This window comes from Mixophyes fleayi, chromosome 2, assembly GCF_038048845.1.
Source record: "Mixophyes fleayi isolate aMixFle1 chromosome 2, aMixFle1.hap1, whole genome shotgun sequence".
Classification (NCBI taxonomy): domain Eukaryota; kingdom Metazoa; phylum Chordata; class Amphibia; order Anura; family Limnodynastidae; genus Mixophyes; species Mixophyes fleayi.
Window position 1 is genome coordinate 186826775 of NC_134403.1, and position 288358 is coordinate 187115132.

The 288358-nt window shown below is 40.8% G+C and overlaps 1 protein-coding gene across 2 annotated transcripts; it reads right to left on the reverse strand.

Annotated features, from left to right (window-relative positions):
* Positions 1–1188: 1188 nt before the first annotated feature.
* Positions 1189–157560, reverse strand: LOC142138433 (ras GTPase-activating protein 4-like). 2 transcript variants are annotated; one of them, XM_075195106.1, is made up of 22 exons: positions 157473–157560; positions 153042–153184; positions 88015–88071; positions 86362–86475; positions 70368–70429; positions 62133–62262; positions 57034–57115; positions 54197–54328; positions 51868–51959; positions 24266–24383; positions 22563–22716; positions 20795–20859; positions 20027–20139; positions 13375–13567; positions 9027–9164; positions 8614–8758; positions 8059–8228; positions 6606–6743; positions 5257–5392; positions 2608–2728; positions 2023–2081; positions 1189–1577 (listed from the first exon to the last, which is right to left on the reverse strand). In XM_075195106.1, exons 2-22 carry the CDS (start codon positions 153104–153106, stop codon positions 1447–1449), a joined length of 2415 nt encoding a protein of 804 aa, XP_075051207.1. In that variant the 5' UTR covers positions 153107–153184; positions 157473–157560; the 3' UTR covers positions 1189–1446. The 2 variants fall into 2 exon arrangements, with proteins under 2 accessions (XP_075051207.1, XP_075051208.1); XM_075195107.1 differs by lacking the exon at positions 157473–157560 and having other exon boundaries at positions 153042–153290.
* Between the last annotated feature and the right edge of the window lie 130798 nt (positions 157561–288358).

A 288358-nucleotide genomic window follows, 5' to 3' on the forward strand; every position in this document is an offset into this window, starting at 1 on the left:
TCTGATTGGTTGCTATAGGAAACATCTCCACTTTTTCAAATCCGCAGTTTAGTAAATAGAACACCAGGTGTGTGTGTTACTTTCTTTTTTACGCCCTAACATTTACTCATTTGTCAGTGCCCCAGAAATGCAGTGGCTCATTGTTAGAATCTGCCTCACGTCTTCTGCAGCATTATCTCAGGAGGCTGTTATCATCTTGGCAGCTCCTACCTCTGGGACTATTTTGGACTCTATTGTTTATGTTACCATGCAGTACCTGTGATCCACCAGAGGTGCTGCTGTTTTGCCTTTTCTCACTACCATGGGTTAACTAGCACAGCTAGATAATCATCCACACCTGAGTGTGTCCTGTATATGCCTGCCTCTCCCAGTATCCTTTGCTGGTCATTAATGTTTCCGAGCCTGTTTATGTTTGTTACCTTGGATTACTGCCTTGCTTTCTGTGTTCCTTTGGATATCCTTGCTTAGATTCTTTTTTTGGTTGATATTTACAATTTAGTTGGGTGGAAGCACCTTAAATCATTTGGAGATGGAGATAGGTATTCATGTCTGAAAATGTCAGGACATACCAATAATTAACAGGCCCAACCTTGATACTAGTGCGACAACATATTTTTTGGAACACAATATCCTTGCCAGTTCCTGCTTCTTTGTAAAGCATTAACCACTCACCTGTATCTTCTCCTGGAGAACCTGATATTTGCATTATTCCTGCTAATCTGCTATACCTGGAAATCTGTTTATACTCTGAACTGGTCTGTATTCACATTGCATCACCTGGACTGTGTTTTCTCTGCATTAAACAATTTAATGTTTTCATCATATGTCTGGCTCCATGACTTTAATTGCAAAGCCCTAGTTAGAGGAACAGATTTGTAACACTCATTTGCAAAGTCATCTTTAGTTATAAATGAATAAAATCATGCCATAGTCTCCAATGTTGTTTTGTTACTGTACACTGCCTCACTATCTGCAGACAGAAAACATCTCTGGAGCTCTGAGGAATAGGTCTCTGGATTGGTATTTTAAAGCTACTGAATTGAGTCATTCTTACTGAATGAAAGATGACGACCTTTAAAAGTGTGGAGATGATTGTGACTCTTCAGGGATAAATATTTCTCCCTATTAATGTCAGCACTTAAGTGACATCTGGAAACAGTGAAAGATTGCACGCTGGAACAAGACACATTGTTTTTTTATTTTTATTGAAAAACCATAGAAAAAAAGAATGTAGGGTTTAGTTCCCTTTTACGTAAAAGTGGATGAGTTTTTATAAATTAGTAGGGACAAGACAATCTGCTTTAATGGTTTGGTTTTTTTGGTTAAATATTTTATTACTTGCAACTTAAGTATATTTTTGCAGCATAAGGTGCTATAGTCTACTTAAACATTTGCAGCAGAAGTACACTCAATATTGTCAGTATAATCTATTGTATATAATGCTATTTACATTTCCAGTAGGTATTGTTTCTCCTGTTCGGCTATACTTGGGGAATCAGACAGGAAAGACTCGTGAGCAGTTTTGAGTTCTTGGAGGATCTGAAAAAGTTGTGTAGCACTGTCTTTCTTTACAGGGTCTAAAATATAAAGATATGTTTTGATAAATGATGTAAAGTTACCACATAGTTATAGGGTCATGTAAAAAAGTAAGTATCCTCTGTTTCAAATGTCTTTTTACATATCAGGACATAATTAACAATCATCTAGTCCTCACCAAGTTCTAGAATAGGACAGATCTACTCTTGTGATAAATAACTGTCATTTATTTAACAAAATAGAAACCAACATGGCTTATTTTTCTTTTGTTGAATACATAATGACAAAGTACAGATTGTCATGGTTGATTTGTCACATGAAATTAACGCCAGAATGGGTTATGCACTGCAATTCATAGAATAGTAACAATACAAATAGACCTATGTTCTAGCTACCTGGTGAGTTGAGAAGCAATGACATGCTAATAAATAACAAATCAATAATACGTTAATTCTAATTTATTATTGTAAATGTGCTTAAACATACCTGTGCTTAATTGAGTCTTGCTGGTATTATCATAGTTTGTCAGTTCCAAGTATTTTTCCCTGTAGATACAATACTGCCATGTTTATTTAAATACTATTTATATCACCATATAGCTGTATTTTATCAAAACCTGCCACTTTATAGTTTTTCAATCACCTGCCAATGGTTTCTATGAAACTCTGTTATAAGCCCTGTCATTTAGCCATGTTGACAAGCTATAACAGGATTAAACTGAGATTACTGATACCTATGTTAACCATATCGACCATACGCCTTGTCCTTGTGTAAATCACGGTGAACATTGAACTCTGCTTGTTATATTTGGTACTTCACCGATTTACAAGAATGGACGTACTTAATTTTACATCGGTTCAAGTTTCATTCACCATTCAGTAAATGCACAGCACCAGACTTTGGGCACATAACTGAACGCCCGTAGAGAGAAAGAGGGAAGATACACACAACTAATGGACCTTTAGTGCCTGCAATTATAGAAAAGGTCTGCATGAATTTGGTAATCTTGTAAGACATTTAAATTTTTGTAAAGGTTGAATATACAGGTAAACAGCATAGTATATTTCTTACTTCATCAGTTCTCTCACTCCAATCAGATGTCTGAAAATGAGCTGAGCCTCCAGGTCAGGATTCAAGAGATCATTCCATTCCTGTAACGTGACTTCGTGTCGAGTTTTATCACAGCCAGCAACTGTTTCACAGAATGTTTGTAAAACACATAAGAATTTTATACTGTATGCTAAGACAAATTTATTTAATCAAAAAGGCTTTTGAATTGACTGGTATTTCCCACAGTTCCCAAGGGAACTTAGTTGTGTGTGTGTTTTTAAACCTATTTGTCTAATGTAAATATATAGGAATGGATCTATTAAAAAAACCAAACAAATCAGGAACCCAATGTTTCTCTTAATTCCCTCATAATTTCTTTATCTCCTTTCAGAGTTCTGTTAGTCTGACCAAGTTGTGATAATCCTCTCACAATACAATATCTTGGGGGCAAGGAAATGTGTAATATCATTGGGCAGAATATGACAGTTTGGGCAGTGGTCAAGTCTGTAAAAGATCAAAAATATGATATAGTGCAGGCAGCCGGGTAGAAAACATGAACACCTTAGTTTGCTTATAGCCTGCATAGAGGGATATCATAAAGCCTAGTCTAGCATATACATTCCTATGTGCTATGCACAATTAAGAAAGAATAATGTTTGAGGTTGCAGTCCTTTTAGCCTTGGCTTAATGAACAAATTGATATAAAATATGAATTGTACATCTATTTGTTCACTGAGCCCAGATTAATTCATTAAAAAAATGATGAAGCCTGGACAAATGCTTCCATGGTGAAATTGGACATGTCTGTCTACAAAGGCATCTCTACATAGTATCCACTCCAGGGTTTAGCAATTTTTAGGTAAACTTAGGTAGGATCAAAGCATCTGTGCAGTGATGGGGAAGAGGCGGTTCAAAGAGACTTTACTGGTGGTCTCCAGCTCTATTCCCTGTTATGACTTATTCTCTGCTTTATGAGTTAAAGCAGAGAATAAGACCAAATGTGATGGGAGCAGCCAGCTTGCACATCACGTGAGCTCTGTGCAACTCAGGGAGCCCATGTAGCAAATCTGGTCAGAGGAGGCAGTGGTGGGGGTGCACTGCAGTCTGCATCACATGGTCTTACTCTATGTACTCCAGACTGTGTGACAAAGTAAGTGGGAGGTCCAAGTAGCAAATGAGGGGCATATGGGGGCATTTGGTTGCAAGTGGAGTCTGAGGGTATGTGGGAGAATATTGGAGCAAGTATTTTGTCTCGGGGGCATGTGGGGGTGTTTTGGGATAAATTATGTGTGTGCGCGGAGGTCATAATAAGGCTGTTATTTATTACTGAGGTTAAGGGTAAAGTGCAGTCTTTTTGAAGGTTAGAGCCTCACATATTCCCTTGAAGTGTATCAGGTGGCCTATGACTGACCTAATGTATCTATCGTTCAGACCTTGATAGACATGAAGGGGGAGGAGATTATCTGATCAGGGTTAGGACAACCTAGCAGCACTAGAATGTTAACATACAGTATCACTAGCCACTTATGTGTGAGCAAGTTATAAGAATAGGCAGCCCAGGCATCTAAGCTTTAACAACAACACAGAGCTGATGTAAAGCTTCTGTCAAATTGGACCACTATATAAAACAGATTTCATATATGTAACTTGTTACTGTACTGTACATGAATGTGCACTGATTTTTTTTTTTTTGCTGTACATTTCGATCAGATGTATGCTTGATTCTAACTTGTAGTAGCTGTAACAATTCACCTGAATATGTGTTAGCGCTCTTACACACCAATGGTACATCATCTCTGAGCTGCATTTAACAGTTTGGAATAGTTCTTAAAATAGGGGTCAGTGATCACTAGAGAATACAAATGTACTCTTGTGACGTTTGATTGATCAATAATGCTTTTTCTATTTTAGGCCCATCAAGCATTCAGAAAAGACCCACTTTGTACTGACAGTGCATTTATTACTGGAATCATTTGTTGCCATTTGAAACAGCTGTTCCATCTGTGGCACAAATAGTTCTAGGACATATCAATCCCACCATCAAAGCACAAGTTGCCAGTCAAATATGTAGCACAATTTAAAATAAGAGGTAGACACTGTTATATTATGTGATTCTTTCTTAATGAAACGCATACATATCTATGCTCTGAAACATCATGGTCCAAGACATAGGGGAGGAAAAAAAATGATACAGGTTGATAATATTGTAAAGTGGGTAATACAGACTGGTAACAATTTATTTTTATCGGTTGCACTCAAATCTTCCCATGACATTTACCACTTGCAATAAATGAGTTATTTAGATAACCACTGTCACAAACCCCCTGATTGTGTTGACAACAGAAAACAGTCTCCCATATTACCTTGACAAATTATTATAAAGCATTAAACAAACAAGAAAAAAGGGTTGGAAGTAGACTTTATACTTATGTGTCTTTGTGTTTTCTAAGTATAGGACATGCGTGTTAAGTGTAGAGGAGTTTCTGTTTTAAGTATATTTGGTCCATTTTGTAGTGGGTCATCAAACTCCAAGAGCCAGCCCCTACAGGACGTACTTATAGCACGTACTTGTATGTACATGATACATTTAGCTGATCCTAGATCTACTTGATCATAATTATTTCACTACTTTTTGATGCAAGAAAGCAAATTGTTACATCCATGTAATACCTCCTTTGTCCTTTTGGTGGCAGCAGCTCCATTTCTCTCCTTTGAACACCCCAGGATGATAGGAACACAGCATATCAGTGTTGTTGACACAGACCTTTCGCAACGCTGACAGCCATTGATTCAGTTCATTAACACACTAAAATACAATCACATATTGAAAAGAAGGTTTTTGATGTTAGGATCTGTAAAATTTAGAAGCCTGTGTGCAGTACATTAACACACTTTTTAATACTGTTTTAACATCCTTTCTCTCCTGTAATGTCTTCCTTAATTACTCCCAATACTTGAGTTTTTATTGTATAGTTTTGTTTCTAGATAATCATATTGTTTTATCCTAGGAGTCACTAGGCAAAATAAATTTCATATCACACCATTACCATGGAAGTGGATAGTAAAATTTGTGAACATATAGCTGGATAGAATACCAGGTTAAGTTAAATATTTGTTCCTTGTCATAAAGGAAAGTAATATTGTATAAGGCTTCAATAACAACGTAACATACTGCTTACAATGCTGCAGATGTGATAATCATATAGAAAGATATCACGGAATCTTTCACCATCCATGGTCCTTTGCATAGACAACTGCTCTGCAAATGAGACCCACCTCCCAAGGAATTGATTGATCTCCCACATTTTCTGCCTTTCCCCTCAATGCTGCCAGAATGCCACCACAGGAGATCTGAGATGCAGTTCTGTTATGAGGTGCGTGCACGCAAGAACTAAAGGACCTCATTTACAAAGCACCTTAGTTTTTGCATTGGTAAGCCTAGATATTACATCAAGTGCGCTTCAAGGTGCACATGTATGCTCTGTCTCGGGAGACAACTGCGTCACCTAGTGTGCTTAGGTTTGTGGGGATGTTGAAAAATCTAAAGGCGTACTCAGGGCCGGTGCTAGGGTCCACGGCGCCCTAGGCATTTTTAAAAAAGCGGCGGATTATTAGATAAATCTGTCTTGTAAGTTCCCCATCTCTATTACGCAGGTTTTACAAGATCTCCACCCCTGTATTCTAGTCCACTCTGAATCGCCTAGGTCACCTCCTATCTCCCATTTGGTTCTAGGATGTCAAGGACTGGAGTTGGGAACCACTGCTGTAAATGATAAACTCACACTAAGCAATGACTGGGGCCCTCTTGCTAGTTGCTTCTATAATGCAATACACAAATTTATCACTGTAAGAAATATATTAAACAATTATCATAGCAGTAATAACTACACTAATGAATACAAGTTGGTTCATGCCATTCAATTACATTAGAAACATTTTTGACTAGTTTGGTAGTTATTAACACACTATATGGGTACAGTCCTCTCATTTGGTTTCCTTAATAATAATGTTAACATTACCTTACACTGCAAATATAATGCCTCCAGACTGGCAGATTCATCTGTGTAAATAATTTGCATTACATTAGAATTGCCAAAACTTTTCTCTTCCACCTTCTCCAATGCCCGGATCCTCGACAGAGGTATAAAGGAACTTTTCTGCAACATACCAGAACCACATACAAATTACAAACTGCATTCTGGGTACTGCTTGGGATCCTGTACATTTTCCAGACTATGATTTCTATTTTTTTTTATATCCATACTGTTCATATTTTACATTTTTACACAACACCTGGAGAGCCACAGGTTGACCAGGCCTGGTGTACTCAATGCAGAAGTGACTACATAGTACTGGTGAACAGAATCATTATCATCAAGTATATTTGCACCAGCATTGTAGCATACCTTACACAACAAGCACACTGAAATATGTGACTATGTTTTATTTAAAGCCCCCAAACCTTTTAGAATCCTGTATGTAGTAAATATTATTGTACGTATACAGAAGCCCGACCTTTTAATACTGCTCCCCTCCTAACACTACAAGGTGCTTTACAATGCATAACTTCTACTGACATCAGTGTGCCACAACAGTTATTATGAGAAGGCCTTAGGGCTCAAACCCAAGGGCAGGCTGGTTTTTTAAACACTCTGGCATTAACTTAATTAAATGAATAAGAACTCCATAGTGAAAACAATTCCCCAGGGAATAATATGTTGAATATTTCAGACAATTACAAGGTGTTAAAAAAAAATATTCACAGCCACCAGATATGCTGTAGTGTAAATGATTGCTTCGACTAATTAAAGCAAATGTCTGATTGGAAGAGAATCTGTGATGTTTACACAATTTTAGAAGACAATTTATTATTTGTAGTCTAATTATATATGTGTATTTTAGGGATCTATATATGAAGGCATGAGTGAAATCCTTGTATGAAATGAATCAACATACAATGTAAATTTGGTTTCTAATTGGACATTTTTCATTAATGGACTGTGTGGAGTAAAAACCTACCTATTATGCAACTCAGCCTTATACATATACTAGTTACTTTAGTTAAATTATATGTGGGTTAAGCATATACTATATAGCATCTAATGCATGTCAGTGGAAAAACTCTACCATACTTTCCAATGTGACCCATTTCACTTACTACAAAATGCTTTGCTCCAGTTCCTTCCACTTATGTTTCTATGACAGAAAACTGCTGCATTTGTTAACGATATGAAAAGAGTCTATTTTAACATTCCACGAATTCATTCATCACAGGCTTTTTCAATATGTGGATAAGTGGAAAGAACAGAGCAAAGCATTGTATGCTGGACGAGGTAGGAAGTAATGGATGGTATAATACTACTAGGCTGACACTTTCTCATGACAGAAAGGTACATTTCCATAGCTTACAAAAAGAAATAATGATAAATAGATTTAATAAAAAAAAGCTCAGATATTCACACTTTTTTTTACCTTGGAAAACTGAGTCTTTGCAAAACTCAAGGCATCAATAGTTAATGAGAGGAAGAGCTTTTTGAAAGACGAAGTCAACAGGTATCCTTTGCATTTTGTTTTGTAGACCATTAATTGACCTTCTTTGACTGTGAGACTCTGTAGATTTAGTGCTTTCTGTAGGTCTAGTTCTGTAAGAGACATTATTAGAACAAATACTGTATATTCATAGTATCAAAAACTTAAACTGTGCTCTTCATCTGAATTTGCCGGTGATACAGCAAACTTAGGGGTTTAATTGGGTTCAAACTCCAAAGGGGAAAACAACTCGCACAAGTGGTCATTTGTTCCCATACTCTGGGAGCACAGATGCCAAATTTGCAATCATTCAGGAGTGCACTCCTGAAACTTAAGCTTTCTTTTTATAAATCAGAGCTATGATGCCGTAACTTAACACCCATAAGAGGCTAGTTTGTTGGGGATGTCTGTGAGATCTGTTCTAAGCTACTATCAGTGATTGGGAAATAAGAATCAGATTGCAGTAAAGGGACCTCAGGACCACTATTTGATTAATACCTTCCTTCTCTTCAATATCGATAAGTTTGATAATAAACTCCTTCAACTGAGAAACTCCTTGTTGAATCGTTGGTTGCAGTGGAGCCATCCAGGATTCCTTTGCTCTGCTAGCTGGAGCATCCATGTTACCGACATTCTGTACAGCCTATAATTAAAATATATTTACACAGTTTGAACTGGCATCTATACAACCACACAAGTTAGAAACAAACTTGAAAGCATCTCAAACACCATCATTAATGTAAAATCAGCTTTACATGTTGTGATACACCCTACCCAAGTTCTCAAATGTTCTGAGAATCAGGTTTTAAAATAAGACGCTTCATATTACACATATGTTTGTATGCCAAAGTCTTCCTTATACATTGTTTTTTACCACTTGTGCAATCCACGCGTACAAAAAGCTTTGATACCTTAGCTAAGAGGAGCAATGTCCGGCTTGTGCGAGCATCCGCATGCTTCTCTCTAAGATGGAAGAGCTTAGGCGACATGATTGCAGGGGAGAAAAAACGAAGACACAAGAAACTGGTCACCGCAATGAACTTCACGTTCTGGAAAGAAGAAACCCAGAATAAACACAGACTGTTAACTGTAGTAACAACATTTGTGTATTTTACATAGGGTAGAATGCAACCTATCCCTTCACTGCTATTAACATCACTGAGTTGTTTAATGACCAATATTTATGAGGCATTGATTCCTAGTGAACTGATGCGCTCCAGTCTTATGAATATTGGTTCAGAAAGGCTACAAAATTGCTGCCCTTATTGTGTGGAGGCAACATATGCTCTTTCAGAAAATGCTTATTTAGTGCACATAATCAACTGATATTTATTAAAGATAGAGCCTGTGGGGTTGAAGGTCAAATCATCTACTGTATGAAAATAAATGACAATACTGTTACGTTCAACATTCATGATTTTTATTTTTTTTACAATACCCTATAAAAACATTTTTGATAGATTTCAGTAAGTTTCAGACTTTTGTAATTGCTATAGCTGCTTGTCATAGCCCCAATTATTTTACTGAGTGAAATGCAGAGCTGTTACAAGCCGTGGCGCTGCCCCTAGCCGCCACAACTCACCCTGCCCGATTAGTGCGTCCTGGCCGTCTCCATGACGATCGGGATGTTGGCTGTTGCTAAGGCAACGGTCGGACGCTCTTATCTTTATCACCGGCATTTGGAATAGTTGGACACGTACGCAATTACCACCAGCTGCCAGGGTCTTATTACTGGGTTGGGCCTCAGGGTTTTTTTGTGATTGGCTGATCCATCTATTTAAGGTAGGGAGGGCTTAGCCTCCCTGCCGATTATAGCATCCTGTTCCTGTTAGCTTGCCTGCTCCTGTCAGTTTGCTTAAGGCTTCGGATTGATTCACTGTGTATTACCCGCTGCTGATTCATGGACTTGATTGTTTGCTTGTTACCTGGACTACCTTTGATTGCTGCCAGCCCTGACCACTTGCCTGTAACTGACCACGTTACCTGTTTCCGACCCTAGACCTCGGCCTGTCCCTAACCTCACTTTGCTTGTCATCACCCGCTGTCCCGTGCTGCGCTACATTCAAAAGGTTGTACTTTGCTGAGTATAAGACCTGGGGGCATCCGAGTACCTGTGAGTGCAACGAGCTCTACGGGAAAGGTGGCTGCTATAGGTGAAGACCTCTAGATCCTGTTCTACAAGTTCATGATAGTAGCTGTTAGCCTTAACATTATAACCAGCTAGAGAAGAAATTGGAAGAACTCACTTTCATAGATGAAAGCGGGATGAATCCTTCTCCAGCCCAGGTTCTGGCTGGTCAGATTCAAACCTTATCTCAGATGGTTCAAGGTCTGTTGCACCGTTTGTCTGCACAAGAAGAGCCTCTAGAACCTCGCAAGTCCAGCAGGCTTCCTCAGGCCCCGCAATGGAGCCCAAATTGAATTTACCTGACTGTTTCTCTGGTGATAGAGCCTTATTTCGCAACTTTAAAGAAAGTTGTAAGCTCTGTTTTCGTCTAAGACCATGTACTTCAGGTTTTGAGCAGCAAAGATTCTGCATCATAGTCTCTCTGCTCCAAGGAGACCCTCAGTCCTGGGCGTTCAGTCTTCCTCCTACGAATCACTCTCTGCAATCAGTTCACGCTTTCTTTAATGCCTTGGGACTGCTTCAAGATTTAATTAATGATATTCTGCAGGAATTCCTAGGCAAATTTGTTGTAGTCTACTTGGATGATATCTTAATCTATTAGCAGTCTTTGGCTCTGCACCACTAGCATGTCTGTGAAATGCACCTTAAACTTCGCTAGCACCACCTGTATGCTAAGCTCAAAAAATGTGAATTTGAAGCCACTCATGTTGCCTTCTTAGGTATACGTCATCTCTCCCAGCAGGTTCTCAATGGATCCCGATAAGGTGCGAGCAGTCCAAGATTGGGTACTTCCCACTAACTTGAAAGCTATTCAGAGATTTCTTGGCTTTGCCAATTATTATCAGAGGTTCATCCGTTCATTCCCAGTACTTGTGGCACCTATTACTGCTCTTACGCGTAAAAGCTATATACAGATACAGTGAATTGGTCACCGGCCGCTTTAGCATCTTTTTCAACCCTTAAAGATGCCTTTACATCTGCTCCTGTCCTCAGGCATCCAAACCCAGAACTTTCATTTATAGTTGAAGTGGATGCTTCAGATGTGGGGGCTGGTGCTATTCTTTCTCATGGGGATACTCGGAACCAAAGGCTGCATATTTCTCTCAAAATTTCTCTGCCGCAGAGATTAATTATGATGTGGACAACTCCAAGTTATTAGCCATCAAATGTGCTCTGGAAGAGTGGCGACACTGGTTGGAGGGAGCTACCCATCAAAATCACCATTTTCACAGATCATAAAAATCTTAAGTACATTCAGGCCGCCAAGACCTTGAATTCTAGGCAAGCCCGATAGACCCTCTGTTTTACTCGTTTCAAGTTTATAATTAATTTTTGACCAGACTCTAAGAACCTCAAGGACGATGCACTGTCACAAAGCTTCATGTTCTGTCATGTTCCACCTCCAGATCTTCGGCCCATCATTCCGTTCTCTTTGATTCATGCTGGTTTGAAGAAAGACCTTGGAATTACACTTCATCAATTTCAAAGAACTGCCCCTGCTGAGACTCCTACTGACAGGCTGTTCGTTACAGTTCATCTTAGGAAATCAGTACTCTCAGAATGCCATGAAAGCAAATTTCCTGGGAAATTTAGGAATATCTAAGACCATTGAAGAAGCCGCCCTTAGGGCCAGTTGATGTCCTTGTCTACCCCAGCTAGACCATGAACACATCTCTCGATGAATTTCATTGTTGATCTTCCATGGTCTTCTGGTCACAATACCATATGGGTGGTCGTGGATTGCTTCAGTAAGATGGCTCACTTTGTACCGTTACCTAAACTACCTGATGCACAAACTCTTACCTCGTTGTTCAACATATTTAGGTCTTCCTGAGGACATCTCTCTGACTGAGGCTCCCAATTTGTCGTCCACTTTTGGAGATCTTTCTGCAGCCTGCTGGGAATGAAGGTTAGCTTATCATCCACTTACGATCTGCACTCCAATGACCAGATGGAGAGAACTAATCAGGCCCTGGAACAGTTCCTTTGCTTGTATATTTCTAAATTCCATGATAACTGGTCCTCTCTTCTCCCGTGGGTGATATTGCCTATAACAATTCTTATCATTCCTCAACCCACATATCTCTGTTTTTCTGCAATCTTAGTTTCTATCCCAGGGCGAATTCTCTTTCTTCTGTAACATTTATTGGTGTTTCTGGAGCTTCTGCTACTGCCTCATGGCTCAAAGTTATCTGGAAGAAAGTCCACTTCAGATCTAAGTCCTTGTTGGATTGTCATCGTAGAGCTTGCTTCTTTAGAGTCGGTGATAAAGTTTGGCTCTCCACCTGGAATACCAAGCTCAAGAAGCCCTGTAGGAAACTATGACCCAAGTTTATTGGACTATTTAATATTATCAAGAAGATCAATCCCATGGCTTTCAGACTTAAATTGCCTCCATCTTTTAAAATCCCGAACACATTCCATTGTTCTCTATTGAAACCTGTTGTCTTTTCTAATAAGTTTAATTTTCACAGACCACACAGACCGCGGCCAGTCAATGTAGACGGATACCACGAGTTCATTGTAAAGAAGATTTTGGATTCCAAGAAACTTCAGGGGCAGATTCATTTCCTTGTACACTGGAAAAGCTACAGCTCGGAAGAACGATCTTGGGTCCCGCAGAGACGCCTCCACGTTGACAAGCTCCTCAAGGAGTTCTTTAGAAAGTTTCCTGGGAAACTTGGATGTTGGGGGTGCCTCTACGGGAAAGGCGGCTGCTATAGATGAAGACCTCCACATCCTGTTCTACAAGCTCATGATAGTAGCCATTAGCCTTAACGAGTGCTATACAAGGCTTGGATAGATCTAACCTACGAAAATATTGAGACATGGCATCCTCATATGATATATGGAAATACAGAGCAGGTCACTGTTACTGGTTCAAATCTTGAGAGGTTTGCTCATCACTATTTTTTATCCTTCATTTCCATAATATTATGTTAAATGTCACAACATTCTCTGGATGTATGATTGGTTATAATATTTCTCCTTTCTCTTCTTCTTCAACAGCAAGAAAATGCAACTGATTTGTTAAAAGTAATGGTTTTCTAAATAAACAGGAGAGCTCATTCTATTGGAATATTCTACTTGCATGAAACACCAGAACAATAAAGTATTGTTTTTTTTCATACCGTGTGTTTATTTTCAGGAAAGCGCTCTTCTACCCGCTTGTAGAGTTGCCGGAAAGTAGCCCTTATTGTGGCAGGGCATATCTTCACTGACCTGGCTATTGCTATAAGGAGGTCGGTCAGATATGATTGGAGATGCTGAGCACTCTGAAGGATTAATTCACTCTCAGTCTGGATCCGATGTAATCCTGAGCACCTAAGAAGGGAAATTTTAGGTGAGAATAATGCTCATAATAAATGTGATAGAACATTGTTTTGTAGACTTTTTATATAGTAACAAAATCCTCTAGCATGTCATTTGTTTAAGAGACACAACATTTTTAATTCAGACCAGTCAGTCGGTCAGTATTTAAAATAATATATCTTCAATATACATTTATCAGGGGCACACAAAGATAGAAATCCTCAACCAGCTTAAGTTGCCCAGGCTGCCATTAAGTGTCTGGGCATGCTGGTGCTTGTAGTAATACAGGCACCAGCATATTCATGGCTGCCTGGGCATGCTGACACTTGGGGAACCACAAGTGTTGACATGCACTGGCACATAGGACCTGCTGGTACCTGTAGTATATCAAGGAAAAATGTAAATAAAACACACACAAGTGTTAAAATTATTTAACTGAAATAAAAACACCCTTACAGTACCCTCATACACACTCTTTATTGCTCACCTACATCCAGAGACTTCATCTGTAATAAATCCAGGGATCCTTGGCTAGGCACAATAAAAAAAACCCTCATACGTGACGCAATACTGGCTTCTATGAGGTTTCGGCACAAATGAGCTCTTACGGCAGTTCAGTCATATTTATAACATGGGGAATTCCCATGGCTTGAACTCAAGCCATGAGTTCAAGCCATGGGAAATCCCCATGTTATATAAGACTGCATGCCAGTACACACACTTTACGCATAGCCAGTGAGAAATAGCATGAGATGACATGTCATAACAAACAGTCAAAGCCTTCTCCATAACCAGTGTCGGACTGGGGCTTGAAGGGCCCACCGGGGGAATGCAGTGATAGGGGCCCACTACATTGGGGTGTGGCCAACTATAAGAGTGAGTGTGGCCAGTCAAGGGGGTGTGGTCAGCCCATGGAGGGCAACATATAGCACAATAGTGTGGTCCTTAAAGAACAAAATGACATAACTAAGGGAACAATTAAGCGCAATAAAAAATTATAACATAGGGTAAAATACACAAATACCAATAAATCAATCTTTAAAAAGGCAGCATATGGAGGCTACGCAAATGTACTCAAACAAACAAGAGGAGTATTAATTGAGGTCCAAAGCCTCCAGCCGTGTGTGTAGATTCGGATAATATTATAATGCAATCAAATGCACAGATCATCCATGCACAAATCATCCATATGAATGTCGTGGAAATCAGAGGATATTGTCCGTATAAATGTTAAATCCAAACAATCCAAAGTATGTCCGTGTATAGGATGTTGCCATTAACATAAATAACACTTTCCAGATGGCAATACTTGCTTTTTGTTGACAAACGCTAATATCTCCTGCTGATGTCCATATAGCGATGAAGTGCCGCGCGGCAGTCGGATTTTGGTGCGTATCAGCTTGGACCGCACAATTCCACTTCCGGATTGTAGTCAGGTGTCTCTGCGGTGATAGGAGGCAAGAAGCTTGTTAAGGGGCGTGTTCCCAACGCGATTGGAACTTTCTCAAGTGGTCAGAGAGCTGGGCTCTCTGCACCTGCGCCGTAGTGTCTTTGTGATGGAAGTGACCACGCTGCCGTCGCCTCCGACATCTGAACTACGGTGTTCCCCGTAAGCTCCGCCTTAACATGGGAGGGGGCGGAGCTTCAACCCCGCCGGGCCTACCGGTGGATAGTCTGGCTGCCCGGCAGGCCAGTCCTGGGCTGTCCATAACCAATACAGGAATGAGGTACAGTTAATGTAAGTGGTAAAGGTCAGTCCTGTTTGCCAGCAACTGACTGTCTTAAGATTTCTACATAGATTAATTCATTTTTCATGCTTCCACATTCCACTATCTCTATTCATTCCAGACATACCACACCACTTGTAGTCTCACCAAAATGCCTATGCCAATGGCTTTAATAATTAGTGAACACTACAACCTCGGCTGTCATAGCACAAAAATAGGGTTGTAACATATTTCTTACCTCCCCTTTTTCCCTATAACTATGATAGGTGTATCCTTTTATATTTCCTGCCAGACTACAGAGTTAAGATACTAAACAATCACTGCAAAAAATATTATTTTGTTTAGGCATCTATTAAGAGGGTAAGCCTGTCTCATGCTACTAAAATTATTGCTCTTGTATTACATGTTCCCTCCTATAATTAATTTATATATATTTTTTATCTTCCTGAATAGGTTCCTTCCATTTTAAAGATTCATTTGAAATGCCTTAGTTTTGACTCAAGATGGATTTAGACAATCTGTTACATTTCTTAACTGGATATATTTAACATTGGACTACCTCTGTATGCATTCCCTGATGAAGTCCTAATTGAGACAAAATGCATTGAGCATGGTTGAGAGTGGTGCTTTTATGAGACATTGGCTTGGATTCAGTTAGTGTACTACTAACATTGTCAAGTCACATTCTCCACACTATGTGCTATCATGGGGCATCAGTATAAACACTTGTTATGCCTGACATATGTCTGGCACCAATGCTGGACGCATCTTTAGATGTGTCTGACTCAGCACATGCATCTAAATAAACATTTCTAAGTACAACTCTTTCCTAAGTGCGGTTTGAGCGCATATGAGCTCAAATGTGTCTTGGTAACAATTTAAGACAATAAAGACAAACAGTTGCAAAAGAAAAGTTAAGTTTAATGGAGGATTTACACCATGTTCTCCATATTATTCAACATAAATATACCACTCAACTTGTAGCTAGATGCCAAAAGTCTGCTAAATGAGTTAAAAAGCTCAAATAATGACCCCCCCCCCCACGCCCCCAAAGGAAGATTATTGGGAAACTATCAGGACAATGGTGACCTCTAGCTCGATTTCCACTATGATTAAAAAGAATGCCTATACAGTATATTTTAGATGACACTTCACTTCTGACAAGCTTGCTAAAATATACCCTGATGCCTCCTCTTCCTGATGGCAGAGCAGTGGACAAACAGAAACGTTCATAAATATATGGTCCCACCTAAAGATATCCTTCATCTAGGTCAAAATCAGGACTCTACTCTCCTCGCTCCCCCAATACTCTGCCCAGAAAGACCCATGGTGTTTTCTTATTTGCTATCCCCTCCAATAGGCTGTTTTAACAGCAGGACTTACCTTCTTTGTGCTGCAGATCTAGCAATGCCTTTTCTCAATCATACCCGCTGTACACAGCAGGCACACAGCTCTTCTGGGTTAATATGACCCATTTAATTTGACCACTGCTGCAGAGACAGTCTTTTCAAATCAGGAACACTATTTAAACTTGCTCTGAACACTGTCAGTGTCAAAGCAGCAGGTTTTCTTACCTATACCTGATTTTCTTACTTGAACTCCTGATTGATATTGCTTGACCACCTGTGTAGCAGGCCCCAGATTGACAACCTTCCCTTCTGGCTGTTCATTTTCTTAGGATAACCATTCTCCATCACGCCAGTAAGCAGTTCAGAAGACCTCGACCTGTGAGCTTCCAGCAGCAAAGCAGGCAGTTTCTGGTGAAAACTAGAGTGCTTGTTAGACTCTGCATCTCTGTTCTGCTAGTGAAAATTGTAGCTGACAATCGGAATCCACCATATAGCAAAACTGTCTTCCCAAATCCTTGAGGCTGCTCGATGCCTTATTGCCAAATTATGGAAACAGGAAGAACTACCCGCATCTCCTCACTTGAATCCTACATTTGGTTCATTGCTTGGTTGGAAGAGATTACTTAGCACCTGCATGATAAAGGAGATAAATTCTGCCAAATCTGGGCGCCCTGTTTATACATATAGCTTAACCCTCTCCCACTCTCAATCTGACCCTTGAATAATATCTCCAACCATTCAATTCGAACATACACTAAGTTATGACGCCATCCCTGCCACTACGTCTGAAATCTTCACTAAGTGACTCTCCACATGACGATCGCCCTTCCCCCAACTTTTTTTCTTGTCTCTCCCCCTCCTTAAATATATAAAACTTGCATTATTACATATCTTAGCCTGTTTTCCTGGTTAATTGTTACATCCAATCTCATCTTCAATGTGATTACATTTTGTATTTTTTTCCATATGTTTTTCACTTATATTTGTAGTTCATGATGTCCAAATAAAAAGTATTAAAAAAAAAATTAAATTGCAAAACACAGCATAAGATCTAGCTTTTACCCCAATGACCATACCATGGTATCTTATTCTGAAAATACATATAGAGTATCTCTGTAAACTAGGCAACTCCAATGCAATACCTCCAGGACAGTGCCAAACAGAAGAGGTCGGAGAAACAGCACTCTTCACATCGTAGGGAAATGATTTGTGATAATGCAGAAGAGTTATGATGTCTGGCCAAGAGACGTTTTATGTGCAAATGCGCATGCTTTGTCAGGGTACATAGGATGAAAACACTCATTCCTTCCTATTATAGGAACTACTAATTGCAAGTACATGCACTTCAATTGAGAGATTAATATTAAATAATTGACCACAAAAACATATGCTTAAATTTAATATTAGTACCTAGTGCAAAAGAGTTGCTAGCTCATTTTTCTCATAAAACCCCAAGGGACCTTATGCTGAGAGGTGAGAAATCAATTTAGCCTACTGCTGTAAAAGAATGTTGCCGTGATTGCCACCTTTGCTGGGAAGCAGAACATATCCCAAATCAGCAAAGTTAAGTAGCTTGGAATCGCTGTTATAAACCTCTCTACAATGTATGATGTATATAGGGTCTCCTATACTATCTACACTGATATACACTGAACATATTTCATTTACTTGGTTTTGCATGTTCATCATCATTACATTTATTTATATAGCGCCACTAATTCCGCAGTGCTGTACAGAGAACTCATTCACATCAATCCCTGCTCCATTGGAGCTTACAGTCTAAATTCCCTAATATAGACACACACTCACACACAGACACAGACAGACAGACAGAGAGGGAGAGACTAGGGTCAATTTTGATAGCAGCCAATTAACCTACCTGTATGTTTTTGGAGTGTGGGAGGAAACTGGAGCACCCGGAGGAAACCCATGCAAACACAGGGAGAACATACAAACTCCACACAGATAAGGCCATGGTCGGGAATCGAACTCATGACCCCAGTGCTGTGAGGCAGAAGTGCTAACCACTAGGCCACTGTGCTGCCCCATGTTATGTTTACTTATTCCATGTCGATGTAAGACCTTCCATTTTTTTAAAAAAAGTGAAAATTGCAATCTCCCCATCTATAATTTATAAATTAGCGAGCCAATCACACTTTTGTTCCCTTTTAAATTTTGAACACTGTTCTTCCTATCCATTCCCATTCTAGTGTGATGCAAAACTCCATTATTGGATTTGGTTACTCCTAATATGGATTCTTTACTTTAAATAGTATTGTGCCCAAATCTCTCTCTTCCCTATAATAGTACTTTAGGACCCTATTGTTATTTGTATTTAACAGGCTCTCAGCCCTTAAATATAGCTGCGACCACTGCGCTGTTTTAACCGTTCTGAAGCAGGAAAGATCTGACTCATCGGCCATGAACGTAATCCAGCTAGTGATTGAATGAATCTAGTATGGTATAGCTGAGGACTATAAGTGAAAACATGAGGGATCAAATATGATGACCTGTCTGAGATACGTGTTCTTAAAAATATATTGCTTGGTAAAGTCAAATGCAGTTTCATTTGTCACAATATTTTGGCTCCTAGGTGGCGCTGTTTTACTGTACTTTATAGATGATATTTCAGTTCACCTGAATTGGTCCCTTCATTCAGTAAACGCAAGCATGCATAAAAGTAAGCTTACATTTGCTAAATAATGAAGAATCGGAAATCATTTTCCAGATAAAACAACTTTTTGGCATGGTAAATGTAGTACAGTGCGCACAAAGTTATTCAGCGGATGTAGATATCAAAAGCATTAATATGTGTACGAGCTCTTTTCCGCTCCCTGTATTTTACTGGCAGTGTGTTTAAGTTTTTGGTAGAAGTCCAACATTTTCATGTGATGGGCTTCTGTTTTTACTGAATAATGTGAGTCTGAATAACAGACCCACAGGAAAATCAAATATCTAATCTGTGGCCAGCCTTACCATGTAAGTGACCATTAAACATTCCTGTATGTCCTCATTCCCCACTGTGTACGTTACTGCAATAGGTTGGACACTTTGCCATAGGACTTATGAAAAGCATATATAGCTACATTTCATTTTAAATATATTATTCATAGCACTTACTGTATATAAAAAATAACCCTCAGAGACAGTGGACAATTTCATTATAGAGGTAATAAATGTTATTACAGATAATATTTACATAAATATGTGTTGGGGTGAATCGGCTAGTTCAAATGTGAAAAGATAATCACTAATAATATGCTCTGTCATAATTATGCTGGAATAAACTGTCCAGGCTACAGAGAAATATAAGGCCTGTGAGAAATATTTAGTTATTAAGTAACTACAAGTAGATACAGTTAAAGAAAAATCAATAATAGTTGAAATTAATTTACCCTGCTTCTTTAATCTCTACTTTACTGGGATCCAGTTCAATATATTTTTTCTCTTCAAAGATACGATTAATTGTTGGTCCAACAACGCTATGTAGATACTGTGTCCCTGCCACCTAAAAAAACAAAAATAATTTACTTCAAATGGAGAAAAAACTACTTACCATTATTATGCCAAATGTCAGACATAAATTCATGTACCTAGATTGACTGAATTAATTGACTGAAGAGATTTTCCCAGCAACAAACAAAGAACAGGATATGTGTCCTTTTCAACTTTGTGTTATCACGCACATTAAAGTCAGAGCGTTTTACTAATTAGTTTGTTGTCTATAAAGAACAGGATTGCCCGGGTATATTGATTCAGGGTTTACCCTTTTTTATCAAAACATTGCATTACTGCCAAACATATTTGTATTATGGAAACATAAATGTAAACTTATGACACATAGCTTCCCAGTAGCAAAATGCTTTAGATCAGTACTTCTGGGTATTTAAATTAATGGCCATATATGTGATAAGTTATATATCGAGCTAGTGAAATTGAAACAAATGTCATATTAAAATTAATGAACTACAAGAGAGTAGTCATGTCCAGAAATGATGTTCATGTTTTAGATTAATACATATTTCTTGTATCTTATCTACTTAATTTCTACAACACTGTTAGATGAACAGCAGATTATAACATTTTTATTTCTTTTCTCAAGTACTAGGCTCGGGTTCTGCAAACACCTGCTCAATAATAAATAAAAGAAATAGATGGTTTACCTTAAGAAAAGATTCCATTGATTTGGAAGCCAAAGAGTTGCTTCTGAATAATGTGTTTGGTTCATCTGTTGCAATAGATACATTCCATTTAAAATGCAAATATCAAATATGAACACTATGAACATTAATTATACAGGGTTACATTCTTTTGTGAACAACAAGCTGTGCTTCTATGAAACTATTATTCGTATGGGAAGGACATTTATTTGGCCTGGTTGGTAACTGCATTGATGGTATATTTTTAGGATGCATTAAACATAAAAAATAAAAAGCATGTTAAAGGCTTCTATTAGTGCATAAAATATCAAAAATACACACACTGAAAGTAATTTATGAACTGCAATATTATATGGACACGCAGAGTATTTCATTGTGTGTAAATGCAGTTAATTGCCTGCTTGGTGCATAATAAGCAGCATGCCCACGTCCCAGTTTCTAGGACTGCCCCTGTAAAATCAGTTTGCACCTACTTCTAGGGAACTGCAGGTCTAGCTGTAAATACACATGGAAAAGATAAAAATGCACTACAAAGTCCAGAACCACTGCCTTCATTAATTCTACTTCCGGTGTCTGCTAAAATACTGCTCAGTTTAGTTGATTTAATGCCTTTATTATTCGTGTCACTATCGTAAATTTCGATGTTTTTATTAAATTGGTAACATGGCACCTAGTAATGTGCCCACTAACGGCCGAGGCCAAAGAGGTGTAAAAAAACAGTGAGAAAAAAGATCTGCAGTCACCCACAAAATAAATTTGTCCTCTCTACCCCTTGAATCTAATTAAAGTATGTTGTCCTGCAAAGGAATCTCTCATTTTTACGGACACCGGTAAACTGGGGCCTATGAGTGTAATTAGGCCACATTTAGTTATTAACACGATACAAACTGTATATACTGCCATAAAAACAGCATATTTATTCATTAAAGCATGACTTAATCTATGGACAGATTAAACTTGGAGAAAATGTCACATTGTCAAAATGGCATTATGGACAGCTTGCATGTGGGGTTGTCTAGACCAGGATATGAGTGCAGGCAAATTACAAGTACTGAAATGATGTTTATAAATAGTGCTTATTAATTTCTACACTGTCGAAGTCAGACCCTGGAGCTTAAAATGCTTATTGTGAGCAGCACCATGCCTCCGGAGGGGGCGTGGCCAGCAACTTGGACTGAATGGGCAGCATCGCCCTCCAACCACCTTTATCTCCCTCTCCTCTTTCCTTACATGATGCACTTACCACTAACTAGTTCTCACAACATGCTCAGCAGCTCTGTTTCTGCCACTTTGGCTTGTACTGCAGCTGTGGCGCCTCTCTAACATAGGAACAGTATTGTGGCTGCGGTACTGTCTAATAAATGGCCAAAACAAAGACAAATTTTCAGGCCATGGGGGAGGGTTATAGGGCAACTAGAGTCACGCCTGCTGCTCATGGGCCTATTTGTGAGAGGCGTCCTAGAGGTGTAGCAGCATAAGGCCTACTGTTCATCTCCTGGACGAACTCCTCATTCTGGTGCCTCCTTGCATAGCGATATAATTTGTAGACTTTCCCATGGCAAGAGACACAATTAGCTGTATTCAAAAAGTATTAATTCAAATAAACACCAGACAAAATCCAAAAGGTCTTGTTAAATAGAACATTCTCAAATGTTGGCTGAATATTATTGCCACTATTACTGTTAAATCTAAAATGGTGGAACCTCCTATCCCTCTCACCCCTGAAATGGGGAAGATACAGCATTGTCTATACAAAATAAATCCAACTTACTTGTTTTATCAAGCTCAAGTCTAAAGAGCAGATCCAGGAATTCCTTTGCCAGCCCTTGCCCTGAGAAGATCTTTACAAGGTTGGTGGCCACTTCCTGTCTACACTCTGCAGATGTGGTGTCATCTATTAGAGTAATTAAATGGCCACTTTTTTCCTATTAGGAATAAACAGCATTTTCAGAATTCATTGATATGCTAATTCTAAAAGGGTAGTCAATTATATTTTCAGTTGTCATTTCTAAATTATAAACATAAGTTCTATGTCATTCCATTGCCTATTATTCATTTCCCAGAAGACCTACACTTCTATGGACCATTGTATGCTCCCAAATTAGCAGGATAAGTGGGGATATGCTCTATTTAGCAAACAACAATAAGTATGGCCTGACCCAACTTTAGGTCACAACGGTATCCTAATTTTCCATTTTAAAATTATGGAAGCTGGTTTGTAACCATGTACATTTTATTTAAAACAACAAGACCACTTTTGGAAACTTTGAACAAATCTCAGGTATGTTATGTACAACTCACATTTTGGAAATGGGGTAAGTGCTTCTTTTGAGCTCCAGGGGAGAGGCATGGGTGTACTAATTCTATTAGCCTAAACTGAGGCTTTCCTGGTATTTATAGTTAAAATGTAAATAACTCATAAAATGATTGCTAATCAGGGCCCCCCACCCCAGCATTCAGGGGCCTACCACACTCTCCACCAGCATTTTACTAAGTTCACCTCCTACCACTCCTTCCTGGCATCCTCAACCTCACCTTGTTTCCTGGGACCCTCTACTTATCACTTAACATAATATCCCCAGGGACCTGCTCTTTCTTTCTGATGCTGAGCCAGTAAAAGACGTGGTTGGCTTCGCCATCTGTGGCATGATGACACAATTCAGAAATTGTGTCCTATGTCCATGTATTGATGCCTATGGAGGTGGCCATTTTCATGGAGACCAAGATTTAATCAAAGACTGACAGGTAAGACAACATGACTTCAGTAATGGGAGACAGAAATGTAAAAGACACTTCAGTCTCTAGAGATTAATTAGCTGCTTTTCTTTAACGCATAGTTGCCTATTCTCCCGGAATGTCTGGGAGACCTCCTGGGCTCCCGGGAGAGCAGGGCAATCTCCTGGTTCTCGCCCCCGCAATAGATAAGTGGCAGGGGGTGAGACTTAATGATGCTAATATTACATCATCTCAACCCTGCCCACTGCTGTAATTGGCCAAAATTGTGACAATCGTCCCCACACGCCTACCTCCCCCGGGATCTCCGTGAAGCCAGCGAGGAAAAGTTGTCAAGTATGCACTTGCCTCTTCCCCTGGGATCCTCTCCACTCTACCCTGACACTCTCTCCCTGTGATTCTGCTTCCTGGGACTCTCTCCCTGTCTCCACATCCTTCTCACTCTCCTGGGATTATATCCCCTGACTCTGTACCCTCTTCCCCATTTAAACTTAAATGAAGATATACACCATTTTATATGGAGTTTTTCTATTTTTATATGATATCTATATTCATAAATAATGAAAACCACATTTTTTTGTATGTGAGAAAATAACACTGCAACACTGCACACAATGAACATTGAAAACTAGAAATCCTAATCATATTACACCCAAACCATGAATAATATATTAACGAAAGTAAACATAACTGAAAAATAATACTAATATAACACTGTATTATCTGTTTGCTTTGTATTACTTTGTAAGATGCTTTAACCTCCTGACACAGCAACTGCACCAGAGGCCTGTAGTAATCTGATGATAACACAGTCTCATCTCTGAGCCGCACTTGAAGTTGTAGAGAACCAAGGTTTCCCCTAAATGGAAATAACAAAAAATTGTGTCTGAAGATTATATTTGTAAAAAACATAAATCACATTTTGTTTCAGTCTGATTTGTTGATTATAAGTAGAGATGGTCACTGACCCCCGTGTTTTGGTTTTGTATTCGGTTTTGGATCTGGATTACCTTCGTGTTTTGGTTTTGGTTTTGCAAAACCGCCCTTGCGTGTTTTGGTTTTGGTTTTGTTTGGTTTTGTTTTGCTATTTTCGCAAAAAATAAAAAAATTTTGGTCTAAAATAACCTAATTTAGTGCTCCACCAGTTTCTTAGATAAGTGGGGTAATTCTAAAGCTAATAAATTATGAAAAAAACAGTTTAATCCCAGGTAGGCCGCCCTTAATTCGAACACTTGTCTGTAAATTATACAGACAAACCTGGTTGTCTACCTCCTCCATCTTTGATTATTGGCAATGTAGCCATCGTCTTCGGGTGTATATTACATCCTACACTTGTAGTTGAATATTAAAAAAAGCAGCCTGCACAGACTGTGGAACTAGAATGTAAAATTAAATCGACCACGGTAGTTTAGTGGCTATCTATGCCCCCCCCCCTCCACTTGTAGTTAAATATAAAAAAAGCAGCCTGCATAGACTGTGGAACTAGAAATTCAAATATACAAAGCAATGGACAAAGGCAGTTTGGTATCTGTCTGCATCAGACCCCCCCCCCCCCCGCCATCCACTTGTAGTAAAATAGAAAAAAAAACAGCCTGCATAGACCGTAGAACTAGAAATTCGAATATACAAAGAAATGGACAAAGGCAGTTTGGTATCTGTCTGCATCAGACCCCCCCCCAATCCACTTGTAGTAAAATAGAAAAAAAAAGCAGCCTGCATAGACCGTAGAACTAGAAATTCGAATATACAAAGAAATGGACAAAGGGAGTTTGGTATCTGTCTGCATCAGATCCCCTCTCCACTAGGAGTAAAATAGAAAACTATTCAGCCGTTATATAATCTAGAATATAAATAGAAATTGAGAAAGGCAATTTGGTATCTGTCTGCATCATAATCATCAACATCCTTATTAGCGCCCTCGTCACCTCCACAAATCTCCCCCTCATCCTCTTCTATTTCCAAAGTGGCATCCTCAATTTAGGTATCAGCGGCTACACTCGTGCTGTTCAGGTACACATCAGAACTGCTGAAAGGGCCCTTCTCTATGGGTACACTAACAGAATGCTCACGATTAGACATACCACTGTTGGATGGACTCTCCACAGGGATTGGTGTCATTTGTGAATCAGAGCAAACATTATCCTCTAATGCCTTACTGTTATCTTGCAGCTCGGCTTTGACGCGTAACAGTAGTTGTGCACCAATTGTAGGCTGGGTAACTTTTTGGGATCTGCCACTAATAGCCAAAGGTGAAGGCCTCATTCTCTCTTTGCCACTGCGTGTGTAGAATGGCATGCTTGCAATTTTTTTTTTATCGTCACTTAACTTTTGCTCAGTTACACTTCTTTTTCGCTTCAATACAGTAATTTTTTTGGGGGTTTTTGTTTTTTGCACTTATTTGGAAACACTCTGTTGTTTGACATCGCCTTGGCCAGATGACGTACTGGGAACACTAACATCAGGACTGGTGACAGAACCTGGTTGCTCATTCTGATCATATGTGGACTGCTTTGAATCCATTCTGAGCGCAAAGCACTGGGGAGTGCTAAAAATTATTTGGTAGATACTGCTGACAGATATGACTTTTGACAGCCAGAAATATTTATGCACAATTATGGGGGACACCCCAAAAGCACAGAGGAGTGCTAAAAATTATTTGGTAGATAATGTTGACAGATATGACTTTTGACAGCCAGAAATATTTATGCACAATTATGGGGGACACCCCAAAAGCACTGGGGAGTGCCAAATATTAACAAAAAATAATAAACCTCTATCCTCCTCTCTTCTCTAGCGATTTTTGTTAGAGCAATTGCAAGAAGAATATTGGATTCTCTCTCCCTGCTCTAATCAGCCTATGACTACACCCTGCTCTCTCCCTCTGTCAAATGGCGATGGATTGCTGTGGAGGCGTGTATTTATAATGTTGAAGTATCGCGAGAACCGAGCCCCGAGATCCGACGACGTCACGATGACGTTCGGCCTCGATTTGGATTCGGAACGGGCGGGAGAGTACCGAGCTGCTCAGCTCTGTACTCGGATACCCAAAGTTCGGGTGGGTTCGGTTCTCTGGGAACCGGACCCGCCCATCTCTAATTATAAGGTCATGATGAATTTTGACGTTATCAGTTAAAACCAATGAATATATTTGAGGACACTGTGTTAGACACTGGAAACTGCGGTGTAAAGAACCAATAAATATATGGTGCAGCTGTGACAGGGAGCTGAAGAATGTGTTGTGTCTGTACTCTGTACACCATAAGACCAGCTCTGCATCAATGGATTAGTACATTTTAAATAAAAAACAAATGATCATTACAGAATGAGTAAGAGGGGAGATTGTTGGTTTAACAGAAGAATCTCTGTAAAGGACAGCAGTCTAGAGATTTTTTTATGAGGGGATTACACATTAATATTAATTCTCAAAAGTAAAGATGCCGATTCTTGTGTACACACTATACATGATTTACCTTCATCATCATCATTTATTTATATAGCGCCACTAATTACGCAGCGCTGTACAGAGAACTCATTCACATCAGTCCCTGCCCCATTGGAGCTTACAATTTAAATTCCCTAATATAGACACACAGACAGACAGAGAGGGAGAGACTAAGGTCAATTATGATAGCATCCAATTAACCTACCAGTATGTTTTTGGAGTGTGGGAGGAAACCGGAGCACCTGGAGGAAACCCGCGCAAACACGGGGAGAACAATAAAACTCCACACTGATAAGGCCATGGTCGGGAATTGAACTCATGACCCCAGTGCTGTGAGGCAGAAGTGCTAACCAATAGGCCACTGTGCTGTGATTTACCTTCAGATCTGTGCTCTTCATCAGGTCCAAGAGCATAAGGTCCCCTGGCTGTACAAAAACTTTCATAAGATACATCACAAGTATACTGCCACATTTGCTTTGGCAAATGTATTATTTTTTTTTTTACAGCAAAATGCCATTTTTGGGGGACAGCCGTATTTTAAACTAAAGACTACATGCACACTGCAGAATTGGAATGACACAAGTCAGTTTGAAAATCTCGATCAACGATTTTATGTGCCCTGGAATGATAATCATTCATCGTTGCAGGGTACACACTACTGCGATATCGGGCTAATCAGTCGTTTATTGTTTAATTGGCCCAATAATCTGCTGAAAACGCAGTAGTGTGTAGGCTTAACCTATTTTATGCTGGTCATTGCAGTTCCTATATACTTCTATAAATAGACCCCTTGGTCTTTTTTGCACTAGACCTTGCAGTTTCCAGCTCTTTTGTCGGAAAAGCATTAAAAATGTTCATTATGCTGGTGCCAAATAGTATGGGAACTTATTTAATGTTACCAGTGCTAACACGTTGTTCTTTGCTTGAAAGAAATATATCCATTTGTATTAATTAATGTGTTTTATAAAATATTCTGGCATAATAATTCTGTTGAGATTAGATAGGTTGCATGTCTATCTCATAAAGGATATATATAACATTACTCTGTTATTTACACAGAAACATATTAATGTATTGCTTTGCGTATTTGTTAAAGGACGTCTCTAGACACTTTCGGAGTGCACATAGGTGGTGTCTTCCTGTTTCTTCTGTATTGTTACTGTACATATTTCCTGTTTATCTTACCTACGTTGTTTTACTTTAGGATTTTTAGGTTTCTATAGGTTGGACCTTCCTGGCTGCATGCTGGTTTTACAAACTCTTCTGCCCACTTTCTTTGGCTTGTTACAATGTATATTCAGGGTTTTATGCAGCTCTCATGAGTTGTGTCATTGAAATTAAGGAGTGCTGTCAAGATTCCAATTAATGTGTTCAAAACTGAAGTTAACAATAAATAGCTTGACACAGATATACTGTATTCACAGATATACACCGATCAGCCAGACATTTAAAAAATCTGCCTAATATTGTGTAGGTCCCCTGAGTTCTACCAAAACAGCTCTGATCCATCAAGGCATGGACTCCACAAGACCCCTGAGGGTGTCCTGTAGTATATAGCACCAAGATGTTAGCAGCAGATCCTTTAAGTCCTGTAAGTTGCAAGGTAGGGCCTCCATGGTTCAGACTTTTTTTTCCAGCACATCCCACAGATGCTCAATCGGATTGAGATCTTGGGAATTTGGAGGCCAAGTCAACACCATGAACTCTTTGTCAAGTTCCTCAAACCATTACCAAACAATTTTTACAGTGTGGAAGGGTGCATTATCCTGCTGAATGAGGCCACTGCCATCAGGGAATAACGTTGCCATGAAGGGGAGTACTTGGTCTGCAACAACTATTCAGGTAGGTGGTACATGGCAAAGTAACATTCCCATTATTATTATCGTTTATTTGTATGATGCCACAGATTCAGTAGCGCCTGACATAGAAGTACAAATGTGACATACATGAAAACAGTAGACATATCAAGTACATAGGTACAGAACACAATAATAAATGCATGGACCCTGCCCACGAGAACTTACATTCTAGCCAAAGGGAGTAGTGATAAAAACAATAGGAACTAAAGGGACATTAAGTTTAGCAGTCCATGTGGGAACCAGAGGAGGGTAAACAATCGAACTGGAAAGAGGGTGGGTTGAAGTGGTGATAGAGTTGGTTGAAGAATGTGAGAATATTGGGCTGGGCGAATGGGGAAAAGAGGAACATGGGAGGAGAGGTAGGAGGGGAGTAGGAGAGGAAGACAGTTCAGTGTGGAGAGACAAGGAAAGCAGTTAGCAGTGTGGGCAGAACAACATATTACAGATGAACAGATTGGACATACTGAGAATATAAATGAGAGACAAGGTTTGCAAGTGGTTCATAAATCAGAAGTGATCTTATTACCAATGCTAGCAGATCTGTCCAAAGTGTCCAAAGCAGGTGCTTTGAGGTGGAATGTAACAAGACTCACTGGAGTGTTGGATTTTGTCCTCCTGTAGCAGTGGTATCAGGTAGAGTGTCCTTTTTTATCTCCTGTTTAACCCCAATATAACTCTGCATGATTCTATAGTAATCCTAATACACCTCTAACTAACACACTAGCTGTGCAGCCAACACTGGTTGGCAGCCACTACACACTGATTATGTATGATGTATGATTATGTGGGACATCACATGAATACCAGGACACAAGGTTTCCCAGCAGAACATTACCCAGAGAATTACAATGCCTCTGCAGGCTTGTCTTCCCATAGTGCATCCTGGTGCCATCTCTTCCCTAGGTAAACAACGCACTCGTGAGGTAAAAGAAAACATGATTTATCAGACCAGGCCACCTTCTTCCATTACTCCATGGTCCAGTTCTGGTGCTCACGTGCCCATTGTAGGCGTTTTCAGAAGTGGACAGAGGTCAGCATGGGCACTCTGACCAGTCTGCTGCAAGCTGCAAAGCCCCAATACCTTTCTATCATAGCCGACATTACATTTTTCAGCAATTTCTGCTATAGTATCTCTTTTGTGGGATTGGACCAGACTGGCTAGCTTTCATTTCCCACGCGCATCAATAAGGCTGGGCCATTCATAACCCTATTCACCGCTTGTCCTTCTTTGGTCCACTTTTGGTAGGTACTAGCAGGGCCGGACTGGCCATCTGGCACTTCTGGCAAATGCCAGAAGGGCCGATGGCCAGAAGGGCCGGTCCGCATGTCCGCCGAGCAGCAGCACCCTGCGCGCTGCTCGGCGGACGGAGAGTCAGTGACTGGCGACTATGTGAGTAATCACATGGGACGGCACCACGCCACAGGCGCCGTCCCATGTGATTACTGCATAGTCGGCAGTCATTGATTCTCCGTTGGCTGACCAGCGCGCAGGGTGCTGCTGCTGCTGGATGTAAAAAGGTAAGTGTCTGTGTGTGTAAGTAAGTAATAGTGTGGCAAACAGTGGGGCTGGCAAACTGGGGCAAACAAACAAACAGTGGAGGAAAAACAGTGGGGCTAACAAACAAACAGTGGGGCTAACAAACAAACAAACAGTGGGGCTAACAAACAAACAAACAGTGGGGCTAACAAACAAACAAACATTGGGGCTAACAAACAAACAGTGGGGCTAACAAACAAGCAGTGGAGGAAAAACAGTGGGGCTAACAAACAAACAAACAGTGGGGCTAGCAAACAAACAGTGGGGCTAACAAACAAACAAACAAACAGTGGGGCTAACAAACAAACAAACAGTGGGGCAAACAAACAGTGGGGCTAACAAACAAACAGTGGGGCTAACAAACAAGCAGTGGAGGAAAAACAGTGGGGCTAACAAACAAACAGTGGGGCTAACAAACAAACAGTGGGGCTAACAAACAAACAAACAGTGGGGCTAACAAACAAACAGTGGGGCTAACAAACAAACAGTGGGGCTAACAAACAAACAAACAGTGGGGCTAACAAACAAGCAGTGGAGGAAAAACAGTGGGGCTAACAAACAAACAGTGGGGCTAACAAACAGTGGTGCTAACAAATAAACAGTGGGGCTAACAAACAAGCAGTGGAGGAAAAACAGTGGGGCTAACAAACAAACAGTGGGGCTAACAAACAAACAGTGGGGCTAACAAACAAACAAACAGTGGGGCTAACAAACAAACAGTGGGGCTAACAAACAAACAAACAAACAAACAGTGGGGCTAACAAACAAACAGTGGGGCTAACAAACAAACAAACAGTGGGGCTAACAAACAAGCAGTGGAGGAAAAACAGTGGGGCTAACAACCAGACAGTGGGGCTAACAACCAGACAGTGGGGCTAACAACCAGACAGTGGGGCTAACAACCAGTGGGGCTAACAGTGTGGCTGTGGGGCTAATTTTGTGCATGTGTGGCCCCATGTTGCTATAGTGTACGTGCGTGTTTGGCCATGTTCATATAGTGTGCGCGAGCGCAGTATTTTAAATATAGCATGTGTGTGCGCGCAGTATTTTAATATAATATGTGAGAGAAGGGAGGATCTTAATATAGTGTGGGAGGTAGGCTATTTAATGGTGGAGTGTAGGTGGGGGCTAATTATTTAAGGTGAGGTGAAAGAACCTTTAATTTAATGCTGGGGTGGTTTAGGGCTATCAATTGAATATGGGGCTGATTTTGGGGAGAAGGGCTATTTATTGAATGTGAATATAAATTATTTATTGTCGGGATTGGTTGTGGAAAATGGCTATATTTATTACATTTTAATGCTATTTAATTTATTGCTGGGACTGTTTGGAGGGAGGGAAATATGTCTTGAGTAAATGGGTATACTGTTAATTTTATGTTGGGGCTGGTTGGAGGGAAATTGGTCTACTTAATTAATGTGAATATTATTATTGTGGGGACTGGAGGGAGGCCTAATTATAAAACGTGAGTGCTATTGTTTTAACATTGGGGCTGGTTGGAGTTTTCTAAATCTCATGTACCCATTTTTTTTTTCAAAATAGGGCATCCAATATTCCAGGTTCGAGACAAGAATGAACTGAGCTAAAGAAACCATCTGCTACAAGTGGTGAAAGTGACCAAGACAGGTAGGAGAGAGCAGGACAGTCTGCCAACTGTCCTGAATCTGGTAGGGCAGTCCTGAATTTGGATGACTGTCTCCCTTAGTCAGGATTTGGTCCGACTGCAAGGACAGTTGGGAGGTATGTCCCGCTTCACAACGTACTGCTTGTGAAGGCAACGCTGTGTGCTTCTAACAGTAGGGCCTGTGTATTTGTCTAAAATGCTAAATGTAATGTATTATTATAATGTATGTATCAATGCCCCATGTTGGCCACACCCACAACACAATGAGGTCACGCCGTGTTCAGCGCCACCGCTACGCGGCGGCACATATTTTCATTTCTGCTGGAACTGAGGTGGGCCTGTGTACCTTAAATGCCAGGGCTGATTTTTAGTCCCAGTCCGGCCCTGGGTACTAGCCACTGCATACACGGGAACACATCCCAAGAACTGCAGTTTTGGAGATGCTCTGACACAGTCGCCTAGCCATCACAATTTGGCCTGTTCATTTGCTGCCTAATACATCCCACACTTTGACAGGTACCATTGTAACAAGATAATCAATGTTATTCACTTTACTTGTCAGTGGTTTTAATGTTGTGGCTGATCTGTGAATATTATTAAAACCTGCGTCTTTCTTCAGATGCTGGTATGTGTGACACGTCTGTTGTGTGAGTGTGCAGCCAAAAGATGCTTTGTGCTAGGTGGATGGGAAAGCCAAACTCGCTAGTAATTGGAGAGAGAAAGGAGACCGATCGAAAACGGTCTCTTTTCTCTAATCTGCAATGCTGAACTGACACATCATGATCTATATTGAAAAATGTTTGTAACTCCCCGTGCTTGTGTGCAGTTTGAGGTATGTCTGAGAGTGGTAATGTACCAGGTCTATGTGCCCTTCTCTGCCCAGATAGCTTGTGGTTGTGGGCATAATAACTTGATGTAGGACATAACTTACCCCAACTATAAATCTGTCCCCCCATTTAACATTTACATCCCCCACCAATGCAACATGGTTTTACACAGGTGCAAAGTTACTTCTATTTTTGCTCTCCTTTCTTTATTGAATCAAGCCCAATGTCTCTAGAGGGTGGTGGTGCAGTGTAACATGTCTCACAACGTTGAGAGTCAGATTGTCTCTTTATCATAAAATAAACTATTTATTTACACACATTTTTAAATAGATGCTGTAATAAATCAAATATATACAGCTCCTCCTGCATGAATCTTAACAGTTACAGTAAGAAACTCAGTTGCATTTGTTAAGCTAGGCACACACCTATGCAATCTGATATAATTTCTCTAACGATTTCACTAAAAATCGAAAGCCCTGATGACCATGCCGATTCATGCATACACACCTACACAATCTACATTAAGATGTGTGAACTTTATCTCTCATAACCATCTGCTGAAAAGATCATGACTCCGTATACACTCTACAGATACACAGAGAAACTAATGGCAGAAGTGCATACTCACACATTTGACCAAATTCGATCCATCATAGATCATGAATTTTAGGAAGTTTAGAATACCAAATCAACATCTGCAATGTGCTTTGGTACGATAAAACATGATCGTGGGAGCATACACACTCTTGCAATATCTGACCAATCGGTCATGAATCGTGTGATCTACGAGGTAATTGCATAGGTGTGTATCCAGTTTGATTGTTGTCATATCACATACCAGGTTCTTCTGGGCCTAGTAGTTCCACACATACTTAGAGTATCTCTCGGCTGCAGCTCACCCCTCCTCTGCATGGGTAACATAACTCACTTGGCTCTGGCTCTATCTCTGGTGCACTCTCAGCCGCAACTCACCCCTCACTTCCTCGTTTGTGGGGATGACATTTCCATTTACTTGGGCTATTACACTTTCTCTGTTGTGTAGCTTCAGCCCCTTCAATACACACAATGCTGACCTAAGGTAAATATTTGATAAACATGGTTCGCTCACTGAGGTACCTTGTAGTGGTCTCTAACCGTATGATAGAATGGCTCCTCTATTCATCGGGTGCTTAACATATATCTGGACACACCCCTTCCAATGACAGAATTCTTGTGCCTCCTCTGATCTGTCAGGCTGTGTCTCTTTCTCTCCCTCTCTATAGAGGACCAGAGTTTGACTTTCTGCCCGCTCACACATAGCAGAGCTCACTGACGGTTTCAATTTCTTCTTTTAGATAGAGTACTCTGCTCTCAGCAGCACTCCACTCTCCATAGAGTCTCTCTCTCTCTTATATGGGCTTCTTGATATTGAGCACTCTAAATACACAACATACTATGTGTATTGTCATCAATTTCATATACTGAATATCAGGACCGGACTGGGACTAAAAATCAGCCCTGGCATTTAAAGCACACAAGCTCACCTCTGTTCCAGATAATAATAATTTTAATAATAATAATAATTACAGTACTTTTTGCAAGGGTCATTGGTATACAGTGTCCCGTGAGATACAAATGTATTACGCGACGCGCAGCTTGAGTCTCTAATTGCAGCATAGGGCGCACCAGTATCAGATAATGGTGTGTACAGGACCGGCAAGAGAAATTTGGGGCCTGGGTACATTGGATTTTTGGGACTCCCCACCATAGACGAGTAGCAAAGAAACTGTGTGCTTACGCTGTGCGGCGCCACCGAAAAGGGCGTGATCACATTGTGCTGGGAGTGTGGTCAACATGGGGTATTGATACATATATTGTAATAAAACATTACATTTATCACGCCCTCCCAGCCACATTATGACACCCCCAGCCCTCTGTACATATCTATGCTTCTGGTGCTGCTGACATCCATCAGGGTGGGACCTTCCTGTAGAGTGAGCAGAGAAGCTCGTTGTCTCACGAGATTACCAAATCTTGTGATACTTAGAGCTCCTCGGCTTGCTCTGCAGGCTGTGTTCTGTCCGAGGCCCGGGAGCAGCTATCAGCTCCCTTCCCCTAACCAGAGCTGGATTAAGGTTCGGGTGGCCCACGGTATTTAAGACAGCAGGGCCCCTATTATGTAACATGGTTATCATTTTAGACAAATTTTAGACAAATACACAAGCAAAACTGTGTGCACTATTATAAGATATACACAGCTCTGCTTTCACAAGCAGTACGTTGTGAAGTGGGAGATACCTCCCAACAGTCCTTGCAGTCGGACCAAATCCTGAATAAGCGAGAGAGTCACCCAAATTCGGGACTGCCCCACCAGATTCAGGACAGTTGTCAGACTCTCCTGCTCTGTCCTACCTGTCTTGTCACTTTCACCACTTGTGGCAACTGGTTTCTTTAGCTCAGATCCTGCTTGTCTTGATCTTGGAATGTTGGATGCCCTATATTGATATTTTGAAAAAAATGGGTACATGAGATTTAGAAAACTCCAACCAGCCCCGGTGTTAAATCAACATCACTCACGTTTTATAATTTGGTCTCCCTGCATTCCCAACAATAATAATATTCACATTTAATAAATAGACCTATTTCCCTCTAACCAGCCCCAACATTAAATTAACAGTATACACATTTAATCAAAACCTATTTCACTCCCTCAAAACAGTCCCAGCAATAAATTAAGTAGCATTTACGTTTAGTAAATATAACCATTTTCCACAACCATCCCAGGCATTAAATAATTTATATTCACATTTAATTATTATTATTAATTTTTATTTATAGGGCGCCACTAGGTGTCCGTAACGCCGTACAGGGACAAACGAAATTACAATATGAGGTGAGACAGCACAGTACAGTAAACAATAAGCACAGTAACTCAGCAAGCTCAAAGCACAGCTAGAGGGGCGGGGGAGGGGAGAAGGTAAGGTCTGCATACGACGGAGCCCAAGAGGGAGGGCATCCGTAAATAGCCCTTCTCCCCAAACTCAGCTCCATATTCAATTAATAGCCACAAAGCACCCCAGCATTAAATTAAAGGTTCCGGCATCTCACCTTAAATAATTAGCCACCACCTACACTCCAGCATTAAATAGCCTACCTCCTATACTATATTAGGATCCCCCCTTCCCTCACAAATTATATTAATATACTGCGCGCCCACACACACACACACAAACAATATATTAACATACAGCGCCCACACACATACACACACTATAATAACATTATGCACCCACACACAGTATATTAACATACTGTGCCCACACACACACACACAGTATATTAACATACTGCGCCCACACACACACACACAGTATATTAACATACTGCACCCACACACACACACACACACACACACACTATATTAACATACTGCGACCACACACAAACACACACAGTATATTAACATACTGCGCCCACACACACACACTTACACACACACACACACACACTATATTAACATACTGCACCCACACACACACACACACACACACACTATATTAACATACTGCGCCCACACACATACTCTATATTAACATACTACGCCCACACACACACACATTAATATACTGCTCCCACACACACACACACACACACACACTATATTAACATACTGTGCCCACACACACACACTCACACTATATTAACATACTGTGCCCACACACACACACACTAAATTAACATACTGCGCCCTCACACAAACACACACACACACACACACACACACTATATTAACATACTGAGCCCACACACACACACTCACACTATATTAACATACTGTGCCCACACACACACACTATATTAACATACTGTGCCCACACAAACACACACACACATACTCTATATTAACATACTGCGCCCACACACAAACAAACTATATTAATATACTGCTCCCACACACACACACTATATTAACATATTGCGCCCACACACACACTATATTAACATACTGTGCCCACACACACACACACTATATTAACATACTGCGCCCTCACACAAACACACACACACACACACACACTATATTAACATACTGTGCCCACACACACACACTCACACTATATTAACATACTGTGCCCACACACACACACTATATTAACATACTGTGCCCACACAAACACACACACACATACTCTATATTAACATACTGCGCCCACACACAAACAAACTATATTAATATACTGCTCCCACACACACACACTATATTAACATATTGCGCCCACACACACACTATATTAACATACTGTGCCCACACACACACACACACACTATATTAACTAGAGATGAGCGCACTCGGAGTTATGAAATCCGAGTCCACCCGAACGTTGCTGATCCGAGTCGGATCCGAGACAGATCCGGGTATTGGCGCCAAATTCAATTCTGAAACTGAGGCTCTGACTCATAATCCCGTTGTCGGATCTCGCGATACTCGGATCCTATAAATTCCCCGCTAGTCGCCGCCATCTTCACTCGGGCATTGATCAGGGTAGAGGGAGGGTGTGTTAGGTGGTCCTCTGTCCTGCTATATCTCGTGCTGTTCAGTTCAGTTCTGTGCTGTGCTGTGCTGTGCTGTGCTCAGTCCAGTGGTGCTGTGTCCTGTGCTCTGTCCTTCTGAGGTCAGTGGTGCTGCTGGGTCCTGTGCTGTGTCCTGTTCAGTCCAGTGGTGCTGTGTCCTGTGCTCTGTCCTGCTGAGTTCAGTAGTGCTGCTGGGTCCTGTGCTGTGTCCTGTTCAGTCCAGTGGTGCTGTGTCCTGTGCTCTGTGCTTCTAAGGGCATAGTTATTTCCCATTATTCCCAAGTTTTTAAAAAATAAAAAAAAAGTTATAAAAAAAATAAAAATAAAAAATTAAAAAAATAACTAATTATAACCAAATTTGCAAAACCAATCCAGCAGTATAAGCCCATTGGTACTGCAATATTACCAAGTTCACACATTCAGCAAAATATAGCTTAGTCCGGCACTGAAATGACTGCTCAGACTCGGTACCAACGCTGGGGATCTGCACCCCAAAAATAGATAAATATAACAACCAAGGTATGCGGTGGTATACCCGAGTCTGCCACAAAAACACTCATGCACAAAGTATATAATTAAAAAATGTTTATTCTAACATATAAAAAACCATAATAGGTACAACCAATGTTATCGGTGCCAAAACAATTACTAGCGAGGTAGGTGCACCTACACGCTAACCAGATAATATGTATACCAGTCCAGCAACTGTATAATTTCCTCAGATCTCTGAGGAAATCGCCTATATGGGGATGAAACGCGTCAGGTGAACAGCAATTAATTTTAAACTATTCTTGTGGACTATAGTTCAGTGCCTATACCAGACATGTAAAATGTAAAATCCAAAAAGCCCAAGTTAAGAAAAAGTAGCAAAAAGAGAAACTTAAAATCATCTGAGGAGAAACGTAAAGTTGCCAATATGTTATTTACGACACGGAGTGGCAAGGAACGGCTTAGGCCCTGGCCCGTGTTCATGACTAGTGGTTCATCTTCACCCACGAATCTTAGCCCTCCTCCTCCTCCCCCCCTACAAAAAATTGAAGAGAGTTATGCTGTCAGCAACAAAACAGCAAACAACTCTGCCTTCTAAAGAGAAATTATCACAAATCCCCAAGGCGAGTCCAAGGGTGTTGGTGGTTGTCAAGCCTGACCTTCCCATCACTGTACGGGAAGAGGTGGCTCGGGAGGAGCCTATTGATGATGTAGCTGGCGCTGTGGAGGAACTTGATGAGGATGGTGATGTGGTTATTGTAAATGAGGCACCAGGGGGGGAAACAGCTGATGTCCATGGGATGAAAAAGCCCATCGTCATGCCTGGTCAGAAGACCAAAAAATGCACCTCTTCGGTCTGGAGTTATTTTTATCCAAATCCAGACAAGCAATGTATGGCCATATGTAGCTTATGTAAAGCTCAAATAAGCAGGGGTAAGGATCTTGCCCACCTAGGAACATCCTCCCTTATACGTCACCTGAATAACCTTCATAGTTCAGTGGTTAGTTCAGGAACTGGGGCTAGGACCCTCATCGGTACAGGGACACCTAAATCCCGTGGTCCAGTTGGATACACACCAGCAACACCCTCCTCGTCAACTTCCTCCACAATCTCCATCAGATTCAGTCCTGCAGCCCAAGTCAGCAGCCAGACTGAGTTCTCCTCAATACGGGATTCATCCGAGGAATCCTGCAGCGGTACGCCTACTACTGCCACTGCTGCTATTGCTGCTGTTAGTCGGTCATCTTCCCAGAGGGGAAGTCGTAAGACCGCTAAGTCTTTCACAAAACAATTGACCGTCCAACAGTCGTTTGCCATGACCACAAAATACGATAGTAGTCACCCTATTGCAAAGCGTATAACTGCGGCTGTAACTGCAATGTTGGTGTTAGACGTGCGCCCGGTGTCCGCCATCAGTGGAGTGGGATTTAGAGGGTTGATGGAGGTATTGTGTCCCCGGTAACAAATCCCATCGAGATTCCACTTCACTAGGCAGGCGATACCAAAAATGTACAGAGAAGTGCGATCAAGTGTCCTCAGTGCTCTAAAAAATACGGTTGTACCCACTGTCCACTTAACCACGGACATGTGGACAAGTGGTTCTGGGCAAACGAAGGACTATATGACTGTGACAGCCCACTGGGTAGATGCATCCCCTTCCGCAGCAACAGCAACAGCTGCATCAGTAGCAGCATCTACAAAATGGCTGCTCGTGCAAAGGCAGGCAACATTGTGTATTACAGGCTTTAATAAAAGGCACAATGCTGACAACATATTAGTGAAACTGAGGGAAATTATCTCCCAGTGGCTTACCGCACTTAGACTCTCATGGGGATTTGTGGTGTCAGACAATGCCAGTAACATTGTGCGGGCATTAAATATGGGCAATTTCCAGCACGTCCCATGTTTTGCCCACACCATTAATTTGGTGGTGCAGCATTACCTCAAGAGTGACAGGGGTGTGCAGGAGATGCTTGCGGTGGCGCGCAAAATTGCTGGACACTTTCGGCATTCAGCCAGTGCCTACCGCAGACTAGAGGCACATCAAAAAACCATGAACCTGCCCTGCCATCACCTCAAACAAGAGGTTGTGACGCGCTGGAACTCCACCCTCTATATGCTGCAGAGGATGGAGGAGCAGCAAAAGGCCATTCAGGCCTACACAGCCACCTACGACATAGGCAAAGGAGTGGGGATGCGCCTCAGTCAAGTGCAGTGGAGACTGATTTCCGTGTTGTGCAAGGTTCTGCAGCCATTTGAACTTGCCACACGAGAAGTCAGTTCCGACACTGCCAGCTTGAGTCAGGTCATTCCCCTGATCAGGCTGTTGCAGAAGCAGCTGGAGAAAGTGAGGGAGGAGCTGGTAAGCCATTGCGATTACACCAAGCATGTAGCTCTTGTGGATGTAGCCCTTCGTACGCTTTGCCAGGATCCGAGGGTGGTCACTCTTTTAAAGTCAGAGGAATACATTCTGGGCACCGTGCTCGATCCTCGGTTTAAAGCGTATGTTGTGTCTCTGTTTCCGGCGGACACAAGTCTACAGCGGTGCAAAGACCTGCTGGTTAGGAGATTGTCCTCTGAAGAGGACTGTGACATGCCAACAGCTCCACCCTCATTTTCTTCCACATCTATGGCTGCGAGGTAAAAGCTCAGTTTTCCTAAAAGAGGCACTGGCGGGGATGCTGATAACATCTGGTCCGGACTGAAGGACCTGCCAACCATTGCAGACATGTCTACTCTCGCTGCATTGGATGCTGTCACAATAGAAAAAATTGTGGATGATTACTTTGCTGACACCATCCAAGTAGACATGTCAGACAGTCCATATTGTTACTGGCAGGAAAAAAAGGCAGTTTGGAAGCCCTTGTACAAACTGTCTCTATTTTACCTGAGTTGTCCCCCCTCCAGTGTGTACTCGGAAAGAGTTTTTAGTGCAGCGGGGAACCTGGTCAGTGCGCGGCGAAGGAGGTTGCTTCCTCATAACGTTGAAAAAATGATGTTTATAAAAATGAATAATCAATTCCTCAATGAAGTACAGCACTGCCCTCCAGATAGTACAGAGGGACCTGTGGTTGTGGAGTCCAGCGGGGACGAATTGATAATGTGTGATGAGGAGGAAGTACACACTGTAGGGGGAGAGGAATCAGAGGTTGAGGATGAGGACGACATCTTGCCTCAGTAGAGCCTGTTTAGTCTGTACAGGGAGAGATGAATAGCTTTTTTGGTGTGGGGGCCCAAACAAACCAATCATTTCAGCCAAAGTTGTTTGGTAGGCCCTGTCGCTGAAATGATTGGTTTGTTAAAGTGTGCATGTCCTATTTCAACAACATAAGGGTGAGTGTGAGGGCCCAAGGACAATTCCATCTTGGAACTTTTTTTTTTGCATTATATGACCAATCAACAGTCGTTTGCCATGTTCAAAAAGTAAAACCAAATTTAAACAAATTCAAGAAATTAAACCAAAAGTAAAATGCCCTGTCATAATTTAAAACAAGAGGTATTGACGTGCTCTAAAACTACTGTATTGTTGTTTATATTTTATAAACACTACACTTGAAAGCTTGAGTCTTTCAATGAAAAAGTAACTCTCCATTGCACGAATATTTGCAACAGGGACAATTTTAGGGTTAAGAAAGTCAACTAATAACACTTAGACGCTGCCTGTCTTTAATAAACACTACACTTGGAAGTTGGAGGAAGTATTGTGGCCCCGACACCAAATTTACTACCGGGGCCACTCCACCGAGCAGTCCATATTTAGGTGTATCAGATATTAAAGAACGGTGACAGTTGATGCCCAATTTTTTAATTATATTGTTGGCGCTGTAAAAAAATTGTGTTCCGGGCACACCACACTACGCAGTCCATACCCTTTTTTGCTGGAATTCTGACCCGTGGAGGGTTTTTTAATTATATTTTGGCCTCGGTACCAAATTGTGTACCGGGGCCACCACACTACGCAGTCAAGAAAGATAGATGCGTATCATAGATAAAGTACATTCAGTGTTGTGGGGCAAATTGAAAAATATTCAAAATGCACTGACATTATCAAAAACAAGAGGTTTTCACACGCTGAAACTCCAACATGTATATGATGGAGAGGATGGAGGAGCAGCCGTATGTGCAGTGTAATGCAGACCTGTTGAAGGTTTTTTATATATTTTATTGTGGTGCCCAGTGCCCACTACTCTACGCAGTCCAGATACTACTTTTGGGTGTAATTCAGACCTGTTGAAGGTTTTCTATATATTTTTTATTGTGGTGCCCAGTGCCCACTACTCTACGCAGTCCAGATACTATTTTTGGGTGTAATTCAGACCTGTTGAAGGTTTTCTATATATTTTTTATTGTGGTGCCCAGTGCCCACTACTCTACGCAGTCCAGATATTATTTTTGGGTGTAATGCAGACCTGTTGAAGGTTTTCTATATATTATATTGTGGTGGCCAGTGGCCAGTCCTCTACGCAGTCCAGATACTATTTTTGGGTGTAATTCAGACCAGTTGATGGGTTTTTAATTATATTGTGGGGAACACTCCTCTACGCAGTCCAGAAAGATACCTCGTTGCAACGTTTTGTACTAAAAAAAAAAATATATTGTGAGGTGTTAGGTGTTCAGAATAGCCTTTAAATTAGTGGAAATTATTGTTATTGAATGTTATTGATGTTAATAATAGCGTAGGAGTGAAAATAAGCCCAAAAACTTGATTTTTACACCTTTTAGTTTTTTTTCAAAAAAAAATCCGAATCCAAAACCTTAAATCCGAACCAAAACCTTTCGGCAGGTGTTTTGCGAAACAAATCCGAACCCAAAACATCGAGAAAATCCGGATCCAAAACACAAAACACGAGACCTCAAAAGTCGCCGGTGCATATCCCTAATATTAACATACTGTGCCCACACTCACTATATTAGCATACTGCGCCCACACACACACACACACACACACACTATATGAACATACTGCACCCACACACACACACACACACTATATTAATATACTGCGGACACACACACTATATTAATATACTGTGCCCACACTCACTATATTAGCATACTGCGCCCACACACACACACACACACACACACTATATGAACATACTGCACCCACACACACACACACACACACTATATTAATATACTGCGGACACACACACTATATTAATATACTGTGCCCACACTCACTATATTAGCATACTGCGCCCACACACACACACACTATATGAACATACTGCGCCCACACACACACACACACTATTTTAACATACTGCGGCCACACACACACACTAACTTTATTAAAACACTGCGTCCTCACACACAATATATTAACATAGTGCGCCCACACACACACTATATTAAACTTCTGCGCCCGTACACACACTATATTAACATACTGCGCCCACACACACTATATTAACATAACATAACACACACACACACACACACACACATTATATTAACATAACATAACTGTGACTGGATCACTTATAAATAACTTATGGCAGAAATTTATTTAAAGGAAATAGTGCAGGGCGCTTATTTATATAATTGCAAATGTACTTATTTTTGATATTGTGGGTATGTTGGTAAAAGAGATATCTTTATTTCTGAGAAAAGGGGAAGAAATGTGTTTGTTCTATCTTTGTTAGAGGAAATGCATGATTTCTGAGGTATATATCTGATACAATAAGCCTTTGTAGAGGAAGTCTTTGTGTATCGTGATGTGGGGAAATTACTTGTTTGGGGTTTTGTACCTTTCTTTGGGAATGTGTATTCTGCGACTGTCTGAAGAAAGGACTTATGTCTAGCACCTGAAGGCACAGGAAGGTTTAATTAGACTGCTGTTAGATTTCCTGTGTCCAAAATAAGATGCATGTCACGGGCACTAGGAGTCTTTGCCCAGGATATCACCAGATGATGGACTTACCAGAGTAATATAGTTGGTACTATGGTTCTCTGGTAGCAGGGTGACAACGGAACAGGAGAAACAGCAGATGGTGAGAGAATGCTCGAGGAAAGTCTATGACTAGCAGCAACTGGTAATGAGTAGATGAATGTACACGAGGAACCAGATGGACAAGGAAACGTAAGGAAAGTCAGTGGTCTGCGTATAGCAAGTTGTACCACTGCTATAGTGAGGAGGAATGTCCAGGAGTAGCGAGGAGGTAGTGAGAGTCAGCGGTCTGCGTATAGCAAGTTGTACCGCTGGCTATAGTGAAGGAATGGAATCCAGGTGAAAGTAGGTAACGGGGAAGTCAGTGGTCTGCGTATAGCAAGTTGTACCACTGCTTATGTGAGAGGATACTTGAAACTGGTGTCACAGGGAACAGAAGTCAGTGGTCTGCGTCAGCAAGTTGTACCACTGCTATATATATGTGAGGAGGGGCACGAGGAGATGAATGTAAAGCAGAGTATACACGGGGCACACAGAACTTGATCCCACGATGATATCCACAATACAACGATAACTGACAAGCACTGCTTGAAGTATACAAAGTCACAATAGCTATCCAGGCAATAGGAAACAAAGTCAATGGTAACAATAGCTTGAGTGGATAGGAGGCTCCGGAGGAGAACACAACTCAGTCCAGATGGATATGCAATACAAAAGCAAAGTCAATGGAAAGTATGCATACTGCGGTTCAGGAGAGCAGGCTGTCAGAGAGACGTGCAGGGATACCTGAACGGCTGAAGGCCGGCAGGAGGAGAGACCACTGGAGGGTGGAAGCGGTAATCAGGTTGGTGCAGCGCACGGCAGGTAATCCAGAATCAACGAAGCAATACTCAGGAAGCAGTAGTAAGTGGAACTGGAAACATGAAGAACACGGGAGAGTTGAGGCTGTCTGGTATCCAGTAGTAGTGGTGGAGGCAGCGGAGAGAAGGCACGCTGAGCACGGGAGAGTAGAGGCGGTCTGGAACCCTGTAGTCGTAACGGAGGCAGCGGAGAGCTGACACGATAAACACAGGAGCGTTGAGACGATCAGGAACTCTGTAGTAGTAACGGAGGCAGCGGAGAGCTGATACGATAAACCCAGGAGAGTTGAGACGATCAGGAACTCTGTAGTAGTAACGGAGGCAGTGGATAGGAATCAGCTGAGTGCAGGTACGATGAACACAGAAGAGTTGAAGTGGTCTGGAAACCACAATAGCAGTCAACAGGAATCAGCAGGAGCTGAATACACGAGGAACACAGGAACACTTTCAGAGGCTCATGGGGAATGAGACTCCAAGATCAGGCAACCAGGTAATGATCACAGGTGGTTTAAATAGGAAGGGTTGTCTGAACATCCAATCAATTAAAAGCAACAGGTACTGAAGGTTTGATAAGGGCTGCACATGCGCAGACCCTCAGGATGGCGGACGGCCACGGTTCCTGAACACACGGGAAATGGCACTCACAGTCCGGTGAGTGACACAGCAAAGTTTTAGAATATCACAGATAAGTGTAAATATTGTTAGCTTTGCATTACATGTAAATTCATGTTTGGGTAAACAAATTGCATCATGATTCTAAAAATAGCTCAGACCTCAGTAGGCTGGCTTACCCAATGAGGCTGTGTTCAAATCTGTATAAAAAGCACTGTCTTGTATTGAAAATTATTCTTCATGTGCCACCTGACCTGCTCCCTGGTACTTTCAACCAGGGTAAGCAAATAAACATCACTTGCTTCAAAGACCTGCTTCGAAACTTCTCTATCCCTGTGACCTAAAGATTAGACCCAAAATCGAATTAGTTCCCAGCTGTTTCTGAGGTTTGATCCAGCATCCAGTACCACAGCTCTGGCCAGTGTGATAGGCCAGGGGAAATCCATCCACAGCAACCCTGATCCATAGGTGGAGGTCAGGAGTACCAGCCCAGGTACACCAGTAACAGGGTACACTCGCAGCGTCAGTTTCCCAGAAGAAACCCGGTACTGGATGCTGGTAAAGGAGTCCAGTGGTGGCAGCATTTGCAAGCCCCTCCTACTCTGGTGAGAGGGCGCGTTTGGGATACCGAAAGGGAACGGTGGCAAAGTAAGCCCAGCCGGTTCCCAGCAGCAACATACAGGGTGGCGGTCCATCCTGTCACAATAACACACACACACACACACTATATTAACATAACATAACACACACACACACACACACACACACACACTATATTAACATAACACACACACACTTACCTTGTTACATCCGTACGCACATTCTGCTTCACTTCACACATGGGATGGCACCTGTCACGTGGTGCACGTCCCATGTGATTACTGGCATCTTGCAGATTGGCCACACAATGGGGAGGGAGGTATGTTACTGAATCTCCATCCGCCCAGCAGTGCGAGGGAGGTGCTGCTGCTGCTCGGGTAGGCATGCAGACGGCTGGATCGGCCCATCTAGCCATCGGCCCTTCTGGCATTTGCCAGAAGTGTCAGGTGGCCAGTCCGGCCCTGCTGAATATGGACCATAGAAATCTGTAGTTATATTGCTATATGCAGTAATTACATAATTAAATCACTTCATTTTCATTCCAATAGGATCCTACATATTTACATCTCCTTAAAATCTATATAGTTATAATAGTCAGTGCTATGAGGTCCTTAATAGTTTATATACATTTTATCTGAATTCCTGCTGTTAATGTCTTAACATTTGCTACATAGGTATTTCAATTAGTGCTAAGAATATTTTCTGTACATGAATCAGGGAGCACCTGTAAATGGCTTCTCATATTCACGTTGCTGTGAATTGCCTAATATTTATACACAAGTACATTATATACTGGACCTGAACTGTCTGCAAAACAAAACAAAACGTATGACACCTGACACAGTATCACTGTTCTACGCGGCTGCAGCGGTGAGCCTGCTCCCAGACATGATTCATGATGTTTTAACATAAGTTATATGATTTTTGAGTTTTGCTTTCACTAGTTGATGAAGCATCTAATAAATAAATCATCAAGTTGAGCAAGCTCTGAGCTAAGCACTTATTTTCCAGCTGTTGCTCTGAGCTTTTCCATTTATTCTAGGCTTTTCAAAGTCCTTTTGAGGAATCTATTACAATTAGCTCTCAGTCACTATATTATGTACTCTTTTTTTCTGTTTTATTAATATTGTTTGGAGTTTCTAGGCCCCGTGTTGAGAGCTGCATTGGAATAACGTTTCTAGACTATTTTGTTTACCATTATCTTTTATTTACCGTTGATAATTTTTTTATTGGCTTTACAGCCTTACACTTTAGCGCCATCAATGTTAATTATTTTTAGTGGTTACATTTTCATTACAATTACACCTCCTATGTTGGTTTAATGATCCCAATGTTCTCCATAATTCTCACATTTATAATTTTTTGTTTCATAGATATGTGAGATCAAGTGTTACCTGATGTAGGGGTTTTGAACCTCAAATCCAAAACCTGAATGGTGAAATCACCTCCATGTGCTTTATAAATATGGATTAGTTATAAAGGATTATTTTGACCATTGTATTTGTTAATATGTAAGTCAATTTTAACTTCAATCCTTAATCAATGATTGAATTAAATAACATAAGTGAATATGTCTGTAACTGAAAATGACAGAACATAGGCATCTGATGAATAGTAACACAATACATTACTGAAAATATCATAAGTAAATACTATAATTCAGTTCGAACTTAAAATCCAAATAACATATTACACTTATTCGCCAATATAAGTCCTTCAGACTTTTTCAATAACAGACTACATTGACAGCATGATTATCCATTGGATTATTATCTGTACTTTTTATGTAGGAATTATGTTTTGCCATTAAGTCCCCTAAATTCTGAAATATTGCTCCTATTTCTCTCACATCAATAGAATTAAATGAAAAATTCTATTTAATTTTTTATCCAATCTGTTAAATTGGACTTCTTCCTACCACAATAATTATTATTAATTTATAAAGCACCTATCCCAATATGCAGCACTGTGCAGAGGATATGTAGTCATTCACATGAGTTCCTGCCAATTGGAGCTTACATTCTAAATTCCCTACCACACACACACACACAATCTAGGGTCCATTTTGCCAGAAGCAAAGATGGGGAAGTCGAGGGATATAGAATATGATGGTATCAAAATCCCTTCACTTACATTTTCCATATCCCCTCTTCTAAATTTCAATACCACCACTTCTAAATTTCCACTTTGACCACTGCTCAGAAGTATGTTTTTAGACTATGGGACGAAACCAGAGCACACAGAGGAAACCACGCAAACACAGGGAGTACATACAAACGCTACACAGGTAGAGCCCTGATGGAAATCAAACACATGACTCCAGCACTGTGAGGCAGCAATGGTAGCCAGTGTGCTGCCCAATGAAGTGGCATTCAGTCACATTCTCCCATCTCCATCTTTGCCCAAAGTCTATACAGTACAAGACCTTATCCCATAAAGTCTTGTCCGGTGGTACTCATTATTACGGCTCTGGGAAAGCCGAAATAGTTTTAAACAAACCCAGCATAATGATTGGTATAACAGTGATACTAATAAAAAGCCTACTTACTTTATGACAGATATTAACTTGACCGAAGGTTTGAATGAGCGGTTTGAAATAGGTACAGTACTAAATTCCGCCATTTTCCATAGACAGAGTGAAAAGACCGTTTTTAAAGCGCCAATACTTGGACCCCACATGTGTACTGCATTATACATAGTGTGGGTTGTGGGTATCGCCGCTTTAAAACCGTCCTTTTCACTCTGTCTATGGAAAATTACATAATTTTGTATTTTCTTTGTAGGGCTTCTCCATGTCGGAATAGTGGTAAACTGCTCACATCTGTCTATCTATCTATTATTCATTCTACCCATTTTGACATCAGACATTTAGACTTGTACAATCTGTGCACCAGAGTAATCACTGGATGATGTCTTCTAACGCATTGACCAAAATTATCCCCCAGTCACTGAAAATTCTGCAGAAGGATATACTCTATGTTTCCCAGAAATTAATGTCTAAATTCAGAAAGAAAGGGAAGGAATTAGCTGTTCTCGCATGCATAAAAATAGATTGGTCTTAGCAAACAAAGTATTTGGCTTGCCAATGACATCTTATTTGTTATGCAACAAATAAAAAAATGTTTATGTGCAAATATTTAAAGGATACGTCCACTTTGGTAGATTTTATTTTTTAGTAACAAATAGATCCACCCCTATATTGTGTACAGTCATTTGCTACATTAAACATTGTATTAGGTTCAAAAACCCAGGTTCAAGATGGAATGGAGGAGGGCAAGTAAAGGTTCACCAGCTAGATGGCGCAGCAGTTAGGGTCAGCCATAGACAAAAGACTGCATGCACCCGACTCCCGCAGATGAAGACAATGCAATAGAGGTAAATGCTAGATACCTGCTAATAAACTATTGTACATATGGTTATAATTGGAAAAATATACCATTTGGATCTACTTTAACCCCTAAAAAAGTCAACCAAAGTGAACTTTTTCTTTAATGAATGGAAATACTATTAATTACATAAATGTATGCTCTTCATTATATCTGTATTAATGCTTATTATTAAATCTTTACTATAGAGTTGTTTGCACTTATGTTTTGGAACTGGTTCTGGTTTTGCAACTGTATTAAAATAATATAAATAAAATTACTTTTAGTGTACACTATAAGCATGGCAAAATACCAGAAAACTGAGTCACACAGATTGCACCCCCTTCTCCTGGCATTCCAAATACAGCACACTTTCTCTCATATATGCTAAGTCCTCCTACCTGTTTCCAGTTAAATAGTCAATTACAAGCAAACCGGCTTTAATTGGCTACGCTAGATACTTTTCCTTGATTTAGATCCACCGGCCAACTTGTTCACTTCTTTGCTAGATCTCAATGGGGCTCTGCAGTGTATATCGGCTATGTACTGCACATGTGACATCAGATGGGGCTTCATTCTGACTATTGGTCTTTACATGGGGCTGCACTGTGTACTGGTATTCAGATGGCGCTGTATTGTGCACTGGTCATTGAATGGGGCTGAGATGTGTAATGGCAGTAAGATACTGTGGCCCCAAGCATCAGATGTAGATTTTAAGCTTTACTGGGCAAGTAAACAGTGTCTGAACAACACTGCAAAAATTCTGCCCTATAATAAATATATGAAATATAACATACATTTGCATTTTACAGTTGTCTTCAGATTAACATGCAATACATTTCAGATGAGGCTGTGTTGTGCAATGGTCATATGGGGATGGATTGTATACTGGTAAGAAGGAGATTTTCTGCATAGAATTAAAGATCTAAAAATCCAAACATTTCAGGAGTTTTCATAGACAAGCCACACTTTATGCATACCTAATTTGTTTATTCAAAGGTCGAAGTTCCTAAAACGATGGGGATTTCTACACTCAATCTTCAATATTCTTTACTAGACTTTGTTGCTTTACAGACTACTAGGTTAATGCAGGTTGCATTAGTGACATAGAGGCAGGGCAGGATTAAGACATTGTAAGCCCCCGGGCTGTTGGTACAGTGAGGCCCCCAGTAATATTGGATTGGGCATAAGTTGCTTGACAAATGTTCATTTTAATATACTTACCATTTGTATAGATATATAGTTAAGTATATACAGAGGTCAAAGTGGAAATTAAGAATAGTCTCCCCCGCCCCTGCAGCCAATTCATTAGTCCCCCTCTTACAGCCAATTAATCAGCTTCCTCAGCCCCCTGCAGCTAATTCATCTCACTCTACTTATGAACTCCACAGCCCCAATGTATCACCTTCTATTCCCCCTTAATAGAAACAGCAATTACTGTTTGCTGCAGGATCCAGTACTTCTTTCTTCTTGCCCTGTCATTGCAGGTGTGGTCTCTGTGCTTAGTGTGGGCACGTGAGATGTGATAGTCTTACAGAACCCCACTAAGCAGCGCACCGAGCCAACACTGACAGGGCAGCTAACAGCATCAGATTTGCTGTTAGCTGCCTAAAGGAATACAGTGAGTCAGTGACAGCCAGGGCCGCCCCCTTGAGATCAGGGGCGGCCCCGATAACTGAGGGAGCCAATTGTCGCCATTTGGGGGATTTTCCTCTTTGTTCTAGAGGCCCGCCAGCTGGCCGAGGCCCCTGGGCTGCAGCCACTAAAGCCCATGCCTTAATCAGGTCCTGCATAGAGGAACCTATTTGCCAATATGTACCGCATTTTGTGTTTCTTTCAGTCTCTGAGTGTACAAAACATATGCCAAAGAACGCAGTTCATGTCCGCATGTAAAGGATACATCCGACAGCTTACAATTTCATGAACAGAGGGGGGAAGAAGCGTATGCACATAGTCAATGTATAGTAAGGGCAAGCCAAGGTCAAGTGCAGGCAGAAGCACCCGATTAAAGCTTTGACTATATATATATATATATATATATATATATATATATATATATATATATATACTGGTGACAATAATTGAAAATACTTTTTGTTTCTGTGTGTTCTGATGGAACTTCATAATATGTAATGTACGTATCCTGCAGGGTATTGTGTCTGTCTCAATATGTCAAGCGCCGTATAGGCTAAACATACCTAGACCTGTATTCAACAAGCAACGTTTCTTCAGATCCACTTGTACTTGAATATGGATGTGCTTATGCCCGATTTACGTGCATTTTTTAATGCACATTACATTAATTTTGCGTGTCTTAGTGAATCAGGTCCAGAATCTTCTATTTATTCAAATACATTTTTGTTGTACGTGAAATAATCTCATGTAGGGATTTTTAATGCTTTTTGACCAGTTTCTGAAATGCCAATAGTATTCTAAAAGTCTGAAATGCTCTTGGTTGAAAAAACTTTCCAAGTGACTCATTAAACAATTGTACAGTATGTTTGCTTTTTCCAAAACTGAATCAAAGGCAAACAATGTGCATACATAATTCCATCTTCACATATTTGCCATTCAGGCTTACAAAATCCCATTAAAACTCCACTTCTAATCTTCTAATTCCACTAAAATAACAACTTGTTATGAGAAAATGTTATAGCTGCAGAAATAATGGACATGAACTCACTCTTCCACATTGGCTTTGGACTTCCCAGGGCTTAGTCTGAACCATCCTTCTTCCTGTAAATCTTTCTGAAGTCCATTTAAGTTGATCACTACCTAAAAAAGAAGAGCAGTGGAAAAATGGCTAGTGCTAATTATAATTAAAATACAAGTCTGCCCATCATGTCTTGCTGTCCAGTCCAAGTTCATTAGAGATATATTTGCTTTTTATAACAGTATGGAGACAAAGTAGGAGGAACCATGTTTTGCTTGTATATTTACCTACCCTACCTACCTACCCTTCAATTTTACTTCCCTGCTACTTCCATTTTCAGTGGTTCATCTCACAGCCTAGATGGAAAGGCTGTGAAGGAAATAGCATAAGCAGGAAGAGCAATCAGAAGCTGCACTTTCAGAAATCTCCATGATTGAGACTTCTGATTGCTCTTTCCAGTAAACCGCTCCACAGACATTTTAAAGTTATGACGTTGAATGTTCTGCTTGTTATATGGTATGGCAGCTTTAAGAGAGTTTTTGTACAGCAATCCATAAATTACCATCTTTTCCCATTCTCTGGACTCCATATTGCTTCTGTACTACTGAACTTACAATGCTTATTCAGGTTGTGTACAACATTAGAACAAAACTCATCATTGCCAATCAGACTGCAGCTGGGATGAGCAAAATACTTTGGCAAATTCCGACAGCTGCATTGTTTTTTTAAAAAATATTTTTGAAACTGTGATGGCGGAACAGTGTGGTGGAAACAAAATCCTGTTTGAGGATAATTGATCAGTCTATTAAGGGTACAACTAGAGTAACTGGTTAAAACTTAATTTAGGACAGCACTCATAATGTGTACATTTTCAGACCTGCATGACAGAACAATTACTAAATGACATAACTGGGTCTTGAAACAATGTCAATGCCCATAAATAAAATCTCTTGCGTTTTGCTGAACAATATGGCGGTTTACCACTACTGGAGTGCATTATTATGAGAATAGAAAAGGAGTGTTGTGTGTGCTGTCCAATAAAGGCGTGTGGTGCGATTCTGCTTCTTTGACCTGGATTTCCCCAAATCCCTGGTCCAAAAGAGTTTTTGTTATTTATTTTTGAGGGAGTAAACCCACTATTTCATATTAATATATGTATTAATGTATTATTTTATTCTGCCCCTGCATCAGGACACTGTTCTAAAGATGTGGGTAGAGTTTCAGCTGTCTGTCATGGAGTGTGGAGGTTACTTTGTAATATTGCAGTGCAAAATCTGTATTTTACCTCCATGGTTCATATCTGAAAACTTTGGGGCTTAATGCCCTTTAAGTTTGGTATTTAGCTCATTATTGCAATTCTGTATGTATGGTATCATATGATAAGAAGAGCTAGCACCTCCTATGCACTGTGTGCTGGTACAATGTTGACCAAACGCTGACATATTGTGCAGTCAACATAAAGAAAAATAGCAACAATACTGAATATAGATACAAGCCTGTAAATAGTATTTCCTTTTCTCTAGCTACCGCAGCAATATGAAACAACTCTTTGCTGCCAATATACAAAAGCAGGAACAAAGCACTGTGAAATTCACTGGCTGATAAATCTCATTCCTATTTGTAATCATTTTCATTTCACTTAGTGTGCTCCACTGAACTCATTTCTGTTCCCAAGATAGACAATTATTTCACACGCTTCTCCCACTCTAGCTTTAAAATGACTGGGAGAAAGCTGTCCTAATGATAATAGGTTCTCTCTTGGCTTTCTACGTTCAGCCATTGAAATTCCATTATTCATGATGTTATTTTCCAATACAGGATGATCATAAACAAGATACAACTACTTTACTGATGGACTATGCCAAATTGCACATAGTGGCAGAGTTCTCTGCCCATATGTAGATATATTCTGTTTATGTATGTTGTGTGTTATGAAAACACGCTGTACTATGCACAACAATGTGCAATAGAAACATGACGTCTTTTGTCATCTTCCCTTCCACTCATCCTCCTCATTCCTCCCTTGACAGTAAATGGAAGATGTCATTTTCTCTAGTATATTTATATAGAAACATATACAATACTAGCTAACAATCTATTCAATGAATACTATCTATGTTATAGATAGTGGCAACCATCTGAATATTGTCAACATTATCTACACTCATATAACGACACATAAGTTTAATTTTATTATTTTCATATTAGTACTTAAGATGTAGACCAGTTTCCACAATCAGTATTAGTATAAATGTTTACATATGATTCACAAATTTGGGTTCACCACTCCTAAATATTATAACATATGCAAACAATCTAAGAAGATAAGCTATTACTACTATGATGATAATTATCTTACCTTTCCCAGGAAGTCGTTTTTACTGACAAGATCCCAGTCCCAAACTTCTATTATTAACTTTTCAGTAAAAGATTCATCCAAATCAAACTCAAACACTTCATTCCACCGGGGATAGCAAGACTTTTTCACAACCTGTTAACATAAATATCTCCTAATGACTGAAAATTAAGATGGGTATCTTGTGTCATTGTTACATTAGTAAACAGTAAAAGTAATTTCCAAAAGTGGGAACTAATGTGTAGAACATTCATCATAGGTACAAGGTCACATCCCGGTGTTTGGAACTGCCCAAGAGACATCAATCTGTGCCTACTTTTATGGGATGTCAGCTTCATTCAAAGTCTTGCCTTCTAAGACCAGCCCCCTTCATTAGTTCCCCTAACATACTGCTGATTTTGCATGCCTTATTTAATTGCAATTATATTGGGACTGTCTTGATTATGTGTAACTGTTTTTGAGTATTTTGTATTACATTGGTCTAGAAGTGCCTAAAAATGTATTTTCCTGTAAAAGTGAACTTTTGAAGGCACAAATGGCAGCCAATTGAAAGTATAGAACTCCTGATTACTGGGATCTTATAAAGTCAATGAGCTTATGTGAGAAAGAAGATGCTGTAATGCCATGCACAAAGCAGAAAACTCTTTCCTAAATGCTCCTTTTCTAACCCTTTGTCTTATTTAAATAGTTTTATCTCAGTTTTCAATGTGGGTGCATATATAGGTGCACTTATATGCCTGGCCGGCACTCAGAATGGAACTCTCCAGATCTATCCAGCTCCTGGGGGTAAATTTATCAAGCTGATGTTGCCTATAGCAACCAATCAGATTCTAGCTGTCATTTATTTAGTACATTCTACAAAATGACAGCTATAATCTGATTGGTTGTTATAGGCAACATCTCCACTTTTTCAAACCCGCAGCTTGATAAATTTACCCCCTGGTGTAAATTTAAACAAAGTTCAAACGGACAGCAATACATTTTCAATGTAGTAGCAATTAGCTTGGCTCGATCTAGTGTAAATTAGACAATGAAAGCAAATGTCTGATTGGTTTCTATGGGTTACTTCACATTTTTAGTAAATAATTCACTGACAGGTTAATTGTAAAAACACGTAAAAGCAATTAAATATATCATATTCCGTTGATCATATTGAACCTATAGAGCAGTCTACTCTGGGTATAAAGAAGTTTTGGATCACTTTGGAGAGAATCACATTGCTCTAATCCAAAATAAGTTACATATATTTTACATGAAACAAGCTAAAATAAACAAGCATTACAATAATAGTCTCACATGTAATTCCAGTAAGGCATTACATTAAGTCTAACAGGCATGTCAACTACACTCGTTTATTGCTGATGATTCATTATCTGAATAAATGTTCTTCAGAAAGTTTATCATTGTTTAGTGTGAGCTTTAATCATATTATATTACATATTAAAAATAATTATGTGCAATACTGGTATAATTGATTGTTGTGAATCAATGTTCTTATTTTCTAATGTTTATGGTTTTTTTTAAATTACTTAAACTGAGTTTTGATCTTCTTTAACAAAAAAGTACATCATAACATCAGGAAACACATGCGATCTAAGCCAAATAATATAGAAACATTAAGGTATTTCTTTCCCCGCAATGTTATTTTTTCAAATTCTATTGAAGAGTGCAGAGATTTATTAAACATGTTAAAAATAAATCAAGATTAAATCAGAGATAAAGATTGGCAACTAAATACAATGCCGGCCCTTGGACAGGAGACCTGTTCATTGAAGCATGCTTGTGTTTCCCATGCGTTCACAATTTTTCCAGGACAGTCCAGCTTTTGTCACATGAAATATGTAACTATGAGGGATGACTCAGACACAAAACTAGGCCAAAAAAGGTATAGACGTGAGAGAGTAAAGAATTTACAATCTACAGGGAGAGTCCTTATCAGATGTGCTTGCTTTAAATGTCCCTTTTTCTGTAAAACATCTTTATTTAGTACGGTGAGATCTATACTAAGGACTATAATTTGCTACTTGTTTTATGATGGTGCTCTGTTACTACTCTCAGCACAGTTAAGCTTTGATAGCATAACTAACTCTTCCTTTACTTTGGTCAGTCCTCTTCTGTTCCTTTGCTGCTTGCGTTTACCACTTTTATCCCTATTTTATACCTTATATAAAATAGGACATATTGAAACCAATGAATAAAAACAAAGAAATAAAAACTAAAATAAAAACAAACATATTTTCTGTAAAACCTGTCACATTGTAGAGAATTGTTCAAACAGATGAGTCATACATATACAGTGCAGAGAAGAAGAGCATGATAACAAAGTAAGAAACACAAATTATAGTATTTTCTATCATAGGATTGTAGCTCTTGCACTTCTTTACATGTAGCTTGCCACCTCCTTGACCAAACTGAAGCTAGCCATACACCGACCAGCTCTGACAGCCAAGAAAGGAGATCTGTCAGTGCTGAGCTAACTTTTCCCAGCTGTTCAAGCTACTAAGATGAGAAGGTGTAGCATATAAGACTCTTAAGTGAATTGGTTGCAGCATATGTTCAGTATAGAGTTACCTTTGGTATCAACAAATTGAACAGGGGATATAACTATAGATATCATATAAACACTGACAGCACTCTCCTGTCCTGGCTGTCAGCACTGTTGGTACACAGCTACAATCTGGTAATGGTTGGTGGGAAAGGGATAGTGGACCCCCAAGGAATCTGTAGCTGTGGGGTTGTCTAAATGCGTACAACTCCTTTTATGAAATAGAAATGTCTTCCCATACAAACAAGACAATGTTATTAGAAATGACATCATGTATGTAGAAGAGAAGACTCACTGAACTCTCTTGTATTTTGGCATTGTAGTGCACTCTAACAAATGGGTCTGATGCTCCATTCCGGTCTTTTCTCGCTAAGTCCCTGAAAGGTAAAATGCAAATTCAACGTTAAAGTGCAATTTGCCAGTCCTGAATTATACATTTTGGGATGTTTGATGAAACATCTGGCAATAAGGATATTGTATGCCTAAAATAGGATTTGTAGGTATTGGATTTGAAGTAGAAAAGTCATACCCTTCCTATTTATTTCCATGGTTTAATAGTGGAAGAAAATAAATCAACTGATATCCAGTTGTTGAAATGTAGGGCTTGTTCCCACCAATGCATTCTAAAATGTTAATGCAGTGTTTAAAACTTTAGATTGCGCCACATACTATTTCTCATGCATTACCGCACACTACCTGAACAATAGATTGTATTGGTAAAAGCACAGTAGTTATGTTTCACACATGCCCTGGACTGTAAGTGTTTGGGTAATGAATGTTAAACTCAGGGATGGCAACTTTTCCAACCCTTAATTTCAGGCATAATGGCCAAGTACTCCACAGATCCCCTGACCACTGTAACAAAAAAAGTAACATAAATCACACACCCACTTTACAGAAAACAAAGGATAAAAACAGTCCAGAAAAACAACTAATAGAGTCACAGTTCCAACCGTGCTTTAACCACACATTGAAGCCCTCATCCTTAATCTTCTATCTTGATCCACCAAAGCTGGGTGACTCTTCCCCAGGCCAACCAAAAAGACTCCTTACTTAGGAAACTAGCTCCAGAAGCACATTGTACTAAATAAATTAAGCTAACTTTATGAACCATTTATGAACACGTGGACAGAGGACAAGGTAGTGGCACAACATAACTTCTCCACTGAAGCGCTGTGACACGCCGCTTAAGAAGCACTCACCGGCTCACAAGAAGCACCACCTCCTCCACTCTCACTACACACACTCTTGTGTACTGCCTGTCACATCATCAATTACTAACAGCTGAAAAGTACAACAAATTGAAAGAAATTATACAGATAACTGGGCTGCCATAGGCAGCCCTATAAACATTTACCCAACTCCTTGAACACTCAAGTGAAAACTGAGGTACACAGGGGCTGGGAGAGGGGAGGAGCCTCAGCCTTCAGAAAATTAACTCTTGAGTGCTGGACACCTGCAACCTAACCACAACCCATTGTAGCAGTGTCCCTAGATAAGGATGTTGGAGAAATACATTCTTTTACTTATGATTGGCAGGCGGGAGAAAGGGAATCCGATTCAGGATGAGGGCTTTTCTTTCTGATAAAACCTAAGTTCTTGGTTTATAGTATGTCTCGTGCAAGAAATTTTGCTTGGATTTTTTTTTAACGAAGATATTTTAATGAGGGGTTGAGAGGTAGTATGTATTTTGATCTATACATATAGTTTGTTTTTTTAATTTATCTGACAAGCCTGGGAGTTGGTTAGCACTATAACATGGGGTACCTCAAGCTGCTGGTTTCCCTGTTACAGTGATAGTCAGCTCACGATGGCTAGCATTGGGCCTGGTTATTCCATGGAGGGCAACACTGCCCAGTTTTACTTATTGAGCCTCATTTAGAGTCGGACGCAATATGCGTCTAAGACATGGAGGAGTGGGAGTGTGCCGCAGCTTGGTAGGGTATTACGAGTGGCATGCAACCCCGGTTGCGTCCCACCCGTAATATCTTACCAGCTGCAAGCAGTTCGTGCAGCTACCTAATTCCTGCCGCACAGTTTTAGCCCTTTTTTGATGTGTGTTGCGTCTGCGCCTTATTGCGTTTAGGATTTACTTACAGGGTCACACCTTCACAATTCCATGTTCCGCACTTTCCCTCGTAGTAAGCCGCAAGCTGTCGCAAGTGTAAATTGCGTCTAAGATTCAGGCGGATATGGTGCTTGCTGCACATGCGTGATAGTGATTTTTTGGTTGATGCGCCTAAAATTAACTTTGCGTCCAACTCTAAATGAGGCCCATTATGTATTAATTTACTACAAAAATAGAAATTATTTTCTATTATACCTTGAAAGTTTCTCTACTGACCAATTACATCTCTTTCTGCAATACTTCAACAATAAATATTCCCTATTGAAAAAATAGAGACTGTCTGGTCAAACCAAGTGTAAATTAAGGAAACATTGATTTTTTTCAAATTGACCGACATGGGGGACAAATGTCTGTGTAATTGACATTTATGCTTTATATTGGTGGGAACAAAAAAGACACAATAAACACTGGTGGTGTTAGTAAAGTACACTACCATGTGCATTTTCAAATAGGCAAATGACAACAATACATTGTTTAGGGGTAGAAACTATGGACAAACACAAATAGTTAATACCCCCAAATTTGTTCAATAATTACCATAAGAAAAATTGTTTCTATGCCTAAAATAAAAAGAGATACAACATAATGAAATAGAAAGTCCAGGTCAATAACATTAAAATGTAAAAGCTTTTAAGAAAATAAACATCAATATAATTCACTTGGGAATTTAACTGAATTAAATACCTGACCTGACTTCTCTGCATTGTTTTCACTGACATTTAAGTCTAAAATGACCTCTGTGCAGTGCTGGCCGGATGACCTGAAGGGTGCTTCATAAAATTACAAATCCTTATTTTCTAGGTAAAAGAAAACACCCCACTGATTTACTGCTACATATGTAACTGAAGGATATACAATAAAAGTGAACTGAGCATTAGATTTATTAAGAGGATTGATACCATAATATATACAGTCAATCCCCTATTTTACATTTTACAAGGGATCATTAAAAATTGGTGTAAATTCTGGTAAAGTGCACAATGAAGGACATTCTAAAAACATTCCAAACATCAAGAACAATAAAGTAAAACACACAAGACCATTTACAATTAACCATGTTGTGTTATTTTGTTCAACAATTTGTTCCAGCATGTCAAATGTCTAGAGGTTCTAATTACTGTACATTAATACACAACAAAAAGGTTAATGTGACAGTACACAATGCTGCATCGGGGTCATTTTGTGGAGTAAAAGGTAGTGTAAAATTAAGGAAATAGAACTACTGAAATGCATTAGGGAATAACACCACTAATAAAAAGAAACATACGAGGGATCTGTAATATCGGGAAATGTAAAACAGGGATTTCACTGTAATGTAGAAGCCACAGACCACAAAATGAATAAATACATTCAGCACAGAAAGATAAAATGTGTCAGAGCCACTGCATATTTACATTAGACATACAGTGAGGGTCCAAACAGTTTATGAATGCCATAAGAACACTTACTAAACAACATCACAATCTGCTACATGTCATATGACTCATTCTCTGTAAGTGCTATTTACTACACTTGAATAGTCTGCTTAAAATGTTAGTACACGATCATTTGATAACAAATTAGTTTAATCTTCTCCGCTCATAATGTGTTTTGAAATAACCAGTGCATGCTTTCTGTTGGGCGAAATAATCAGTCTCTTTAATAATTTGAATCATACAAATGCATTAACCCTTAGAGATATTATTTCAGTTAACTTAGCACATGCTTACCCTACAAACATTTCCTAAATTCTGTCTTTACGTAGCTTATATAATGTATATTATATATAACAATATTCTACAATAAATAATAAAGGTTCTTTTCCCATGTTTTCTTTGTACCAAAAATATCTGAAGCTTCAGGCCCACTGGAGGATTAGTTTAGTAAATTGTAAGATTAAGGAACAGAACATGCAGCAGCCATTTAAACACCAGAAACATTTGTTGGATAATGCAAAAATGAATGGGCCTATTTATCATCCTTTGACAATAAGACTGATTTTGTATCTCTGCTTACCGCAGCGATAGAAAAATTAATCATCACCGCAATTTATTACAAAAATATTGCCAGGGCAGGGCAGCTGAGTGATACTAAATAATACTCTGCTGCCTGGCGATACAGGCCAGGAGCGATAAGACTTAACTTTGCCTGGCCGGTCTCGGTGGATATACTTCACCTAGTTGGTACGCACAACCGCATTGAAACTGGAAGCCCAGTTTTAGGCTTTCTGTTCCACTAATCATAAAGGGATAAATATAAAAAAAAAAAATCTATATGAAAAAAAAAAAAATGTTTCAACACCAAAACTGATTTATTGAACTAATAAAGCATTTTTTTATTCAGTTATTTTTTATGTTCCCGCCATCCTGAGAAGGATTGCAGTGGTACTTGTACCACCGTAGTCCTTGATAAATAGGCTTCCCCAACTGCCTAAACTGAAAGGTCAGCTTCATCAACAACCTGTTCTACTAACTATGGGTATTATGTTTTATTAGCAAAATATTTTTCTACCTGGAGTTCTCCCATCATTTATTTAAAGTGTGTGGATGCTTAACTTAATCAACAACATGATTAGTACTTTTCACAATTTGTAATAAGCAAAGTGATGAACAAGCCAGTTTTAGTGCAGGAGAGACCATTATGGAGGACTTTACAACTTATGGTGGAAAATTCTGGTCTACGCCCCCTAGACCAGAATTTGTATCTAGTTCTACATCGTTATTACTAAATGCATAGTTTCTGCACCCAAGAGCAAAATTTGCAACAAATACCTGTATGATTTCACAGCATAGCTTATAGTGGCACAATGTACAACATGACAGAATATAATAGCAGAACACACATATAGGATGTATTATTTGTTGTTTGTTTTTATTTGCTGTGCTAAAATGCAGATAAAAGTGGCAATATATATATATTTTTATAGAATATGAAGATCATTTACCATAATTTTAAGGACAATTTACAAATACTCTCTTTTAGAGATTATGCTCACAGTGGCACAAGGTATATGAGAGCGACAGACCTGCAATCATCTCAGGCAGCACATAGCTTGGAACACTAGAGCAGGTGAGGTTTCTCCTCTGTTAGGGGAGAATTTTTTAGCTGTTTTTCCTGCCATTCTTCCATTTAACCAATGTAACATTCACTTCTGTATTTGCAATTCAATTCCAACATTTTGCAGCAATGTGAAGTAATATAAAGCATTTCATTTCTCAGTAGTGCAATAAATTTAATGCTTCTATTAGAAGAGAAGAAAAGTAACAAATTGTGTGCCCTCATCTTACCTTGCCTCAAATATGGTGCAGCGCATTTTACGAGACAAATCAGTAGTAAATATTTCAATCTTAAGGTGGATTTCCCCTTGTACTTCTTCATCAGGATCTATTTCTGTTAGATTTAACCACCCATTATATCCTAGAAAAAAAATAAAACATTATTAATTAAAGCTCACAAACTTCTAAAATGCACCTAATGGACCTTATTTATAGTTAGGCGCAAACACATTTTTTTGCATGGAGGAAAAGTACTGCTTGCTTTTACATACAGCACACAAATGGCAGCTTTATTTTTATGCTGCAGTTTAGAGTTGAGCTAGAATGTGCTCTCCTGTTAACTCTAAATCTGTCCACACATTTTAAATTAGCCTTGCAGTGCAACAAGATTTTGCTAAGGTGCAAAATAGCACCTTATAGCTACATAAGCAATTATCTTTCATTGCTGTTCCTTGCAATTAAAGTCACATATAAGGGGTTCGCCACAAAAGGGTATGCTTCAGTTAGTTGTGTTCAAGCAGGGCTCACCTACCAATTGTTCAATAGAGCCTCATAAATAAACTGTGCATGGTTTAAAGTTTGGGCACGCTTGGTGTGAATTTGCGCAAGTGTAACCAATAATCAACCACGTTTACCAGCCAGCCAGTTTAATTAATCAATCAAGTAGAATATGATTTCTTCAGAACAACTGTTTGCCTCCATCTTGATAGTTTCTAAATATTAAAAGCCCAGAGCCCTATCAGATTAATGCAGGCAAGTTAAAATGTCATAGCTGTTGCCACAATACACATTGCAACACAAAAGCAATGCAGAATGTAAAATAAAAAGAAGCAAAATGCACACAGAATGATACCTTTACAATAGCACTTCTTTGGGTAAAATAATTTCATGATGGAGCAGTTAGTAATATGAAAAAAATAAAATGAATATTGTTTACACAGCACCGACATATGCAGAATGCTGAGTATTCTGGCACAGTAAGATGCAACTATTGTACTCTTAATTAATATTAAACACACACTGCAAATTTGCAAATGCAGGTTACAGATGCTTCTGCTTCAATAAAACGGCTGATTGTGGCTTTTTGCTACGAATCCCTCCAAGCCAAAGCCTAATACTATGTAATTAAGATTTCCCCCACCTGCCACCTTCGTTTTCCTCATACGATTGTATGCAGCAGGCATTATGAGCTCCAGGCAGCAGTATATGTAGGAGTAGTAAGTAAGTGTTTTGTGGTAAGGATTGCAGAGGTGTTTTCTCTGCAGTTCCAGTTAAGAGAGATAAGAAAATATGAGTTTTGTCATTAAAATGAGTGTATCCTTTGTTAATGTTATAGTTTCTCTTCGCTAACACTCTGCATTGTTCAAAGGTGCAGAGTAGGAGCAGTATCTTACTGGATGTCCAGCTGAATTTTGTGACAGTTTGGACTGGTGGTTTCACTCTCTCTCTCTTTCTTTTTTTTTTACATTTTTTAATGCTAGCAAAAACCGCAGTTAAAAAACTCATCTCAACCATGTTTGTGTTTGATATGTTCTATCTCTAATCTATCTCATCGTCTATATATCTCTAATCTATCTCATTGTAGCCATTACTAATGTGTTTACCAGGAGTAATGATTAATAATACTCACATTCTAAATGCTACAAGTGGAATCACAGAGAATAATAATACTGCTGTTATCTTAGTGAGCTCCGCTGCCTTGTTGGTAGAACTTGGGGAATAACTGTTCAAGCTGTTTCCAGCAGCAAGCATCATCATCATCATCATCATCATTTATTTATATAGCGCCAACATATTCCATAGCGCTTTACAATTGGGGACAAACGTAATAAACTAATAAACAAACTGGGTAAAACAGACAAAGAGGTGAGAAGGCCCTGCTCGCAAGCTTACAATCTATGGGACAATGGGAGATTGACACATGAGGTTAAGTATACATTTTGCATCTTGGCCCAGCCAGACTGCAAAGGTAGGGTGACTCATAAGCTAAATGATCCTGTCACACAACAATGTTGGTCCGGGGGTAGTTGTCTTGTGTGAAATTGTGTAACAGGCTAAAGGTAGTGAGGTTAAGATGGTGGTTGAGGAATATTATAAGCTTGTCTGAATAGGTAGGTTTTCAGAGAACGCTTGAAAGTTTGTAGAACAGAGGAGAGTCTTATTGTGCGAGGGAGAAAGTTCCATAGAGTGGGTGCAGCCCGAAAAAAGTCCTGTAACCGGGAATGGGAGGATGTAATGAGGGTGGATGAGAGACGCAGATCTTTTGCAGAACGGAGTTGCCGAGTTGGGAGATATTTTGAGACAAGAGAGGAGATGTATGTTGGTGCAGCTTTGTTGATGGCCTTGTAGGTTAGTAAAAGTATTTTATATTGGATTCGGTAGAAGACAGGCAGCCAGTGTAGAGACATACAGAGTGATTCAACAGAGGAATAGTTATTTGCAAGGAAAATCAGTCTTGCCGAAGCATGCAAAATAGATTTTAGGGGTTTGAGTCTGTTTTTGGGAAGACCAGTAAGGAGGGAATTGCAATAGTCAATGCGGGAGATGATTAGTGCATGAATTAAGGTTTTAGCAGTGTCTTGTGTGAGATATGTGCGTATTCTGGAAATGTTCTTTAGATGTATGTAACATGATTTAGATATAGAGTCAATGTGGGGAACAAAGGATAGGCGTGAATCAAGGATTACACCTAGGCAGCGAGCTTGTGGGGTGGGATTTATGGTCATGTTATCAACAGAGATAGAAATGTCAGGTATGCTCTTGTTGGCGGGTGGGAATATTATTAACTCTGTTTTAGAAAGATTAAGTTTGAGTTGACGAGAGGACATCCAAGATGAAATGGCAGAAAGACAGTCAGTTACACGGGACAACACAGATGTCGAGATATCAGGAGAGGATAGATAGATTTGGGTATCATCCGCATAGAGATGATACTAAAAGCCAAAGGAACTTATTAGATTTCCAAGAGAAGCGGTATAGATAGAGAACAGCAGAGGACCTAGCACCGAGCCTTGTGGTACTCCAACTGATAGGGGAAGCGGAGCAGATGTGGCTCCAGAGAAATTAACAGTGAAAGAGCGATTAGAGAGGTAAGATGAGAACCAGGATAGAACTGTGTCTTGAAGACCTAGGGATTGCAGCGTTTGTATGAGAAGAGAGTGGTCAACTGTGTCAAATGCAGCCGAGAGATCAAGGAGAATTAGGAGAGAGTAATGGCGTTCAGTCTTAGCAGTGATCAGATCATTAACAACCTTGGTCAGCGCAGTCTCTGTGGAGTGTTGAGAACGAAAGCCTGACTGAAGAGGATCCAACAGGTTGTTTGCGGAAAGAAAGCGTGTGAGGCGAGTGTAGGCAAGTCTCTCTAGAAGCTTGGAGGGGCAAGGGAGCTGAGAGATGGGACGGTAATTTGAGAGAGAGTTTGGGTCGGAGTTTTGTTTTTTTAGAATAGGAGTAATCACTGCATGCTTGTATAGTGATGGAAAGATGCCAGTAGAGAGTGAGAGATTACAGATTTGAGTTAGAGGTGAAATGAGCACAGAAGACAGGGATCTACCAATTTGCGAGGGAATAGGATCAAGAGGACAGGAGGTAGAGTAGGAAGATAAGAAGAGCGTAGAAATTTCCTCTTCATTTGTGGGGTCAAATGAAGAAAGGGTGTCAGAGGGTAGTGGGAAGGAAATGAGCTGATTGCTTGTTGAGGAAGAGGATACCATTTCTAGTCTGATCTTATCAATCTTGTCCTTGAAGTAGGTAGCAAGATCCTGAGCACTGATAGTAGATGGAGGGTTCGGGGTGGGAGGATTGAGAAGATGATTAAATGTATTGAAAAGGCGTTTGGGGTTAGAAGCCTGAGCATAGATAAGAGATTGAAAGTATGTTTGTTTTGCAGTGTCCAGAGCATTTCGATAGGAGTGGTAGACAGAAGTATATGTGAAGAAGTCTGGTACGAAGCATGGTACTAACGAAGTCTACGGCCTACACACTCCAAGCTAACAGAGATCAGGGAAGGAAAGTGGCTGAAGAGAACAGGGCCGGAAATAAGAGGGGAGAGGGCTAAGGAGACAGAGACCACCCATGGAGCAAAAGGTGGCTGGAGAGAACAGGGAGCGAGAGTCAGCTACCGAGAACAATGGGGGAGAATGGACTGGAGAGAGCAGAGGGGTAGAGGTGGCTGGAGAGAATGGAGGTATATCTAACATAAATACCATAAAAAACAGTAAATCACTATAATTATAAAAATACATTGATAATTTATTAGCAATAATAGAATCTTTTAAATGTGGGGGAATTTGATTTTGCGGCTGGTATTGGAAATAGGCCTTTTTATTAAATGGACATGTTATTAATTTAAAACTTGGTGCTGATGGGTGGGATATGAATGACCTCTCACCAATACTGTGCTAAATGCCATAAGCCTGGAAAAACTGCAGATCAGGATCTGAAAAAGTTCACAGACCAAAGTCAGGGGATTCAGAAATGAAGGCATAAGTCAGAAAATGGTCAAAACAAGAAACAAATCCAAAATAGAGTGCACTCAGTCCCCATTATTAGGAAGTGTCTCATATAATAAAAGGCAGGCGTGTGGAAGTTAAATTCATGAGAAAGCTTAAACATATTGTGCTGCACTGTACATGCCACTTTTTTTTATTAAAAGTGTGCACTCACCAGGATTTATTCTGGTGGGTCAAGGTCCCTCCATTCACCAAAAGCCAAGATTTTCCTTTATTAGGCTTACACTGTCCTAGCTCTTTACAGAATCAGCATAGACAATTGATTAGTTGGGAGAGATCCCAATTTTATTCTGGCCAGTCCATTAAGTTCCTGGAATTGTTTTGTCAAGTGGAGTGAATGCTCCTAACTTTCCAGCAGACAACTGGTCATTTCATTAGTAAAGTAATTCAGACTTCAGCCATGATTTATATGTCCAAAGCTACTATAAAAGTTGGATATTACAGTAGATTGTTTCAAGTAGGCAGCGTACTATGTGACCTCCAGCAGGTCAAGAACAATCAAGACCTAAGAATAGTGGCAGACAGATGCTACATCCAAATATAATAAGTGTATAACCAGGTGGACATTATATATGTAACAGGGAAAGTCAATTTCTTTTGGGCAGAGCTACATATACAACATTTAGCTGCAATTTATATTCCAGGTCTATTGCAGGTTATAGCTCTGGACCGTTGGAGCGGCATTAGCAGTATGCTGCACTAGGGTTAGTGAGATGTCAAGTGCAGGGTGGTATGGGAGACAATTTAAAATGAAACCTGAAAGCTGTTAGAGATAGCTAATATTGAGAAGGAAGCATGAAACGTAAGTAGAAAAGATAATCCTCATTCAACAGATCAAATGGACAGTTCACGCTAAGTTGGGCTCTTACCACAATTTCGGTAAGTTCATGTCACCATTGTGATTCTCAATATTATTTGCTATGTAAAATGTTTATAAAATAAATCAGAACTAGAAATACTTTAATTGCTTTGATACTGTGGTTTGAAAGAAACTGTCATTTTTTTGACATTTTAGGAAAATACGTCTAGTACTGCATAGTGTCTTATAGTTCCAAGCTGCAACTGCAAACATAGTGTGTTGGCCTTAATAACACTAAGAGCTGTTCAACAATGCTGACAGGTTCCAGAAATCTGTAACATTCTGGGAAAACAATCTGCTCTTTGTTCAAATAGTGATTCTCTTTAGTTGACATTCTGACATATTATTGCAGCATATTGCTTCTAATATATGAAGAAACTCTCCAACTCTCCAGATGCACAAACTCTGCAATAAGTTAACCCTCAAAAAAGAAATACTTAAAGTGTACTGTTTAAAAGCATTGTCACTAAAATGGAAATAAAAATGTCTGGAAAGTAAATGAAGGCTTTGAATCAATGCTGATGTGGTTTACTCATACTGCAGGTGTATGCCTCACTAATATACTCAGATAACCATATACCTTATATAAATCTGTCATACATGTCAAGCCCTTAACAGGACATTATTACAAAGAGTTTGTGAATTCCCCCTGCAGCAACAATTTTGGCACCAAGCCAAATAAAATAATATTATGTATAAAAATATAACTGAATAACCCTGCAATAAACTGACATTCAGACCTACTGACATTTTGGTCCCATAGTTGATTACAACTACTTTAACGACATTTTATATTACTTATAGCCCTATCTCCCCCATATGTCCTCCCGTACAGTTATGGTTTTGTTTTTCTTTTTACTGTGTTTATGAAAAAGTATATACATACTGAGACTGTCTTTTATTATACTCTTTTATTTGACTTCTAAAAATAAACATACTTTGAACTAAAAATACCTTTATCACTACATGGTTATAAAGTAATTACCCAAACTAAAACTAACAGTAAACCTTATTATTTTGATTAACTCAGACAACCCCTGGCTAATTAACCTTTCATTCCTTCCAGACTGTTTGCCCCTTTACTTCTCCACCAGATTTGCACTATCACCCAGCAACCAACTGCTCCTGTATGAGCCATCTCTTGCAGGTATAAAACAACTGTTGTACAGAGATCTTATTGTGATTTCCTATCACTCCATCACTAAAATAATGTATCATCAGGCACCACCAAAACTGCAAAGTAACTCCTAAGTAGTGCACACAGCATACATGTGTTTCCTTTGCCCTGTTACCCATCACTAAATCAACCTAAAACTAACAGGATTGTTTTCCTTCATTCTAGTATTGAACGCCAAGGGAGCTAAGGAATAATATGGATGTGTTCTATTAATGTGTCAGGTTTGATAGTTTTAATTTTTTTATGTATAATGGTTAACAAAGTATGATTCAGATGTATCTGAAGAGTTGGGCACATCCCTCAAACATGTGCTTGTATCAGAACCACTTTGGAATAAATCACTAATCAGGGAGAATTGCTCAACTTTCTGATTGTCTGCGGTTTTCAATTTTTCTCTGTGTATGAAATTGAGGAACAGATGGATTAGCGCACAAGAGAAAAGAGTGCACAAGGACCCTTAAGACTGCCGCCTATTTTCCACCAGAAAGTGCTTTGAGATCAGTGCACGTAAATATTCCAGGATCATGATATTCATGTTTTAAATCAAAGTGCAAAACTAAACAGGTGAGCAACTGCAGATCAATTGACAGCAAATTACAACCTGTGGCATGAGCAGCCAGTTTCATCAAAATCAAACCACAGGGCAGGATATCATAGTTGGGTTGCAGTGCTTAAACCACAAATCACACCTGGCAATGCACGCTTGTGAGTTCAGTGGTTGAAAGACTACAGAACATGCACTACAGAGAAATGAAGGAAGGTGATATGGAGAGATGAATAATCCTTCACCAAGTCTCAACAAGTAGACTAATGTAGGACCAACCTAAATAATTCTAAAGCCTGGCCCCTGAGTGCTTGTCTCCAACTGTGAAGGGTTCTGGTACTGCTGTATTGTTGTGGGGGTGCACATTCTTGGTTTTTGTTTTCTTGGTTTTTGTAAAGTCATTCCCTTCGAAGGAAAAGTCATTGATAATTAATTCTTAATGGCATGAAGTGGGCATTTCTTTTCTGAGCGAAGGGGTGTCTACCAGGATAACAATGCTCCATCCATAGAGCACATATGATTGCCATATAATGAACTTTGCAGTTAACAGATCTGAACTCATTTAAATATTTATGGACTATTCTTGAATGAGGCCTTAGACAGCATTTTCCTCCATCAATAACCACGTGTCAGTTGCGTGAATTTCTTGTGGAAGAATGGTGCAGCAGCTATAGTCCACCATCCTCTTCTTCCCTCCACTGCAGCAAAAGGGAGGTGCTTCAGTAACAGAGCAGACGCAGAGTGACTGACAGCTTTACAGAATGTACTGTGTGCATTGGTGGACTTATACAAAGGGACAGGGCCATATAACAGCAACTGAAACGCCTGCAGACTCCACTGGATCCTGTCAATACACTGTCTTAAAGTTGTGGAAGGAGCTCCATCTGTTTGTAATGGAGTGGGCATAAAATTATTTATTTTTTAATAGAGCTGTAGTGGAACAATGCATTTACCTTCAAGGCCAAATATGTTAAATTATAGTTTTTGAGAGGACATTTTTGTAATTACTTTTACCAATATATGCATTTCTGTTATGGACCATGATACTATGTCACACATGTCCTGCTACATAAGTGTCACCAGTACATTACAATACAATTATGAAGGAAAAGAGATTCACTGTTACAATAGTATGAAAAGAGCAGAAAGCTCTTACCTTTTGGATATTCTGCCAGGACGTTACGTGTTAAACAGACCTTCCCAATGACATCATCACGACTACAAAACAAACAAATAGCTCTTGTTATAGGATGATGTACACTCTAATTTCTTATAATAATATATTGCTGCAATTTTATTTAGCCTGTGACTTCTCATTATGCAAATGCAACAACATCAATAGAACTATTTGTCAGCAGTCTATTGTTTATTATAGTTTATTACATGTGAGGGCCTGCTAACAAAGGTATCTTCATTCTGCATTATGAATTTTTGGTTTATTTATCAATTTCTATGTAGCCTCAAAAACATAAGATTAAAGCAGAAACAAAGGTTTAATCTGTCACACTGATTTGAAAAAAAATAAAAATGTTTTTGTCACATATTGTGCTGTAACTGCATTACTAACCAACGGATAACACTATATAACATGCTAAGGGGGGTATTCAATTGTTAGCACGATTTTTTTTTTCCTTGCCGTGTTAAAGAAAAAAATCTCCCGTGGGTTTTTGCCGGCAATAGCAACCGTTTTGAGTTAGCGCAGCCGGAAAACTTGTGCAATTCAATTGAAAAAGAGGGAACGCTGCCCCCGCACGTTAAAAATTGTGTTGCGAGATTTTATGGGAGTGAAGGGGAGTTTTAACGCCGTCATGTATAACACAAAAAAAAGGATTTGCATACATTTTCATTAGCATATTTTTTTATTGAACTATTTTTTACCATACAATCACCTCTACCGTGTGAAAACACATTACTACATTTATATTTGCACCGAAAACATACATAAATCTAATTAGTTAGTGATTTTAATTTTAATTTTCTTTTAATGTTTTTTTATTTCAATATTTTTTCACAAGAAAATTAACTTACTTACACAAGTTAGGCATTAGTGATAAACATAAGTTTAACTTTTTTTCATTTTTTTTTTACATGATTTCAAATACTTTTCAGAGGTTTTTTTTTTTGGTTTTTTTTTAACTACGGTGTTTATTTTGAAAAATAGCAATGATGTACAGATAAGAATCAACAATTAGTACATTTGCAGGAATAAAAACAAAAACAGAGAACAATACATATCATGGGCATATGTCAATGGAGCTGAAAATATTTGAGTAGCAAATATCAAAGACAACAACAGGTTTTCATTAAATAGACAGGTAAGTATACAATTGTTATCCAGAATACTCAAGATACTATAACATTTTATAACAATATAGTGAGTGTGTGTGTGGGGGGGGGGGGGGGGGGGCGGGGGCACTGGTCGTCACCGAGAAAGAAAGAAAAATAGAACACACTTCCCTTTATCCTCATTTCCTTACCCTTATTCTTCCCTTTCCCTTTTTAAGAAGAGAAACAAATAAATAAAAAAGGGGCAATAAAAGTTAGGTTTTTTATTTTTAACACACCCCAAGGAGGTGCGAGATGAAACAGCATATTTGCCTGTTTTACCCGCCGCGTTAAAAAACAATTGAATAGCTTTTAACATGGGTGTCTCTCCCACACCCTATACTTTCAATAGACCTTCTACTGGAGCGCGAGAGGACCGTTTCATGAAAAAAAAGTAGCATTACAAATGGAATTGAATTGCGGGCAAAGTTAACCCGCTCGAAAATTATAAAAAACAGCATTAAAATGACTTAACACGCTAAAAAAACAACAACTTACCTCAAACAATTGAATACCCCCGCAACAGTAGGAAAATCACTCAAACCAACACTCATAATAAATGCAACCTTTCTTATATCTGGCAGGTTTCACAGCAACATCTGAGATTCAAACAAACACTTTAGTAAAACAAAACTTTTCACACTTGCGTATTGCTTGCTAAAGGATTTGTTTTATCCTGAAACACTGTATCGTTTTCCCAACGTGATATGCCCTATGGAATAAATAAACAAGATAAAAATAACCCTTTTGTCACATTTTTTAACCTCCTTAGCTATGAGTTGACTGTACATGATTTTAACTGAATTTCAGTTATATTTAGAGCACAGAAATCTCTAAAATTTCACAAGAAATGAGGATGCCAGATGTTGGATTGCAACATAATAGGAAACAAAATATGAACCAATTTCTCATAATTCTATAGTGCTAGATATATAGTTTTAGGAGCCAATTTATCATTAGGAGATAACCCCTTTCTCCAGCAAACAGTTTCCCCGGGATTTTCCTGTCAAAATCTGAAGCCTATTTAGTCTATTTTTTTAAATGTCTTTTATTTTTCAATGGAAACTGATACTGGAAGCGCAAGTCAGGACTTCCAGTAACATTTCGCATGTATAACCTGGCAGTCAGTCTGCCTGGTCACAGCAAGAGTACTCTGACCACTGCCAGTACTGCTGCGCATGTATAACCTGGCAGCCAGTCTGCCTGGTCACTGTAAGAGTACTCTTACTATTGCCATTACTGGAAGCCCAAGTCAGGACTTCCAGTACCACTGCACATGTGTAACCTGGCAGCCAGTCTGCCTAGTCACTGTAAGAGTACTGTTACCACTGGCAGCCTGTATTGCTGGGGAGCTAAGCATTGTTCAGCTGCACTGGAGAAAATGTAATGGAAAATTGCAGTAATAGGAAGTTTCTATCTATCACAGCAATAGAAAACTAGTCCTATCATTGCTTTATCATAAATAGTCCCCTCATACTGGTAAGGACACAAGCTGACAGTTCTGTTTTTTGTATCCCTATAGTATAAACACTGCATGTTTTTTTCCAATTGTTTGTGACAAAGAGTCTCTACTATTTCCTGTTAACGTTTCTGTTATTAAGGTGTCTTCACAGTATCACAACACTTTCTTATTAATTTGTGGAAACAATATGCCTTATCATTTCACTCCCCCACTTAAGATCCAGCTACGACTTTACTGGTGGAAATCTCGATTTTAAGGAGTGGAGTGAATTTTAATGACTATACAAGAAGGAGGCTGTGAAAATGCCACACTATAGACACACTAAAACTACTTACTAGTAACTCACTAGTGGCAAAATGTCAGATATTCAGACCCTATTGTTTTGCTCTGACAAGCCCACTATGGCAGCTATCATAGAAAATGTTATTTTTGAGTACAATGTAGAGATGGGCGGGTCCGGTTCCCCGAGAACCGAACCCACTCGAACTTTGCCTATCCGAGTACTGAGCTGAGTAGCTTGGTACTCTCCCGCCCGCTCCGAATCCAAATCGAGGCCGAATGTCATCGTGACGTTGTCGGTTCTCGCGATACTTCAAGATTATAAATACACGCCTCCACAGCAATCCATCGCCATTTGACAGAGGGAGAGAGCAGGGTGTAGTCACAGGCTGATTAGAGCAGGGACAGAGAATCCAATATTCTTCTTGCAATTGCTCTAACAAAAATCGCTAGAGAAGAGAGGAGGATAGAGGTTTATTTTTTTTTTTTAATATTTGGCACTCCCCAGTGCTTTTGGGGTGTCCCCCATAATTGTGCATAAATATTTCTAGCTGTCAAAAGTCATATCTGTCAGCAGTATCTACCAAATAATTTTTAGCACTCCTCAGTGCTTTTGGGGTGTCCCCCATAATTGTGCAGCTGTCAAAAGTAGAGATGAGCGGGCTCGGATATCTGAAATCCGAGCCCACCCGAACGTTGCCGATCCGAGCCGGATCCGAGACAGATCCGGGTATTCCCGCCAATTGCAAAACTGAAACCGAGGCTCTGAGTCATAATCCCGCTGTCGGATCTCGCGATACTCGTATTCTATAAATTCCCCGCTAGCCGCCGTCATCTTCACTCGGGCATTGATCAGGTTAGAGGGAGGTTGTGTTAGGTTTTCCTCTGTCCTGCTATATCTCGTGCTGTGCTGTGCTGTGCTGTGTTCTGCTCAGTCCAGTGGTGCTGTGTCCTGTGCTCTGTCCTTCTGAGTTCAGTGGTGCTTCTGGGTCCTGTGAAGTGTCCTGTTCAGTCCAGTGGTGCTGTGTCCTGTGCTCTGTCCTTCTAAGGGCATTGTTATTTCCCCATTATTCCCAAGTTATAAAAAATTTTAAAAAAAGTTCTAAAAAAAATAAAAAATAAATAATTATAAAAAAAAGAAATTAAAAAAAAATATCCAAAAACAATCCTGCAGTATAAGTCCATTGGTACTGCAATATTACAAAGTTCACTGATTCTGCAGTATAAGTCCATTGGTACTGCTATATTACAAAGTTCACTGATTCAGCAGTATAAGTCCAGTGGTACTGCTATATTACAAAGTTCACTGATTCAGCAGTATAAGTCCAGTGGTACTGCTATATTACAAAGTTCACTGATTCAGCAGTATAAGTCCAGTGGTACTGCTATATTACAAAGTTCACTGATTCCGCAGTATAATTCCAGTGGTACTGCAATATTACAAAGTTTACTGATTCTGCAGTATAAGTCCATTGGTACTGCAATATTACAAAGTTCACTGATTCTGCAGTATAAGTCCATTGGTACTGCAATATTACAAAGTTCACTGATTCTGCAGTATAATTCCAGTGGTACTGCTATATTACAAAGTTCACTGATTCAGCAGTATAAGTCCAGTGGTACTGCTATATTACAAAGTTCACTGATTCAGCAGTATAAGTCCAGTGGTACTGCTATATTACAAAGTTCACTCATTCTGCAGTATAAGTCCAGTGGTACTGCAATATTACAAAGTTCACTGATTCTGCAGTATAAGTCCAGTGGTACTGCTATATTACAAAGTTCACTCATTCTGCAGTATAAGTCCAGTGGTACTACAATATTACAAAGTTCACTCATTCTGCAGTATAAGTCCATTGGTACTGCCATATTTCAAATTTCACTGATTCTGCAGTATAAGTCCAGTGGTACTGCTGTATAACTCCAGTCCAGTGGTACTCTCCTGTGCCGCATATAATTTTTAAAGGCTTTGCCGAGTGTGTGTGGCTTCGGGGTACACTCTCTTGTGCTACATATAATGCAGAACAAAAATTTGGAGGATAAAGTAGGGAAAGATCAAGACCCACTTCCTCCTAATGCTGAAGCTGCTGCCACTAGTCATGACATAGACGATGAAATGCCATCAACGTCGTCTGGCAAGCCCGATGCCCAATTTCCTAGTACAGGGCATCTGAGGAGAAACGTAAAGTTGCCAATATGCCATTTACGACACGCAGTGGCAAGGAACGGATTAGGCCCTGGCCCGTGTTCATGACTAGTGGTTCAGCTTCACCCAAGGAACTAAGCCCTCCTCCCCCCCCCTACAAAAAATTTAAGAGAGTTATGCTGTCAGCAACAACACAGCAAACAACTCTGCCTTCTAAAGAGAAATTATCACAAATCCCCAAGGCGAGTCCAAGGGTGTTGGTGGTTGCGAAGCCTAACCTTCCCATCACTGTACGGGAAGAGGTGGCTCCTTCCACCATTTGCAGCACGCCCTCTGCATATGCTGGAAGGATCACCCACAGTCCAGTTACAGATTTGGCTAATGAAGGTGTATGATGCAGACAGATACCAAATTGCCTTTCTCAATTTCTATTTATATTCTAGATTATATAACGGCTGAATAGTTTTCTATTTTACTCCTAGTGGAGAGGGGATCTGATGCAGACAGATACCAAACTGCCTTTGTCCATTTCTTTGTATATTTGAATTTCTAGTCCTACAGTCTATGCAGGCTGCTTTTTTTATATTCAACTACAAGTGTAGGGCGAGGGGGGCATAGATAGCCACCAAAAAAACGTGGTCCATTTAATTTCACTTTCTAGCTCCACAGTCTGTGCAGCCTGCTTTTTTTTTATCTTCAAAGTATTTACAAGCCTTGCAATCTAAATTAACAAGAGGTAGTGACATGCTAGAACTCCACCCTCTATATGCTGCAGAGGATGGAGGAGCATTAAAAGGCCATTCAATCCTACACAGCCACCTACGACATAGGAAAAGGAGTGGGGATGCGCCTGAGTCAAGCGCACTGGAGAATGATTTCCGTGTTGTGCAAGGTTCTGCAGCCATTTGAACTTGCCACACGAGAAGTCAGTTCCGACACTGCCAGCTTGAGTCAGGTGATTCCCCTGATCAGGCTTTTGCAGAAGCAGCTGGAGAAAGTGAGGGAGGAGCTGGTACACCATTGCGATTCCACCAAGCATGTAGCTCTTGTGGATGAAGCCCTTTGTACGCTTTGCCAGGATCCGAGGGTGGTCAGTCTTTTAAAGTCAGAGGAATACATTCTGGCCACCGTTCTCAATCCTCGGTTTAAAGCGTATGCTGTGTCTCTGTTTCCGGCGGACACAAGTCTACAGCGGTGCAAAGACCTGCTGGTCAGGAGATTGTCCTCTGAAGAGGACCGTGACATGCCACCAGCTCCACCTTCATTTTCATCACTGTGCAGTTCCAAAAAAGAGGAACTGCCATTTCTATTGCTGACAACCTGTTAGAGAAACTGAGGGAAATAATCTCTCTGTGGCTCACCCCACTTAGACTCTCCTGGGGATTCGAATAACTGCCATTTCTAGTACTACCTTCTTTCTTTCTATATTTAAAAAAAAAACAAAAAACTGTCATTTCTATTACTACGTTAATTGTTTGTGCAGTCACAAAAAAAAGGAACTGCGCCCTTAACTGCTATGTTGGTTTTAGACGTCCATCCGGTGTCCGCCATCTGTGCACTGGAATTGAGACCAGTTGAGGGTTTTATTATTATATTGTGGCCCGGGTATCAAATTGGGTACCGGGGCCACTCCACTACGCAGTCCAGATACTTTTTTGGTGGAATTCAGACCAGTTGAGGGATTTTTTATTATATTGTGGCCCCGGTATCAAATTGGGCACCGGGGCCACTCCACTACGCAGTCCAGATACTTGTTTGGTGGAATTCAGACCAGTTGAGGGATTTTTTATTATATTGTGGGGACCACTCCACTACGCAGTCCAGATACTTTTTTGGTGGAATTCAGACCAGTTGAGGGATTTTTTATTATATTGTGGCCCCGGTATCAAATTGGGCACCGGGGCCACTCCACTACGCAGTCCAGATACTTGTTTGGTGGAATTCAGACCAGTTGAGGGATTTTTTATTATATTGTGGGGACCACTCCACTACGCAGTCCAGATACTTTTTTGGTGGAATTCAGACCAGTTGAGGGATTTTTTATTATATTGTGGCCCCGGTATCAAATTGGGTACCGGGGCCACTCCACTACGCAGTCCAGATACTTGTTTGGTGGAATTCAGACCAGTTGAGGGAATTTTTATTATATTGTGGGGACCACTCCACTACGCAGTCCAGATACTTTTTTGGTGGAATTGAGACCAGTTGAGGGATTTTTTATTATATTGTGGCCCCGGTATCAAATTGGGTACCGGGGCCACTCCACTACGCAGTCCAGATACTTGTTTGGTGGAATTCAGACCAGTTGAGGGATTTTTTATTATATTGTGGGGACCACTCCACTACGCAGTCCAGATACTTTTTTGGTGGAATTCAGACCAGTTGGAGGATTTTTTATTATATTGTGGGGACCACTCCACTACGCAGTCCAGATACTTTTTTGGTAGAATTCAGACCAGTTGAGGGTGATATATTGTGGCCCCCGATACCAAATTGGATACCGGGACCACTTCACTATGCAGTCCAGAAAGCTACCTCGGTGAAACGTTTTGGACTAAAAACAATATTGTGAGGTGTGAGGGTGTTCAGAATAGACTGGAAATTAGTGGAAATGATTGTTCTTGAATGCTATTGAGGTTAATAGCGTAGGAGTGAAAATAAGCCCTAAAACTTGATTTTGGAACTTTTTATGCTTTTTTCAAAATAAATCCGAATCCAAAACCTTAAATCCGAACCAAAACCTTTCGACAGGTGTTTTGCGAAACAAATCCGAACCCAAAACATCAAGCAAATCCGAATCCAAAACACAAAACACGAGACACCAAAAGTGGCCGGTGCACATCCCTAGTCAAAAGTCATATCTGTCAGCAGTATCTACCAAATAATTTTTAGCACTCCTCAGTGCTTTTGGGGTGTCCCCCATAATTGTGCATAAATATTTGTGGCTGTCAAAAGTCATATCTGTCAGCAGTATCTACCAAATAATTTTTACCACTACAAGTGCACAAGTTTTCCTGCTGCGCTAACTCAAAACGGTTGCTATTGCCGGCAAAAACCCACGGGAGATTTTTTTCTTTAACACGGCAAGGAAAAAAAAAATCGTGCTAACAATTGAATACTCCCCTTAGCATGTTATATAGTGTTATCCGTTGGTTAGTAATGCAGTTACAGCACAATATGTGACAAAAACATTTTTTTTTTTTTCAAATCAGTGTGACAGATTAAACCTTTGTTTCTGCTTTAATCTTATGTTTTTGAGGCTACATAGAAATTGATAAATAAACCAAAAATTCATAATGCAGAATGGAGATACCTTTCTTAGCAGGCCCTCACATGTAATAAACTATAATAAACAATAGACTGCTGACAAATAGTTCTATTGATGTACTCTCCCGCCCGCTCCGAATCCAAATCGAGGCCGAATGTCATCGTGACGTTGTCGGATCTCGGGGCTCGGTTCTCGCGATACTTCAAGATTATAAATACACGCCTCCACAGCAATCCATCGCCATTTGACAGAGGGAGAGAGCAGGGTGTAGTCACAGGCTGATTAGAGCAGGGACAGAGAATCCAATATTCTTCTTGCAATTGCTCTAACAAAAATCGCTAGAGAAGAGAGGAGGATAGAGGTTTATTATTTTTTTTTAATATTTGGCACTCCCCAGTGCTTTTGGGGTGTCCCCCATAATTGTGCATAAATATTTCTAGCTGTCAAAAGTCATATCTGTCAGCAGTATCTACCAAATAATTTTTAGCACTCCTCAGTGCTTTTGGGGTGTCCCCCATAATTGTGCATAAATATTTCTGGCTGTCAAAAGTCATATCTGTCAGCAGTACCTACCAAATAATTTTTAGCACTCCTCAGTGCTTTTGGGGTGTCCCCCATAATTGTGCAGCTGTCAAAAGTAGAGATGAGCGAGCTCGGATATCTGAAATCCGAGCCCACCCGAACGTTGCCGATCCGAGCCGGATCCGAGACAGATCCGGGTATTCCCGCCAATTGCAAAACTGAAACCGAGGCTCTGAGTCATAATCCCGCTGTCGGATCTCGCGATACTCGTATTCTATAAATTCCCCGCTAGCCGCCGCCATCTTCACTCGGGCATTGATCAGGTTAGAGGGAGGTTGTGATAGGTTTTCCTCTGTCCTGCTATATCTCGTGCTATGCTGTGCTGTGTTCTGCTCAGTCCAGTGGTGCTGTGTCCTGTGCTCTGTCCTTCTGAGTTCAGTGGTGCTTCTGGGTCCTGTGAAGTGTCCTGTTCAGTCCAGTGGTGCTGTGTCCTGTGCTCTGTCCTTCTAAGGGCATTGTTATTTCCCCATTATTCCCAAGTTATAAAAATTTTTAAAAAAAGTTCTAAAAAAAATAAAAAATAAATAATTATAAAAAAAAGAAATTTTAAAAAAATATCCAAAAACAATCCTGCAGTATAAGTCCATTGGTACTGCAATATTACAAAGTTCACTGATTCTGCAGTATAAGTCCATTGGTACTGCTATATTACAAAGTTCACTGATTCAGCAGTATAAGTCCAGTGGTACTGCTATATTACAAAGTTCACTGATTCAGCAGTATAATTCCAGTGGTACTGCAATATTACAAAGTTCACTGATTCTGCAGTATAAGTCCATTGGTACTGCAATATTACAAAGTTCACTGATTCTGCAGTATAAGTCCATTGGTACTGCTATATTACAAAGTTCACTGATTCTGCAGTATAATTCCAGTGGTACTGCAATATTACAAAGTTCACTGATTCTGCAGTATAAGTCCAGTGGTACTGCAATATTACAAAGTTCACTGATTCTGCAGTATAAGTCCAGTGGTACTGCTATATTACAAAGTTCACTCATTCTGCAGTATAAGTCCAGTTGTACTACAATATTACAAAGTTCACTCATTCTGCAGTATAAGTCCATTGGTACTGCCACATTACAAATTTCACTGATTCTGCAGTATAAGTCCAGTGGTACTGCTGTATAACTCCAGTCCAGTGGTACTCTCCTGTGCCGCATATAATTTTTAAAGGCTTTGCCGAGTGTGTGTGGCTTCGGGGTACACTCTCTTGTGCTACATATAATGCAGAACAAAAATTTGGAGGATAAAGTAGGGAAAGATCAAGACCCACTTCCTCCTAATGCTGAAGCTGCTGCCACTAGTCATGACATAGACGATGAAATGCCATCAACGTCGTCTGGCAAGCCCGATGCCCAATCTCCTAGTACAGGGCATGTAAAATCCAAAAAGTCCAAGTTCAGTAAAAGTAGCAAAAAGAGAAACTTAAAATCATCTGAGGAGAAACGTAAAGTTGCCAATATGCCATTTACGACACGCAGTGGCAAGGAACGGATTAGGCCCTGGCCCGTGTTCATGACTAGTGGTTCAGCTTCACCCAAGGAACTAAGCCCTCCTCCCCCCCCCTACAAAAAATTTAAGAGAGTTATGCTGTCAGCAACAACACAGCAAACAACTCTGCCTTCTAAAGAGAAATTATCACAAATCCCCAAGGCGAGTCCAAGGGTGTTGGTGGTTGCGAAGCCTAACCTTCCCATCACTGTACGGGAAGAGGTGGCTCCTTCCACCATTTGCAGCACGCCCTCTGCATATGCTGGAAGGATCACCCACAGTCCAGTTACAGTTTTGGCTAATGAAGGTGTATGATGCAGATAGATACCAAATTGCCTTTCTCAATTTCTATTTATATTCTAGATTATATAACGGCTGAATAGTTTTCTATTTTACTCCTAGTGGAGAGGGGGTCTGATGCAGACAGATACCAAACTGCCTTTGTCCATTTCTTTGTATATTTGAATTTCTAGTCCTACAGTCTATGCAGGCTGCTTTTTTTATATTCAACTACAAGTGTAGGGCGAGGGGGGCATAGATAGCCACCAAAAAAACGTGGTCCATTTAATTTCACTTTCTAGCTCCACAGTCTGTGCAGCCTGCTTTTTTTTATCTTCAAAGTATTTACAAGCCTTGCAATCTAAATTAACAAGAGGTAGTGACATGCTAGAACTCCACCCTCTATATGCTGCAGAGGATGGAGGAGCATTAAAAGGCCTTTCAAGCCTACACAGCCACCTACGACATAGGAAAAGGAGTGGGGATGCGCCTGAGTCAAGCGCACTGGAGAATGATTTCCGTGTTGTGCAAGGTTCTGCAGCCATTTGAACTTGCCACACGAGAAGTCAGTTCCGACACTGCCAGCTTGAGTCAGGTGATTCCCCTGATCAGGCTTTTGCAGAAGCAGCTGGAGAAAGTGAGGGAGGAGCTGGTACACCATTGCGATTCCACCAAGCATGTAGCTCTTGTGGATGAAGCCCTTTGTACGCTTTGCCAGGATCCGAGGGTGGTCAGTCTTTTAAAGTCAAAGGAATACATTCTGGCCACCGTTCTCAATCCTCGGTTTAAAGCGTATGTTGTGTCTCTGTTTCCGGCGGACACAAGTCTACAGCGGTGCAAAGACCTGCTGGTCAGGAGATTGTCCTCTGAAGAGGACCGTGACATGCCACCAGCTCCACCTTCATTTTCATCACTGTTTGTGCAGTTCCAAAAAAGAGGAACTGCCATTTCTATTGCTGACAACCTGTTAGAGAAACTGAGGGAAATAATCTCTCTGTGGCTCACCCCACTTAGACTCTCCTGGGGATTCGAATAACTGCCATTTCTAGTACTACCTTCTTTCTTTCTATATTTAAAAAAACCAAAAAACTGTCATTTCTATTACTACGTTAATTGTTTGTGCAGTCACAAAAAAAAGGAACTGCGCCCTTAACTGCTATGTTGGTTTTAGACGTCCATCCGGTGTCCGCCATCTGTGCACTGGAATTGAGACCAGTTGAGGGTTTTATTATTATATTGTGGCCCCGGTATCAAATTGGGTACCGGGGCCACTCCACTACGCAGTCCAGATACTTTTTTGGTGGAATTCAGACCAGTTGAGGGATTTTTTATTATATTGTGGCCTCGGTATCAAATTGGGCACCGGGGCCACTCCACTACGCAGTCCAGATACTTGTTTGGTGGAATTCAGACCAGTTGAGGGATTTTTTATTATATTGTGGGGACCACTCCACTACGCAGTCCAGATACTTTTTTGGTGGAATTCAGACCAGTTGAGGGATTTTTTATTATATTGTGGCCCCGGTATCAAATTGGGTACCGGGGCCACTCTACTACGCAGTCCAGATACTTGTTTGGTGGAATTCAGACCAGTTGAGGGAATTTTTATTATATTGTGGGGACCACTCCACTACGCAGTCCAGATACTTTTTTGGTGGAATTGAGACCAGTTGAGGGATTTTTTATTATATTGTGGCCCCGGTATCAAATTGGGTACCGGGGCCACTCTACTACGCAGTCCAGATACTTGTTTGGTGGAAATTAGACCAGTTGAGGGAATTTTTATTATATTGTGGGGACCACTCCACTACGCAGTCCAGATACTTTTTTGGTGGAATTGAGACCAGTTGAGGGATTTTTTATTATATTGTGGCCCCGGTATCAAATTGGGTATCGGGGCCACTCTACTACGCCGTCCAGATACTTGTTTGGTGGAATTCAGACCAGTTGAGGGAATTTTTATTATATTGTGGGGGCCACTCCACTACGCAGTCCAGATACTTGTTTGGTGGAATTCAGACCAGTTGAGGGATTTTTTATTATATTGTGGGGACCACTCCACTACGCAGTCCAGATACTTTTTTGGTGGAATTCAGACCAGTTGAAGGATTTTTTATTATATTGTGGGGACCACTCCACTACGCAGTCCAGATACTTTTTTGGTAGAATTCAGGTGAAACGTTTTGGACTAAAAACAATATTGTGAGATGTGAGGGTGTTCAGAATAGACTGGAAATTAGTGGAAATGATTGTTCTTGAATGCTATTGAGGTTAATAATAGCGTAGGAGTGAAAATAAGCCCAAAAACTTGATTTTGGAACTTTTTATGCTTTTTTCAAAATAAATCCAAATCCAAAACCTTAAATCCGAACCAAAACCTTTCGACAGGTGTTTTGCGAAACAAATCCGAACCCAAAACATCAAGCAAATCCGAATCCAAAACACAAAACACGAGACACCAAAAGTGGCCGGTGCACATCCCTAGTCAAAAGTCATATCTGTCAGCAGTATCTACCAAATAATTTTTAGCACTCCTCAGTGCTTTTGGGGTGTCCCCCATAATTGTGCATAAATATTTCTGGCTGTCAAAAGTCATATCTGTCAGCAGTATCTACCAAATAATTTTTAGCACTCCCCAGTGCTTTTGGGGTGTCCCCCATAATTGTGCATAAATATTTGTGGCTGTCAAAAGTCATATCTGTCAGCAGAATCTACCAAATAATTTTTACCACTACAAGTGCTTTGCGCTCAGAATGGATTCAAAGCAGTCAACATATGATCAGAATGAGCAACCAGGTTCTGTCACCAGCAACCAGGTTCTGTCACCAGTCCTGATGTTAGTGTTCCTATGTCATCTCAGCAAGGCGATGTCAAACTACAGAGTGTTTCGAAATCAGTCCAAAAAACAAAAACAAAATTTTTTTTTTTACTGTGTTGAAGTAAAAAAAAGAAGTGTTACTAAGCAAAAGTTACGGTAAGTGCCGATAATTTTTTTTTTTATAACATGCCATTCTACACACGCAGTGGCAAAGAGAGAATGAGGCCTTCACCTTTGGCTATTAGGGGCAGATCCCAAAAAGTTACCAAGCCGAAAATTGGTGCACAACTACTGTTACGCGTCAAAGCCGAGCTGCAAGATAACAGTAAGGCATTAGAGGATAATGTTTGCTCTAAATCACAAATGACACCAACCCCTGTGGAGAGTCCATCCAACAGTGGTATGTCTAATCGTGAGCATTCTGTTAGTGTACCCATAAAGAAGGGCCCTTTCAGCAGTTCTGCTGATGTGTACCTGAACAGCCCGAGTGCAGCCGGTGATACACAATTTGAGGATGCCACTTTGGAAATAGAAGAGGATGAGGGGGAGATTTGTGGAGGTGACGAGGGCGCTAATGAGGATGTTGATGATTATGATGCAGACAGATACCAAATTGTCTTTCTCAATTCTATTTATATTCTTGATTATATAACAGCTGAATAGTTTTCTATTTTACTCCTAGTGGAGAGGGGATCTGATGCAGACAGATACCAAACTGCCTTTGTCCATTTCTTTGTATATTCGAATTTCTAGTTCCACAGTCTGTGCAGGCTGCTTTGTTTATATTGAACTACAAGTGGAGAGCGGGAGGGGGGGGGGGGGGGGTAGGGGGCATAGATAGCCACCAAACTACCGTGGTCCATTGAATTTTACTTTCTAGTTCCACAGTCTGTGCAGGCTTTTGTTTATATTGAACTATAAGTGGAGGGCGGGGGGGGGGGGGGGGCATAGATAGCCACCAAACTACCGTGGTCCATTTAATTTTACTTTCTAGTTCCACAGTCTGTGCAGGCTGCTTTTTTTAATATTCAACTGCAAGTGGAGGGTGTAATATACACCCAAAGACGATGGCTGCCAATAATCAAAGATGGAGGAGGTAGACAACCAGGTTTGTCTGTATAATTTGCAGACAAGTGTTCAAATTAAGGACGGCCTACCAGGGATTAAACCGTTTTTTTCATAATTTATTAGCTTTAGAATTACCTCACTTATCTAAGAAACTGGTGGAGCACTAAATTAGGTTATTTTAGACCAAAAAAATTGTATTTTTTTCAAAAATAGCAAAACAAAACCAAAACCAAAACACGCAAGGACGGTTTTGCAAAACCAAAACACGAAGGTAATCCAGATCCAAAACCGAATACAAAACCAAAACACGGGGGTCAGTGACCATCTCTAGTACAATGTCACATTTCTCTGTCTTGCCTTGCGATTTTGTGCTTACATTCAATTATGCACAATTTCCTCTGCCTCCTCTTTAATCCTATTTCTTCTGTCTTGGCCTTATTACTTGTGCTCGGTGCAGACAGAGATTGATTTGTCAGTTACTTCTATAACATTTTTGAATGTTCACATTTTAAGATCACTGAAACATTCAAAATTATTTGAAACAGGACATGATATTATAAAACTGTTCAAACAGTGCATGGACGAATACACACAAACACACACATGCCCAATTGTATGGCTCTGTGTGTGTATGGACAGAACAGACATAGTTAATTGTTTTATTGTGCATTCTCAAATTCATATTTAGCTTATTGCATATGTGCACGATTAGTTCAACAATAAAATTGTTTATTAATTCAATGTGTGTAATAGGTTTCGGTGTGGAAGACTAACAAATGTTAATTTAGCAAGACTGTGTTACTGTCAAAATATTAAGGGTTCAAAATTCAAAGTCATATACAATTGCATATGTGTATGCAGTGGTTGAAGTGGAAATTTAGAAGTGGTGGTATGGAAAATGTAAGTCAATGGAATTTGATAGTTTTACAATCACCATACCACCATATAACAGTCCAAGTCGACCACTGTATGTATGCAAATCTCTTTCTCCAAGACTAATGTTTGGAAGGTCTTACTGTATTTGTCTGACTTTATGGGGGGAATTGAATTCCCCCCAGAGTAACGCAGCGCTAAACCTATTACCGTTAATACTGTAATTTTAACCCAGCTGTTTGCTTGCGGCTCCCTGAGCCGCGTGCAAAAAGCCGGCGTTGAAATGACCGTATTAACGGTAATTACGTGGAATATTACCGTAATATCGGTAATAGTGCGCAGGTCGCGTTACTTTCGGCAGTAACACGGCCAATTGAATTCACCCCTCTGACTAAGATCTTTGTTGATCAGCAAGCAGCATACTGTATCACTTTAAGTCAAAATAAGCAAATAGAGAAGAGAAATACAGTCATTATTTACGGTAATGGAAATCTTCCAGAGTTCTATAGGAATCAATTTAGTGTTCTTGCATAAGCCAAACTTTTGCATGAATTACCTTAGAGCATCTTCATCCATAACATAGAAAGATACTGAATGGAAATTAGGTGGTAGGTGGACCTTATACTCTTCTCCCCAAAATGGTGACAGTGTTTTCCAGACAGTTGCTGTCCTAAATAAAGATTATAGTCAATACACTGGAATTAAACTTTGCCTTTCATCAAAATCTTTGCAATGTATGTACATACATACTCTGTAAACACTAAATACGGTATAGATAGCAAACTTCTATATATATACATTTTAATCCGGACTATAATATAGACTGCAAAAAGGGAGCAGTGCAAGTGCTTTTGCAATCCACAAAATGGTCATGTAACTGTTTCTCTTCATAATGCAATTAGTAAGGCTGGATACTGTTGTAAAATGTGTCTGCTTTGCAAGTGCAATGCATGTAATCATCCTAACTAAATTATATGTCATACTATGTGGTTTTCTATTTTTTGCAATTATCCTTTGGAGTTAAAGAAGTAGACCTGGGGGTAAATGTATCATACCCCGGTTTTTGCCTGAAAACTAGCAACCTCTTTAACTCACAAAGCTTATTTTCCTTAACACCTGATAGACTTGGCTTAACATGATCAGCGGGGCTAAGGTTTCTGACTATTTAACTCCATCTGATATCAAATAATATTTCTATGGCGAGAGTAAACATCTTGTCCATGCTTTCCTTTTTAAAAAATATGGGAGTACTAATTTAACTTCCCAAATAGTAATCTATTGCCTTACCACTTTTTATTATGTATGAAGTGGACAGGCATTCGCATAATTGTACCTCTCAGAAACAAAAGTGACATATTCCAACTATCACACACTAGTCAGTGTCATTGGTTAATTATTTTTCAGTCTATCAAATGTATATTTATTGAGCAGGAAACAGGAATGCATCTTGCATATGAAAATGGTCTGTTATCAGTGCTCCTTGTACTACTGACAACAAGATAGTTGGTGCTAAATATAAGGGGCATTAGGGACAGCTACAGTCCAGGAGTTGGACAGAGGGGAAAGGAAGAGCTGGTGCTATTTAATACATATGAAAAATACTCCTTTTTGGAATACACATGTAATAGTTCACCACAAACAACTATAGGAATCCTGAACGACTGACTACTGGTAGCTGCTTCTTTTCCTGCTCTGTGCTGCCTACTGTTTATTCTAATACTTTGTAATATTAATTTGTAAGAGTAAGCTCACAATAGTCTTAACACTCCCTATGGTAAATGAAAAATCATCATTAAACTCCTTTAAAACTCGTCATATTCGTTGTCAAGAAACCCACTATGATTTCTTTATTACCAAGTACAATCAATATAGAGCAATATGATGTTTTTTCCTGTCTGTGAACTCTGGCATTGCTACAGATCTCTATATATAGCTTTCTTGTTATGATCCAAATTGCAGTCATATAAACAGTTTCTGTTTCATTAATCCTTAGTGGTCACAAGCGGGGGAGTTATATTATAAACAACATACTTTTCTAGTGAAAGCCAAATGTTTGGTTTGGATGACAGCCATTAATATTGTCTTGGGCATGTGGCAAATGTCAAATACAAAGCCTCATTAGATTCATACACACAAATATACATCTTTCCAGTGACAAAGCCACAAAGCCTGAGCTGCAAATGGAGAAAAAACTACAAGAATGTAATACCTGATAATTGTCTCATCATCTATCTTCACAATGCAGTATGGATCACTGCTGCCGGTGCTGTAAGACACAGAAAATGCAGCCAGTCACAAGCTGTTTCTGTATACACATGACAGAAGGAGCAATAGGGCCATTAACAAACGTCTGTTTATAAACAGTTCTTTTTGTAAAATCTTTATAAAAAGGAGGTAGTTTTTAATTATTTTTCTAAGGTTGACATCAATTTACAAAAAATATTTTCAAAAGGCAAATCTAAGTCAGGTTTTACAGGTAATTATTAATAAAGAGAGAGACTCAGCAATTTTCTAATCAAAAATGAACTCTTGGGAATATACCATGGCACCCTGATGAAATAACTCATACAGATATTCTTTAAAACCTTTAATATACTCCTGTCACGATATCTTAACATGTATTACTTAAAAGAACGTCCAAAACTACGAATTATATTATGCAAGCCATTAGTTTCACAAATGTAATGTTTAAAATGATTGAATATTTTGTCTGTCTTTTCCCTCTACTTTGCAGGTTTCTACTACTTATTGCCAGGTAGCTCTGGGGAAATTAATGAAAGCTTATTTCCAACAGGTATCAGGCTGTAATTCCCTGGAATAAGGTGTATGCCCTTCATACACAGAGAGTCAACATCATCGGAATATATCTAAGATACGTCCCTTTCTCACCATGGAAGCCTCGAAAACCTTTGTTTACTCGCTTGTTATCTCTCGACATGACTACTGTAACCTCCTTCTCTCTGGCCTACTTGATTCTCGCCTTGATCCTCTTAAGTCTATCCTCAATGCTGCCGCCCGCCTCATTTTCTCTCCCGCCGCTCTGTTTCTGCAGTCTTCCTCCAACAGTCACTACATTGCTTCCTTATACCCTACAGAATTAAATTTAAACTCCTCACCCTCACCTTTAAAGCTCTTAGTCAATCTTCCCCTCCCTACATCTCCAATCTCATCTCTACCTACACTCCTACCCGCCCCCTCCGCTCTGACTGTGACCGCCGCCTCACTACTTCACTGATCACCTCCTCACTCTCGTCTTCAGGACTTTGCCTGGGCTGCTCCTCTGCTGTGGAACGATCTTCCACGTTCCATCAGGTTAGCATCTACTTTCAAAGGCTTCAAGCATGCCCTTAAGACTCATTTCTTTATTCAGGTCTATCAGTCCTCCTAACTTTCTTGTCCTGGCTCTCTGCCCCAGTTAGTAGCATCCTATTTGTGTCTCCCCCTTCCCTTTAGGATGTAAGCTCTCATGAGCAGAGCCCTCTTTCCTTAAGTGCTCCTTCTACTATTCCATCACACTCTGTACCTCTTGACCTGCTTCACTAGCCCTGTTTTCCCTGTTTTCTTAAGCTTTGGCCTTCTTTTTGCTGATTTCTACCATCCCTTTCACTATCTGTCCCAGAAATAATCTGATTTGCTTTACCCTGTCATCTGTGTTTGTATATATTTTTGTATCATGTTGTGTCATGGTTCTCTGTATATGTAATGTACGGCGCTTCGGATCCTTTGTGGCGCCTTATAAGTCAAAGATAATAATAATAATAATAATAATAATAACATCATGAGCTAATTCAAACTCACACACTGCATGCATGTTAGAGTGAGTGTTAAGAATGATTTGCTTTTCTGGGTCTCCTGAAACATCAACTAGGGTCAAGAACTGTTAGCTTCCCTATAAAATAATGTATGTATGTCCAGTACAATTATAGTACAGGACACCATATATGTAAAAGACTTACCCTATCAAACTCACATATCCAACAGATATCTGAGTGATTTGGAAACATAGCTTTTAATAACTGACAAGAGTTATAGTCTTCTAGTTCTAAATTCCCATTCCATCTATGTCTCTTGTATGAGACACTAGTTAGTTCAGATGCAGCTTTGGGCAGAACCAATGTGTTAAAATCTTGTAATTAATTTATTGTATTTTGCTATTAAAGTACTTCTATGCTAGTTGCAACATTCTAAGCCACTGTGTTTGTGTTAGGGACCAACATAAATCTGTCTCCTACTTTGCCACCAATAGTGGAGGTTGGATCGCAGTGGGCCCCAGATCTTGGTTTATTCATTCACAGTTTATTTCATGACCACTTATGTGGACATATCAACCATTCCATTTCCGGGTTCAAACAGTCCCTCAGCGCTCTTTTACCTAATTTCTTACACTCATCACATTTTATCTGATCTGTTTAGACATGTTAAGAGCTATGTCTTGTTCACTGATGCTCTGCATAGCAGAGCAGGGGAGAGCAGGTGCCGTACGCACCTTTCACTGGTGGTATGGCAATCCAAGGGTGTTTACAGAAGAGGCAAGGGAGTGGGAATAGTCTAGCATGTCAGAGGTGCTGGGCATGACCCTCAAAATATGACCGCCCCCCACAGAAGGAATCATGCACCCACACAAGATGGCCTTACCCCCATCCCCAGGGCCGTCTTTCCCATTGGGCATGATGGGCAGGTGCCCGGGGGCCCAGGGGGAAAGGGGGCCCTGGCAGGTCTGCTGCTGTAAAAAAAGCCTGTAAAGAAGAAAAAAAAAAGAAAAAATAAACTTACTTTTTGCGGTCACCTGACCGTTCAGGTTCCGGCTCACTCCCTGGACCTCTCTTCCGTGATGCGCTCGCAGTGAATGTCGGGCGTGATGACATCATCACGCCAGACATTCACTGCGAGCACAGCATGGAGGAGCACAGCGAAGAGGATTCAACTTATCGTGATTGAAAGGTAAGTTTTTTTTTTTTTTTTAACTTATATATTTATATATAGGGGCCCCGGTGCACTGCTATGCCCGGGGGCCCATACTGTTGTTAAGTTGGCCCTGCCCATCCCGACTCCTAAAAATGGGATGTTGGGAGGTATGTTCATATTCTATTGTCTGATTATCCTATCCTATTGAATGCATATGTACCTATTTTGTTTTTAATGTTTGTATATGACTAGTCCTTTACTAAATAAAATGCAAGCAACCATTCAGTCCGTGTTTTGTCCCATGGCTGCAATGATGTTTCTTCTCTTTGCATATAGCACAAAGTTGATCTGTAAGTCCCTTAACATCAGGGGCGTAGGAACAAACATTTTCACTGGGGATTGGGGGGTGTTACAAGGCCAAGGACTACTACAGGGCTTGGAGCCCCTTATTCTCGCATTTGGTATCTCGATTTATAACAGTCGTAACAGTGACTGTAAATATACAAAGACTCCCAATCCTATGTTAATTTTTGACAGTGCTTCAGGGGTTGGCCCAAATGTATTTATGCGTTATTAAATAAATATTATAATTAATATTAATTACCAATTTGCACAATGGCTGTTAGATAGATAAATTCAATTGTTCATCTTACAAATGTACATTTTTCATAGTCATTAACCTATTTTTTTTAAAAAAAAATCATTGACAGCCTAATCACATTTCATTGGGAGTATATTTAAATCTATAGTCACTACCTCACTGGTTATAGTATGTGCTATAAATTTAAATTGTCATATCACATGTTTGTCACTGGACGCACTGCACAAAATTCAGGGTAAAAGTAAAGTGAATAGTTGTTCATCATCAATACAGGTTATTTATTAAATGTTTATGAATGCAAACCTTAAGAGTTTTTTTTAAATAAACAACTCAATGTGTATTACATTTATACTAAGGCAATCTACATTAAAGAACATTTGGTAGTTATAGTAAGACAATCTATCATTTAAAAAAGTTTCACAAGTTTAGAACAAAACACAGTCTTTGCCCACCCAACAGAAAGCATAGGGGGGAACTGCCCCCTCTGCCCCCCTGGTCCTCACACCCATGCTTACCATCCATTTAGCCCCTTTGATATACATTTTTGTCAGTTAGTAAAAGCCACACTACATTTCCTCTTGAACGCTAAATGCTGTAAAGCAATTATATTTACTTTATATTTATTTAATGATTTAATTAATCTAGGTGCATTAGGATCCTAAGTTCTGTGAAAAAATCAGGGTATCAAGTGAGAACCAATGGAGACATGTGAGAACCTATACCAGTTCTTCCAGTTTTACGGGACTTATGAAAACAATTAATGCCGGAGCAGAGATAAGATCAGGGGAGAGTAAGAACTGGGAGAAGCGCTATCAGGATAGGGGTGAAGACTGAATGAAAAGAAAAACATGACACTGTAGGCAGGCTCAGTGGATACAGTAAGCCCAGTAAGTCCGGCAGGAGAGTACGCAGTCCCCCAGCCCGCCGCAAAAATTATTTTTTCCGGCACGGACCCCTTCTCTCTTAACCCCTGGGTTCCCGCTCTGAACAAATAGGGACCGGAATAGGCACCTTAATGCAGGGGAGCAGAGTATGTAGAGCAAATTGCCTGCATGGGTGTGCTGGAAATTCCATCGCCGGCCCTGATTGGAGGGATAGGTTCTGAAGTGAGGTGGAAGGAGGACAAATATAACTTCAGTTAATTGCTATATAATTATTATATTATAATTACTATTTTAACTATAATACATGATGACACAATGTATTCTAGTGCCTATTTTATCAGGAACATGTGAATGTTGTTTATTTTAAAGTGACATAATAGGAAGGTGTTTAAAATCTATATAAAGGAACCTGTAATTTCAATGTGGTGTTGCAGGTAAATCAACATTGATATGCCTGCTAGCATACCAAATATTTCTCAAGGTCAGAAGTATTACACAGTGTGTGTACAGTAATATAAATCAGTTGTGTCATTGTTCAGCAGTTCTGCAACTGAAATGTTTCTATTTTGATTCTGAAATCTGAGATCTATTACAACTGATCCATGGAATTAAAATTGTGTGCTATCACTGCCATTATTTGAAGTGCATGTAACTTCTATTATATGTATTTCTATTATATAAATACCTATTGTTGAAAGGTAACCCCAGACAAAGAGCAGCCAGAGGAAACGCGGACAAACACCAGGGCCGGAATAACAATGGGCCTGATGGGGCTACAGCCCCAGGCCTCTCCACAGAAATAGGCCCAGGCACCCGGCGTGGGGAGGGTGGCGAGGCTTCCCTGGTTTCTAGGGGGCAGTCCTGTCATTGGAAAGCAACATGCAGCCAATCACAAGGCTGCCTGTTGTGTGGGGTGGGCAGGGCCGGTGCTAGGGTCCATGGCGCCCTAGGCATTTTTACAAAATCGGCACCCCCCCCCAAAAAAAAAATCGGCGGCGCCTCCCCCCCCCCTAAAAATTGGCGCCCTCCTCCCCCCATACCCCGTCTTTCCTTACCTTGTCTCACCACCACCGCCTCTCTGCTCCGTCTCCTCCCCTCCACTCCACTCACTGACACTAGTGAGTGGAGGGGAGGAGACGGAGCAGAGAGGCGGCGGTGGTGAGCAATAGCCTCTTCCCCCCTCCCCGTGCATCTGAATGCTGTGCGGCGGCCGTGACAGGTATGGTCAGCGGTCGCCGCAAAGTTTCAATGTAATTTACCATTCTGTGGCGCCCTCCAGAGCCCGGCGCCCTAGGCAAGTGCCTAACCTTGCCTAATGGGAGCACCGGGCCTGGGGGTGGGGGCTGCATCTACAGAGGCTGTGTGTGACTCATGCTGTACCAACTTCCACCCAGTCCCAGACGAAGGTCAGCAGCATTCAACACAAGAGGTAGGAACAATTTATTTTTAACAGGGGCTATATGACAACAGGCCCAGCAGGTGATATGTGACAACAGGGGATATGTGAATACCGGCCCAACAAGGGATATATGAAACTATCATATGTATGTGTCAATGGCCCGTGTGTATTAACATAAGGATTAGTTCCTGTTCTTACAACAGAATTACCAACTTTTTCAATGGAGATTATGTCTTGGTGCCACTGACAGGTAACTGTGTTTGACTATTTGTATTTTAAAGTCTGCTCAGATGTATGAGCACTTGAAGAAAGAATAGTTATATATAACAAATCTTATATATTCCCCTTTGGCCATTTGAGATGTTAGGAGGTATGAAAATGACCAACAACTGATAATCACATTCTCACACATTAACTGCAGTTTGTTTGTATCAATAAAAATAATATTTTGCTCTCTGTATTGGGTGGTGGTTTCATGGCTGCCCTATGTATTGTTTACATGTACTGTGTAGCCATGACAAGGGTGCTATGTGTTGAGTGGAGGTCACAAGGGTGCTGTGTATTGTGTGGCGGTCACAAGGGTGCTGTGTAGTCTTCTGCTGCTGTAGCACATCCACTTCAAGGTTGGATGCGCTGTGAATTCAGAGATGCACTTCTGCATACCACCCATGGTTAATTGAGTTACTGTCGCCTTCCTATCAGCTGGAACCAGGATGGCCATTTTCTTCTGACGACTCTCATTAACAAGGTGTTTCCACCCACAGAACTGTCGCTCACTGAATGGCAATGGTTTTGGTTTTGAGCATCATTCTCTATACACGCTAGAGACTGTTGTGTGCAAAAATCCCAAGAGATCAGCAGTTTCTGAGGTACTGAAACAACCCATATGGCACCAACAATTAACAATTTTGTAAATTTCTGCAATTTTTGACCATATCTGCATGCTTTTATGCATTGAGTTTCTTCCACCTGAATGGCTGATTAGATTTTTGCATTAACTAGCAGGTTTAAAAGGTAAACCTAAGTGGAGAGTGAATGTGTGTCTATGTATGTGTATATATATATCTCATCATCATCATCATTATATTGCGAGTCAAGGATTACACCTAGGCAGCGAGCTTGCGGGGTGTGATTTATGATTGTGTTATCAACAGAAATAGAAATGTCAGGCAGGAAGCTTCTATTGCTGGGCGAGAATATTATTAATTCTGTATCTGAAAGACTGGGTTTGAGTTGGCAAGAGGACAACCAAGATGAAATGGCAGAAAGACAGTCAGTAACGCGAGACAACACAGATGGTGAGAGATATGGAGAGGATAGATACATTTGTGTATCATCTGCATAGAGATGATAATGAAATCCAAGGGAGCTTATTCATTTTCCAAGAGAAGCTGTGTAGATAGAGAATAGCAGAGGACCTAGGACTGAGCCTTGTGGTACTCCAACAGATAAAGGAAGCGGAACGTTGGTGGATCCAGAGAAATTAACACTGAAAGAGTGATTAGCAAGGTAGGATGAAAACCAGGATAGGACAGTGCCTTCAAGTCCTAGGGATTGTAGCGTTTGTATAAGGAGAGAGTGGTCAACAGTGTCAAATGTAGCAGAGAAATCCAAGAGAATTAGAAGAGAATAATCACCTTAAGTTTTAGCTGTAATCAGATCATTGACAACCTTGGTCAGGGCAGTCTCTGTGGAGTGTTGAGAGCGAAAGCCTAACTGAAGAGGATCCAATAAGTTGTTTGCAGAAAGAAAGCGTGTAATCAATATAGACATACATATAATAGAGTGTTTTTATATATTTATACTTATATTCAAGTTTATTTTTTTTATTAATTTTCTTAAATTGTCAGTACCCTGTATTTTGTTCAATGTTAAAAATGTTTCTGTTAAAGCACTTTATAAATCCCCTACGCTGACTAAAATTATTTCTAAAATACAGTACAGCTCAGTGGTGGACCCAGGGGGGGGGGGGGGGCATCGGGGCGATCGCTTCCCCTACCAGGGGCTTGCTGCCGACAGCTGCACACTGTGCAGGTCCGTTCAGCAGTGACAGTGTGCTGCCCGGCTGCTCTGATTGTGTTTTAAACACAATCAGAGCAGCAGGACAGCACATTTTCACTGCTGAACGGACCTGCATATACTGTGCAGCCGCCGGCAGCCTTAGGACACAGAAAGGGGGCGGGGCCTAAATCCCCCCCCCCTAAAATCGCCCGGGGTAGGACAAATGTCTGGGTCCGCCCCTGGTACAGCTATAAAATGGAAACAATAGACATGCCATACTCCACTTCTGCTTCGGTTCCTATCATCAAGTGGTTCAAATGGCATGTATATGTTACAGAGTGAGCGGGTGCAAATAGAGGGTCATCTTCCTCCTCTCCCACCCACTCGCTCCTGGCTTTATCTGATACCCCCCAGGAGGATTAGTAGTTACCCCCACGGCATCTTTTGGATGTTCTATGTTTCTATGATGTGCATTGTAATGCTTTTTTGTATTGTTGTGTCCTCTTTTCTATTTTCAGAATGTGTAACCCCCTCCCCTCTGCAATGGCGTTTTCCCCTGTATCCCCCCTTGTTGATTCCCGTTCTTCTTTTTTTGTACCCCAAATATGTTGCAAAAACTTCAATAATAATGATGTAAAAAAAAAAGCACTTTATAAATAAAAATAATTAACCATTGTATTTTTGTTTTCAATGGTCAACAAAATAACATACCTTTACCTCTCAACTGTCTCAATTCCATTAGGATAGTCCTTATTTTAGGGGACTATCTTGATTAGCCAAGAGCTTGTCCCAGCATGAGGAACAGCTGGGATGTATTTGCACTCTTCACTTTACATACATGCTGTGTGAATCAGTTAGTGTTGCACTCTTTATATAAGGGAGGATGGGAGGGAGATGTAGGTGGCTGGAGGGAAGTGCAAGCTATGCCCTCCATGGTGCTGGCCACGCCCACACACATCTGGCCACACCCACACATCACTGGCCACATCTCCGGCGGCACGGTACGGCTCACAACAGGCCCTTTATCATTTTCAGCCCCAGGCTCATGTGGCCCTCAATCTGGCCCTGACAAACATGGGAGAACATGCAAACTCAACACATGGGTCAAGTTCAGAATCAAATAAATTGCCCCAGCTCTGTAACATAGTAATGTAACATAGTAATGCTAAAGATCTAATTGGCTACAAGTTATTCTGTCCTGGCCCACTGTAAAACAGGGTACATAAGAACAAACAGAAGATGAAGAATGATTACAGTAAAACTACAAAGTGCTCAAACCATAATCAAGCACACCTTCACCTTAAAAAATAGATCAAATTATTTCAGCAAGAGGTGTGAAAGTAAAGGTAGGGGCACCGAGAAGGGGGAGAAGTGGGGGTGCAGGTACAAACTATTGGGACCCGGGCCTGGTAATTACATTTTTTTCAAATTATCTTTTTATTTAATTACTTCGTTTTCCCCAGTGGGTGGCACGCGCACACTCGTGAATGGGGGGAGGTTAAGAGGAGGGAGCTCCCAGCAGCACCAGTCCCTGGACAGTGTGTGACATCACACAATGTCCTAGCAGTCTGCAGAGCAAAGAAGTTCCAGGAACCGAGTACCAGCACAGCTTATGTAAGCATGCTGGGCTGGGGAAGGGGGGCTTATGATGTGTCTGGGGAGGTTAGGATGTGTCTGGGGGGGTTAGGATGTGTTTGGAGAGGTTATGATGTGGTTGGAGAGGTTATGATGTGGTTGTGGGGGTGGCATAATGTGGCTGTGGGGGTGACAGGATGTGTCTGAGGGGGGAAAATAATGTGTCAGGGGGTGGGTGGTGTGATGTGTCTGGGAGTGTGGCGTGATGTGGCTGGTGGGGTGGTGTGATATGCCTGGAGTGGGTGGTGTGATGTGTCTGGGGGGAGTGGCATGATGTGGCTGGTGGGGTGTCGTGATAAATGTAAGGTTTTATTATAATGTATGTATTACACGTGAGCAGCGCAATGTCTGTGTGATACATCGCTGGCAATTGAATCTCCCCCATATTGTTACTTTGTGAATAAATTAGTTTGAGTTTACAATTTTATATAATTTCGTCTCATCATTATTGAATTTATGTTTAAGAGTTTGTGAGTGCCTGTCACGAATGCCCAGCCTGTCTCAAATAGAGCAATCTGAATAGCTGGCTGTGACTGGTGTCACCTTAGTCACTTACCAATGACTACACCTTTTCTGCCACCAAGAAAAATTTACTATGGCGTCCATGTGTTCACCAAGACCACTTATTAATGTTTCACACTTAAATCACATACACATGTACTTGGCTTTGAAAACTCACAAAGAATCACGAAGAGTTAAAGATCACATTTATTTAATCCGAAAAAGGCTTAATTACAAAACAATTAATAACAAGACATACAAGATAAGTTGCACAAATAAGTTTCAGAGGTAAATTAGGAAATAAAACCAGAGCCTAACTTACTGTTACGACTAACAGTATTATTATGAGCTTGTAGAACCAGTAGAAGAGGTCTTCACCTATAGCAGCCACCTTTCCCGTACAGCTGGTTATGCTCACAGGTACTCAAATGCCGCCAAGAGTTACATTCAAAGTAGCACAAGCTTATGAACGTACTGCCGCCCAAGATAGCGGGAGATGGTACAAGCAAAGTAAAGGACAAGCCAAAGGTCTAGGGTCTGAAGCAGGATACGTGGTCAAGTACAGACAGATAGTCAGGGCAGGGCCATCTTAACAACATTACGGGCTAATGGGCAAAGCAGTGCACCGGGGTCCCTATATATATATATATATATATATATATATAGTGTGAGTGTGTAAAAAAAAGTAAGTGATTATATATATATATATATATATATATATATATATGACCACTTATTTTTGTTACACACACACACTATGTGTATATATTAAATTATTAATTCTCATGATTTCCCCTGATGCAGAAAAAGCATGGATAAATCTGTTTCCTGGTTATATTCAGATTTGAAGAACAGACTTTTTTTCTCCTTTTGGGTATTTTCATATTAACAAACAACAGGGAGAAGAAAGCCTACATGAATAACAATGAAGGATCATTAACACAAGTGTACATGTCAACAAGCACTGAAGGGCCTGCTGCATTTAGACTTAATGGGCTTGATTAATTAGGGCATTCTGAACACAGCTCGCGCTCCGTATTCTACGCACGTATCTATGAGTTCTGGACTCCTGAATTCATCAAGGAATGGATCTCAAGATCGTGCGCTGTTGAATCCGAGTGTAACTCTGCTGTGCTCTACTACACAAGACACTGCAGGATACGTACAATCCCTAGGTGGATTATAAATTCTCAAAATAACACAGAGGAAATTAAAAGAATTATAAACTTAATTTTACCAGTAATAATAAAAGCATTAATGATTAAACATTAAAAAAAAAAGTGTTTTTTATTTTCATTTTTTTTCTCCATAAAATACATTAATTAGAACGTTGTTAATGCCTACTGAACATAAAAATTAATTTTACAGTTTATCATGTAAACATAGGTTACAGCATGCCGAAAATCAAGTAACAGTGCAAGATATACGGCCGAAAATCAAGTAACAATGACAGCCGTACAGCTTGATACGGCTGTGGCACACCCTTTTGTACAATGAAGACGACAAAACACCCCTTCCCCTCCCACTTCACTCCCCGAAGTCAAAAGCTGTTGTAAGTGCTCCTTGCGCTCACTATCGCATGAACATGCTTACGTACACGTCCGTATCTCTCTGTTTCTCGGCCATATCTGTCTGTTATGGGCATGAGCAAAGTGATTCTGCTTACTATGTGCTCAAACTCAACAGATACGTGTCGTAATGAATCAGGCCCAATGTATGATCCAAATGGCACTGCCCCATACCCCCACGCTTGCTCCAATGTCCTCACTCTGAGGAGAGCAAAGCTGGGGACTCAGTAGGTGGAGCGATACCTGCCGACATGTCCATGCCAGAAAAAAACAATTGTTTGCGCAGTTGGGCTGGTGGAGCACCTCTGGAGCATGGCGCCCTCATTTCATGCTTATTGGGTTTTATCATGTTGTGGTGGCCCTGTACACATATACAAGTAATGTTTCCATCAGAGGTGTATCTAGACATTTGCAGGCCCCTAGCAAACTTTTATAAGGGCACCATGTACTGCCCAGTAGTGAAAAACTGATGTGGGGCTTTGACAACCCAGGCATACTCCCCTCATCTGTTGATCCCATGGCTGCTGCACAATCTGCTGCTATGAAAGTTGTGCTGTGGTTCCTGCACACAATTCATTTTTTCAAAATTACCCTAATCCTAAGAATAAAGGGACGTAACGAGGATGGGGTACAGAAAACAAATAAAGGTACAACAAGGGATCAAAATAAAAACAGTAAATTCTAAAAAGGGCAATTGTGCCATCAACTTAGGAGGAGAAGCAGGGGGAAAAATAACATGATATTGCATTTCTCTTCCAGTTTTTCACCTGCTGAATTATTTGTGAAAATTCACAACTGATCCATGTCCAGCCTCTGACATCGAGACTTCTCCTAATTTTGCCAGGGGATCATCAGCAAAATATCATAGTAATACAATAAATTCAAAAAACACCAAAAGCATGTCAATAGGTGCTGTTTCAACATAAAGGCTAAACACAAACTGGTGGCTATCCTTGATTTATTTTCAATATATGATCAAGAACTAATCTGTAAAGGTTCAATCAAACATGTTACAGCAGTTTTCAGACATAAAACAGTTGATGAGGAACTCAGAACAGGGACTATGCACATATAAGTGGAAGGACACCTAGATTAATTGACAGTAATCAATATTCAAGGGCATTCAAATTAAAAGCAGATGAGTTGAGAAGTTCTCCCATTCCTCCAAGTGATTAGAGTTTATTACTAGTAAATAAAAATAGACTGGGACTAGTTCCAGCCAAAAAAAATATTCATCACATATAACATGCATTTTCAATTGCACAAAATGAATTACTACTATGCCTATCAATAAAATACTTCTAAGAAGGCAGTGGTTGTTAACCTTCTGGATTTTGGGGGTCTCACAAACAATCGCTGACTTCTCTGAAGGGATGCACATTATAATTATTTTCTTTGTTTAAATAAGTAAATAAATAAAAATGCAACTGCAAGAATATATTTTTTGACTGTATTAATATTTTACCTGCAATTGATTGGATATCTCCACTGTAGTGTGGTAAACAATAATGCAGTATATCAGCAGTAATAGTGCCAAGCAATAACAGCAATGCCTATTAGGAAGTTACTAGTAACTGTATTGCACAATGATAATATTAAACTGCATTATCATTACTGATGGCTTATTAATGGACATTACTGTTACTGCTGGCATGTTAATGAACCCTGTCACTGGGCATATACTGTATCATTGCTACTGCTGGTGGCTTAGCTCCGCAGTATGCCAACAGCAAAAATACATTTCTATGCTGCTCCGAAAAAGGCAACGCATGGGCCACAAATTGTGCACCAGTGATATATAGTATTTGTTTGCACAAATATTATTTATTTTTGTCATTCATTTTCCTTGAAAGAGATCTGTGTCGCTGAAGTCATGCTGTGCCATTGGCCCAAACACTGTCAGGCCTGCATTGATGCATAGAGCATAGTAGTCATAATAATAATCTGTTTAGAATTCCTATTAAAAGAGGAATGAGTAGCAGGGCTGAGAGTACACAGGAAGACATTCAACAAAAAGTACTGGGCATAGAGAAAAATCTAACCAAAAATATAATTGGCTCTAAATGTCATGTCTTGATGCTGTAATTTCAGATATCCCTCTTTTAACGAGATAACACTGTCAAAAGGGTGGACTTCCTCACTAAACACCTACTATTTCTACTGAACTGTCGTTTTGTGATATTTTGGAAACAAATAGATGTGGATTTACACAGCTTGAGCCAAGTTTCATTCTGATTTAGGTTTTCGAGCCAATGTTATCAGCTCGAGCAGATGGCCATGTGGATAATCACATTCTAAATTATTCTCCATGAAGCATATGCTGTACAATTGTAGCGAATGTCGGAAGATATCTCTGACATCTGAACAGTAATAAATGTATTGTGAAATAAAAGACAAAACTAACAACTAATAAGTAAACAAAAGAAAATAAATGTTTTATATATATATATATATATATATATATATATATATGTGTGTGTGTGTGTGTGTGAGACAACTACACGTCAGGAATAGTCAAGTGTCTACTTATATACTTTAAAATACAACATCAGGTGCTTCACAATACAATCAGTATTAAACGTATACAACATGACAACAGATAAAAAAAGACAAATATATATTTGAGAGACCCTGAAGTGATTGTAGTCCTTAGACTTGTGCATTGTTGTTTTTTCTTACCTTTTCTTACTTTTTCTTATATATTTTCTTGCTCATGTCTGACTACAAACAATAATAAGTAATTATAGGTCACAAAAATGTGAAAAAAGATGCAAAGATGTAAAAGAAAAATGTTATTTTTAAAATATATATTACTTATGATTACTCATATGAATAATTATTTTTCAACCAAAACTATAAGACTAACCTAGTTGTACACAGTTGTGTAACTTTCAATGGAAATGTAAAGGCTTCCAGACTGAACATACAGTAATGCATAATATTTTAATTAGATACTTTGGGTCATTTACAATCGGTAGTGCAAGGTAGAATTGAAGATATATCTGTGCACTAGAGTGCAGATGCATCTGCTTTGGTGTTCACTATCAACCCCCCTACAACACCTATAATCTTCCTGATGGTAGATACTGGATTGAGGTGGTATAACACAGGCTTCTAAGCAGGGCCGGATTTACCACTAGGCAACCTAGGCAATTGCCTAGGGCCCAGCGGTCCCCAGAGGGCACTCCCATGGCCAGCGAAGAGACCACCCTTTAAAAATGGGCCGCTACTTATGGGCCAGTGCTATATGCTTGCCCCCCTGGAATAAAGTCTGCCAGACAGCCCCTGAATAGGGGTATATGTTATGCTAAAAAACTATAATGCTATGGATTTTTTTAGGGAGGGGGCCCCAAACCAGTATCTTGCCTAGGGCCCCATGAGGTCTAAATCCAGCTCTGCTTCTAAGGTTTGAAGGTACCTAGATCCTGTATGCTTGAGCTGTCATTTCTCAGCACTACCTACATATGTCCCATTTGCCTACCTCCTAATAGTCCCAATTTTAGTAGCACTGTCTTTTTTTCCTTTTTCTCTGATCTCTAAAGAGGCATGACATATTGGAAAGCGGGCACGGTTTATAGCAATACGGAAATGGCTGTGTGGATATGGTTAGGGCATCAGTGGTGAGATCACGCATGTGCAGAGGCTCCCTGCTCTGGCCTGGTAAGCGGTAGGAGTACTAATTATCGCTGCTGGACAGTGTTGCCGGGGAGCTGAGCATTGTTCAGCTGCCTCAGGGAAAGATTTTGTAAATTGGCAGATCAAATACTTTCTATCGCAGAGATAAAATGGCTTCATATCGCAGCATAAATAGAACCCACAGTCTCTAACTAACCTGCAATATGTTGCTGTCCAGAAAGTGATGCTAAACAGCAACGTTTGGTGTTAAATAAAATAATATTTGAAATAAAAACTATATCAGTGCCTAACAAAGTGCAGGGACCCAGGTGGATAAGCTTACATATCCATCTGGAGCATTTGGGGAGTGGAATAATAAACTGGCTCATAATTTAGTGGTGGGGTCCTAACAAGCCGCACTTGGAAAAGCATTAGGGCAGATATAATATGAACCTTTCCACCATGGATCTTCCTAGATCCACCATAAGCAGAATCTATGTGCCAGGCATAGTACTGACACCCAAGCACTTGCTGTTTCTGGTCCCACTTGGCATATTGTAGGTTAAGGTGATCCTAAATGCTCCCCCGTGCCCTTGGGGAGATCTCCCAGTTCTACTGGAGTGGTGTGCAGTGAAGGTAGTGCTAAACACTGATCATCATTCAATGCATTGTTAATTGAACTTCAGACCTTATTAGATGTAATCCACAACGTATCTTGATTTTAGCCCTATTTCTCTCTTGAACCATTGCTCCAGTGGGTTAAATAACGTCCTCACACACTCAAAAAAAAATGTATCTTCCTTTCTTAATTTGACACTGCCCAGGAAAGCAATAGAAAAAAGTATACCCTCCCTAATATCTGGGCCACGTACTAAGAGATCTTTATATATCAGCTTGTGTGTTTAATTTACTTTCCTCAGGCCTGTCGCTTGTACATTGTAGTAGAATATCCTTAAAGAGCTATATATTTTAAAGCACCCATTTCTAATTCTGATATCTTCACCCATCAAACTTTCATTACTGCTACTGCATCTTTTCCACTTTTATCATATAAAGTTAAAATGTCTTTTATTCACGTGACATATTTCTTCGCTAGCACATTGCGGGCCTGAGTCATCAAGGAGAGCAAAGTATAAAAAAGGAGTAACATTTGCACCTGGGCAAAACCATGTTGCATTGGAGGGGGAGGTAAATTTAAAATATGGGGACAGATTTATAGTTTGGGTAGGACATGTCCTGGATCAGCTTTAAATTTCGGTGTTCTAACAAGCTAGCAAGTATTTGTGTGCTAGATGAAAAAACAGCCAGTATTTAACTTATGTGCAAAACAATAAACTAATTTGCACCCCTTGTATTGTAACATGGTTTGTCCCAGAGAACATTTACTCCTTTTTTGCCTTAATGACTCAGGCCCTGTGAGTCTTGGTATTTTCAAACTTTTGCATTCAACATTCTCACATAATGTTTTTGGTTTTTACTTACTTATCAGTACATTGCACACTCAAGATCAGGAGATAGATTTACCAACCCATCTAAAAAGGACAAGTAGAGGTGTTGCCCGTAGCAACCAATCAAATCCTAGCTATCATTATATCAACAAAAGTTGACAAGTTTGCTCATGGATGCCTACCCAAACAGTGCTGCTAAGGAACATTTCTGCTGAGGCACATGGGTTTACGCAGAATGATGGAGATGTTTACGGAGGAGCAGAAGTTTGCACAGGCAAAGGGGAGTAGTTGAGCGGATTGTAGGCTTTCATAGCAGTGTCTTTAATATGTGTTCCTTTTGCAGAGTGAGATTACTGAAATGAGAGGGAGAATGCATTGTTATAGGTATTTCTTGCTGTGAGCAGGGCCGCATGGCCATTTCCACTTTGCAAATGGACTTCTCCAGATCAGAGCTGGTGATCTTTGGGGCTCCTCTTATATTAACTATGGGACCCATTTTGCACCTACATGCAGGGCCGCCGAGAGGGGGGGGGGTACTAATTACCCGGGCCCAGGCATGCCAGGGGGCCCGGTCCAGGCCCTCACGCCAACGTTTTTTTTTTTTTATTCTTTTTTTTCAAAACTATTTTTTTTTGTTGGTTTTTTTTTTGCGCGGCGGGGGGGAGTGGAAGGGGGGGGTTGCTTGGTCGTTGGTGGGGGGAGCAGGGTAGTAAAAATAAATAAATATTAATACTCACGTGATCGCGGCGCCGGCCTCCCTCCTCTCTGCTGCTCTGTGCTCCATTCAGACTGTCTGAATGCCGGGTGTGACGTCATCATGTCACGCCCAGCATTCAGTCAGTCTGGAGCTTTGGAGCACAGAGCAGCAGAGAGGACCAAGAGAGAAGAAAAGGAAAGGGTAAGTAATATGTTATAGAGGGGTTAAAAAATGAAGGGGGGCCTGTCATAGAGGGGTTAAAAAACGAGGGGGGGGCTGTCATAGAGGGGTTAAAAAACGAGGGGGGCCTGTCATAGAGGGGTTAAAAAATGAGAGGGGGCCTGTCATAGAGGGGTTAAAAAATAAGGGGGGGGGGCCTGTCATAGAGGGGTTTAAAAATTGAGGGGGGGCCTGTCAGAGGGGTTAAAAAACGAAGGGGAGGCCTGTCATAGAGGGGTTAAAAAATGAGGGGGGGGCCTGTCATAGAGGGGTTAAAAACCAAGGGGGGGGGGCCTGTCAGAGGGGTTAAAAAATGAAGGGGGGGCCTGTCATAGAAGGGTTAAAAAATGAGGGGGGCCTGTCATAGAGGGGTTAAAAAACGAGGGGGAGGGCTGTCAGAGGGGTTAAAAAAACGAAGGGGGGCCTGTCATAGAGGGGTTAAAAAATGAAGGGGGGCCTGTCATAGAGGGCTTAAAAAACGAGGGGGGGGCCTGTCATAGAGGGGTTAAAAACCAAGGGGGGGCCTGTCAGAGGGGTTAGAAAATGAAGAAGGGCCTGTCATAGAAGGGTTAAAAAACGAGGGGGAGCCTGTCATAGAGGGGTTAAAAAATGAAGGGGGGCCTTTCATAGAGGGGTTAAAAAACGAGGGGGAGCCTGTCATAGAGGGGTTAAAAAACGAAGGGGGGCCTGTCATAGAGGGGTTAAAAAACGAGAGGGGCCTGTCATAGAGGGGTTAAAAAAATGAGGGGGCCTGTCATAGAGGGGTTTAAAAACAAGAGGGGCCTGTCATAGAGGGGTTAAAAAACAAGGGGGCCTGTCATAGAGGGGTTAAAAAACGAGGGGGGGCCTGTCATAGAGGGGTTAAAAAATGAGGGGGCCTGTCATAGAGGGGTTAAAAAACGAGGGGGGGCCTGTCATAGAGGGTTTAAAAAAACCAAGGGGGGGCTGTCAGAGGGGTTAAAAAATGAAGGGGGGCCTGTCATAGAGGGGTTAAAAAACGAGGGGGGCCTGTCATAGAGGGGTTAAAAACCAAGGGGGGGGCCTGTCATAGAGGGGTTAAAAAACGAAGGGGGGCCTGTCATAGAAGGGTTAAAAAATGAGGGGAAGCCTGTCATAGAGGGGTTAAAAAACGAAGGGGGGCCTGTCATAGAGGGGTTAAAAACAAGGGGGGGCCTGTCATAGAGGGGTTAAAAAATGAGGGGAGCTGTCATAGAGGGGTTAAAAACAAAGGGGGGGCCTGTCAGTGGGGTTAAAAAATGAAGGGGGGCCTGTCATAGAGGGGTTAAAAAACGAAGGGGGGCTTGTCATAGAGGGGTTAAAAAATGAAGGGGGGAGCCTGTCATAGAGGGGTAAAAAAATGAGGGGGGGCCTGTCATAGAGGGGTTAAAAAAACCAAGGGGGGGCCTGTCAGAGGGGTTAAAAAATGAAGGGGGCCTGTCATAGAGGGGTTTAAAAATGAGGGGGGGGGCCTGTCAGAGGGGTTAAAAAATGAAGGGGGGGCCTGTCATAGAGGTGTTAAAAAATGAAGGGGGGCCTGTCATAGATGGGTTAAAAAATGAGGGGGGGGCCTGTCATAGAGGGGTTAAAAAACGAGGGGGGGCCTGTCATAGAGGGGTTTAAAAACGAGGGGGGGGGCTGTCAGAGGGGTTAAAAAACGAAGGGGGGGCCTGTCATAGAGGGGTTAAAAAATCAAGGGGGGGCCTGTCATAGATGGGTTAAAAAATGAGGGGGGGCCTGTCATAGAGGGGCTAAAAACCATGGGGGGGGGCTGTCAGAGGGGTTAAAAAATGAAGGGGGGCCTGTCATAGAGGGGTTAAAAAATGAAGGAGGGCCTGTCATAGATGGGTTAAAAAATGAGGGGGGGGGGCTGTCATAGAGGGGTTAAAAACCAAGGGGGGGTCTGTCAGAGGGGTTAAAAAATGAAGGGGGGCCTGTCATAGAGGGGTTAAAAAACGAGGGGGACCCTGTCATAGAGGGGTTAAAAAACGAGGGGGGGGCCCTGTCATAGAGGGGTTTAAAAGGGGGGGGAGGCATGGTACAGTGGGATTGAAAAAGGGGGGGGAGCAGCATAGTATAGTGTGATGAAGGGGAGCCAGGTAAAGGGGGCAAAAGCAGCATGGAGGGCGCAGTGTGATCATAAGGCATGGCGATGATGAAGGGGCACATTATTGTAATATTGGAGCTGGAGGAAGGCCTAATTATTAATCGTGGGTGGTATTGATTTAATGCCAGGGTTGTTTGGAATTATCTAAATGTAGCCATTTTTTCCCAAATAGGGCCCCCAACATTCCAGGATCCAGACAAGCCGCAACTAAAGAAACATGCAGCCACAGGTGGTGAAAGTGAGAAGAACAGGTAGGAGAGATCAGGACAGATGTAAAATGTTGTGATTCTAGTAGGGACAATGGCAATTTTTGGTGAGTGTTGTGTCCAATGTAGGGTGCAGGCTAAGACTGAACTCTTCCTGTACACACTGCATTCTTTGTATACTACACTGTGGTGCTAGATGTGCTGAAAGTCAGGGGTGCTTGGACATATGTAACGCTCCGGCGAATTGAGAACCTAGTAATTTTGATGTGTTAGCCACGCCCCAATGGTGCATTTGCCACGCCCCCAAATGCATGACAAGATCGCCGAAAAATTTTGCATACTCGACTATAATGGGGGCCCCATGAATTTGTTGTACCGGGGCCCTGAATTCCTCTTGGCAGCCCTGCCTACATGTTACGGAGGAGCACATTTGTAGGTACACTGAGAGAAATGCAATAAAAAGAGTCAGAACACAAATTGCCATAGATAATAAGGATAGTACCCATTTCTTTTTTTTTTAACTCAAAGCCTGGGACAGTGCTCTTGAAAACCTAAAGGTGCACAAATGTGAAAAAACACAAAAAAGTACAAAAATGGACCTCAGGCCTTCCTCAAAAGAGGAATGGCCCCTTTATTTCTTATCCCCCAAAACCAAAAGGTTCTTTAGGGGGAATGGGCAGTTGCCCGGGGGCCCCACGAGCATAGGGGCCCCATAGGCTTGACAACTTTCCAGTATATTATTCTGGAAATGGCACTCAGAGGGCCTGATTCATTTAGGAAAGGAAAGCAAAAAAAATGAGTAACTTTGCAGCTTGGCAAAACCATGTATGCTGCATTGGAGGGGGAGCTAAATTTAAAATGTGGGGACAGATTTATAGTTGGGGTGTTTGTGTGCTACATGAAAAAACAGCCAGGGCCTGATTCATTAAGGAGCTTAAATTTAGAAGTTTCTTATTTCAGTCTCCTGACAAAACCATGTTACAATGCAAGGGGTGAAAATTAGTTGTCTGTTTTGCACATTAGTTAAATACTGACAGTTTTTTTTCATGTAGCACACAAATACTTGATAGCTTATTTGTACACTGAAATTTAAAGTTGATATTTGTGTGCTACATAAAAAAACAGTCAGTATGTAACTTATGTGCAAAACAGAAAACTAATTTTCACCCCTTGCATTGTAACATGGTTTTGTCCAGGAGACTTAAATAAGAAATTTAATTTAAGTTCCTTAATGAATCAGGCCCCCAGTATTTAACTTGTGTGCAAAATAATAAACTAATATGCATCCCTTGCATTGTAACATTGTTTTGTCCAAGAGAAAACTTGCTGATTTTTTTTACTTACTTTCCTTAATGAATCAGACTCAGAGTGTTAATATGCATGACGGTGACCAACTATGCAGGAGAATGTTCCTTTTCAAGTCTGAAACTGATATAAAATCAGCTTCACAGCACAAAAGGGGAGCAGCGTTTGAACTGGCTCTCACAATGTTTATGGCAAATTACATCCTGAAAACCACTGACTTCAAGCCACTCATAAAGCAATTCTCTGCAAATAAGTTTTGCAAATGTTTGTGTTGAACACTTATAATAATAATAATAATAATAATAATAATAATAATAATAAATAATTCATCGTCTCATGGTCTGTATGATTTACAAACCGAGCATCATTTTTATGTTGAATTTATTGTTTTTCAACTTCAAGGCTCATGTTATATTGTCCAAACATTTGTGTGGATTAATCTCTGCTGTACAGCATGTTTTTTAATACTTAAACACTGATTTGTTGGAGGTACCAATAAATATAAGCTTAATTTTATCAATAATTTACATTTTTATTCCTGTGAGTGTTTGTTTAGGTAGGTACTCAGTGCACTGCTTTGCCCAGGTGTCTATAATGCTGTTAAGACGGCCCTGAGAAAGGGTCTTCAGACATCAGGCTATGGTGTCTGAAGACACCATGTACCATGTACCATGTACAGCGCTGCGGATACCTTGTGGCGCCTAACAAATAAACGATAATAATAATAATAATGGTGATCCCTTTACCCTGGGCTCTGCCAGAACTTCACCCAGGGTTCAACATCTTTTGCCCTCCTCCCTGAAGAGGGGGCTTCTGGGTGTTCAGGGAGGAAGGAACCATATGTGAACACATCCTCCCCCACCCCTCCATCCGTGGAAAAGAAAACAAACAGGTGAAAGTGACATATGTGGAGAAAAATAAATAAGTGCTGTGAGATATGGTCCCAGCCCTCAAATTAGGCATATAACATTTCTCCTGCCCAGTCAGAATGCCAGGGCAAAGGAATCAAGTGCAGACCAAAAAAGGTGAGACTAGTGCATGTCCATACTGTATCACAAAGACGCATAATACTAGTGTGATTTTCCGGCACATTTCAGAGGGCTGGGGATCACTTCCTTCTCGGCTTTCTTGCTGCCAGCAAGAAGACAAAGGTAGCTCTGCTCGTATCAGGAGGGTAGGAATAGGCCCTCCTGATAAGAAAAGATACTACATTTGTTGGTGTTAGACTTACACAGGATTGCATGGTGTGCAGTGAACCACTCTTCTAGTTTACGCTGTGCATTAGGTGTGCTTCATAATTAACCTTCAGTGTGGCAGCGAAAATGCAAAGATTTTTCCCACCACTTCTCATCTATCTAAATGGTGGGAAATGGTATTCAAGCTTTGCATTTTTACCAACACACTATGACTGGTTGAAGTTTCAAAACAACCAAAGTTTGGTCTATAAAAGGGACTTTCATTTGCAAATCTCTCATTGAACACCATCCCAAAGCAGGGGGTTATATTTTTATTAGACTCTGGTCACACATTTTGTCATATACCGCTGGGTACAATTACCAGAAATTAGCTTTGGCTGTTTTATAATACTGTCCCTCACACCACTAAGGGACAACATGTTTATATTTATATTATGTATTTATATTGTTACATCCCGGTATGAGAGAGCTACAACTACTGTAACAGCAGCCCAAGTGTTCCCATAGGAAATCATTAGACTTCTATTATTCATTTTTTTATTTCAGGAGCTTAGCAAACAATGTAATAAGAGGACGTTTAGTTTTCTGCTGTGATGCAATGGTGATATATTGTAAAGCAGTTTAGTAGGAGTAAACCAAAATAGTTTGATTCAACACCTTGCTTACACATTAAAAATATTATGAGTAGGAGTGGTAATATTAAGAATCTGTAAGTGCATCATTTAGAATGAAGTTATTTACATCTCATTAACAATTCCTTATCAGATAAAATGCTGTATCAGACCTCATCACCTAATTTGAGTAAGCTAATATTATATTATAGATCGTTTTAAATTGATTTGTCCCCATGCACACATTTCAGAGTGATGCCCCTTTAGCTAATCACCATTTAATGAACTGCCCTGCAGAGTTAGCTGGATTGAGAGCACCATACAGAGAACGTAATTAAAATGAGTGGTGGGATCAGAGAATTTAAAATGACTCTCCGTAGCCCCGGGAAAAAACTCTACCCCAGCTCTACTACTGGTTCAAGTTAGTACATTCAGGCTGTTTGAGTCAAGTTCAAGTTCAAGCCCAGATAGAGTCTTCACCTTGTCTAGTGGTCACCCAGTGCTATGCTAATCCATGTGTGATAGGGAGAACAGTATGGGTGAGTCGCATTCGAGAGTTAAGCTGGCCAGAGTCTGAGTGGAAGACTAGTGAGAGTCATGCAGAGTTGCAGCGACACTGAGTACATTTATGGACATACTTAGACCAATAGTGTGCCAAGTCTGAAATGGCTTATGCAACCTGCCTAGAGAGTAGAGATGGTGAGGAGAGGATATCTGACCTTGACAATAGAGCCTGGTAACTGTAAGCTGTGTGATAACCAGTGTCTATTAACTAGGGCCTGGGGAAAAGTGATATGGAGAGACCTGATGTTGAGAGATTAGGGAAGCTGCTGAGAAGGACAGAGTAGAAGTCAGGAGATTTCTGTCACAGAGTGAGAGGACATGTCAGCTCTTGTGCAGGACTTGTGGAAACTGTCAATTATTTGTTGCACCAACAAAGTATGTGCTGGAGGATTTTTTAAAAAAGATAGCTTGGTGTCCAATTATTATAATATCTATAATGTGCACTGTACCATTGCAATTGAGATATTGAACAGACAAACTGGTTATTAAACTTGCATGTGGGGCCTTTGTACACTTTCAGCAATGCAGCCTGTAGATACAAGACAGACTGAACTAACCTAGAGAAACCTGAGGAAGAGGTAGGCAGAGCACCTATATCACATTGCATATTTCTAACCAGAGTCACATACAGCAGCAATTTATGCATATGTACTGCTGATCATCAAAATATGAGTAAAAACAATTTAATTTATGATTCTGGGGACACAATGTTTGCCAGACAAGGTGATGAATATAGTAAGATATTAACAAACAGCTTTCTGTTATGTTACTTTTTCAATAGAGTAGATTGCTTATTTGCTTTTTAATAACATGAGACACCACACAAGTCATGTCTCCCCGTGACTGCAGGAGATTTGGTAAGGATGTCAATCAGCCCAATTTCTCATTATAAGCAGTTCATGGTACTTACACCTGAACAATGGCATGGTTTTTATGTAAATGCTACAATTGGCAAGACTGCACAATTCACATTGTTTGTCTTAAATAAACCACAGTTTGGAATTAATGAGATTCTTAGAAAAAGCAACCTACAAAAAAGGGTTAAGTAATTAAGCAATTGTTTGTTCTTTACAGTGATCCTTCAGGAGCTGCAACTGTCTGCACACTAACCTGATACTGGCATGTACTTACCTTCATATTTATCCATATGGTTTAAGATGGGTATAAGATCAGAAAAATACTAATATGTCCAGAATTTTTAGTTCTTCATTTTAGTTATAGTTTTATTTGTTTCAACATATAGTACATTCTATGTCACTGAACTTTTTTGTGCAATAAAACTTGAGTTGCATACAAATATGATGTCAAAGCATGCAAAGATGTTGGCCTAAAAAATTGCCTCGGACAGTCTGCACATAAGATTTGTGCACAATGTACATAACTACTAATAGGTGTGTTTTCAAAATACACATCTTCCTTGTGTTCATAAACTTGCAAGCACCTCTGCAGACTTAAGGATACAAGTAATTGTTAAACAAAGCTACAAACACATCTAAGCATTAAAATATTTTAGGGTCAGCCGGGTGCCTTGGATTGCCCATGGTGAGTGCCATCCCTCGCGTGCACCTGCACGGACCTCTCTTGGCACTTCGGTGGACCCCGGCACCCAGCGCAGCCCTCTTACTTGGATAGCCAGCATTCTCATCGGCAAACTGGAAGAGCCTGCTCTGCATCACTCCTTTACTTCCGATGCGATCGGCTCCCCTCTGGACAACACTCAACGGCTCCCCTGGTGACTAGCTGCAGGTCCCTGTCACACCTGCTAACCGCCTTTGCCGCTCGACAGCACTGTCAAGCGGCCTCTTCCAGATCTGACAGCCTGGCTGATATACACTTTCCCACTGCTGGATTGCCTCTCACTCCTTGCTACTGCTCTGCTGCTCCATCTACGCAGATACCAACAATTTAATTTAGGAGCGATTGCAGCAGTATCAGAGGAACTACATTCTACAGCCTGGCAAGTATGGGTCATACTCCCTTTCATATTGCCACACTCACTGTCCTGAGATATCTAGGTCTCTCCCTTCATCCTGAGATCTTCCTGGAAATAGGAGCCAGACTCCTCATCGTGCTTTTCAGATTTTCTGTGGTTAGCTCCAACCTGATGACTCACGTTGTGCCTTTACTCTTTCTGCTGCCCAGACACGCTGCCTGTGACATATTACCCAGCTGTCTTTATTGCTTGTGACATCTGTGGCTTCACTGTAACTGTGCAAAGAACTGCTCTCTGCCACTCCACGGTCATCTAGTGGTTGCCTCTGAGGGTACACCATTTGCTATTCTATATTGCACCCATCAAGCTCTGTTGATCACTAATTCATTTGGTTATTGGAACCCTCATCACTGGCATTGATTCTCAACTGTTTGCCGTTAACCCGACACTGATTATGTGATCTTCCCTTTTCATACTGGACTGAAGAAAACCCCTCTCATACTAGCCGATGTAAGTGTGCGGCCTCCCACTACCTCCCTCTTCCCAGCCTTCTCCTGCCCTCCTCACCCTTCTCAAATGGCTGACGGTCCTCAGTAACTTCAATATGTCCAATAAACCAAAGAAAGTCACTTCATGGTCCTCTGCCAATTTTTTCGGATTAAAGAATAAAGCTTTCCCTCTTCACTCGGCTCGTACAGAAATGCCCGGCTACCTGCCGCTCTTTGAAGTTGAGCTGGACCCTCAGATCCAAGCAGTAATGACTAACCTTATGGAAGGGGTTAAAGCAGCATTCCATCAAGAACTTTCTAAAGCCGTTAACGATTTCAAAACTGAACTAAACTTATTGGGCAATAGAACGGACACACTGGAGATAAAAACATACGCCCTTTGCCGCTCTCAAACTGTGATGGACAAAGAACTTGCCCGTCTTCAAAATGAAGTTGAGGCCTTGAAGAAGAAGCAGGAGGACTCTGACAGTCAGTCCCGTCGCAAAAATATCCGCATCCTTAATGTTGCTGAAGAAATTTCCCCGGCGGACCTTCAAGCTTTTCTTAAAGGCCTTTTTCTACACATTCTCCTGGACGTTTCTGACACTGACTGTCTTATGGATGGCGCCCATTGGGCCCTGCGGGCTTGTCCTGCCAACGGTTTACCTCCTCGAGAAATTATTGTTGGCTTGCACTATTTCCACACTAGGGACCGCATCCTGACTGCCACTAGAGATCAATCTGTTCTCTACATCCGGAATATGGATAGCCATCTGTTTCAGGACCTTGCAGCCTCCAAGATCCAAAAACGGCAGCGGGATCTACAACCTGTTACTAGGATCTTTTACGGCAACGTAATATTCGGTATTGCTGGGGCTTCCCATTCCAGCTTCAGGTTTTCACAGTCAACACCTTTCATTTCATCAAAACGCTTGATCAAGGACAGGACTTGCTGGCTAAACTGGACATCCTCCCCGTGACGTCTACCTCACAGTCCGGCTCTCCGAAGGTACAACGTTCTGCTCAGCTGCAGCTAGACTGATCCCGTTTCTTCCGCCACAAAGCCCGAGATGCTACGGCACATTCATGTGTGTCTGATTTTCATGTGTTTTGTCTCCGCAGGTGGACCACTTACACTGGATGGAGCCCTGAGCTCCCTGTTCCTGCCTTTAATTACATTTGTTTCTCCATGTTACAAATTCACTGTTATACTTATAGTTGTATTTTTCTCTTATTGCGTCTAACTTGGTCTAACTTGTAGCTGTTTTGACCTCTCTTGACTCCCCATGGAGGGATGATCCCTGTTCCCCCCTTCCTTTCCTTCCCTTCCCATTTTCCCTTCCCTTCCCCTCTCCCTAAATGTATAAGATTTCAAGTTTTAGTGCTGATATGTTGATACTTACGCAAACTGTTTATCGGTTAGTTAAGAATATTGCTATATTTTTATTTTAAAATTAATTTGTGGGTCTACGGTCCTGATCTCATTTCCTCTTAGACAAAAAAACACCCCCCAAGTACCCTACGATATTTTTTATTTCTATTTGTATTCAATTCTCACTATGTTACTGAACCCCTACTGGGTTCCTCTCACACAGGGCTTTTTGCTTCTTTCCCTCTTCCTCCTTTCTCTCCTGACTTTCCCGTTACCTCTTTTCTTCTTTTCTTTCTTCTCCCAAGGATGGACTAATAACTCACCTCCTGTTACTCCATCACTAGTCAAGCTGTCGAGATTCAGCTTCCTCCCAGAGCCATGGTCCTAAAAATCTTCTCGGTCAATGTCAACGGACTCAACACCCCACATAAATGCAAAATGCTACTGGGAGCCTGTAGGAGAGAAAGAGCGGATGTTGTTTTTCTTCAAGAAACGCACTCCACTGGAGTCCACTCTCAACTCCAGGGTAAGAAGTTAACTCAGACTTTCTTTGCTTCAGTGGACTGTAAGAAGCAGGGAGTGGCTATTTTGATCCACAGCAATGCACTCCAACACTTATGCAGATCCGGAGGGTTGCTTCATATATGTGGGAGGCTCCCTGCGATCTTCTCCTGTAGGTCTGGTTTCGGTCTATGCCCCCAACCAGAAGCAGAAGCCTTTTATTACTAGACTCTTTAAATGCATTGAGTGGTTGGCGCGGAGCCATGTGATAATGGGTGGTGACTTTAAAGTGACTCTTGGTCCCTCCTTGGACAGGTCTTCCCCTTCCTCCACCCAGCGAGGTACCCTTATCTCTTCAGACTTGACTTCCCTAGTCGCATTGCTCACTCATCACCGCATGTATGACTCCTGGCGACTCTCACTTCTCTGCCCTTCATCAACTTTACTACCATAGACATGTTACACGTTTCCCACACACTTACTCCTCATGTGACTCAAGCTGGCATTACTCCACTCTCCTGGACTGATCACTCGGGGGTGTTCCTCATTCTAGATCTAGATCTCCTCAAAACACCGGCACACTGCAGAAAGTGGCGTCTAGACGACTCCCTCCTGCTTAACCAATCCTCTCTTTTAGATCTTAAAAATTCTCCAACTACTTCCATGATAACTCTACTACAGATGTTCCCTCCAGGCGTTATTTGGGAGGCTTATAAAGCCACCATTCGTGGTCATCTGATTAGCCTGACTGCAGCCTCCTAGAGAAAAGCTGCAAAAGAGGTATCATCTCTAGAAAGTAAAATTGCCTCTCTTCTCTCCCAACACCAGACCCTCCATGACCCAGCCCTACTCACTCAAATTAGTTCACTGAAGGGCTAACTTAACACCCTCCTTTCCCGCAGGGCTGCTATCACCATGTAAAAACTCCAGCAGAGGTACTATGATAAAGCCGAGAAAGTTGATTCTGTCTTAGCTAGAAATCTCTGCAAGAACATGGAAATAGGTCATATTGATAAAATCTACCACTCACAAACAGGCGCTGTCACATATGACGGTAATAGTCCATGCATTCCTGGATTTTTACTCCTCTCTTTACAATCTCTCTCAATCCCCTCCCCTTCAGAGAGTCCACCAGGTACCTACACGAGATGAGTATCTAGCCACCACCCCTCTCCCCATGATTACCCCGGTGCACCAAGCTTCCCTTAATTCGGATATTACTTTGACTGATGATCTGACGGCCATCAAATCCTTAAAAACCTCTTCAGTTCCAGGCCCTGATGGTTTCACTCCAAAAAAATTGCTGCGGTTCTGGGCCCTCACTTGACAACATTCTTTAATGAAATTTTAGAGGGAGCCACTTTCGACACTGCCACTACTAGAGGTAATATCATTGTTATTCCGAAGCCAGGGAAGGACACCTCCCTTTGCTCTAGTTATAGGCCAATATCACTCCTTTAAATGGATCTGAAAATGTATGCAAACATTTTGGCCTCCGACTGAGCCTCCTCCTCCCTTCCCTCGTACATCCTGACCTGGTGGATTTTATTCCGGGGCGCCAAGCCTCCGACAATACTAGAAGAGTAATTGATTTGATTCATACAATTCATAGCAGTAAGCGCCCCTCTTTACGTATGTCGCTCGACCACATTTCCTGGTCATTTATGGGCGGGGTGCTAGAAGCCATGGGGTTCTCTGGTAAGTTTATGACTGCCATTTCAGCCCTGTACCGTTCCCCCTCGGCCACAATTACTGCGAATGGCCTGACCTCGGCTCCCTTTACTATTTCCAAAGGCACACGGCAGGGCTGTTCCCTCTCCCCGCTCATCTTTGCTCTCATAATAGAGCCGCTGGCTGCCAGGATCTGGGCTAATCAGCAGACAGCAGGCATACAAGTAGATAGCCCTACTCGCAAGATAGCACTTTATGCAGACAATGTCCTGATGACTATTGCTAACCCGACTTCTTCCATTCCTCCTCTTTTGGATGAACTAGACCATTATGGCCACTTCTCCAGATATAAAATCAACACTGATAAGACAGAAGTCCTGGACTTATGTTTTCCCTACTGACTAATCGTTGTTGGAGTGCTCCTTCCCATTCAACTGGCGCCTTCAAAAAATTAAATATCTTTGGGTATTTCTCTCTAAACATCACTATCAGCTTTTTCAGGCTAACTTTCCACGCATTCTTGCTCAAGTCAAGATAAAACTCATCACTTGGTCGCAATTATACATTTCTTTGATAGGTCGTATTAATGCAGTCAAGATGAATATTCTCACTAGACTCCTTTACCCCTTCCAGAACCTCCCCATCCATGTCCCCCCTTGTGTTTTCATCACATAGCTAAAACTTCTGTTTTCGTCAGTCTTCTAAGAAAGCTCTAATTTCCACTCTGTACTATGCATTCGCCTTGCCCTTAGAGATTCTCATGAACTGGCCTGGGAGCGTGACCTTAGTGAAACCATTCTGAGTGAGGAATGGTCGGAGATCCATGAAAATGCTGCCTCCAAATCAATCTATGTTAAAATAAAACAGAATGTTACAAGGTGGTACTACGTTCCCTACTGGCTCCACAGGATACTCCCTAACTCTTCTGATCGCTGTTGGCAGGGGTGCTCCCATGAAGGTACCTTCCTCCACATATGGTGGACCTGTCCCAAACTGACACGATTCTGGGCCAAGGTTAAACAGCTGATCCAATTGATACTCCACATAGATGTGCCTTTAGAACCTAAATTTCCTTCTACCTCTTGGGGCACCCTCTGTGACTCGACATCAGAACAAGTTGGCCAGACATATCCTGTTGGCAGCCACCTGGCAAAACGATGCGGACTGGCGGCAGCAGTCTCCACCATCGCTCCAGATTATTATTAATAGAGTATGGCAAGTACAGTGCTTGGAATACATGACTAGTATTCTTAACAAGTCATCTAAATCTTTCACCAAGGTTTAGGACCCATGCCTCCTGTTCTTTCAAGCTCACTCTGCTTTCACCTGACACTACATTATTGTTGGTCTGTCCTCCCTTCCTTCTCTTCTCTTCTTCCCCTCTTTCCTTTCTATTTTAGCGTGATCTTACTTCCCCACCCCTCTCTCTGTATCATCTCTTTCTTTCATATCTCTCTTCTCCTCTCTCTTACATTCTTAAAATCCTTGGTCATTTTCAATGTACAAAACATGACACCTTTGCATTGAGTTATTACAATATTACACTGGTCGTATCTCATGATAACTTTTTACTTATATGCTTGTAATCTCTGCATGTTGGTTGTAATTTTATCTGACCTTGCAAAAATAAATATTTTTTAAAAAATAAAAATATTTTAGGGTCAATGTTAAAATAAATGTAACAAACTCATGGCGGCTTCAAAACCCGGTCGAACGTGATTGCACCTTTTTTTCACACCCACATGGAGTGTACTCTAGGATCAATTACCTTTTCCTGTCCCATACATTCCTTAAAGGGCAGCACGGTGGCTCAGTGGTAAGCACTTCTGCCTCACAGAGCTGGGGTCATGAGTTCAATTCCCGACTATGGCCTTATCTGTGTGGAGTTTGTATGTTCTCCCCGTGTTTGTGTGGGTTTCTTCCGGGTGCTCCGGTTTCCTCCCACACTCCAAAAATATACTAGGTTAATTGGCTGCTATCAAAATTAACCCTAGTCTCTCTCTGTCTGTGTGTGTGTTAGGGAATTTAGACTGTAAGCCCCAATGGGGCAGGGACTGATGTGAAAGAGTTCTCTGTACAGCACTGCAGAATCAGTGGCGCTATATAAATAAATGCTGATGATGATGATGATGATGATGCCTTCATTTAACTATAGACACATTAATTGGACCGACCACTTTGTAAGACTATTCCCCTATTTCTTTAACTACTCAGGTAGACCACTCCATGGTTGGACATTGCTCCTGAAGACTTAATGGGCTTCTCTTACAGGTCCCATATTGTAAAACCCAGCTGTAAACAGCTTTAGAGGAGTATATTGCTCTTAACGACTCTCCAGACATCTCTAGGGTTTCTGTTTGGGAGGCTCATTTGTGTCCTTCATGCTAATACAGCTGGGCTCCTTCATGAAACAGCAGAAAGAAGTCTACAAAGATCATCTCCTCCAAACACTCAAGGAATTAGAGACTAAATACAAATCCTCCATATCCGGGACATCCTTGACTGCATTGACGGAGACTAGGTTGGCCCTAAATACACCTCTCAATGATAGGGTCAAAATTAGATTTTTGCAAATGCTGCAGTGGTGAAATAAACTGTGCAGACTACTTGCTAGAGCTTTGAGGGCCCACAGAGCCACAACCTTAATGGAGGAAACAATGTTGACTAACCACTAACATTGCGACTGTGTTTCACTTATTCTATGCCAAATTAAAAAACTTTTATCGACACCTCCCTCAGGAGGACCATGACCTCCAATAAAAATAAACTGCTTCCTATCTAGCGGAGATTAAATTTACTACCCTCTCTGAAGCTGATAGAACTTTCCTCGAACAACCCCTCACTCCATAAAAGCTAGTTGAAGCCATTAAGTCTCTGTCTGGGAAAAGTCCCGGACCGGGCGCATTCACCATTGCATATTATAAAATGTTTAAGGACCAACTGGATCCCCTGATGGTTCATGATTTTAATGCCATCTCAAATGACACCCATTTTTCTAAACAATCTCTGGAGGAGCATATAACGATGATTCCTAATGAGGGATAGGACCCGTCCCAGTATCCTAGTTATGGACCAATTTCTCTACTTAACATAGACGTGAAGCTATATGCAATACTCATAACAAACAGATTGAAGGTCCTCCTTCCTAAACTGATCCACTCTGATCAGGTGGGTTTTGTTCGCTTCCGACACGATATCCTATAGAGATGCACACATCTGGGTGGACTTCAACTTGTCCAATTTGACACTTACTATGATACCATCATGCTTGGCAGAATCTTAGAGTGAACTAAATTATGAGGGGACAAACAATGGCTGTCTATAGAAAACAGTTCTCTTCAACACCAATTGAACTGACTCCTTTGGGGTATATTTACTAAACTGCGGGTTTAAAAAGGGGAGATGTTGCCTATAGCAACCAATCAGATTCTGGTAAATGCTAACTAAAATCTGGTTGCAATAGGCAATATCTCCACTTTTTCAAAACTGCAGTTTAGTAAATAAACCCCCTTGACTCCGCAAAATGCCCAATCTACAGCATCCTACCACAGAGTAGAGTAGTAAGGAGTTTGTTTCCAATGTATTGATTTACTTTTTATTATGTTATTTTTTCAATTTTTTTTTTTATCTAAGGGGACCTATTAAAGTGAATAGATGTCACACATTGCACCAGCTTACCTGCATTTAATTCACTGTTCTTACCTGTTTCCCTTGGTTCTCACTTCCTGCATTCACTTGCTGGTCTGAACTGAGCATGTGCACACCTGGTCTTTTCAAAACTTCCTGCATTCTCTTGATTGGCTAATTGTCTGTTAGCTCTGTCTATTTAAAGCACCTGCTTGTCTACCAAGTTGCCAGATCTTCAGGTCTCCTTACCTGTTAGGATGCTGTTCCCTCTGGCTCCTGTCTACACATCGGTATTATTGCAAAAAACCTTGTGACTCATCATCGGTCCCATCCTCAAGCTATTTGCTTTCCAAGGATCTCAGTGCATCAGTTCTCTGCAGTTCACCAACTCCCAGTCGGTATCCTGTGTACCCATTCTGATAAAGACCTGTGGTATTATTGCAAGAACCTTGTACCTCATCATCGGACTTGTCCTCAAGATATTCGTTTTGCAGGGATCTCAGTTCATCAGTTCTCTGTAGTTCACCACTTCTCAGTTGGTATCATGTGTTACCTGTTCCACGATCAAGACCTGTGGTATTGTTGCTGGAACCTCATGCCTCATAATCAGTCCTGTTCTCAGCTATTTGCTTTCTAAAGACCTTAGCGCTTCGGTTCACTGCCATTCACCTGAACCTCTGGATTTATCTTCCAGCAGGCCTGCTTCACTCCACGGTTCCATCTCACCCTGCTCTAATCGCCTTTAGAGGGCCGTGACCTGCAGCTAGAGAGCAGCTAAGCCCATATTCCCTTGCGGGAATCCATGGTGAATACCTCTCTACCGTTAGACTCCGCACCTCTCTGAGGGTAAGTCTATATAGAGCGGGGCTTCGAGGTCTATTCTAAACTCAGGCTCTGTGACAATAGACTAATGAGTCTTCCTGCATACAAACACAATCACATATCATGTTACCAGGATCTAATTACAGCTGACATATAAACTGCTATTAAGTCTAGTTAACACTGAATAGTTGTATGAGTGGTAGAGGAGACCCATTCAGGATCTCTACACTACCACAGTAACTCAGTACACACTACAGAAAATTACAGCAGATGCAGTTTCTGTAACGATTTTACCAACGACTGCAAGTCTTAAAATACATGCAGATTTAAGTGTACACACATACACAATTTACTTTCTGATCTGTACTCTTCATCTTTCATAACCATCTGCTGATGTGACTCTGCACATTCCATATCTATCTGTCTACACTGCTGGTCGTGAAAGTGTACACATTTTTATTCTATCGTTAAGTATTAGGAAGTTAAAACATGACATGGGAGCGTACACACTAATGCGATAACTTACCAATCGGTCGATTATCGTGAGATCAACTTCATAATTGGATGAAAAACCTGTAGTTTATACCTAGCTTTACAGTGTGTCCCTTATCAATCTCAAAGGTATGGATCAATATCTCTTGCCTTAATATACAGGTAACTAACACACAGATATAGACAGTTCCAAGCTCTAAAACAACAGTATACAGAGAAAGTGCAATACATTTAGAAAGGAAACATGAACTATTGGGAGACAATGGATGACATTTATTAAGACCTATTGATTGTATCAAAACCAGGGGCAGCTTGTTAGAAAAGGTGGACTATTGCTTCAAAAGAGGGCTGTTTGGGAAGGATCTATAGATTTTAAAATAATACAAACAGCATCTAATCACGTTTAGAACAATAGATTTCTCAAGTTACATTTTCCCATTGTATATAACTACAAGTTAGTCTTATAATGTGGCATATGTGCGCAACAGCGTTTGAATCATACTAGTATATATAGTACAGTCCAGTTATAAAAGAAACCAATTCAAATAATATTTTTGTTATTGTAAAATATGGTGGTATGTTTCATAAAGTGTATTTAATAGCCATGTGTATAATATTCCTAATCTCATATTCTGACCTTTTAGTCACCATATTTAATTTTTATATGGGCTGCTTGTCAGTCTTGTAAATTAGTCTCATGCTGTGCTTGATATAAATGAAGCCATTTTTAGCAGCAGCAGGAAAGACTCATTTCTCAGATCAATCTCGATTCCAAAAATGAACTTGGCAATACTGCACCATGGTAATTCATTTCCTCTTTGTTATTCTGCATGGATGGATATAGCTATTAGGTAGAAGGATACCTACTGTGCTGCTCCTGAATCAACAAAACTCATACACTACTGGTAAGCAAATTTGATTAAAATTTGTTTTTGAAAGAAAAAGGCAAGTTCGAAGAATAAGGAACCTATTTATTAACTGAAAAGATCCTATCTTTGCCGAAAAACATCTGTTTTCACCGGAGATAGTTTTTTTTTTTTATAATTTCTCGCTATCAATCAATGGCTTAATGGCGGTGATAGCACTGCTATAGCTTGCGCTTAGCCAGTATGCAGAGTGTATCACCACCCCTATAGAGACAACAATAAAAACAATCAATTTATCAAGTGGCGGAATTAGTTTATTTCTCCATTAGTTAATGCCATCTCTGGATGGATTTAACTATGAAAAGACTACAGGGATCTGAACCACCGGAGAATCAGTGAAGAGGCGACTTATCTCTTCTTCCTGGTTCCTCCTCCGCAGGGTCTGCAGATGCTTGGTTTCTTCTCATTTTAATGCAAACAGCACACAAATACAAATACTTTTATGTTATTATTAATGTATTGATGATCAATGGATGGAAAAAACTTTTAAAATGTTCCCAGATTCATTGGTCATCAATACACAAATAATTACAGAAAAGTATTTATTTTGTAATGTGTGCTGTTTGCATTATTATAAGAAGAAGACGAATACAGAGAATACAATATTCTGAGCATGCACAGACTTGCTCAGTTAATTCAATAGAGAACAACCAGGAAGAGATAACTTTAGTCGCTTTGTTAAGGCAGGAAGATCGTTATCTCAAGAGGATAAAAGATAATGAACGCGCTGTGACAACCACTTTTTGCCGGTACTGTCTGGTGAGTTTAAATAAAATTGACACAATTTTTTCTCTCTGCACTAAACAGCGATAAAAAATAGTGTTTATCACTGCTATCGGGCACATCTTGACAAATAGGCCCGTAAGACACAGCTTTACAAAATTTCAGATAGGGTCACTTTTAGTTAGGCATAGCCAAAAATGGCATTTCTGTACTAGCAGATAGAGTGGCGTAGAGCTACCGGAGAAAGCTGCAGTGGGGTCCAAACCTAAATGGAAGCGCAAACCATATACTCAGTTTTACAGCCTCCCAGTTTTAGAGGTATTCTAGGACCATGATTTGACACACTGCTAATTGACATTCTGTGCTGTTATAACTGTATTTGGTTGATTAATATAGAGGTAGTCATTAACAAAGAACATGTTTTATCTGATGCAATGCATCTACAGTACACATGCATAACAGCATATATTTTTGCGGGTCTGTACAGAGTACAGACACACTGAGTAAGCAAATTCAGATCATGTGTAATCATTTGAGCTTTGATGATATAACTCAAAGGCGAATATCTTGATAACTGATAATGTCAAAACAAAGCATAGCTTTTGTCATGACAAGACCTACCTGGGTATAAATATTAATGTATATATTAATGAAACTATTCGCTAATCCACAACATAGACTTAGTTAAAGAGTTGACAGTCTAAGGAAGTCAACAAGAAAAAGAAGAATAGAGAATGCTGGATTTGAGTGCACAATGCAGTCCATACTATAAGGAAGTCTTTAAATACTCCTTGGGGTAAATGTATCATTCCCCCGGTTTTGTCAACTCCCGCGAGTTCAGCGTCTTCGCAGCTTAAATTTAAAGCGGTGCTGCCTTGTAAAGGGAAGTTTCTCTTTACAAGGCAGCGCCGCTTTAAATTTAAGCTGCGAAGATGCCGAACTCGCGGGAGTTGACAAAACCGGGGTATGATACATTTACCCCCTTGTCTTATTCCACAATGCACTCACAACCAAATTTAATCAGAATTACTGAAACCAAACAATTCCCTGCAAAAATGTAGCGTTATAAATACCAAGCCTACATAGCATGTGAATTCTTAAATTGCAAAAATACAGAAAAATATAGTTATAACAAACTGACATACATAATATTTATGCAAAACAGTATTTTAAAACGAAACAGAAGTAAAACACAGAAACAGAAGAACTACATTCACATACTGTTTCACACAGTCTGCTGCTGCCTGTGGGGAGGCTGGAAGATTTGGACATTTTCTCAGGAAAAAATTGATTCCCAAAAATTGTCAATTTTACAAATCATTTCACTATATTTAAACTTTTGTCTTGTGACATCATTGAAAGAGGTGTGCTACTCTGTTTTATAAACTATTTATTGCCCTACTGAAAGAAATTACCACTCCTGGGCTCCCAGGGCGGGCCCACATATTTTTGACCTGTCAGCCGCTCTGCACCCCTGATATATGAGGAAATCTCTTGGAAGATTAATATCAAACATGCCTACTTCTAAGATTTCTCCCTCGGGAGATCTGGGGGAGAAGTCACGTGACATGGGGCAGGAGGAGGGCATGGTGACATTTCCCGTTACCATAGCCCCGCCCCCACTCTTAAATGACTAAATTAACGTCATTGAATGGAGGGGCGGAGCTTAATGACACGAGTAAGCTACACCCCCTCCATTCACTGCCGGTAATTTTGCCAAATTTCGGGAGTTTTGCCTACTCTTCCGGGAGTCCGGGAGGACTCCCCGAAATTCGGGAGCCTCCCAGGAATTCCGGGAGAGTAGACAGGTATGATTAACATGTCGTCTGTCGTAATGACACCCTGTAAGACTACAGGAAACACTGGTGATGTCATGATCAATGTTTCTTGTATAAAACAGATTATTTATGCCTAGCAAGCCACAGATCATCAATGCAACAATGCCGCTAGTTGTAAAGCATGTGGTTACATACTCTACAATAAACAAACACGTTTCTGTCAGCCAATTAATTGATACAGCATTTTGACATATGCCGTACTAGGTAAAAAAAAAAAGTAAAACAACATTTTTAGAAAACAATACCAAAATTAGCAAGTTACAAAAAAGTAATAAATATTTTCAAAAAATAAAATTAAAAACAGACAAAACACACCCAAATATATATGTATTATATTTTTTAGACAGCTGTATCTGTCTAAAAAATATAACATTTGCTTGGGAAGATTAAAAAATAAAGAAGCAACTTTGGCAGAGACCCCTGCTAGTGAAAGGGTTAAATATATTGCATACATAGGCCAAATTCTGTACACTATGCATTATTTGCTCCTAGATGATAAACTGTCCTGATTACCGCCACTACTCAGGTGGTTCAAGTTTCAGTTCTGTTTTCAATTTAAATACCTCATTCAACAAAATAAATCCTTTTTTTGCTAATCAGGTATCTTACGTGTAACATCACTGTACCCTTTCTCAGTTTGGTAATGAACGTTCCCCAATTAACTATGTTCTGTCTACAATCAAGCACAAAATGTGCTCACTGAATCAACAACAGTTTTCCATCCAAATGCATTCACGGTTTGGTAAAAATAGGTACACAGTTGAGATATTTTGATGGGGTGACAGGTTTCTTCAAATGACCACTGAAAAAAACAAGCCTGTACACTGGCAACACACTCCTTTATTTATCTCAATGATCCTTCTTTGGCTGAGGTCCTTTATTATTACAGAGTTTGGTGCCTTTTCTGGCCTCAGAATGAACTATGACAAGTTCCACCTTCTCCCAATTGATACCTCAACCTGCTTGGTGCTAGCGATACAGTAACTTTTACAATGTGCTGCTCGATTAACAAACCTGGCATAGGTTTTCAGAAATGTGCTGGATTTTAAAAGTCTAAACAAAGTTCTCCTCATCTATACACACTGAAAAAAACAACTTCCAGCTTCCACTGTCAATTCCTTGGTCATGGTAGCCTAGTTGAAATAAATTTACTACCAAAAATTCTGTATGCCAACCAGCTACTACTTTGTATTTCCACAACACATTTTTTTTAGCAAACCAACTCCCATGTATGTTCCTCCATTTGAAAAAAAATAGGCAGCCCAAACTAAACAGGTAACATATGAAAAAACCCCTGGGATGGACGCAGCGCCGGTGCTAGGGTCCTTGGCGCCCTAGGCACAGTCTGAAAATCGCCGCCCCCCCCCGTGTGAAAATCGCCCCCCCCCGTGTGAAAATCGCCGCCCCCCCTTGTGAAAATCGCCTCCCCCCCTTTAAAAATCGCCACTGCCCCCCCTTTAAAAATCGTCGCTGCGCTTCCCTCCCCACGTCTTTCTTTAACTTACCTGCATGAAGCTGCTCCTCTCTGCTCTGTCTTCTCCCCTCCACTCACAGACACTGTCGGGCCGTGATGATGACATCATCATCACGGCCTGTCACTGTCAGTGAGCGGAGGGGAGAAGACAGAGCAGAGAGGAGCAGCTTCATGCAGGTAAGATTCAATAGCCCCTTCCCTCCTCTACTCCCCGTGGATTTCCGTTTTTGTTTCATTTCGAGGCGCCCTGCAGGTCCCGGCGCTCCCATTAGGCAAGGTTAGGCAATTGCCTAGGGCGCCGGGACCTGCAGGGCGCCTCGAAATGAAAAAAAATATGGACCTGGATGGACGGGGGAGGGTAGTGTTATACTACTACCATTTGGCCCAACACTGTCACTTCATCATCATCATCATTTATTTATATTGCGCCACTGATTCTGCAGCGCTGTACAGAGAACTCATTCACATCAGTCCCTGCCCCATTGGAGCTTACAGTCTAAATTCCCTAACATACAGAGAGAGAGAGAGAGAGAGATTAGGGTCAATTTTTTTTAAAGCAGCCAATTAACCTACCAGTATGTTTTTAAAATGTGGGAGGAAACCAGAACACCCAGAGGAAACCCACGCAAACACGGGGAGAACATACAACCTCCACACAGATGTCACTTGTCACACTGGGTTGCCTTTGATAAGGAAAAGGGTCCTCACCATGATTGTTAAATTATACAATCTTCATTATTTAGAACCTGCTCATCTTCTAGAGATGCATACATAGATATAGGTGGAATATATATTATTGAGCAGTTATTTAGGAATAGCACCTTAAATTAATTTCAGTTATGTCATCTTAAAGTTGGAATGAATTTGGACTTTTTTCATTACTTTATTACATGTATTATATTCCCAGTTCAATGGCCACTCCGTTTACTTGCAGTTTACTTCCAGAGTCAAGGCTTCCAGTTCCACTGTACATATGTGTGGAAGAAGTTGTAGTACAGTGTAATAAATATATTATTTTAACAAAAATGATGCACTAATTCAAAGATTTTGTAGCGCATTATGCATTCCACACTAATTTAAAATGTCAATTTTTTTACCGTGAATCACACTAAAAAGGTTGTCTAGAATACTGAATGAGTAATATAATGTTACTCATCCAGGTTAATACTCCTGCGGTGCTCCCACACAGAGTGCTAGGGGCTGATGTGCAGACAGCAGCTTCTTACAGGTGAAGTTACCTGTTGCTGCTCCTCCATGTCAGTGTTATGGTGACAGTGTAGCACTTGGCAAAACACCACACTCCCTGTCCCAGATAAAGAGGAAGCTGCCCCCACCTCCCGCCTAAGGTAAGAAGCTGAGCAGTGGAGGTGAGGGCAAAATACCCGAGTGGGAGGCGAGGTCGTATCATAGGGCGTCCATCACTGGCCCTGATGCCGTTGTACATAAAATTCAGGCTGATAGGACTACATGTGAGTTTCCGTTTAATAATACAACGTAACAGAAATGTACTGCATTGTAAATTAAAACGAGATACAGACAGTTTGGGGGCCAATGGTTGTCTATACAACACACTGTCTAAAGAGACAAATTCCAATGAAAAAACAAACTTGTGGCTGAAAGGGACACTTTTGGGTATCTAATTGTATTCCTATAATCAAGGACAAAAAGTTTCCATTGGATCTATAAACCATCTCAGATATTGTGTGTAAAACAACAGATGCATACATAATGATGTGTCCGCCACCTTTATCTATTTTAAAGTGTTTTGTATACTAGGGTGTAAACATACAAAACTCAGACCCTACAGCGGTCAAACTTGTTATCCATAAACATTTAATTGCATTTATTTCTAAATAGAAAACATGACTACAGCTTTAAAAACAAACATATAATTTGCGCAAAATATGCGCAAAGCCATTGATGCTGAACAGATTGTACACATTGATCTGAAACTCGGATACTCTCCTTATATCTTCATTAATGCACAAAATTCCCCAGAGCCAAGTGTTTTTAGGTTCTTATTTATAATGACCATAGTGATTATAGTAATGTTATATGGGTTGAATAATTTGTGGTGTATTTGTCCATAGGCAACAAATGTTATTTTCATAAAAGGACTGGTGGAAGCTACATGAAACATGAAATAGAACAGTATTTTCGGAAGCTTTCAGGAAAATTAAATCTATTTCCAGGTGGTTAGCTGTCTTTCTAGGAATTATTACATACTTCAAAGCTGGGATTTCAAACCTCACTGAATTGTTGCTATCATTCAGTACAGCTTATTAGTAAACCTTTAGGAATATTTTTATCTTTAATCTACGTATATTTCTGGGTTTAAAAGGTCAATCAAGATATTACCAACAATTATATTATTTGTTTTATTGTATTACATCTATTTAAGTCTCACTAACTCATTACCAACTAGAAACATACCTGCATGTGACTGTTACATGTATGAAGTCATTACCACCACCACTTATTTTATTTTTTTTAAATTCTTTATTTTGAATGGTCAGTCAATGAAAAAGAAACATGTACAATCTGAGGCAAAACATTTACATTGTATGCATAGAAGAACATTAATAGTTTAGTAAAATCCAACAAAGGCGTTCTTTAACTACTTGAGACTTAAATTGACCATATTTTCATTTTTTTGCTTTTGTTTAAGTATACAAACCTATAATACGGTAGAATGGGGGGGGGGGAAAGGGGGGTTAGAAGGAAAAAAGGTGTGTGGGGGGGGGGGGGGGGAGACCACAAATGCTGATACAGGAGTGTGATCGAGAAGAAGATAAAAGGTAAATGTTAGAGGACAGGAGATGTCGGAACAGGAGCGGGGTCCTGATCGCCGCACATGGGTCAGAACAAAGTCTTTAAGGGCCAGAGGGGAACGAACGTTCTGCGAATTGCCAAGGAGCCCACACTTGGTTGAAAGTGTAACCTCTATTATGTAAGTAGTAAGTGATCTCTTCCATGGCCGCCACATGCCATATTTGCTTTTTAAGGGCAGACAGAGATGGAGGAGAGCTGCGTTTCCAATTAAGGGCTATAAGGGATTTAGAGGCTGTAAGGATGTGTGCAATTAGCTTTCTAGAGAATTTGTCAAGATCTGGGGGAGGGTAACAAAGGAGGAAAATCCAAGGATCCTTCGCAACGGGAGCTTCAAACAATGTGTTGATAAAGCCGTGGATCGCGTCCCAGAAGGGAGTAATAACTGGACAAGTCCACCAGATGTGTAGCATTGATCCCCTGTGGCCACAGCCCCGACAACAGTCAGTGGATGAGGAAGGGAACATTGTATGAAGTCGGGTGGGGGTATAGTACCATCGATAATAAATTTTATAGGATGCTTCTTTTAGTTTGGTCGAGATGGAACTTTTGGATATCTCCAGTCTCATGTCCTCCCAGGTCTCCTCATCTGGGGGGGGGCAAGGTCCCTCTCCCAGTCAGCTTCATGTGGGGGTTGCGAGTGGATAGTGGATTCAAGAAAGATACTATAAAGCTGTGATGTCATACCTTTATCCATGGGGTGAAGTTTGCAAAGGTTCTCGAACGGGGTGAGGGGACGTAATAAGTATCTGGGTGGTAGGGAGCGCAGAAAGTGGTTGATTTGAAAAAACTCAAAGGGGTTAAGTACTCGAGCTGGGGGATGAGGCTGAAGTTCTGGTAGTGTGAGCCAATGGCCTTGTTTCGAGAAATCTGACGGGAATTTGAGGCCAGCCTGGGTCCAAAGGCGGTATCTTACCTTGGAGAGGCCAGGAGGAAATATAGGATTAAACAAAATGGGAGTTAGGGGGGAAAGGGCCGATGTGAGTTTTAGTTTAAAGGAGTAAGAATCCCAAATCTTGACGTCAAATTTAGTAGTAGGGAGTAATTTTGAAGAGGGGGGGCGGTGTATAGGGGGTAGACCCCATAGCGGGGTGGAATCAGGGAGGGCTATATGTGCCGCCTCTAGGTCAAGCCACGAGGTGAAACCCTAGGGGGCATATGATGCAACAATTTGGGAAAAATGGGAAGCCAGATAATATAGCTTGATATCGGGTAGTCCCCTGCCGCCACCAGCGATGGGCCTTTTCCGAACGTTGAACGAAACCCTTGGGGGCCTGTGATTCCAGATGAACCGAGTCAGAGCTTTCTGGATATTAGATAGGAAGGTGACGGGGACAGCAACTGGTAGGGTTTGGAAGAGGTATAGCCATTTTGGTATGATATTCATTTTGACTGCTATGATCCTACCCAGCCATGAGATGATAAGACGGTTCCAGGAAGCCAGATCAGATTGTGTTTTAGAAAATAAGGGTGGGAAGTTTTCCTGGTAAAGGAGGTTATATCGGGATGTGAGATAGACTCCCAAGTATTTTATTTTCCTGGTCTGCCATTTGAATTTGAAAGAGGACCGCAACACCTCGGCCTCCCGGGGGGGGGGGGGGGGGGGGATCATCATGGCCTCTGATTTTGTGTAATTTATTTTATAGTTAGATATCACACTGTAGGTCTGAAGAACCTTATAGAGGTTGGGGAGGGAAATGGCCGGCTGAGAGAGTGAGAGCAGGACATCATCCGCAAAAAGCGAAATTTTAGAGTTCATGTCCTCCACCTGCACGCCCCAAATGTTGGGGTTAGATCGAATTTGAGAGGCCAGTGGTTCTATCACTAATGCAAAAATGAGGGGAGAGAGAGGGCAACCCTGCCTTGTACCGTTTTGGATGGATACCGAATTTGAAGGTGTACCATTTATCAGGACTTTAGCCGAGGGTGAGGAGTACAGTGCCAGGACGCCGGTGAGAAAGTCACCAGTGAAGCTAAAGGCCTCCAGAGCTGCTCTCATAAAACCCCAGGAGATCCTGTCAAATGCTTTTTCAGCGTCTAGAGAAAGGATTATAGTAGGCGATCTCCTGGTGTTTGCAATATGGATGACGTCAATGGCTCTCCTGGTGTTATCCCTTGCCTGCCGTCCTGGGATAAATCCTACCTGGTCGTAGTGGATCAATGAGGGGAGGAATTCGTTCAAACGATTTGCCAGGATTTTAGCGTATATTTTTAGGTCCAGGTTAAGGAGGGATATAGGTCTGTAGCTGGCGCAATGAAGTGGGTCCTTTCCTTCTTTTGGGATTACTACTATTTTGGCTTCAAGCATTTCAGGTGGGAAGGGGGTCCCCTGGAGGGCACCGTTGTATAGGGAATGAAGGTGGGGAGCAAGCAAGGTCGAGGATTTTTTATAATAGGCTGCTGTAAAGCCGTCGGGGCCCGGGGATTTGCCATTTTTTTGTGATTTAATAGCGAGTTGGATTTCGTCTAGTGAGATTTCTTCATTAAGCTGTTGAAGGGCTTCAGGGGATAGTTTGGATGTAGCAAGGAAGTCCGAAATCAAGTCGGCATTGGATTGCTGTGAGGAAGGGACAGAGGTAGCTGGAAGGTTGTAAAGGCTGGAATAGTATTGTTGGAAGGCCTCTCTGATAGCGATGGGGTCATGGAGGAGTTGGTTATTAGAATCACGGATCGAGATTATATTTTTGTGAGTCCTGGCTGATCGAAGCCGCGCTGCTAGGATTTTGTCCGCCTTGTCCCCTTTTTCATAAAAGGATTGTCAAAGCCATTTAAGGCGCTTGGCTACTTGCTTGGATAGGAGAAGATCAAGTTGGGCTTTGGTCTTACGGAGAGCTAATAAATTGGCGGGGTCTGGAGCAGCCTTGTGTTGGGCTTCTAGGTATTGAAGTTTAAGGGATAAATTGTTAGTTTCCGTGAGGGTTTCTCTTTTCTTCTTAGAGGCAATGCTGAGTAAATGTCCCCTCAGGACTACCTTATGTGCTGTCCAAAGAGTAGTACTAGAAATGTCGGGAGTGTCGTTTAGTTCGAAAAACTCTTCGAGGCGAGCCCCGAGCTGGGAGAGTATGTCTGCGTTATGAAGTAAAGAATCATTAAGGCGCCACGTCATGGGGCGGGGGCGGACTACAAGGCCGCAGAGGTCAATAGAATTAGGAGCGTGATCTGACCAAATTATCGGGTGAATTTGAGCCGCCTGGAGGTTTAATGCCAAGTCATGGCTGAGCAGGATCATGTCTATGCGTGAGTAAGAATGATGGGGTGGAGAGTAGTATGTATAGTCACGCGCAGTCGGTTCTTTCACTCTCCAGGAGTCGTAGAGAAGTTGAGATTTCATGAGACTGAGGAGCGACTTAGAGGATACTGGGTCTGAGATGGAAGGGGATGCAGCCACAGGGGTGGAGCGGTCCAAGGAATGATTCAAGACTGTATTAAAGTCTCCCGCTACAATAAGTTCTCCTTGGCGCAGGCGGGACACTAAGATGTCTAATTTGGAGAAAAAGCGCTTTTGGTGTTGGTTAGGGGCGTAGACATTAACCAGGGTGTAGAGTTTATTATTAATTTTGCCTACTAAAATAAGGTATCTACCCTCTCTGTCTGCCAGGGAAGCAATGGGTTCAAAAGTAAGATGGCGAACCACCCCTAATTTTTGACTAACCTATGATGTTATTTTAGATATACTTATCTAGTCATAATTTACGGTGCTGGTTAACTCTTCATCGACTTCATCAAAAAGTTCTACAGATTGTAAGCCTGCAAACAGGGCCCTCTTACCAGCTGTTAATACCCAGTCCTGTTTTCATACTCTATTTGGACCCAATTGTAAAGCACTGCAGAGCATGCTGCCACTATATAGATAAATGGTAATAAATAAAGTCAATGGGCCCGATTCATTAAGGAAATTTAAGTAAAAAAAATTGAGTAAGTAATCTCCTGGACAAAACCATGTTACAGTGCAAGGGGTGCAAATTAGTTTTCTATTTTGTACATAAGTTAAATACTGTCAGTTTTTTCATGTAGCACAAAAGACAGACAGTATTTAACTTATGTGCAAATAGAAAACTAATTGGCACCCCTTGCATTGTAACATGGTTTTGTCCAGGAGACTACTTACTCAATTTTGTTTACTTAACTTTCCTTAATGAATCAGACCCAATGCCTTAAGTATACAAAGCAATACTCAAATGAGGCAGAATTTTTTGGGAGTGCTGTGGTCTGATGAAACAAAAATGTAACTTTTTGTCCACAACCACAAAAGATACATTTGAAAAAACAGGTGAAGCATCAAAAGAAAAGAAAATCTTGGGGCAGATTCAATTCCCTGCATTGTTGTTTAGAACAACACGGGCCACGCAATATTGCCATTACTACGGTAATTTTCACACAGATTTTTGCTCGCGGCTCACAAAGCAGTGTTAAAATTACTGTAGTAGCGGTAATAACGCGCAGCGTTTACCGTAGTAACGGTAATAGCACGCGGCCTGCGTTGTTCTGCCCCCTTGTCTGTTAACTGTTTATTAATGGAGTGGAACTATTTATTATGCCTTGAGGTTTTGTGACAGGCAGTAGAACAGAAAATACTATCCAGGTGAAAGCAAGGACAGACTTATCTAAATATCAACAAATCCTAGAAGCTCATGTCCCAGTGTCAGTGGAGGAATTGCAGCTGAAAAAAAGTTTGGATATTTCAGCAATAAAATAATCTGTTGAATTAGTGGGGCTATATAAATAAATAGATGATGATGATGATGATGATGAATCCACAACAAACCTCAAAATCAACCGTGAAGAACATATAGAAATTGAACATTATGCCCTTCATATATCCCATGATATGAATATTTTTGAAGATCTGTGTGGAGATCTTAAATATGCAGTGCATGTAAGAAGGTCTGCAAGGAAGACTGGGAAAATCTCTTAAGCAATAATAGAAAAATTCTTAGCTAGCTAGAAGAAATACATGATTTCTGCCAAAGAAGGTGTTATGAAGCACTGACTGTCCAAACATTTGCACATGTCACATTTACATTTATTTCAAGCCGTTTTATTTTACTAGTAAACTTGATTATTTGTAAATAAATAAAGTACACATGTTAGGGGTGCCTCTGAATGTTATAAAATACATTTAGTAATATATTTGTGGGGTTCCACCAAGGTTAATAGTTTGCATATGATGTTCATAATGATGTTAGTTATACAAGAATAGGTAATAAACAAAAACAAGTTTACTGGTAATAACACAACAATTACACTTACTTAAAAATCTAGACCCCAGCACCTGTCATCTACACCCCAACACCTTCCTCATCAATATCCTCACAAGTAACCGGAGTTAGTCCTGCATCCAAGTTTCTAAGGTGAAATGACTCCTCCCCTATCCAGGACTCCTCAGAAGAATTCTTGAGTGTTAGGTCCACTGCTGCTGCTGCTGCTGGAGGTGGATCTTCAACCCAGAAGCAGACCAAGAAGATGACTACTAGTAGTTTACAACAATTGACTGTTAAACAATCCTTTCCAAGAGGAAGCAAGTATGAAAGCTGTCACCCAGCCGCAAAGCGGACCACAGACGCAATGGCGACTATGGTAGTATTGTATCTGCCTCCAATATCCACTATTAATGCAGCTGGTTTTAGACAGGTACTTGAGGTTTTCTCTCCCCGTTACCAAATCCCATAACGACCATTTTACTAGAAAAGCTATTCCTCACCTCTACCAGAAGGTTTGTAAAAATGCAATTATTGGGCTGCAACATGCCATTCTACCCACTGTATACTTAACCACAGATATGTGAACAAGCGGAACTGGGCAAACTAAAGATTATATGATAGTGACAGCCCACTGGGTTGCTGGTTCCCTTCACCAGCAGGGACAGAAGCACAATGTACCCAAGAACAGCACATTTTTCAGAGGTAGGCTATTCTTTGTATCATCTGCTTCACTAAGAGGCATAATATTATTATTATTATCGTATTTTTGTAAGGCACCACAGTGCTCCACAGTTCTGTAGATTAGGGAAGACAAGGACATACATAAAACATGACATACGTAAAACAAAAACAGACAAAATGAATGGAGACATTAAAACAAAGGGTATGGAGGACCCTGCTCATTAGAGACCTTACATTCTAAAGGGAAGAGGGCACAGCTGTTACAAGAGGAGCAAGTGTGGCTCAGAGTGGACATTGGGATAGTTGTGAGGGTGCATTAGTGTGAATAGTGTTATTGAGGATAAGTTCACCTCTAAAAAAATGATGGGTTTTCAAAGAGCATCTAAAGACCTGAAGGTTGTGGGAATGTCTGATTGAGCGTGGTAGGGAATTCCATAAGTGGGGAGCAGCACGGGAGAAGACTTGAAGGCGGAAGTGAGAGGTGGTTATCAGAGACGAGACAAGGCGCAGGTCAGAGGTAATACCGCTGACAACCTGTTTGAAAAACTAAGGGATGTCATTGCAACATAGCTTAACTCTCCTGAGGATATGTGATTTCTGATAACGCCACCAATATTGTTAGAGCATTACAGCGGGGGGAATTCCATCCCATTCCCTGTTTTGCTCACATAATCAACTTGGTGGTACAGAACTTTTTAAAAAATAACAATGACATACAGGAGATGCTGTCTATGTCCCGAAATATAAAGGGCCTTTTTCGGGATTCTGCAACAGCATGTAGGAGAATGCAGCAGCTGCAAGAATAGAATTTAGGAGGAATGTACTTTAGTCCAACGCAGTGGAGAATACTTTCCGTGTTGTGCAAGGTGCTGAAACCACTCTAAGTATTCACCTGTGAAGAGAGTGCAGACACTGTTAGCTTGTGTCAAATGATTACCCTAATTAGACTTTTTGAAAAGCAGCAAAAGAATTTGAAGGAGGAAATGAAACAAAGCAATTTTGCTAATTATGTTGGACTTGTAGATTAAGTACTTTATTTGCTTTGCCAGGATCCAAGAGTTATTAACATCTTGATATCGTATCATTACATTTTGGCAACTGTGCTTGATCCTAGGTTTAAGAGCTATGTCTTTTCTTTCTTTCCAACTGACCCAGATTTTAAGAGATGCAATGAGCTCCTTGTCAGCAGGCTGACAGCTCAACTGGTACATGACACAATGACGTCTCCTCCTTCAGTTTCTCTGGAAATTGCTGTTAGGAAAAAACTTAGCTTTCCCAAGACACCCAGTGGTGATGCAGATGAGCCTGTACAACATTTTGACATTTGGTCTGGTATAAAAGAATTGCCCATTCCATGAAGAAGTCCATTACCGGTAATTACATCAAAGTACACAGACTTCTGTGATGGTGGATTCCAGCGGGGATGAATTAGTATTGTTTGAGGATGATGTACACACTGATGAGGGTGAATATGATGACAGTGTAGATTGCAGGTGCTGAGATCTAGCTGAGAGAAGGAAGCTAGCTGATGCTGATATGCTTGATAATATTTTGGGTAGAATGGCATGTTGGCAATTTTATGTTTTTCTACAGTAAACTTTCACCTTTATTAGAGATGTGTTTTTTTCTTTACAAGCTTTTTATTTACATTTTTGTTTCCCTGACTTAAAACCACTATGCACTAGAACATAGGCATTAGAACATGAGGTAGAGGGATTAGTATCATCATGACTGAGACTGGAGGGTGACAAGAACAATGTGACTGAATACTGAAGAGTGACAAGGACACTGCCACCCCTCCTGTTTCTGTATGAGCTATGGCACAGTAAAATGTGACAGGAGACTTTTAATAACACTGCCAGCCCTATTATTTGAATTTCTGTTTCAGGACTAAACACTGCCACCTCTCCTATTTCTGGGCAGCTATGGCACAGTACAATGTAACTGCAAATTTTGAAGAACACTGCCAACCCTATTATTTCTATTCCAGCAATCACTATTAGCAATGGAGCTGTCCTGTGGTGTGTGAGCTATATAATACCGTGCAATGTGACTGCAGATTTAGACCAAGACTGCAAGCCCTATTATTTCTATTTCAGCAATGACAATTAGCAATGGAGCTCTCCTGTTTGCGTGTTAGTTATATAACACCGTACAATTTGACTGCAGATTTAGACCAAGCCTGCCAGCCCTATTATTTCTATTTCAGCAATGACAATTAGCAATGGAGCAATGGAGCTCTCCTGAAATTCACTGGAGATTTTGAAGAACACTGCTACCCTTCCCCTTTTTTTTCTACCTATGATGCTGACCAACTGCACTAGAACCGTGCTACCCCTTCTGTGTCCCTCTGTGAAATGGTGCTGATTTGCCTCACTTTCAATTCCGAGGGCGCAAAAGTCTAAGATCTGCTAAGTTCGGGTGTGTTCGGTTCTTGGGGAACTGAGCCTGAACATCTAATCATTATCTAATCATTACAAAAGTGTGCTGTGTTATTGGTGATGTGAACAATAATAATTCAGTTATTCAAAAAAGAAGTTGTTGTTTCTGTCATACGCCGGGTGTCAGCATCACAATATATATATTCCGCATCTAATCAACACAATTTTAGAAATAAATTCTACCTTACATTCTCTAATTTCAATTAAATTTGGTATAATATATGCTGCCATTGGTGTAAAGAAGACCACCAAATCTCAGGCTGATATGTGCACTGGTTTTGAAGTTATATGCCTTTAAAGCTGCAATATTTTAGAAAAAAACTTGCTTTTAACATTTTTAAACTGCATTTGTAGCTCACCTGATTGAGCTAGAGAGTTGGGCAAAGCCTCATTTTAAACCCCTTTTTTATGAGCTTTCATGTTATATGTAACACAGCATTATATTTCTAAAAAAAATGTAAAATTTTACATTTTCAAATTAAAAATTTTGATTTTCTCAAAAAGCCATATTTTAACATTTTTGAAAAACATCTAAAGAATTGATCATAGTGTTCTTAATAAATCTCCAAAGTTTTATTTTGGGTTCATGATGGGATCATTGAGGCGCTACACATCTGAGAAAATCAACAAAACATTATTTTTTCCAGTTCACTTCATTATAGGAATGCACGTTCCTTTTCAGGTGTGTTTGGGGATGAGATTTTACAGACAGCGCCTGCTCCCACTTCTGCACTGGCGTGTAAACTTAAGTAGAAAGATACTCTATTTGGAAAGACACTTCAATTGTGTTGAATAGGCACGACTTTTACAGGGAGAGGTTAGGTTTGGGTGGGCTTTAGTGACGAAAAGCCCCTTGGTCACTAATTTAAGCCCAACCAAACCTTACCTGACCCTCGACCATTTGTGTCATATTTTTAAAGAGGAGTGTTTAATTACATTGGAGTATCAGACTGGGAGAATGTGTGCTGGGAGCAGGGAGGAACAGAAACTTGGTGAAGGGGTGCTGGGAGGGGGAGAGAGCAGACTGGGAGCAACACTGAACTCACAAGAAGAAATCTCATACGGCTTTCATACTGCCGCCCCGACAATATCCCTGGTATATAAACCCGGGATATTGCCAGGGGACAGAGGCTCCCACAGAGAGAAATTCCTGAGTAGACCCTGTTCATACTGAACATGGGTCTGCCCGGGTCTCCATGGCAACATCACAAGTGGAGCTCTGATTGGCTCCTCTTGTGATGTGTTTTTTTTTTGGTTCTTTTTCAACTTTATAATTGTGTTTGGTGAGACCCAGGTTGAAAAACCTGGTTCTCATAGTGCAGGCGACCCTGGTCTGACCCGGGAATTACTGCACCAAAAGTTCTGGGTCTAATTCCCGGGTGATGATCCGGAAATTAGACCTGACACCATTCATACTGCGGCTCAACCCGGGTCGTCTGGGCTTGCCCCTGCAAAAACACGGGTTTTTGGCACAGTATGAATGGGGTATTAGTCACCCAGCCAAGCAGATAAGAGAAGGCACAGCCCATGAGGCTGCTGCTGATCTCCATGGGTCAAAGGAGCATATAATGGGCTCCTCCAATCAGAGCTCAGCACATGCTCCACTCACCCCTCAGCAGAGTCTCATGGGAATTATTTCCCCGACTCCCCGGCAGCCCAGTCCGAGCCTGCTGTGGTGTTTAAATTGGTTTAGAGCAGTGTTTGCAGTGATTGGTGTTTAAATTGGTTTAGAGAAGTAAAGAATAAAGATGGAAGAAAGTGACAGGTGCCTTATTGTTTCAACCAATTTAAAAAGGCTAATTATACTTCCAATAAGAAGGGGTTGATAAATGTTTCAGAATGGGTTTGTAAATAGTTTTCTGAAATGCCAAAAGTTTCAAAAGTTTATGCCAGCTGCAGAAAGCAATTTAGGACACTTCGAAAAGAGCAAAAGGGTCATTGTTCAGATCCTCAAGATAATGTAGTATCAGCTCCCACTTGCTGACACAGAGGGTATATAACTGCTGTCTATGACAAGAAATGGTGGCTCGCATTTATTATAGAGAAAGGTAAAAACATAGATGAACTGAAAGTGACATCCCTCCATCCAGCTGGTCCATCACTATCTTTATCATACTCAAGGAAGCCGGATGTTTTATGGATTACAATGGTAGATGTTCTGTGTAAGGTGAATCCGTTAACTCCAACAGGTAGAATGTACACTTTTTCTGAAATTGAAATACTAAAAACAAATTAGGCTTTCAGCTAGTTCCAACCCATCAAGTAGCACCATCCATCTAGAACAGCAGCACCAAATGGTAATGATATGTATTAAGCTTTCTTAAAATATGTAAAAGACATAAAATGATCACAAATGTTTTAAATATTTCAGTATTAACATACTGTGTCATTGTACATAATATACATCAAAGGGATTGTTTAAGAAGATTAATTAAAAGTAATGAACAGGCAGTTCTCATTTTCATTATTTTTTTTATTTTTTTTTAAAACTCTTTATTTGAAGAGGAAACAACAGGAACAGTACATACAACATTTTTGACAAGAAAAATCTTAATAATCTAGGTGTTTCCTCTGAGTTTTATACTTTTATATCGGTGGGGAGGGTGAGAAGGGAAGGGAAGGGGGGGAGGGGGGTAGAAAGGCACAAATATTGTCAACAATATAGCTAATAAATAGATAGGCACGCAAACTTGGAACAATGCTAAGAAAAGCTGGGACACACAGTTACAATGGCTACCCGACAGAGAAGTAGCATATAGACATTACTCACCCACCGCGCACCATATCCAGCCTTGGGGGGTCCAGAGGCGGCCCAAAAGCTATGTTCCAACTGCCGGGGGAGGAGCTGTATTGGATAGGCAGCTACGGCTTTCTAGTAAGTACCACGGGGCCCACACCTTATCAAAGTTATATGATTTATCATGAAGGTAGCACGTTATACTCTCCATGCTTGCGACATGACCTATATATGACCGTAACTCCTGCATAGAGGGAGCCCTCGGGTCTTTCCAGTGTTTCGCTATTAGGGATTTAGCGGCTGCCAGAATATGGGAGATAAGCTTGTTAGAAGGCGCGCTCTCATCAGGTATAGGGCGAGAGAGAAGGAATGACCAGGGGTCCTTACTTATCTGTTGTTCTGACACAGAGTTTATGAGTGTAAGAACCATGTTCCAGAAAGGAACTATACGAGGGCAGGTCCACCATATGTGTAGCATCGTACCTCTCTGGCCACATTCCCGCCAGCAGCTCGGAGTGGCCGTAGGAAACATTCGAGACAGCTTATCGGGAGTATAGTACCACCTATAGTACACGTTATAGGCTGTTTCCTTAATCAAAGTAGAGATCGAGCTCTTGGCAATCCCCTCCCTGACCTCCTCCCAGCATAAGTCGTCTGGGGGAGGACCCAAGTCATTTTCCCATTCCCGCTCATGTCGGCCTGGAGTATCGAAAGTATAATCTATGAGCCAATTATAGATCTGGGAGATCATCCCTTTGGTGATAGGTGAATGTAGACACATGTACTCAAAGGAGGTCGGGGCCCGGAGAGCCTCCTGGGGGGGCAAAGACATGGTGAAGTGTCGAACCTGGAAGTACTCAAAAAAGAGCGGGCGAAACGGTTCAAAATTATGATGAAGTTCTGACATGGAAGCCCAAGTTCGATTAACCACCGGGTCCGAAACCACCCGTAATCCCGCCTTTATCCAGAGTTTAAATTGCTGGGTTGAATTGCCAGGAGGGAAGTGTGGGTTGCCCCAGAGGGGGGTCAGATGTGAAATAGGGGAGGACAATTTATATTTGACCCGGCATGAGTCCCAGAGGGATAAGCAGAATTTAAGAGATTGAAGAGAGGAGGCCGCTGGTGGTCTATCTATGTTGGCCAACCTCCAGAGTGATGCCATGGAGGGGACCCCCACATAGTGGGTCTCCAAGTCCACCCAAGCTATGGACTGGTAAGGCGCATAAGTTACCGCCACCTGGGTCAGATGAGATGCCAAATAATAAAACTTAATGTCTGGAAAACCCCTGCCTCCCCGAGCCCTGGGCTTCTTAAGCACTGCTATCGAAACTCTAGGGGGCTTGGCACGCCATATAAACTTTAGAAAGGAGGAATGCAAATCCCTAAACACAGAGTAGGGAACCCTCACTGGGAGAGTCTGGAAAAGATACAGAAGTTTAGGGACCAAGTTCATCTTAATAGCAATAATCCTCCCCAGCCACGATATGATATAGCTCTTCCAAGTCTCCAAATCCTGTTTGATTTTTCATTTTCATTATTTTAACAAACAGTCCAAAGTAAAAGCTCATGTAGCAGATGGTCCCTTCATGATCCCAAAGTAAAACTTTGGGGATTTATTAACAACAGAATGTACAATTTTTGAGATGTTTTTTAAAAAAAATAAAAATAAGCCTTTTTGAGAAAATCAAAATTTGGATTTTGAAATTTTCATATTTTTAATTTTTATTGAAACATACTGATTTGCTATATATCACATGAAAGCCTATAAAAAGAGACGTTGCCCTCTCTACCTCAATCAGGTGAACCACAAATGCAATTTTAAAAAACGTTAAAAGCAAATTTTTCGCTAAAAAAATACAACTTTAAAGGCAGTAACTTGAATCTTGGAGTTTTCTGTACACCCATGAGAGCAATTATTATACTTAACTTCATCATAATCTCAAACGGTCAGTTTGAAACTCTGTGCTGAATTGATGTGGAACGACCCATGTATATATACACACACACACACACACATATATATATATATATATATATATATATATATATATATATGATTTTTGTCTGAGAGGCATGTTGGTGTCAGTAGCTAAGGGGAAGTGCTGGTGCTGTATTGCTATTTAGAGGCTTCTTGGGTACCTCTTGAGGTCTTGCAATGTGATTGATGACAGCAGATAGTTCTACAGATAAGCTACAAAGTTTGATCATCTGGTATGTATATTGCACTTGAAGGGTGTTCGTGCTCCACAGTGCCTATTACTATTTTTCATCCACTTACTGATCTATGTATTGACTCTGCTACCTTTTGAATATTCTTTCTATTTCACACACGTGGAGAATTCCATTTCTTGGCTTTTGGTACAGTCACTGTATTTGTGTCTTTTAAATACAGTAATATATATATATATATATATATATATATATGTATATATATATATATATATATATATATATATATATATATTATTAACACTTTGTTTCACCAAGCGGCATTTGGTCTATCCATTTTTTATTCATATATATACACATCTACTATATAAATGCCTAGTGGCGTGTGTGAACAAAAACCCAAAACAAGCTGCAGCGCCACCTGCTGGGCAGAGTTATACACTGACCTATATATTTCTTGAAGGAGAAGTGACAGTTGGGAGTGGTTGGTGGTTGCCGGGGGTGACAGTGGGGAGTTTTTAACACCTTAAGTAGCTTGATGAAGGATGTGGCGATGAAGATGAAGGATGAGGTGATGGAGAAAAATGATGAGGTGGTGACGTGCACAAAACCACGTTAAAAAAGGGAGCTTGCGTCGGGAAGTAACGCTCTTCCCCTGAGGAGGCCTAGGCTAGGCCCAAATGCATGACAAGAACCTTTTTAACACCTTAAGTAGCTTGATTTGACTAGAATGCATGAGTATCATGCACGGGTTAACTTGTTATATATATATATATATATATATATATATATAATGTAATACAAATTGCAAACTGAATTGTGGAACATTCTTACAAGTGATTTCAAAATATTATACTCTTATGTGATATATGATACAAACACTTGCCCTTTTCAGCCACTTCCAACTGTTTACCTTCTGTTCCTTTTGTGTGAGTGATCAGGTCAGCCTGGCATATGGCTTGATAATTTAATATAACCTGATACTGCTCTCCAAGTAGAAATAGGAGATTATCTGTCAAATGTGAAGTCTCATTTTGATAAGACTACTAAGTATTTTGTTGTTGTAAATTTCATTTTACACCATTCATAACAACATCAGATGATGCCATTTATCATAATTTTAAATCAGGTTTCATATTATACATATATGCTGATTGTATTTCTTACTCTTTTTTTTTTAAAGGAGAGCACACTTGAGCTAGGTGGCAGAGATATGTAAATGGTATACCATCCACTGGCAGAACTAGGAAATGGTGGGCCCAGGTGCACAAATATATCCACCCCAGAGGTATTTATAGAGAAAGGATACTTGGCACAACAAGTCCATATGTGGTAAGGACAACTCAACAAAGCTTGTAAGCTTTCGCCCATTCCTTTCTAATGGAATGGGCGAGAGCTTACAAGCCACGCCCACATTCTGCCGATATTACACCCAAAGGCGCCGAGAAGGGAGGCGGGTACTAATTTGCCAGGGGGCCCGTGGCTGCACTGCCGACTAGCTATTTTTTGTTTTTTTCACCGCACAATTTTTTTCAATTTTCTCCCACATTTTTTTTTTCATGTGCCACGGGGCTGGGGCAGAGGGGGAATGGGGGTTGCTGGCCGCGGCCACTGGTTCTTACGAGTCCTCCGATGCTATGCCTATGTCACGTGAGAGTGCCCTCATGTGCTCGCAGTTGACTTTTTGTCTGACTTGCTGACCATAGTTGCCTACTCTCCTGGAATGTCCGGGAGACTCCCGAATTTCTATATATATATTCATTTCAGGGGAAGTTTTGTCATGGATGTTAATCATCATTAATCTGGTGCACAAAAGACTTAAAGAAATAAAAGCAAGAGAGAAAGGGACTGCTGAAGGTTGGAGGACTCTTGAAAGTGTAGGATTTACGGTTTCCTCTCATTTGTCTGAGCATGAAGGTCAGAAGGAGGTGGCTGGATCTGCAATAATAAGTGGACTTGAAATTGATAAAGTTAATGAAAATATAACTGTTATTCTTCTTGATGATGATGTTAATGATTCAAGTAGTGTGCTAACATGTGCTTGTGGCACGGACACTACAATGATTTCAGAACCACATACAAGTTCTGCGCACTTAACTTCTGCTCGTAAAGTTTATGTCAATGAGGTCTGCTCCACATCTTACTCAAAGGGGACATCTGATATCGAATTAGATAGCAACAAGCAGCTATTGAACTGTGATATAGGCCTTCTCCAACCGGGTTCCTCAATGACCCAAATAGAAGTTGCCATATGAAAAGGACCAGAACCATACCAAATATATTTCCCACCTGATAAAGATGGCAGCCAATTTCCTACTTATATATTAAATTGTCACTTAAAAAACAAAGAAGCAGTTCCTTGTGGCTGGTTAGTTTGGAGTAAGAGTAAGCAAGCTTTGTACTGCTTTCCCTGTGTTTTATTCAGCAAACACATCGTTCAGTTTTAACAACAGAAATTGGTTGGGGACCCTATAAAAGTTGTAAAAAGCTGTACAATAAAATACCTAACCATGAAAATAGTAATAACCATCGGTCATGTTACGTAGAGTGGCGAAATTTGGAAAACAATCTTAAAAAAAAAACACTATAGTTTATTGTGGCAAAAAATCCAGAATGAATCAGAAATTTGGAAAGCCTTATTGCAAAGATTTCTGGATGTAGTTCTGTTTCTTGCAGAACGTGGACTGGCTCTTAGAGGATCAAGCAACCTAATCGGACATCCAAGAAATGCCAATTTTTTAGGAATGCTAGAAGTTGTAAGCCACTACAACCCATTGCTTGTACAGCATTTGAAAAATGTAAAACAAGCGCAGATGGAGAAAAAAAGATTACAAGTACATTACTTGTCAGGCGAAATTCAAAATGAATTTATATCATGTTGTGCCGAACATTTGTTTAAATGCATTTTAAATTAAAGAGAAACTGCAAAGTGTTTTTCTATCATTGTAGATGCAGCACCAGACTCAGCACACATGGAGCAAACTACATTCATTTTGCGTTATGTTCTTGTTGTAAACAATGAATATGAGGTTTTAGAACGATTTATGGAATTTGTCAACTGCAATAAAAAATCAGGGGAAGTTATTGCTAATTTAATTCTAGAAACACTTCAAAAACATAATATTCCAATAAATGATTGTCATGGACAAGAATATGACAATGGTTCTAACATGAGTGGAACATACAAGGGTGTCCAAGCTCGAATTTTACAAGTAAATCGGCTTGATAATATTTCTCCTTGTGCCTGTCACAGTTTGAATCTGTGTGGTGTCCATGCAGCAGAATGTTGTCCTGAGGTTGTGACATTTTTCGGCATTCTTGTGTATAATATATTTAGTGGCAGTCCTCAGAGATGGTAAATTTTGAAAGAAAATATTGGTGCTTCACTCCACTCCATGCCAGATACACGTTGGTCTGCAAGGGTAGAGAGTGTCAAACCCTTTGCTGAAAGACTGCCTGGGATCCAAAAGGCAATTAAGTCAGTGTTGGAACTAAACCTAATGTCAGAAATCAGAACCTCTAAATTCTGTAAGCATCTATTTGAAATCATTTGATTATGTTTTGGCCAAAAGTCCTTACAGCTATAACTTACAGAAGCACAGTTTTGCAAGCATGAAAGACCACAATTGCTACAGAAGTTGAAAATCTTTCAAGTCTGGTAGATGAATTAAAAGCAATCAGAAATAATTGGCAAGGTATCTTAAATGAATCCAGACTGGTTGCTGAAAATATAAGCATACCAACTGAGTTTAGATCTTTTCAGGAAAGATATCAAGGAATAAGGAGAAGATTTTTTGATGAATCATCAACTGAAGAATCTTTCTCTAATTCAACCCCCAGAAGAGATGTTCAAGTGCAAAGTCTTTCACATTCTTTTGAACAGCGTCATAGGCAATATGACAACACGATTTGATGCAGCAAAAGCCATAAATTCTTTATTCAGTATTTTATGGATCTTCCCTGATGTAGAGGATGATCAAGTTCGATAAAAGGCAAACAAACTTCAACAAATATATGAAGATAATATTAGCCAAGCTATGCGTGTTGAGCTAATGTACCTTAAATCAATATATAATTTGAATTTAGGAGAAGATTCTCTTTCATCCATCAAACTCCTAAACAAATTGAAGCAGCTGAAGTTTGAACACGTTTCCAAATATTGTTATTGCCTTAAGGTTGTTCTCCACCATAACCGTAACAGTGGCTCAAGCTGAACGCTCTTTCAGTTGTCTCTCAAGAATAAAAGATGTTTTAAGATCAACAATGACTCAGAATCATTCAAATGATTTAGGTTTGCTATCAATAGAGGCCAACTTGGCCAGAAATTGTGATTTTTCAAGTATTATTGACATATTTGCAAGCCGTACAGCTCGTAAAGCTCCACTGTAATGGATGCAGATATTATAATTAGGCAGGAAAAAGTCTGAGCACCTACATATTAAGGATTAAAGGGGTCTTTTAGACTGTCAGCGCTGTCTCCTGTCTAAAATTATAGCCACGCCTCCATGCATGATTGTCACGTCCACTGGCGGCGTGGTGTGGAAACCCCCCTCTACAAATCCTGTGCTTGCCCCTGATGATCCAGGACATGCTCTATCCCAACTATAAATCTGTCCCCACATTTAAAATGTACCCCCCCCCTCCAATGCAACATGGTTTTGCCAAGGTGCAAATTTATTCCTTTTTTTGCTTTACTTTCCTTAATGAAGCAGGTTCTCTAGGATCATTCTTTAATTGAAACAAAAAATATAATTTTGCATTGTGACTAATATGTTCATAACCTACCTCCCAGTTTATTTTATGGTACTTTACCTGTCAGATGTAATGGCAGTTTTGAAAATATACATTGTATGTTGGTTTGCCTTTATAATTTATCATCTCAATGTGTAACTGGGGTTATGGCACTTACACATGTTTGGAGAAGCCTGTATGTCAGAGGTATTTACAGTAGCACTGATTATTTTATTTATTTTATTTTCTCTACCTAAATTATTTTGATATTTATGTTTAAAATTTTAACATACCACAGTTAAGCTTCTCTATCTTTCTGTAACAAAATGTATGCTATTTATTGTATTTATTTGTTCTTTACATCAGAGATGTATAAAATAAAGTTGTTTTGTTTAAATTTCTCTGTTTCATTATAACATCTACATATCTTACACTAAAAATGCTGTTTTTAGGTCACTGGCCCCTGTCCTGAAAGACTGCACACTTCTGCCAAAAGTGTACGCAGCAATACAGGGTTTTTCCTGTAGGTGGCATTGTGCTTCCACCTGCTAGACAGGCCCCCAATGATGCACACACGTCCCCAATTGTATGACCACACCCCCTTTCATGGCGCATTGCTGCGGAGCGCAGTGAAAAGGGGTGTGTCAATGCAACTATAAGGGGGGGCCCAATGACGCTGCTATACCGGGGCCCAGAAATCCTCTTGGCGGCCCTGATTACACCTACATTCTGATAGACCCCCGCTTGTTTCAGAGTTCAAGAATGGAAAAAGTCTAAACAAAATCAGAATTGTTGTGAGGCATATTTACGAGCAGGGGTCTCATCTTCTCTTTTACTGAATCCCTTGATTTCACATTGTACAGTGATTGTACACCTGTAGTAGGTACAATATGTGTGTGTGTGTGTGCGTGTGTGTGTATAATATTGTTTTTTAAGCAATGTTCTAGTATAGGGTCATGGAAGGGTTCATGTGTAAAAATAACAGCTCCCTCCTTGCGGGTCCACTGGCTGAAGTGAGTAGTGATCAGAAATAACAAGACAATAGACTCCTATATAAACTGATTCTACCCAATCACCAGCCTCTCCTCTGTAATTCATTTTCCCCATACAACCCTGCAATTCATCTGCCTTTAATTCATTTTCTCCCTCTTGCAAATCATTGTCCATCCCCTGCCCTGTAATTCACTCTCTCTCCCCATTCACCAGCATCTCCATTGTAATTCATTATCTCTTCTTTTCCCTGTCATTCATTTTTACTTACCTACCCTGCAATTTAATCCCCTCCCCTTCTCCACAGCTTTATACCTCACATATAAGTGGCGGACAGACGAAAGGATGTCCCTGGTATATTACACCAGTCTGCTGCTCTGGGATAATTGATAGGCTGTGAATATGCTCAGTGCGGTGATGGCATCACTGGTGCACCTTATTCACAGCCAATTAGTGACGATAAGCAGCATGGTGTGTGATAGCAGTGTCATCTACTCTCCTCTGGTATATGAGGATGAAAATTTAATTGCATGGTGAAGGGAGATCAGAGTAGCCAATTGTACAGCAAGGTGTAGGGATTTTTTGTGAGTGTAAAACTCCTGGGAGGCAATAAAAAGGGTTTGCCCTGTCAATGAAAGGAATTGTCCTGCCTCTGGGAGGATTTGAGGAGGGTTCCAATCTTTGGGGGTTTCGGGGATGGTTCAAATCTTTCCCAAACTAGTTCTGACAACACTGGTTTACATGGCTGCCAGACACGTTACGTTAACAAGCCAGTGTGACCAGCTTATAAACGAGCCCTCCCCAATCTGAATTTGCACACATTTGCAATACCCTCCCAATCCCTGTTACATTCTAAGGTTAGGGATTTCTTCTGTTAAGTCAATGGAGAATATGGGGAGTAACAGGATTTTCGATTTTTGCCTAATTCGGCTGGATTTTACAAATTACTAACAATATAAAAAAAGGAAGGGAATACATATAGTTTTCTATCTATTGTTGAGAAGCACACTTTACAGCATAAAACAAAGAATGGACCAGTGGTATATGACTGGTGCAATGTTATTAGATGTGAAATTCATAAACATAATAGGGTGATTCTGTCAGGGAAAAGGAGTGGGGTTCATAAAGCATAAACAGCCTGCCTCAAAAAATTAAAAATTGGGTAATCTATTAGAATATTTGTGACGCTCAATGGTAATTAGCATTTAGTAATCTGACTATTTGCATCTAAGCACACTTGCCACATGAAATAGCATTTTTACAAACACAGAAATAAATGTGATTTCAAGATTAAAATGTACAAATATGACACATGAAATAAAGACAGCTCTCATGCTCCCTTACTCTCAACATTATTTAAGGCATAAATAAGACATATGCAGAAACATGACAAATCAAATTCTGGTGTTTGTGGAGCATTAATAATAGGATAGTTGTCGGCATCTGATACACTTGCTATCAGAAAATTCATCTGCCTCTCCAAAAATATGGCTTTTACTATGCACTAGAGATTGAACAAAACTCACTTAGAACATCTGTGGCAGCTAAATAAAACCTTAGCAAAATGATAGCCTGTTCCTATCTGGTCACGCATTATACAGGCCTGAATCAATACTCCGCCAGAGTAACCAAGCAAGTGTTATAAACTGCTTACTTATGTAGTAATTTAAGAACAGTGGCAGGAGGCAGATTCAGCAGCATTGTAGTCATTTGAAATGAAAAGTAACCCTGACATTATAGCTTTAAGATTGGATATAAAAGGTTATTAAAACAATTACTTGTTTTTTTTTTTTGTTTTTTTAATGTTCATATTAGTACAGTTACAAATGCAGATAACAATAAAACAATGACTCAAGAAAAATACAGTGCTTACATATTACACATGAGCAGTCAAATATTACCATCTTATTAAAAATTAGCCCAGGCATAAGAATGAAAACCCCATTTACTTATTTGGCTGCTTAAGAGCAGAATTTTGTAACACATCATATTACTTATTTCCAGCCACCTTATGTGCTTAGAAGAACTGCACACTAAGCCAGTTACTGTTTTCCATGCTACAGTCTAAACACACTGCCACATAGACAAATCCTTAACATGGATTGTGTGACTGTTATAATATTAGCAGCAATCATGCTATTAGAAGTTACAAAACAACGTGAAAAGAAGAAGCAACAATAAACTAATAAACACAAAGCTAGTAACATCTTATCTCTGGGACCACCACATTTAGGATGCCAGCTGGTGCCTGCTCTCAGTGCAGTCTGCATGGCAAACAGCTTTCAGAAGTTTACAGGGAAAGAGAGAACAGTGTTACTGTCAAAGCAGCGGATTGAACAAGTCTGACAGTCTGTTAGCAGTCCAATCAACAACCTTACATTGCACATTTCACATTAAACCTCCCTAGGCTGTTAGCTTGGTAGACTAGACTGAGGGCTTGCTCTAATGAGAATGAGTAGCTCTCAAATTGTGACGTCGTAGGGTAGAGATTCATTGTAGATTCAAATTATATTTATTTTTTTCAATAACGCATTAAGCAGAATCACAATTATACACCTTGTCCCAGTGAAATTGCCCCAAAGCTCATGTGCATTCATTTTACACAACATGTACAAAATGTAAATAAACTGTTAATCCAAATACTGTTTCCACCTTTGCAGTGTATAGCCAAAAAGAAGTATTTGGTGGTAGCATTAAAATGTCCTTTTTTTTTTCTTTGCAGGAATGGTATCAAATTTTACGTCAAAACAAACAATACAGTTGTAACAGTAGATTGTTAAACATGGAATTTATTGCCATATTTCCACCTATACATTAATGTACAGATATTCAGATATAAACACACCAATACTTCACCGATATAGAACAGATAAACAATGCATTTGGTTGTCTCCTTGCTTGGCTCATTTGCACTGCAGCGATTTATTTGAACAGTATGTGCCAATATAACAAGCAATTACAGGTAATGGTCTTATATTATTTCAAATCATATCCTTCCACTATGATTAGCACTTAGTGTACCTTTTCCAGCTGCTGAAAGCCAAACAGCCTCATACTGTTTTTTTATGTGACTGTGATTATTTGTATAGAACTAAATATACCCTTCAATACACAAGAAAACCCTGCCTTGGGTTAACTCATTACATTCTAAACTGGCAGAGAGTGAAGCAGCACATTAACTACCAGGGGAGGGCTGGAAAATGTTAAGTGAGGGAGACTGGCGCAAGACTGGACTCAGCAGCCTATTCATCATCATCATCCTCATCATTTATTTATATAGCGCCACTAATTCCTCAGCGCTGTACAGAGAACTCACTCACATCAGTCCCTGCCCCATTGGAGCTTACAATCTAAATTCTCTAATATAGACACACTCACACACAGACAGACAGAGAGGGAGACAGACAGACAGGAGAGGGAGAGACTAGGGTCAATTTTTCATAGCAGCCAATTAACCTACTAGTATGTTTTTGGCGTGTGGGAGGAAACCGGAGCACCCGGAGGAAACCCACGCAAACACGGGGAGAACATACAAACTCCACACAGATAAGGCCATCTATTAGGGACATTTTAAAGGGAAAAAAATGCAGGCAGCCCGGTGACCCTGCCCAAGGTAGCCCACTATGGGACTGGCCTGGGTGGCAGATGCCCCCTGCCACCCAGCCCCTGTTAACTACACTGCAGTGTATCATATAAAAGTACTGGGCATTGGTATGGTTATGGTACAGGACGGGTTATTAGACGGTCAGATTTCTACAATTCCACAGCTCAAGGCATGGCTTGGAGAAAGAAGTCTAATGACAACTGTGCTATCACAATATTTCATTATTCGCTAGGCGCTGCTTAATACATGGCTAAGAGTTAAAATCACTAACATATACACAAATAATATTTACTAAAGTTAGTGTGATAACAATAGGATCCACATTGCAGCAATAAATAGACTTGTAATTCACCTGTTATAAATACGTTAACGCCGTTGCACGTATTGTCATTTTTCACCCAAGCTGCTTATGGCAAACATCCATGCGTCTACATGTACCTCGTCTGGCAGATGTTTAAAGTACAGATAAGAGGACACATGTCCGAGGGTGCGCGTCACCCCCACTTTACGGAGCCGTCTCTACTTACATGTCCTTGGCTGATAAGTTCTTCCCTTCAACTACCCGAATGAACAAGGAACTCCTTCTTGCCATTGCTGAGGACAGGGGATTCAGCAGCTCGGCTCCTTGTACATTAGTCCCACAACCTTTGGTATAAGCAGGTGCTCGTAGCTGTAAAATAATAGCAATCTGATGACAGCCAGTAGCTGGAGGAGACCTCAGAGGGCGTGACTAAGAAAGTGGAGATAGGCAGGACCTGCTCTTTCCCATTATCCATGAATCTGACTGCTGGAGTTCCAGGCTTTGTGACGTAACAACACGTTAAACCGTGACGCACAGTAAACCTTCTATGTCTGGTGCAGATACATGAGAATTCGTGGAATACCTGTTAATACCTGTTAAAGCATAACTGCAGTTAAATAATGTGCCGTTTCTAGGTATATGCAGTGTGTATGTCTTTTGGGGAGAGAAGTGTGTATAGTTTATAGACATAAAGCCACATCCAATTGATGTAAAGAAGGTAGTTGAGTTATTTTAATGACATATGTTATAGCAGCCATGTTTAGTTTTTTAGGGCTGGATTCTGCCGACTGTTATCTCAAGATATTAAAAAATTATTTAGATTACTGTATAGTTATGTCTTTTTGATACATGTGTTTATGTGGTATATAGTAGAGTATATTATAATAATACAGTTTAAGGTGATGTGTATAAAGAATGAAGACAATGCTCATTTGCAGCCTAAGAAGCATAATAACTAGCACTGTTACGCCCGTGGTTGATAGTCCTCACCAACTCAACCTTGGTCACCAACTATAATACTTTTTGGGCAACATATAGTCATCACCATAGTCATGTTAGGATTGGATTTCTATATTTTACTTGCTGGATGGTAGAAGATTGTAAGACTCTTAAGAGACGTAATATAGGTCAATTTCTCTGACCCCAGGTCTCTACATGGCTTCCACAGGTTGGGCAAAGTAAAACTCATGCATTACCTCTACACATGCAAGCAACATCATTGATACAGTGTACTCTCCATCTAGCCAATAGTACTCTGCCTACCCAATCAATTATGCAGCGGTGGTTAATAGAGAATATAGTATTTTGCCACTAATTTCACCCCTACAGACAGGGCCATCTTAACAACATTATGGGCCCCCGGGCAAAGCAGTGCACCGGGGTCCCTAGATATAGATATATAGATGTATACAGATACAGATATAGATATAGATATATAGAGATTGAGATAGAGATAGATAGATGTACTGGCTCAGTGACCCTTGTAGGTTTTCTTTCAGGTTTTTTCTTTTGCAGGAGTATTTATTCTCATTAAGAGCCGTGCCTATGGGGCCCCTTTGCCGTGGGGCCCCCGGGCAGCTGCCCATCGTGCCCAATGGAAAAGATGGCCATGCCTACAGAAACATAGGAGGGATACTTGGAGCAGCAATATCATGTAAGCTGCCTGGCCCAGGGTTATTGTTATGGAGGTTAGGCACGGCAATAACCAGGGGTCCCAGGTCTTCAGATGACCTCCATGAGCTGGCAGAAAAATATTAATGCATAACCTGCATGAGGAGGACAATATGTAGGATCCTTTACTTCACTGGTACTCAGGCAACAATATCCACTGGGTAGGCCTTGGGCACCTTTACTTGAACAAGTGGCCCTGATATATTTCACACTAGCCAAAAGCCCACATGTCAATCCTTTACTAAAATAAAGGGTGGACTAAGCAGTAGTTATTACATGTACCACAACCCGTTACTCCACTAGCAACAGGAACAAGGGCCAAGCATGGACGCTGCCTGGGCTGTTTATTTTTGGAGTCCATGCTCTGTCCACAGTTCCTCTAAATGTCATGTGTATGGATTCTGTGTTTACTTAATGGATCTATAATCTATTTGTGCTCTGTCAACCAACAAGTTTTCTGGTGATATTAGGACACATAGGTCAAAACAAGTATAGGCAATTCATCTATGCAGATCCACAATTTATATATCTAATATATATAAGCCTAGTGGCGTGTGTTAGTCTGTGTGTGAAAAAAAAACAACAAGCTGCAGCGCCACCTGCTGGGCGGAGTTATACACTGACCTACTAAATTCTTAGCATTATCTAATATAGTTAGTGTGTGTGTGTGTGTGTGTGTGTGTGTGTGTGTGTGTGTGTGTGTGTGTGTGGAAAAATTTATTTTCTCAGAAAGGACTCATCCAATTGACCTGAAATATGGTATACTGACATTATTTGACAAAAAAATTAGAATAGTGAAGTCAGTTAACTTCCATCATCCCCCCTTCCCCCCGTGGGAGGGGTAGTAAAGACTAAATTTATGAGTTGAGGGGTCAAACTCATTTTCGTGAGGTAATTTTACCTCATGAACACACATTAAAAAGGCCGCTTGCGTCGGGAAGTAACGCTCTTCCCCTGAGGAGGCCTGGGCTAAGCCCAAATGCATGACAAGAACCTTTTTAAGACCTTAAGTAGCTTGATTTGACTAGAATGCATGAGTATCATGCACGGGTTAACTTGTTAAACTATATGTAAACAGGAAAGGGTTAGAGAAAAATGCCTTAATAAGAGGCAAAGTTAGTAACAGGTACACATACCGAACATGTGACATTTTTTTAAAAGACAAAACACTGGCCCAAAGTATTTTACTTCTACTACTCTTTTATGTATGTGGAACAAATACAGGATAAACCAGTACTGCAGTAAACCATCATTCCAAATTATTTGACTAACGATCAATCGGACATGTAAATAAAGTGAAAAGCTACATGTTCAAATCATTCTTTTGTCAAGGTTTCCGTAATCCTGATTGCTATCTACAAAACTAAGAGACTGAAAACCTCACCCAGTTATTTGTATTTTATCTGTTTTCTCCTAATGTATTTCATCTAGCTAAAACAAATACTTCAGACTGCATCCATTACATCTATATACTTTCTTGTGAAACAATTCCCATTATCTGTGGCCAGTGACAGAACAGGCTTTGAAAATATCATCATAGGATTTCTGATAAATTCGTTTGGCCAGAGGGATTTACACTATATGCAGACAAGATTTACAATTGGATTCAACCAAATAAAAATATTTATCATGTTTTAATACACCCTGTACTAAAATATGATAAATATTTTTATTAGGATTGCATTGTCCTGTATTCCTGTGGTTGTCAGAATTGCTCTCAAAATTATTTATTAGTTGCTCTCTGGATGTGTCTCTCTTTTTTTAGTTACCCTTATGCCCTCATTCCATGTAAATAAATAACTGCTCTGTTGGCAGCAATGTATGCTACCGCTAAGTGTTTTGCATTTTTATCTAATATTAGAAGAAAATAAAAGTGTTTTCATTAACAAGCTATTTTCTTTGCTTCATTGCATACACCGCTTCCAATTAGCCCCCAGAATGGTCCGTGAGCATTTGCATACAAAGTATGGCTAAAAAAAATAGCCTGCCCCTTATTGGCTTCCCACGCTTTTCCAGTCAAATGTCATTTTTAGCTGTGTATCTGGTCTTTGACTCCTCAGGCACTCAAATAATATTATGGAGGCTTTACCCAACAATTAGTGTAGTTAAAGGGTGACAAGTTTTAGAAACAAAACTGGAAGCCCTTAAAAATGCAAGTTTTTATTGTATATATTTCATACCTATTTAAGTCCCTGGTCTTGAGAAATGAAGGTGTCATTTTAACAGTAAGTTTAAAATCCAGTAACTACTATAATACACAGTATTTGTGATATTTTATTTGTGTTTTTTCTTGTACTTTTACTGGTATGTTGGAGTGATGGATGTTTTTTCAGGACACTTAGATGTTTGATGAAAAATATTGTATTGACAGTGCCTCAAACTTTTTATTTTTGTTTAGAGCAATGAGGTTTAAGTCATAAATTAGAATTTTTACATCACTTCCATTTCCATTTTCGTTCTGTGGGTAAATATATGCAGAAGTGATTGGTTCACATTACACTACTATTTGTATGTTAAAATATAGCCCACCTTAGATTTCCAGTCTGGATGGAATATACTTTCTTGCTTCAACTAAAATATATATTTATTTTGTGTAGGAACTAGTGGATCTTTCTTATTTGCTTGTTTCTCGGTCCCTGAGCTGTCTCCCAGTCATCAGCTACCTTGTTAATTCTACCCTGCTCGTATCCTTTACTAAATAAATCCCAACAGGTTATGCCAACCTCTACTCTGCTAAAAAGAGAATTGTGTTTAATGTTGACAAATATTGCAATGTGTCACCATGTCATCATATTAGGTATTAAAAAGTTTGCAACATAAAATAAGACTCTTTTATAAACAAACAAACAAACAAACAAACAAACCAGAAGCTTCTGTGTGTTTTCTTCTTGGATTTAATGTGCAACTGCATGTTAAGCAAAAGCATGTTTGTGTGCATTCTCGGTAAAGAATGAGTAATCTATATAGAGCTACATTGTATACTTACACATTAACTGTATCCCCTCGTTGTACACATGCATCCCCTTCAGCCAAACAGCATAGTGAGACGTATTTAATATCTGTGCTGCTCAGTTAGCAAAGGAAGTAGTGTGTTTGTGGAGGAGTGGTTGTTTCATTCTACCCCTGTACATTCCTGGAAACTTTAAACGTCACAGGATTGCTCAGTTTTTCCTTATTCGTACACTCTTCTTCTTTCTTGTAAGAAATATCCTTGCTAAGAAACAAAAGCTCTGCTGTGATGTTTGTCGAATTATAAATTAAATAGTTTAAACCGTCCCATGCTAATCAGCTACTAAAGTATACTTTTAATTTTTCTGTTCCACATATTTTATGTCAATAAAACAAAATATGCTATTTATTTATAGTTATTTATATAGCTCCTACATATTGCTCAGTGCTTTGCAGATTATTTTTAATCTCTCACATCAGTTCCTGCACCAGTTGAGTTTACAATCCAAATTCACTAACTCACATACACTAGGATTGTCAGAAGACAATTAATCTACAAGTTTGTCTTTCAAATGTGAGGAAAGTTGGAGCACCTGGAAATAACCCATAAAAACTCCACACAGATAGGGCCTTGGTCAGAATCGAACCCATGTGCTGTGAGGCAGCAGTGCTCACCACTGTGCCACAATGCTCTCTCACTGTACTTGTCTTATATCCTCACAGTGCAACTAAACCTAGTACAGCACATTATAAGTGAGAACAACCTCTATTTCTTTGTTGTACCTTGAATTTCAAAACAGCTTTGGCTGCACTGCACAGTGCAACAGTTCTGTCAAAGTCAAATGCACATTATTCACTGACTGAAAATGTAGAATTCATGTGCCATTAATTAGTTCCCATTTATATATGGTGTTATTGTTCCCAGCTCCCAGTGACTGAGTGTGTGGCCTAGGACCCAGAGTAGACACCCTGGGAATGTTGCTTAGCAACATCAGGCTGGTATGAGCTGAGGGGATCAGAACTAGTGTAGAGCATAGTTGCCAATTCCGCTTATGACAAGCGGAATTGGGCTTCTTTTTTTCTGGAGTTGCGGGTATTTTTGGGCTGCCGCGGGTAGCTTGTTTTTGGGCTTGGACATGTTCTCCAAGTCCTCAGGCTGCATAATCGTTTTTTGGGGGGGGTTTTCTTTCTGTTACCATTTTGTGATTGGTGCATTCAGTTTTTTTTTTTTGGTGGGCGGGTTGTGCAGAGAATTCCTCCAATAAAGTGGCGCTTTTGTGGGTGGGGGGAGTCAGAGGAAGACGTGGAATAAATCACAGGAAGACGAATCTGTGACAGACACACTATCGCTGCACTTATAGCAGGTAACACTGCTATATAACACCTTCCCTTCCCATTCAGTAAGCTGCTCATACTGTTATATCATGGGGCTGTGTGGGATAGACATACCAGTGTCCTAAATTACAGCATTTGCTTTTTCATTTGCCCTATCAGTGTATAAATGTGTCCTCTTGTGTTTATAAAGGTTTTCTAAATGGAGATTCAGTGTAGAAATTAGTGTTATAGAAAAGGACGGTCCCCTGTAAGTTGGGCTTTTTAGGATTGGTTTGGGCTTGTTTTGGGCTTGTTTTTCACTAAGCGGTTGCTTGTTTTTCATTTCAGAGTTTGCAACCCTGGTGTAGAGAGGAAGAGCCAGGGATACAGGACAGAGGGGAGGATGTCCTGGGACCCCCCTTCTAATCTGGTGAGCTGGTCCATCACCTGCTGCCACTAGGGGCCATAGAATACAACACAGCAAGAATACTAGTGACATAGTGCAGATATCAGGGATAATTTACCTCAGAAAGTGACAGGCTGATAGAAAGGAGCAGCACACAGGGAGTGGCTGCCAGCGTCCAACTGAGAGGTATTACCCCCGCAGAGGTAGGGTGAGTGAACAACGCTGTGAGAGGGAGAATGAGGGTGAGCTAGAGAGCCACCATTTTGGATGTGACTTCCCCATTAATATCATACTTGCCAACTTTTGAAAAATCATTTCAGGGAGAAAGTAAAAGCCATTGTGGGCGTGTCCTGCCCCGCCCAACAGGTGTGTCCGCTCCACCCAATAGGCGTGTTTATATTCCACCTGTCAATCTACTCACTAGTTTATAGCGAATTGGAAGCCTGCATTCTGAAGTATAGTGGTTCATCTCACAAAATAACTGCGCTACCTGTGTGTAGCTGATAAGGAACCTTCGGAATTTATCTGCAAAATGTGTCTAAAAATCACTCTTGCATTTTCTCAATGATGAACTGTTAATCTTGTATCTTGCCTATATTATTCTCTCCCTGAGAATTCATTTAAAGTATTCAGTATAATTGATCAGTCATCCATCACTGCTGTTTGTCATAGATCAGAAGCCCCTATGTGCAGCTTTATATTTGAGGAATATATTTCATTTGACTCGGCCTTGGATATATGCATTTTAAATCCAAAACCTTAAATAAATAATTCACTGTTCAATGAATGTCCCATTCTTCTTTATAGCTTGAAGTACCTTGTGGAAGCTAATGATGAGGTCTAATACGGCTGGTTATTTTGATGCAGTTTTTAAGATAGCAAAGAGTCATATTCCTATATTCTATTAAATAAGTCATGCTGTAGCAATATCGAGGGATTATGCAATCATTTTATGAGGGCGGAGCGGGCTGACTTCAGAGCCTGAATAACTTTAATATTAGCGGACAACCAATCTTCATAGAGTCTATGCATTTAATGAACTGTTGGCAGGCAGGCTGAGTGTTGAGATGTTTAGTTTTTTGCATTTATATAAGGAATAATTATTGTTTAGCTCAACGTAATTCTTAGATACTCGGAATGGATTCCCGGAAATGAATAAAATTCCCTTTCTTCTCTCGAGCACCCAGGAGCCTGTCCCATATTACCAAGTCACTGGCCCCACATCCCAATATGCCACAGGCTACAGACCGATCATACCCGTGTGTAAACATAGTAACATAGTTGTTGAGGTTGAAAAAAGACACCGGTCCATCAAGTTTAACCTATTTTGGATCTCCTACGATCCCTGACTTATATTTGAAATTGATCTAGAGTAAGCAACCGCCAATCTGTTTCAATTGTGAAAATCCCTCCATACCCAATATTGCAGACCTATTTTTACCCTATATCCACTACTATCCTTCATTTTAATTAACAGTCGTATCCCTGGATACACTTTTCCGCTAAAATTTCTCTAAACCTTTCTTAAACATATCTATTGAATCTGCCATCACAACCTTCCCTGACAGTGCCTGAGTAACTTTGGCCCCCTCCATGCTGGAGAGACTCTTCCCCTGGTTGCTAGAGGAAGCAGTATCACCCAACTCTACCAATTCTGAATTGACTTCCTCAGTATCTTCACCCAATCTGGCAAATCTGCTGGGATTCCTTAGCTCAAAACTGGCCTGCCTCTTCCTCCCTCTTCTACCCCTATTAACTGTTACCCAGCTGCCTACCTGTGCATCCTCATCTGTCTCTGCTCCACCCTGCTCAGCTAACACATCAACGGTGAGCTGTAAACTCTGCTCTAGGTTGGCTCACTCAATGTTGCAATGATCTGCTTTAGATCAGTTACCTGGGCTTCCAAAGAGACCAATTGTTCACATTTCTCCAAGAAGTATAAACCTTGGAACAATTGCTCCAAGTGTACATATACACTTACATATACATATGACAAGATATGCATTGAGTGAGATCATCAAGCCTGCTACCACTCATCTTATTATGTCTAACCTAACTTCTTATAGCCTACAGTGAATTTGAGAGTACTAACCTCTGCTAGCCACTTACCAGATTAAACCCCTTCCTGGATTCAACTCCTTACTGGATCTAACTCCACTTTAAACAAAGAGCAATTGAAATGAAACCAAAGTTCTAACAGTGTCTGACCTGCAGTCAGCCTTTGCCGAAACACTGTTATCTTATGTAGCAGTGTGGAAATTAACATCTTAGCTTCTGAATCTTACAAAGGTCATTGAGCATTTTGCTTTACTCACTGACAATCAGGACAGCTTTCACTTGTAGCCGATGGTTATGACAGATGAAGAGCAGAGATCTGAAGGTAATTAGGTATAGTGTGTACACCTGAATCGGCAGGCTGATCGGGACTTCAGTCGTTTATACAATCGTTAGAGACAACAAATTGGTCTAAAGTTTTTGTAGTATGTACCCAGCTTGAGATGGAGAGGACTGAGCTAATATGTGGGTAGCTGATTGGTAGGTTGTAGAGGTAGGTGCCGAAAATAAATACTACCCATCAATATTGCAACCATGCATCACCAGGTCCACAGTAAAATTTGGGTAGGGCCCTGCCATGTCACTCTACTCTTCCGAGCTCCTCTCTCTATCTGCTCTCAAAATAGCAAAGCGGGGGCTTCTATCTAATATGTGAGGGCAGGTGTATGCTCAGAAGGGGTCTCTGCTCTGCCCTTGTGAGAACAGAGTTGGCAACCTGTTATTGCCAGGCCACCCTCAAGCTTGGGCTCCGTAGCAGCTATACCCCATGCATGTAGTTCCCCCACTGCCACCCCGGGAACTTTCATGGAATGTGTTCCATTGTAAATGCTGTGAGTTAGCAACATGCAGTTCAGGGCCGGTGCTTGCATGTCTGGTGCCCCCTGCAACAAATAAATTTGTGCTCTCCTCTTATAATTATTTGTTCATTCAATAATGCTTTGCTTCTTTCAACATAAATCATATAATAAACGTTACTAAGAGAGTAATACATATAAATACATTAAACAGGAAACATTTATTTAGATTTATTTTTAGGAGTCCTGGATGCAACTCTCCACCCCTTTCCCTCTCCAAATATTCCAATTCTTTTCAGTTTGAGGCACCCTTAGTGGCCCAGTAATTTTTTCAAGGCACCCCTAGACCAAAATAAAAACATAAAAGGTAAAAAAGAGGGGGCTGTCTTCTCCTTCATCACATGTCTCCTTCATCAAACTGTGCCCCTTCATCATCACCACCACGCTGTGCCTCATTATGATCACACTGTGCCCCTTCAACATCACACCATGCCCCCTTAGATCACAGTGTGCCCTCCATGCTGCTTTTGCCCCCTTTATCATACGGTGCCATGCTGCTTTTGCCCCCCTTCAAATGGCTTCCCTTGATCACACTGTGCCATGCTCCTTTTTACCCCTTCATCACACTGTGCCATGCTGTTTTTCCACCCCTTCACCTGGCTCCCCTTCATCACAATGTGCCATGCTGCTTTTGTCCCCCTTCATCACACTGTACCATTCTGCATTTGCCCCCCTTCACCTGACTTCCCTTTATCACACTGTGCCATGCTCCTTTTGCCCCTCTTCATCACACTGCGACATGCTGCTTTTGCCCCCCTTTCATCACACTGTGCCATGCTGCATTTGTCTCCCTTCACCTGGTTCCCTTTTATCACACTGTGCCATGCTGCTTTTTTCCCCCATCATGTCACACTATGCTATGCTGCTTTTGCCTCTCTTTTCCCGGCTCCTCTTCATCACACTGTGCCATTCTGCTTTTGCTCCCCTTCAGCACACTTTGCCATTCTGCTTTTGCTCCCCTTCATCACACTGTGCCATGCTGTTCTTGCCCCCCTTCATCACACTCTGCCATGCTGCTTTTGCCCCCCTTCACCACACTGTACCATGTTGGTTTTGCCCCATTCATCATACTGTGCAATGCTGCTTGTGCCCCCCTTCACCTGGCTCCCTGTCATCACGCTGTGTCATTCTGCTTTTGCTCCCCTTCATCACACTGTGCCATGCTGCTTTTGCTCCCCTTCACACACTGTGCCATGCTGCTCTTGCCCCCCTTCATCACACTCTGCCATGCTGCTTTTGCCCCCCTTCACCACACTGTACCATGTTGGTTTTGCCCCCATTCATCACACTTTGCAATGCTGCTTGTGCCCCCCTTCACCTGGCTCCCCGTCATCACGCTGTGCCATTCTGCTTTTGCCCCCCTTCATCACACTGTGCCATGCTGCTTTTGCCCCCCTTCATCACACTGTGCCATGCTGCTTTTGCTCCCCCTTAACTTGCCCCGTTCCTTTATTCCTTTACTTACCTTTCTATTAACTTGTTTCTTCTCTTTTCTTCTCTTTCTTCTTTCTGGTCATGGCTCCTCTGATACAATTGATGCTTGCTTGCTTGTAACTCTGTCATGTTGATAGGATTTGCAAAGTGTTAATTGATAGTAATTAATAGCTTGGCTATGCTGACACCACAAGAATCATAGTGGTAAGACTCTCATACTGTGGAAAGGTACTTCCATAATTTTATTGGATTATATGAAATAAAGTTGGACAATTTATTTACATAATCATATACAATATACACACAAATTTTGTGTCAATGTGTTTTTTATTTGTTCAGACTGTACAGGAGGGGGACCCTGCACATTTTAGGCTGCAATTTTACTATATATTTCCAATAGTGTTATGGCCACCAGTTCGGCATAAACTTGTAGAACTAGTGGTAGAGGTCTTCACCTATAGCATCCGCCTTTCCCGTAGAGACTGGTTACGCTCACAGGTACCCAGATGCCCCCATTATATTGTCTTATTTATAATCTCTTCTTTGAGGCTCTAATAGGTAGGTATATCCTATAATTAAGACCAGTCTAGTAGATTTGATGTAAATACAGTTGAGTTAATCATAAGAAAAAAAACTATGCGATATGCAATAAAATGTAGTATGTTATAATATATTATATAAGGTCGCTCTTTAAGGTGAATTTATAAGAAAATTAGGGAGGTTGTGAATGTTACTTGAAATTTGATAAAGGAGTGCATTGTAAATCCAACAACCTCATGTCAAATGAATCCCTTTTACAGAAGAGGATTCATCAGATTGTGAAAAATAATACACCACATTAAGTTTTCTGAAAACAGTACAAAACATTGAGAAACACTATATTCCCCTGTTTGAATAAAAGCTATTTAATTTGTATATCATAATATGAATGGCCAAGTATTAACAAATAATAATAACATGTATTATTATTATTCTTGTTTATTTGTATGATGCCACAGATTCTGTAGTGTCTGTCATAGTAGTATAAATATGATATGATATACATGTAAACAGTAGACATAAGTACACGGGTACAGAGTAGAATAATAAATGCATGGATGCAATTAACAGATCAAATTGCATGACATACAGAAACAATTCAGCATCAGACATGACAGGGACAAACTGGACGCACACGAGACATCGGGCAAAGGACCTTGCCCGTGAGAGCTTACATTCTAGAGGGAGGGGGTTTCCAGAAACTAAAGGGACATTAACTTTAGCAGTCTAGGTGGGAAGCAGACAGGGCCTGATTAAGGGTTCCGGCCGCCCTAGGCTATTTCAGCAGTAGTGCCCCCCCCCTCTCCAGCCATCTCACCTGCCCCTTCAACCTGCTCACCTGCCCTCTTCAGCCTACTCACCTGCCCCCTTTGGCCACCTCACCTGCCCCCTTCGGCCTGCTCACCTGCCCCCTTTGGCCTGCTCACCTGCCCCCTTTAGCCTGCTCACCTGCCCCCTTTAGCATGCTCACCTGTCCCCTTTAGCCACCTCACCTGCCTATCTGCCGCCCCTTCCCCCGAGACATGGAACTTACCTGCTGTGGAGTCCTCTCTTCAGTGCTGTGTATGACAGGCAATCTGGCAGCGATCGCTGCTAGCTGCCTGTCAGTGTGTCCGCGGGCACTTCTTATTCTGGTCACGTGAGATGTGGAAGTCTTGATCTCACGTGACCAGAGTAAGAAGCGCCTGCGGCCACACTGACAGGCAGCTAGCAGCGATTGCTGCCAGACAGCCTGTCATGTGATAGTGACAGTCGGGACCGCTCCTTTAGACCAGGGGCGGTCCCGATGACTCTGTCTGCCACATTTAGAAAAAAAACAAACAAACATAAAAAAACATCTCGGCGACGATGCACCCCCCTGGCTTCAGCGCCCCAGGCTGCAGCCTGGTCAGCCTATTGGCTGATCAGGCCCTGGAAGCAGAGGAGGTGGAGGCGATACAGTCAAACTGGCAGGATGGTGGGTTGAAGTGAAAATATTCATCATCATCAACATTCATCATCAACATTTATTTATATAGCGCCTCTAATTCCGCAGCGCTGTACAGAGAACTCACTCACATCAATCCCTGCCCCACTGGAACTTACAGTCTAAATTCCCTAACACACACACACACACACACACACACACTAGGGTGAATTTTGTTAGCAGCTAATTAACCTACCAGTATGTTTTTGGAGTGTAGGAGGAAACCGGAGCACCCGTAGGAAGCTCACGCAAACATGGGGAGAACATACAAACTCCACACAGATAAGATCATGGTCGGGAATTAAACTCATGACCCCAGTGCTGTAAGGCAGAAGTGCTAACCACTTTTGACACCGTGCTATTGGGCTTGGAGAATGGAGAAGAGAGGAGAGGTAGGAGAAGAGTATGGAGAGTAAGATGGTGTGGTGTGGGTAGAACAACATATTACAGATGAACAGATTGGACATACTGAGAATTTAAATGAGAGACAAGGTTTGCAATTGGTTCATTAAATCAGAAGTGATCTCATCACCAATGCTAGCAGATCAGTAAGGAATGTCCAAAGCAGGTGCTTGAGGTGGAAGGTAACAGGACTCACTGGAGTGTTGGATTTTGTCCTCCTGTAGTAGTGTTGTCAGGTAGAGTGGTCTCCTCCTTTTTAACTCCTGTTGAACTCTGAATATTGCCATATTAATCCTAATAACTAACACACTTTCAAGTAAACACACTGGCTTGCAGCCACTAGACACAGATTGTGTATGGTTAACAAACACATGTAATCAGTGACTTCAATCAGCCCTCAATAAACTCCCAAAACAAAGGCAAGCAATAAAAGTCTTAAACAAACAAGCAGTGAAATAACAGCTACCATGTATTGAAAAATCACTTTCTTAAATTCAGTTCTGACATTTGTGCAAACAGGTTATGGTTAATTTCCATGTATTAAAAAAGCACTTTGAATTTGAAATTATTACTGGGCCAACCAATTCGGATTTTAAAATATTTTTGTGTACGGTACGTTTGTCACAAAGCACATTGCTTTCTCTGTTTTTAACGTTTAGCTATGAATTAGAAATATATGGGTGGTCGTTTTTCATAAGATGTGATTTTTAAGACAATAAAATGTTGTTTTTCTGTTTTTCTTAAAGATTAAAATAACTCCAGACAAATAAATAACATACAATGGCATGAGACAGAAGACAATAAAATGAGTCCCAAATGAGTTTACAATCTAAGAGATATCACATCATCTCTATGAAAATACATGTTTTTGCCCTGTTTGGTAGATATATTTCTCCACATCCATTCACACTATATACAGATTTATTAAACAAACTAGAATTTTAAAAAAACATTTTTCAAATTATCTGTATAAAGATCCCAGATAAATAGTCATACAGTTTGCTATGAAAGCAATCATGTAGACTATGTATGGAAATGGTTATTTAAGAAAACGATTTTCTCTGCGCATTCATTCCCCTGGTGATTTAATGGCTTGAAGAGAATGTCAATTCCCAGGAGCTTGCTCCTACAATGAACTGTAATTGCAGCCAGCTATCTATTGTTCTGGCTTTCACGAAACCATATTTGTCTCAAACAGTTTGATATGCTATTAATGATTTGTTTTCTAGCATGTGTGTTTATTTTAACTGCAACATATTGTTAAATACCTTGCTCTCCTGTCTTTCCTAAGACAACTGCAGGTAACTTACTGCGCTTTGTACACATAACATTAATCTAAAATGAGACTTGTAGGCATGTAATGTATAATGCCATTTGTAAGCTGTTTTTTTTATAATGTATGAGCATTTTATTCTACTTCATATAACAAATTTATGTTCACATACTTACCATGTTATATATTAGATATGCATTAAATTTTAATGCAATTGCAGTTTTAATAAGTGTTGTTCTGTCCTCACTATAACTTCCTTTTGGCCTGAATATAATCAGACTGACAGCATAAGGACTCCTACTTTAATGTTGTTTATTCAAGCAGTTAAGAACGTGATAATTTAAGTTGTAAAACTGTAATACAGAAATAATGTAATTCATTTACAACATAACAGATGCAATGTAATGCAAACATGAAAAACATAGCAAAAGTACATAAACTAGGGAGCAATCTTACCATCGATGCTGTGCTAAGGGGAGAGATATACTGCACCTCTTACTTCTTAGCATGTAATATCTAAAATGGCAACCTCCTGTAATTACCATGATGCAGTGAAAACTAAACTACAGAGGCCCTGAGAATTCAATTTTACGCCAATACAAGACTGGCCACTAGGTGGAGTTTACACAGAATAAATTCATATGTAAATATAAAACTGCTGAATGCATAGCACTCCCCGCCTGGTATCAACTGATGCCAACACTTAATTCTCTGAAGTTAACAATAAGATCAATTCAGATACTGGTCTAAGAAACAACTTAGTCTCTCCGTGCTTGCATATTTTGACCTCGACCTTACGGACCTTCCCATCTTTGCTTGGGAATGTTTTGGTGACAAGACTTAAAGGCCACTCATTGCGCTGTGATTGTCAATCTCTTATGAGCACACTATCACCAGGTTTTAAGTAAGTTATAGCAACATGCCACTTGTTAATTGTTTGCAAGGTAGTGATGTACTGTCTCTTCCACCTGTCCCAGAAGGTGTTTGCAAGGCTTTGAGAAAATTAGGTGGGTTGAAGGTAATGGCACTAAAAAGAGATTTTCAAGTTGAGAATCTTTGGAATCTGTGAAGCTCCAATTGACAATCTGAAATCGTAATATGGATTGTAGTCACTTGTGTACGGATTTCGACATCTGAGTCTGCATCTACTAACTCAAATGTGTCACTTTCTGGAATGCTCCAATCTGCTTTGTACAGGAATTCAGGTCCTGTGAGCAATTAAGAGTCTTTAAGGAGACTGGCTGTGACAGCTCTTGTAGAGTGGTCTGCAGCATTGTGAACGGTAGATGCATAGTGCCACTGTTTTGGATTGGTGGATCTCCTAATCCGTAGCACTCCATTGCTGATGTAAACATGGAACAGTCTGGTCTCATTGTAAATGTAGCCTAACACTACCTTACTGGCTGTGTAGAATTCTGCTTCTGCAAGCTCAATAGGCAACTCAGATGTGATGAGCTCAACCAATTCAACAGCTAGTACTGCAGCACAAAGTTCCAGTATGGGTACGTGTGCTCTGGTTGTGGTGCTAACTTTGCTTTGCCCATAACAAATCCGATATGACATTGTCCTTTTATGTCCACGGTTTTAAGATATGCAACAGCTGCTATTGCTTTAACTGAAGCATCAGAAAATACACACAGTCTCTGGTTCTGTACCTCTGTAGAAGGCACAGGAGCATATGGACGCATAATATAAAGGTTAGTTAAGGCAGATAGAGAGTTCTTCCATTCTTCCCACTGATCCCTTTTCAGTATAGGTAGTGGAGCATCCCAGTCAGATGACTAGCAGGTTAGGTCTCTGAGCAGGGTTTTACCTTGGATGGTGACAGGAGCTGCAAATCCTTAGGGGGTCATACAAGCTGTTTATAGCAGACAAGACACCTCTGCGAGTGAAGGGCTTTTCTTCACTGTTCACTTGGAAGGTGAAGGAGTCAGATTAAGTCCCATAACAGCCCAAGGCTACATTGAGCTGGTGGAGAATCAGTCATTAAATCTAAATCCTTTAAATCACTAGTATGATCTTGAGAAGGGAATGCTTCCATCACTCCTCTGCTGTTAGAAGCTATTTTTTGAAGTCTGAGATGTGAGCAGAGAAGCATTTACTGAACTCTTTTGAGGAGGCCGATTGCAGTCTCGTCTGTTGGTAAAGATTTTAAACAATCATCCACGTAGAAGTCCTTTTCTATGAGCTGTCTAACATCTGAACCGTACTCTTGCTCATCCTCATGAGCTGAATGTCCAAAGATGGCAATTGCAGGAGAAGGGCTGTTACCAAAGATGTGTACCCTCATGCGGTACTCTGCAATGTCTTTAGGAGTGTCATTGTCTCTGCACCAAAGGAATCTTAAGAAGTTCCTGTCTTCTTCTCTTACGTGGAAACAATGGAACATTTGTTGAATAACGGCAGTGATGGCAATGGTGTCCCTTCGAAAGCTCATGAGTATTTCGAGAAGTTTATTGTTAAGATCTGGTCCTGTCAAAAGAACATTATTTAAGGAGATACCTTCAAGCTTGGCACTGAAATCAAACACGAATCTGACCTGGTTTCTTGGGGTGATATACTCCAAACATAGGTAGGTACCGGCATTCCTCTGCATCTTTGAGGATGGGAGCCATCTAAGCGTGGCTATTCTCAAATATTTTGACCATGAAAGAGAAGAAGTGATCTCTCATCTCTGGTTTCCTGTGAAAGTTACGTTTAAGTGAAGAGAAGCATTTTAGTACTTGTTCTCTGTTGTTAGGTAGGCAATGTCTGTGGGTTCTAAAGGGTAGAGGTGCAACCCAACTGTTTGCCTCATCTTTGACTAGTGCATTCTGCATTGTTTCTAAGAATTGCTTGTCCTCAATGGACAATGATCATCCTTCTGTATTCTGTTTTTTGAAAGACTGTGCACCCTAGATAATCTTGGTAGATGTCACAGACGTGATTGTCACTAGAGGAGTCTATGACAGGGTGGTGTGGCAATTCTTTTATGAGATAGCGATTATGACATGGTTGAAAAATAGAAGGATGTCCATTTTCTAAAGTATGGGTAAGCATGCTGTTAACAGAAGCTGGTCTGTGTATGTCTCCTATACGTACATCTCCTATTATGACCTATCCTTGATCTAGTCGCTGAGCATAAGGTGCGTTGTATGGACCATTGATCTGGCTTCTGACTTTGTTGACCCCTAAGATATCTTTCTCTATGAGTAGAATTATCTGGGCTTGAGGGTCCAGTTCTGGTAACAGGTGTGCTATATGTTTCAAGCGTGCATGATGAATAGCTGCATCTGGTGTAGGAATTTCAGACCTGTTATCTGGAATCTGGTTGCATTCAGTGGTGGTTGGTAAGTGAAGACAAGTCCTTCCATCTATGGACTCGACTTGATAGCCGGTAGCTCTCCCCTCTGTTGTCTCAAAACTCCCTGCGCAAGTCTTTAAGGAGTAGGGAGTGTTGGAGCCCTTAATACTAAAGATTTCAAAGAAGGTTGATCTGGCTAGAGACTTGTTACTTTGATCATCTAGAATTGCATAACGTTTGACATCTTTGTCTGGCTGGCCTTTTGGGTAGACTCTGACTAAATAGATTTTGGAACAAGATCTGCCGCTTATGGCTTCTTTGCAGACTTCAGTACATTGTGAAGTAATCGCTGGTGTGACAGCAGTAGTGTCTCTACCCTCTGCGCTGTGCTCCACGCCATGCTTGAGGTCACTTTGACTGTGTAGTCAAGTCCATGGGGGAGGCCCAGGGTGTAAAGCTGTGTTGTGATCTGTGCTGTTGCACTCTGTGCAGTTGACACTGACCACAGTCCTTGGCGAAGTGGGATGTTGAAGAGCAGCACTTGTAGCAGATGTCATTTTTTCAAAGGAAGGCTTTGCGGTTCTCCAGGGACTTCTTTCTGAAGGCTCTGCATTTCAGGAGAGGATGTGGTCTCTGATGTAGAGGACACTGTTTGCCAGGATCTTTGTCTCTAGTCTCCTGATTGATATATCTGGCAGACCTGTGGATGGAATCTAGAGGATACACATTCGTGTTGTGAACTGCAACTGACATTTTGCGTGGGTTAGGTAGCATTGGGGCAGCACCTAGCATGGTAAAGGCAAAAATAGGATCGTTCCTGATCTTAGCTAGCAGGTGTACAAAGTTCACCAAAACAGAGAATTAAGGAAATGTCACATTGTTCCGCTGTTTGTATTTGGAGCCATGGATAACCCACTTTTGCTGCAGATTGTAAGGTAGTTTTTGCACTATGTGTTTAATGCCTCTGGCTGTGTCAAGGTAGGCAAGTCCTGGTAAGTCCCCCTTAGACTTGGTTATTTGAAGCTCCATTAATAAGTCACTCAGTTCTCTAAGTCTCTGGTAGCCTTTGTTAGGTAATCTAGGGAAGTCATCAATTCTTTTGAATAGTGCACCTTCTATTGCTTCTGGTGAGCCATAACATCCACGTCTATCCCAGATCATTTTAAAGCCAGACAGGTAGTTTACATTGATTTCTCTGACCCTTTTAGCATGTTCAACAGACTCATTTCCAAGCCATTTAATTAAGAGGTCTATCTCCTCGCTATATGAAAGGTATAAGCCTCTGATTGCATTTTGGAAGAAGGATCGCCAAGCTCTGAAGCTCTCAGGGCGATCGTTAAACTTTGAAAGTCCTTGTGTTACTAGGTTACTAGCTCTTGTCGTGCAAGAAACTTAGCAAAGTCTAGTGAGTCCTGGTTGGCTCTAGGATGTGCTGTTGGCGAACATAGTGAGTAAGTGGTGTGTGGTCATACCTGCTAGGAATGTCTGTTTCCAGCCGGCTTGTGTCATACCACTTTTGCGTTCAGGAGGCGCTGCCTTTGCTGCAGTTTACAGGCTCAAACTCTTGGCGTGGGGGAGTAATGTCCTTCGTGGGTTCACCTTGTGTAGAGTTCTCTTGCTTGTAAATTTGTGTTTTTTTTGTTGACATGTGGTTGCACTGCATAGAGTGTTTGGCTTTTTTCACTGATAAAGTCTGCTTGCACTTCTGAAGGGTTGCTACTCATTTTGGAGACTTGATGGGCATATTCTGATGTACTTTGGGATCCGAGCTCTGAATCAAGTACATTGATGGTTCCTTTTATATCGGGTTGATCTGCAGCCTCCAAGAATTCAGCTTCAGCTATGGCAGCTGCGGCCTTCTTTTCTGCAACCAGCTTCTCCATAATTGCCTCTAAGCAGTTTTTCTCTGTTGTCATTTCTGCCTCCTGACGTGATTACTTTACTGTCATTTCTGCCTTCAAACATGATTTATCTACTGGATTTCCTGCTTTACAAAGTTGGCGCGTACTTTCACGGCTTCGGGTTTTGCCCGGGCAATAATGGCTCCGTTGCCGACAGATGAGGTTTTTGAGGAACCACAGGTTTGAGACCTTGTTTTGTATGAAGATGTCGTTTTCTGTTACATGTTGTTGAGCTGTAAGTGTTTGACTGTATAGAGACCGCTATATTTCAGTATATAGGTAACTGCGTTTACAGAGTGCCAGTTTCTGAGAAGTCAGTAGACTGCAGTAGAAGTGCAGACTGTGTAGAAACTGCTCCGATGTCATATGCAGATAATTGAGTTGGCAATGTAGCAGGTCTGATAATCAGAATATGTGATATCCCACTTGCTGACAGCCAATGTTTTACGGTTCTGTCCTTACTATAATTTCCCTTTGGTCTGAATATAATCAGACAGACAGCATAACCACACCTACTTCTTTCATGTATACCTGCCAACCTTTAATATTCCTCTGCCGGGGGAAAAGTCATGTGACAAGGGGTAGGAGGGGGGGGGGGCGTGGTGACATCGTCGTGTCACCATAGCCCCGCCCCCACTATGAAATGCCAAAGTTCAGGGCTTTGAACAGCGGGGACAAGACTTAATGACGCGATTAAGCATCCGCCCCCTCCATTCACTGCCGCGAATTTCAGCGAATGCGGGAGCATTGCCTACTCTTCCGGGAGTCCGGGAGAGTAGGCAAGTATGCTTTAATGTTGTTTATTCAAGTAGTTAAGAACGTGATAATTCAAGTGGTAAAACTGTAATACAGAAATAATGGAATACATTTACAACAGAACAGATGCAATGTAATGCAAACATGAAAAACTTAGCAAAAGTACATAACTAGGGAGCAATCTTACCATCAGTAGTAACTACACTTGAGGCGCGGAGTCTAACGCAGTGGCTGGTCTTTTCCAGGGTTAGGATAGGATAGGACCAACAGGACAATGACACGTGATGTATCGCTCAGGGGGTGAGAATAAAACGTAAAAGCAGCGGAGAGGTACAGATGACAAGCAGGTAATTGACATCACTGACGTAGAGATAGGAGCAATAGTTCAGTATTGCGATGAAGATCAGATGACTGGGATTTACCAAAGAGGTGGCAATGAGTATCTGGCCAATAAAGGAGATAATAAAAGGTGTAGTAATGTTCAGCGAATGGCTGGGGTTAACCACAGAGGTGGCAATGATTATCCGGCCAGTAGGTGAGATAATAAGAGGTGTAGATATATTCAGCGGATGGCTGAGATTTACCACAGAGGTGACGATGATTTATCCGGCCAGCAGGTGAGAGGTAGCAGGAGCTGCGATGATCAGTGAGAGGCAGGTTTACCACAGACGTGGCAGAGAATATCCGGCCAGCAGGTAAGATGTAGCAGATACTGCAGTGATCAACGAGAGGCAGATATACCACGGACGTGGCGGTGAATTATCCAGCCAGCAGATGAGAGGTAGCAGGTACTGCGGTGATCAGCGAGAGGCAGATATACCGCGGACGTGGCGGAGAATTATCCGGCCAGAAGGTGAGAGGTCGCAGGTGCTGCGATGATCAACAGGAGGCAGGTTTACCACAGGCATGGCAGTGAATTATCCGGCCAACAGGTGAGATGTCTGGAGACGCTGAAACGCTGAGAGGAACAGGAACCACAGGAGAGTAGGTTACGGCTACCACAGTGAAGTGAGGATCAAGAACAGACAATTAGGAAGAGGTCATCGGTGCCTTAAATATGGGAAGGCTAATGGGTAACCAATATGAAGTGAGGAAAGGTTATAAAGTTCCTTCTAGTCTGCACATGCGCAGAAGCATTCTCAAGATGGTGGACAGCCGTGGCGCTGCATGGGCGCCGGCAGAGAGGTGAGTGGCCTGGATCTAGGTCCAGAGATCCGGCGAGTGACACCATCGATGCTGTGCTGAGGGGAGAGATATACTGCACCTCTTACTTCTTAGTATATAATATCTAAAACTAAACTACAGAGGTCCTGAGAGTTCAATTTTAAGCCAATACCAGACTGGCCACTATGTAGAGTTTACACAGAATACATGCATATGTAAATATGAAAATGCTGAAGGCATAACAACTATTAAAAATGATAATATAAGTGCAAATTTAAAGCAAGACAAAATATACGAACAGGGGCTAGCACAGGATGTCTATTATAGTTGCAGGGGATACTATTCCACATATTTTTTGTGCAATGCCACATTGCATTCTTTTATAAATGCATATCATATAGATATTATACAGGTTAGTATGACAGATGGGAACCCTGCCCTAGAATTGTCTACAAACCTCATTGCAATAAAATGGTTTAAATGAATGATCATAAATGGTACTGCAGATTTTTTTTTGTAGTGTAAACTGTAAAGCTAGGTACACACTACAATTTTTTCACCTGATTATCGTGTCAATCACACGATAAATGACTGTTAGGTCCGATATTGCATTAATGTGTACGCTCCCACGATCATGTTTTATTGTACCAAACCACATTGTATCATTTTATTTGATTTTATAACTGGAATAAATATATCTATAAACGATGGAACAATGTCTGGCAAATTCTGCAGTGTGTATGCACTCACGACCAGCAGTGTAGGCAGATCTCTATAGAGTTTACAGAGTTTACAGAATCTTTTCAGCAGATGGTTATGACTGATGAAGAAAACAGATCTGAAGGTAAATCATGTAAATAGTGTGTAGTGTGTATGCATAAATCAGCATGCTGATCAAGACTTTCACTGGTTGGTAAAATTGTTAAAGATATCGCAACTGGAGCAATTTTCTGTACTTTTCTTAACACCTGGACATATTGCTTAGCAGCTCAGGGAGGCCAGACCCTGGGATTGGAGAGATGGGGGAGAAGGAACAGTTTAAAACTTCCTAGGGCACTGGAATCTTCACCTCCCAGCACACCCAAGTAGTAAGTATGGAAGTGACGTCAGAGCATTCCAGAGGTCTGGCCTTAAACTGCTTAACACAGCGGGAACTACTTCTCCCCTCACCCTAAGAGAGAAGTTTGGTGCTAGGGGAGAGAGGTTTGGTGGAGTTTGTATGTTCTCCCCGTGTTTGCGTGGGTTTCCTCCAGGTGCTCCGGTTTCCTCCCACATTCCAAAAATATACTAGTAGGTTAATTGGCTGCTATCAAATTGACCCTAGTCTCTCTCTGTCTGTATGTGTGTGTGTATATTAGGGAATTTAGACTGTAAGCTCCAATGGGGCAGGGACTGATGTGAATGAGTTCTCTGGACAGCGCTGCAGAATCAGTGGCGCTATATAAATAAATGGTGATGATGATGATATCAAAAATAGTGTATATTGTGCAAACAAATGAAAACAAAATACATTTTAGAAGATTTCTTGTACACTTTATAATTTAGTGGAGCAGAGACTGAATAGCCCATTGTCTGCAGTGTTAGAATTTATCTGGGGCTGTTTATCCATGGGTCTTACATTGTAAAAGTGAGGGAATTGGGGAAAAGACTGCGGAATTAGTAGCGATATATAAATAGATGATGATGAGGATGCCAAAGGAAGAGAAGCATTGGAGTGTGGCCAAAGTGGAAAGGGATGTGGCCATTGCTGGGACTGCAGCCTGTAGATGTATGCTATTTGTGTGTGGAAGTGACATCACTGCCATCCACTTGACATTCAGGAATTGCTGGCTGACAGGAAATCCCTGGCAGCCATCTTCAGTTCTCAGTATATACCACACAGTAAAGACATGTTCTTACAGTTCTCGAGCCTCTGCTTTTGATTTTAACTCAGACAGTTCTACATGGTGTCAGAAGGTTGACTGTGATGGCACAAGGTCTCCGACGCATAGATCAACTTGTTTTTGATGACGCCATTGTGGACGTATGGCTCAAATTCAAGAAGGAATGGCGTGTATACTGCTGTGCTGGACTCTCAGAAAAATAAAAATAAAAGTATAGGCATACACCCTGCACAATTTAGCTGGTGCTGAAGCTGTAGATAAAGCTGACAAATTTGTCTATTCAGAGGGGGGAGGATCAGGAGGATCCAGACACACTAAAAAAATCTGATGAGATATGCTTACCAGTGAAAAATGTCATAATAGACAGACATTGTCAGGGTTGAACTGGTATTTGCTAGACTCACCCAGAGACGCGGAGTCTAACAGAGCGGAAGGTATTTACCAGGGATCTCGGAAAGGAGATTTGGGCTTAGCGGCTTCCACCCTGCAGGTCGCAGCCTCCTAGGGAAGTTCCCAGTGAGACAGAACAAAGAGGTGACTTTAAGAGGCAACTTGACACTGAGGAATAACACCCAATGAAGGGTAGATACATGAGTCCCGGTAGAACAATGGAGATGACCAGGGGCTTCAATAGCGAGATATGGAAGGTATTGGTGATCCGAAGAGCTGAGGGAAACTGAAGTTTAAAGCACACAGGAGAGATGACTCGAGAGATCTTATAGGAACCAATGTAGCGGGGAGCGAACTTCATACAGGGTACCATGAGACTAATATTCTTGGTCGATTCAAACTTTGTCACCAACCTTCAGGGGAGGCATGGCTCTGCATTTCCTATCTGCAAATAATTTATACATAGAGGAGGATTTCTTCAATGTCCTTCGAACTTGTGCCCAAGTGGAGAGAAAATCCTGTCTCAAGGAATTAACTGCTGGAACCTGAGTAGATGGTAGAGCCAAAAATTTTGGAATTCGTGGATGTATTCCGTAGACAATGGAAAATGGAGTTGCTGAGGTGGATTCATGAAAGGCATTGCTATGCACGAATTCGACCCACGGTAACATATCGACCCAGTCTTCTTGGTTGGCTGAGGAGAAAATCCTTAGAAATGTTTCCAGGTCGTGATTGACCCTCTCCATTTGCCCATTGGTTTGGGGATAAGAAGAGGAGAACTTTAGCCAAATGCCAAGAAGATGACATAAAGATCTCCAAAACTTAGATACGAATTGGACTCCTCCATCCGAGACAAACTCTGAAGGGCAACCACGGAGGCGAAAAATCTCCTTCACAAAATGTTGGGCAAATACAGCAGAGGATGGCAGACTAACCAAGGAGACGAAGTGCGCCATTTTGGAAAAACGGTCTACAATAATCCAGATGGTATTGTAATGCTGACGGGAACATCAGTGATGAAGTCCATCGAAATATGTGTTCATGGTTTAGAAGGTACTGGAAGCGGCTGAAGAAGACCCAACGGAGATTGGCGAGGGGACTTGTGTTGGGCACAGACCGCACAAGTGGCCACAAATTCCTTAATTTCAGATTGGTACTTGGGCCACCAGTATTGAAGGGAAGATAATTTGAAGGTCTTCCGGACTCCCAGATGTCCGGCAAAGCGTGAGGCATGGAACCAGATCAACCGTCTCTTCCGCAGATAGGGAGAAACTAATGTTTTCCTGAGGGGTGGAGTGGGGGACTTGATGGCATTGACATATTTTGGATCCAGAATGGGGCGATCCAGAAAATCCTCAGGTTCAGAACTGTCAAATTCCCAAGATAACGCATCAGCTTTCTTGTTTTTCTGTCCAGGTTTGAAGGTAACATGCAAGTTAAAATGTAAGAAGAGCGACCAGGGGGCTTGACAAGGATTTAGGCACTGGGCGGATTGGAGATAGAGGAGGGTTTTATGGTCTGTAAACACCGTGACAATGTATTGGGCTCCTTCCAAAAGATAACACCATTCGCTCAACGCTAGTTTAATGGCCAATAACTCCTTATCGCCTATGGAATAGTTCCTTTCAGCTGATAGGAATTTACAGGAAAAGAAGGCACAGAGGTGAAGTTTCCCTTGACTGGACTTCTGTGAAAGGACAGCTCCCACTCCCATCATAGATGCATCGACTTTGAGAAAAAAATGGGAGGGAGAGGTCGGGTTACTTCAGGACAGGAGCAGTAGAGAATGCCTCCTTGAGAAAAGAAAATGCATCAACAGCCTCTGGGAGCCAATGCTGGGTATCAGCTCCTTTCTTGGTAAGAGCCACTAGAGGGGCCACAATAGTGGAGTATCCAAAAATAAAATGTCTGTGATAGTTGGCGAAGCCAAAGAATCATTGAATAGTCTTGAGAGTATTGGGGCAAGGCCATTCCAGAATAGCCCAAACTTTTTCAGGGTCCATCCGGAGACCGGAACCAGACACAGTATACCTTAGGAAGGGCAACTCAGCGGGTTCAAAGGAGCATTTCTCCAACTTACAATAAAGATAGTTTCTCCACAGTCGAGAAAGAACTTCGCAAGGTGAAGGCGATGAGACTGGAGGTCTTTAGAGAAGATTAGTATATCATCAAGGTACACTACCACGGAAGAGTACAAAAGGTCATGGAAAATGTCATTAACATAACTCTGGAAGACTGCAGGAGCATTGCATAGGCCAAAAGGCATAACAAGATATTCATAGTGGCCATCTCGCGTGTTGAACACAGTCTTCCACTCATCTCCAGCTCGTATTCGGATGAGGTTGTATGTCCCTCGGATCGATGGGGCAATCCCAAGGACGATGAGGAGGTAAACGTTCAGCATAGGATTTATTATTTTGAAGAGTGGCGTCATTGGCTGGAGGGTGCCACGCATCAGATTTCCGTTATTACGGATCATAAAAACCTACAATATATTCAGTCGGCCAAACGTCTGAACCCCAGACAGGCCCGTTGGTCGCTATTTTTCACTCGATTCGATTTTGTAATCACCTACCGACCAGGTTCTAAGAATGTCCGAGCAGATGCTCTGTCTAGAAGCTTCCTGGCAAATCATGTTCCAATTATGAATCCGGAACCTATCATTCCCCCTTCCGTAATCCACGCTGGGCTGACCCAAGACCTGAGCATTACACTCCAAAGGTTTCAAAGGATAGCCCCGGATAATACCCCGGACGGATGTTTATTTGTGCCGGTTCATTTAAGGAAGGCGGTTCTTGCAGAAGCTCACAATAGTAAGACTGCTGGACATCCCGGAATCCGGAAAACGTTGGAAGTCTTATCCCGTACTGCATGGTGGCCATCGTTACCTACTGATGTCAGGAGTTATGTTCTCTCTTGCGAGGGTTGTGCCAGGAATAAAGTTCCCAGGAATCATCCGGTAGGTCAACTGATTCCATTGCCCGTTCCTGCAAAACCCTGGACTCATTTGTCCATGGACTTTATAGTCGATCTACCACTATCTGCAGGACACAACACCATATGGGTTGTAGTAGATCGATTCAGCAAGATGTCTCACTTCATACCACTAACCAGGGTCCCTAGTGCTCGAAATCTGGCTGTCCTGTTCATCCAGCACATATTCTGCCTCCATGGACTTCCTGTTGACATTGTTTTTGATCGTGGGTCACAATTTATAGCACAATTTTGGAAATCCTTTTGTACCCTGCTTGAAATCAAGATTAGCCTGTCGTCTGCATACCACCCTCAGTCTAATGGGCAGACTGAAAGGGTTAATCAGTCCTTGGAGCAGTTTTTACGATGCTACACTTCCGAATTTCACGACAACTGGTCGTCCTTATTGCCCTGGGCAGAATTCGCCTATAACAATTCATATCATTCATCTACGCAAATCTCGCCATTCTATTGCAACTTTGGTTTCCATCCCAGGTCCAATTCCTTGTATTCCCTCAGATCCGCTGGTATTCCGGAGATTCGTTCCACAGCTGCTGACCTCCAGGTCATTTGGAAAAAAGTGCAATTCGCTTTAAGACAGGCCTCATTTTCTGCAAAAAAAAAAAATTCTGATCGCCACCGTACCATCTGCTCCCTTAAAGTTTCTACACTAAATATTAGGCTCAGACAGCCTTGCAGGAAATTGGGTCCTAAATTCATCGATCCGTTTCTCATTGTTAAGCAGATCAATGCCGTGGCATTCAGGTTGAAAATTCCTGGGTCATTAAGGATACCAAACACATTTCATTGCTCTTTGCTTAAGCCTGTGCTGTACCCAAGTCAATCCCAGCTTCCAAGTCCACATGTACAGAATCGGAATAAACCTCAAAAATACATAATTCAGAAGATTCTCGATTCTAAGAACGTGCAGGGCCAGGTGCACTTCCTGGTACAGTGGAGGAATCGCGGCTTGGAAGAGCGGTCCTGGGTCCCGCGGAGAAAACTTAACGCTACAAAACTCTTAAGAGAATTTTTCAAAAAATTCCCTAAAAAACCTGGGTGTCGGGGTTCCTTGACCCCTCCTCAAGTGTCACGAGCCGCGGCAGTACTCACAGCCGCCGCGGCTCACTTCCTGCCCGCTCTGGAGTCTCGGCCATCACCATGACGACCGGGACGTCATTTCCCCTCAACCCCCGACCGTTGCCAGGGCAACGGCCGGACGCCTCTTCAGCGCTGCGTCCCGGCGGTGTTAGTAGCCGGGCGCATGCGCGCAACAGATAGCCCGTAGGCTGATCTAGTGAGGAGGGCTGGATTTGCAGGCATTGGCCTGCAGCTGTGTGTTTCGGGGTCAGGCCCTGATTGGCCCTGTTCTGTCTGAGCAATTAGCCTGCAGGAGTGTGTCAACTTCTGATTGGTTTGTGTGAGTATTTAAGGCAATGAGGTCTGCTGCCTCATTGCCGGTTATAGCGTCCAGTCTGCCTGTCAGCTAACCTGCTCCTGCTCCTGTTTAGTATTGGTGAAAACCTGTTTGGACTGATTACCTGTGTATGACCCATTGCCTGGATTTTGACCCTGCCTGTGTATCCTGTGACCCTGACCTTCTTGCCTGTATCTGGACCTTGCTACCGTGCTTGTGACCCTTGACACTGGATCGTGTATTGGATTCCCTGTCTGCTGCCGGCCCTTGACCCTTGCCTGGACTTCACTCCGCTTACCTGGGTTCCCCCTAGTCGGTACGCACTTCACGACCCTCTGCTAGTCTGCGGCCAAGTCTGTCCCCACCACTAGGGGCTCCAGTGAACACCTGACTGGCAGAGCAGACTACGGGTTGTTCTGTACCGGCTAGAGGGGTTCCTAACAACAAGTTACTAGTTACATTTTAACATTTTTGGTATCGGCTATACTTACCACCCCAACCGCATTTGTGGCGGGGCACGCTTGCGCTCACTTCTCTACTCTTTGCAGCGCTAACTTCCGGTACGTATATATTACCCTGCCACGTGTTACCTTCCTGTTGCCACAGTTTTAAGCATTAATAGTGTTTAATTCTCTTTTCCTTTGATTTAATCTAACATATTTTACCTGTTACAGTACTCAGTGCCTCTGAATCAAAATGACCAATCTTAGGAAAAGGTCTCACACATTCCCGGGTCATCTTGACCCATTTGTCACAGTACGCCGTTGAGCACGCACCATATTTCTTACCCATAATATACCTTGCCGAACCAATCGGCCAGTCCATAGGCAGTACCTCCCTGACCATCTCTAGCGTTTCCATAACATACCACTAGAGATTTTTATTGGCCGTGAAGGAATTAAACAAGCTGTGCCTACTCACTTCTTCCCGACTAAGTATCACTGAAAAATAACACCCAATTGTTAGCGTACTCAGTGAGGAAAACCTAACAACAACTGGGATCAGAAAAGTACCAACTTCGCAATACCCTGCCTGTCCAGTTTGAGTACTTTACAACTGTTAGTACTAGCTATTTATTATAATATCAGCGGTTGCAGCGTATTTCCTCCCACAACTCCCAAGTCACAATCACGGTTGCACAATCAACCATGTGGTCCGATCGCACCGCTTACAGATACTAACTATCAGTAAGCTTTTCGGTTACTATTGGAAACCTCTTGTTTTCGCGTGTATACTCTGGCATCTATTTATACCCTGATCTCTTTTGGAACAGAACGCCACAAAGGTTTCTTTACTCCATGATCCCTTTTTGAACAGAACCTTTGTCCCTCAGGTAATAATTTATACCCTGTTTCTTTCAACAGTAACCTGGGTCCTCAAATATTCACAATCACACAATTCACATACATTTGTTTTCTGCGCAGAAAAAATTACTTTACCCAAATGATCGTAATAACTTTTCAGAGGAATTAACAATTGTTTACACTATAAATATATAACAGACTATCAAAACGACTGCTTAAACACATGGCAACAATACCGGAAATACACATACGCAATGCAACATAAATTACATCAAAACGAACAGTGACAATAAAAGGAAACAGTTTTCTTTATTGTCCCTAGACTCAAATCAGTGCTCCTTGAATTACACAAAAACGGACATTCGGTTTCACAACACAGAATTATAAACAGGTATTGAACATATTGCATTCTCCATCCTTTGTTGAGGAACCGAAATCCGTAGGCTTTGTGAATCTTCCGGTAGCGTAACCTCTGCTGCAAGCCCTCAAATTATTAAATTAAAATTTTATCGTATACCAATAATCATTGTCTATTGTCTATGCGATTTGTGTGGTTCCAACTCAAAAAGTGATTTATTAGCAACAGCAAAAGAATATCCATTAAATAAATAATTACAGCCGATACATAAGCCGAGCTGTGCTGGATCCAGCTAACAGTCATTCAATCCTGAAGTCTGTGGTCAAAGAGACTGTAAGCTGATTCCAGAGAGCAATATATATACATTTGGTGTTACAGTAAATACAATACAGATGACTTGCCATGTTTTCATAGGTTCAGGCTCCAGGACAGTCCACTATAGTGTAGTTCATAGGTCAGTTCAAATGACACCCTCCAAGGGTGGGGGTCAGATTTCCAAGGGTGGGGGGGTCAGATGCATACCAATCTTCCCACTGAAAGCTAGTTCAAACTGGTTTATTTACATTATACACACAATACCATTCTGATCACTAATTCCCTATATTCCATAACTAGCATACACGAAGTGCGATCTCATAGCTGATGGAACCGAATCATTAAAGATAAATAGGGGATTAGAATGACACCAAACATGATATGTTTCCTGTAACCTGAACCTTAGATCTCACTAAAGTGCATATAACACTATAATATTTAACTATAAACTCAATAACATCTGTTCATAAACGACTGTGGGTTGGAACTATTATAAAATGAACTATCGACAAGTGAATGTGTAAGGGTAAGTGTATGCGCACTTATTTATTGTTTGATTGCGTCACAACACGTAGCACACTGATTGCAATCACACGGTAAAACAATGTTAATCAATATACTTTCTTTCATCCAATTATTTGACTTTGACAGTACATGGGTAGAGAACTAGCAGCAAATAAAGGATATTCAAAATTGAAACATATTCAGAATTGCTATAGCTTTTGGTGATGTATCATGGGGATCAGCATTGGGCTCTGTCCATTTAAATCTTACTATAGGCAACCTTTTAGATTACCTACAAAGTAAGGTTCCTTATTTGCTGATGACACTAAGCTATGCTATTAATACAGAGCAGTATAGTAACTTGCTATAGAAAGATTAAAACAAAATGACAAACTGGGCTGTGAAATGGCAGATTAATTTGCTTTTCTAATAACTATTCTATTTAGACATTCACTTTAATACAATTGGGGAAAAGAGATGAAAAAGGACTTAAGAATACTAGTTGACAGAGAGCAAGTAGTAGCACACGGTGCCAGGCAGTGGCTGCAAAAGTGAAAACAATCTTGCTGTATATAAAAAGGGGGAGAACTGCATACCATGCAAACATAGTATTTTCACTCTGTACCTCACTAGTTAGACCACATTTTGGTATATGGGGTACAGTTTTGGGTAACACACTATAATAAGGAAACAGGAGAACGAGAGAGTGTTTAGAGGCTGGAAACTGCATTTATAATGGTCATAGAAAGGGTCAATTATTAATGTAGTAAACAGTAGGAAATCCATAACTAACTAAACCATTGTTTACCAGAACATTGGCATAATAAACACTAGTAGGAGGATTTAAACAGGAAATTGTTCCTGATCGAAAGGCAAAACTCATAAGGTCTATCTGTATCCCGCTATTAGACGGACATACCAGATAACCTGAAGTTCAATCTTTCCGGGAAATGTTGACAAATTCAGCATAAAATCTACTAGCCAAACAGATAATATTTAAAATTGAATCACACACAATTCTATTCAAGGCATATAACATTCCAAACCAGCTCTGAAGTGAATCTTAAAAAATAAGCAAGAGATTTGTGGTTTGTTTAAAAACCGTATGTCATATGTTCCTTATTTTAAATGGTGTGCATTTTCCATAAGCAGGCTATTTTTAATTATGCATATCATGCAAAATATAAAGAAGAACTCCTTTATTCCTTATTTTTCAACTTCTTAACAATTTAATCATTCATACTCATGTCCTGAGGATGAAAACATGCCAAAATCTTTGGCCAACTTTATAAATGTCATGGCAAAAATCCCAAGCAAACACTGCATTATGTGTACCTGTCTATGGAGTTCTACAGCTGATGCTATTTTATATTTGCAAGTGAATGTTGTTCATGCAGATACATTATTTAAATTAACAATTTATGCTTCTTATTCTTATAAACCATGTAAAGCATTTGGGAAAATATGCAAATGATAATTCATTATTAGCATTAATGAAAATACAAAATGAACTAGTATGTGGACGTATGCTCATAATCTCATAAAATTCTATGATTAAGATATCCAGTACAGTAAGTTATGACACGTAATGTTAAAACTGTTATATACCAATTTGAAAGCAAGCAGACACTGACTGCTTCCCAAGTGTAAAATCACTTTCTTATCCTTCTACATACATTTTTATTGTGGAAGTAATAATTGGATGAAGTAGGCTAAATTGATTAATATTGTTTAACCATGCAATTAAGATTAGTAATGGTGCAATCACACGGATTAATAACACACACATTTGCATTCACACTTACATTTGTAAATAGTACACATTTAATAAGGTTCCAAGCCACATTTATTTATTAGTAAAATGTGTCAGAGATTATTTATACATAGATAATACTACAGTAAGGGTTATTATGGTTCAGGTCCACAGAAATGAGTGGAGTTTTGGCTCATTTTAATCTATATTTTACTAGCTGAAATCCGGTGTCAATAGGAAATCGATCGCATCTTGCGATCGCTAATAATGAATAGTATGAGATTAATACTCAAAAGTACTTTGTTTATGGGTCAGTTTAAACTAGTTATTCGGCGAGAAGACATGTAGGCAACAGTTGGAGTAAGTTAGTGACATTAGTGACAAAACGAACATTACATTATCAACTTTTCTAGTATTCCACATACAGGAGTACTCTGTGTATGTACAGCTTTACTGAAGATGGGATGATATAGATCTAAGGAAGGAGCTGAATTCTGGCAAGCAGGAATATTAAAAACCAGTTCAACTAGGGCTAGGTCTATAGTCAGGAATACCTCACTACCAGATTTTGTTATATTTTTAACTTGAAAAAATAGCCTTCCCATTTCTCAAAGTTTCTGACGGATGTACTCATGTTTGCCAATATCTGATCTAACCCAGTTATAGAAAAGCTGTCCCTTCTGTACGATGCATCTGTCATTTTTAATTGTGAACAATATTTCATCTTGTGTCATGTCATTGAAAAGCTTCCAAAAACTGTCTGTTTTTGCCAGGTTTAGATTTGTTGCACTTTTGGCTTAGTTTACAGTTCTTTATGTGTTGCCAGAGGTATTTTCTTGCAAACAAACTTTGGCACAGTGCATGAAATCAGAACTGCACTCCCTTTCCTTGTTACCTCTATTCCGAAGATGTTTAAATTGTATGCACTTTTCCTTTAAGTATTTGAGAAATGTAAGAGCCCAGGCAACTTCAGTCTCATTGCCATGAACATGCTCAACATGCCAGGCTATTTTTGAGACTAGTTTCTCACAGTATAGGCAGCTGAGCTTTTTGTTATACTATCTGAATCCATCACTTTTTTTGGAATGCATCTGAGCAGACAGTGCAATATATTTTTGACTTCCTGTGTTTAAAACACTGCTGTCCTCAGGTAGATAATCATCACACATAGAAAGATTCTCTGTGTTTTTCTATACTTGTACTGCTGCCCTGCAATGGCATATCATCACCTCTGTTGCTAGTGTTGGAACCACTTTCACCTGAAGGGTCAGGGACAGGTCAGGCTATAATCAGAGCCACCACAAATACCATTGAGAAAATTCATATTTAAACATTAGGGCTGTGTCATACCCAGAGATGGATTGGGAACTTAAAGTGGCCCTAGAAAAAATTCTTGAAGTGACATCTTGTGGGTGGGACCAAATCAACTGTAGGTTGAGACAAACACAAAAGTAGGCGGGATTTAGAACTACTGGAATTTGGTTGTAGTAACATTTAGGAAAACCTGGATGTGATGACTTAATACACAGTGGGTCATTTCTAAAACAATGCAGGGAAAAAGCTGCCAGTCCTGTATTATAGAAATACATGAATCCTTTTGCATGATCTGCAACTGGTTTATGCCTCTATGCTCAAACTTGTTTAGTTGCCTAATATGATATCCTTCCAATATTCCTTTCATAGAAACATATCTGACTTTGTTTAATAAGTTTAACCATTATGAAACATGTTGGCACAATCGTATTTGATCAGTCTGCCAGAGCAGCATATGACCAGCTCAACGCAGTGATGCGTCTTTCCCTCACAAATGTGTACTGTGCGTTTCAAAATATGCATCAAAAATAATCCTTATAATAAATGGCTATTCAGTATGATCGCCATAAAGGTGAAATGCTTCAAGAAAACACTCATTTTGTAACAATTGTGTATGAGCCTTAAATGTTTCCAGTGATTGGTGGTGGTTTGAATTAAAAACAGTGCAGAAAGGGTTGGCAGACAATGGCATACGTAAAAGGGGTGATATAGTAAGTGCAAATGAGGAAGGATTAATGATATTGTCAGTGCAATTGGGGCTGGTCATATGTTCAACAAATGATCTGGGAATGGGACCAGTGCAAGCTAGAAGGCAGGCAATTAAATCAATGCAACAACCACTAAAGTATTACCAGAGCTGGAATAATGTTCTGGGGGGCCCAGGACACTTAAGACAGGAGGCTTATCATTTTAAATACACTTTAAACAAATACACAGGAAAAATTGCATGCACTACTGTTAGGTGCATGCACCTTTGCCTATGTACAGTGTGAAGCGAGACATGCTTCCCAACTGTCCTTGTAGTCAGACCAAATCCTGACTAAGCCAGTCACCCAAATTTGGGACTCTCCCACCAGTTGGCAGACTGTCCTGCTCTCTCCTACCTGTTCTTGTCACTTTCACCAATTAATATTTAATAAATAGCCATTCTCCCCAAACTCAGTCCCACATGCAGTTAATAGCCCCAAACCACCCCAGCATTAAATTAAAGATCCCGTCACCCCATTGTAATTTAATAGGCCCCAATATTAAATTAAATAGCCCCACCAATAAATTAAATTGCCCCACCATCATCCCACAAATAAAATAGCACCCATTAAATAATTAGCCCTCACCTAAATTCCACTATTAAATTAATAGCCTACCTCCCACTCATGTACCATTCCCTCATACATTATAGCAACATACCCCCCCTCTTCCCTGACACATTATAGAAGCATACACCCTCTTTCCTCACACATTATAGCAACATACACCCCCTTTCCTCACACATTATTACACCACCCCCTCCCTTTCTTTCCTTCACATATTCTATCAGACCCCCTCCCCTCCTTTTCTTCACACATTCTAGCTGACACCCTCCTTCACACATTCTAGCTGACCCCCTCCTTCACACATTCTAGCAGACCCCCCTCCTTCACACATTCTAGCAGACCCCCTCCTTCACACATTCTAGCAGACCCCCCTCCTTCACACATTCTAGCAGACCCCCCTCCTTCACACATTCTAGCAGACCCCCTCCTTCACACACTCTAGCAGCTCCCCCTCCCCTCCTTCACACAGTCTAGCAGCCTCCCTCCCCTCCTTCACACATTCTAGCAGCTCTCCCTCCCCTCCTTCACACATTCTAGCAGCTCACCCTCCCCTCCTTCACACCATTATAGCAGCTCCTGCCTTCCTTCCTTGCCATCACACATTCTAGCAGGTCTCCCTCTCCTCCTTCACACATTCTAGCAGCTCACCCTCCCCTCCTTCACACATTATAGCAGCCCCCCTTTCCCTCCTTCACACATTATAGCAGCCCCCCTCCCCTCCTTCACACATTATAGTAGCCCCCCTCCCCTCCTTCACACATTATAGCAGCCCCCCTCCCCTCCTTTCCACACTATAGAAGTCTCCCTCCCCCTTCACACAATCTAGCACCCCCCCGTCCATCCTTTCTGTCACACATTCTACCACCTCCCCTCCTTCACACCATTATAGCAGCTCCTGCCTTCCTTCCTTCCTTGCCATCACACATTCTAGCAGCTCCTCCCCTCCTTCACACATGTTCCTCTCTGCACAAATGGGACGACACCTGTCACGTGGTGCATGTTCCATGTAACCTCTGGCTGGATGGGGTCTGTAGGAGACCACACTAGGGGGAGGAGGAAGGGAGGGACGGATCAATAGGTCTGCGGCCACATTAAGTAAGGTGGCTGGTCCTGGAAGAGGGGCCAGCCAACTACTACCACACTGCCCCCCTACTGGCACCTGGTCTGGGGGGGGGCAGTTCATCTTAATTAAAAATACTAAAATACTCCAGGAGGCCGTGGACTCCTGAGGCCACTGGCCTACTGGGAAAACTCCTGATTGGCCATAGAACCTGGTCCGTCCCTGGTCATACCAGGGACGGATTGGCCCTTGGTATCCATTAAGTATCCCTGATATCCATTAATATGTGTAATTGAGTATCTGTAATTTTGTCTCCTGTAGAAATGAATTGGAATTTCCCAGGCTTTAGATAAGGTCTTGTGTTCTTTTTTCTGTACTTTTTTTGCCTCCTTATCTTGCTGGCATTTTTTGGCTAAAAATATTGGCTTCAGTGTGCAAATGGGAGAGACAGATTCATTCTAGCTTCTATGCTTTGAAGAGAGGACAGAAAGGGTAAATTACCATTTTTCATTTTAATATTTTATATTCCCCTTTAAAGCATATATTCATTTGATGAAAAGATGCCACTCTAGTTTTATGTTGGGTTGACTGGTCAGTTTGAACTTCGTTATTGCTGTGTATGGAAAGAAAATAGTATTGTAAATGGGTTGGGTACGGATTTCCGTCGAGGATAAATCGGACATTCTTCAGACCTACCAAAAAAAAACAATTGCAGAAATAAACGAAGACAATAAAAACAGACTTACCCGAAATGTGAAGATCCAGATGTCCAATGGAACCGACAGTCTGACAGGCAGTGAATCCAAATGGACAACGCATCGGCACTTCAGTTTGACATCTGTGCGACTTAGATGAATGTTCATTTAAACACTTAGCCAGACATCAGACTGAAGTTCCAATGTGCTGGCCATTCGGAATCACTGTCGGTGCCATTGGACATCTGGATCTTCGCATTTCAGGTAGGACTGTTTTTATTGTCTTCGTTTTTTCTGCAATCGGTTTGTTTTTTTTGAGGACTGAAGAATGTCGGAATAGTGGTAATTGTTAATACGATTACCACTGTTGTAAATCGATTTAGTAAAATCCAGAAATGCAGTATTTTTCCAGACAGAGAATATTGTATTTATTGTACAGCAAACAATTTATTTTGAGACGGTTTAATCCCCTTGTGTTCTGGGACCCTGTCTAATTTTAACATGAGAATTTCCAGTTTCATTGGGAGTTTGCAGTCTTTGGTAACTCATATGTAAGTAAAAGCAAGGGCATCATTTTTAAGTTTATGTTTATGATACATACATATCTAAACTGTAATTTCTTTAATGTTTGCAAATGAACATTTTATTAAAACATTTACTGAACTATCAGCTATGCAGGGCCTGATTAGCTGGGGTACAAGACTTTTTTTGGGGGAGTGGGGGGGGGGGCGCGGTCAAAACCCCCCACAGACTAGCACCAGCTTTTGCAGAGACTGCGCACAGAGGCTTCTCAACATCCCTGCTCCTCCCACATCTTCAGGACAGTGTCCTGATAGTATCATAGTATCTGAGACAGGTCGACAAGCTGCAGAAGCTGTAATTCAAGAACCTATGACATCAGTGGCTATACCCCTTTTTATGAATCTATTCACACAGTACATTTCTACACAGCAAGTTTTGCAAAAGACTTGGGAACGCTTTTTATATAGACCATTATAAGACATAGTTTGCTTATCTCATGTTTTCCACTGTTATTATCCCCTCTATTTATTACTAACTGACTTCATAATTCACACACTATTCTTTCTTTTAATATTTAATCATCTGTATTCACTAATTGCTTTAAGCTGCAACAGCTTCTCTCTTTCTTATTCTATTATTCTAGCATCTATATTCTATTACATCATCACCCTTTTTTTTTTTTATTTGTATTCTTACTTGTGTTTTCATTTCATGTTGTTACTTCTATTCACTGGTTGCTTCAATTGGATGTTCAATAGTAAAATATTGCATATCCCATCTTTGTGCCACTAACTTGTGTTTGTACATTTATTTGACAATTCCAAAACATTTAATACTCTCTCTACTTGCATTATTCATAAACATAGTATTATCTGCAATAACCAATTAATTTTTTTTATTGTTTTCTGTTAAATACTGAAATATTTACTCTATCTCCTTATTTTAGCTCCCCCCATATACACAAACCAATCATGATCATCATCATTTATTTATATAGCGCCACTAATTCCGCAGCGCTGTAAAGAGAACTCACCCACATCAGTCCATGCCCCATTGGGGCTTATAGTCTAAATTCCTTAACACACACACACACACACACACATACACACACACACACACACACACGGGTCAATTTGTTAGCAGCCAATTAACCTACCAATATGTTTTTGGAGTGTGGGAGGTAACCGGGGCAGAGTGCTAACCACTAAGCCATCGTGCTGCCCAGCAATGTTCTTTCCTTCTTGGGGTCCTTATCACCTCTCTGGTTTATCTACTACTATTACTCAATTTACATTCTTGTGCCCACTGGTAGTCTACCTTCGCAACCCCACTTCTCATCTTTGCATCACTGCAGACCCTGACTGTTGTGACAGCACTCCAGGCATCACTATACAGGACATCAATTTGACTGTAGTGGGCATAAAGCTGGTAACTGAGATGTATGTGGTGCGAACTCTGTAATCCTCAGTCACTGTCTGCTAGTTTAGTTAGGAAAGTTCCCCAATCCTAACCTGACAACCTGCTGAAGAGGAATGAAAGAGCATGGTGGACAGATTTAGTAAATTATATAAACACTTCAGTTATGTCATGTATATAATTCAGGTTGGAAATAGTCAAAGTTTGATATACATTACTGTCAAATGCACTTTTTCTTTAAAGAGAACCTTCTTTTGCAGAGACTGCGCACACATCATAGTTAGAGAACCCCAAGAAGTAGCGACACAGAGGCCCAAGGTTCCTTTTAATAGTCCTGCGGCTCCCACATCTTTAGGGCAGTGTCCTGAGATAGGTAAAAAAGATGTCATTTGACATTTGAAGCACCACCAGTGTTCTTGCTGCTTTTCCAGGTAAGACCTTTAACTGTATATCTGGTAAAGGTTCATGTCTGCAACTCCCCTTTCTAATGCGGTGGTACTTCGGGGGGAATTGTTTCCCCCCCCGAAGTACCACCGTGTTAAACGTGTTACCGTTATAACGGTAATATTAACCCGGCCTTTTGCTCGCCGCTCAGGGAGCTGTGAGTAAAAAGCCAGTGTTAAAACTACCATAATAACGGTATTTTTTCGCACTATTACCATAATAATGGTATTTACTTGCACTATAAATGTAATAACAGTAATACTGCGCAGACACTGGATTCCCCCCATATAATGTAAAGTCATAATTGACATCAATTAATTAACTGAGACAGATTATTTAAAAATCAAAAACTAAACCATACAAATATTTTAATGCATGAAATAAATCATGTTGAGATTTCTGTAACTATTACCCCCATCTTTCTCTCTTATTCTAATAAAATTAATGTAAAATGTAGCAATATAATCTCCGCAATATAGCCCGGATCAGACCCTTCCTCTCCTTCGAGGCCACCAAAACTCTCATCCACTCTTTGATCATCTTGCCTTGATTACTGCAACCTCCTCCTCACTGGCCTCCCCCTTACCAGTCTCGCTCCTCTATAGTCCATACTTAAGTCCAACTTATCTACCTCTACCTGCCGGTCCTCATCTGCCTCCCCTCTCTATCAAGTCCTACACCACAGCCTCCCCCCTCTGCTTCAGAATCTTCTTCAAACTCATCACCCTCACCTATAAAGCTCTCTCTAACTCCACTGCTCCATATCTCTCCAACCTCATCTCCACTCATACTCCTTCTCGCCCACTGTGGTCTCCCAACGACCAACACCTCACCTCTTATTCCCGCATTCAAGACTTCTCCCGTGCTGCCCCCTTTCTCTGGAATGATCTCCTCTGTTCTATCAGGCTTTCACTTATCCTGTAAAACTTTAAACGCTCCCTCAAAACCCATTTGTTCATTTTAGCCTACCCTTCCTCCGCCTAACCCTGCCCTCATTCAACTTTCTTCTCTACCTTTCTATACTAACCTTTCTATACCTCCCCTCCTCCTACTTATGCCTGTCCTACTTTTTCCTCAATGTTCTCGTCCCTCACCACATTTTGCCACTCTGTGTCTCCTGTCAGTCTCCCCCTCACCTTTAGATTGTAAGCTCCCTTGAGAAGGGACTTCTTTCCTCACGTTCTCCTCCTCCTGTTTACCTTTGCCTTCTTCCCCCGCCTCTTTTCCCCATTTTGTCAATTGATTTCTGCCCCATCTTTCCTCTTCTCCAGTGTCTCCGTTTCTCTATCTCTGCCCTGATTCTGTAAGTAGCCCTCTCTACTGGGCACAGGGCACAGGCACAACCCCTTATTCACTGGCCACCTTCCCCCTTCCCTTCCCGTCTGTACACTGGAATTCACTTTTACCTCTTTGCCCTGTGCACCCTTCGCTGCTAAGTTGGTACTTGTTTATACTTATTGCAATTTGTTTATACATAGTGCACTTTGCTTTTACTGCAATAAAAGATAATATTAATAAAAGTTGCAACAGTCACTTATTATACTCTAGTTCAGGAGTAACTTTGGTTTTACTTACCCCCCAAAAATTCAGCATAAACCTTTTTTTGCTTTCAGCTAATTTTTACTTAGTGCATTCAGTTTGCTGCCTGTGTACCTCACTATTGCAATTACAGATCAGTATTGTTTGGTTTTCTAATATTCAGAAATGTAGCAGGTGTTGTCAAAATACTAAGTCTAATCAAAGCACATGATTCTGTGGATCGTGACTATCTCTTACTCAGTATGTTATGGGAATTGCTATATGTTTCACTGGAGATTAATATAAGACTAACATCACGCCTCACTTCACTGATGGTTTACACTTATAGGAGCTCAAAAGTCAAGGATTTATTTGCCAGGGCAACCTATTGTTTGGTTTAAATCCCGTGTATGAAATAAAATGCCCTCCTTCCCACGCAACAGTGAAAAAGGTCATACAGAAGGTAACATGCTCATCACCTCAGCCTGCATATACTGAGCACACTACAAGTTCTTTTCTCTTTCCTTACCCCAGACACACTGAACAACTCTGTAGTTTTATGGTTTTTGTCAGTATTAATAAACAACTAAATGTCTTTACTTAGCTTTAGTTTTGTAAGTGAATTGGATATTAGTGATCTATTTATCCAACATTTGTCTGTTAAGTACTCTTTCTTGTCACCGCTTTTCGCAGCAACATGAAATTAACTTTTTAGACCAATTTATCAAATTTGTTTAGCCAGGACAGCACTGTTGAAAAGTGACTGTCCTGGAAAAGACGTATTCCCCCAGTGATAACTTTTGCATGTTTAATGGAGCAGTGAAACATTGCACATCTTAGTCCGTCCCTGCATGGACATACTGCACATTGGCGACCGTACGTGTGCACAGGATGAGTCTCCTTTAGCGCATAATTCATTGCTAGGATACTGAAAGGGTTGTTGGTAACCAGCCAGGAAGATAGGTGAGCAGAGTCCTCCCTGGGCATGATGGAAGGTCCCCAGGCTGTAACTCCAGGTGCCCTGGGCGTTTCTCCTCCACATTGACTTAGATGCTTTGTGAGAACTCAGAGCTCTGAGCTGAACTTTCCTCTGAACAGTGGCTGAGTGGGGAGTTAGGTGGTCTAGCGGGGTTGGTAGAGTGACTGAACATAGTTCTGGGCTTAACCACCAGGGAGGTAGCAGGCGAGTGAGTGGATCACTCCAGGATTGCTTAAAAGTTCCCAGGTTTAATAGCTAGGAAGTTAGCGGGGAGGATAGTAACGCCATCCTGAGGTGGCATTATGTTTTCAGGACAAGCTTTTTGCTGCTTGATAAACTGACTCCATTCACCATCTCTATGGGGACTGCAGTAATCGGCGAAAAACTGTGATCAAGCTGTGTTAGTTAGAGAAATCAGCAAAATCTGTGATTTATTCTTTAATGATTGCTGATTCTGAACAAAATTTTTCCAGTTATAACATTTATTTTGAGTGTAGGCTCAGAAAGAAGTGATAAAAATGATCATCATCCTATAGAGCCAGTTGTGTGCAAACACAGACTCAGTTAAGAAAGGTAGGCATGGAGCTCTGTTAGTATGTGACTCAGGCGCGGGATGGGAGAGGGAAGTCCGGGGGGCACACAGGCGGCCCCATCACAGGACAGAGGATGCGGCCGCGTCCCCTGTCATGTGATGCGGCTGCCAGTGCGCTGACGCGGCCGCATCTCATGTGATCAGATGCGGCCGCGGGGGGGAAATTATGTATTTTGCATCGGGGGGGCGGCCAGCCGGCCTACCCCCCGGCCCTAATAGCCGTCTGACCCAGCACTGCCCCCCTGCCCCCTGGGCCAGCCCGCCCCTGATGTGGCTATGGTGGAATTGAGTTATATTTGGAAAAGAATATATAAAGTGATTATAGAGTCCTGGTGGGTAAGAAGATATTATAATTAAACCATCACAGTGCATTGTGGACATAAGACAAGCTGCTATGATACACACAGGCAGTATATTGGGAGCAAATGGCTGTGGTGGGCATATAAATATTATGCTGGGCACAGGCATTTGTGCCAGGAGCATGTCTGGTGTACAAATGTGTGTATACCTACGCCTAACGATATTACAGAGTTGCATTTTAACAGTGCTAGCAGTAATTGAAAAAGTCACATTACTCTATTTGTATACAATATAATATTGTACTGAAGTGTCATATATACAAGAGATAATAGTGTCTTGACTGTTATTGAGAAATATGTTGTATTTTCCGAATATATAATTAAATACAAACACCCCCACATCTGTTGTTTACTCCAATCCAATGGGAATGTTCTTACCTGCAGTAGTCCAAATGGAAATGACAAATGAGTAAGAAATGGCTGTGATAATATAGCAGCAAAGGTAATGAATTAAGTAATGTCAGCTGGATAGATCAATAAGCAATCAGCAAATCATAAGCTGCTAGATAGTGCTGCTAATTGTCATTATCATCATGACTATCATTGTGTGGCTTTGTAACAGCCAACCAGTACCCGCAACAGATATGTAGCCTTAGAGGCCGGGGCGGATTGGGCATAAGACTTACCGGGACTTTTCCCGGTAGGCCGTTGGACTCCAGAGGCCGCGTGGATGCCCCCTAAAGTCTCTTTTAATTCACCTTTGTTTTTTTTTTATTTGTTTGCCGTTCGCCACCGCATGGTTATTAAAGTTATTGAAAAAAAAAAGAAAGAAAAAAAGGCTGGCCGCTCCTCTCCTTGTTGGGGCCGTGCAGCCTATTGCTACAGCGCACGGCCCCTAAATTTTTCCTGGTGGCCTCTAACTCCTTCCTGGTGGCCCCTCCTCACATGCTGTGGCATGGTCATCTTCCACTAGACTGTTGTGTGTCAACAGCATTACAGAAGATGAATCAGATCCTCAACAGGTAAGTGGTTGTGAAGTGAAGTGAGGAGTACATCAGCAGCAGGGAGGGGGGAGAAGAACGAGGAAAATTTAGGAAAATAACTATTGTGAACAAGGGTGGTGATTTGGTTTGATTATGAGGGTGAAGGCGTTAATGGACCCCTAATGGAGGTAATTATGGTGAGGGAGGTAATGATGGGGTTAATTAATATGAATTAAATTAATTGATGTAGGGGTTAATTAATAATGTGGATGAGGGAGTTTATTATAATTGAGTTAATGATGTTGAATGGGGTTGCTGAAATAGTTAATGATTTTGAGAAGAGGTTAATTAATGACCATGAGGATGATATTGTATGGTGCTCACTAGCATGCTGCTGTATTGTATGACGGTCACTTGTATGCTGCCTGTATTGCATGGCGCTCACTAGCATGCTGCCTGTATTGTATGGCGCTCACTAGCATGCTGCCTGTCTTGTATGGCGCTCACTAGCATGCTGCCTGTCTTGTATGGCGCTCACTAGCATGCTCTCTGCCTTGTATGGCGCTCACTAGCATGCATTCTGTATTGTACTTATATCACTAATACTGAGCAAATTATCATTCAAAGCAATATAATACCTGATATGTCTTGCAATACATTTTGCATGGCATATATTTGTTTAAGTCAAACATAAAAAGCATTTGGTGAATTACTGATGCTAGTGTTTACAAGTAATCACAGTTAACCATATAGGTAGGCAGAGGCAATGTGATTTTTCCTTTTGTTTTTTGTTATACCACTAGGTAGAGTTTAGAATCAGTGGGAAATTTAGAGGGATGAGGCCCCAGTTGGAATGATCCATATGATAGTGGTCAGGCTTCATGCAATAGGAAGGACTTCACAGACACAACTATCATCATGTTAATGCTAACCCTGGGAACTTCCTGATGCTGGATTAAACTGCACCGCTAAATGTAACCAATGCGTGTACTCCACCCACTGATGTGCTCACTACATGTTGCATTTGCTTCGCCTACCACCGATGTGGCAAGGGTTAACCCCGCCTACTTTTATGTTTAGCCCACCTACAATTGACTTGGTCCCGCCTACATGAGGCCACTTTACATATTTTTTCCGGGCCAATTTAAGATCCCAATCCGCCCCTGCTTAGAGGCATATCTGAGGATGCATCCATGTCTAATTATGGTGCACTTTCATGAACACAACCTTACCATACTGAGCTTCCACTGTCCACCTCTATTTCATCTCTCCATGTATAAGGGGATGCCAGTCTTTACATAAAAATCTATATGTGAATGCATTTTTGGTGCGTATGCTTAGTACAAAATATGCCTATATTATGCAAAGATAGGCATATACCCAAATCTAAATGAGGCCTTCTATGTTTAGCATAGGACTGAGCTTGGCATGAGTCTGTTGTGTGATGGACACATGGCAGTGCATATGAATGCTGTGGACATGTTATGTATTACACAGATATCAAATGGTGGGCATCAGGGACAGGCTGGCAGACTTTAGCCCGAGGGGCAAGCACATAGAACTGGCCCATAAGTAGCGACCCATCCCTAAAGGGTGGTCTTCGGTACAATGTATAGTTATCAATATAACAAGAGGCTATTTTAGGGTTGCTTATCCTAGCGATACTTTATTATTATAAATGATAAATCTTAAATAATGAAATCAAATAATGCAACAAAAAACAAACCTCACTTTACATTGCATTTTATTTTATATGTTACTTCTCCCTACAGCACTTTTTTTTTTTTCATACCTCGCTGATTATAATGGGGTATAAATCATTATTATTACCATTTATTTATATAGCGCCACTAATTCCGCAGCGCTGTACAGAGAACTCACTCACATCAGTCCCTGCCCCATTGGGGCTTACAGTCTAAATTCCCTAACACACACACAGACACACAGACAGACAAGGGTCAATTTGTTAGCAGTCAATTAACCTACCAGTATGTTTTTGGAGTGTGGGAGGAAACCAGAGCACCCGGAGGAATACCACGCAAACACGGGGAGAACATACAAACTCCTCACAGATAAGACCATGGTCGGAAATTGAACTCATGACCCCAGTGCTGTAAGGTAGAAGTGCTAACCACGTAGCCACCGTGCTACCGTCCACTGTGCCACAGTCCTATCATATTATAGCAATAGATTACATAATATTCTATTACAGTACTGAACACAGGGGCTGATTTATTAAAATACAAAAAGCCCTTTTGCTTTAAAAACCTGATGTTTTTGCCAGCAAAAGGGCTTGTTTTTTGCTTTGGACTATATACTAATAGGGTTATTTGTTTTAGGTTTAATGTAAAACAGATAATTTGAGGGGTGGTACTGGGAGGAGAAGCAGAGTACCAGGTGTCAATCTGACACCCTGGCCCAGAGCTGGATTAAGGGTCTGGGGCGCCTGGGGTACTTTAGACAGGGGGGACCCCTATGATGTAACATGGTTATCATTCTAGACAGATATACAGGCAATACTGTGTGCACTACTGTAAGTTGCACACAGAGCAATAGCAACACCTTGAGCACATAGGGCTCAGGCATCAACAGTGGATTTCTGCAGAGCTGCTGGATGGTCATCTATTCATAACTACACCAGACTCTACTGGGTGTATTACCCTCTATTGATGTTCAGAGACAAATTTTTCACACAGCTACTCCATTGAGTCTTGAATTAGGCAGCATATATGGCTGTGATGTTTTTGTAGCCCTTCCTATTGCTATTACATGGGTACATCACATTGTTAAGGCTGCCATGGAGGAGTAAATGGAAAAGAAGCCAATTATATTTACTCCAATATTTCCACCCATGTTGTTCCCTATATGTATGTCATATATTTCAGGAACAACTTGGGAAGTCTTTTAGAGAAACCAGGGAAGAGGAGGAGATGCATTATATACTACCTGGAAAAATGTTTTATTTCCCATCTCTGCCTAAGGCTAGAAGGGGTTAACCCTTAGGTTCTCTAAGTGTGCCCTGCGGCTCCCAGGGGGGCTGCGGCGCTGTCACAGGGTTGCCGTGGCCAGGAGAAAACAAAACAAAACAAAATCGGGGGGACCCCACGCAAAATTGTCCCCGATTTTCACGGAACCAGCAGGAGGCTGGCAGCACTAGGGTTAAGACTGAATAGAGGGGGGACCCCACAATTTTTTTTTTTTTACTTTTATCTATTCTTTACTGTTTTGACAGCTGCCGGAGCTCCGGCAGTATGACAGGGGCAGTGTAACAGTGATGTGTTCATACAACACTAGCAAGCAGCGTGTTGTATCTTGCGTGTTTTTAAACAAACTCTCCTGAGTTTGCTTAATCGCTGCTTCATACATTTGAGACTTGTATAGCTACAGTGGCAAACAGTCGGGAGTTTGATCTCTAGCGATTTTGCAAATAGCGATTTTGACAGAAGCACAACTCTGGCGATTTTACATGAAATCTCAGCTTCATACATCTGAGAGTTTCAACTCTCCCGAGAAAATCGCTGGATTTGCAAAATAGGACCTTGATACATTTACCCCATGGAGTATTTTGAGGAAAAGGAATTAATGGTAAATATATCATTTGCTTTCATTTTAGTCACTCCAGACTAGGTCATAATTCACAACAATGCCAACAAAAACATACGTTATTGTCACAAGCAATGAAGAAACACCATCAGCTTCAAAGGTAAATTTGCAATCAGCCAATCAGTGCTGGCAACTACCATCATTATAAGTGTGTATTTGCACCAGCCCTCAGGCACCCATAAGAAATATGTGTCACACTTCTGGTATCACAAACGGTACCCAATAGCCAGGTATTTCTGAAATAAACAGGATTTATTTTGGTATATAAATAAATCTCCAGTTTCCAACAAATAAAGTCCAAAGTCACAAGAGGATAAAGGTCTGGTGGAAGTATCAAGTACTTGTAGTCCAAATTACAAGGAAGCAAGGTTCTGTGGAAGCATCTGGGTCAGATACAAACACAATACTAGTGCAAAGGCTTCATAACAGGAAGTGCCTTTTCTAGGCCCAAACAGGAAATGGGATCCAAGATGGAATCTTCATGAGACAGTCCCGGCCATCTTGGATAAGGTCTATTTTAAGGGCAAGTTCATAACAGAGATCCAAGATGGAAACTTCATGAGGCAATCGCGGCCATCTTGAATGAGGGCAAATCTAAGGGCAAGTACATAACAGGATGCCCCCTTCTCAACGACGTCCTCCGGACGACTTAGGACCAGGCTTCTCAGGATGCTGTCGATGAAATGTTTTTACCAAAAGAGGGGCATGAACATCCTCATGCTCATCGACTTGAACTGGCTCAGGAGGAGGCAAAGTGCGACCAGGAAATGGATTCTTAACTGAAGGTTTTAGTAATGACACATGAAAAAAAGGATGTACCTTCATGGAATCAGGAAGATCCAATCGAAAAGCTACTGAACTAATCTGTGCAATGATCTTATATGACCAATAAACTTGCTTCCCAGCTTAGAAGATGGTATCTTCATCCTTAAATGTCTAGTTGACAACCATACTTCATCACCAATCTTAAAAGTTGGAGCAGCCCTTTGTGATCTGTCAGCATCAAGTTTATATCTTTCTTGAGCAGGTTTCAATGTCTCTTTTAATAATTCTAGATTACTTTGCATAAGAGTCAGTCTATCTTCCCCAGCAGGAATTGGAGATTCACAAGATCGGGACATATATTCGTATGATATCCTAGATTAGCATAGAAAGGGCTAAATCTTGTAGATGAATGTTGAGAATTATTGTATGCAAACTCAGCCATAGGGAGAATATCAACCCAATCATCTTGTAGGTGACAAATATAACATCTAAGGTATTGCTCAAGTGTTTGGTTTGTTCGCTCCATTTGTCCATTTTACTGCAGATGAAATGTGGTGGACAAGTTCACCAAGATGCCAAGGGATTTGCAAAACTGTTTCCAAAATCGTGATGTGAATTGAATGCCTCGGTCAGACACCACATCATTAGGAACGCCATGCAAACGAAAAACTTCTTTTATAAGTAACTCGGCTGTTTCTTTTGCTGTAGGAATACCCTGACAGGGTATAAAGTGAGCCATCTTTGTCAGTCTGTCGATTACCACAAAGATAGTGGTCATATTCTTAGATCTTGGAAGGTCTACAATAAAATCCATGGAAATGGAATCCCATGGACGTGCAGGTATTGGCAAAGGTTGTAATAGTACAAAAGGAGAAGCACGAGGAGTCTTAAATCTGGCACACGTTGTACAAGAGGATACATATTTTGCTACATCTTCCTTATAGTTGGGCCACCAGAATGAACGGCTTAACAGTTCTTGAGTTTTCTGTAGTCCTTTATGGCCTGCTAATTTAGAGTCATGGAATAGTTGCATGACCTTTAACCGTGCTTTTTCTGGAACGTATAGTTGATGTGCCATATGCCAGACTCTGTTGTCATAAGTTAATTTAACATTTTTTAGAGGCTTCATGAGGGTAGAATCCGTATCATATCCATTCTTGATCTCTGTTAATAACTCAGTTGTACAAATTACCCCCAAAAAATTTGAATCAGGAATTATTTGTTTGAACAGGCTTTACCTGTTGAGGATTCTCCGCATAGGCTCTTGAGAGGGCATCAGCTTTTCCATTCTTCGATCCAGGTCTATAGGAAATTTGGAAATCAAAACGGCTTAAAAAGAGAGCCCATCGAGCTTGTCGGGGAGATAATCTTTTTACTGATTTAAGGAATTCCAAATTCCGATGATCAGTGAGGACTATCACTTGATGCTTTGCACCTTCTAAAAGATGTCTCCATTCTGAAAAAGCAGCTATAATGGCAAGAAGTTCTTTATTTCCCACATCATAGTTCCTTTCAGAAGCAGTCATTTGCCTTGAATAAAAAGCACAGGGGTGGAGAAGCATCTTTTCTCCTACTCTTTGTGAAATTACTGCTCCTATAGCTGAATCCGATGCATCAGTTTCCAAAACAAATGGGAGTGTAGGATCTGGATGAATTAATATAGGAGCTGATGTGAACTTTGTTTTCAAAATGGAAAAAGCTTTATCAGCGGCTGGAGTCCACTGAAAAGAAGAACCCTCTTTGTGAGCTGAGTAATGGGGGTAGCAATTCCAGAAAAGTTCTTTATAAAGCGTCGATAAAAATTAGCAAAGCCCATAAATCGTTGTACATCTTTGACATTGTTAGGTATGGGCCAATCTACCACAGCATGCACTTTACAGGGATCCATACATAGTTCTTGAGGGGATATAATGTAACCCAAAAATTTTATTTGAGTGCGATGGAATTCACAATTCTCCAACTTAATGTATAATTGGTTTGTGGGTAGCCGTTGTAAAATAATTTGAACATGTTCTTGATGTTCTAGTAAAGAATTAGAAAAGATAAGGATATCATCAAGATATACAATAATGAACAGATCAAGCAAATCTCGAAAGACATCATTCATAAAATGTTGGAAAGTAGCAGGGGCATTGCATAACCCGAACGGCAGCACGAGGTACTGATAATGTCCATACTTTGTTCTAAAAGCTGTTTTCCATTCATTACCTGGTCGAATGCGTATAAGGTTGTATGCTCCTCTTAAATCGAGCTTTGTGAAAATACTTGCTGTCTGCAGTCTTTACAATAATTCTGGGATGAGAGGGAGTGGATGTCTGTTCTTTATAGTAATTTTATTTAAATATCTATAATCAATGCATGGACGCAAAGAACCATCTTTATTTTTCACCCAAAAAATAGGAGCCCCTGCTGGAGATTTTGAAGGACGTATAAAACCTTTAGTTTCATTTTCCTCCAGGTAAGTCTTAGGTTCTTTAATTCAGGTTCAGCTAATGAATAAATCCAACCAAAAGGAATAGCAGCCCCAGGTAATAGGTCAATGGGACAATCATATGGTCGATGGGGTGGTAATTTGTCAGCATTTTGTTTGTTACAGATATCTGCAAAATCCTGATATTGAACAGGCAATTGTTCTTCTACAGAAGAGGGGGACACTGAGATCTGATTCTCTTTTTGTACAAGAGGGACCACATTGATAGTATCTTGAAACGTTAGGGTTTGAGACTCCCAATTAATGGCTGGGTTATTGTTAGTGAACCACGGGAGACCCAAAATTATGGGGAAATTTGGAGAAGTGATGAGGAAAAAAGTGAGTTTCTCCTTATGATTGGGTTCTATCATCAGGGACATAAGTGCTGTCTCATTTGGGAAGGGACCAGAATTCAGAGGGGATCCATCAACTGTCTCCATTAATACAGGAGTCTTTCTTTCTTGAAATACTATATGGTTTTGTTTAGCAAAATCTATATCCATGAAATTTCCATTGGCTCCTGAATCCAGCATTGCCATGGTTGAAATAAGTCGAGAAATTATCTCAAGTTGTATTGGAATTGAAAAATTATTCTTTATTCTTCTGTTCTCTCTTTCAAATGTAGACAGTGAAGAGATTTGAGGAATAATAGTATTCAATTGATGTGAACAGCATGAAATAATAGATTCCTGGTCAGAATCTTTAGGTTCCATCAATGTAGCAACTGTCTTGCGAGGTCGTTGAGAACAATTAGATACATAATGTCCAGATTTACCACAATACAAACAGAGATTTTCTTGTCGTCGTTGATCTCTTCTTTCAATAGAAATCTGTTTGCGAATGGTATCTATTTGCATTGGCTCAGACTCCTCAATTTGTTGTGTTGCAGGAGTATCAGAGTAATTTGATATTGCTGGTTTTGGATAATTAGGACAAGTCCACATGGAGCCCAATCTATCTTGTTTCCTCTCCATTTGACGAGCATCAATACGAATACAATGTTTAACAAAGGCTTCAAATTCAGTGGGTGCATCAGCTCTAGATAATTCATCTTTAATAAACTCAGATAACCCCTTTCGACAAACAGACAGCTTAGCTGCCGAATTCCAATCTGTGTCCAAGATCCATCTTCGGAAATCAGAGGTGTATTCAGCCACTGAATGTCTTCCCTGACACATCTTTAATAAAACTGATTCAGCAGTAGCACTTCGATTTGGATCATCAAATATCTGATTCATTGCATCCATAAAATTAGAAAGATCTTGTAATATTGGACTTTTTGCTTCTATCAAAGGAGAAGCCCATGCCAAGGCATCATCTTTCAACAATAAAAGAATACAACGTACTTTTTGTACATCAGTCAAAAAATAAGTAGGATGTAAATCAAAATGCATATTACATTGATTAATAAAACCTCTGTATTTTTTACGATCACCTGGCAATCGAGCCAGAGGTAGTGGGAGTGTGGGCTGATGCACTGCAGCTGAAGGTGCTACAGCATTAACTTCTTGAAGCCGCATCTGTAGTTCTGTAATAACTCTATTTTGTAGCGTTATTTGATCTTTGAGTTCATGAACATTTATTTGCAACTCAGTTACCTGTTGGTGTTGCAGTGTATACTGGGTCTCAAGTTCTTGAAATTTTGCATGAAATTCCTGTAGTTGTCTTGAGGCAGAATGCATGTGGAAACTAAGATCTGAAAGTCGCTGTAAAGCAGTTGGTTCTGTACCGGCGGGGTCCGTCATTTTGGGCACGAGTATCCTGTCACACTTCTGGTATCACAAACGGAACCCAATAGCCAGGTATTTCTGAAATAAACAGGATTTATTTTGGTATATAAATAAATCTCCAGTGTCCAACAAATAAAGTCCAAAGTCACAAGAGGATAAAGGTCTGGTGGAAGTATCAAGTACTTGTAGTCCAAATTACAAGGAAGCAAGGTTCTGTGGAAGCATCTGGGTCAGATACAAACACAATACTCGTGCAAAGGCTTCATAACAGGAAGTGCCTTTTCTAGGCCCAAACAGGAAATGGGATCCAAGATGGAATCTTCATGAGACAGTCCCGGCCATCTTGGATTAGGGCTATTGTAAGGGCAAGTTCATAACAGAGATCCAAGATGGAAACTTCATGAGGCAATCACGGCCATCTTGAATGAGGGCAAATCTATGGGCAAGTACATAACAATATGGCTACTGGTAGGTATGTCTGAGTCTCTGTGCAGGTCTGCCTTACTTACAATTATAGTAACATACCAGTACTGTGGTCGGCTTACGTTAGACCGTGCAACACCGATTAAAGGACACTACTCCACATTTAAAACTATTAAACACTTAATATTTCCATAACAGTATACCTCCCAACATGCAAGTCCTTGGCAGTGGGACAGAGACCACGTCTTAGTAGGGGTGTGGCCCTGCCTCGAGAGAGCTGTAAAACACTCAGCTGCCTATTAGCTATCTCCCTTCCGTCAACATAGCCACCTGCAGGACAAACATGTCCCCAAGTGGAACAGCGGGAGAGAGCCCTAAATTTGGAACTGTCCTGCTGAAATTGGGAAAGTTGGGAGGTATGATGACAATGTCCCTTGTAATAAAACTGCTGTATTGATGCTTCAAAAAATTTCACCAGTAGATTATAAATATAGTTTATAGCTGCTTCTCCTTAAAATCTTTGTGAATGGAGCACTGCAAACTCATTGAATTACTAACAGAGTAAGGGAAGAAGTATCTAGATCTTATTGAGAAGCTGTAAAGCTTATAATATTTATTTCAATTAATGTAGTCGATTTTTTAAATATTTGTTATTGTTGAGTAACATATCTATGAGGTTTATTTTAAAATTGACCATGCATACTCAAACTGTAATCCCCATCATATAAACTGTATGCACAAGTTAAAAGGAAAGATTAAAACAGGCGCTGCACAAATCCTATGTTGTTTTATCTTCAGCACATTAAACTAATTTGGTTGCATTTGCACAGTTAGCTTTAAAGTACTTACACAGTCATTAAACATGTGCAGCAGATGGTCAAATCAACATCTAGAAATTTGTTGCTATATTTCCCATTAGACATACAACACTAAGCATGAGAGGCATAAAAAAAAAGTGATACACACAAAAATATACTGAACATAGAAATATATTGCTACAACATAATGCTAGTACTTATTTGTATTTACCTTCAGTGAACCTATCACTGAAGCTATTTCAGTTTTAATAATTAATTTCTACTTGTCTATATTGCATACTTGCCTACTCTCCCAGATTGCCTGGGAGATTCTCGAATTCTGGGTGGGTCTCCCAGACTCCCGGGAGAGTATGACAGTCTCCCGCATCTGCCCACTTCCTAGTAAAGTGGACAGAATTAAATCCAAAATGCAGAGATTCACCAGGAATCTAGGCATTTGGCCCCGTCCCTCGCTGGAAAATGACGCGTTTGTGTCATTACGCCCCTGCACGCCCACCTGCCCATGGCAGCTCCTGGATCATACTTGCCATAAGTTGGCAAGTCTGCTATATTGTTCCTTATTGTTTAAACTATCTGCCTAGACTCACTTACCTATGACACCTCACTTCTCCCCAATGACATTGTGAGGACACCAGGGTTGCAACCAAAGCTTATTGTCACACACCAGGCTCTCAGGTCCTGTCACTTACCTCTTCGCTGCCTTTCCAAGTTGTCCCTGCAGGCCTCAGTCTCTGCTGGTTTCAGACCTCTCTGTAAGATGTCTCTACTCCAGAGATCCCTCCAGAATCAGAGTATGGACGTGGCCATCTTGGATTCAGTCATATGATTCCTCTCAGCCATTCAGGTGATAACAGCCTCCATTCCAGGTTTCCCTCCAAAACCAGTTCATGGGAGCTGCCATCTTGGACTTAGTCACCTGATCTATCCCAGCAACTCAGAGTGCTGCTTTAGGCTAGCTGACTGCAGTCTCCAATCAAGAATCAGCTATCAGTATAAAAGGACTTCCTGGAGTCCTTACCAGTTGTATGTGTAACGCTGTCTGTCTCCCTCAGTCCAGTCTGCATTCTGGTTCCAGTCTGCTACAGCGATGCCTCCAGCATGTCATACCACTTCAAACCACAGTCTCCTCTGGTCAAGGGTATCCACCTTTACCTTACAGGGATTTCTCCGATGTTTTCAGTAAAGCTGGTGCTGACTCCTTACCACCACATAGAGAGTGGTTTTGTCCTATCGATTTGATTCCAGGGAAGACACACCCTAGGGGGCATATCTACCTGCGCTCTCTCCCTGAGACTAAGTCAAAGTCTGAATACATCCAGGAAAACCTAGGGAAGGGGTTTATTTGTCCATCTTCCTCACCTTTGTGAAGAAAAAAGATGTCGGTCTCTGCTCCTGCATTGACTATAGAGGATTGAATGATATTACCATTAAAAACTGTTATCCTTTGCGCCTAATCGCGAAATTGTTTGATCGTGTCAGAGGAGCCACCATCTTCATCAAATTAGATTTAAGTGGGGCTTACAATTTAATTCGTACAGGAGACGAATGGAAGACCACTCTTGATGGGCACTACGAGTACCATTTGGATTGAGTAATGTTGCAGCGGTATTCCAGCATTATGTCAACAATATTTTCTGTGACCTCCTCTACAAAATAGTTGTCGTCTACCTGGAAGACATCCTTATCTTCTCCAGTAATTTGGAATCACATCGTGCCCATATCAATGAGGTTCTTTCATGACTCTGTACCAACAGGCTCTTTTGAAAATTGGAGAAATGCACCTTTGAAGTCCCAGCTGTAATATTCGCTTTGTCACTACCAATAAACATTGTCCAATGCGACTATTTTGGTTCCAATGCACACAGAGATTTAATAGCAAAAGATAGCAGGATTTACAGCAAGCCATGCTGAAGCATAAAAGATATAACAATAAACAGGAAAGTATAAAATTAATATATTACACATATGAGTCCCCTGGGCCCAGGTTCAGATACGTTCATGTTGTCTGTTGTCAGGAAGAGAGATTTACACTGGCCCAGGAGCTTGCCTATATGCAGTGTGAATTAACATAAACAGTGATTATGTCACAAATATACACAGATAACACTAAGAGAGGTCTTCTTTGGTCCCGGGTTAACGATGTTCCAGTAGACTGCTGGTCTTAGGTCAGTTAATTTGATCTTTTCACAAAGGAGGGGGCAACTCACTCCATCTGTTGCCTACGTGTCTTCCCACCGAATAACCAGTTTAAACTGACCCACAAACAAAATACTTTTATTAATTTCATATTGCTCCTAACTTGCGACTGCTAGATGCGATCGCTACTCTATTGATACCGGGTTAATGCTGGTAAAATAAGCTTTAATATGAGACCAAACTCTTTACCTTTTAGAGGACCTGAACCATAAATAGCTTTACTATAATATTATCTATGTATAAATAATCTGTAATACATTTTACTAACAAATAAATGTGGATTGGAACCTTAATAAATGTGTACTATTTACAAGTGTAAGTGCAATCACAAGGTAAAATAATACTAATATATGGGCATAGCCATCTTGGATTTGGTCACATGATTCCTTTCAGCCAATAAGGTGACAACAGCTTCCATTCCATGTTTCCATCCAAAACCAGTTCATGGGAGCTGACATTTTGGACTTAGTTACATGATCCATCCCAGCAACTCAGAGTGCTGCTTTAGCCCAACTGACCGCAGTTTCTAATCAGTTAACAACTATCAGTGTAAAAGAACTTCCTGGAGTCCTTACCAATTGCCAGTGCAATGTTGTATTTTAGACACCATCCTGGTTCCCAGCAATATGCAGTCTAACTATCTATCATACTAACAGTCTTGATATTACTTCAGCTCAGACAGGGCAGTCTGCATTCCAGTTACTGCATTCCGGTTCCAGTTCGGTTACAGCAATCCACTTCCTGCATTCCGGTTACAGTCCGGTTACAGCGATCTGGTTACAGCGATCCGGTTACAGCATTCAGGTTACTGCATTCCGGGTTACAGGGATCCACTTCCAGCATTCCGGTTACAGCATTCAGGTTCAAGTAATACACTTCTAGCATTCTGGTTACAGCCTTCCCATTTCAGTCCGATTACAGCAATCCACTTCCAGAATTCCGATTACTGCATTCCAGTTCCAGTATTCCAGATCCAGTCTGCTTACAGCACTCCAGTTCCTGTTTGCTCTCCTATGCTAGTATAATCATCATCTGCACCAGTCCTTTCACTACATGCAGAGAAACATTATCAGGTCACCCAGCTTTGACCATGTAGTCTCCAGTCCAGCTCCAGACGCACAATCCAGTCTGAGTACAGACAGATCCTCAGGCGTGACACTCACTAAATACCCGGTCTTCTAGGTTCACAGATCACTCAGGTAAGGAGACAGGAAAGAGATACTAATCCCTTTTATTAAACAAAGTGCACACACTTAGTAAAATACAACAGTGCTCCCCAATGAAAAATGTGTGCCGCCCCCCCACCAAATAAAACAGAATATCACCAGTGGAAGTAAATTTCCCAACAAAATCCCCAGCAGGTTACCTCCCCAGCGCAAAGTCCTAGCAGGCACAATGTCCCGGCAATATCAGTTTACAAAAGATAGTCCAAGTGGGCCAGGATTTTTGCTCTGTAGGTAGGTCTGTGTACTTTGAGGAGCCCGGACGCTCAGCCAACTCTCCACCAGGTTGGTGGTGTTACGAGCCGCGGCGGTGCCCAGCCACCGCGACTCTCCTACCTCCGTCCCGGCTGTCGCTATGGCGACCAGGACGTCACTTCCGGGGGCTTGTCTGCCGTTGCCGTGGCAATGGATAGACGCTCCTCTCTCCAGCGCTGCTTCCCGACGTTGCAGGGCAGCCGGGCGCGTGCGCAACAGCGGGGCAAGCCTGCGGGCTAATTTGGCCAGTTGATGTAATTAGAGAGCTGGGCTCTCATTGGTCTGCTTCAGTATTTAGGGCAATGAGGTCTTCTGCCTCATTGCCGGTTATAGCTTCTGTCCTACAGTCTGCTGACCTGCTTGTTCCTGTTCCTGTTCCTGTCTATTGTATTCTGCTGACCTCTCGTGTATGACCCTTGGCTTTGGATTTGGACTTCGCTTGTGTATCCCGTGACCCTGACCTTTGGCCTGTCTACTGTTTCTCGTGTTTGCCTGTGACCCTTGACCCCGGCCTGTTAAACTGGACTTGCTTCTTGCTGCCGGCCCTTGACCTCTGCGTGGACCTCACTCCGCCCGCCTGGGTTCTCCCCAGCCGGTACACACCTCACGACCCTCTGTCAGTCTTCAGCCCAGTCTGTCCCCCACCATCAGGGGCTCCAGTGAACACCTGATTGGCAGAGTAGAGGTTGTGTTGTGCCGGCTGGAGGGGTTCCTAACATTATAACCGGCCCACTCACGGAGACGAGGTTGGAATGGATGCAAGTGGATCCACACCATCTCCGGCACAAGCCCTAGCAGCCCATGTTGAGTCCTTGTATCAGATGATCCAGGGATTGGCTGAGCATCTGTCTGTTCAAGAAGAAGCCACAAAAACTTCACAACCCACTCCAAGTTCCACCTGTGAACCTAAGATGAATTTGCCGGATCGCTTCTCTGGAAATAGATCCCTGTTTCGGAATTTCAGGGAGAGCTGCAAGCTCTATTTCCGGTTGAGACCCCGCTCCTCCGGGTCAGAGCATCAAAGAGTCGGGATTATCATTTCCCTCCTACAAGGTGACCCCCAGTCCTGGGCCTTTTCTTTGCCACAGACCAGTCCTGCCATGCAGTCCGTAGACGCTTTCTTTGAGGCATTGGGTTTACTATATGATGACCCGGATCGAGTGGCCTCAGCGGAAGCTCATCTACGGGCCTTGAAACAAGGCCTGCGGTCGGCAGAAGAATACTGCGCTGAATTCCGTAGATGGTCACCTGATAGTGGATGGAATGACCATGCCTTACGTAGTCAGTTCCGTCTCGGCCTATCGGAACAGATCAAAGACTCTTTGGTGCAATACCCATCTCCTACATCTCTGGAGGATCTGATGCACCTCTCCATTAAAATTGACAGGAGGTTTAAAGAGCGGAAAACCGAAAAGGAGACATCATCGCCTCCATCCGCCTTCGTTCCTGTTTCCACGGATGGTGAGGAACCGATGCAATTAGGGGCATATCGTCTTTCCCCTGAGGAAAGAGTCAGGAGACAATCACAAGGCCTATGTCTGTATTGTGGCACAAAAGGCCACTTCTCCCGTTCCTGCCCAAATAAGCCGGGAAAAGAGCATGCCTAGGGAACGAGGGGAGAGTTCACCTAGGTCTGCAGATTGTTTCCCTGAAAAATGCTGTTTTAATTCCTGCACAGCTCACCTTCAGTGCTCGTTCTGTGAAACTATCGGCCTTCATTGACAGTGGAGCTGCTGGCAACTTCCTCAACCTCGAGTTTGCCCGATCTGCTGGGATTCCGCGGATTAAACTCCAATCTGCCATTACGGTATGTGGCTTAGATGGTAGTCCGTTGCAAGGTGGCAAGATTACTTGGGAGACCCCACCACTACAGTTGAACATTGGCTCTCTCCATTCGGAATCCATAGTCTTCCGTCTTATCGAATGTCCGTCGGTTCCTTTAATTCTGGGCCACCCCTGGCTATCCCGCCATAACCCCGTCATGGATTGGGTAAAAGGAGAAATTGTCCAGTAGAGCCCTCAGTGTACACAGTCTTGCTTGACACTACCTCTGCGTGTGATTCACTCTATTCCGGAGCAGCTCCCTTCACAGTATCATGACTACCGGGATGTTTTCTCCAAAAATGCTGCTGACACTCTACCACCGCACCGGGATTTCGACTGTGCCATTGAGCTCATTCCGGGCTCTAAATTACCCAAGGGCCGCTTGTACTCTCTCTCCGGTCCGGAGACCAAATCCATGCAAGAGTATATTGACGAAAACTTGGAGAAAGGCTTCATCAGGCCATCCAAGTCCCCAGTAGGAGCAGGGTGCTTCTTTGTGTCCAAGAAGGACGGCGGACTCAGACCCTGTATCGATTATCGAGGGCTGAACCTTATTACGGTTAAGAACACCTATCCCCTTCCCCTCATCTCCGTACTTTTTGATCAACTAAAAGGGGCAACTATCTTTACAAAAATTGATCTTCATGGTGCCTATAATCTCATACGTATTAGAGCAGGTGATGAGTGGAAGACGGCATTCAACACGCTTTAGGGCCACTACGAATATCTGGTCATGCCGTTTGGCCTTAGTAATGCTCCTGCTGTATTCCAGGATTTGATTAATGAGGTGTTACGTGAGTTCCTGGGACACTTTGTTGTCTACTTAGATGACATCCTCATATATTCAAAATCATTGTCTGTGCACCAAGGTCATGTCAGACAAGTCCTACAGAAATTGCGGGAACATCACCTCTACGCTAAACTCGAGAAATACGAGTTCGAGGTCCAGAGGGTATCCTTCTTGGGCTATATAATCTCCTCAGAAGGTTTCTCCATGGACCCAACCAAGGTCCATGCAATCCTGGATTGGGTACAACCAAATAACCTCAAGGCGGTCCAGAGATTCCTGGGATTCGCCAATTATTACAGGAGATTTAGTGGCGGTTTCGCTGATATCGTGGCTCCTATCGTCACCTTGACCCGCAAAGGAGGTGATCCAGCTGTTTGGTCACAACAGGCAATAACTGCATTCGAAACCCTGAAGAAAGCTTTTGTGTCCGCTCAGGTCCTCAGACACCCGGATCCTAAGGTACCGTTTATTCTTGAGGTAGATGCATCTGACGTCGGTGCTGGGGCCATCTTGTCACAAAAGGATCCCCAGACCCACCGCTTACATCCACGTGCCTTTTTTTCCCCTCAGTTCTCCTCAGCGGAAACCAACTATGACGTGGGAAACCGAGAATTGCTGGCAATTAAATGGGTCTTTGAGGAATGGCGACACTGGTTGGAAGGCGCTGCACACCAGATCTCCATCATAACGGATCATAAGAATCTGCAGTATATACAGTCAGCCAAACGTCTGAACCACCGACAGGCTCGTTGGTCGCTGTTCTTCACTCGGTTTAACTTTATTATCACCTATCGTCCCGGTTCTAAAAATATTCAAGCGGACGCCCTGTCCAGAAGTTTCCTGGCACATCATGCTCTGGTCACTAGCCCAGAACCTATTGTTCCTGTGTCTATAATCCATGCCGGATTAACTCAAAATTTGAGCTGTACCTTACAAAGGTTCCAGAGGTTGGCTCCTGATAATACTCCGGTAGGATGCTTGTTTGTTCCTGTTCATCTAAGAAAGGCAGTCCTTACTGAAGCACACAATAGTCAGTCTGCTGGACACCCTGGAGTCTTCAAAACATTGGAAATCCTTTCCCGTACTGTATGGTGGCCATCACTGTCTGCTGACGTCAAGAGTCATGTCTTGTCTTGTGAAGTTTGTGCCAGGAACAAAGTTCCCAGGACTCGCCCGGTAGGTCAGTTGGTTCCGTTGGCCGCTCCTGCAAAACCTTGGACACATTTGTCCATGGACTTTATCGTTGATTTACCACCTTCTGCGGGACACAATACCATTTGGGTCGTGGTAGACCGCTTCAGCAAAATGGCCCATTTCATTCCACTAACCCGGCTTCCTTCTGCTCGAGATCTAGCCATTCTCTTCATACAACATATTTTCCGTCTCCATGGACTTCCTTCTGATATCGTTTCTGATCGTGGATCACAATTCATTGCAGAATTCTGGAAATCCTTCTGTACCCTACTCGGAATTAAAATCAGCTTGTCATCCGCATACCACCCTCAGTCAAACGGGCAAACCGAAAGGGTTAACCAGGCCTTAGAGCAATTTTTAAGATGCTACACATCAGAATTCCATGATAACTGGTCCTCCTTGTTACCCTGGGCGGAATTTGCTTGTAATAACTCGTGCCATTCATCCACCAAAGTCTCTCCATTTTTTTGCAATTATGGCTTTCACCCCAGATCCAACTCCTTATACTCACTCATATCTGCTGGTATCCAGGAGATCCGCTCCACTGCCAGGGACCTCAGACTTATCTGGACGAAGGTACACTCATCTTTGAGACGAGCTTCATTTGCTGCAAAAAAAAATTCTGACTGCCACCGTACCATCTGCTCTCTCAAGGTGGGTCAGAAGGTATGGCTCTCTACAAAAAATATCAGGCTCAGACAGCCTTGCAAAAAGTTGGGCCCTAAGTTCATTGGGCTATTCTCCATTATCAAGAAGTTTAATTCCGTAGCATTCAGGTTAAAAATTCCGGTTTCGTTAAGGATCCCCAACACATTTCATTGTTCATTGTTGAAGCAGGTACTATATCCTAGCCAAACCCAGTCTTCAAGTGTGCTTGGGGGAAATTTAAGCAAACCACTAAGATACGTGGTCCAAAGGATCCTGGATTCTAAAAAAGTACAAGGGCAGGTACATTTCCTGGTGCAATGGAGGAACCACGGATTAGAAGAGCGGTCTTGGGTTCCGCGCAGACAACTCCATGCCCCCAAAAAACTGAAGGAGTTCTTCAAAAGATTCCCTAGAAAACTGGGATGTCGGGGTGCCTTGACCCCTCCTCAAGGGGGGGGGTACTGTTATGAGCCGCGGCAGTGCCCAGCCGGCGCGACTCTCCTACCTCCGTCCCGGCCGTCGCTGTGGCGACAGGGACGTCACTTCCGGGGGCTTGCCTGCCGTTGCCGTGGCAACGGATAGACACTCCTGTCTCCAGCGCCGTGTCCCGGCGTTGCAGAGCAGCCGGGCGCGTGCGCAACAGCGGGGCAAGCCTGCGGGCTAATTTGTCCAGTTGATGTAATTAGAGAGCTGGGCTCTCATTGGTCTGCTTCAGTATTTAGGGCAATGAGGTCTGCTGCCTCATTGCCGGTTATAGCTTCTGTCCTACAGTCTGCTGACCTGCTTGTTCCTGTTCCTGTCTATTGTATTCTGCTGACCTCTCGTGTATGACCCTTGGCTTTGGATTTGGACTTCGCTTGTGTATCCCGTGACCCTGACCTTTGGCCTGTCTACTGTTTCTCGTGTTTGCCTGTGACCCTTGACCCCGGCCTGTTAAACTGGACTTGCTTCTTGCTGCCGGCCCTTGACCTCTGCATGGACCTCACTCCGCCTGCCTGGGTTCTCCCCAGCCGGTACACACCTCACGACCCTCTCTCAGTCTGCAGCCCAGTCTGTCCCCACCATCAGGGGCTCCAGTGAACACCTGATTGGCAGAGTAGACCCTGGGTTGTGTTGTGCCGGCTGGAGGGGTTCCTAACAGGTGGGACCTTGGGTATTAGTCTCCCTGCCGATGTAGGCTCACTAATTCCCCAGAATATACAAGTGTTTCCTAATGGAGTGGTGACATAATCAGTTCTAGAGGTGCACTCCACTCTGTCTGAAGAAGCTCTTGCTATAGCAATACTTTCTGGCTCTGAGAGAATATGGCTACTCTCAATCAGTCTAAGTCCTTGCCCCTTCAAGATTCTCCAATAACACCCCCCCATCCATTTTTGTCTCTGCCCCAAAGACTATTTACAAGTGTAAATCCTTGCCCCCTCCCTGGGTCAACCCCCTCCACCCCCCTGGCCATGGTTCCTTTTTATTGGTGGTGTGTAGAGTCTAGGTGATAACAAGGGTGGAGGTAGAACATGACATCTGTGCTCTACCGCCTGCTGTTTCTGTGACATCTATTCTGCTATTCTGGGTTGGAAAGATGCTTGAACAATGGTCAGTAAACAGGCAGAGTCCACCTCCTGATTGTAGATGGCATCCTGACCCACCCTCCTGTTTTTACCTCTTCCACTGTTTTTTAATGTCACAGGATCCACAGCTGTTTCACACTTCCTGTGAGTTGCCTCCCCCTTCCCTCTCTGGACACCACAACATTATTGGATCTAGCCACTGGGTGACATTTAATAACTGAGTAGGCTGCTGTTTTTCAGCCCACTGATTGTCAGACCGGGCTCTCCTGATATTCTCAATGTAAGGCACGATCTTGTCACAGACATCATAACACAATGACATCATAGCCACACATTCCAATTCCAATACAGAAGGACTAACAAGAAAATAGCAATACTCTTATGAAAAATGTCATCAGTTTTTCTAATATATACATAAGACAAACAAAAACATTTAAAAACAATTGCAGATATTTTCTGAAGGATGTGGAAATTATTTTGGAGGTCATTTGGAGCTGGATTTACTTGCGTCCAAAACATGCATGTAAAATGTGTGTTTACTTCCAGTTGCACATATCTTAAGATATATGCAACTCAAAGAAATATGTCAAAGTGTCAACATGAAGGTACGTTTAAAGCAGATAAAGTAAACTTGAGATGCCAATTATTATGAACTTGACTGGCATTTTCATGTATAATTAAATAATTAAAAAATGCGTGCTCTCCCTTCGACAAAGTAAACTAAGCAACAACACTCATAACAATGTAAAAGGGAAGCTCGCAGCATGTGGTCCCCCGGTCATAGTCAGACACTATGTATGTTCAGCATGGAAATTAGGATGGATTAGGTTTATAAGTATTCCAGCAGCTTTTCTCATTGGTGGTAACATGAAGTGATTTCTGACTGTTATTATCTGAAAGCTTTTTTTTTCCTTTACAATGTTCCTAGTAGGCTGCTGAGCCAAGTCTTGACCCTGGGCTAAAATTTGCCAGCCAGGCCCTGATTGTGCCTGAGGAAGAATGGGCTATTACAGTGGTTCCCAAACTTTTGCAGTTCGCGGCACCCTTAGAGTCTCCAAATTTTTTCAAGGCACCCCTCCAAAATAATTATTGAGCAGTCCTGTTTTAGAAGTAGTTGGGTCAAAAAATTGTAATAAGTATTTAGGTCAGGACAGAAATACTTATTTAGTTGTATGCAAAAATGCCCCCTCTGCATCCAAACACTCTGCCCTCAGGTATTCTGCCCCCTCTGCATCCAGACACACTGCCCCCTCTGCATCCAGACACACTTCCCTCTTTTACACTGCCCCCTCTGCCCTCTGTCACGCTGTCCCCCCTCCTCTGCTCTGTCACGCTGTCCCCCTCCTCTGCCCTCTCGCACAATGTCCCCCTCTTCTGCCCTCTCACACGCTGTCCCCTCCTCTGCCCCGCTGTGCCCCCTCCTCTGCCCCGCTGTGCCCCATCCTCTGCTCTCTGCAGGGCCGGATTAAGACATTGTAGGCCCCTGGGCTAGGGGTACTGTGAGGCCCCCATTTACATCTACAATGTTTTACGTCATGATTAGTGTATACAAACTGTACTATGGTTCCTTACCAACACCTATGTGCTAGATAATCAAATACTGTTTATTATTCTATGTTCTCAATTTATTTTAGAGAAGGAGTATTTTAAATATGGATCTATCTTTTATTGCTAGATTTGAAAAATTAATTTAGGGCATCAATCCCTTCTCTAATTAGATGTACCTATGGTGTAGATACAACAATGATGTTTTGATTTATGGAAAGAGAATTCATCAGCTATACAGAAAGAAAATATTCCTAGATCTTAATATTGGATTTAATATAGACAACCATAAAGTATTTATTTATATGCACTTCAAATCTGTTAATGCTTACATGTACTAATTCAGACAATTACAATAGACGAGCCGTTTTTTTTTTTAGAGAAAGGATACAGTCGCAATTTTCTTAAGGCTATCAAGTTAGTGGTGGATAAAATTGGTGGGCAGCATCCAATAAAATAGCCAGTCTGTCCATATTCCAGATATTAGTGAACCTACTATAAAATTAAATTTTGTATCTGAATATCATCAGGGTCGTGGAAGAATAATATCTATTTATACAAAAAATTAAAGTTACTTAATCTTGACACCATCCTTTTACCTATTCTTCCAAGACAAGCTAGCTATATTTTTACCAGAGCACATCATTTGAAAATCAATTTAATACCATCTATAAAACTGGCTAAACTTATAATGGGAAGTCAATGAAAAACCTGTAATACATTTATGAGTAATATCAATTGATAATGTGAAGTTTGTGTTGATTAACATGTATATGCACCAGAACCCCCCCCCCCCCCCCCCCCCCCGTTCCCGAGCACCTACCTACGAATTACATCTTCTGGTCCCTCTCTCTCCCCTCTTCGCTGCAGACGACACCTTTATTCTTCTTGCCCTGCTGTCACTAGTGCTGGCACAGTGCGCGGTGCGCTGCTTGGTGAGGAGATCTCGGGAGACTATGACATAGAGATGTCATGGTCTCACTCTCACAAGTCCTCCTTACTAAGAAGCGCACCACACCCGCACTAGTGACAGCAGGGCAGCTAATGGAAATAGTTGCATAGAGTGACAGTCGGGGGCAGGGCCACCCCCGACCCGATGAAGAAGCCGGCATAATTAAAAGAAGAAAAAAACTCATAAAAATCCTTGTTAGGGCCCCCCAGCTGCCCGAGGCCCCTGGGCTGTAGCCCAGAAAGCCCATTGGGTTAATCCGGCCCTGGCTCTCTGTCCCCATCCTCTGCTTTCTGTCCCCATCCTCTGCTCTCTGTCCCCATCCTCTGCCCTCTGTCACCATCCTCTGCTCTCTGTCCCCCTCCTCTGCTCTCTGTCCCCCTTCTCTGCCCCGCTGTCCCCATCCTCTGCTCTCTGTCCCCATCCTCTACTCTCTGTCCCCCTTCTCTGCCCCGCTGTCCCCATCCTCTGCTCTCTGTCCCCATCCTCTGCTCTCTGACCCCATCCTCTGCTCTCTGTCCCCATCCTCTGCCCCGCTGTCACCATCCTCTGCTCTCTGTCCCCATCCTCTGCTCTCTATCCCCCTCCTCTGCCCCGCTGTCACCATCCTCTGCTCTCTGTCCCCCTTCTCTGCCCCGCTGTCCCCATCCTCTGCTCTCTGTCCCCATCCTCTGCTCTCTGTCCCCCTTCTCTGCCCCGCTGTCACCATCCTCTGCTCTCTGCCCCCTTCTCTGCCCCGCTGTCCCCATCCTCTGCTCTCTGTCCCCATCCTCTGCCCTGCGCCAGGTGCCTGCCATAACAAAAAAAAGAACACAGAAACTTACCAATCCGTCGGGCGTTGGGACCCAACAGCCTCCTCTCTCCCGCAGCTTGTTACTGACGTCGATATTCAGTGACAGCTGCGGGAGAGAGGAGGCTGCTGGGTCCCGGCGCCCGACGGATTCGTAAGTTTCTGTGTTCTTTTTTTTTTATGGCTGGCCCGGTCCGCGGCACCCCAGTGACAGTGCCGCGGCACCCCTGGGAGCCGCGGTGCACAGTTTGGGAACCGCCGGGCTAATATAAGAGGAAGCTGCAAAACTTATAGAATTTTAGTGTATGTGGATGTACTTGGGTATACAGGAAAAGGACCCTCCTAAAAGGAGACATTTGAGAAGAATTGTGCTTTTTTTCACAGATGCAGTATATTTTAATTATTTTTCCCTATATTTTCTATGCGAAACAGTAAACAACCGGGACGCAGGTGAGGGAGTCACGGCGGCTGGGCACCGCCGCGGCTCGTAACAGTACTGTGCATAAAATTCCTTTTTACAGTTGCTCCTTCTTGCAAACACATGTTCTAGCATGCACATACAGCCGTCATCACTAGAAATAAGCACTTACACCAGACCTGTAGCTGGTGCAAGTGATACAACTGCAAAATTATGTAGCTTAGAGATGCCCAGAGCTTGAATCGGACGCTTCTGCCTGCACTTGAGCTTGGCAGGGCCTAACTGTACATTGACTACAGGTATAAGCTCAGTCCCCTCCCCGTTTTGACCTTAAAATCGTAGGCTGTAGTAAGGGTCCTTTGTGCTTGAAGATGAATTGGACGATGCTGCGTTCACTGGTGTATGCTCCGGTTGTAGGCATGCGCAGTGTGATTTTACACAAAATAAGGCATGTATCGGAATTAACGTTCCTGATGATTCAGGCCCTCTGTTTCATGTTGACGGGAAAGTTTCATGCAGTGGCTGCAGATTTAACAACTGCACATTCATGCTGCGAATCTCCTGTTCAACCACATATCAAATGTGCTCTTTTGGATTCAGATTCATTACTCGGGTAGGCTTTGGCATTTAAACAATGCTCAGTTGATATTAAGGGGCCTTATGTGTTCCAAGAAAATATTCCCGACACCATATACCATCACTAGCAGTCTGCACCATTTACACAAGGCCATCTGCATGTTGTAGAAAGAAATCGAGATTCATCAGACCAGGCAATGTGTTTCCAATGTTCAACTGTCCACTCTTGGTGAGCCTGTGCCATTGTAGCCTCTGTTTACTGTTCTCAGTTGAGTGGATATGGTATTCTGCTGCTGTAGCCCATCCACTTCAAAGTGCAATGTCCTGTGCATTCAGAGATGCTCTTCTGCATACCACTCTTTAAATGCATTATTATTTGAGTTACTGTAGCCATGCTGTCAGCATGAACCAGCCTGGCAATTCTCTTCTGACCTCTGGGCCTGATTTATTAAGAAAAGTTAAACAAAAGTAAGCAGGTAAGGGAAAACCATGTTGCATTGGAGTGGGAGGTAAATTTAAAATCTGATGGCAGATTTATATTTGGGGTTGGTATGTCCTTGAAATTTCAGTGTACAAATAAGCTATCAAGTATTTGTGTGCTATATGAAAAAACAAACAGTATTTTTTCTTATGTACAAAATAATAAACTAATTCGTACCCCTTGCACTGTAACATAGTTTTGTCCAGAAAACTTAAGTAATACCGCTTTCACATTGCTGCCCTGGCAATATTTATGAACCCGGGATATTGCAGGGTGACAGTGCAGGACACCCGGGCAAATTACCGGGTAGAACGTGTTCACACTGAACACAGGTCTGCCCTGATACCTGCCCACTTTGAAAACTGGATAGATAGACAGTTAGATAGATAGATATACACTTGTGTAAACAATATCTGTGAGTTCTGATGTCAGAAAACAGTGTGTTCTGATGTTATCAGTGATCATATGGAACACTTGTGTATTATAAGGATCAGTGCACCCCTTATTGTAAAATATTATGGATATATAGTCACAAAACTCCTCTGTGAATAATAATATCCATACAGTATACATAAAATGCATTATGACCCAATCTCACACTCGCTCCCTTTGTATCAGAACTGTCCTTTTGCCATTCGATTTTAAGCTCTCACGAACAGGGCCCTACAAACCCTGCATTTTCATATCTGGACTTATTTTATCTGGGTGGGGTACGCGTTTTCGGTGCGGAATATTCCGACACCGAGAAGTCCTCCAATTAAAAGACAAATCTGTAAAAAAACGATATCAAGAAAAGCAGACTTACCTGTATACTGAAGTTGCAGCTGTCCGATTGGTGCAGGATGCTGACCGCAAGTGAGTCAGACTACTAGGGTGTCCGTCAGGAGCCTCTAACATTAGTGTGACTTCTATTCCTTTTAATTTAAAGCGGCAATGTCAAACTCCGCAGGTTAAGTGTTGAAACACTTAACCAAACATTGCCACTTTAAATTTAAAGGAATAGAAGTCGCAATGGCATTAAAGGCTCCTGACGGACACGTCAGTAGTTGGACTCAATTGCGGTCAGCATACTGCGCCAATCGGACAGCTGCAACTTCGGTATACAGGTAACTCTGCTTTTCTTGACATCGTTTTTTACAGATTCGTCTTTAATTGGAGGACTTCTTAGTGTTGTTTTTGTGGTAATCGGAAAAACGATCACCACTGATTTTATCTACCTTGTATGTCTCTATTTTAAGTATACTATATTTACCAGTGCTGCGGTCAAAGTCAACGTCAATAATATCTTTCTGCAGCAAAAAAAAATGAACAGAGAGAATGAGAAAATTAAACAAATGCGAGTTTATTTGATTAGAGGTTAATATCATTATATTGTACACTGTGACAGGCCGGGCTAAGCAATAGAATGTTCTACGGATTGCATCGCCATGTCCCCCACACTTGCCCCTTGGAGAAATAGCCATATCACTATTACCTTTACATTTCTTTTTCAATTAAAAAAAAAGCTGTACATTCAATTTTGAGTGGTCTCTGGAAGATCCCCATCAGAGAGTAGAATGACATAAATTTGCCTGTTTTATTTTCTTCTTATAACTACGTTGAATTTGTTTTTGTATGTTTTTTTGACAGATGGCCTTTCATTAACTTTAGCCTGTTTCAAAAAGTGAAGATATTTTAGGATGATGAAATTCTGTAAATATAACTATGACTCATTATTTCTGTTTCCAAATAAACTTTATGGCAGACTTTGTGAGTCATAGAAGCCTGCTCTCACAACAAAGTGTATGGCATGCACATTTGTACATTTTCTGCAAGACTAAAATAAGCAAGCAATTAAAAGAACAACTTGAACTAGATTGACAGTACTATGTGAGCACTTTAGTGTAGTTTATAAGAGGATTCCCCACAAATAATAACTGTTTTTTCATGTAGCACACAAATACTTGATAGCTTATTTGTACACTGAAATTTAAAGTTGATATTTGTGTGCTACATGAAAAAAGAGTCAGTATTTAACTTATGTGCAAAACAGAATGCTAATTTGCACCCCTTGCATTGTAACATGGTTTTGTCCAGGAGACTGAAATAAGAAGTTTCTCAAGTTAAGATCCTTAATGAATCAGGCCCAAGAATCCTCCATGATATTAGATTGATACTCAGACACAAAGAGAAAGGGAATTGCTATCCTCATACATTACAATGCTGCCCTGGTGACAGCAGAAAGGTTTGGTGAAGTGACCACGAGTGTTCTCTGCATAAAAAAGATGTGTTTATAGCTCTCATAGTGTTCTATTTGCTAATTCTGCCCTGTGTAGTGCGATGCTGCAATGCATAATGTAGTATCGCAGGTATTTAATAAATCTTACCTGCCTTGCGATGAAATGGAAAACTCCCCCTCCTCTGTGATAGAGAAGGGGTCTTTGCATTGCTCCTAACACTGAAGAGATGGTCTTCCGCAATGGTTTTTCTATTTTCTGATTTCCTGTTGATCTTCTGCGCATGCGCTGGTAAATCTATGAGCTCTCCTGCGTTGAACCCTTAGTAAATAATACAATGTCTACTCTATGGAGAAAACTGCTGTTTTTTCCGTTTGTATGGCTCATCGCACCTTTGTAATCATATGTTATACCAAAAAATGTTTTTGAAAAACAGTGAAAAAATACATGCACTCTTTTTACACTTTTATTTTAACATGGCTCAAAATATACACCAAACAACAATTATTATTATTATTATTATCGTTTATTTGTTAGGCGCCACAAGGTATCCGCAGCACCGATAATAAATAAAGTACAATAAAGTACATACTATCCCTGTAAGCAAGGGAAGAATCATGAGAAAATGTGTGTTTCCCTTTTGTTCCTCTGTGACATAATCTATAAAGCTATAAAGAAATTTATTAAAGTACCCATCAAGAACACTTGTAAGTTGAATCCAGAGGCTAGCTTAGGTTGGAACTACTCACGATCAGGCCACGAAGTCTAGTGCCATGCCGGTATTCACCAGGGTTCCCCATAAGGGAATATGGGCTTTATGGCATGCACCATGCAGGTCCCAGCCCCTGGGGAGGTCCAAAATTAACCCTGAAGAAAACAGGGTCTAGGAGGAGTAGGAACAGAGTCCTGAAGACAATTGAAGAACTGAAACAAAGGGAGTAATTATCCAAGAGCAGGGAGCCACTCCAGCCACACTGTAAAGATTTGATAAAGAAGCACACTGGATGCCAAGAGCGGTGAGTCCAGTACCAAATGAAATCCCCTGATAAAATTATAAACTGACCAAGGGTAGGCAAAACGGAAAAAAATTGTGGGTTACTCTATCAGTAAAATTAAATGTTCTGGGAATTTTTTTTTAATGTAAAACTACTCAAACATAAATTTTCATACTACAATCACCCATGACTCCAGATTTCACTCAGTTTAAAGACTTTAGTTATTAACTTAATAACGTCACTTCAAGACTGGAGCTATGTTATCTGTGGTGTGCCGTTTAAATACCTGATCTCCATGTGTCATTTGAAAATCTAAAAACAAATCAACATGCTTTTATTAAAGCCAAAAAAAACTAATTAAAAAAATAACATAATTTGTCTCCCAAGAATATCTGCTTCTTTAACAGATGAAGCAGTCTTATAGAACATTCTAGCAGGGATAGATAAAGTCAAATCGTATGCCAAGCCAGGACCCCCAATGCGTTTTGTCATCAGGAGTGGTAGCCTGACATGTTAGACAGCGACTTTAGATAGGAGGTAAGAACCTCCATTTGCCATATCATGGAAGGTAGGTGTGTTATTCCACACCAATCACAGATCAAGATGGTGTGCACATGTGAAGAAACCAGATTGTATATAAAACGTATACACAGTGGAGATATAGGCATCACAAAATACAAGTCCCCAAAAATATATGTCACACTGACCGAATTCAAGGAGACTGACATAAAGAAAGCAATGCATAAAAAAGTAAGTAAAGTAAAAAAACAAAGTAATATATGAAAATGATTCCTCCATGTTAGTCACAGGTGGCGGGGATGTGATATACCATCAATGAGAAAAAACATTCAGACACCAGGAGGTGTGAGTGTCCCAGCAAATCAGGGACTTCAAAACCTGATCGATTTAATAATTGTACTTTCAATACTAACCTGAACATAACTGAATGATCCGATTTATTATTTTTGCTTAAAATATGGAAACCATCAACATAAACGCTCTAACAATTACTTATTATCATTTATTTATATAGTGGCAATCATATTATACAAACAACATTTATCATTCACATTAGTCCCTGCTCCATTGGAACTTACAACTTACATTTCCTAACACACACAATCACACACACACATTGGGGTCCATTTTTTAAGAAGTCATTTAACCTACCAGTATGTTTTTGACAGTATTTGTAAAACTTAGAATACATGACACAGCAGAAAGCCAGAGAAAAACATGCAGTAAACAGATCTTGGCTCAGTGATCCAGAAATTGTGGTCATTGTGGCCATAAACAATCACTGGACCAAGTAAAAGGGTTATGGAAATTTCTAAACTTCTTCAATAAATCCTGACACATTGACATGTATCTAAAAAGACGCGTTTCTCAATGTGGAGGCAAAACTTCCACGTCAGTGTTGCCTAGGAAACATGGGGACATGACCAGGGATGTCAGGCCAGGAAAACTGCTTTTTCAGGTCTCCACTGTATCTCAGTAGCAACAGATCACATGGCCCAGGTAGCATAAGATCAGTGACTCTCAACCTTTTTATAACTCAAAACACCAACTGTCAGTGTACCATTGTTCTGTGACACCAGAGATCAGTATGTCATTGTTCTGGATCCACTATAGAGATGATTCCCAATAGATGTATTGTATATCTGAGAAACAGAGGACACCAGGAAAATGTCCTGGGACCTACACATTATGTACCCCTACATAAGATCACTATTACAAATATAGTTACATATTCAGTGAGTTTGATAAGACTCAAGTGTACCAAGTTTAACCTACTAATCTTCTAATCCACTAATTGTGTTCATCTAGAAAAAGGCAAAACAAAACCCTCATAGAGATAGCTGCATATTAATCATCACAGAGAGAAAAAGATTCTTCATGACTCCAAAAATTGGATGATTAAACTGAATCAATCATCCCAATTAAGCAATTTACTAATTATAGCCATATTCATTATTCATTGTAAGGGAGACATCCAATCCGGTTTGAAATCCATTTATTGAGGTTGTCACCGCCATCACCCTCGGTATGCAGTGCAGTCCCACAGGGGACCCCTACAGTTAAAACCGTCTTTATACTGCTCAAAACAATCTTTTCTCCCTTTGCCACCATAGGTATTGTAAAATGCATTAATCTGATTTATTGAAGACAAGATGGATGGAAATTAACAGACATATGGCTATTTATTTATAGGTTATATTCATCTCTAAGATGTTTTAGAAATAAGGATAGATGTGAGTTTCTATATTTTGTAATATGTTTATCAAATGATCCCATATCTGGTCATTTCAAATCCGTAATATGTTTTTCTTTAAAATCATACTATGCCCTCATGTTATGTTGAAAATAAAAGATTGATTCTACATAGAAAAGGGAAAGAGAATTTTTCCTTACTGTTATATTTCATGTCAGTTTGTATCTCTACTAAGGGATCCATCCTGAGGGCCGCTATCAGGTGTGGATATGGGGGTACTGGTGTAAGGGGCCTAGGGTGACAAGGGGACCCACGAAGATCCCAACGTCGGGGCTTGATCACCCATTCTGCCACCTACATCCTTGTTAAATATTCTGCTATCCTGCTAAGGCCCTCACTAGTTCTAAGGGGGGTCCCAGATATGGAGTCGTGGGTGGGGAAACAGAGCTGAACCCGTGGCCCTGGTCTGGTTGATCCTAGATTTTCAGGGCCAGCCCTGGTCTAAATGGGGCTAGCAAGTGCCACAATGTCCTGGATATTACACTAGTAATTGTACCTGAGAGCAATTGCGCTACAAGGAGTTATCTATATGGCCGGCAGTTCATCTCACTAAATAACTGATGTGAATATTGTCCTCTCAACTGTAAGTATCCTGGGTTAGAGCTAGAGTTTGCACTTATTAAAATACTTTTAGCGTTTTCCAATAAGCATTGTCTAAGCGATTTGTTGTGTTTCCAAATCACAAACAATTTATTTAGCAGATGCTAAAGTTTTAGCAATTCAGTACATTATTATAATACAGTACAGGCGATACCAAAGATACATACATACCGCCGCGCCCGCTTGCGCTAGCTGCGCTCAGCTGGTACCAGCTACAGTACTTCACTCCAGAATACAGAGAATGACTGAAGCCAGTGCCAGCAAAGCTGTATTATATACACTCAGTGTTACAGAGAAAACAATGCAGATGATGTGGCTTGCTTCTATTGGTCCAGGCTTCAGGAAGGTCTAGTGTACTGCAGGTCATAGGCCAGTTCAAACCAAAATATCCAAAGGTGGGGGTCATCTCTCCAGGGGATGTGCTCCGACTTTCCCGCCAAGAATCCAGTTTCATCTAGTCTATTTGCATTTTACAGTCTGTATCACTTTAAACATTTATTCCCTAACATCGTTAACTAGAGTATGCAATGTGCGATCTCTTCGGCGAATGAACCGGACAACTGCTAATAAATAGGGGATTAAAATTATACTAAACATGACATAGTTCCTGCAACCTGAACCTTAAATATCACTAAAGTGTACATATAACCTTAAAATATATATATATAACTATAACTTAAATACCATGTGCTCATAAATCACTGTGAAATGGAATCATTATAAATATGAAATATATAAATAAATGAATGTGAGAGTGCGAATGTGTGCGTGTGTAGTTTACCGCGTGATCGCGCCATGCCACGTGTTACGTGGCATTCTGATCGCAATCGCACGGTAAAACAATATTAACCAATATACTTTTGTTCATCCAATTATACGACTTCGACACGCTATAAACAGTTATTTTTTTTACTCAAGAAATTGCCTATTTATAAAATACATAAACCTTATCTTTCTTTAACACTTGTAACTAGCTTCACACTAGAGCAGTCAGAAACAGTGCAGCTACTTAATGAGAGAATGCTTTTACTTTATTTTTGCAGATTATATATATATATATATATATATAGCCATCAAATCATTGAGTCCTTGCAGGGTGCTTCGCTGAGGGCTTATAGGATCTCCACGGATCTGAGGGCTTGCGAGAGCCTGAGGGCATGTGGGTGCATTTTGTGATAAATCGGGGTCTGAAGGCAGGTGGAAAGTCTGAGTGGCATGTGGTAGAATGTTGTAGCAAGTGAGGGACACGCATGGGCATTTTGGGATGAATAATGCTGGTATGCCAAGGTTGTCTTCTGACTATGTTTTCATTCCCAAAATTAAGGGTAAAGTTTGGCCCTTTTGAAGGTTTTATGTAGGCTTAAGAAGGTTTTTCGTGTTAATGCTGAGCCCTCCTCACCTTCGGCCTTGTAGTGGTGACAACCCCTGCGACCCCTGTAGTTCTGCCACTGCAAATAATGCCCCCTTTCTTTTGCAACCAAGCGCCTGCAGCTTAGGATCCTAGAAGCATGAAGATGGGTTTTTTCTTTCTACCTTGACTTTCTGTCGATTCTGTACTAGCAGGACATTCTTAATGACGGATAATACCTGGATGATGAATGCTTACAACTAATTTGACAACCTGCTAGACGTGAGGATTTCCACCAATATCCAAAATACCCCTAATATCTAATATCCACTCCTGATTTTCCTAATATGAACAATAGCACTGTGAAAAATAAGGACCAGAATCTTCTGAACGGGGCTGCTTGTACAAAACTGTAGTCAGACACTTATGAATAGCAATAATTATATTTCTCATTTAGTTACCATACAGATTAGGTTTATATTAAAATATCAGGATAAGTAAAGTAAACAGTAAATGTAATTTGCACTAGATGTACAGTTCCCAAATAATAATGTTTGGTGGATTAATAATAATGTAGAAAATGGCCATTGTTATTTATCAACTCTTCAAATGTAATCACTACCATCTTCAGACATCTATGTGTAGAATACTCCCAGTCCCATAGTTTTATGTATGTAGGAAAAATGGCTATAAATGTCCCTCACAGGATCGGTCAGGCAGCTGCTACCTAAGCTATGTGATACCAATAATAAGACATTCCGCAACCCTGCCTCAACGAATGACAGTCTACTAAAATCCGCTTGCCCCAAAATGGGATACCCTCTTTTTCTTTCAGGGCAAAATATTTGGCACCAACACATCCATCATATTATAGATGACTATGCACTGTAATCTTTTTCAGAAATATAAGATACATACAAATAAAATACATAAACCTTATCTTTCTTTAACACTTGTAACTAGCTTCACACTAGAGCAGCCAGAGCAGTCAGAAACAGTGCAGCCAGGGCCTGATCAACCACTAGGCTGACCAGGCTGCAGCCTGGGGCGCTGGGTCCCGGGGGGCGCGGCACTGTGGGTATTTTTTTTTTTTTATTTTTTAATTTTTTTTTTTTTTCATTATTCATTTTTTTTTTCGGGGTGGGGGAGGGGTGGGGTCACCGCGGGGGGGGGGGGTCGCCGCGGGGGGGTGGAGGGCTCGACGATCAAAAGCATTGGTGGTCAGTGGTTAGCAACACACAGCCAATCACCAGGCTGCCTGTTGCTGTGCAGCAGACAGGAAGCAGGACGTCTTCACTTCCTATCTGCTGATCTGAGGAGAGGAGCGACGCTGGCACAACTACAGGTAAGTGAAGGGGGGAACTGCCCTGCATATCTATAGGGAGGAGGGAACTGCCCTGCATATCTATAGGGAGGGGGGGGGAACTCCCCTGCATATCTATAGGGAGGGGGGGAACTGCCCTTCATATCTATAGGTAGGGGGGGGGAACTGCCCTTCATATCTATAGGGAGGGGGGGGAACTGCCCTGCATATCTATAGGGAGGGGGGGGAACTGCCCTGCATATCTATAGGGAGGGGGGGAACTGCCCTGCATATCTATAGGGAGGGGGGGAACTGCCCTGCATATCTATAAGAAGGGGGGGGAACTGCCCTGCATATCTATAGGGAGGGGGAGAACTGCCCTGCATATCTATAGGGAGGGGGAACTGCCCTGCATATCTATAGGAAGGGGGGGGGAAACTACCCTGCATATCTATAGGGAGGGGGGGAACTACCCTGCATATCTATAGGGAGGGGGGGAACTCCCCTGCATATCTATAGGGAGGGGGGGAACTGCCCTTCATATCTATAGGTAGGTAGGGGGGGGAACTGCCCTTCATATCTATAGGGAGGGGGGGGGGGAACTGCCCTGCATATCTATAGGGAGGGGGGGGAACTGCCCTGCATATCTATAGGGAGGGGGGAACTGCCCTGCATATCTATAGGGAGGGGGGGAACTGCCCTGCATATCTATAAGAAGGGGGGGGAACTGCCCTGCATATCTATAGGGAGGGGGAGAACTGCCCTGCATATCTATAGGGAGGGGGAACTGCCCTGCATATCTATAGGAAGGGGGGGGGGAAACTACCCTGCATATCTATAGGGAGGGGGGGAACTACCCTGCATATCTATAGGGAGGGGGGGAACTACACTGCATATCTATAGAGAGGGGGGGTAACTACCCTGCATATCTATAGGGAGGGGGGACTACCCTGCATATCTATAGGGAGGGAGAGGGGGGACTGTCATGCATATGTATAGGGAGGGAGAGGGGGACTGTCATACAAATCTATAGGGTTCGAGGGGGGGGCTGCCATGAAAATCTATAGGGAGGTAGAGAGGTTGATATGTATGAAGGAGGGCAGAGGAGGGGGGCTGATATATGTGACTGGGGGAGTTTTGATGTGACGGGGGAGGGGATAGCTAGCTAGCAGAGTGGAGGTAAGGAAAATAGCTGCAAGGGGGATGGATGCAGGGTGGGAGGTAAAGAAAATGGCTGCAGCAGGGGTTAAGGAAAATGGCTGTGGGGGGGGGTTGTGGTTAAGGAAAATGGCTGCAGGGGGTATTTTAAAAAATAGAGCAGCTTTGGGGGGCAGAATCTCATGATTGTGTGGTGGTCACATGGGTGGTCTCAGCAATCACTAGAATACTAAATATTAGTGAGATGGGGCTGGTAGAGGTTTGTATTTGATTGACAACAAATATTCAGATATTGCTTATATATGCCTGTCCAATGGGATACTTTTAGCTGGCCATAATGGAGTGTTTTGTTTTAACTAAAGGGCCTAATCATTCAGGGTTTGCATTATAATACATTTTTGCATTTTCAAAAAAGGACGCCAACTTTCCAGAAGCCAGCGAGAGGATAACAAAGTTGCAAGAGAGAAGAGCAAGGACAGGTAAGAGACAATGGCACAATCTGTCTAAATTTGAATGCTGGAGAATACACCTGAACATTCATATTCAGGAGTGTTCCTATACACCTATATATTCGGAGGAGGGGGGGGGGGGGGGGCGCTGCGGCCGTATTAGCCTAGGGCGGCCAGAACCCTTAATCAGGCCCTGAGTGCAGCTACTTAATGAGAGAATGGATTTACTTTATTTTTGCAGATTATATATAACCAGCAAAAAATTCTACCAATTTCTTTAAAAAAAATTACATTTTATTCAATTATCATTTAAAAACACTCTTTCAAGGCAGCTCTCCCAGTTTGAATATAATGAAGAGCTTATGAATTGTGCTGGAAAGAATGTGGCAAAATACTCAGCTTTGAACATATCTGGTGCTCCTGTCCCAGTATCATTATTTACTGAAACAATAAAAAAACCTTACCACTCATCATTTATTTATATAGCGCCAACATATTCCGTAGCGCTTTACAATTGGGGACAAACACAGTAAACTAATAAACAAACCGGGTAAAACAATAATTTATGTTGCCCTCCAAATGGGACAAGAAAAAAGTGAATTGGAAATGTATCAGATGATAAATTATAGGGAATAATAGAGATTAACTGTATGACTGAATTGTTGTACTTTACTAAGTAAAATAATAAAAATAATAATAGAATAAAATGCTGGATATAGATTAACAGACATATGTCTATTTACTTATAGGTTGTTTGCTTGTGTATGATGTTTTAAAAATAATGGTAGACATAAGTTTCTATATTTTGCAAGATTTTTTTTTCAAATTATTCCTTAGGTGGAAAATTTTAATATGTATATTTTCTTTAAAAACATACTGTGCTATTATATTATCTGTGGTTTAACTTACTTATGTGTATTACCATGTTTGGATTTGTGTCTTCCCTAATTATGACTTGTTCAATATTCTTACACAATATTAATTCAATATTCTCTCTCCTCCTCCTGTAGAAAAGGGGAAGAGAGCATTTTCTTTCCTATCATATTTCATGTCAATACACATCTCCCCTAATGGATTCATTTTGTAAAGAATAAATTCAATGTATCTTCTGTGTGATATTTTCACGATTGTATAAAAAGTTTGTTAGAAAAATAATTGTATGGACCACTAATATATTTACACCTAATCATTATGTCATCTTAAAAGCAGCTTTATTTCTAAAATAAATAACCCAATATTTCTAGTCTTAGTGATCCACTAAACTGAACCACTGTTTCAGGATACCATGTGACAAATATAATACTAACCCATTTGACCTGAAGATAACTTTTACAATGGCCTTAGTTCAAACTTTATGTTTACCTCATCTTCTATTTCCCTGCTCATCCTTAATTTATAGTAGAGGTCCCACTGATTGAGCCGACATCATCCCAAAAGAAAATTAATTTGTCTCAAGCCACATTACTTATATATGTAGCCAATATTATATTTTATCACGAGCCATCATTCTCAGACATCATACAAACGTTTTCAGAGTTAATTATCTTGGTTAGCCTGAAAATTTCACTTTGGGATAAGAGTAAACATATTTGTTTGGCAACGCTCCATATGGAAGTCAGCTATGGAGAATGAGAAAGCTGGAACAGGGAAGACAATAACCATGATACAACGAGCTGGGCATTGAGAAAATTATATTCAACTCAGTGCAGCCCGGACTCTGCACTAAGTGCATGTGGGGTTGTTGGATCTGGTCTGCTCCCAATTCAGCACTACTTCAGCAGGCGTCCCCAACGTATGCATGGTCCGGAGATGACCGCAGCCAGGCCGTTTTGTGCAGAAGCGGGTAGGATCTCGCTGCTCACACCCTCAATAATCATGCGCCCTAGGCTGCAGCCTAGCCAGCATATACCATTCTGCTCTTTTTCAGAAAGTCATTGAAAACCATAAGGTAAGTGGTAACAGCGAGCATGCAAACAATTGGAAGCAGCTCATTGAGAAAAATATCAGTTTTATAGTTAATTATGTCAAGAACCACTGAAATAGGATTAGAGAATGCACTTTCTGTAGTTGATATAAACTGGTCATAATCAGTGTGTCTACTTGTATCTTCATATATAATTGTTTAAGAACTAGACTTAAAGGAGTAAAGTATGTAGTTTTCTGAAGCTTTAGTACTTTTTTTGCATAAATATTGAAGGTTATGTATTTTGAAGGCACATGTAAATAGAAGCAGCAACTTCTACATAGCAACTTTGTTAAAAAATAAGCAAAATAGCAAATCAGTCAAATATGTCTCATATCTCATAGTTTATGGAAAAATGGCAAATGATATGGATAAAAAAATCTCTATTACCAAAGCATATCATAACATTTAATTTTCTTCACACTTGCTATGATGTCTGGTTCATACTTGCCAACTCTCCCGGAATGTCCGGGAGACTCCCGAAGTTCGGGTCAGTTAGTGGACTCCCGGGAGAGCAGGCAAATCTCCCGCATCCCGCTACTGGCATCTCAAAATGACACGATTCGCTGTCAATTGCGTCATTTTGACCCCACCCCCTGCAACAAGCTGTCATTTCCGTCACGGGGGGGCGGTTCAATATGACGCGTTTGGCCGCGCCCCGCCCCATTCCACCCTCCAGTCACGTCCCTCTCCCGGAAGGAAGTTACCCAAAGTAGGCAAGTATGGTCTGGTTTAGGACCTATGAGGGACTATACAAAATGGTATTGAGCATTTCTATTTATATAGCAATCTAATCTGGCTTCTTAACTGCCCTTAAACTCATTTCCTATTGTCATGTGATGCAAGATAGAGATGCTCCACTTTCCTAAGCAGGATTGTAAAGATGTTATATATCAGAAAAACATGTCAGCTCACATACCGGCTCCAATTGCTGGGTCTGAAATGAGCAGGGCCTATGTCTTTGGAGATGCGGCCTCACCAAATGAGAGAGTAGTTTAGCTGGATCGTGGGGTGGTTTGTATGGATTGGTGTGTGGACTCTGTGGGTGGGGTAGTGGTCAGTTTTGTCATGACTTGCTTTCCTAGAAGGCCAGGTACAAAAAAGATTGAATAGACAGCATGCTAAACAGATTTATAAGAGCATAAACAATTTAGTTGTTTCTGGTGAATTATTTAGTAGACGCTTTGATATGTTAATGTCTGACAACAGGCTTACTTGCTCTCTAAGAAAGTAATAATATTCATGGTCAGCAATTAATCGAATGGTTACATTTTGTTCTTGATTTCAGTGTACACTTGATGTACAGGTACACTTTTGCACAGAAGGCTTTAAATAAATGTTATGTTGTAGTACAGTATCCTGACATGGTAATCCCTTCCTTATTTCTGACTTAATGTGTCTACATAAGAATTTAGATGTTATATATAGATATAAATGTTTCACACATGGCACTATAAAACAACCCTCCCATGCTGCCTTACCAGATTTTTCTTTAAGAAAGATGTCGGCTTTCTTATCCCACACAAACACAGCAATTATAGGCAAGCATAGCAGCAAGTTGTAAAATGCAAATTGTGGAAAAACAGCATGTGACAAGGAAAGTATATGCGCCATTACGCCATTTAAAGCAAAGATCCCAGAAAGATGACATCTTATTATAGATCTAGAAATAAAAGACACTGGACTCTCTTTGTTAGTGCTGGTGACTCATTCCGGTTTGTAAAAAAATAAAAAAAAATGTGTTGTGCAGAAAGCTGTGCGACAGTGAGAATTACTTGATCACACACAAATACCTGTTTCATGTATTCTCTTTCCTGCTCAGACTTTCTCCTGCACATTTGAAGGGTAGAATATCTCACAATGAGAAATGAGACATGGTGGCTGTGATTTTTATCCAGATGGAACTCAAGCTGTTGGAATCAGGAAGATTACTCTAAGTAGGTCATTGCTAAAAAAGCCACCACGGGTTTATAGAGGCTGATGTGGAAGTGTAATGTTCTGGGTCATATTACTATAAAAGGCTTGCTGTTTCACAACTTGTTTTGTGAGTCATCGCGCTCACCTGATAACAGGATCCGCAGCAGCTCCATGCTGGATATAACATTTGTCCTCTAACTGTTCTTTTCAAAGGTTTGTCTGGACAGTTGAATTTATTTCTTGATTTTTTTCTTATGTTAAACAATCTGGGACATTAAATCTTAACAAATTATGATCTTATTATGATTATACAATGTAGGATGCTTATGGTGTGCAGTGCCAAAAGTCATACAATGAGATTTCGTGAGCCTTTGCGCTTTTGCAAGGCACATGGGGTGATTGGATAGTAATGCGGCACTGTTGACCAATCATAATGCTTCTAACAGATACTGTGACAGCAAGTGTGACTGCCTGATCACTGGAGCAAACACAATGCAATAAAGATATAATTACATAGCCCAGCTAATAACAATAGCCAGTGAGAACTGCATCCGATACACAGAATAAGATTAATGGTGCTTAACTCACTTTGTTGTGAGTTAATATTCAGAAATTTCCAGGGACAAATCTTTAAAATCTAGGACTTTCCCTTGAAATTATGGACAAGTAATAAATGTGAATTCAGATGTTTATTTTCATTTTCCAAACTGTGCAAGAAAAATGACTATGAGGCACTGCTATGTGCAACACGGCCTACACTGTCCTTGTGGAACCGTATCCATGTGTCTGAAGAAATACACATATTCTAACAGTTACTAAAGTTCTATAGATTATTTATGTGCGCGCAGGTATATAAAAGGTGAAAAGTGACAAGACTATGAAACAAATGGCCGATCATATAGGACATGATCACAAATCTGGGACTGGTATGCACATGAGGATTAAACGTTTTTTTCACCAAAAAATCATTTTCTGCTTTTGATGGGTAAGTTGCAGCTAAGTAAATGAAGTACCTACTCATCTCCCTTGCTCCTGTCTCACATGACTATATCAATCTTTAGCTGCTGCAAATAGAATGCAGAAAGCTGGCGCGGGTGAATTTTTTACTCTCTTTCGGGGTACCATGCAGTGGCTCCTTCATAGTTACCACTAGAAATTTCTAACCACCAGTTTGATGGTCATGAACATGTTTGAAATACAATCACCATTAGACTCCAATTTGAAATTAGCCCTGAGTTTCACCATTGGTGTTCAATGCTCACCATTTGTGCTTTGTGCTCAAAGCACAAATGTACGCCTTAAAATTTGAGTTTTTAAATATTTTTATTTTGAAACACTATTAAAATAATCTTTTTAAATAATGTCATCATCATCATTTATTTATATAGCGGCACTAATTCCGCAGTGCTGTACAGAGGATATTTTGTCACTCACATCAGGCCCTGCCACAGTATGTTTTTTGGGGTGTGGAAGTAAACCGGAGCACTGGGAGAACATACAAACTCCTCACAGATAATGCCTTGGTTGGGAATTGAATTCATGACCATGACTGTTCTCCCAGTGCTCCGGTTTACTCTGTGAGGCAGAGGAGATAACATCTATGCCAACTTTTTAACAATTGAAAACATTTTTTAGTTCGAACTGCGAATAATACTATATTCAAAGTTTGACGTTCGATGTGTTGGTTCATTGGGCTTGAATATGTTTGAACTGGCTTGATCATGTGTGACGCTGCTCTAACATGGTTAATCAGGTTTGACAATGGGCTAACTGGCTTGGACATGGTCAGACCTATTCAACTTTCTCAAATTTAGCTTGACCAAAAATGAGGAAAAATTCCTTGAATTTTCACATTTTTTAATAAATTAGACAACTCTTTTGATCATCTCTAGTTACCACTGTGTCTGACAGCCATAACAGGATGACTGCGGTGAAGATGAGCCAGAATTCTGCAGGAGGTGGGGAAGGTAAGCGCAATCTTTTATTTACTTAGCTGACACCTGCACACGAGATAGCAAATTTAGGTGGAGATATATTTTAAAATATACAAAAGCATAGCACTGACCCTGTTCTAGTATAAGCACAGGCAAATAAAATACAACCACTGAGCCACCAATCACACAGGGCTGGGTTAAACATACTTTGAAGAGTAGTTTAGACCATAATTCAAAACTATGCTTCTTTTTGCTTAGTGTTGAATGGATGCTTCAACTGGTATCATACATGATTGAAAAGAAGACATTTAACAAGTACTGTATGAAATCATCAATACAACAACAGGCATCAATCTAGACAATTTAGCAATCTATACAATTAATATGAGAAACACAAGCACAATACCAAATATTTGCATATAGATGACAATATTGCTGTTCGTCAAACCACAGAAGAATGAGGTTTATACATATGTGGATGTTTGAAGGTGGTTCTTAAATCAGTTGTTAGCATCTGAAGCCAAGACATTTATCATGAATTTACAACAGAGTAAAAATCCCAGCACAAGTGTGTAAATAACAAGCAAGTGGCTTAACACATCCTGTGTCCTCTGAAGTGTCCTAATCAGCATCCCACTGTGCCTGGACCTTTTGCACATCACTTAGTATGTGCTCAGCTTGTTCTTAATTTATTTATGCAGGTACAATAAGGCTTTCTTTACGATGACAAATCTTGAACTTTGAAGGTCATGTGTATTCAACTATTTCAAATCTGTATTCATTCCTTATAGTTCCCTTATGGGTTTGCATTTCGTACTGCTGTGGGAAACAAAGAAAACAAATAATTACTGAATTTTACATAACCAATATTATTATACATAATTGTAATATATGATTATTGGACCTTTTATCCTGAATGTCTGGGATATAGGGTTCTGTGTATAATTTGTTTCCACAACTTAAAGCAGCTTCTGGTTAGCTCTCTTTGGCATTCCACGTGCTTCACACAGTAAGGGTCAGATACAAAACTAGCTAATGCACAAATGCTTTTTTTCTGTTTGTAAGGTGGGTGCATGGTTTAGCATGTCAAAATAATGGCATGTACTACAATGCAAATCTAATGGTAAAAGCTAGGTAAACTGAAAAATTTGTGGCTGAAGGTAGGCTAGGTGCAATGATAAAGCACCAAATACAAAAAATTAGACTTTCAAAAGACCTTCATGGGTTGCATTCCCGGCATAGGATGTGCCTGCAGGGCAATTTTTTTTTAACATGCGACAAAAAACTTTTATTTTTACAGGTTCATGGAGGTGGTAATGAGTATATAATGATCATTACTTTCAGCAGGACACATTTTGCACTACCCAAGCATACCTTATGTTGAGAAAAACATTTAGATGCTCACAAAAAGCAACATAATTAAAATATTAAAATTTGCTAATGTATCACTTGAAATAAAGACAGCCCTGATGTCCTCTTACTCTGATACCTCATTTAGGGCTTTAATGAGGCTCTAACAAGCAATATTTTAACAGAAAAATGGAACCATTTAAATTAGAGATGCTCAGGCTCGGTGCCTCGAGAACTGAACACACCCAAACTTAGGGGATCAGAGTACCGAGCTGAGCCGGCTCGGTACTCTCGTGCGCCCTCGGAATTGAAAACGTGGCAAAACGTCATTGTTACATTGTTGGATCTCGGATCTCGCAAGTCTTGAATTCCTTTATAAGATCCAACATGGGGGGGGGGGGGGGATGGAGGGCAGGCCCAAGGACAATTACTGGGAGGGAGGGCGGGCCCAAGGACAATTCCATCTTGCACCATTTTTCTTTTCTGACACTGCTGTGTGCCAATGTGTCCTAGATGTTCTAGGAACTGCCGTGTGTTTGTGTCATTGGTCTGTCACTTACCATCCAGCCAGGTCGCTGCAGTATTTGTCCAAAAGTGTATGAAAATAATATAGTGATCTGGGAAAATTGACTGCAAATGAATTGAAATTAGTGCTATTAAGGTTAATAATAATGTAGGAACAAAAGAGAGCAAAAATATGTGATTTTAGCATATTTTAGGATTTTTCCTAAAAAATCCCAAACCAAAACGCACAAGGGCGGTTTTGCCAAAACCAAAACCAGTTCACGGGGGTCAGTGAGCATCTCTAATTTAAATGAATTATGGTCCAAAAGTAAAGTAGACAGGACTTTGAAGTGATATGGTAAACCTACCATATTTCAATCTGGTAATATATTTTTGAATTTATAAGTGAGAGTAATGTTTTTCATTTTTTGAACTGCATCACATGGCAGGAAATATTGTTACCCGTCACTGAATTATATTTCAGGTGCTAGGTGGGTTCTACTATCTCTAAACTGTAATTCAAATTCATAATTTATATTTTTGATCCACAACAATGTTGCTAATTTGTTATTGCAGATTGATTTTGAACACATAACCTAGCACGAACATATTTTTCTAGATGAACATACAGAAATTATGACCTCTAACCTTGTTTTTTCTTGCAACAACTTAAAAAGTAAGGGTCATTTATAGTTATTTAGGAAATAGAAAATATTCAGTTATTGAAGTATTCCTAGTAATAGGATTGGACTTTGAAGTGATGTGTTCACTGTTTCCCATGTGTACATTTCCAGTCGAACCTGTAAACCTGCAAAATGTTTCATGGGGGATAGTTCCAAAGTCCGAAATGAAGGAATGCGGTGGGTGTACAATTAGGCAAACAGAAAAGTTGAAAAAGAGGAAAAACATAGGTTTTTTTTTATACGTGTGCACCCTGATACAAAGACCCTCTGTTTTTGTTTATTCTCTCTTTGTGAATTAGTTGCTAATTGGGTTCAAAGGTATCAACTTCTTATACAACTATAGCACAGAAATACATTAAAATAAAGATGCTGCATTAATAATAAGATGACCACATGGAGATAACATAGTAAATATCCAGTGGGGCTAAAACCTCTCCATTTATGCAAATAGAAAATTATTAAATGCCTGCATATTTTACAGTTTGTAAATGACCATTATTGCCTTTAAAACCTTCTTCACAATAAACAATAAAATTGATCTGGATCTTTGTGCTGGTATCAGCATATCCATTCATTCATTCCCAGACTAAGGATTTTATGAAAATTCCATAATCAAACTCAATAAATATTGCATTCTAAATGACAACTCCACCCCAAACAAGATTTAGTGAGATAAAAAAAATATAAGAAAATCTCACCTATCTTTGTTACTCTGATCTGCCATGCCTATAATGGAGAAAGTATCTACTGCTGAGTGTGGGTATTTTTCAAATTCATAGCAGCATTGACAAGACCACAAGCGATTTGTTAACATGCAATACCACATAGGAAGGAAACTAACGCAAACAAGGGGAGAACATACAAACTCCTCACAGGAATGTTAGGATATAACTTGGCTCTTCATTGACGTGGCCACCTCTAGTTGTAGACAGGTTTCGAAGCCTGCCAGTGGGGCCACTGTGTTGAGCATCTGAATGTGTTTTATGAGTTGAATATTTTGAAATCCAATTTGTAACAATTTAGAAATGTTAGAAAGATTAGGAAATTCCTGTTGAGCTAGGCTTTTCTATTCCTAAAGTCATATTTCTTTTTGTCAGCATTGTTTGTAAACCTTTACTGTTTTAAATATGCATTTCTTTAATTTTTAAATTTCACATATTATTTTTATTAATTCGATAAATATTTTATAAGTCAAATTTGATTTTATTAAATATATTGATTAAAGTAAATTAATTTCAACCACACCTACTGAGCTATTTATTTGACTAAAAACGAGATGCATATACGATAAGATAATTTTTGTGGCGCACAACTGAACCACATGTGCTGCACTATGTATTTTTCATGACAATTAGAATGGAGCAAGATTAAATAAATAGAGATAGTTATAAGAAAGGCAATTTAATATCACAATTAAAATAACGTATATTAAAATTATTTGAACCACATCTACTGTGGTATTTGAGTGAAAATGAGGTGTTTATGTATCAGGGTCAGTTGGTATAAACTATTTTATGCAGTATGAAAACATACTGTTATTATTTTTAATCGATAATTATAAGTTTCTTAAATTCAAGACCACAGAATAATTTAACAAATCGCCTTGATTCAAATGAGATTCAGCAGATAAAATTGTCTCCTGTAGAATATGACCAATTGCTGTAAACAAAAAAGTATAAAATCAAAATTTAACAGTCACCATCACATAATCTTAAATGCAAAGAAACTAGTATGTAGTCAGTTGCACATTAATTCTTCTTGGTCAAATGAAAGGTGAAATATCCCTGAGTGTCTATTAAGAAAATCTTGATACCTGCACAGCACCAGCTATTAAATATCTTCGAAACACAGAACAATGAAGACCGCACTAGTATGATATTGTGACCTAATGATTACATGTTGTACATTTTCTGGGAGAGAGAAGGCTCCCAATGGGTGCTCCCAAAACACATGGTAAATATCAAAAAAACATTTAGAGGAAAGAAGTGTATAGGAGGGGCACTCCTTAGGTCATAGTAAAATAATAATTTATGCATTAAAAATAATCTAGTAGGACAAGAACGAAATAATTAAAAATAAACAAACAAATAAAGACACAACAGTGTATATGTGGTTTAAAAATGCAATATGAATTGCAATGCCTCTACTACTCATAATTATTGCACCTCAATAAGTGCAAAAATTACCAGCTGAAAATATAATGTCACTTGTGCCAATATCTATATGTCCGTATATATAAATCAAGATAGACAGATATAAGTGGCATCACTGAAAATTGTAAGCAGAGTATATGTATAGACTCCTCGTAATAATAAACGAGAGAGAGCTATATAAGCAAATGCCCGGGAGCGTGGGTGTGTATAATCTACCCACGATTAGCCTGCCGGGATAAAGACTAGAATAAGGCTATGGGTGCTATAAGCAGTCAAAATCCCCTAAAGGAATTGCCATAGGTATAGAGAATTCTCGGCGGTTAGCGGTAATGCATGATAAAATGAACGTGTCTAGACTCCCTGTGATCGCGGGTATATGTGAAATGCCCTGCCTAAATCTAGTGCTGGGGAGCGATCAGAGGGAGAGAGCTGCTAGCTGGAAAGGTAAGTAATGAGGCAAAACGTCAACGCGTGTTTCGCTCTGTGGCTTTTTCAAGACTGCAGCGGGGACCAATCTGACAGCTCTTAAATAGTGAAAACAGTGGGTGTGTTCAATAACATAATTCCGAGAGATCCAATGAAAATCGAGGGGTGGGATCACCCCCCGATTGACATAGAATATGGCCAATGTGAAATGTACATCGGTAATAATCAGGATTAGTGCGATTGTAAGTATACAAGTAAATGGATAAATAAACCCATATCATAGATAATAGTGAGGTCATATGGCCCCGAAGATGTACCATTATTATGTTGTCAATAGTAGTGTACACAATTTGTTCCCAATAAATCATACAATAGTTATCCCATCTATAATAGGGAAACCTGTATTACACTCCCAATAGGGGTAATCCTGTTATTAAAGAATGTGTAAGTTGATCAGATTTGTCTTATTACAGCAGAAACATTATATTTAAAGAGTGATATTTAAAAGAATAGTAACAATAACATTTTCAATGTGTGGGGATAGTTTAATCCATTAATTAACCTAAGTTAGGAGACTGTAGTTTCACATAGGGATATCTTAGCAGTAAATGGAAGGACAATCCTCCCATAACAAGAATAATAAGAGGTACAAAAGATCTCCTCATTAGTTGTTGAGGAACAAATGGTAAGGAAAATCTATAAAGGTTGACAAGTTATATAATGGTAGTAATAAAGGTAAAGATATCACTATAGGCTTTTTATGGACTAAGATAGATAAGAATGTGTTTACAAAAAAGCCATATAACTGTTGTAATCATTCAAACCTTTGGGGACCATGCTTCCCATTAGGAAGATTTTCCTAGTTTCCCTTTTTAATAGTTCTTTTTGAATGTCACCACCTCGTATTCCCATGTTAATTTTCTCCATAGCATAAGCTTTGATGAATTTCGGATTACTGCTATGATGGAGCATAAAGTGCTTTGCCACCGTAGCTAGAGCTTTGAAGTTTCCTTGGTCTCTGATGCTGTTCTTGATGTTGTATACACGTTCAGATATACGTTTCTTGAGGGGCCGTGTTGTCATCCCAATATATATTTTGGAACATGGGCATGAGAGACAGTAAATAACCCCTGCTGAGCTACAATTGAGGAAATCCTCTATTTGCCATGTTTTACCAAATTGATCTTGGTAGGTCTTTGTGGGGATCATGTATTGGCATGTCCTACATGTGCCACATTTAAAGAAACCCTTAGGTCTCTCCACAGTTGAAATTCTCTTCTGTAGATGACTGTGAACAAATCTATCTTTTACATTTTTGGCTCTTCTCCAACTAAAAGAGACGGTCTCATCAAGATTATTTTTAAGGTCTTTATCGGTAAGCAAAATGTTGCCCATGTTTTTGAAAAACAGTTTTAATCTCTTGCCATTGATTGCAGAAGGTACCAACCATCCTGATCTTAGGGTCCTTGGTTCCTATCTTTTTCGGAGGATATATGAGAGACTCCCTACTACGTTTTGACACAGATTTCTTGGCTTCACATAGCATCTTGTTGCTATATCCTCTGTTTTTTAGTCTTGTAAGTTCACTTGCTCTGTTCGTATATGTTGAAATGTCCGAACAGTTTCGTTTAACTCTCAGATACCTTCGGAATACCCCTAATAACAGACGGAAAGTGTGCACTTTTGTTGTGCAGAATAGTATTTGTGGCGGTTTGTTTCCTAAAAATGTCAGTAATTAGGGTTCCCTCATCTGTTTTTCGGATTGTTAGATCTAAAAAGTTTATGGTGGATAAGTTAATCTCTGATGTCAGTTTGAGGTTAAGGTCATTAGTGTTGAGACCAGTCGTGAAAGAGTGGAATTGGTCGATATCTCCATCCCATAATATCAGGATATCATCAATGTATCGCAGCCACATTATCTCGTGGTTTGTAAACTTCTCATTTTTCTTCGTAAATACATGTTCCTGTTCCCACCAGCCCAGGAATAAATTGGCGTAAGTTGATGCGCATACCGTCCCCATTGCTGTTCCTCTTATTTGAAGGTAGTACCCCTCGTTGAAAACAAAGTAATTTTTGGTTAAGATAAATTCCAAAAGTGTTAAGATGAAATCGTTCCTATCTAAATTAATGTCCATATTAAGATAATATTGAACTGAATTTAAACCTTGTTCATGTCATATAAAGCAAGTTTTACATTGGTACCAACAGTTATATCTTGGATTTTAGAGAGGACATCAAGGGTATCCCTAGTGTAGGAAGGTAAACTTACTACATGCGGTCGCATATAATGGTCAACAAAATGGCTAGCATTTTCTGTAAGACTGCCAATTCCCGAGATTATTGGCCTTCCCGGAGGATTATGCTCATTTTTGTGTATCTTGGGTAGTATATATATCGTTGGCACTTTTGGGTTTTTAACTTCAAGAAAATTATAATCTGATTTAGTAATGACTCCCCTTTGAAAGGCTGAATCTATATTCTATTCTTTGATATATATTTTGGAAATTGGCGGTAGGATTAAAAATCAGACACTGGTAGCAAGATGTATCGTTCAATTGGCGTTTTATCTCAGTAATATATTTTTCATAAGGCCATAAGACAATATTGCCACCTTTGTCTGATGGTTTGATGACTATGTCTTTCCATTCATTAATTTATTTCATAGCCTTAATTTCCATGCTACTCAAATTGTTGTTGTAAGTATTGTTTTGAGTTCTGAAAAAAAGAGAGTCAAGATCCCTAGAGACTAATTCAGAATACACTTTAATTTGAGGGCATTGAGAAATATCTGGAAAAAAGGAAGATTTCTTTTTTAGAGCGATAGTTGGGTTTTCTCTCAAAGCCACGCTTTGAACATTGTCACCAAGTAGATCTTCCAAAATCACTAGAGCTTGTTGGTCTTCCTCAGTATCGAGGGTTATATCTGACTCATTAGTAAGAGATGGTAAAATCCCTGCTAAGGTATTTGTCATGTCCACTTCTGCACTATGTCCTGATTTATACAGTTTATTCAAAAATAATTTTCTGGTAAAAAGAGCTAGGTCCTTCTCCCACTCAAAACGGTCCATATTCTGGGCCGGTGAGAAGGAAAGGCTTTTCCTCAAAAGGTTAATGTGGTGGGGTTCAAGAGTTTTATTTGATAGATTGATAATTCTAAGGTTAAATTCTAGGTCTTGTGTCGCCTCTGATTCTTGCGGAAGACAAAGCTGTTCTGAATATCTGGTCTTTTTCTTCGATTTCTTGCCCCCCCTCTGTAATTTTGTGGTTCTTTGCCACCCTTTTCTAAGTTCATAGGGCCTCTCCCTAAAAAATCTTTATGCGAAGAGTCCCTACCGGAGAGTGAGCCGGTAGACAAATCGCCCTCTGAGGAGTCTATTTCTGAGGCAGAAATATCATATTTCTTAATCCCTCTAACATTTCTCCTAAAGACCTGATTGGATGCGTAATCTTTTTGATCTTGTGCAAATTTATTATTTTTCTTGGTGATGATTTGTTGTTCAAAGGCATCAAGATCTGATTTCATTTTTTCATATGCCTTTTGAAATTCATCACTATTATCAAATTCTTTTAATGTTTCTCCCAAAGAGGAGATCTCTTTGTTGTGTTGTTCTAAAATGATATTATGTTTAGCTAGAATGTTAATTAATCTAGTTGCACATTGTGTTAGAGCGCATTCCCAATCCTTTTTGAGTTCCTCTGTAGCTAGGTCAAATGCAGGGTGTATTTTGGGTCTAAGGCCCCAAGGTGTTATGTTATGGCGTACATAATTTTCGAACATAGTCTTGTTCCAATATGTTTTGATTTGCTTGGACATTAATAATTTTAGATCGTTTAGATGATCAATCCATTTATTGTTCTCAAACTGCTGTCCCACGACATCAACTGGGAAGTTAAGGTCTCCCTTATTATTTAGGAGCTTTTCTTGCCGAGCATATAGATCATGGCATATGCTAAAGGTGGACATATTAAAAATGTCCCTGTTATGGGCACTAGGAGTTCTGCCCAGGATTCACCAGTTGATAATGCTTACCAGAGGGGCGGGGTTTACACAGCGGTCCTCTGGCAGTAGGGTGAATAGTAGGAACGTATATAACAGCAGATGGAGAGAGAATGCCAATGGAATAGATGAGAGTCAGTGACTTGCAGCTATACTGGTAGGAGAGTCAGCGACTTGCAGCTGTACTGGTAGGAGAGTAGAGTGGACGTGAACAGGTGAAGGAAGGTAACGGGAGAGTCAGTGGTCTGCGTATAGCAAGTTGTACCACTGCTGTGATGAGAAGACTTGTCCAGGTGCAGGTAGGTAGCGGGAGAGTCAGTGGTCTGCGTATAGCAAGTTGTACCACTGCTGTGAAGGGAAGACTTGTCCGGGTGCAGGTAGGTAGCGGGAGAGTCAGTGGTCTGCATATAGCAAGTTGTACCACTGCTGTGAAGGGAAGACTTGTCCAGGTGTAGGTAGGTAGCGGGAGAGTCAGTGGTCTGCGTATAGCAAGTTGTACCACTGCTGTGATGAGGTGATGACTTGTCCAGGTGCGGATAAGTGGAGGAGTGATAAGAGTCTATAACTGTATAAATACAATTGGAGAGCAGAGGAGCTAGTCCCAAACAGATATGCAGCGTCACAGCTAATAGTCTATAGCAGGTATGTATACCGCTGCTGAGTAGAGAGGCTTGTCCAAAGCGGATATGCAGGATAACAACTGATTGTCAATAACAAGTATGCATACCGCTGCTGAGTAGAGAAGCTTGTTCAAACAGATATGCAGCGTAACGGCTAATAGTCTACAGCGGGTATGGATACCGCTGCTGAGTAGAGAAGCTTGTCCAAAGCGGATATGCAGGATAACAGCTGATAGTCAATAACAAGTATGCATACCGCTGCTGAGTAGAGAAGCTTGTCCAACGAGGATAGGCAGGCACAGCAGGAGAGCTGAGAGACTGTAGCAGGTATGGGAATCGCAGGTGAGCAGAGCAGGTAATCCAGCAGACAGCTGAAGACACGAGCAGGACACAGGAGTCAGTAGCGGGTATGGGAACCGCCGGTGAGCAGAGCAGGTAATCCAGCAGGAAACTGAAGATACGAGCAGGACACAGGAGACACCTTCAGAGACTCACAGGGAATGAGACTCAAGATCAGGCAATGATACAATGGCCACAGGTGCCTTAAATAGGGAGAGGTGATTGATCCACCAATTAGGTTAAAAGCAAGGTCATAAGAGTTCATGGATGCTGCGCATGCGCAGTCCATCAAGATGGCGGGCGGCCGCGGCTCAGGACAGGCGCCGGCAGGAAGGCTAGAGAACCACGCACCAGCGCAGAGGAACTCACGGTCCGGTGAGTGACAGTCCCAACCAGAAATACAAATAGTCTGATAAGTTTATTATCACGGGGAGTCTATACATATACTCTGCTTACAATTTTCAGTGATGCCACTTATATCTGTCTATCTTGATTTATATATACGGACATATAGATATTGGCACAAGTGACATTATATTTTCAACTGGTAATTTTTGCACTTATTGAGGTGCAATATTTATGAGTAGTAGAGGCATTGCAATTCATATTGCATTTTTAAACCACATATACACTGTTGTGTCTTTATTTGTTTGTTTATTTTTAATTATTTCGCTCTTGTCCTACCAGATTATTTTTAATGCATAAATTTATATTTTGCTATGACCTAAGGAGTGCCCCTCCTATACACTTCTTTCCTCTAAATGTTTCTTTGATATTAAATATCTTCACTCATGTACATAGCTGAATACACTGCTCAGATTTAACCATTTATGCACATCTTTTAACGTTTATCCTTAAGTTTGTTTCAGTATTTGTAGGTGTAAGTTACATTATACAAATTAGAACAGTTCTTTTCAAGAAACTGAGATTTGTCTTTTAGCTCAATTAGACAAAAAGATATTTGCATGTTTATCAAGTCTTTTCAGACTTTCTAACATTTCTGCAATAAACATTTTACTACTAGTGACTGTAATATACTTGAAACGGGATAATAACCTGCAATAGGAAAACGGCAGGCATGTCTATTTGTTGGTCCCGTTTTTTTAAATCAAAATTGAGTATTTTTAGATATGACTCAAACACATGAATCGTGGTCTGGCAAATTCATCTAGGTAGTTCTGACGACAATGCAATAAAATATTCTTTAGTCTCACCTTCATCAAACTCCGACACTGAATGTTATTTAGTCACGATTTTGGAAAATCTTGCAGGTCACAACAGCAATGAAAACAATATGAATTTCAAATTACATTTATGTGTGTAAGAATTTGCAACAATTGGAAGATGGTGCTTATGTGACATTAATACAATAACATTTTCATTAATACATATGTTCACTGATCCCCGTGTTTTGGTTTTGGTTTTGGATCTGTATTAACTTTGTGTTTTGGTTTTGACAAAAACGCCCTCACTTGTTTTGGTTTTGGATCTGCATTTTTTTGAAAAAATTGCTAAAATACGCTAAAATCACACAATTTGGCTTTTTTTTTTTGTTCCTACACTATTATTAAGCTCGATTACACTAATCTTCAGGTATTTCCAGTAAATTTTGACCAACTCACAGGTCACAATATTTTTTCCTCCACTTTCGGCCACAGATTGCAGCGAGCTGGCTGGATACTAAGCGCCAGAGCAATGGCACAAACACACGGCAGTGCATAGCACATCTAGGAAACATTGCCACACAGCAGTGGCAGAAAAGAAAAGTGGTGCAAGATGGAATTGTCCTTGGGCCCACCCACCCAACCTTATGTTGAATTTACGTAATATGATTGAAGGGCAGCAGACTAGACAAGGTTATACATTTGACAATATAATGACATCAACAGTATTATTAGGACAACAATTGAAACGTAGACAGTATATATTTGGTTGAAAATTCAAATGTAGACAGTAATATTCCTAACTCTAACCCTGTCTCTATCTCCTATCCGTAATCCTGTCCCTATCCCTCTCCCTATCATTATCCCTAGACATGTCCCTGGCCCTAACCCTGTCCCTAGAATTGATGACCTAATAATACTGTTGACACCTAAATTGTTGACTGTTACACAAGCTAATAGACCATGTCCTAAATGTCAAACAGTGCAAGATGAAATTGTCCTTGGAAATATGTTAAAATGGATGTGTACAGTTTAACAAAGCAATCACTTCAGCAACAAGGAATGCCACTTTTGTGGTTGAAATGCTTGGTTTGTTTAGGCCCCCACAAAACAAGCTACCAATGGGCTTAAGGTAGGTAAGCTAACAGTGCTGTCAATGAACTCTACAATGGCAAGATGTTGTCATCATCCTCAGCCTCATCCTCACCCTCATTAGTGTGTACATCATCCTCACACAATATTAATTCATCCCCGCTGGAATCCACCATAACAGAAGTCTTTGTACTTTAATGTAATTGCCGGTTAAGCCCTTCCTATTGGAATTTGTAGTTCATTTTGATGAACATCATCTTCTCCACATTTTTAGGAGCCTCCCACATTGATCACTGACAAGGTTCCCAGCTGTGCTGAAAAATCTTTCTGAGTACACACTGAAGGGTGGGCAGCTTAGATATTGCAAAGCGAATTTCTATATGGGTCTCCAAATTGCCTTTTTTTCATCCCAGTATGTAAAGGGACTGTCTGATGTGTCTATATGTATGCTGCCGTTAACGTATTCCTCCACCATTCTTTGGATGTTGATAGTAGGATCAGGTGGAGTAACGGCAGAGGTGTCACGATTTTTGGACAATTCTTTTAGACCAGACCAGATGTCAAAATGTTGGGTCTCTTGGAAAAGCTATGTTTTCTCCTAGCAGCAATTGCCTGAGAAATTGAACAAGGAGACGACAACTTGCTCACTAGGAGCTCATTGCATCTCTTGAGATCTGGGTCGGTTGGAAATAAAGAAGAAGGCATAGCTCTTAAACCTAGGATGAAGCACAGTTGCCAAAATGTAGTGATCGGATTTCAAGATGTTGATAACTCTTGGATCCTGGTGAAGCGAATAAAGTACTCAATCTATAAGTCCAATATACTTAGCATAATTGCTTTGTTTCATCTCCTCCTTCAATTTCTTGAGCTGTTTTTCCAAAAGCCTAAGGGAATCACTTGGCTCAAACAGTGTCTGAACTCACTTCACAGGTGACTACTTTGAATGGTTTCAGCAACTTGCACAACACGGAAAGTATTCTCCACTGCGCTGGACTAAAGTACATTCCCCTTCCTTTCCCAAAGTCATGGCTTGTTGAGTAAGCGTGGATGGCTTTTCGCTGTTCCTCCATCCTCAGAAGCATATAAAGGGTGGAATCTCACCTTGTTACCACCTTTTGCTTAAGTTGGTGGCAGGGCAAATTAAATTGTTCTTGCAGTTGCTGCAATCTCCTACATGCTGTTGCAAAATGCTGAAAATGTCTCAAATTTTTCGGACCAGAGACACTATCTCCTGCACGTTCCTGTGATTTTTCAAAAAGCTCTGTACCACCAGGTTGACTGTGCGAGCAAAATGGGAATGTGATTTAATTCATCCAGCTGTAATGCTCTCACAATATTGGTGGTGTTATCAGAAATACATATGCTGAGGAGAGTCCAAGCGGGGTAAGTCATGTTGCAATGACATACCTTAGTTTTTCTAACAGGTTGTCAGCGGTATGCAGGGTTGGTGTCACAATCGGAAGGACTTGAGGTGTCCGAAGTGTTTGCCCAGTTTGATACTAGCCCCATTAAGGTGCGGAGTCTAATGGAAAGGGAGGTTTTCACCAGAGGGAGTATGGACTTGGCAGGTCCCTAACCGCAGGTTGCAGTCCTCTCGGAGGGTAATGGGCGAAACCTAAAGAAGAGCCTGGTGAATAGAGAAACTGTGGAGGAGGAGAGGTCCAGAAACTGAGACTGCTGGGAAGTCCCCGTGGAGTTGGTAGCACCTGAGATAGGAGCACAGATGGATAAAAGATTCTGCAGTAGCTGTGGGTGGTAAGATCCTGTGGAGCTGGGATAGCGCCAATGAATCAGGAGCACAAATAGATAAGCAGGAACACAGGAGCCAGCATTAGAAAACGTCTAACCAGGAGGAGAGACCTGAAGATCTGGCAACCATACTATGTAGAAGGTGCCTTTTATAGTGAGGCTGTAGCTGATTGATGCCCGGAATCTAAATAAAACAAAAACGCCAGAACCTGGCAAGATGGACACCACGGTAGTTGTCCTGAGGAGAGCCGTCAGGGAGAGAGGTAAGTAAGCGCCTGTCTGATCAGTGGGTCTGAGCGATGACATTTGGAATGGTCCGCTGGGAAGCCAGGGTATCCCCTGGTAAGCCCCCGACCCTGATGGCTCCCCTCTTCATTGGTGAGGGGGAGCAGGTACCTTGAAAAAATAAATAAATTAAAAAAATACTCACGTGATCGCGCCGATGGCACCCCTCCTCCCTCCTCTCTGCTCTGTTCGCACCGAATGTCGGGTGTGACGTCATCACGACCGACGTTCAGTGTGGAGCGCCGCAGAGAGAAGTCGGCAAAAAGACAGAAGACAAGAAGAGAAGAAAAGAAAAGAAAGAAGCCAATAGAAAAGGTAAGTGAAGGAACGGAAATAAGGGGGAGCCAAGCAGAGCCGGATTTAGACCTCATGGGGCCCTAGGCAAGATATTGGTTTGGGCCCCCCACGTGAAACAATCGATAGCACTATATTTTTTTTAGCATAGCATATACTCCTATAGTTATGTAGAAGGGTAAGCTATGTGCCGCCGCACATCACGCTGCTCCTCCTGCATCACCATGTGGCCCCTCATTATTGTCCCTCTCTTTTACACTGTGCTCTCCTTTATCATTACACTACATCACACTGTGGCCCCTCATTGCTGTCCCTCTCATCACACTGTGCCCTCCTTTATCATTACACTGCATCACCATGTGGCCCCTCATTGCGGTCCCTCTCATCACACTGTGCCCTCCTTTATCATTACACTGCATCACACTGTGGCCCCTTATTACTGTCCCTCTCATCACACTGTGCCCTCCTTTATCATTACACTGCATCACCATGTGGCCCCTCATTACGGTCCTTCTCATCACACTGTACCGTCCATTATCATTACACTGCATCACCATGTGGCCCCTCATTACGGTCCCTCTCATCACACTGTGCCCTCCTTTATCATTACACTGCATCACCATGTGGCCCCTCATTACGGTCCTTCTCATCACACTGTACCCTCCATTATCATTATACTGCATCACCATGTGGCCCCTCATTACGGTCCCTCTCATCACACTGTGCCCTCCTTTATCATTACACTGCATCACACTGTGGTCCCGACAGTTAAAGGATAATGTCCATGGACCCCATATTTTGTTAAAGGATCTAGCAGAATTTTGAATTATGTTGGTCATATACTCCATATGATGACGATTAAGCTCAGTGGTCGAAGTGGAAGTTTAGAAGTGGCGGTATGAAAAATGTAATAAGAATGTAAACAAGTGAATGGAATTTTATTATTTTACAATGAAGGCAGTATGAGAAGTAGCAGTATGGCATACTACCATATACACCCCACTTCCACCACTGCTTACCTTTCAGTTCACACAAATTGTACTTTATCTTTAACTAAACTTAGGTATTAATCATAATTAACATGTCAAGAAAGTGCAGTTCAGGGTTAGCAAGTCCAGTAATAAAAAAAACAGCAGTCTCCTATCACTACCACGTCACAGACCGTCCGCCACTACAGTTACTGACAGCAGCCCTCTACCTACAGAAACATAAAAAAGTGCTGGAATGCAATAATCATGTTAATATGTCAGTCTTCTGCATGAATCCCATAGTGCAACATTTAAACATGTCAGACCTCCTCACAATATAAATCCCACCAGATTCAGGATAGTTGGCAGACTGCCCTACTCTCTCCTACCTGTTCTCGTCACTTTCACAGCTTGTGGCTGCTGGTGTCTTTAGATCAGCTGCTGCTTGTCTGGATCCTGGAATGTTGGAGGCCCTATTTGGAAAAAAAAATGGGTACACGAAATTTAGTAAACTCCAACCAGCCCCAGTGTTAAATCAATATAGCCCCACATTGTATAAGTAGACCTCCCTCCAACCAAAACATTAAATTAATAGCATACACATTTAATAAATAGACCTATTTCCCTCCCATCAGCTCCAACATTAAATTAATAGTGTTACCATTTAAAAAATAAACCCATTTCCCTCCCACAAACAGCCCCTCATACACACACATAATATAAATACACTGACCCCTCACACACACATATTATATTACTATAAAGGGTGCCTTTTTTCATTTTGAGGTAAGAGAGGTGTCAGAATTGAGGCAGCGGGTCATGTGAGGGAATAGGTAATGAGCGCGGGTCTTGGGGAATATCAAAGAAAAGCTGGTGAGTGTTGTAAGGATATTGTTGGCTGAGGAGGGGCCGTGTGGGGAACAGACTTCTAACTCACATGCCCCCCTTCTGCCCAGCCCCTTCACACATGCCCCCCCTCTGTCCAGCACCTTTAGCCACACATGCCCCCCATATACCCTGCTGCTTCCATCACACATGCCCCCCCTGTGCCCTGCAGCTTCCATCACACATGCCCCCCTGTGCCCTGCAGCTTCCATCACATATCCCCCCCTGTGCCCTGCAGCTTCCATCACACATGCCCCCCATGTACCCTGCAGCTTCCATCACACATGCCCCCCCTGTACCCTGCAGCTTCCATCAAACATGTCCCCCTTGCAGCTTCCATCAAAAATGCCCCCCCTATGCCCTGCAGCTTCCATCAAACATGTCCCCCCCTGCAGCTTCCATCAAACATGTCCCCCCTGCAGCTTCCATCAAACATGTCCCCCCTGCAGCTTCCATCAACATGTCCCCCCTGCAGCTTCCATCAACCATGTCCCCCCTGCAGCTTCCATCAAACATGTCCCCCCTGCAGCTTCCATCAAACATGTCCCCCCTATACCAAGTACCCTTCCTCTTACCTTTTTCCACATGAATGATGCCAGGAACAGAAGAAATGATGGAGCTCCTGCACCGACTACCTTTGAACTCCAGCAGCCCACCTTCACTGCCTACCATGTGACTGCTGTGATCAGATGACCCCATACCGAGTGCAAGGTACCTAACCAGAAGGGGATTTAGCCTCTACCCCTAGCTTTAACGCCAGCCCCTCACCCGATTTACGGCAAACCCCCCCCCCCCCCGCGGGTGTCACGAGTCGGGGGAGGGGACAATTTTTTTTTCGTCTCTCTTGTCCCCCCATCTGGGCTCCTGAGAGCCGCTAGGCCCTAGGTTGCGTAGCGGTAAATCCGGGCCCTGGAGTGTGAAGGGGGAGCAAAGGCAGCATGGCAGAGTGTGAAGAGGGGCAAAGGCAGCATGGCAGAGTATGAAGGGGGCAAAGGCAGCATGGCAGAGTGTGAAGGGGGTACAAAGCAGCATGGCCAGGGCCACCGAGGGGGGGGGGGGGTCGTATATTTATTATACATAAATGCTATTAATTTATTGCTGGGGCTGTTTGGAGGGAGGGAAATAGGTTTATTTATTAAATAGGAATGCTACTATTTTAATGTTGGGGCTGGAGGAAGGCCTAAGCATTAATCGTGGGTCCTATTGATTTAACACTTGGGCTGATAGGAATTTTCTAAATGTACCCATTTTTCCCCAAAAAGGGCCCCCAATATTCCAGGATCTGGACAGGCCACAACTAAAGAAGTCAGCAGCTACAGGTGGTGAAAGCGGTGGTAATCGTTTTCACGATTACAACCATTTTGACTCATACCAGATGAGGACAGAACACAGACATAGATCACACTATGCTCCAACTCTGTTCCACGTCCAGGTCGGTCCCCGCTATCGCCACCACGCGTTTCAACTCCCTCTGAGTCTTTCTCAAGGCTGGTGACCAGCCTGTGTTCTGTCCTCATCTAGTATGAGTCCCTGACATATCCATTCAAGGATTGTTTTTATTATTTGTTTTATACAAGATCATTTGTTTTTAATGTTCATACAAGAAGTAAAACAGTGTTGCACTAGATTCTTCTTGTTTTTACTTTATTTACATGCATAATGGAGAATGCAGTGACATCCAAGTGAAGGAAAGGGGGAAGAAATAGAGTGTGAAGGATCTCTGAAGGCCCTTTTAAAGTGGAAACACTGTAAGCATATGCCCATTGGGGTCAAGGTGTCACAGAAGATTCACAGACCTGCTGTTCATTTAGGTGTTTCTTAATGATTAATCACATGGTGTTGGAATAGATCATTTGTGATTAGAAAGTGTTTTTTTTAACATGTTACACTATGTTATGCTCTTTTGAGTTCTAGCCAAATGAATAAGCTGGCAGACTATCGGTATATTAAAGAAAGAGTGCCTCATCTCTGCTGTGGTTAAAGATTGGTGCCTTATGTATGTACACTTTTGATGTATTATAGGTTCTTAATAAGTAACTCCAATAAAAAATAAATGTGCACAATGAAAATCATTATTTTAGAATAATGCCCGATACATAAAATATGGATTCTCCCTAAAATTGCCTGGTGAAACTCAGAAACACTATAGGCCTGATACATTAAGGAAAGTAATGCAAAAAAAGGAGTAGTTTTGCACCTTGGCAAGACATGTTGCCTTGGAGGGGGAGATACATTTAAAATGTGATGGCAGATTTATAGTTCAGTATCTAGTAATCCAGTATTTAACTTATGTGCACAATAATAATCTAATTTTCACCCCTTGCATTGTAACATGGTTTGTCCAGGAGTACACTTACTTCTTTTTTTTGCCTCACTTTCCTTTCAGGCCCTATGTTGCTGACATTTGCCAGATATGTTGTGAATAACTAACATTCCTTAGCAACATCTGTAATATGGAAAAAAAATCTATGCAGTCTACAGGTAATTCACCAGATAATTTCAGGCAGAATTCCTATTTCAAATGCTTTTCACTTAAATTTTTAGAACATTATCAATAAGATCGATTGCTATAATGACTGTAAATATGATTATATACATGTCTGTACATACTTTACATACTTAATGTATTCATATAAATAAAGAATATTGAGTTAAATTACTTCCATTTTAAGAATAGTTTACTTTACTAATATTTCTTGTTCCTCCAGTTCAACAGATTTCCCTCTAATGAGGAGTTGTCTCTAATCTATTAACAGTGATCTGATGGAAATATCACAAGTTCAGTTTGGTCTATGTTGACTCTAAGATGACAGTGTTAATGTTGAGATGATTAGAAGAGTACTTGTTGAGTGATATTTAGTTTAGAAATGTAAAATAAGTATCATCTGCATATGCATAATACTAAAATGAGCAAATTAGGTCTTCTAGAGACAGTGTAAAAGTAGAAGAGTAGAGGACCCAGTACAGAGCCTCAAGGGCACTTCCCCTCTTTACACAAGCGAGTAAATTTAGAGCAAAAATGGGGATAGCAAAGGAGAAAGTGCACGGACAGAAATACACAGAGGGTGTTGACTCTCAGTGCGGAGAGACTAGTCAACAATGTCAAATACAGCAAAGAGATCAAGTGGGATTAAGATGTAAACATGACCTTTGGTTTTTGAAGTCCGTAGATCACATACAATATTACATTGGATAGCGTTGGCAAATAATTCAGTCCCATTAGTAAAACTTAAAAGGCATCCAAAAGGCTGTTGGACTTGACATAGTCATTGTGGAACTAGTAAGGTGTTCCAACAGTATGAATTTTAAAAAAAAGCTATCCATTATATATAATTTAAGGCAGGTGACATTGGGCCGAAGATGCGATGGTAGAAATGGTCGCCATACCGACATTTCCATGCAGCACGTGCCCTCTGAACTAAGAAACTAAAGTATTTTTTTAAAATGCACATACATTTTAGATCCATTCTCTAATACAGTGTATATAGCCAATGAATTAAGATATGTACTTAATTTAATTTGCATAAAAGACCATGGGGTAAATGTATCAAGCTGAGAGATTTCCAACGGGTTTGAAAAACCAATCAGATTCTAGCTGTCATTTACTTAGTGCATTCTACAAAATGTCAGCTAGGATCTGATTGGTTGCTATAGGCAACATCTCCATTTTTCAAACCCGCTGGAAAACTCTCAGCTTGATACATTTACCCCCATATGTGTCTTTCACATTTAAATATTAGCAAAAACTAAACCAAGAAAGTAGATATTTCCTTTAAGATGGCATAAAAGAAGGGAGAGAATAAAGCAGATAGAGTGGGAATAGAAACAATGTAAGGTTTCAGTAGTTCCCATAGCAGAATATAACAATGTGGGTGTATCAGACTTTTGGTAGACATTTCCAGAGGGAAGAGAAAGTAACAGAAAGGAGTAAAGGATCAGTAGTGAGAGCTAAAGTTTTATTTAGTAAATTTTAGTGAGGTAGGTAATGGTTTTATGACTGTGGTGCACAACTGATTGCCCACAGTGAAAATTAGGGACTTTTGCACTCTCCCTACAGTGCTTGCCTTGAACATTGCCTGAAAGCAGCAGAAAAAAATATTTTATTTTTCCTCACTCAACCTGCTGGATGAGGGAGATTGAAGGGCGGTTGGAGGTATGAGAGCACTTAGATTGCTATACTGACAGCACTGAGTGTACGGAGGTACTTAAAGGCCCATGGGCTTATGTTGAGATGGATGCATTTGCACCCAAAAGCAGGCAGGAAAAGACACATGCATGAAAAAGTGCAGCTGTATACTTATGCTCAGTCTCAGGATGCATCAGGCTCTACATTAGCACATGCACCAGGTTTAGGCCAGGTGAAACAAGTGTAGCGTCAAAAAAAGAGAGCAGATGTGGCTTGACAGTGTTAATAATAAATGCTTAACATGCATTACCCTATTTGTACACAATACATATGTCATATACAAAAAGAGAATAGAGTTTGGACAGTGTTTTTAATAAATATGAAAGTTTCTATTGGTTACCATGTAAATACAAATTAAATGAAGTGAAATTAAATTGAATACAAACAGTTGTTAAAAATCCTTTCCTGCCACCGTCCGAATGGAAATATCAAATAAGTAATGCAAATAGACGGCTGCAATACATTATTATATGATATAGCAGTCACATTAATGAAGTACTAACAGCTGTAAAGTTGAATCTGAGACAACCAAAAAGAAGTGGCTAGCTAGTGCTGTCAATAGTCATCATCATCATTAAGTCTTGTTATACCAGTTCTCCAGCACTCACAAAAGATAAACCTTCTGGCAGGTGTATATGAGCATAGAGGTCAAACTCAGTCGCAATTACATGGAAATGCCCTCTGTTTGCTCACACCTGCCATTTCTCTCCCACGTTCCAACTTCTTATAAGGAATCGCAAGCAGGCGTATGCGCCCTTATTTTTTTTTTTAACATTTGTAGGGGTAAATGTATTAAGCTCCAGGTTCTTCAACACCCGCGAGTTCGGCGTCTTCAGCGTTTAAATTTAAAGCGGTGCTGCCTTGTAAAGGGAAACTTTAAATTTAAACGCCGAAGACGCCGAACTCGCGGGTGTTGAAGAACCTGGAGCTTAATACATTTGCCCCGTAGGTTGAAATACATATTTTATGCAAATAATAAATTGTACTTCCAACTGTACATGAGGCCCTCAGCCACAGCAGCTAGATCATAGGATATGGGCTTCTTAAAAACAAAATTTGGAGAAGTCCCTGTTGGTGTTGTTTTTATTCACTCGGGAAGGTATAGCTTTTTATGTTCCTCTTTTTTAGACAAAATAAACCTGTTTTCCCTGGGATAGTGTTATGACACCTCTAGAGAAAGAGATGCAGCCAAAGGTAAGGTAACAGACTGGGTAGTGATATGGTACATGAGCCATGCCAGAGAGGCAGACGTAATACTCATATGTTAGTCAAGGGTAAGAGAACAGACAGTGTGAAAATGAAAAGTCATACTTAAGCCAAGGGATAGTGAACCAGAAAATCTGGAAAGGGGAAAAAACAGAAAATAGGAGTGGGTACAGACAAATAAATAACACCAATAGGTGGAAAAGATAAACAAATGCACACTGTGTCATGGTCATCTGGTATTGTTGATCCGTATTGGGACCCTTGAGTCTTGCTGAAGCAGTAGTGTAGCAGAAACTGGGGGCACTAATAAAACCTCTGCTCATCTAGAGACTGCCGAGGTATGCTCTGTTAACTGCCAGAAATCAGGGTAGCACTAGCAGATAGGAAGGAGTTTAGGACCAGAGTCTGCTCCTCACTACAGAACTGGAATACGCTGTAGAGAGCTGAAACTGTTTGTAGAGAGCTCAAACCCAGCACCTGTAACCAGGAGCACAGAGCTAGAATCTTCTACTGGGAATTCAGAAGGATGCAACCCACGGAGACTCAGAACAAAATAAGCTAAAACTGGAAACAGGAGCTCAGAACTCAGAACTGGGACCAGTAGTGGAGAACTCAGGATTGTTAGTTGTCTACAAACCTGGAACACACACACAGATTCACAGAACTGGAAATGAGCCCTAGAGACTCAGAGTCAGTCCCAGCTACAAGACTGATGATACCGGCAGAACACCAGGCTACTGCAAAAGGGAAGTGCTAAAGGAATCCCAGAGGTGTTTGGCAGAATGGAATGTAGGTCCATGAAGACGATAATAATGTCTTCAGAAGTCTGTTGAGAGATGCATAATTCTGACTTAAGAATAAACACTGGTAATTGCAGAATTCTTGCTGAGAAATGAGTATTTTGGTGAATGCAAAGTTATTGCTGAGAAATGAGCACTTTGGTAATGCAAAATGTGTCAGGAACAGCGCTGGAAACAACTGAAGCCTGGTTCCAGGGAACTATCCTCAGGAAAGAAAGTGAGTTTTTCTGGCAATGAGCTACACTCAGAAGCTGGTTTAAATAGGATGCCTCGAGTGCCTTTTGGCTACAGAGGTCATGGTTGGATGGGGAAGATCACCTGACAGAATCCAATATGGCTGCACCCATGCAACAGAACAAAGAGAAAGTGTTTGTTTACAAATGGTGATACAGTGAACAGGAATGCTGCAGGCAACCAGGAGAGGCCTTAACTAGAGAATAATCTTTACACTGCGCTCAACCAGAACAGGCCACACAGGCTAAAAAACAGCAGCAATAGGACCAAGGTATCCCTCCTTGACTAGTCAATTATACAGAACATTCTTCAGCTAGTGATGGGCTATATGTACAAACATACCAATGATGTTACAATAATGTGAGAAACAAGTGTACAAATGGCTTTGAGAACTTGTAGTACTGATGACAAAGCAAACACCACTTGTAGGACAATATTAATAGTTCTATTGATTAATGTTCAATTAGGTCCATAGAATCGAAATGGAAGATGATCAAATCATAGTGAATCAATATTGCTAGTTGTAATGTCCCAACTGTAGATGCTGTTGCTACAAAATCTCAAGAGGTCTGTATAGACTTGAGGAGATGTTCAATAAGTCCACAATGTCTCACAGATTATATAAGACCTCAAAAAACACCAAAGAAAAAGAGACCAGATCAAAGATTCATCAAAGGAAATATACACAGATATATGGGTAATGACTTCCCAGGATGTCCATGAAACATGGTAAATTTGACTACAGACATGGTAAATGTGACTAAGACCTCGATGTGTGACACCCTGGAGCATATACATAAACTAAGTGGATTCAGAATCAGAACAGAGACACAAAAACACAAAATACAAATTGGAGCAACAATCCCAGAAGAGAACAATGGAACAAACAAATGAACAGAATACAGCCAGACTGCTAAGGAAAACAATAAAAAAAGACAATAACAAGCTATAGAATAGCTAAGAACTGTCTGAGGGTTTAGGAAAATTGGAGAACTGGCTAGTGTGTACTGGGAGAGATTGTGTATTATGACAATATTTAGGTGGAGGTGATAGAATTGAGACAGAGACGATGAAGGAGATTTGAGGAGAGGTGGTGACTCTGAGACGAGGGAAGCTCTGTTTTGGACATGTTGAGCTTTAGGTATCATTGGGAATCCATGTAGAGATAGCAGAGAGAAAGTTGACTACCCAAGATAGCACAGAAAGAGTGAGGTATCAGGAGGAGAGGTTGGTTTGGGTGTTGTCAGTGAAGAGGTGGTACTGGAGGCCTAAAGAGCGAATTTATTCCCCAAGAGAAGAGGTGTGAAGTGAGAAAAGCAGAGGACCAAGAACAGAGCCACGTGAGACCTCAACAGATAGTGGGAGTGGAGGGGAGGATGTGCCGGAGGTAGAGACACTAGAGGAGAGGTTGAGTGGTAGAAACCAATAAGGCCAATGGAGTGAAGGGTTTGCAGGAGAACAGGGTGATCAACAGTGTCAAAAGTAACAGAAAAGTCAAGGAGGAAGAGTAAGGAGAAATGATTATTAGACTTTGCTATAAATAGATCATTGCAGAGAGTCAAGAAAGGAGGGGGAAGGGAGAAAGAAAGTGAGATAGGCACTTGTACACAAGTCACTCAAGTACTTTGAAGACAAAAGTTAGGGGAGAAATAGGATGGTATTTGAAAAGAGCAGCTGGGTTGATAAATGGTTTATTTAGAACTGTTGAGATGAGTGAGTGTTTAAAGGAAAATGGAAATGTGCCAGTGGAGAGATACAAGATGAAGAAGTGAGCATGTTGTAGGATGAGATTATAAGATAATTGCAGAGACTTCATCTTTGGTTACCGAAGAGAAAGAACTGAGGGTGGATTGGAGAGTGTAAAATAAGATGGGTGGGGTGTGTGGGACTATGCATAAGAAAATATCTTGTTGAACTTGTCTTTGAAGTAGGTGGCAAAATTATGGGCTGTGAAGAGTTGCAGTTGGGCAGATAAATTGTAGTTGGTTAACAGGCGAGTTAGAATACTAGAGAAGCAAAATGAAAAGGCAGTGCTGTAAGACGATAGGATGAATTTATGGTGGAGGAAGTCAGCATAGGAGCGAAATTTTCTCCAGTGGCATTCAGCAGTGCAGGAGCACTTTTATACAGAGTGGGTCTGTTTGGTCTGTTATGTTTGAGGTTTGGATTGGTGAAGACTACACATGGTGGTTGGAGCTGTATTGTCTATACCTGAAGTGAGCATTTTATTGTAGAAAGAGGAAACCTCATCAAGGTAGGACAAGGTAGTCATAGGAGCAAGTAGTTATTTTAGTGAAAATGAGAAGTGGTCAAGAGTATTTAGGCGTTGCTCTGTGAATGTGAATTTGGGTGCAGGGGGATGCATTAAGTAAGGCGAGGCTGAAGGAAAGGAGTTTGTGGTTGGACAGTGGGGAGTCCAACTTGGAGAAAGTAGAGACAGAGCAGAAGTAGGAGAAGACAAGGTCAAGAGAGTGCCCATTACAGTGGATGGGAGATAAAGTCCACTGGAAGAGGCCAAAGGAGCAAGGGAAATATTAGTGACAGCAGAAACAGTGGGTTTATAAATTGGAATGTTTAAATCACCTAGTATGAGAGTAGGCAAGTCAGAGAATAGGAAATAAGTGAGCAGGAAGCAAGGTTTAGGATGGGTGAAGAATAGTTAGGAGAGAAGTAATGAAGGGGAAATAATAATAAGTTGGGAGAAATAGAATGCCGGAGAGAGAGGGGGAGCAAAGTGTGGTGAAAATGAGTAAGCAAAAGAAAGGGTAAATTGAGTAAATGCATGGTGTAAGATGTGAGAGATGTGGATGAATGTGGATTACTAGGAACAAGTGGACTAGGAGGAATAATTGAAATTGTGCAAGGCAATGGAGGAGATGAAGACTACTTTACCGCCCCCTGGATGGAGTTAATAGTCTAGTTAGTCCACAGCTTTGACATGAGGCCCAGGATGCTGACAGTTGAGCTCAGCGTCTCCTGCAGAATATAGTAGTTCAGTAGATGCTAAAAAAGCCTTGTTTTTGGTGTGAACTCAATCCTCTTCGTTACTGTATTGTTTACCAATAGCATCCAGAAATATCTGATATCTGATGCTCTATATTTGTGAGAATAAGAGAAAGTGGGAGATATGGCATAGAGCTGAGCTAATGTGCAGCTATCAATAACTGCTGTACGCATGCCTCCACATTAGCACGCAGACCCTGGAAGCAGCTTCCCTTGGTTCTATTGATAGATGGCCATGTAGCCAATTAAAATCCCTTTGACTATAGTTTTGATTTGATTTGACATTATAAACTAATGAGCATTTTTTGTAAAATACATATTGCATAATGTGAAAAATGTGCAACTATGAATAGCAAAAATACAATCCCAATAAAATGAATTTGTAAGACACTGAAACTCCTCTCACTCTGGCTTCATAAACACATAAAATAAAACTGAATCCATTTGCAGAACAATCATTGAGCATATCTTAAAATACTAACCACTATTATGTGTGAACCTTCTACAGGATTACAGTACTTTGCTATTTCTACAGAAAATGAGCTTAGATGGTACAGAACATCAGAAAAGATTGATGGGATAAATTGTGGCAGTAATGTTAATTATACTAGAGTAGAAGACTGAAAAGCTATTTCTTTCAAGTGGAAATAAAATGCGCTAAGAACTACTGACTCATCCCACCAGAGGTGAACCTGGAGAGACTGCTGCTTTTCTGTCTGACATTTTGCTGTGTTATAGCAACTTAATTCAGCAGCATGATTTACATTAAAAACTGTTTCTTTATAACAAGGTAGATTCAGAAGATATCAGTGATATTATCTTGTCTGGATGTAGACTGTAAAGGAAAACCGTTATCAAAAATAAATATTTTGATAGTTTGTATAGTATATGATAGAAAACTGAACTTGGTTTTTGCATTTTATTAGAATTCTCTTTTTTTATATTTATTGTTATTCTTATCTTTATTATACTTATTTTTTTGGAAAGCACTTTACTACCAAACAAACTAAGAAGCAGGGATATTATGGCAAACAATATATTTTCAGAAATATGTTCATTATGCTATTTCTAAATGAGCTTCATGGATGATCCCTCTAGATTCGGAAAAATGTTTTGAATCTACTGATTGATACATAATCAAGGCATGTTAATTAAACTGTTGTATCCATCAACAATGGAAGTACTGCGAGAGGAAAATCTCAATCAAATAGCACAGAAAACATTGTGTGACACTCACGCATTTGGATTAGGTGCCTCACAAGCAAATACGTATTAATGTCACCTGTACACCCTACAAATTATGCCACCCCGAAACATTTGTCTTCCTAACTCTGGCATGTATAAACACTGAGGTTGGTAACTATTTTGGAGGAAAAAGGCACATAGTTTATTAATTGAATTATTTATTATTAGTATTCTTTCACACTACATAATTGGTCATAATCTTTACACAAGGGTTTAGGTAGCCCCACTTTTCACACATTTTAAGAGTCGTATCAGAAAATGCGGCCTACGCAAAATAGGCTGCATCTCTTGGATGTGCAGCCACACTTACATGTGTATGTCCTTACAGTAAATCAGCTTGCACGTCCACGATCCGCCTGTCCAGGTATATGGGTCCACCGGTGGAAGTTACATTTCTTCTTAGGAGCATTATCTGAGGAGGAGTTTAGGTGAGGATATACTTCACCTAAGCTCCTGACAAAATAACATTAGCGCCGCGATAGCTCTATTACCATTATTACGGTAAAATCTACCCGGCTTTTTGCTCGTGGCTCAGGGAGCTGCGAGCAAAAATTTGATCTTGAAATTACAGTAATAATGATATTTAAGCGCACTATTACTGTAATAACGGTAATAGTGCACAGGCCGCATTACTTTTACAGTAACGCGCCCAATTGAATTCCCACCAGAGACTTCGTTATCTACAAACATTGGGTATTTCCCTATCCCATATCTGGCATCCCACCAGTGCCATAAATTTGGGATGCTGTGGAAAGTCTCTTGAGTTGAAAATTGCACAAAAAGCAGTTTCTGACTCAAAAAGCAGCTGGGCCTACTTGCAATTTGTACTCTGTAGTCGTGCTAGAGTGGCCTACTTTCTCCACCTTTGGCTAGGACCGAAGAACCACTGATAAAAACTCCAATAAAAGCTTCTGCAGCATTACTGACTCAGACATTGAAGCCAGCTCTGAATCGGCCACCCATGGCCTGCCACATCCACAAAACCAAGAACAGCCTGAAAAAGTGACCTATTGTGTGACTAGACTCCAAGTCATGGCCTGCCATTACAGGGAGTGGATGGAGAAAGGCTGGCAGCACGATGGCTTAGTGGTTAGCACTTCTGCCTCACAGCACTGGGGTCATGAGTTCAATTCCCGACCATGGCTTTATTTGTGTGGAGTTTGTATGTTCTCCCCGTGTTTGCGTGGGTTTCCTCCGGGTGCTCCAGTTTCCTCCCACACTCCAAAAACATACTGGTAGGTTAATTAGCTGCTAATAAATTACCCTTAGGTCTAGATTTACTAAGCTGCGGGTTTGAAAAATTGGGGATGTTGCCTATAGCAATCAATCAGATTCTAGCTGTCATTTTGTAGAAAGTACTAAATAAATGAAAGCTAGAATCTGATTGGTTGCTATAGGCAACATCCCCACTTTTTCAAACCCGCAGCTTAGTAAATCTAGCCCTTAGTCTCTCTCAGTCTGTGTGTGTAAGTTAGGGGATTTAGATTGTAAGCTCCAATGGAGCAGGGACTGATGTGAGTGAGATCTCTGTACAGCGCTGCGAAATTAGTGGCGCTATATAAATAAATAGATGATGATGATGATGGCCCAGAAACAGGTGCGGACACATCTCGGGGATACCAGCTATAGCATCCAAAGAGCCTAGGGCTGACACTGTGCCCCTGTAGCAGTAGACACTCTTACAAAAAAAAAGACCCTTAGACCACAAGTTGACACTACTCCTATACTGAAACCCTGCAACTTGAACTGACACCAGCATCTGACACACTATTCGTGTAGGGATATCCTGAGCCCAGGAACTGACACTCTGCTCCTGTACAAAGTAGGCCTCTGCAAGATGGAATACCCCTGTATGTGTGCCTTGATGAATCAGGCCCACAGTGAGAAATAAAGGAAAGTTTCTGTCCAGAACAATAAAACACAAATCTGTACATTGGTGCCATCTAGTGGTAGGAAAATGTTCTAGTGAAGAATTTAAACTCTAGTAATGTATTAACATTATATATATTACTGTTAGAGAATTGGAAACTCTCTTCATCCCCCTTTGGAACAATGTCTCACTAGGAATCAAAGGAGCAAATAACAAAAGTGGAAAATAATTCATACATAGGCATTGGGTGGGAATGGGAGCAGAATCTTAAAGGCAACCATACTGTCCAGTCTGGGTATAGGACCTGTGGTCGTAGGAATGGACTTAACAGTGACATTATGGGGTTTGGTGACACCTTAAAGTCATATGGTGGCATTTTCTGAACCTTTATAGAGATTATAATGCTACATGGCCTTATAGTATTATGAGGCTATATGGGATTATGGGACAAAATGGTGAACTAATGGATCTATATGGAGAATTGATGCGATTATATGGTGGTATGCTGGGGCATCCTATCATGTAATGTGGCTATATTTAATAATGTCAGTTATTATTCCGCCATTTGACTGAAAATGGGCATCGTGTCAATATCATATATATATATATAGAGCCATCAATTGTGCAGCACTGTACAGAGAATTGAATTCTAACCACTGTGCCACCATGCTGTCTATGTGGGCATGAGGATATACTTTATGTGATGGCCATTGGTCTGTATCTACAGTACAGGACAGCTGAGTCAATATGAAATATAACAAAAATATAAATATATTATCATCAACATCATCATTTTTTTATATAGCGCCACTAATTCTGCAGCGCTGTACAGATAACTCATTCATATTAGTCCCTGCTCATTGGGAGCTTACAGGCTAAATTCCCTAACATGCGAACACACACAGACTATGGTCAATTTGATAGCAGCCAATTAACCTACTAGTATGTTTTTGGAGTGTGGGAGGAAACCGGAGCACCCGGAGGAAACCCACGCAAACACAGGGAGAACATACAAACTCCACACAGATGAGGCCATGGTTGGGAATCCAACTCATGACACCAGTGCTGTGAGACAGAAGTGCTAACCACTTAGCCACCGTGCTCCCCATATAGGATATAATGTAACTATTTTCATCACACATTAAGTAGTTAATTTTTACTCTAACACTCTTCTAGAAATCCTAAAAATGTACTGTATGGGCAAATTAATGATACCCTTTTTTTGTCATATCACTTATACTGCCGCCCAGGCAATATCCCGGGTATATGAATCCGGTATATTGCCGGGTATATTGCCGGGGACAGAGGAGGTTAGAGGCTCCCCAGGATCAAAATCCCAACTAGACCGCGTTCATACTGAACACGGGTCTGCCCGATCTCCATGGCAACATCACAAAAGGAGCTCTGATTGACTCCTCTTGTGATGTTTTTATTTTTACTTTGACATTGTGTCTGGTGAGACCCGGGTTGAAAAACCCGGGTCACACCATTCATAGTGCAGGCAGTGCGGGGCAGACCCGGGAATTACCCCACCAAAAGACCCGTGTCTAATTCCGGGGCCTGATGACCCGGGATTTAGACCTGGGACCATTCATACTGCACCTCGACCCAGGTCGTCTGGGCTTGCCCTGGCATAAAACCCGAGTTTTTGGTGCAGTATGAATAGGGTATAAGTAGTTAATTTTTCATTATTTAGGGTGGCATGTAATGTTTTAGGGTTGTATGAATCCCCATAAATTCTGTTTGCCATGATTTTGGATCAAAAGTTACTAGTTTCTCTGAGGTTGGAAAATGAAAACAAAGCAAAATAACCCCCTTGACCTTGACACTTATTTCATGGTTTAATGTAGAAAATGAAACTCCGCCCAGTTTTTTAAATCCCCGCCTCTTTTTACGACCCTTGAATCAGGTCAGTTGGGAGGTATGTTAATGTGCTATCTACTAAAATAACTGTCTATTTAGCAGTGCCTGCAAGCCAAAAGCAGACAAAATAACCCTGTCAACTTCTGCTTCTTCAGTAATTTCCTTATCTCCTTTATTCCCAAATACTTCACCTAGTCCATGCACCTTACATTGCCAAATAGTTGTAGATTTTTGGGGTATTGAAATGCCTATGATAGTAAATATTGCTACCACAAGCAGGGCCGCCAAGAGGAATTTGGTGTCTTGGTACATCAACTTTGGTTGGTCACCCCTCCACATATGAGCAGAAAAAGGTTTGCGTGGTGCCGCTGCACAGTGGTACCGCAGAAGGTGGCAGGGTCACATAGTGTTGGGGGTTTGACCTGTTATTACAGCTTTCACAACTGGATTCTTGTATGGATCCTGGAATGTTGGGACCTGTTTGGAGAATGTATAGGTACATGAAATATGAAAAACCGAGCAATAAGGGTACACAGTATATAACCTAGATCACGTAGTGTATAATACATATATTATATTAAAACATTACATTTATCAAACCCTTCCCAGCCACATCACGCCAACCCCAACCTCATCCCGTCAAACCCCAGACACATCATGTCAACCCATCAAACACATTATAACACCCCCAGCCCACTGTACTTATCTATGCCATGCTTGTACTACTTATATCAGAGCAGAAACGTTCTACAAAGTGAGCAGGGAAGAGTGATCAAGCCGAGAATATCTAAATCTCATGAGATTTGGTAATCTTGCGAGATTTAGAACTCCTCGACTTGCTCTGCAGGCTGTCAGACAATGTGTGATGTCCTACACTTTCCGGGGATGGAGCAGCTAACTAAAAAATGTAATAAAAAATAAATAAATAAAATGAATTACTTGGCTGCTTCCTTCAAGTGTAGGCCTGTACCCATCCCTCCTCCTCATCACCCCTGACCACAAGCAGCACCCTGCTTCTCTGTAAATAATTAACAATAGAATGACAGTGGCATCAAAACCAATTGTCACACGCCGGGTTCCCGCTGTGTCCCCCCGGGACCCGGCATGCGCTTCCAGTGTTCTCCTGCCCCGTTCCCCGCTAAACTTTCTTACCTGATCAGCGACGGCAGTCCTGACTCCTTCCAGCGCTGTCTTCCGGCGGTTGGCAGATCTGCTCATGCGCAGAGACTCCAAGTCTCTTTCATGCCTTCTGCTGCCCGCTATTGGCTGTCCTAGTTAGTACAGCCCTATATCTTGTCCTCCTACCCTAGTTTCAGGGCTGGTTCTTTCAGTCAGTCTCTGACCTTAGTACTGGAAACAGCTCCTGTGATTTCTGCTATTCTCCTGGGAAGTTCTTACCCTAAGTTTCGTATACCGTCTCCTCCAAGCTGCTACACAGCTATCTCTCCGGGAAAACCTCCTCTAAGTGGCTACGCTGCTGAACATCCCTGCTAAATCTCCACTATCGAGTGGCAAGACTACTTTCTACCTGATTACATGCTCCTTCTGTTGTGGTTTACTGGGAACTTCCCTAGGGGACCGCGACCTACAAGTGGAAGCCGCGAAGCCCATATTCCCTTGCAAGAATCACTGGTGAACACCTTTCGCTTGTTAGACTCCGTGCCCCTAGCTGAAGTCCCGCCAATCCCGGCTGAACTACCAGGATCCAGTTAAACCTCCTTGGTACCGTGACACCAATATATGAAACTTTTTTTTAGCCCTGGTAAGCTCTCTGTACTGTATGGCCGTCACAAGGATGCTCTGATGTATTGTAAAGCGGTCACTGAAATGTTCTCTGCATTGTATGCTGGTCACTGGAATGCTCTCCGTATTGTATAGAGCAGAGGTTGGCAGTCCCCGGCACGCGTGCCAGACATGGCACGCAGAGCTTTGTTATCTGGCACACCAGAGCAGCTGTCAGAAGCACAGGAGCTTGCCGAAATTGAACAGCTGCACTTCCACCTGGCTCTCCCGTTAAGGGACTGTGACTAACAAACTTTTTTTGATCATAGGTGAGACACTGTAGCTGGCTCTCATCCTGCCCAGGTGTGCCGAGAGGGAGGGGGAGCGAGACTAATTACTGCAGACAACAATCTTATTTCCCCCTCCCATTCACCAGCCGGGAGGGGGCGTGGCTAATCGGGAGGGGGCGGGGTTCATCGGGACAGCAAGGTGTCACTGACCTTGGAGACAGACAGCCAGGCAACAAATCAGACTGCACTGCTGCCAGGCTGCCTATCATTTCAGAGCACAGACACGGAGCTATCTGCCTCTGGAGATGAGGTGAGTACAAGGGACTGGGGGGTGGGGGTGTTATAGCCTGGCTTTGTCTATATATGTAGAATTGTGTGTGTGTATATATACATATGGCAGTATGTATGTGTATGGAATTATGTATTATGTATGTACAATCCCTTAGATTGTACGCTCCTCTGAGCAGGGCCATCTCTCCTCCTGTTTCCACCACTTATAACTCTGCTCTCCAGCTACTTAGCCCTCCTCCTCGAGGGTCCTCCACCCCACGTCCACTCTCGCTCCCTCCTCCCCCCTGGGGGTCTCCCTGTCTTCCGCGCCCTCCTTCTTGGGCCCCGTCGTTTGCGGATCCTCCCTCCCCCTTCCCCGCCCTCTCTAGCTGTGCATTGAGCGTACTGAGTTGCTGTGTTTACTGTACTGTGCTGTCTCCCATTGTATTGTGATTTTGTTTGTCTCTGTACGGCGCTGCGGATGCCTTGTGGCGCCTTATAAATAAATATTAATAATAATAATAATAATAATAATGTATGTGTGACATTTTGTATGTGTATATAGCATTATCTATGTGTATGTATATGGCATTGTGCCCGTGTGTGATGTGTCTGAGGGGGGTGACGTGGTGTGTCTGGGGGGTGACGTGATGGGTGATGTGGCAGTGGGTGGCATGATGCGTGATGTAGCAAAGGGGTTGCGTGATGGGTATTGTAACTGAGGGATGGGTGATGTGTCTGGGGGAGTGGCATGATGTGTCTGGGGGATGACATGGTGGGTGATGTGACGGGTTGGCGTGATGAGTGATCTAACTGAGGGGTGGCATGATGTGCCTGGGGGTGGCGTGATGTGGCTGAGGGGTGACATGGTGTGTCTGGGGGGTTGCGTGATGGATGATGTAGTTGAGGGGTGGCGTGATGTGGCTGGGGAGGGTGTGATAAATGTAATATTTTATTATAATGTATGTATTATATACTGCATGATCTGTGTTATGTACGGTGTACACTTATTGCTTGCTTTTCCATATTTACATTTAACAACAGCTCTCAACATTCCAGGATCCATGTAAGAATCCAATACCAGGTTGTGATAGCTGCAATGACAGGTAGGTGAGAGTAACACAATTTTAATACATAATGGGGAAGTTCAATTAGCTGCGAAGTGTCTCCGGGATTTCCACCAATATGTCATGTCTAAAGAAGTCCAGCCATGCCCATTTTGACCACTCCCCTTTGGAGGCACCGCTCAGCGGCGGCATACAGCGCCCTTGCTGCTCACCTGTGCAGGGGGTGGGTTCAAAAAAATTGCTGTACCAGGGCCCAAAATGTCTATTGACGGCCCTGATCCTGCCCTACAGCAATGATAATATGCCAGCATAACCCCGTAACATTTCTTATCACATCAGTTCATGCGCCCATGAGACGGCGGGCACATAACATTTATCAGTGATAAGCAGCAATGCCACATCTCACTCAGGATCATAAATCACCTTTCAGTCAACCTGTCATTTTATACAGAACAAGATGGAATGTATCCACTGTCTACAAGAGGTGAGTCGCATACACTTGCTAATGTGGCGTAATATGATTCGGTGCACTTCTTTCTTGACTAGGTTGGCGATATAGGAGAGGGAGATATTAAAGAGAGCCTTATAAGTGAGGGTAAGCAATTTGAACTGTACAGTCATGGCCAAAAGTTTTGAGAATGACACAAGTATTGGTTTTCACAAAGTTTGCTGCTTCAGTGTTTTAAGACCTTTTTGTCAGATGTTGCTGTAGTATTACAAGCATTTCATAAGTGTCAAAGGCTTTTATTGACAATTACATTAAGTTAATGCAAAGAGTCATTATTTGCAGTGTTGACCCTTCTTTTTGAAGATCTCTGCAATTTGCCCTGGCATGCTGTCAATCAATTTCTAGCCCACATACTGACTGATGCAGATAACCATGGTTGGCAACTGGAGTATATCTTGTGGTGGTAGTGGGGGTAAATGGCAATATGATGTGATGTGATGCTGTGATGATATAAATGAGTTCAGGAGAATGCAAATAACAAAATAGATGCAGATGGTGCAAATGAAGCACAAAAGATGCAGATGATGCAAATGAAGCACAAAAATATCTGGAGAGATTACGAGAACAAAAATAGGTATGTAACAGTCTTCTGTGTGCCACAGATTGCACAATGAGGTGACGAAATCCGTAGCAGTAATGCAACTGTGGATGGTTCAATATCATGAATGAGGTGATTATGCAATTACCTTGTAGCGCTGGGAAGCGCGCATGAATGGAGGTCCTGCGGGATGATCTGCTGTCAGGTACCGCCATCCGCTGATGTGTGTCTGAAGTCAGCTGGGTGCGGTGACAGTGAAGGCGTGCGGTCCGCTGTGGGAACAGTGTACTGGTTGCTAGGTACGCCGATTCATTGGTCAGTGTGTTGAGCGTGCAGGCGCTGCGTTGATGACGTGGCAGGTGATGTTCCGGGTCCTATGTCGCGCTTGCAACCGCGCATGCGTGGAACGTAGTGTGGGTAGAAATGAAGAAACTACATGGTGAAGTGAACTGACCTGAAGATGGTGGTGCCCGGCGGTGTATATTGTCGCCAAGAGTTTCAACGGCCGATTGGCCAGCAGGGGGAGGTGAGCCCTGATTGGCTCACTTGCCTTCTGCTGCTGGGACCTGTCGGGGAGGAATGGAAGTACTCACCGCTGGAACACAGGACCGGTGAGTCGTCTGCAGTCTCTTCTTTCTTCGCCCTCTTCCTGGGCACAGCAGCTGCAGGGCCCCTCTTCACACATGTTTTAGATGTAATAAAATTGGACATTTATAACTATTATTATTCTTTATTTATAGGTTGCCACAAGATTTCCGCAGTGCCATACAGAATGCAAACTGTAGATCACAGAGTAAAACAGTACAGTCCAATAAACCTATAATACCAGGACTCCAAATGCTCCAAGCATGGCTAGTATAGTGAAGTTGGAGCAGAAGGATAGGTAGAGAGACAGGAAGAAAGAGGGTCCTGTTCGTAAGAGCTTACATCCTCAGGGGAGGGAAAACAAAAAACACTGCTCAATATGGAAAGTGGAATAGCAGAAACTATTTTTGAAAGTGTGCTAAAACTACACTCACAGACATGTGCACAAACATTTGCAGTGGAACTTTTAAAGGGACAGTAACCCATCTGACCCATAATTGATATATAGATTCAGAAGCGACAAGTCACAGAGATTTCTTTACTGAACTCTATATGAATCATAAAGAAGAAATCTATTTCGCAGATGGTACCAACATCATTGCAGAAGGTATATGACACGGTCATATGCTCCAATGCACACAGCAGTAATTTACCAATACCAATAAAAGATGTACTATATGTTCCCTAATTGGAAAGCAGGCTGTTGTCTGTAAAGTGCATGGTGTCTAAAGGACTTACTATTAAATTCCAAAATAACGTGCATTATCCAGAATGGAAGAAAAGTATTACCACTAGCTAAAGTGGAAGAACACCTGTATCATCATGACACTGCAACACAACAGGTGAGATTAAGCACTCGTAGATACAATTACTGTATTCATATGTGGCCCAGAAGTCTAGGACACAGACACCCAGACATCATTAAAGAACTGCAAAAGAGAGACCTAACAACGGATTTCACAGGATCAGACTGCTCAACAACCATGAGTTGTGAATGAAGTATAAAAGCAAAAGCCACAAGAATAGCAAACCTAAAACAAAGTGAGAGCAGAGCATTAAAACCACTTGATCTCATACACAGCAATGTGTGTGGCCCAATGAAAGTGCATACACCAGGAGATAACAGATTTATAGTGACTTTCACTGATGGACTACTCCATATACAATGGCAAGAAACCTAGTGTAAAACATATTAGTTTTCGGATTTAAAGCATTTCATCTACAAAAACTCAGTAAACCACCGAAGCAGGCTGTGGAAGGGATTCTTGTTCAGTACAGCAAATGTTCCAAAGGATACAGAATCTTAAATACAAAAACAGAAAAAGTAACTTTAAGCAACAGTGTGACACTTATTGTGGAACTAAGAAATGAAGTGATGATCCCAGCGGATCTGGATAAATAAGAGAACACTAACTCCAAAGACACAAGCAATACAGCTATTGAACAAGAGATTGAAATCAGCTGCAAACCAGATTTCAAAGATTAAGAGTCACAAGAGTGCACGGCAGGTGAAGTAAGAGGCTCAACCAGAGAAAACAAAGGTAAAGCACTTGTGCGGCACTCATATAAAGCTAATGCATTGCGGAAATGGCCGCTGAGAGAAAAAGTGCGGTCAGGCATAGTGGAAGCTCCTGGAGAGGAGCAATGGAATGTGGGGAGTAATGGTGCATTGACCTGAAGGAAAACATCACAAACTATCTAGAAAGATGACTAGTGGATTAAGCCTCATCTGCTGAGAAGGGGTATTGCGATATTTCAACAGACTGAGACTTAATGTTCATTTAGTGATTACACTGGAGGTACAGCAGGTGGCACTGTTACTAAATGTGTTAATGTGTTTTCACTCTGTATTATAGAAATGTTCTCTGTTGTACAAGTATGTTTTAGTAATGTTGTTGTTCAAGTAAGATCCTGTCATGTTTGTATGCTGATAAATAAACAGTTTATTTTACATAGACCACAAAGAACTTCCCAGTATATGCCTATTGACACAGTATGAATTAAGTGCTGATCTGCTAACAATACTCACCTCCTTGTATCTGATCAAGCATCACTTCTCTTGGAATTTTAGAGCTCCACTCAGTGAGTGAGGTAGAACACTTGGGGCTAGATTTACTAAGCTGCGGGTTTGAAAAAGTGGGGATGTTGCCTATAGCAACCAATCAGATTCTAGCTTTCATTTATTTAGTACTTTCTACAAAATGACAGCTAGAATCTGATTGGTTGCTATAGGCAACATCCCCACTTTTTCAAACCCGCAGCTTAGTAAATCTAGCCCTTGGAATGCAAAATTATTCTGCCTATTCTCACAAATGAGTGCTGGATGCTAGGCCATTTTAGTTTGACTATTTGTAGCTGAGAGTGTTACATAAATGTACAAGAATCTTAATATTGAAACAATTATTTCAATAACATGAAACTTGCTAGGACACTTAAGGTATATCATCCATGTTGTTACAAATATAACTATACTGTAGCTAACACAAAATGAATAGCTACATAGAAATGTCCTATGGACCAATGAATTTGTGAAATTGCAGTGTCCGTATCAGTTTGCATATAGTTTCCATATTGACATAGATATAGTGTACAGCTTTACAAGTTTCCAGCTAGATTGTTTGTTCCAAATCAAGCCAACAGTAAAGGTATGTGCAATAACTCAGAAATCTATTTCTCAAAATATAAGGGTAGGAACACATATGATATATGGGCCTCAACACTTTGCTTAATTTGTTAACTAATAACCTCTCAGCAATCTTGCAATATTTCTATCTTATCTTATGTGAGTCTATATGTATCTTGTATACTGTAGATTCAGTCAATGTAGTTTAGATAGATAATATGATATGTGCATACAACTCATGATTTAATGTATCAGAGATATGAGTCAGGCTTTAGCATACCTGTATTATTTATTTCAATTCATTTATAGCAGTTCCATGATAATCAAAGCCCCAAAATCGACTATAGCCTACAATAGTCAAATTGGGTGGACTACATAGACTTTAGTTTCTAATTTACAGCATATACCATACCACAGTATTTTACATGTACAAAGTTTCCAAATATTATTTTTATTCTATATGCTCTCACCAGCTCCTTCCATCTACCCTAGAAAACTCTGAAATACAACGTCCCTCAGTTGGATTACATAGTATCACAGAACATTAAAGTGGCACAGGTTAGCACACAGCAGCATATGGTATAACAGTAGATAACCCTTCTTAAATATACAGCAAATAAAGCTATTTGCTTTCCCCACATTGTCCCAGCCAATAGCATGCAGCACATACATATCTATACAGAACTGACCTGAATTTCTTGTGCAGTATTTTTTTTCTTTCATACAAGTTATCCAGGCTATGTTCACTGATTCAGTTTAGACATTCTCTTTACTGGTGTATCTATTAGTATACATATATAGAGACAGAGTATACCCACTCATCAACAATAGGTGATTTATATGGCTGGTTGAATAACATGTGACTATCTCTCCTCCTCAAAGGATGATGCTAATTGTCAAAGCTGTAATAAATGATCTGTGGTTTACAGGCAGTGCCTGTTTGCAGAGATGGAAACACAATGTTATCAGTACCAGTGCACCCACTGTGAGAGAAAAGGTGTAATGTGGGATAGTTGTCCACTGATAAATCCAAACAAAACCTCTGCAATTATCATTGCTCTTTGGTCTTCATATGCCCCACAATTAATATTAAAATGATGGTAATCTACGGAGTTAAGTTTAGAAGTTAACATGAAGGTTATTTTTGAACAGAGTAGAGAATATTTTAGCAGTGGTGTGAACAGAATTTTTCAGGGAGTTTTCAGCTTATAACCTAATTGTATTTTTACTGTGATAAAGAGAGTCAGGTGAGACAAGTTTTAAGCAAGAGGAACTAGGCCAATCAGAGAATCTAATAATTATCAAAAGAACGGAGTAGTAATGTAAGGTTCATGTCACAATGGTGTGGGAAGATTGTGGTGTCAAACACATCTTTGTAAGAAAAAAACATCATGTGTAACCTGCAATGCCCTTTATGCATCTGGGATGCCAGGAGCTTCTGGTCAGGAATATCCCTGGAACACTTCCCAGCGATTGGCAGCTAGGTTACCTACATATCATCATATATTTGTCAAGTGGATAGGTAGGAGAGTGGGAGGAGAAGAAGATAGTAGATACCTAATTTTCATTTTTGGGATCGAGTGAAGAGAAGGGGCTAGACGGTTGCAGTGAAGGAAGTGACCATGCTGTTGATCGTGGGAGAGGTTGAGAAGAGATTTAAGTGTGTTAATAAGGTATATGGGGTTAGACGACTGACCGGAGGTGAAAGTTTGGGAGTAGGTTTGCTTGGCAGTGTCCAGATCATTTTGATAGGAATAGCAGTATATTTGAGGAAATCACTTCTAACTGGAACAGGGAAGTTAAAGAATGGAAGAAGAGCACCTTCACATTACACCATGGCCCAATCCACTACAGGCAATATCAGAGAATGACCAACAGAGTAGAGCAGATTGTGACCGCCAGTTCCTGAGTGTCCAAGCAGTCCAGGACCCTCTCTCTGTGCACTAGCTGGATTGCAGGAAGACTTTATGTCCAGAGACACCCCAAAGACTGCAGCAGACAAAGGGGCTTCTCATGTCAGATCTCATTCACAGGGTAATACCCTGCCAGACACCTTGTAACTGTTTGATTAATTGAGCTGTTTTAACTGAGCTTAATAGTCTAATTTGAAGTGTGGAAGCTGATTTATCCCAGACAGTACAGATTACTATACTGAAAGTGATATAGTTTTTAAAGAATTGTAAGCAGCTGATCATGGGTGCATCGTGGCCAGCGATATGAAGGGTGCTTAGTGTCATTGCATTCATGCATACTGCCTTGGGTGCAACATTGCTTTATGGACTATTAGACTTGTTGTTTAGCTATGATTAAACTGCATGTTGGTGTGTTTGCATGTCATTTCACTGTTAATTATAACTTTTTCAGGTTAGGGTAGATATTTATGTAGGACCTGGCCCAAGTTAGATAGCAGTAGTCAGTTATAGTTTACAACTGTTTGTAACATATATTTTCTGATTCGCATTTATTAAATATATTTGTTTATAGATTTCACAGCACCATTATTCTGTTATCCCACTACCTTAAATAATGATGCTTGCTAGGCTGCGGGTATGAGGCTACTCTCTTAAAAAGTTTTCTGCTACTTGAAACACTTTTAAATTTCACTTATATGCCTTGTAACCATTGGAAATTTGTTAAATGGAATAGCACATGCCATAGGTTATTAGTATATTTTTTATGCTGGAATGAAATAGAGCAGTGCTGTGAATTCCTATTAGGGCCACATACACCCTCCACTCTGATTCACACCTTCTATTTGAGACCAAACATTTGCTGAAAGCAAAATGTAATACAGTAATTTTTTTTTTTTATGTGGGAGTGTCTGAACACTGACCTCTAATGACATCATTGAACATGTCATATATATATATATATATATATATATATATATATATATATATATATATAAAATTTTTTTTTCCATAAATGGGTCCTGGATTGTGTACATCTGGGGCATCTTTTAGGAATGCTGCCAGGTATGAATTGAGTCACTGTTCCTTTTCAGGGAATTAAAGCTTTCACAAAAACATCCATTATTGCCTGGTACATTTTATACTACTAATTCACCATGTTTTGGAACTGTTGCCATTTTGTTGACCTGAGTCCAGCATCCCTGAGTGCTCTATCCTATTCTTATCTTTGTCTGGGAAGAACGCTGGCAACTCACACTTATGTTTAAGGCAAGTATGTAAATAAGACATAGATCATCAGAAGCCAATAAAGGGTGCCCTAAGTATTACTGCCCATTTAAAAAGGAATACTAAAATAGACAGAAGATTGAGAACATAGGGTTGTTGTGATGATTATGTAGTATATCTAATGACTGATTGTTATTTTCTATTTTCTATTGTATGTAACCTTGTAATGTAATCTCAATTTGTGCTTTGCTAGATGACTTGAGTCTGAACTGCAAGTGTCAATAATCTGGTGAAATTAGCCAGACCAGGGAGAGAGAGGCATGTCTGAGGATTTTGAAGCCCCAAAGTTATAAACCATCTAGCCAAGCAGAACGAGCAGAGGTGAGAACTCAAGGTCCTGTGAACATTCCCGATCTCAGGACATCCCTAGCTCACTTCGAAAGCCCTGTGACATTTAGGAGATCAATCTGTCCTTATTGACAACTAAACTTCAAAGGTGGGGGGTGAGAGGTATGTGGAAAAAGGTTTAAAATCTTCTGCCTTAGACAATAACATGTGCATTTTCATGAGGGGGTCTATCAAGACTGAAATGTCCCATATTTCTCAATTGTGTTTCTTCTCACACCAAGGGCTAGATTTACTAAGCTGCGGGTTTGAAAAAGTGGGGATGTTGCCTATAGCAACCAATCAGATTCTAGCTTCCATTTATTTAGTACTTTCTACAAAATGACAGCTAGAATCTGATTGGTTGCTATAGGCAACATCCCCACTTTTTCAAACCCGCAGCTTAGTAAATCTAGCCCCAAGTCTTAACTAGTAAGTAACTAGTAAGTGGTTTTGGTGAATGTAAGGACAACATAATAAATCTTTTGTGGTGGCAGAAAAGGTGCATTTAATTGCTAAGTGACTAAGGTGACGCCAGTCTCGGCCAGCTGTTCAGATTGCTGTATCTAGGGCAGGCTGGGTGTTTGTGACAGTTGTTATTAATATGCAGGTGGTTTTAATGTTGTGGCTGACCAGTTGTGTATATATATATATATATATATATATATATATATATATATATATAAAACGAAATACAATAGATAGTACAGCGCGTAACTCTGGGCAGACAAATGAGTACAAATTAAAGTCCCTTTAGATAAATGATAGTCCTATGTTCAGGCGGCTGCCAAATCCCCACAAGGCCAGATGGTGAACTGGATAAAATCTAAAACAAAATAAGCGGGAGGGGGCGCCACATAGTATAATACTGTATGTAACAATACAGGCTGATGTGCCAAGTAGTAGAAATAAGGATCACCACGTGGGTACAGACACACAGGTTAAAGTGAATCAATAGAATAGGTGCACTCTGGAGTACCAGCACCAAGCAAATATAATATGCGTACCAGATATAAAATCTTTAAGGCTTATCTGTTAATATCCTGTATCTTCAAGAGCTCAGGTTTTGCTTCAAGTCAGTGTTGCCTCACACAGCGATGGAGGTACAGAGCTGGCACTTCATATGTTCTCAGTAGTAACCAGAATTGCAAGATGAAAAACTCACATAGTGTGATACTGTATATTCACACATTTATTTTATAAAACAATATAGATTTACACTTACATAAAATACTTTGAAAAAGAACTTATCAGGGTATCTTTATAAAAAAGCCAAACCATTAGAAGCATCGATGGAGGCTCACCAACATACTGCTGGACTCAGTAGGCTCATCAACAAGCAGTCCTCAACGCATTTCGTCTCATATAATAAAGACTTCATCAGGAGGAAATAAAAGTATGTCACTCTCTAGTGTCACAGATATAAATAGTATGCGCCGCGCCATCTTGCGCATGCGCACAAGCGGCGTCTCCCGGCGTTTAGCGTGGGGACGTCAAAGACGTCAGAACTGGTCATTTTTTCATCAATCAACCAACTTTATAGACAACATATGTACAAGACAAGCAAGACACACTTTGGTTGCTAAGCAGCAATAGCGCTATGGAATGGATTACATATGTATAAAATACTAATTAGTATAGTGGTAATAAGAGATTATAAATATAAAAATATAAAATAACATCAAGTAATCTATCTTAATGATATAGATACATATTAACAATAACAAACCCCAATAAACAGAGCATCTATTCAAACAGATTGGATAAGCTGTATAATATATTTAACAATTGTATAACATGAATGCAGCTGTGCAATATATGGGAAGATACATATTAGCCCTAGTATAAACACCTGTAGTATGTACTAAATTAATACACATAGAAATATATATAAAAGCCCTAGGAATATACCAAAAATATATATATCAAGCCTCGTGTATATATGTGTATACATATATAAACAGAAAACTATAACCCAAAAAATAACACCATAGAGTATAAGAGCACACATATTCAATTCATAACATAATGACCTGAGCTACCTATAGCTAAGTATTAAAACACCCTCATATGAATAATAAGACTAGTAATCAGATAAAACTACAAGAAAGGAGCTATTTCATAATTATCGTTAAACCCTGATGGCGTGAGAGTGCCCAATGAATAAATCCAAAACATCTCCCTCTGAGAGAGAAGTTTATGTAAGTCACCACCTCTATCGCCTAATTTTACATTCTCTATGGCCATGAATTTTAAATATTTAGGATCCGATTGGTGGAACTCCTTAAAGTGTTGAGAAACTAAGTGGCTGGTTACTTGGTTTTTAATATTTCTCACATGTTCCTGTATTCGGATTTTTAGCTGTCTTTTAGTTTTACCTACATATTTATAGCCACATGGGCATTCTAGAAGATATATGACTGATGTGGTTAGACAATTCATTAGTTGTTTGACAATAAATTTCTTCTTTTTGTCATGACTAAAAAACTCTTTGTTGATGGGAGCTGTATATTTGCAAATATTACATTGGTTACATCTAATGCTCCCTTTGATGTCTAAAAAAGTAGAGGGGTTCTTAGTAGAGGTAATACATTTCAAATGACTAGGGGCCAGCATATCTTTCAAACTGAGACTCTTTTTAAAAATAATCTTTGGAGATTCGGGAAGGATGTCGTGTAAGATAGGGTCTTTTTTTTAAAACATTCCAATGTTTAGATAACACTGATTTAAATTTGTTATCATCACTACAAAAGGTGGTAACAAATGAGACATCCTCATTTTTAGTATCAATCTTTTTTGAGTAAGAAATAATTTCTTGTCTGTTAAGTTGTTCTGTTTTTTCCATCGCGTTATCTAGTAGTTTTTGAGGATAACCTCTCTTTGAAAATCTTTCAGAGTAAATATTGAGTTGTTCTTTGCAATGAGTAGCAACACTACAGTTCCTTTTAATGCGATAAAATTGAGAATAAGGGATGTTAGTCTTCCACTTCTTGGCGTGGCAACTCTTAAAATGTAGATAACTGTTAGTATCGACAGGTTTAATAAAGTTCTTAGTAATAACCCCATCGTCCTGTGCAATGAGTATCAGGTCAAGGTATTCAATGCTAATAGGATCATATTTCATTGTAAATTTCAAATTGTAGTGGTTATCACCAATATATTGAAAAAATTCATTCAGGGATTGGGTATCTCCTTGCCAGACTATTAAAATATCGTCTATATATCTTTTAAATACAATGATATTGTCTGAATAAGTGTTGGCCCTATAGATATACTGTTCTTCCCAAACGCCCATTAGTAAATTTGCGAAGCTGGGCGCAAACGTTGTGCCCATTGCGGTTCCGCACAATTGTAGATAGAAGTTCTCAAGAAATTTAAAATAATTATGGGTTAAAATAAATTCAATTAAATGGCATGTAAATGCCTTATGTGGACTGGATAAGGAAACATCCAAATCCAAAAAGTGTTTTGCTGTTTCAATGCCTTTTTTGTGCTCAATGGACGTGTATAATGACTGAACGTCAATCGTTACCCACAAATAATCACTGCACCACTTAAAGTTTTCAAATGTTTGTAGCACATGTGCAGTATCTTTTATGTAAGATTTTAATTTCAAAACGTATTTATTAAGAAATATAGCTACATACTTTGACATTTTGGACGTCAGAGACTCGATTCCTGCTATAATCGGTCTCCCGGGTGGATCAACTAGACTTTTGTGAATTTTAGGCATATGATAAAAAATGGGTATAGTGGGATTGCTAATCATTAAGAATTGAAACTCATCCTTGTGTGCTCTTGTGTGCTCTTATACTCTATGGTGTTATTTTTTGGGTTATAGTTTTCTGTTTATGTATGTATACACATATATACACGAGGCTTGATATATATATTTTTGGTATATTCCTAGGGCTTTTATATATATTTCTATGTGTATTAATTTAGTACATACTACAGGTGTTTATACTAGGGCTAAAATGTATCTTCCCATATATTGCACAGCTGCATTCATGTTATACAATTGTTAAATATATTATACAGCTTATCCAATCTGTTTGAATAGATGCTCTGTTTATTGGGGTTTGTTATTGTTAATATGTATCTATATCATTAAGATAGATTACTTGATGTTATTTTATATTTTTATATTTATAATCTCTTATTACCACTATACTAATTAGTATTTTATACATATGTAATCCATTCCATAGCGCTATTGCTGCTTAGCAACCAAAGTGTGTCTTGCTTGTCTTGTACATATGTTGTCTATAAAGTTGGTTGATTGATGAAAAAATGACCAGTTCTGACGTCTTTGACGTCCCCACGCTAAACGCCGGGAGACGCCGCTTGTGCGCATGCGCAAGATGGCGCGGCGCATACTATTTATATCTGTGACACTAGAGAGTGACATACTTTTATTTCCTCCTGATGAAGTCTTTATTATATGAGACGAAATGCGTTGAGGACTGCTTGTTGATGAGCCTACTGAGTCCAGCAGTATGTTGGTGAGCCTCCATCGATGCTTCTAATGGTTTGGCTTTTTTATAAAGATACCCTGATAAGTTCTTTTTCAAAGTATTTTATGTAAGTGTAAATCTATATTGTTTTATAAAATAAATGTGTGAATATACAGTATCACACTATGTGAGTTTTTCATCTTGCAATTCTGGTTACTACTGAGAACATATGAAGTGCCAGCTCTGTACCTCCATCGCTGTGTGAGGCAACACTGACTTGAAGCAAAACCTGAGCTCTTGAAGATACAGGATATTAACAGATAAGCCTTAAAGATTTTATATCTGGTACGCATATTATATTTGCTTGGTGCTGGTACTCCAGAGTGCACCTATTCTATTGATTCACTTTAACCTGTGTGTCTGTACCCACGTGGTGATCCTTATTTCTACTACTTGGCACATCAGCCTGTATTGTTACATACAGTATTATACTATGTGGCGCCCCCTCCCGCTTATTTTGTTATATATATATATATATATATATATATATATATATATATATATATATGTTAACCCGTGCATGATACTCATGCATTCTAGTCAAATCCAGCTACTTAAGGTGTTAAAAAGGTTCTTATCATGCATTTGGGCCTAGCCCAGGCCTCCTCAGGGGAAGAGCGTTACTTCCCGACGCAAGCGCCCTTTTTTAATGTGGTTTTGTCCACATGTCACCACCTCATCATTTTTCTCCATCACCTCATCCTTCATCTTCATCGCCACATCCTTCATCAAGCTACTTAAGGTGTTAAAAACTCCCCACTGTCACCCCCGACAACCACCAACCACTCCCAACTGTCACTTCTCCTTCAAGAAATATATAGGTCAGTGTACAACTCTGCCCAGCAGGTGGCGCTGCAAGCTTGTTTTGTTTTTTTCACACACGCCAGTAGGCATTTATATTGTAGGTTATATATATATAGTAGATATATATATATATATATATATATATATATATATATATATATATATATATATTCCATAGCGGTATACAATTGGGAAGAAACACAGTACAGAACAACTTTCTTTTATTTGTACCATTTCATAGCAAGGAGACATTAAAAATATGTTTGACGGTAAATGATGAATTGAAATAGTAGACAGACCTATAGCTTGATTATTGCCACCTTGTTATGTGTGTATTTAGTTTGTAACACAACACAAAAGCACTTGTATAATCTATAAGATATATTTTGAGGTTCATATTAAAACACTTTCATACAATAGTTACTTAGAGGTTTAGAAAAGGATCAGTGTGCAGATTAAATAACAATTATCTAGCTGTACATAAATATCACATATAACCTGTACATTATCCCAGGAAACATGCAAAAGCAATTCATTTTGGATCAAGAGATAGAATTTTTGTTTATAAATAATGAGTCTCTGCTGACTGCGAAGTAATCTTCTTAATTATTCAACTTTCCTGTTGACATTTCCTGGGAGCAAAAGCAGTGGTGCAACAGCAGCTAAAAGGCAAAGAAAACATTTTATTTAAATTTTAAAGATTTTCACATTTTGCAAATGAAGTGGAAAAGTAACATTTACGTTGGATGCCAGTTTTTTAAGATTCATATAGATTAGGGGCCTGATTCAGAGTGACACGTACGCCCATTTGTTTAGTGTATCTTTGTGTTTTTCCACACTGTGCAACCGCTTGCAATCAGAGATTTGCAAATGATTCGTAGACACTTATTGATACTTTAGTGATTGTTCAGCCATAATTTAGGATTTGCAGAATGTGTTGTAGCAATGATAAATAAATTAATTTTTCCTTTGTACGCATGAAGTTGTTCCTGCTGTCTTAGCTAGGTTATTCAAGTTTTAACGATGGTTCATAGCAATTACGGTCGTAACATATAATAAAACACTTCAGTTTGCAAGTCACAGGGGTGTGTCTGTTGTCAAGCAGACGTATTTGCTATGTATTCAGACCTGGACGCACCTTCATCTCTGAATACGCATACACTTGTGTGAAAATTTTTCAATCACAAGTTACTATTACATTTGCGTTCCACTCTGAATCAGGTCATACATGTATAAATGATAATAATATGGAATGATATTCATATTTATGCTACCTGCCTTCCCTAAATCTGAAGCATTCACTAAAACACAACTTGGCAAGCAGTCAGCAATGCTGCAACACTGATCAAGGTTACATATTTGAAATGTCACATTTCTGGGACAATCCCGCCACATATACCTTTAGTGAGGATTCCTCCCTTCCCCCCGTGTGCCAGATCACAGCCGTATACTGCCAATGCTGACATTTGAAAGAGGAAAGAACTGGGAGTGAAATCTGGATGGGAGAAGCGAACTATTGTCCAGCATGTAATGTTTTCTAAATCCTCCTAACTGCCAAATTAGTGCAATCAAGAGATGCATTTACTGCATACCCCTGTCCTAGTAGCCAAGATGGGTTGGGTTCTGCAGCCCTGAGCACTTTATCCTTTTCCTACTCAGTGCTGTAGGACCTGCAGTTGCATTGTCCTTTGGCATACATGGGGGGGGGGGGCAGTTTATGGCAACAGATGGAGTTAGAGTACCTAAGTCTGAATATTCAGGTTTGTTGGTTTTTTGGGTTTATATTTCTATTGGTCATGAAATGTTTTTTATTGTTGTTTTTCAGCATACTGGTGATCAGGATATTGCTGCAATCATCTAACATGCAGTATGTCATGCTGGTGGAGGCAGATTTATTTAACATTGGTAGGCAGTGTGCAGTGGTATTATGGATCTGTATCGCTGCTGATCACAATTTGTACTGCCACTATTCAAGAATACTTACCTGTCAGACAAACTTCGGTGAAAAACCCTCTTTGCAACAAAACTATTTTTTCGTTGCAAAAGAGACAGTCCATTGAACTGACAGAATTGACTTACTATGCATGCACCAAGGTTTCATTAGACATGCGCAATAAAGTCAACTCTAGCCTAAGGAAGGGAGAAGCATGCAGCTAACGAGGAGAGTCCTCTCCAGCGGGACTGCACTCAATTGGAAAAGGTAAATAACGCCATATTGAGATGAATAGATTCAGTTTGCCATCCTTATAGAGGTCTATGGGGACTGTGCTAAACAGCTGAAAATGTTAAGCCTTTGTTAAATGGGACAAAGTGGTGAAAAAGCATTTTCCGTCACTTTTGCCAGATTTTAGGCTCCACCGCTTCTTAAATAGACCTCTTAGTTTGTTGTGTTTGGTCCCTTTAAGTTTCCTCCTAATTGCAAAAGCAGAACAAATGTAAAAAGTTATATTCCTCTTATATTCCTGTTGTTGAAGATGAAGGAGGAGACACCAATGACTTATGAATTATGGGGGCAAACATTATTTATTGATCAAGGAGATTCTAGCAGGTTCTTCAGTGACTCTTGGCAGATGGATAGTGGAAGTCATCTATTTGGCTTAATCTTCTCCTGACAAGGAAGGAATAAAGGCTCACAATACTTATGCAATAACAAGGAAAAGGGCAACTGAAGCTTTGATTAATTTTAAAACTATCTGTAATGTGGATCACCATGGCAGACTGGTATGCATCATGTTAGGGGATCTGAAGTGTCATGGATTAACAAGTGTTACTATGTTATACTTCAGATTTTTTTACTTGAGTTGTTACTTAAGGCTTTACTTATCTAAAGGGCTGAACCAATTAATCTAGTTTTTTTTAGTAAATGTAAGTCATTGAGTATGAGACGCTTTCCACAGACCGATTTCTGCCAGTAAAAGGATATGGTTTGGATACAGACAGGAGGCAGGGAGCTTGAGACTTTTTCTATTGGATAGCAGTAGCTGAGCAATATTTACAAAAACTGCATGATACTACTTGAGGGTGAGGGAAGTGGCAGGTTTGTAGCTCTCTATTTTTAGCCAGTCAGTATTATTCTTCTCACTGATTATTGGTAAATTGGAGCAAATTTTCATTGCATTATCCACTGACTGTTTAATAAAGTATTTAAATATATATATTGTTGCTGGTGCCCACCCCTGCTTCTCTGAAATCAACAACAGGCTACAGCCCCAACTGTACCAACTTAAACAAACCCATAGAGTGCCACCTCCCCCCAAAGTAGTGCTTTGGTGAAGTCCTGTGTCCCTTGCTTTGAGCAAGTCAGCCAAGTCTAAGCTGGTAATACAAACCTGCAGGGATAAAGGTTTGTAATGAATGTGGCATCTGATTGGACACAAGCAGTGGCCAATCCAAAGTTATCGGATACATTACACAACATTACACAACATACAACAATCACTCTGCTTCTTCTCCGTGACTGCCGAGTAATGTCAAGGGTTCTATAGACACCCACATCAAAGCACTAATAGGGAAGTACTATGGAAGAGAGAAATTTGTCCAGTGTTGTACAACTTGTTACTCAGGTTTATCTCTGGTGTAGAATACTGTGAAAAATGACATGCTATATGATACAATATGTTTTATCTAGTGTGTTATAATTAGTTTTTTGCTATCAAAGTAGAATAATAACAAGCATTATGTACTGCTGTGTGTCAGAACATTATTTAAGTCCTGCTGACTTCACTATTGGTACAAAGACCATGAATGGCAGCATTCAGTGGTTTTACATTATAACATGTACATATGTACCAAAACCAGAAACTATGCATGGATTTAACATGTAGTGATATAACTTACCAGCTCATGAATAATAGAGTAGTAAAGAAGGCCAATAACACGGCAAAGAGAATGGGAAGGATGGATGTAATTACAATCATACTAGCACTGTGATGCTTGATGCCAGTGTCAATTGAACGAAAATCTTTTGCTGAAAGACACAACACGTGTTTATCATTACAAATATCATAATTTACAAATCATATTCTCATCAGTACATAATTAGGGCCAACATAATTGCTTTGCTTTTATCAAAAATTAAATGTATGGTAAATTTTAATTTATGTCTCATTCTCATTAAAAGCATTATCTTTCCTATCTTCATGACAGCGGTATTATTGGTGCTGTTCTCTGGCTGACACTATAGAGCTGGTGCTGTACAAGCACAACAACCAACCAAAAGTTCCCAAATTGTCAAATTTGTGAATCTTTTGCTTGGCCAGATTAGTT

Bases quoted from the DNA above. Each gene is read 5' to 3' on its own strand.
- LOC142138433 (XM_075195106.1), bottom strand. From the start codon at position 153,106: ATGGCAAGAAGGAGTTCCTTGTTCATTCGGGTAGTTGAAGGGAAGAAC. The intron at 54,329-57,033 runs GTGAGTCTTCTC...TTATGTTAACAG, and splicing joins CCAAAATACAAGAGAGTTCA to GTTGTGAAAAAGTCTTGCTA. The intron at 5,393-6,605 runs GTAATGTTAACA...ATTGTATTTTAG, and splicing joins CATTATATTTGCAGTGTAAG to TGTGTTAATGAACTGAATCA.